The sequence below is a fragment of the Topomyia yanbarensis genome, chromosome 3, assembly GCF_030247195.1.
Source record: "Topomyia yanbarensis strain Yona2022 chromosome 3, ASM3024719v1, whole genome shotgun sequence".
Classification (NCBI taxonomy): Eukaryota; Metazoa; Arthropoda; class Insecta; order Diptera; family Culicidae; genus Topomyia; species Topomyia yanbarensis.
In genome coordinates, this window is record NC_080672.1 from 131,603,315 (window position 1) to 131,891,672 (window position 288,358).

A 288,358-nucleotide genomic window follows, 5' to 3' on the forward strand; every position below is an offset into this window, starting at 1 on the left:
ATGTAATAGATGGAAAAAATTAAAATTAATAAAAGAATATTTGTGGCTGGCCCTCAGAATGACTTACGCCCGACTTGCCATTGCAATTGGAATCCTTTTTTGCGGCGTTGCCATACAGTCCATATCGCCATCGTTCATACTCCCTTGACTCACGTTAATGCTACCATCGTTAATAATGCCCAGAATCAGAGCTTAGAAAAATTGACATACCTGCGTGAGCTTGAAAGAGAAACAAAATTCAATTCATGCCCGCCGCGATGAATCGAATATTTGGTTTGTTTCCCTCGTCCTTCGCTTTTTCGGTACAAAGCATTCATGTCCGCATGTGTTCGGTTTCAGAAGCAAACTGAACCTTGTTTCTATGCTAGCTGTGAGAGGGATTATCAAGAAAAGTGCACCAGATATAGATTACACAGTTCAGTTATGCTCGAAAATGTAAAAGAACTTCTGCCTTCAAACTGTCCACAAAATAACAAATGAATGCTTCGGTTGGTGAATGAATTTATATTTCCTCTGCACTCAACCATTCGATTCTTCATAAAATTTCAGTCAGTTTGGAAGTGAATGAATGAGGGGAGCGTTGAAACTGAATATTGTTTTCAGCAAATTAATCAGAAATAAGCAACTAAATGTGAAATTTCGCACCACTGATGCTGCCTTGTTTCTCGTTGTTGGTACACCTGTTGATTGTGAGGTACTGGATGCAGCTATTGCACTGGTCACTATGACCTGAACGAATTTTATTTACCGGTTTCTGAACATTGTATAATCGGTTTTGGAATCAGAGTTGTTACATTTGTGCTGACATTCAGAGGGTGACTGGGATCCTATAGCGAAGTAAGCTGTTAAAAAGACTGAGACAGAGAGTTGTGAGAGAAAGATTTTCAGCTTTTGGTGCAAACTAATGGGTAGAATAAGTGTCTAGTTAAATTCCCATATTTTTCTTCATCAAATGTGCGTATTGGAACCTCCAGTTACGAACCAAGCCATGGGTAAAAAAGTTCGCTTTACATTCTTACTCAAATTCATTGGTTGAGCAACATTATCGATAAACCCTAACAATATTGGTATTTCCGAAACAGGCTTGACAAGTACATGATGAAAATGAATATTTGGTACCTTTTTGAAATCCAGGATGGGCACTTCCGATTGAACAATAATATCTATAACCCTAACAATTTGGAAATTGGGGTGGGCGTAGCGTAGTTGGTAAATTGATTGCCTTGTACGCAGCGCACCTGGGTTTGAGTCCCGACCCCCGCATGTAGGGTTAGAAATTTTTCATATGAGATTTGATAGCCAGAAGAGGCGAATGACCTTAAGGTTAAAACCTCTATAATCAAAAAAAATTGGGAATGTTTGAATCGGGCTTGACGAGCAGATGATAGAAATGGTAACTTGGAGCTATTTCGAATGATTTCTGTATAAACTATGAGGGTATTTTTAAGCGGGTTTGACGATTAAATGAGCGATGCCCTTTTGGAGGCCAAGATAGTGTCTTCTGGTTGAGAAAAGTTTTCTATAATCATGTCATCCGTATCACAAATCACTATATCTATATCTATTCTATGATTATCTTATTTCGAAAATGTCAATATTTTAGGTTATACAGATATCTTAACTGGAATTCGCCATCTTGGTTTTCAAAATGGCTTCATACATTGATTTTTGTCATCTACTCGTCAACCCCATTCTGAAAATATCAAACTTTTATTAGTAACAGTTAGCTAAGAATATGTTAAATTGTATACAACTTTATACTGTACGAATACGCACGTATTCAAACTTTTTTACGAACACTTTCAAAAACACTTGCGATAAATGAAACAAGAATACTTCAATTGCACTGTTAAATGAATCTAATAGGGTTACGTTCACGTACTTCAGAAAACCATTGGAACGACTGGAACGTAGTTGATTGTGGTATATTTGCAGTGCCAACAGAAACAATAAACTTCAACAATAAAATTAAAATAAATTAAATTCAGTTAAAAATGCGGGCCCCCAAAACAGACCCGGGCCCCAGGGTTGTTGCCCCCCCCTCTCGTCGGGCCTGTGTGTTAACCTCATATCGTATAGTTATTTACAAACAAAAAGCTATATTTGCGTAAAAGCTAGATTTAGAACGACAGATTGTCTCATTGGCTGACAAAAAAATACCTTTTGTGTCTAAAAGGACGAATTCTCCAAACAATTTTGAAAAACGTTTAAGACTAGTGAAGAAAATACAGATACTTAATGAAATTCAAAAATTAAATATATAAATAACTGCATCTGTTCACGCCGAAGTGAACATCGTACCAGATAATTATTTTGACCCCCCAAATCGACACCCGCAGATAGTGTGCCAAATCAAATATTTTCAACCCCGGGGAACAGATAACATTATTCTTCAATTTCGATCAGCAGGCGCACACGCAAACCGAAGGCAAACTAACATCATCGTTACCCAGCTGATTGCTGCCAATTATCACTGGAGATGAGCAACAATACTTTTTGCAGTCCGGTGATTTCCACGCAAATTCGTCGCCGTAGATTGAAGATGATCGCACACATTCGGGGCGATCTTGATAATTTACCATGCCTGTGGGAGCGGTACCAAGGAGTACTAAGTTTATCGCCGAACAACACAGTCCAGCACAACTGACTGTGCGTCGCGCTCGCCGTGCTTACGTCGCACGACCGCTTCTCCACAGACCGGGACTTAGAGAAAATTCGAATCAGTGAAATTCAAATATAACTATTTGTGTATATATTGTAAATAAATATTATGTTGTAGAAAAGAGACTTTTAGTGTTGCGCGGGCTAAAAGTGATTGCAGAAGGCGGAAAAGAACGCCCTTTTGCTGGCCTGTGCGGGGCCAGCCGAGTTTGTTTAGTTTCCCTGTTTTGGGTGCTGTTCGTCCGCTTTGTGTGTCGTGTTTCACTGGTTCCCGGGCTTGAGTATCGGCCAGATCCCGGCGTAAACATGGTCATCGCGACGCATACACGCATACACGCACGATGACCATGTTTACGCCGGGATCTGGCCGATACTCAAGCCCGGGAACCAGTGAAACACGACACACAAAGCGGACGAACAGCACCCAAAACAGGGAAACTAAACAAACTCGGCTGGCCCCGCACAGGCCAGCAAAAGGGCGTTCTTTTCCGCCTTCTGCAATCACTTTTAGCCCGCGCAACACTAAAAGTCTCTTTTCTACAACATAATATTTATTTACAATATATACACAAATAGTTATATTTGAATTTCACTGATTCGAATTTTCTCTAAGTCCCGGTCTGTGGAGAAGCGGTCGTGCGACGTAAGCACGGCGAGCGCGACGCACAGTCAGTTGTGCTGGACTGTGTTGTTCGGCGATAAACTTAGTACTCCTTGGTACCGCTCCCACAGGCATGGTAAATTATCAAGATCGCCCCGAATGTGTGCGATCATCTTCAATCTACGGCGACGAATTTGCGTGGAAATCACCGGACTGCAAAAAGTATTGTTGCTCATCTCCAGTGATAATTGGCAGCAATCAGCTGGGTAACGATGATGTTAGTTTGCCTTCGGTTTGCGTGTGCGCCTGCTGATCGAAATTGAAGAATAATGTTATCTGTTCCCCGGGGTTGAAAATATTTGATTTGGCACACTATCTGCGGGTGTCGATTTGGGGGGTCAAAATAATTATCTGGTACGATGTTCACTTCGGCGTGAACATTCTCCCCGCCTTGAATTATCAAGGAAATTCAACTATTAGTTGCTTAGGCCACCGAGATGGGCCGAGCCAATCTTGAACTACTGGAATATCGATAATGCTGGTTCTTGCGACGACGTAGAACGGTCCGGAAACTGTCCGGAGATTGTGTTCCTAGGTGAAGGTGACTTATCGACGGCGATCACAGAAAATTACTGTGCGGTCCAGTCTGCTACCGGAGTGGTGATCCCGTGACGTCACAAACGTTCGTGGTGATGAGAATAGATTTCATACCGATATTCTGTCTTGATCAAACGGAAATTCTGTCCGGATGGATGTGCGTACAGACTATAGTGCGGTGAGTAAAGATCACGATGAAAGCTGAAATAATAGAAATCTGTACGCAAACGTCGTTGCTGCTGAGCGAAAAAATGTACTTAACTATTGTCAAGTCACAGCCGGGGGTTCCGAGAACCCGCCCGGCGAGGCTTGTGCTCTTTACAGATGCTTCAGGAACTGCTCGATTCCCCCGAGCTTGGGCCAGGATCTCGTCTGGCGACTCTATACCCTGAGTGAGGGCCGGGATCTCGTCCGGCGGGTATGTCTGCTGCGATGGCTTCGTTGGTTGATGACAAAACCGCGTCGTCGTATCTTACTGTGTGTAGTGGTGCGATGTGATCAACTTTGTGGTGCAATCAGTACGTCCGCGCACTGATTACACGCAAAAAGATGGATTCCTCCGGTCCAACCACAAGGAGTGCGTTGAGGAACAGAATCCCACGGAAAGTTGATCCAGTATCGGGTGAGCTGACGGATGACGTGAAGAATTTGGCGAATGTCACCTTCCAGTTGCATGATTTCTGGCGAATACGAGAGCATAAATCCACCAAATCGCCCTTTGGTTGGACCAGAAAACACCAACGGTGAAATATGAAACACTGGGTTGCTTCTCAGGTCGGAAAGTGACTCGACATCCGTGTGTAGTTGTGTGTGTGTGAGAATCGTCCTTCGGTCGTCTTTGACGGGAAAAGTGAAGCCAATTGCTTCCAGGAAGAACGAATCGTGCGTGGGTTGACGTTGTGCGCATTTTGGCCACCAGAGATCCTTAATGTGCCTAGTGTGCGTGTACGGGGTACGATACAGCTCTACCGGCAAATCTAGTGCAGGCTTATGTAGGGAAACAACGATCACGCGCCGTTTCGATTGTCTGTTGGCGACACATACGAAGAACGGCGTTCTGTGCTGCACTAGATGAAGCGGCCGTCGGTTTGCCGCGAATTGATGACGTGGGATTTGGCATCTGATGCCACAATATGGCTGGTTTCGAGTGTGAATCGGGCTGGTAGCCTTCGTCGTAGGGTGCTCACTAATATGTGATGACGTAAATGGCTCACAACGGTGCTCGTCCCGAAGAATCGCAGCGAAAGCGGGACGTGTTGTGGCCACGAATCGGTCCTGCTTGGACCTACTGTTACAGCGCGGTCGGTGTGTAACTTTCGCGAATTGTGTTTCCTCGTCAACGGCAAGAAAAAAGACTACCAGACGCACCGATTTATTCACACACTTGAATGGAACTGCACTCACCCATTTCCGTCGATGATGCGATGGAAAACGCGTCCTACAGCTGGCAGATTTGTTGCATAGCTCTCCAGCTGGCCGCCGATTCTCCAAATCAGCAGCGAAAGTAATCTCGATCCGCGTCTTCGCAGTATTGGAAAATGGGTGCAGTCTCCATTGCATTTTCTCCCACAGACCGGGTAGATCGCGATGGCGCTCGCGAAAACAAAAGCGCGATCGTTGCGCGCGTTTTGCAGCAGACCGCTTGGCTTGCGGTAAATGGAGCGCCATCCTGCGGACTTGAGGGTCTATCCGGCTCGAAGGACCATGTTTACGCCGGGATCTGGCCGATACTCAAGCCCGGGAACCAGTGAAACACGACACACAAAGCGGACGAACAGCACCCAAAACAGGGAAACTAAACAAACTCGGCTGGCCCCGCACAGGCCAGCAAAAGGGCGTTCTTTTCCGCCTTCTGCAATCACTTTTAGCCCGCGCAACACTAAAAGTCTCTTTTCTACAACATAATATTTATTTACAATATATACACAAATAGTTATATTTGAATTTCACTGATTCGAATTTTCTCTAAGTCCCGGTCTGTGGAGAAGCGGTCGTGCGACGTAAGCACGGCGAGCGCGACGCACAGTCAGTTGTGCTGGACTGTGTTGTTCGGCGATAAACTTAGTACTCCTTGGTACCGCTCCCACAGGCATGGTAAATTATCAAGATCGCCCCGAATGTGTGCGATCATCTTCAATCTACGGCGACGAATTTGCGTGGAAATCACCGGACTGCAAAAAGTATTGTTGCTCATCTCCAGTGATAATTGGCAGCAATCAGCTGGGTAACGATGATGTTAGTTTGCCTTCGGTTTGCGTGTGCGCCTGCTGATCGAAATTGAAGAATAATGTTATCTGTTCCCCGGGGTTGAAAATATTTGATTTGGCACACTATCTGCGGGTGTCGATTTGGGGGGTCAAAATAATTATCTGGTACGATGTTCACTTCGGCGTGAACAGCATCATTATCCTAACATTGCATTTTCGAATTCATTGGTTTACACAGGGAGATTTGAACACCAACTTCACCCAGTAGAAATCACCTTGAAAAATGAATAAAACTAGGATCAGATAAATAGGCCTGCAAGTGCAAATTTCGTTTGATATTTAATAAAAAAATTCATGCACAAAAAACAGAAAAATCGAAACTATTTGATCTAATTAGCATGATATACACCGAAATTGCACCGAATTTAATTCTGTACTTGTGCACGATGAACACACTTCTACATATCAATTGGTCATTGTAATTGGGGTCTGTAACTCGATCATAAAAACAATGCGAACGACATTATAATTAAAGTTTTACAGCAATCGCATTTGGCGTCTTGAATTTATGCTAGTACTTACCCCATGCTGAATCGATTATTGATTTCAGCGATACTTTGTGATTGCATTCCAGTCCGACGGAATCAGCAGATCCATATGACAAAGTATCAAACCATAAAACTTGCAATCGATTCCGCTAGCTGCCTGAACCAGTTGCAGGCACAATATGCGAGACCGTTCCTACGTACGCAAACAGCAAACCGTCATGCCAATCTATAAGCAAGAATGTGAAGAAAAATAACGATTTTCGCTCGGGTACCCATTACCACACATGCCTATTAGCAAACCGGTCACTCTTGCCTATTTGCCATTATGATAAATATCGTTGTCGAAAAATCGTATTAATCATTGAATATAATTGGATTGCGCCCGATCATCGTCAGCTCGATCCATACGTACCGGTTATTTGAATTATGTACATCCCCGTGCTCTCTAGTCCAGGCATATCCGTGCATACCGAATAACACTGGAAATGGATTTCCATAATTTTGTATTTGTTGTGGCTCGATTCTTTTCGATCGACACCCGGTTTGGTCCTCGTTTCGGCCGTACCACTCAAAGTCAATCTCTACGGACGATTCGTACAATATATGCGGAGAACCGATATCACTGCCCGATGGCGTTATCTGCTACAGCGGTCGTATCAACTTAATATTTTACACCAACCGTTGCTCAGATCCATTTCACCTGTTTTCCATCACCAGCAGCAGCAGCCGCAACGCCCCGCTACCACGCACCCGGGGCATCGGTCCGTCGAGATCATTAACGTGAGAATCACGCCGATTGTTATCTGATATATTGAGCCTACAGGCGGCTCTCGGCGATAAATTATCGTGGAGATATTTGTTTTTAAGTGATTATCAATTAAAATGTGATAATTATTAGATTCGGTCATACGATACTTAAACGTGCCCGCAGCACGGTGTCCGCTGCGGGTAGACCGTCGGAGTGAGATGTTTCATAGTGTTGACTTGATTCCGTTCAGGGATTTCCTTAGGTTGGTCTTCGCCATTGGGATTTTATCAGTTTGTAGACAAAGTTTAATTTTATAGAGGGGCTATTCGGTTTTTAAAATACAATTTTTGTTTAAATAAATAACTCTCAATACCTTTTTATCCTGCTGATGTGCTTTAAAAGTTGTAAAATTGTACGTGTCCCCAAAAAAATGCATCACCCTTCCAAATAATTATAGATGTTTAACATTGTAATCGAAGGTGCGATATGAAAGGCTCATGTGGCAATTATCGTGACCATCAAGATGTGTTGTACTTCGCAAACAACTTTGACATTTTAACAATTCGCTAATCACTGGAAAGGTCTTATTGATAATGCATCAAACATAGTTTTGGCAACAACCCAGCGGTATACCACAATAAACAATAATAATGAGTCTGGCGAAAAAGTGACGATTTCCTACGGGTTGAAAATAAATAAAAATTTAAAACAGACCAACAACAGAAACAAACACTGTCACAATTTGTAATCAACTTCCCCGTAGAGTATGTGACCGAGGAAGATAGCACAGTTTCACCGAAGTAGCTTTCAACCAATCGTTTGCCGCCTGGTGAGCCCTCGATGCATGCATTTCCTAATCGATCGTCGTTCAAAGATCATGTCAACTTGCGCATTAGGGTGGTCAGTAAAAATTATTTAGGAATTAAAAGATTCAGTAGTAGAAATCCGACAAAAGTATGAAAGATGATCCAAATAGTCTTGTTTGTGCTATATATACAATATAAGATCCGTGTTGGATGGGTGTAAATGATTTTCGCACATTAAAAACGAATACCAAAGTTTTTCACAAAGCGTTTTTGAGTTTAGAATTTAAAAAAAAATACAAAACTTCTATTGATCATCCACTTTGAAATCATGGGCGAATCCCACAACTCCGATTCCTTAAACAATAACTGTTGTTTCTGGATTAATAAGCCAAAATTCAAAGACAATTGATATAACTTTTTGTTAAGTGTTGTAATATAAAAAGCTTTCTGCCAATTATTTATGTCCTTCAACACATTTTTTTTAAAAATTTGTTCATTTAACGGTTCTCAGTGAGCTAGATCTTTGGAACCGTGAACTTTTATTTATTTACAAGATATAAAAAAATAAAACAAAACTTTGATATTAGTGGCTGTGCGATCACGCGGGCGTGACTTGCTATTACGCGTGAAATCCATCATTCATGGCGGGCCAACTTGGGGGTCATTCATTTCTATCACGTTGCCATACATGTAGGCAGGAAACAAAAGGTTGATCCAACTAGGGTTCGTAGTACCGAGCCTTTTTGGTGAGAACCGGTACCATTGTACTGACGGCCTCAGTACCGGTAGTACCGCTAAAATACCGGTACTCGAGAATTTTCTTAAAAAAAGCGAAACATATTCCAGTTGGAAATTAAACACTCAAAATCTTGATTTTATTGATCTACTTCTATGCGCTTAACGATTATTCTGATCAACATCAGGTATTAACAAGTATTCTAATCAAGAAAGCACTCCCACTTACTTTCGTTTAGTATCTCATCTTTTAGCAGAAGATTTTTTTTTCTTGTAAGACGTTAAATTCTTTGATTCCGAGGTTTGGCGCATTGCGCGACTTTCATTGGATTCGATAGCAGGTAGATAAACTGAATGGTTTGATACTGATGCTTCTCTCTTCTAGAACCTTTCGAACACAATTCAGCGCAAGTCACTGCACAGTGACCTAATACTGTCTGCCAGTCACAGTGACCTCAGCCCATCCCGCCGCCTGTTGGCACAAATCGCGCCATTCGAGATAATGTCCGTCAAATTCAAAATTACTTGGTACTAAATCGGTGTTCGTTCTTCTATAGATAAATATTAAACAGTAAATCGAATACAGATGTAACTTAGGTCGCAAGCTACTTGTTCCGGTACATTGCGAATAAGTGGAACTAATCCGAGTTTCGCTTATGCAATATGTCCAAAAAATCATATCCGTTATTTTCCGCTTGTTGTAGGTACTCTGAATTTAAATTCAAGATCGTTCTAATTATGTTCGACCAAATAGTTTCGGAATATTATAGTTTCAGAACAACTATATTTACTAACATCAAACTTATAATGCTACCTACCTTGCTGTTCGATATTTTGAAACATGCCCTTGTATTAAAAGGTTTCATCGGGCGTAAAATATGTCCCCACCAAAGTATACTGTGTGGTAGTAATAGTTTCCAATTCGTAACCTGCGAGTTTGCAACTACACGCTTCCAAGGAATTAGAGAGTTTGACCGCACAGATAACTAAACAAACGAAATTAATCTCTAAAATTTTCATAATTTCTCTAAAATTTTCATAATTTTTTTCAATCATTACATTTGATTTACGTGAGTTATCGTTGTCGTTTAAAACTGCCTATACAAATTGCATGTCGCTAATGAGGGTCTTGCCTACATATAATTCTATATGCCCAGTGTGGACTGGAGAACCGAAGACCAGTAACAACAAGTTTACTATAGTGATTTTTCGTTTACTTATACTGAATCCTGATATTCTGGGATATATTTCTGTAGACAATGATCTTTTGGTTCTCGTCAGGGTTCAGCTCTATGCTGGATACATTCTTTATCAAAACTATTGCATAGTACCGAAAATACCGCTACTTAATTTTATTCAGTACCGGTGTTTCGGTACCAAAAAGTGGTCAGCATTCCCGGGATTTGAGAATTACTTTCTCAGTGTATTCTCTGTAATAAGTTTGTCATTTCCGAGATGCGACATGAATATTTAACGTCTAGTACTCTTAGCATAATCATGTAGCCGTATCTCGATATTACCATCGTCCACATATACGGGATTCTTGTAAAATTTTAAAGTAGTTTTTAAATGGCAGGTAACACCGCAAATCGTGTTTTTTCCAGAGACGTTTTACAAAAGCTTCACCACCGAGTCGATTGTCGATATTTTTGCACGAAAAAATTACAGAATATTATTGAAATGATACACTAGGGGAGATCGGGGCTAGTTGGCGGTTTGTTCAATTTTCATTTTTTACCGCGTTGATTTTTGTAGATCTTGCAAAATATAACACGTTGCACGAAAGGGCAGACTGTTGGCAACATCTCAGAATTTTACGAAAGTTTGATACGTTGTTTTCATTTCTAGAGACAAAAATATGTGATGCGGTAAAGCCGCCAACTTACCGAAGATGACCGAACCGATTTTCTCAACTTTACCCTCAAATGAAAGGCATTGGTTGCTATTGAATTTAATTCTGATCTGAAATCCGGTTCCGGAGATACTGATTAAGAAGCCCCGCCATACAGTAAATCCCCATATAAACTGGTACCACTCTGGTATTTACATGATGCTAAACTTATTAAAACGGGTGTTAAATTACTTAAATTTGCAGGCCCGTAGTCGCTTTGATCACATTGACCACCTAGGGCAGTCTTGATGCCCCGGAGAACTTGCCAGTGTTCAAAGCTGATTTCACACTTATTCCTTAGATTTTTTTTCCGATTTCCACCATCTTACAATGGTTGATGCAATACTTCAATTGGCTGCTGTTGAATTTCATTCCGATCTGACTTTCGGTTCCGGAGTTACAGGTTGGTTAGTGCTGTCATATAGGAATTATAATATTTAAGCGGTTAGATGCCACAAAATTTGATTAATGAAACCACGGCAATCATAAATAAATCAATTTCGACCGAAGTTCTGTCACACACCAGCTATCAAATGAACTCTGTGTTGTTTTGGTAGCGAGTTATTAGTGGATACGCGAAAGTATTTTGATAACAAGGCATGTTCGTTGTGCTGGTATAACACGGAGCTGAATCCTGATGCATCCTAAATTTGTAGGATGGATGCTCCTACAGTTGAGGTGTACCAATACTTGCAGTGGTGAATTATACGTAGGGTTCGTAGTACCGACCGATTTTGGCGAAAACCGGTACTGTGGTACTAAAGCCTCCATTACCGGCAGTATTGGTACTTCAATTTTTTTTTTCAAAAGATTCGAAAAACGCTTCAAAGTGAAATTGAAGGCTCAAACGGATGTCTCATTGGAGCAGAAGGTATTTTTCGAATGCGTCACCTTCTTTTATTTAGAAATTTAGGCCACTTGCAATTCAATAACTGCTCAGCGGTGCGACTTTCGTCGACTTCAGCGTATGGTAAATGTAAGACACCCTATTATCAACAGTAAATCGAAGCGATAATGTAAATCCGTTTACGTTGGTCGCATTTCCTCTCGGCATTATCGCTTTGCTTTAAATCACCAAAATTACGAATCGCTCCATTCGAAGCAGTTCACCAGCTCTAAAATTGAAAGTTACTAAATCGCTGTTCGTTCTTTTATAGATAAAGATTTAAGCGCAAACCAAATACAGAAATGATCAGAATGTCGCTAATAAAAAAAATCAAAACAAATTTCTACTCTTATGCTAGGTGTGAATACTTTAAAATTTAGAAGAAGATAGTGGAAATTTTATTTCGACAAAATAGTACAGGAATTTAAACATATCGTTCAGTACAACGGGAGTTAATAATATTTAACTTCCAGAATTATTATGATAATGACCCCATCTCATTTACTCAGAAAGGCGTATGCTGAATTATTTATCTAGAAGATAATTGAATATAATTTAAAGCCAACTTGCAGACCGATATATCCCGCTATAGACTCTACATATTTTTCATAAAAAATTGTACGGTACTGAACATACCGGTACTGGCTTTTGTTCAGTGCCGGTAATACGGTACCAATATTGGTTAGGTATTCCCGAGATTTTCATCGGGCTCATACCATAGCTATACACTTTCTTCAGCAAAATTACTGTATTCAGTTTGAACTACTATTTGAAGTGTTTCCTATAGTTACAAAATTTTGTAGATACCCAGTTTTGAAGAAAAACTAATGAAAAACGTCAAAAATTACACTTTTTACTAAGTTTTAATGGCTCTGCCGCTCTTATAATCCTAAATTTGCACATACTAACTCACCAAATTTCTTCATTTGAATTCCCAGGAAAATAAGAAAAATGCTGAATAAATCTAAGATAGTTCAGGAGCACTTGAACAAATATAAATTTGCAATGTTACCAAAATCGGCCCATCTTTCAAAAAATCAAAATTCGCCACCAGAGAATAATTTTCCAGATCAAATTTATTTGTTTTTTCCTTCTCACTGGAGAAGGTGATAAAGAAAGCGTCAAAATATACACTTAATTTCAAAGAAAAGCGGCAAAGAAGTACGACAGATTTGTTTTTCGTGTTTTGGAATAGCGATAGCAAGACAGTGAGCGCAAAAAGAAAACCGTGATAAACTCATTCGATCATTCTTCGGCGATTTTATTTATCCGGAGAAATAACACGTTGTATTTAGCCGGAGAAGTTGTGTGAGTGCCAATAATTTTTCGCGTGAAAATGTGAGTTTTTACTGTCGCAGTAGCAAATTATCCGGACGCATTTACTCATATGAGCGATAAATGCAATGCCTGATGACGTGTCACATATGTGCACAGAAGATTTAAAAATGAATCATAACTGATTCGTAAAATTGTGTGTTATAGATCACTATGTCCAATATTATACTTTTCCATGCGATAGCAGCAACATCATGAACCAAAATGTTGGTATTGGAACAGAAAGTTATTCGAGAAAAACAATAAACAAATGTTGGTTCCATTAACAATTTAGAGACAACATATATCAAACAATGTTATTGTTGACAGACGACTAGACGAAACAAATATTCTTCTTGCATAATTCATCATTACATTTCGGTATACTTTCCAAAACTAGTAGAAATCTCAAAAGGAAATTTGTTCTATAATCTTGAAAATATACGCCAACCATTCCCAGAAAAAATGGTAGGAAAAGTTGCTACCGAGACAAGAAGTTAGCTAATGGTTATGGTAGATCTGCATAGGAATTACCAATGTCATCAGAGACATCCATTGGCTTGCTATAAGCTTTTTGGCTTACGGCAAGCCAAGAAACTAGGAATGTTGTCTGTTTTTTCTTTGTCATAAGATAGCACATTTAGCTCACTTGAGAAATTAGCGCTTGTCATAATCGTGTTCGCTATATCTTAGTAACCCAGCAGAATTTTAATACAGTCGTGATTCGCTGGTTGGGCCACACCTCTGTCCAACTAACGAATTTGATTCGTTAGTTGGACCGACTGACAGATGTGAAAAATTCTCCGAAGGAGACGTTAGTAGTGTAATTGCATCTATTCACATCTCTAATAATTGTCAGATTGATCGTCAAAGTAAATTTGACATAAGATTTTGATATTCAGATGCTTTTTAGTTGGACAATGGTCCAACTAGCGGAGGTCTAACTAAAAAGCAGACCAGTTAAAAATGTCCAACCAGCGAATCATGACTGTATTCTGAAAACGCGACTTTATAGAGATTTTAAAATTTAGTAACATGGCATATCTAACTCAGTTCACCCCAAAATGGCGTTTGTCATATGATAGCACAACAACGACGAAAGATGATCAAAACCAAAATCGGTATTCATGTCAACATACAAGGTGATTTAGAAAATAATGACTTTGCTTAACGTGTTCATTTTACGCGTTAAAATTACTTTATTCGCTCCACGCTCGGCAACATGGCGCCATTTTTAAGATCGCAAACCGGCCATTTTGCCTTTCTCACATTGAATGGTTACGCAATCGCTCCAAACATCGACTGTTTAACAGAGGCCCGGAGGGACGAGCCTCATATGCCATTCGACTCAGTTCTACGGGATCGGAAAATGTCAGTGTGTGTATGTGCATGAGGCAAAAATGTCATCTCTGTTTCTCAAAAATGGTTGGACCGATTCGCACAAACTTAGTCTCAAATGAAAGATACATTCTTCCAATCGACTGTTATTGAATTGATCGATCTTCCGGTTCCGGAGTTACGGGTTGGGGAACGCAGTCACACAGAAAATTCTCGTATAAACTGGTACTACCATGATGCCCAAATGATGTAATACATATTAAAATGTGTGCAAAGTTACGTGAATTTGCGGCTCTAGATCACTATTGATCAATCGAAGTAACTTTGACCACATTGGCCGCCTATGACGGTCCTTCTCAAATTCCTAAATTAATGTCTATTTCTCAACAAATTCTTTTCCTTACACACTTGCTTTCAAATGGAAGATATGATACTCTCATGAACTGCTATTGATTTTTTCAGGTCTGACTTTGAATTTCGGAGTTATAAGTTGGTTAGTCGGGCACATAGGAGTTTCCCATACGAATCGTTACAATCGTAGTACCTCAGAGGTTAAAAATCTACTGAAATTTACATCAAAATACTTCGATTTGCAGATATAAATCACTGATGGTCAAACAACGATTCTTTGAAGTAGTTGTTAACTATAGACAATTCCAGAAGTTCCGGGCTTAGTGCACATTCCAGAATTTAAGTCACATCGGGTATTCTGTGATAACTGAACCACACAAACCAAGTATCAAATGCACGGTATAAAATGCGGTTGACCTGCACCTCTTATGAACCCTCCGATTTTCTAGCTCCATTCTAAATCACGTTGGCCACATTGACCACCATAAAAGGTTTCGAGAATCCCGGTCATCTTTCAAAATTACCAAACTCACATCAGTTTCTCGGAAATGGTTGGGCCGAAACTTTCGGAAAATTAAACTCAAATAAAAGTTTTACTATCCCACTAGATAACCATACAATTTCTTATGGATTGGTTATATGGCTACAGAAATATTGACTGAATCGTCCGGTCACATATACTATAAGCCGGAAAAAAGTGTTTGAAACGGGGGACCACAAGAAATTTCAGATATCGAATTCGAATTATGTATGCCAAATGTCTTCAAAATGCATGAATTTCAAGTTTTGAAGTAATCTCGAAAAAAATCATAAGTCGACTTTCGTGGTAGTCGTGAGATACGTGTCAAGTATAATAAGAATGTGACATTGACATTTCCACAATTATATTAAACAACAATCAAAAGTTATAGCTGCTTAAAAACGTTGTTGTCCACAAACAACATGGGCATGAATGGGTTAAAATTTGTGAAAAACTTCAATTATCCAGACGCAATTAAATTTGTTAACCGCTCGCAAATTATTCCTGTCATATAAGATCTTTTAAATAGTCCAAAAATGTTTTCTTTAAATTTTATTCTTATATTTGAGCAAAAAAATGACATTTTCAAACAGCTGTAAAAAATCGAATGGGATTAATTGGGAATATTTTCTTCGTGGAACAGTGAGAGGACACTCCAAATAATCTTCTCCATTTAACGGATTTACCCGACATTGCCCGACAAAATACTTTTTTTACTAACGAATATGAAATTGAATTGAATAAAGTGAGCACTTTTATAAAACCTTCCCAAAAATTGTAATAAAACCTTCCCAATTGATTGTAATTGTTGAGTTTGCTATGAAAAGCACGATTTTGAATTATAGATCGACTTTGGGTAATTAGTTTTTGAGCAATCTGAAAAAAAATGTGGAATAATGCTTTCAAGCTAATGAAATGTGTAAAAAAAATCACTTATTTCAAATTATTGCATACAAAAATTATCAAACGAAAACGCTTTCCTTTTTAAGCAAAACGTTAGAGTATTTTTTGAAGAACGATTTAAGCTAAAAATTTGGACAAATAAACAAAAAAAAATTCTATTTTGGGCATAGATTTGATATAGTTACGCCACTGTGCACCGTACCTGAGGATAGATACGGCAACGCCTGCCAGTAACCTACGTCTACTGGCGCACACCTTTGAGCTGTTGGACATCATCCTCGATAGTGCCACAACAGCAGTCCACGCTCTCTTGCATGTATAGTCGACGTGGCTGCAGAAGGTCAGCTTGTCGTCTATAATGACTCCAAGAGACTTCCGACTCCGCTGTGAGGTGATCACGACTTCTCCCACATGGATAACTGCATGTTGTGCCGACTTGCGGCTGTTGACGATAACTACCTCCGTCTTATGCTGAGCGAGCTCCAAACCTCTCGCGCTCATCCATTCCTCCACCATGTTGATCGCGTGTTCTGCAGTTAGTTTTACCTCAGGGATTGACTCCCCGTAGACCTTCAAGGTTACGTCGTCGGCAAAGCCGACGATCTTGACCCCAGGAGGGAACTTCAGTCTCAGAACCCCGTCATACATGAGGTTCCATAGCACCGGGGCCAGGATCGAGCCCTGCGGGACTCCGGCGGTAATCGGAACCCTTTTCTGACCGGCATCGGTCTCGTATAGCAGTACGCGGTTCTGGAAGTAACTTTACAGGATCCGGAACAGAGCCACCGGTAGGCTAAGTCGGTGTAACGAGAGCGCGATGGCATTCCAGCTTGCGCTGTTGAATGCGCACAGTATCGAATACCTCGCCTTTTTCGTTGGATCGCCATCTCGGCAGTTTTTATCACTGAGTTGATTGCGTCCACTGTGGACTTACCCTTCCGAAAGCCAAACTGGTTGCTTGACAGGCCGTCCGTACCTTCTGCGTACGAGGTTAGCTTGTTGAGGATGATCCTCTCAAGCAATTTGCCAGTCATGTCGATCAGACAGATTGGTCTGTACGCCGATGGGTCGCCTGGCGGCTTCCCGGGCTTCGGCAACAACACCAATTTCTGCCTTTTCCATCTATCGGGAAAACGGCACTCGTCAAGGCATCTCTGCATAGCTAGCCTGAACATGTTCGGGTTCGCTATGATCGCTGCCTTGAGAGCGCTGTTTAGAACTCCATCCGGCCCTGGAGCTTTGTTCATTGCTAGGGAATTAGCCACTGCGAGTAGTTCTTCATTTGTCACCGGAGCCACCATTTCGGCCGTGTCCGCACTGTCTCGTAGTGCAGGTGACCAGGGGCTTGTGGCTCGAGACGGGAAGTGTACTTCGATAACCGTCGCCAACCGGTCCGGAGACCGTTCCGGGGGTGAAGAGCCCCCTTTGGTCTTGGCCATTACGATTTTGTAGGGGTCACCCCACGGATTCGCGTTGGCACTCTCACACAGGTTGTCGAAACACGCTCTCTTGCTGCTTTTAATGGCCTTGTTAAGGGCCAATTTCGCACCTCGAAACACTTCACGGCGGTTCTCTCTTGCATCCTCGGTGCGGGCTCTTTGCATCCTACATCTAGCTCTGAAGCAGGCTGATCGTAGAGCTGCAATCTCGGCACTCCACCAGTATACCGGGCACCTGCCGTTTCTTGGCAGTGTTTTTCTCGGCATAGTGGCGTCGCATGCGCGTGATAGAACGGCTACCAGCGCATTCCCGCTTAGACTGTCGGTGTTGGCCTCCAGTCCCAGGGCCGCGGTGAAAGCTTCGCTGTCGAAGTGATTAGACTTCCACCCGCGTACCTGACAGGGATCTCCCGCCCTCGGATGCTGTACACCATAGTTGATCCTAATGCGGATTGCTAAATGATCGCTATGGGTGTAGCCTTCGTCTAGCCTCCATTCCATGCCTGGAACAAGACTCGGGCTGGCAAATGTTACGTCAATCCATGCCTCCACCCCTTTTCAACGGAATGTGCTAGCGGAGCCATTGTTAGCTAGCACAGTATCGAGTTTCGCAAGCGCCTCCATTAGCGCTTGGCCCCTGCTATTTGTACAGCGGCTGCCCCACTCTACTGCCCAAGAGTTAAAGTCTCCCGCTATAACTACCGGTTTCCGGCCCACTAGGTCTGATGAGAGCCTGTCGATCATCTGGTTGAACTGTTCTATGGGCCACCTTGGTGGAGCGTAGCAGCTACAATAGAGCACACCATTGATCTTGGCAATCGCAATACCCTCGGCGGAGGAGTGTATTACCTCTTGAACCGGGAACCGTCCCGTTGTACAGATTGCCACCATCCCAGGCCCGTCCGACACCCAATTGCCGTTGCCGGCAGGGATGTTGTACGGGTCTGATAAGAGGGCGACATCTGTCCTCGACTCCGAGACCGACTGCCACAACAGCTGTTGGGCTGCTGCACAATGGTTAAGATTTAGCTGTGTGACGTTCACGGCTTCTTCTTATTTGCCTCACCGAATGGACATGAAGGTCCGCCCATAGCATGATTACGGGCTTGCTTCTTAGCGGTGCAGATAAGGCATTTATGCGCCTTAGTGCAGCCCCGCCCCTCATGCCACTCCTCGCCGCAGCGACGACAAAGTTTGCTCCTGTCTGTACCCTTACATTCGTACGATTTATGGCCGGACTCAAGCACCGACAGCACCTATCCACTGAAGGCGGCTGGGGTATGCTGATTGGGCATACTGATCAGCCGATCTTCAGTTTACCTATCACGGTAACCTTTTTGGCATCTGCCTTCAGTAGCCTGAGGTAGGCTACTTGGGTGCCGGAGGGTCCCCCTCTCAAGCGCACAAAGGCCCGCTCGATTGTTACGTCGCATTGCTCCTTGACGGCTGCGACGACATCGTCTGCGGTCGTGAACTCGTCCAGCTGCTTACACTGGAGAGTCATTTCCGCCCCTAACGACCTCACCTGGGCGCCCGAGGGCCGAGAGGCATCAACTTTAGGACGTCGGCATATCAGTCCTTGTCGGTTTTTAACCACATTGCCTCGCCTCTGTCCTTGGCCTTCTTCGCGGGCCGCGGTGCATCCGGTGTCGGTGTCGGCTTCTTCTTGGTGACCAGCGTCCAGGGAATTACGCCTCGCTGCCCTGGTTGCGCCGAGTTGCTGGTACCTTCTCTCTGCCCGGCGGGGTCATTTTCGCCCCGGTTTACCTCGACCAAACGGCGTTTGGCCGTAACGGTTACACGCCGTATGGTGTTGGTTTTTGCACCCTCGCCTGGTGACTTTCTAGGGCGCTTCGCGTTCAACGCCATCTTGCGCTTGCCATTGCCCTTCGAGAGGAACTCAGCCGCCGCTTCGAGCGACTTGGCTGCTCCATAGAAGGGGAAAGCCCCTGTCTGGGTACCTATGTCGGCCTTCTCCCTTCCCTCCCTCTTGGAGGCCACTGTCTGGGTTCCTCTGTCGGACTTTTCTCCACACTCCACCCTCTTGGCGTAAGCCTGCTGTTCCTGTCTTGCGACACGAACAGTCTTCCGGAGCACCAGCAGGCTCTTTTTCAGTTCCTTGCTGATATGTTGCTTCGCGTTAGTGAACTCGATTATAGCATCGAGCTGCTCCACCACTTTACGCATCGCGGATAGTGGCCTGTCCAGCGCGGTGGTAGGGCTATTTTCTACCGCTGCTGGGGGGTCACTGGTGCTGTCGGATACAGCCCTCGTCGCTCCACTACTCTTCCCACTGGAGGGAGACCTCATCAAACCACCTTTAGCAAAGGTGTTCGGCACCCCCGTTTTTTGGTTTTTGTTATTTTTCACGTCGCTCATTGATCCCACCAGTCGCGCGAGAAAGAAAGGTCCGCTACGTCAGAGCTCCGCAGTAACGTGGTAAGGGACGCTTACTGTGGGGGTTGCCGAGGTACCCCACTGGCTGCGTTGACGATCGAGCATCTTTTTCACCCCCTCGATCACTCATCCCTCGGCACGGGTCGCTTCACGCCTTGGAATTGGGGTTATGACCTACCTTGCTTTACGTGATGACCTCGGCCCAGATCATCACAACCATCCTCCTTTACCAGGGCTTTGGACCTGTAGCTCTGGTTCTCAATAGTTCCAAGCACGTAGGTTATTACAGACATGCTACTATTGAGATCCGTCATTCGCTAGCGGAGTTGTGAAATACGTGTCAAGTATAATAAGAATGTAATAGACATTTCCACAATTATATTGAACATAATCAGCTAATGAATCGTGATTTGGATAAATAAGAAAGACACAAGCGCACCACTAGCTGGATTAATAGAGGATTTAAAATTAAATTTTACATTTTCAGACTGTTTTTTTAAAGAAATTTGAGTGTTCTATTAACTAAATCTGTCAATCAGAATTTGCGATGGACTCAAATTGTATCCATCCATCTTTTCCATAGAAAATTTATTACCAGCGAGTTTTGCGTTCAATGGGTCAAAATTCAAGGCAAACCAAATTTAAATAGGGTAACCGAGCTCTTATTCATCTCATTATTCAGGATATTACACTATTCCGTTGGTACCGCGGTTAACTGTCACTGGATCATGCTTAATTAGGTGTCAACATCTTTACTTCGTTCTTAAGAAGTGATACAATGAAAAATTATGGCCTGGAAAATGTAAAATATTTGCGTTTGAGCGAAGTGAAAAGTCGAGTATAACGCACCGTTATTCATCCTACTATTTAAGCTAATATGTTGAACAGAGATAGCAGACACTGCTGTAACTAATGTCCTCAAATAGGTGGACTGAGCAGAGGTGTTAAGATGAATTAGGGCTCTGTTACCCTACGTTTTGAGATTATACGATATGTTTGGAAGCTAGTGAATTAGATTAGTTATGATTTGCATTCTTATAAATGGCAAGAGTCGGTTCTGAGAACACGCTTTCTTGTACATTACTTCGCTTATTGTTTTAGCAGGATGCAAAATTCATCACATCTGCAGATCGCCTGCCAGCTCAGTAATTTCATGGAATGTTCCATTTTGTACAGATTAGGAGCATGGAATAATCCACAATTGGAAACGGCTTGTAGTGCTTCATTCGACGCATTTTGTTATAATTTTATACGTTGATTTAAAATTACAGTTTCATTGAATACTAAAACTGTAACATCATATATCTTTTGCCTATTTAATAATGTGATTTTATTTCAATTTATTTTCAATCAAATGATCACTTCAAGTAAAGTATGTTTACAACCGCATTGGGTTACTTGTCATTATTTTTTGGTGTGTAAGAAACATAAACAATTGAAGTTTAACGGTCACCCTACTGCACCTTTATGCAAAAGCTCCCAATTGCATTACAGGTAAACCGCCGATTAGAAACTCGAGAACCCAGGCATCATTCCTCGGAAACTTGTACCCGGACAATGTTGGGGACCTTGCGTGCAGTGTTCTTATCGCTCGCCGTTTCTCGACTTTTGTCACCAAACATGCTCCGTGTGGTGCAAATATGTATGCAACCATCCCCACTTGCTAGATAGGTGGTGGCAGAGTCGGTCGCAGAGAGGTGGCATCTTTGAGTTATGGCTTTGCAAATTATTTCTGATAGGAGCACTGTTGCACTCTTGTGATGCTTTACAAATAACCACTTACCACGAGAGACTTTGGCGTGAATCGCGGAGCTTTGCAGCTGTTGATTGCCTGGCATGCTGTGTTCGGGGCAATACAAGCGCGGGCAAAACATGTGCAGAAGTTTTGGCGTTTGAACGGGTGTGAAAAATAAGCCTTTTCCGTTTCACGTGAAAATTTTTCTCAACTACTGCTGAAGAAATGTAATCTATGAAATACATAGCAGTTATTAAAATGGAAAAGAACAGCAATAGAAGTGTTTATTTATACACATAACAGATCGCCTGGTTTTTTTATAAAGTTTATCCCTGTAAGTCCTTTCACGAATCAATGCTATGAAGCAACGTGTTAATCCAAATCTAAAACAAGCAATCTACCTACTTCATTAGAATTGCTCCGGTGCGTACCTTCAAGCTATAAGAAAATAGAAAGGGAAATAGATGTCATCGGATTAGACAAAAAAAGTAGGGATAATCTGAATAATTTCTCACTTTGTCAACTAAAAGTGCTGTTGTTATGATACGGAAAAGAAAAGGGAAACAGAGCGGAATTTCCTGTCTTAGAGACAAGAATTATGTGTGAATTTAAAGTCAACGCTATCTTCATTTGTGGCTCCGTACACGGATCCTTCAATAATTTAATGCAAATCCAGTCAAAGTGATGGAGTTGCTTCTCTGGAACGGATGATATTTTTATGTAAATCTTTTTTTCTGAATGTCTCTTCAAACAGTTGCGACGGACGAAATAGACTATGTCTATTATATTTTCGATGCATCAAGTGGTATGTTTGGGATTTATTATTCATCCTCGTTTCGATGCCGTAAATAAGCACACGTATAAAGTACTGAAACTACAAGACTACACTTTTTTTTTTAAAAACAAAAAAAAATATATTCATTTGCTGCACTGGCTCCATTCAACTGCTGTTGCATGATTATGTAAACTCAATAAAACAGAGGTCTCACGGTTTTCAACAATTAAATCATTCGGAAGACACATCATCGCCCGGCTAGGTTTTTTTTGAAAGGCAATCGATTACCCGTTTTTAAGGTGTCATTGCGCTCATCGCTTTACCGCCCTCGAAGCGAAGATCTGATCTACTGCGGGTGTCTACGGAGGGTTAGGAACAGGCGCATTACTTCACACCTCACACGATTGAAATTGAATCAAGCGCTGAAACGATAATAATTAAAGATACATAATGAATGGGTTTTAATTTAAATTCCTTTCGAACCCAACCCGGCCGGCAACGACCAGTTCTTTCATCCTTTTACGCGAGGCTCGCACCGCATAGCGCTGGCTGATCGGAATAACAAACGAATCGCGGCTATGGATACAAACATACTTGTGAAATGTGCTTTTATTTCTTGATTTGAATGGGATCTCAAGCAGGGGTGACAAACAATTTGGCCTCTGTCCGAACAAATTCCGATGACCTGCGCAGCGGTTTATAAATGACTGTGCAGCGGCCAAATGTCAAATAATTTCGCACAAAATTTTCATAATCCATTTGAATAACACTATAAATTACGACGGGCGGTTTTCGTTAAACGCTGTTTTTTGCACGCGGTGTTTCGAAGGAAACTAGGTGGTTGAATGGCATACCCACCAAGCCGATATGGGTAAGTAGACAGATTTATCGATTAATGTGCGGTGCATCATGTCCATAATTGTCTATAATTTACTTCTGGAAGAAATACAGACGGCGGCCAAAACGACAAGTATATCGTTTTGCTCAGTACACTCATTGATGGGAATGGGACGTTCCTATTTGCATACACATTCACATACACACACGAACAGACAGGTATCGTGAGCTCGTGGTTCACAGCCACGGCCGGCATGATGTTTCGCTAGGAAATTGTTCAGTATCAAAGATTCCGCCCATACTAGAAGCGGTTAGCGACAGCTTGGAAAATATGATAACATCTGTACAGCAATAACGTAAACCGGTTGATAATCATTTGCTATTACAATTACAATAGGTCGACAGCGAACATACAATATGACAGAAGTTGAGCAAAGAATCTAGTCGGTAGGTATTATATATCATGTTTTACGCTGTTATTAGATGTTCGATACCAATGAAACGATACTGTCTCCTGTTGCTAATGCAGTGCAGCTGGATAATGTCAAGCTCCAGTTTAAGACCGCTTTAATAAAGTTTGGAAGATCAAAAAGAATTTAGCGCTTTGGTTTGAACATTATTCCTACAACACAAGTTAAGGGCTACATATTTTGCAACACAGTCAAGTCAGCCAGTCAAAGTTATGAATGATTTATTGAATTTATGCAAAAGTATGCAAAATTATAAAAGCATTTGGGGACGGGCACAGCGTAGTTGTTAAATCGATTGCCTTGTACGCAGCTCACCTGGGTTCGGATCCCAACGCCGCACATAAGGTTAGAGATTTTTCTTAAGAGATTTTTCTAACCCGAAGAGGCGAATGACCTTAAGGTTAAAACCTCCATAATCTAAATACAAAAAAAAAATAAAAGCATTTTCTAACTACGTCTTATTTATTTATTTATTAACAGATTAAGGCCGAAGTGGCCTGTGCCGTATACAAAAGATTCCTCCATTCCACTCGGTCCATGGCCGCGCGTCGCCAGCCACGCAGTCTGCGAAGGGTCCGCAAATCGTCTTCCACCTGGTCGATCCATCGTGCTCGCTGCGCGCCACTTCTTCTTGTACCGGTCGGATTGCAATTGAGAACCGTTTTCACCGGGCTATTGTCCGACATTCTGGCTACGTGCCCGGCTCACCGTAGTCGTCCGATTTTCGCGGTATGACAGATGGGCGAGATCCCCCAACAGCTGATGCAACTCATGGTTCATTCGCCGTCTCCATGTGCCGTCTTCCATCTGCACTCCACCGTAGATGGTACGCAGCACTTTCCGTTCGAAGACACCAAGTGCGCGTTGGTCCTCCAAGAGCATGGTCCAGGTCTTGTGCCCGTAGAGAACTACCGGTCTAATCAGCGTCTTGTAGATGGTCAACTTCGTACGACGGCGAACTCTGTTCGACCGAAGTGTCTTGTGGAGGCCAAAGTAAGCACGATTTCCTGCCACGATGCGTCTACGAATCTCTCTGCTGGTATCATTGTCGGCGGTCACCAGTGAGCCCAAGTACACGAACTCTTCAACCACCTCGATTTCGTCGCCACCGATGCAAACTCGAAGCGGGCGGTTCTCATTCTCTTCTCGTGAACCTCTTCCTATCATGTACTTTGTCTTCGACGTGTTGATGGCAAGTCCGACGCGCTTGGCTTCTCTTTTCAGTCTGATGTAGGCTTCCTCCATCTTCTCAAAGTTTCGTGCAATAATATCAACGTCATCGGCGAAGCCAAGTAGCTGAACGGACTTTGTGAAAATCGTGTCGATCCCTGCTCTTCATATTACACCTTCCAGCGCAATGTTGAATAACAGACACGGGAGACCATCACCTTGCCGTAACTCTCTGCGTGGTTCGAAGGGACTCGAGAGCGTCCCTGAGACACGTACTACGCACATCACCCGATCCATCGTCGCCTTCACTAATCGCGTCAGTTTGTCCGGAAATCCGTACTCGTGCATAATCTGCCATAGCTGATCTCGATCGATAGTGTCGTATGCGGCTTTGAAGTCGATGAACAAATGATGTGTGGGCACATTGTACTCGCGGCATTTCTGCAGTACTTGACGAAGAGCGAACACCTGGTCCGTGGTAGATCGTTCGCTCACGTTCTAACTACGTCTCCATTTTTATATTGTTCGCGTTTAGAACGCCATCTCCAGTACAGTATCTTGATTAAACTGTTTTCTTCGGGAGTTTTCTTTGTCGTGAACGGTAAAACATGCCAAAACGTGAAATTTCACACGAAATTTCGCACGGAATTTCACACGAAACTTCGCGCAGAATTTCGCCCATAATCTTGCGCGGAATTTCGCTCGGAATTTCGCGCGGAATTTTCCGCGTTATTTTGCACGGAACTTCGCACGGAATTTCGCACGGAATTTCACACGGAATTTCGCGCTGAATTTCGCACGAAATTTCACACGAAATTGCACACGGAATTACACACGGGATTGCGCTCGAAACTGTGCGTGTAATTTCGCACGTAATTTCGCACGTAATTTCGCGTGCAATTTTGCACGGAATTTCGCACAGCATTTCGCACGGAATTTCACACGGAATTTCGCGCGGAATATCGCACGGAATTTCGCGCAGTATATCGCACGGAATTTCACATGGACTTGCAAAAGGAATTTCACACGGAATTTCGCACGGAATTTCACTCGAAATTCCGCTCGGATGCTTGCGCGTAATTCGCACGGAAATTTACACAGAATATCAAATGGAATTTCGCAAGTAATTTCGAGCGGAGTTTCGCGCGGAAATTTGCACGCAATTTCGCACGGAATTTTGCACGGAGTTTCGCATTTATTTTGCACGGAATTTCTCGCGGAACTTCGCACGGAATTTCGCTCGGAATTTCGCACGGAATTTTACACAGAATTTCACACGGAATTTCGCACATAATTTCGAGCGGAGTTTTGCATCGGATTTCGTGAGAAATTTCGCGCGCAATTTCGCACGGAGTTTTGCACGGAATTTCACACGGATTTCGCGCGGAACTTCGCGTGGAATTTGGCCCAAAATTTCGCATGAAATTTGGCACGGAATCAGGCCAGGAATTTAGCGCGGAATTCAGCGCGGAATTTTGCACGGATTTTGCAAGGAATTTTGCAAGGAATTTCGTACGGAATTTCGCACGAAATTTCGGACGGAATTTTGCGCGGGATTTCGCACGGAATTTTGTGCGGAATTTTGTATGGAATATTGCCAGAAAATTCACATGAAATTTGGCACGGAATTTCGAACAAAATTTCGCATGCAATTTCACAAGGAATATCGCATGAAATTTGGCACGAAATTTCGTAACGAATTTCATACGGAGTTTCGCACGAAATTTCGCACGGAATTTCACACGGAATATCGCACGGAATTTCGCACGGAATTTCACACAGAATTTCTCACGAAACTTGGCGAAATTTGTCCCGGAATTTCCTATGAAATTTAGCGCGGAATTTCGCTCGGAACTGTGCGTGTAATTTCGCACGGAATTTCGCGCGAAATTTCGAACATACTGTCGCGTGCAATTTTGCACGTAATTTCCCACAGAATTTCGACCAAAATTTCGAGCGGAGTTTCGCATGGAATTTTTTGTGAATTTTCGCACGGAATTTCGCATGCAATTTCGCAAATATTTTGCACGGAATTACTAGCGGAATTTCGCGCGGAACTTTGCGCGGAACTTTGCGCGGAATTTCGCACGGAGTTTTCACGAAATTTCACACGGCATTTCGCACGGAACTTCGCGTGGATTTTGGCCCGGAATTTCGCATGAAATTTGGTGTGGAATTTAGCCCGGAATTTAACGCGGAATTTCGCACGGAATTTTGCACGGAATTTTACACGGAATTTTACAAGGAATTTTACACGGAATTTCGCACGGATTATGTTACGGAATACCGCACGAAATTTCGAACGGAATTTTGCGCGGAAGTTCGCACGAAATTTTGTATGGAGTTTTGTATGGAAAATTCGCATGAAAGTTGGCGCGGAATTTCGAGCGAAATTTCGCACGGTATTTTGCACGCAATTTCATACGGAGTTTCAAAAACGAAATCTCGCGCGGAATTTTACGCGGAATTACGCATGGAATTCCGCGACGAATTTCGCACGTAATTTCGCACGAAACTTCACAAGAAATTTCACACGGAATTTCATACGGAATTTCGCACGCAATTTCACTTGTAGTTTCGCGCGGAACTTCGCGCGCTATTTCTCGCGGAATTTCGCATGGAATTTCACTTGGGTTTTCGCATGGAACTTCTCACTGAATTTCGAACGGAATTTCGCACAGAATATTTTTATTTTTGATATATGTTAATCATAATGCCATACTTAATACACGGAAAAAATCCGTTCATAAATTCATGATCACGATTTCGTGAACTGAACGAATTAAAAAAGTCCTGAAATTGTGCATTGCGTTGCGTTGTGACGATGATTTTGGCGGATTGCACACTGACTTCATCATGTTTGACTGCTGATTATCTAATAAGAATTGCTTAGGAAATGGTAGGAATTCATACCAATCCGACCCATATTAAAACCTCAACAGCATGATAGCCATCATTGCCGGCCGCCCCCATCTCCATCGTTCACGGGGAAGGATAAAGAATAAGGTAGACCGGAAGTGTTGATGCTCCACCTACTTAACGGAAGGACGACGATTCATCAGACTCTTCCATAGGTGTCGCGAAATTGGTAGTTTGGAAGGGTATCAGGTCTAGGATTCGCTCCAAGCAAGCGATGCGACCTATAAAGCATATGTTATTAGGTAGTTGTTTAGTTAGTCTTCGAGTGCACGATGACTCGAAAAAGAAAAGATCTTGTTGATTCTGGGCAGCCGGCTACCGAGAGTATCCTATGTTCCCTAAACAAAAGCAATTTGAACTCCACACAGCCGACCGTAGGAGTATTGCCTAGGTAAGCTAATCTTATCTGCGAAATGGACCGGATCACTATTTATTGCAACAGTATTTGGACAGAATTCGCTACTTCTTCTCTACGATATATTTACTGGCTTGAAACCTACCGAGTGATAACACATTATACAGGCAAATATAGCGCGAGATGTTATAAATCATGGAAAGTATTTCTTATTTTCCATATCGGATTGTTTTTGGAATACAAGTATACGTGCGATAATAACGAACACTGAAGGGAAATATAAAGGATTGTTAACCTGATGCACGGGCTTGTTAGCAATAACGGAGCTTGAAAATAGGTTCATAAAAACAGACGCGGCGAATTTTCAATACGTATTGTCCCGTGATCATCGATGCTAATCAGATTAGTTGTATTGGGGCTAATTTCCGATCAACTATTCATTTTTACGGCAATGTTTTCTGGACTACATCTGTTCGCACTCTCTCATTCTGCTACTATCAGCAGAAGGCTGATAGCACCCAGTCGTCGCCGGTCTAAGGACCAAATGTCATTAACCCATTATTGCCCAACTTATTTTTCACACGCAGCACAAATTGAGTTTTCCGATTGGAAAAAATGATGTGGTCATTCCAGTGAAATTAATTTCCTACTAAGGGTAGCTGATATAATAAGAAACAACCAGTGAAAATTTCAGATTGATCGATTAATTAATTCCTGAGATATCGTGGTCGCCGCGAATGAACTTTTCAACAAAATACAATTCCGAGATAATCGAGTTTTACTGTCGCTGCAGTGAGTCAACGGTCTAGCGTATCAAACACTACGCACCGCCTACGAGTGGTCAATGGGTAGCAGTATATGAATCGCTGTAACTCAAGTTTTAGTATTTCGATCTTAATGAAATTTTGAGAAAATTTTCCTCAGCGTATGTAGTTTGAGAATATCTAATTCACAAAAAATCAATTTTTTTCATCATGACAAAAATGTGTAACCCCTTAAGGGAAAATTGAATAAAAACAAAACATAAACACCGGTTTAACCACTCTAACTTCTCTAAACGTATTCTGTAAGAGTATATGAACAATATCAACTCATTGACAATGCCTGTTCTGCGTTATTCCTTAAGTAATAGGAGTTATTCTTAGCACCTACTTAGCATGAGATAGGAAACTTGTGAGATGATCAAAATTAAAACTAATATGACTAAATTAATGATTGAAGAAGGTCCTGAAATTTTGAATAAAAAACCCGTATTCGTCCATTTGTGTTTTCAAAAATCTATTTCGCCATCTATTTATTTTTTTTAAACACGCGTAATATGATTTATGTTCATGATTTCAGGAACTTTGTCATGATTTTATAATATCTATTCACTTTATCGTCATATTTTAGTCATTAGTAGAATGATTCATGTTCATGATTTCAGGATCTGAGTCACGATTAGTGACAATTTTGTCTGCCACGAGTTGTTGGGTTTATGTTCATGATTTCAGGATCTTAGTCACAAATTTCGTAATTTCTGTTGAAATTTTTGCTAGAGCTAGCTTTTTGTCGTGAAATTTTTGCTAGAGCTAGCTTTCTAACTTGACAGGTGGAGTAATGTGAGCCACGTTCATGATATCAGCAATTTTATTCTGTGAAATATATCATGAACACGATTTGTGGTGATCAACGCAGTTTTAGATTTCTGTCTAGACATCACCCTGAACCTTATCAAATGAATAACGATGTTCGAGGTTCTAATATTTTTCTAATATCAAATCGGTATTACTGGTCACTAGCAGCTAGATATTTCATGGAAAATTCGTGAACTATTTGACCGATGGTCAGACGTGACTATTGTACTAGTAATCATACCCAAGTAACAATTGAAGTTTTATAGCACGCTACAAGTGCAATCTAAGTTTTATCAGTGGCTATAAAACTACCATAAAACCGCAATTGTTACCAGGGATAAAACTGTTCACGAATACATTAATAATATTTTGATTTTGTGAACTATGTCACGATCACGACATGTATGTCGTGACTATTATAAGATGTTCACGATTACATGAAAAATATTTCATGATTTTGTGAACCATTTTACGAGCACGGATATTGGATCATGAATAATATATTAGAAATCTTGAACCAGTTCTCGAACACATGAATAGTATTTGGTGATTTTTGAACTATTTCACGAGCACTACCAATCGTGGCTAGGTAGGCACTAGGATTCATGAACAAGTTCACCTATACAAGAATAATATTTTATAATTTTGTGATTTATTTCACGTTCAAGCATGGTCGTGACTATTGTACTACGAATCATGAACCAGTTCACGAATTCATGAATAATATTTCATGATTTAACGAGCACGGATATCGTATCGTGACTAATAAATTAGGAGTCATGAATTAGTTCACAAGGATTGAATGGCTTTATGAAAAAAATTTCGAGTTTCGTGAAATAGTTCACGAGAAAATATCCAGAATATTTTTATTTTGTGAACCAATGTTCCTAAATATATGAATAACTTCATAAGTCAACCTTTGGGTTTATGAATAATGTCATAAAGTAGTGAACTAGTTTACGCACAGAAAATCGATTTGGTAGTGACAGTATGGAAATCGTGACTGAAGCTCACAAAACAAAAACCAATATTTCCACTAATAAAAGCGTTATGCTGGAGTTACTGAAGAGTAATTGAGCATCAATATAAAACACATGATTTTTGTTCGCGGTTCTGTTTTCGTAGGGTAAAAAACTTGATTGTTCCAGAATTCATAGCACTTTACTCACGATTTTGGGGGAAAAATTTGCGTGTACTATTGTTAAAGTTAAAGTTAGAGACAAAATGTCTGAGAGTCGAGGAATTTCACCCACTTTCCTCGACTAGTGTAAGTAGGCGCAACGCAAGATAACAGCAATCAGAAATAAACATACATCAAGCACGTTGGCAATGAGTTTTGCATATATTTTTTTGAAAAATTTGTTGGCTGTTTCATAATAAGCAGCATTTTTTTGGTTCAAGGCTTTGGCCTTTTTCGTGAACAGACATGTCATGTTCAGTAACAAGTTTCTAAACTTTGTTTTGCCAATACACTTTGATAAAAGGATTATTTGATCGCGCCGAGATCCACAATTAAAAAAGGTAACTGCACATAATCATTTTGTTTCTATGCATGATATTTATGTATAAAGGAGATTTTCACTTCTGAACCTTCATTATTCTGTGATATACTTCTACTCTTCCACAATTCAATCTTCAATCGCAGCATTTTTTTATTACCATATATCAAAGCATCATGTTTTCAATCACATCACTTAGTGCAGCTCCAGTTTGCTTAGGAAGGGAGCAATCGAACCAATATCCTCACAATCCGGCATGATTTTCCCGCGGAACTTGATGCACGAATCCGCACACAATTGCCCCTCAAAATATGCGCCATACATCTTCTTACACTGGGCACAGTTATTGATGCAAACTCCGAGGAAGTCGTAACCACCCATCAAATCTGCAAAGAAACAGAACGCTTTACTCAATGTACGGAGAACACGAACCACAAACACATTATTACCGAACTGAGGAGCTGCTTCAACAGTTAAATCGTTGCCTGTTAGCACCAGAAATAAGACACCTAGGAAAAATTTCACACTAACCATCGCGATGCTAAAGTTCGGACTGACAGGATTCAGTTATCAGGAGCGATTCGTTTGTCACACTAAGTCGTAGGATAGCAAACGAAACGGTTTTATATGTTTGATCAGCCAAATTAGATCCGATTTGGTTGACTAACTATTTGGAATGGTAACATACTCCAAGTTGTCCCTCAACGTTGTTAACTAATTGATTACGATATATGTAACGGAAGTGGGTGGCGGGGTCAGCAGGGATCCGAACAGCTTCAGCTTACTCAGGCGCATCAGAAGAAAGGATATTCTCTTGACTCTGTGGATACAATAACTTTTTTCTGATTCCGTCTTTTCTGTTGCTAGATCATTGCCTAAAGTATAGAGAACGACTCTTCATAGTGAAATTTTTATCGGTAAACAGTAAAACTCGTTACGGAAGGCAATCGAATCATGTCTATCAATGTATGGTATGCATGTTGCGAAAAATAACGCTGTAGAATCTAGCTTTAATAATGTACACTTGTTTAAAATCAGAGTCAACAGTAGTAACTACAGTGTTCTGTCGTTTCATTACACCACCACCGAAAAAATATTTTCAGCTTCTTTTATTCTAGTTGTACTCGAATTATACGAATTTTGGTTACTCGAATTTTACAGTATATTTAAATACTTTTCATAATACCAATTAGTTAACATCTATTTAATAATGAATATATTTTCAGAATTAGTTCAAACAAACATTTGAATGCAAAACATTGACATGAAGGACCTAATGTGGGTGAACATTCAGGTTATCAAAGTAACCCTGGGATATGAAAGCAGATTTCAATTTGAAATCACTTTTGGAAAAATAGTCATAAGTGAACAATTTCAGATAAAAACATCCAATCTTGTTCTCCACACATCAGCACATGGTTTTAAAATATTAAACTAGAAAAAAATGTGTTGCATCGAACAATATGTAATGATTACTTCGAAAAGTGATCAATGGCACCCCGGTTTATGGTACTAATTTTTTGTTTAAAAAGATAGGTGGGTAAAGCCAGAGACATAACAGCAAAAGAGTAGAATGCATTTATGTTTTCCCCTCTAACTTGAGCCGTGTTTGGTGTGTTCAAAAAAGTTATGTAATCCGCTGGTGTTAGAAATTTTCTAAAATAAACCTATGTGTTAAAAATTAATTGTATAGAGAAAACGCTAAAAAAAACTGGCTCTATGGTACCCCATAAATATATATATCAGTAAATACTATCTATGATACACGACGGCATTTTGAAATTATAATCAAAAACGATTTTGTGGGTAAATGGAGAGCAGTCATGTAAGATATGCAAACTAGGCTCGATGGAACTATCCAAGTTAGTCTTGGATATCACATACATTTAGAGCAGCAACAGATAAAAGTGTGCTTAACCCCTATTCGATGGTTTTCAATCCGTAACCCGTGTTACGACTTGGTAAGGTCAAACTGGTGTCGAGGGGGGGGGGCAATTAAGGTTGTCTGGCGTATTCTTGATGTTCACTTCATTAGCGTTTCTGCATTAGAATCGCTAGACAGCCTTAGTTGATTATAGGATTAGAGAATGTGTAGAAAATGATATCTTTTTCGCTTCGGATAATTGATATTCGAACCAGTAGAGCGTCGACCAGACGGTCGACCGACGGCGTCGAAATGCCGGAGAAGATGTGCAGCGGTAAGCGAATTTTACAAGAGGGAATGAGACGCTTACATATTACCATTAAAATTAAATCTGTAAGTAGCACTAACACATATCTTATTTCAGGAACTGTACGAGATGGCGGTAGGCCTGTGACCTTCGACTGTCATGGTCCATTCTCATTGGTTCGGAAGTCTCTTTGGCTGATTGGTAGATATGTGCTCCTACTTGCAATTGCATAAATCAATTCGCTTGGGTGAGGGACATGTGGACGCTGCTAGTTGTCAACTCTTTTGACCTTGGGTATGAGGCTAGTTCAAGAAAGGAGTGCAGGACTGGTACTTAAGAGATAGTTAATTATACAGGATATATCATTATTTAACTCGACTAAGCACACCGGCTCTTTGAAATAATAAGCAGCCCTTTCCGGTCGGTGTGGTCTGTTCGAGTCGAACCAGGCGGACATTCGGTTCGAGCAAACTTTGTGAGGAATAGAGGATAAATATTTCATGTCCTATATGGGCAGAGATTCTTTTTGTAAAACCCTAGAATTCTTTCACTCGTGTGGCTACTCAGCATAATGATAATTGAAAAATTGAGGATTTTTTTATTCAATTCGTTTATTTGATAGGCACAAATGCGTTAGCTTGGCGGTGCCAAATTCTTTTGTTTTTACATTTTGGATATCTTAAAACTAGGAGGTTACAATGTTGAAATATTTTTTTTATACAAGAAAAAAAAAGTTTACAGCTATCTTAAGACTAGGAATAAGATTCAATATACAAGAGAGGGCCAAAAGATTTTTTATGAAAAATTTTAAAACAAGGGATTCAGTTTGATATACAAGAGGGGGAGTAATAGTATTTTACGAAATATTTTACAGTTATCTTAAAACTAACAAAAGGTGGAACAAATATTTATGAGAACTTTCACAGATATCTTAAAACTAGGGATACAATTCTATTTACAAGATGGAGGACAAGAGTTTCAATAAAGAGTAAAAATTACAGCTATCTTAAAACTAGGAATACAGAAATCAAATTTGATTTTTTAACGAAGACTTATGCTTGGTCAAGATATTTCAGAGGGGGGCCTATTTCCACATCAGTGTAGCAGCAGGTGTATCGAGGACAGGGGAGAGAAGACGTATATGGTGACAGGGAAAGAAGAGCAAAACTTGCAACTATCGCGCAAACGGGAGATCAGCGAAACAAATTTGCGCCTCAGTCTAGTAAGTCGTCGAGTACCGGGTTGGCGGATGGTATTATTCGGACCCGCGGGGAATCCTTAAAAAGTCATCGGACATCAAGTCGCTCTCGCTTCAGTTTCCTTCTATGCAGGCGTAGTGGTAAAGGCGACGGCGGTTACATAGTGGCACTCTGCAGCTGATCGGTTCCACAAGCAAGAGGAAATTTCTAAAAACAAGAAATAAAAGAGAGGGGCTAAATTGGGATATTTATCGTTTTAATGAAATTGTAAATAAGGGACATATAGGGGAGATCGCGATTTGCTAGCATATCCCGGACTGGGACATTGGGTGGTCTACCTCGGGCCCGAAGGGAATCCTTTAACAGAGACCTGGCATCACAATACTCGGCACAAACCCAGACAACGTGGTCGATGTCGTGATAACCCTCGTCACAGGCGCACAGACTACTCTCCGCAAGCCCAATACGCCGCAAATGTGCATGCAACGTGTAGTGGTTAGACATGAGCCGGGACATTACACGAATAAAATTCCGACCCACATCCATCCCCCTGAACCAAGGCTTCGTTGATACCTTCGGGATAATGGAATGTAGCCATCGTCCAAGTTCACCATTGCTCCATGAGGTTTGCCAACTGTTGAGTGTCCTCTGACGACAAATACTAAAAAATTCGTTGAAGCAGATTGGTCTTTCGTATATGTCACCATTTAATGCGCCCACCTTTGCTAATGAGTCGGCCTTTTCATTGCCCGGGATAGAGCAATGAGAGGGGACCCAAACAAAGGTAATCTGGTAAGATTTTTCAGATAACGTATACAAGGACTCCCGTATCTTCCCCAGAAAATACGGGAATTGTTTTTTGGGCTTCATCGCACGAAGAGCCTCGATAGAGCTGAGGCTGTCCGAGATGATGAAGTAGTGATCTGTGGGCAGAGTGTCGATGATCCCAAGGGTGTACTGAATAGCAGCTAATTCTGCGACGTAAACTGAAGCGGGATCATTGAGCTTGAATGAAGCGGTGATAGTATTATTGAAGATACCGAAGCCAGTGGACCCATCGAGATTCGATCCGTCAGTGTAGAACATTTTGTCACAGTCGACTTCACGGAATTTATTATAAAATATATTGGGGATCACTTGTGGGAGTATATGGTCCGGTATTCCACGAATCTCTTCCTTCATGGATGTGTCGAAGAATACAGTAGAATCAGAAGTATCTAGAAAACGGGCATGGTTGGGATTATACGAAGAAGGATTGATGCTCTGTGCCATGTAGTCGAAGTACAAGGACATAAAACGGGTTTGAGAATTAAGCTCGACGAGTCTTTCGAAGTTTTCAATCACCAACGGGTTCAAGATATCGCATCGAATGAGCAATCGATATGAGAGTTCCCAAAATCGATTTTTCAACGGGAGAACGCCCGACAGCACTTCGAGACTCATCGTATGGGTCGACTGCATGCACCCTAAGGCGATACGCAAACAACGATACTGAATTCTTTCGAGTTTGATGAAATGTATGTTCGCCGCGGAGCGAAAGCAGAAGCATCCGTATTCCATTACCGACAGTATCGTTGTTTGATACAACCTAATTAGGTCTCCTGGGTGGGCACCCCACCATGTTCCAGTTATTGTCCGGAGAAAATTGATCCTTTGTTGGCATTTTTGTTTCAGATACCTAATGTGACATCCCCAGGTACCTTTCGAGTCGAACCAGACCCCGAGATATTTAAATGTGAAGACCTGATTGATCGTTACACCCATGAGTAGAAGCTGGAGTTGCGCCGGCTCACGCTTCCTAGAAAAGACGACCAGCTCAGTTTTCTCCGTGGAGAACTCGATACCCAGCTGAAGAGCCCAAGCAGACAAATTGTCCAAAGTATCTTGTAATGGTTCTTGCAAATCGGCAGCTTTGGGCCCTGTAACAGAGACCACCCCGTCGTCTGCAAGTTGCCTTAGCGTGCATGAATTGGCAAGACAATCGTCAATGTCATTCACGTAAAAATTGTAGAGTAGGGGACTTAGACATGAGCCCTGGGGAAGACCCATGTAGCTAAATCGCGATGTTGTTAAGTCGCCATGCGAAAAATGCATATGCTTCTCAGACAACAGGTTTAGCAAAAAGTTATTTAAAATCGGCGAAAGACCATGCTGATGCAGCTTCTCTGAAAGAACATTGATAGAAACTGAGTCAAAAGCCCCCTTAATATCCAAGAAGACTGATGCCATCTGCTCTTTGTTAGCATAGGCCATTTGGATTTCTGTAGAAAGCAACGCAAGGCAATCGTTCGTCCCTTTGCCTTTGCGGAAGCCAAATTGTGTATCTGACAGTAAGCCATTTGCTTCGACCCATTTGTCGAGGCGAAACAAGATCATTTTCTCGAACAACTTCCGGATACAGGAAAGCATTGCAATCGGTCGGTACGAGTTGTGGTCGGAGGCTGGTTTTCCCGGTTTTGCGATGGCGATGACCTTCACTTGCCTCCAGTCGTGAGGAACAATGTTACCCTCAAGGAACTTGTTAAATAAATTCAGCAAACGCCTTTTAGCAGAGTCAGGCAGATTCTTCAACAAGTTGAATTTGATTCTGTCTAACCCCGGGGCGTTATTGTTGCACGATAAGAGGGCAAGTGAGAACTCCACCATCGAAAACGGTGTTTCATTCGCGGTATCGTGAGGAGACGCGGCGTGGTATGTTTTCTGTACCGGGACAGAGTCTGGACAGATCTTCTTGGCGAAGGCGAATATCCAGCGGTTTGAATATTCCACGTTCTCGTTAATACTATTTCGGTTACGCATACGTCGAGCCGTACCCCAAAGAGTGCTCATCGCTGTTTCTCTCGTTAACCCGTCGACGAACCGGCGCCAATAACTGCGTTTCTTGGCTTTCATCAAACACTTCATTCGCTTTTCTAGCGACGCGTACTGTCGATAGCTATCGGGTAACCCGTCGTCCCGAAAGGTTTTATACGCAGTGGACTTTTCCGCGTACAGTTCTGAGCACTCTTTGTCCCACCACAGGGTGGGAGATCGTCCGTGGGTGTTCGCGCCCGGTACTGGTTTAGTCTGAGCTTGATTCGCACTGTCGAGAATCAAGCCAGCCAAAAACCTGTACTCTTCCTCCGGAGGAAGTTCTTGAATGGATTCGATTTTAGCGGATATCGCGGTCGCGTAACTCTTCCAATCAATGTTCCGTGTGAGGTCATATGAGACATTGATTGTTTCTGATGGTCTTGAACCGTTGGCAATTGAAATTACGATAGGCAAATGGTCGCTACCGTGGAGATCAGGGATCACCTTCCACGTGCAATCTAACTGTAGCGAAGTCGAGCATAGAGATAAATCCAACGCGCTTGCGCGTGTTGGTGGTGTAGGAATCCGTGTCATTTCTCCCGTGTTTAAGATGGTCATGTTGAAATTGTCGCAAAGATCTTGGATTAATGTTGATCTGTTATCATCGTGAAGACCACCCCATACCGTACCGTGCGAGTTAAAGTCTCCTAGAACTAGCCGCGGTGCCGGTAGGAATTCCGTGATATTACAAAGCGTTCGGTTCCCTACCGACGCTCTAGGGGGAATGTAGATGGAAGCAATGCTAAGGTATTTGCTTTTGATCCTTATTTCACAAGCGACAACTTCAATGCCTGGTGTCGAAGGGAGGTTAATTCGGTTGAAAGAATAGCACTTTTTGATCCCCAAAAGTACTCCTCCATAGGGGTTTTCTCGATCCAGACGAATTATATTAAAGTCGTGGAAGTTGAAATTTATATCGGAAGTTAACCAAGTTTCACATAATGCGAAAACATCACATTTTAAACTATTTAGTAAAAATTTAAAGGAATCAATTTTCGGGAGGATACTTCTGCTGTTCCACTGTAGAACAGTGATCGAATCAGTGACCTCGTTCGATGACTTAGCCATCGAAGGATACGATCGCTGCAAGGAGGGGCCATTTAGTAGTCAACTGCTTCAAAAATGTTTGCACTATAGGGAGAAAACGTATCAGAAGGCTTTTAAGAGGATCGGTAACATTGAAAGCTGTGAAAATTAAGTCCACGATGTCAGAAAATTTCATTAGTCCATTACTGGACTGAGTGTCTGTTTGAAAAAGAGGGACACTTGGGGTTTCTGGTGTCCCTGGAAGTGGTGGGTACTCCTTGTTTGAATTAAAATTTCCAAATCCAGGAGCAGATTGCTTCGGCATTAGTGCAGCACTTCCGTTGGATTTATTAGATGTGGTTGGCGCACTCTCAAAGGAGGACACCTTGGGACCCTTACGGGGCAGTCTAGGGGAGGCAGGATTTCTCCGCTTCCTGGACTCCCCCGGGTTAACAAAAGATGTTCCCTCTTGTGGATTATCAGATTCTTGCTCAACAGGAGCCAAAAGAGCAAAGGAGTTTTCGGAAAGGACAGATGGCGAAGCATTCTTTAACATTTCTGCATAAGAGCGCTTCGAGCGTTCCTTGAGGGAGCGCTTAATTTTATCCCCGCGCTGTTTGTACGCAGGGCATGATTTAAGAGCATGCGGAGGGCCCCCGCAGTAAACACACTTTTCAGTGTCTTTGTCACAAGAGTCATCCTCATGCTCTCCACCGCACTTGCCACATCGTTTTTTATTGCCACAAAAGGTGGCTGTGTGGCCCAACTGTTTGCAGTTGCTGCAGTTCATTACCCGCGGTGCAAACAGGCGTACAGGCAGGCGAACCCTATCCAGAAGGACATAATTTGGAAGAGACGATCCGGCGAAAGTCACCCGAAGCGAGGCTGATGGTATATAGGATTCTTTATCTCCAGCGAGCGTGTGCAATTTCTTGCAGTCTAATATTTTCACCGGCTTTAGTAGGGGGTTTTTAAAACAGCCAGCCCCATACTTCAGCACGTCCTCGCATGTCAAACTCGCCTCGGTTATGACCCCGTCGACCTCTACATCTACACACGGTACATACACCCTATAATGCTGCGTAAAGCGGGTACAGGAAGCAATCCCGTTTGCCTGTGCGAGGTCGCTAACAACAATTTTTAACTTATTCGCGCGAACCTTTGTAATCTGGGTCACGGCCGAGTAATGCTCTGTCAGATCACGTGATATTTTCAAAATATCAAATGATTTATTGGTGGTCCGGAAGTAAACCACAAATGGCCCAGTCGAGTTCTCTGGGTATGCTTTTAGGCGAGGGGGTTTGGTAGGAGGCTTATCAGGGGATGTTTCATCATCCATATTATCATCGGTGGGCTGACCGTCGAGGGACATTTTAGAGCGAGATCAGCACTTCGCGCAAAGAACGATAAAAAGAGCAGTAACGGAATGTATCAAGGGCAAAACAGAAAATAATAGTAGAAGGGAAACAGGTACTTATCTTTTCGATGCCGATGACCTTTGCTGGGACTGGCTGACAATACCAGCACGACACACTTTGTTTTCGAAACAAAGGCCTAGCAATCACAACTGGCTTTGACACTGCACTGAGCACTGGACACAATAAAAACTGAGCCGGGGAAGGCAACTGCAAAAGCACTAGCACACGTCTTATCCGAGCGCAAGTCGAACAACGAATGAAAAAATTGAGGATTAGCCTGATATATACTGTTATCAATATGTATAGAATAGGGATAATCGAATTCTGTTATAAGATAGAGATAAAAAGGCACAGTTGTAGAAAAAAACAGCGAGTAAAGACTAGTACTGCAAGTATGAATACCGTATCAATTAATAGTCGATTGATCCGCTTCGGACCTAGGAGACAAGAAAGAGATTACGAAGAGACAGAAGCGGATTCCATGCGACACGAGAACGCCGACGAGAGAGGAGGGGGAACGGAGTGTTTCCCCCCTGGCCCGGAGTTTTGGAGGAGGCCCGGACTTTGAAAGATTCTGTCAAATATTATTTCAATGACAATTTATTTGAAAATTTAATTGTAGTTTCAATATTGGTATGATTGTATTTCCTTTAATTTCTATTATAAAGTTGATAGAAAATTATATCGTAAAGTTTATACTCCATGAAGGAATAATCAAAAGAAAACTTTGAAACTTAGAAATCTAAAACGATTTTAACGCGCAGAATAAAAAGACAAGAACTTTTTTGTAAATTGTGTATTAAAAGACTGAAATTTATTTTCTATTTCATACTTTACTATCTCATCGATTTTGACCGACTAATTCAGACGTGTCTTTGAGTTCTGAGCTCTTGAAATTTATTTTGATTCTTATTTTACCAAATAATTTGAAACTTTAAAATCTGTGGATGGGTCTCAAAAAACAGTGGTATATTTTTTGCGTAAGCTTGGTTTGAATATAACCATTAGACCAATTACGATATGTGATTTCTATTTCTACTTATTTAAATCCATCGTATCTGCTGAATGAATCACCAATCTATTTAAAAGAACAGGAAAATTCAGCAACTTTCTTTTAGAGTGCTCAATTGATCAAATATAATTTGAGAAAAGAATTCTGAATTACTACACAAATCAAAAAAGAACATGAGATTCCTCGAAGAAAACGATTCATAGTAATTTTTCGTCTTCATTTGCAATATATTATTCAAATACGAGAACCTGAAAGTTTTTTCCATCTTTAACTTTTTCAATTTAAATAATTATTTCCCTTTTTAAGCATTTCGTCAGAGAAATTCCATATCCTTTATATAATCTAGAGTTTCTATTGTTTCCAATTTTTTTCTCTTCTCATTGTTTCATATTTGCTATTTTTGTATCTTTTTCCACCTCATCCAGGTTTTTTATTCTTTCTACTTTCTCCATTTAATCTTATTTTGCTTTTTGACTCAGATTTTACTTTTTCTATTTTCACCATTTTTGCTTTTTTTTTTAAATTTTGTCCCATTTTTTAGTTTGTTGCATCTTTTCATGGTTTATCATATCTTTAATTCTATCGATTCATTTGTTTCTTTCTCATCCATTTCTTTCATGAAATTTATTTAATTTATTTCACAAAACTTTTATTTTCTAACATTTTTTTGTATTTTTTCACCTATGCCAGCAAACATATTTTAGTATATCTCTCTCCTCGTATCGTACCGTACCGTGATAGATTAAAGCCCTGACTACATGGTAATTTTCTAAAAAATAGCCACTTTTCACAAATCGACATTGCGGAATCTATATATGACGTTTTTATGACTTAAGATATTAGCCCTTACGTCAAAAACCATAAAAGTGTATTTTCGATCTTTCGATGATTTTTTTTATAAAAGTATTTCAAATATGCGTATCCTTTGTTATAAAATTGAGCACCATGACTTTCCGAACAAGGATTTTTGTTGGGTATATCCTATAAGTCTAACATTTTCCGGGCAATGGATTTTCCGCGTTGAACTAATATCGTGTATCGATGTTGATGCGATTGATTCACAAATGTGTAATATGAGGTGCTAATCAATGGACACATAAACACTAGCGTACTGTGAGAACAACGGCACAAAGTAGAGTTCGATAAATGCAATGTATACCCTACAGGAGCGGATTCAGAAAAATAATTCGGCAGGGGTCCGAAACTTTGATTTTGGAATGAACATTGTACAATACATTGTACGTAAAAACCTCATTTAATGAAAATCAGCTTTGGTGGTCAAATTTGGTTTAAAATGATTTTAAGTTAACTAATATAAAATTGAAACTAATTTAGAATTTCTCAAAAAGTTAAAAAATTTCGGAGGGAGTCTGGACCCCCAGGACCCTCCCCATGGATTCGCCACTGATACCCTAGAACCAACAGAATCCGCAGCAGAAGAAGTTAATTTGTTTATTGCAGTTTTTTATCTCTTAATTGAAATATTTCAATATTTATTTTCAAATATTAAATATTTCAATTAAATAAATAAAATAGAATCCCAAAACATAGGTATGCCATTTTGGTCAACAAAATTCATGAAATTTGATTTATATTATGATCATTATTAGAAACATCTTTCCACCTGAACTGTCAGACCAAACCACTACTAAACATATTAAACAACGTACACAAATTAATATGTCAAGTTTAGAGCAGATAAATAAATGCAAGCGATAGATGGTGGAAATACTGCACAGAATCCCAATCGGGTCCGATTTCTCAGGCAAATGATCAAACCAACTGGCCTGTATAGCGTACACCTTGGCTTTTACGAACGCGAAAAAAACAGCACACCAGCCTCAACCAGGTCAGTGCTCAGTCCACTGCACAAAATCAAGATATGACCGGATCGTCATTTCTCCTCGGCAACAAAACAGTCCAACCAGCTCTTCTAGTTCCCACTCATCTTCGGCTCGAGCCTATCCGAGCCTGTATGTGGGAGAGGTCAAAAGTTTAGCCTATCGGGCGCGCGCGTCTCTATGGAATGTTTTTCAAATGAATTTTCAATTCGATTTAGTTCTTTTTCTGGATGTGTTGTTTTGCCTTCGCTTCCTATTACTGCAATGGAACGCTACAGAAAGCTCATCTTCCTCGGCTCTTCCCTTTTCGATTGATGGTAGTGTTGTTGTGGTATGACTTTTACTGTAACACACGCGGTTATAATAACCGTATATAATGTGGTTCTTTAACCGCGAAAGCACTGTGGTTCCAAAACGGAAAGTACCGGTCTAGGGTGTTTCCGCGACACGATGGAAAGAAGTTTTGGGTATTAATTGGCTACTTAAGATTACTGGAGTCCGGACAATGAATTAGTATTACTTCCGATTTCTCACAGAAAAAAAAGTTCAAATAAATCTCCTCGGAACCACCCCAGCTTTGGTCAAACGAAAACACATGGGCGTCGGAGACCGAGATGCGTTTCCACCTGGTGGTGCACTGGAAACCACCCACCCACCGAACCATCATCCGTCTCGTTTCATTTGCAACTATATTCGATGGGAATAGCCTTTGATCTGGGCACGGGGAAAGATATAAATAATATCGTAAAAGCGTTTCTTCCTCCCCCAGTTCCCAGGTTCAGCGCTAGTGCATGGACAAACTGAGCGAACGAACGGACCGACGGATAGACAACAGACAGCCGGGGCCAAGAAATCGTAACAAATCCGCGCGGAGTAGAACTTATGGGAAATTGATCTTTGGGGGCGAGCTCATACCCGATACTTGTTTTTGTTCGGATAATAACTGCATGCATGATGATGACTGGCCAGCGACTCTGGCTGGGTGTGCTTATGGGAAGCCTTTTTCTCCGCTGGCTGGTGCGCTGGCTGCAGCGCGAGTCGTCTCGCACCCATGCCATCATGTATGAAGGGAATCAATGTTAAAAGGTTGTTCTACATTTATAATTTAAATGTAACGTTTACAACAAATTGCCCCGGTAACGAAAAGTGAGAACATGAAAAGGGAGGGAAAACACATGCTTCGGAAACGTTTGAGGAGGCATAAAATAAAATGCTGCCTCCTTGCCCGGCTGCATCGGAGTAGGTGCCTTACTCGCACTTCAGCCAGCTCGGAAACCTACGGTCCAGCCTGTAGATTGGATGTGGTCATTCATGAATCGTGCAGACAGCACTTGCCGGCTTTGGTTTGGTGGCTTTTGAGGAATGTTTTATTGGTTATCGGGCTGCGTGGGAAATTGGATGAAAACTTCGATTGTGGAAGCAAACTGTTTCGAGATATGAAATGTGCAAATGTGTAAGGTAAAGAAATGTGGATAACTGCATCGAAATTCGAACATCAACTAATTATTTTCTTATCATTGCATTGGCTGTTTTGCTTTTCTCATATAGAAAGGATATGCAATCACTCTAAATATCGTTAACCCAATCCCGGCCCGGGGGGCCTTGTGTTGTATCCCATTGGACTCTGTTCGTCGTGATCAGAAAATGTCTGTATGTGTGTGTATGTGCGAATGTGTGTATGTGTGTATGTGTGTATATGTTTTCTAAACTCACTCATTTTTCTCAGATATAGCTGAACCGAATCGCTCAAATTAAATTTCAAATGAACGGTATAACGCTCCCATAAGCTGCTATTGAACTTTTTGTCGATCGGAATTTCGGTTCCGGAGTTACGGGTTTAAAAGCGCGACCACACAGAAATTTTTGCCTTTCTCATATAGAAAGGATATGCAGTCATTCTAAAAATCGTCAACCCAATCCAGGCCAATTTTTTTTTACTGGCATAAGGTTTCTATATTTTAACAGGGACGCAGCTAGGGGTGTACGAAGAAGGGTAACACCAACCCCCCTCCCCTCGCTGGTCACCACCCATGTAAATTCCCCTTAGATCACCCATGTATTAAGTATTTCCGTAATTGAAATGAACAAAACTAGCCATGGAATCATAGTTTGGAGAAAGGCACAGTTTCCCCACTAGGTGGATCAAAACAGGTTTTTTCTCACTGATCTTCATACTATTTATTTATACTATTTAAGCTCTTAATTCGTCTAATTGGCCAGAAGGCCTACTGTTTCGAGAATTTATTGACATGTCAAGAAAATCTATTCGCCGACCCGACCAGAACCGACGACTTCCTACAGAGAATTTAGAAAGCCCAATTGTGACGAATTAGCTAATGGAAAATTGCTGTACACGAAACACCATCGAGCATCGAACTACTTTCTTAGTCTACATGCCATCATGTAGTCCAAGCATAATTTAACCGTCATTGCCGAGACTGCTTCGACAAATTCACGCTGTACCGCCACCCGTTATACAGTACTACGGATGCCCTTGAGCGCTCCGACGCAGTCGTGCTACCAGCCAGCGATCAGCTTAGTCGTCCCGGGTTGTTCCGAACTCCCTTCTCAGGCGAGTATTTTGCTGTATACGACGATCCGCTTCCTGAAACCTTTTGGTTTCTAGCTTGCCATCGAGTACATTACGTTCGAATAAAATGCCGGGCGTTGACGGTTTGCTGTTGTACTAACAAAACGTCAGAGGGCTAAGGAATAAAATCTAAGACGTATACTTGGCTGCAGCTGACGGCGATTATGATATTTACGTTCTGACAGAAACTTGGCTTGATGATCGTATTACATCTGTGCAGCTCTTCGGGGATGGTTACTCGGTTTATCGTGCGGATCGATGCGATAGCAACAGCATTCACGGTCGCGGCGGAGGAGTTTTGATAGCTGTTTCTTCCGCACTTGTCTCCAATAGATACACAGCAAAAAAAAAATCTTGTAACTTTACATCTTGCCAGATGCACATAAAAGGAGCGTCCCAATTTACATAAATTTGCATTTAATTGCATGTAAAAATGCGGGTTGTTCGGCTTTTCCTAGGTCATTCAGTCTGAATTTTACATCAAAAGAGTCACAATACTTAATTTTACATGTAAAAACATGTAAAATCCTATTATCAGACAGAAAAATACGTCGCTACGTTGTTTACGTCAAATGTAATTTTCATTTTCTCTAAGAGTGTAGTTTATCATGCATCGAAGCAGTTCAGACGAAGATTACCACGTCGATGAAGTGCTACTTTATCTGTGCTGTTTATATTCCTCCAGCAAAACGTCTTGACTGCAATATTATGCAGCTCCATCTAGATTCTATAGAATGCATTTCTTCTCATGCAAATGCAAACGATGCGATGATAGTACTTAGTGATTTCAACCATCCAGGACTTATATGGGTAGCCTCTGGGCGTGGATTCGCTTACCCTAGCCCGTCATCCTCGACAACTAATCATGCCAGCCGTTTACTACTGGACGAGATGGCTTTCCACGGACTAAATCAAGTAAACACCATCTCCAACCAACAATCTCGTTTTTTGGACCTCGTCTTCGTTCCTTTGAATAACTATCATCCCGCTTTAGAAATAACAATTTCTACCAGTAGCACACTGCAATACGACGAAGCTTTAGTTGCGGATCGCCGTAATTTTCGCAAAACTGATATAGCTACATTGCGTCGCTCCCTGCTGTTGATCGACTGGAGTGTACTACTTGATCATGTGGTTGTAAATGCTGCCGTTGACTTTCACAACCGACTACTGCCTGACTGTGTTGAAACATCCGTGCCTAAATGCCAACCTCCTAGGAAGCCTCCATGGTTTAACGCCATTCTACGGATTCTAAAATGTACGCGTGCCAAAGCTCGTCGTGCGTACACAAATCGACGATGTCCTTTTCTCAAGTGCTTCTTTGCAATAGCCAGTAATGAGTATCGCAGTTACAATAAATTGCTGTACAAAGGATATGTGAACCGCATCCAACAAAACTTACAAAGAAATCCGAAAGGCTTTTAGTCTTTCATTAACACGAAAAGAAAATAAACTGGCCTCCCATCTAAGATGGTTTACAATGACGAGCTCGAAGATGCGGTTCGTGATGTTCGTTGATGCTGTGGGTATGGATGTATTCACAATTTCAGAGCAATCGGTTGTCTCTGCAATTCGGAAAACTGAATCGTCGTTTGCTCCAGGACTAAGTGCTATATCCTTTGCTATTCTGAAAAACCTGTTTTAATCCACCTAGCGGTGCAATTGTGCCTTTCTCATTTCTCTAAACTATGGCACGGAGGCTTTTTATGTTCAACATAATTGTGGAAATATCCATTACATTCTTAGTACACTTTGCACTTATACACAATGGCATGCCAGCCACGAACTTGATGAGCTACGTGTCGACGGTGAAACACTTGAAACAAAAAAATATCATACTCCATTAGCCTATTCAACATTAGATCAATGTTATCTGCTTGCTAACTCATTTTGTCATGCGGGGATGGGTATGTGAGGAGGGCGAAAGTCCCATGAACGAACGACTCCCCAGCTTAAATTGGTATGCTTTGTAATATAGTGGTGGTTTAAAGATGATGGAGTTGAAAGGGAGGGGTATGAGGTGGTGGTCTGAGGGGTGATTTAAGGAGATTTTTAAAGGAGGTGAGTGAACAGTAGAGGGGGGTGTAACCCCTCTCCGTAAACCATCAACTACGCCCCTGTTAAAATCCAGAAACCTTATGCTAGTCGAAAACAAAAAATTGGCCGGGATTAGGTTGACGTTTTTCAGAGTGATTGCATAACCTTTCTATATGAGAGAGGCAAAAATGTGCAAAATCCAAAAAAGTGAATCTTCGTCAAATTTTTTTCGTGTTTGCATCAAATCTCGACGTTTTATGCACCTTGAATACATTTAGCATCAAAAATAAAAATTCTATAGTTTTTATGAGAAATTTCTGTGTGGCCGCACTCTGAAACCCGTAATTCCAGAACCAGAATTCCGATCGATCCAAAATTCAATAGCAGCCGATGGGAAGGTTGCATCTTTCATTTGAGACTAAGTTTGGGCAAATCGGTCCAGCCATCTCTGAGAAAAATGAGTGACATTATTTGACACATACGCACATACATACACACACACATACACACTAGGGTGGGGCATTGTTATATGGAAAAACGTAATCATAACCTAATCAACCGAGCACAGCACTTTTTTGGTTCCATTTGGGGTCCCAAACAACTGTGCAAAATTTGGTGTCGATTGGATTTGACCCGGCGTAGCGCATTGCGCTTGAAATTTGTATGGAAATTAGTATGGGAAAACCTACTTTTTTGCATTTTCAATTTTACAGACTACAATTCTTCCTGCAGTATACCAACAATTAGATAGAAGTGTAGTCCAGGATATGCTGAACAACTTTGCCGAAGGATGTATGGTGCTAGAAAGTCTCTTCAACAAGTTATAGCTGTTCAAAGTTCGATAGACCGAATTAATTGCCAAAAATCATTTTTTTTGCCAACACTGCGGGTGTACCAATGATATTTCATATAGCATACCGAAATAACATCATATACTTTAGATTTACCACATTGGTATGTTTGGATGAATTATTTAAAAGCCTTAGCTCAATTTTATGGGCATAGGTAGTTTCGCAATAGGGTGTAGTGAGGGGGAAGGAGGGGGGGGGGGAGGCTTCAGCATATAGAAATTCTAACTGAAAATAACTGAAATCTTGTCGAGTTGAAATGTTCAGATGAATTATTTTAAAACATTTGCACAATATCCTATGCATAATAGTAATGATGAAACGAAACATACTGTATCCCTCTGCACTGACTTTATATCAATGGAAGTAAAGTTGCAGACTGAATCAACTGATGTCGAGTTGATATGTCAGAGGAATGCATTGATTATATTTTAGTTTAAGGTTGCACAGAGAATGCGTAAAATTTGCAAACGAAAAAAGCAGTTTTTTTCCACACCGTATGTCAGATCTTCATAAAAATCAATCAGCAGTACAGTAATAACATTCTACATACGCTGATTGATTTTTATGAAGATCTGACATACGGTGTGGAAAAAAACTGCTTTTTTCGTTTGCGAATTTTACGCATTCTCTGTGCAACCTTAATACGCACTATGATTTGATAGGATGCTCTTTTCGATGTTGTTCGATCACCTGAAGCAAAAATTGCTGTTGAACTGGGGCTCTTGTGGATTGTGAAAATGTTGTAAAATAATTTATCTGAACATTCCAACTGGATAAGATTTCAGTTATTTCAGTTCAAATTTCCATATTTAAAAGTCTCCCCCTCCCTCTCCCCTCACTACACCCTATTGCGAAACTACCTATGCCCATAAAATTGAGCTAAGGCTTTTGAATAATTCATCCAAACATACCAATGTGGTAAATCTAAAGTATATTACGTTATTTCGGTATGCTATATGAAATATCATTGGTACACCCGCAGTGTTGGCAAAAAAAATGATTTTTGGCAATTAATTCGATCTATCGAACTTTGAACAGCTATAACTTGTTGTAGAGATTTTCTAGTACCATGCATCCTTAGGCAAAGTTGTTCAGCATATCCTGGACTACACTTCTATCTAATTGTTGGTATACTGCAGGAAGAATTGTAGTCTGTAAAATTGAAAATGCAAAAAAGTAGGTTTTCCCATACTAATTTCCATACAAATTTCAAACGCAATGCGCTACGCCGGGTCAAATCCAATCGACCCCAAATTTTGCACAGTTGTTTGGGACCCTAAATGGAACCAAAAAAGTGCTGTGCTGAAAAAACGGTCATTTTGCCCCACCCTAATACACACACACATACACACACATACACACACACACACATACATACACACATACACACACACATACAGACTTTTTCCGATCTCGACGAACTGAGTCGAATGGGATATGACACTCGGCCCTCCGGGCTGGGATTAGGTTGATGTTTTTCAGGGTGATTGCATAACCTTTCTATATGAGAAAGGCAAAAATGTTCAGATTTTTTTGCGATCCCACTGGCACACCTTTTCATTATAGAGGAATTCCACGAAGATCAGTCCGAAAATAATCAAAATCCATTTTCCACAATAAGTAAGATTAAAAGGGCGTAAATATTTCTACGTGCATTAATTTTATTTTTTTTGTTCGATTACTGTATTTTATACAGCAAAACTTTCTGAGGATGAGTTTGTAAGAATGAATATTTTTGTGCGAAAAAATATATACTTTAAAAATTTTTGTCATTTCTCTCAAAATCAAAAAATTGTATTAAAAATTTAAATTGCAAAAAAACCCATTTTTTCTAATTTTTATATTTTGTCAGTAAAAACTTCAATAGAAAAGACACATTTTAAATGTGATTGTATGATGGAGAACTTATCGATAAAAAAGTTTTTCTAACAATAACTTTATACATGTTTTTAAATTTCATGCTAATTGACATACAAAACTGTAATTTTATTACAAAATATGATTCTCATTTTAAATCAAAATGCTTTTAACAAAAATCTTCCAAATGCGATAGTTTTCGAGATATTTGGAATTTTGTTACAACAAAAACAGTTAATTCGTGTGATTATGCCCTTTTTAAAAGTTATTCGCGTTACTCGATTATAAAGTGTCAAAAATCTAATGTTTATCGTTTTAAAGACGTAAAAAAAACTTTTTCAGTGTATTTGGATCATGGAGAAGCTTTTAATAAAAAAAATCCAGGAACTTCTGACATATTTTTATAATTCTTACTATTTGCAGTCAAAAATAAAATTTTCTTTTTGAATATGATTTTAAATGCTATTTTAAATCAAAATGCTAATAATATTTTTTTTCTGAAATGTAGTAGTTCTCGAGATGTTGCAAATTTTGTTTTAACAACATAATTCTTTTGTTTTATTACGACATTTTCAGAAGTTATTCGCGTTTCTCCATCAACAATAATAAGTTTTTCAAAAGGCCCATAATATTTCCTGTAACTTTCTCTTTGACATCAAGGTAATATTGTAAACCATTTGAAAGCTATACGAAACCAATCAAAATACTATTCAACCATAGGGTCTTATGATTAAACTAAACGGTTCGTTCATATTTTGGTTGTTTTCGTATAGCTTTCAAATGGTTTACAATATCACCTTGATGTTAAAAAGAAAGTTACAGGAAATGTTATGGGCCTTTTGAAAAATTTATTATTGTTGATGTAGAAACGCGAATAACTTCTGAAAAGGTTGTAAGAAAACAAAAAAAAATGTGTAGCTAAAACGAATTTTGAAATATCTCGAGAACTACTACATTTGGGAAAACTTTTGCTATGAGCATTTTGATTTAAAATAGCGTTTAAAATCATATTCAAAAAGATAATTGTATTTTTTAAAGCAAATTGTATGAATTATAAAAATATGTCAAAAGTTTTTGTTAAAAAACACTTTTTTATTGAAACCTTCTCCATGATCCAAATACACTGAAAAAGTTTCTTTTGCGTCTTTAAAATGATAAACATTAGATTTTTGAAATTTTATGATGGGGTAACGCGAACAACTTTTAAAAAGGGCATAATCACACTAATTAACTGATTTTGTTGGAACAAAATTCCAAATATCTCGAAAACTATCGCATTTTGGAAGATTTTCGTTAAATACATTTTTATTTAAAATAAGACTAAGAATTATATTCTGTGATAAAATTACAGTTTTATATGTCAATTGGTATGAAAGCTAAAAGCATGTTTAAAGTTTTTGTTAGAAAACCTTTTTATCGATAAGTTCTCCATCATACAATCACATTCACAATATTTCTTTTTTCTTTAGGGTTTTGTTCCTAAAACGTAAAATATTAGAAAAAATGTTTTTTTTTGCAATTTACATTTTAATAAAAATTTTTGCTTTTGTGAGAAATGACACAACATTTTTTTCAGTGTATATTTTTTTCGCACATAAATATTCATTCTCTGAAACTCGTTCTCAGAAAGTTTTGCTGTATAAAATACAGTAATCGAACAAAAAAATTTGAAATTAATGCATGTAGAAATGTTCACGCCCTTTTGAAAAAATGCTCTTGTATCAAAATATTGCAATTGTCAAAGAAAATATTAGAGATTCATGAACCGAACACAACTTTAAAGTTTCGTTCGAATCGACGATGGTCATATTTTGTGGTCGGCTGGTTTCTGATGGACTCCCTCTATATCACTTCAGCAGCAAAAATATTCTAATGAATAAAAGTGTTCTGTGATGTTTCCGGTGTTCAAAAAAGGTGACATATGCAACATCGAAAATTATCGTGGTATAACTTCATTGCAAGTTGAGTCGAAGCTTTTCGAATCGCTTATCAACGAGGCGCTGTTCTCAGCACATTAGCATTTGTCAGCACGGGTTTTGCCTTTCTCATCTAGAAAGGTTATGCAATCACCCTAAAATCGGCGAGCTAATCCCGGCCCGGAGGGCCGTGTGTCATATGCCATTCGAACTCAGTTCGTCGAGATCGGAAAATGTCTGTGTGTGTATGTATGGGTATGTGGAAAAAATGTCGCCTCTTTTTCTCAGAAATGGCTGGACCGAGTTGCACAAACTTAGTCTCAAATTAAAGGTACAACCTTCCCATCGGCTGCTATTGAATTTTTATTGATTGGACTTCCGGTTCCGGAGTTACGGGTTTAAGGGTGCGGCCACATAGCAAATTCCCATATAAACTAAAATGAAAAATTCTCAAAGGGGGGAGTAAGGGAAAATTTCAAAATCGAACTTGTATTTTTGAAGCCAAATGATTTTGAAATGCCTGAAACGTCGATATTTGATGTAATCCCGAAAAAAATGTTTGACAAAAGTTGACTTTTTAGGACTTTGGCATATTTTTGCCATTCTTATATCGAAAGATTATGCAATCACACTGAAAATCGTCAACCTATTTTTTTTAATTATATAGGTTTTTATTTTTAACGGGGGCGTAGCCAGGTTTATGTGGCCCCACACCACCTTTTGCGAAGCTCACTCCCTCCACTCAAGTCCCCCCCCCTCCCCGACAAGCCACCTTCTCCCACCAGATCCACCTCAAACGACCACCTCATGCACCCTCTCCAAACCCATGCCTCTCTCATCCCAATCACCTGATAGGCTGTGGGTTATTCATACCCCTCACATATATACCCCCGTGTGATAAAACAAGTTTCCCGAAAGGCAACATTGAGCTAATGCTTATTGAGCTAATCAAATACTATACGGACCCCTCTCAGCGATCATTGGCAAACCAAATCGTCTACTAGGTTTCATGTTCTAAATATGCAATGAATTCCATGATCATGTTTCAAAGCGTTATATTGTTCACTGTTGCGCTAACAGTTGGAATTCGCAAACGTCGTATGGTGCCCCTACCATGCAACTTGGAGCCAAAGAACGAAAGCCGTGCAGCGCAGATTCATAAGATATGCGTTACGTCAATTGCTTTGGAATGATCCGCTGAACTTGCCGATGACCGTTGTCGATTATTAGGACTACACACATTAAAAAACCGCAGGCACGCTTCGCAAGCTACCTTCGTATCTAAGCTTCTTCTGGCTGAATATGATGTTCTAGATTTCCTATCACAAATTAACCTCTATGCACCAGCACGTGTCCTTCGTCCTAAAACATTGCTACAGACTGAAATGCGCCACACTAACTACGCTGCCAACAGCTCGATATTAGGAATCGATTTCCGTCATTTACATTTAGCAAACGAACCAAGCCGAATTATATATTTGTTGACCGTATTTTTGTGTTTATTTTATGGAAGCAAAAAATGCAAAAAACAAACAATGAATTGTAGGGTAACCCGGGGCTATTCGGACCTACTTAAGCAAATCGCCCTTTTAGGTGGATAGATGCGAAAAAATTTACCGATAAATGGTCCTAATTGTTAGTTTGAAGCCTCAGCTACATTGTGGTGCCATAAATGGTTCATTTGCACAACTCAATGACAGCGCTAGGCGAAAATTTGCAAACTTCTACGTTTTCCATCTCTTTACAATGTAATTCGGACCTCCCTACGGGCAATTCAGACCGTCTTTTTTCTTTATTTTTTTATAATATTTATAAGAGAGAGTCCTTAAGAAGCAGGAATTTTTTTTATTTCGATTATAGATGTTTTAACCATAAGGTCATTCGCCTCTTCGGGTGAGAGAAATCTCTTAAGAAAAATTTCTAACCCTATGTGCGGGGTCGGGACTCGAACCCAGGTGCGCAGCGTACAAGGCAATCGATTTACCAACTACGCTATACGCCCACCTTCCCCCAAAAAATCTTTACAAAAAACTTAATCTGGTATGTCACAGCAGTCGATTGTATTTTCTCCCATCTATTTTCTTTGCTGTGGCGTGTGCAATGGTGTGCGCAGCCGCAAGCCGCTGAACTGTGGTTGACGAAATAGGGGGTCCGAATAGCCCCGTTCGCTCATTTCGCACAAATGTGGTGAGCGTCTCGAAAATATTTGTGTTTTCACCCAAACAAAAATCATTCCATAAAATTGGAACCTCAAGCTTTCCAAAATACTTACCTTATATTTTTATCCTTTTATGCGTTGCTTTAATCACGTTTTTTCCATTATAATGATTTTTGTTTTAAGAATAGCAAAAAAACGAAACACGTTGTATCTCCTTTCTACAAAGGACACAGAATCAAATTCAGCTTTCAAAATTAATGTTCCAGAATAGCACTCCCACGAATATCTACGATAGTCAGAAAGTCTTGCTATTTTCTGAGAAATCGAGGGGGTCCGAATTACCCCCACTGTCTTAATTGCCACGGGTTCCCCTATACTATAAAATCAGAAAGGGTTATGAGACTAGGGACCAAAGAAGACTATTTTAGTAGCTTCGGTTTATTAAAAAAAGAAAAAATATCCCGATATTTTCCCCAGCCTAAAATACACCGACAGGCTGATAAAAACAGGTCTTTATCGTACTCGTCAACTCCGTTCCAAAAATTCCCATATCGCCGGGTTATCGCGAATATTGTTCAACCGGATTTCAAAAACGATCCAATTGTTTATTTTCACCATTTATTTGTCAAGGCCGTTCCTAAAATACCCGTACTGTTAGAGTTATCGAGAATATTGCTCTACCGGAAGTCTTCTTCTTGTTTTTATTTCAAAAAGACTCCAATTGCTCATTTCCTTCATCTACTTCTCAAGTAGAGATGGTCGGGTTCGGGTTTTTGGACCCGAAACCCGGGTTTTGTAAATTTAAACTTCTCGGATTAGGGTTTTTCTAATTTGGAATTTTCGGTTTCGGGTCGGGTTCGGGTTTTGAACAGATCACACCCAACCATTTCTTGACGCTGTTTACGTGTATACACAACACCCAGTCTCTTTTTGTTTTGTAACTAACTCTACTTTGTGATAGGAATGGATGTCACTTATAATCTTACTAAATTTTACCACCTCTGAATCGCTAGAATTCGTCATTATTTATTATGGGTAAATATTGTATTTTTAATCCATATATAAAATTTTCTTATTTTCAGATTCGCAAACAGGCCGAATTATCTTATTTTTTAAACGAGCACTCATGACAGAGCATTTAACAATAAGTATTTCGCATCTAAAATCTCTATGCGATTTATTTTCCATGTTAAACATCAATAAACCAAGTCAAAGAAAATTTATCAGAAAAAATTGGTTCAAGCGAGAAAAAAATCTACGGGAAGTAGAGACAATACAAAACTATCTATTGAGGGGGTCCTGATTGCTCATTTTGACATTCGCAAGCATTCGAAAAGTTTTCAAAAGTCACGAGTGCTCTGAATTGCAATACTTTTTGATACATAGGGAATTACAATCGTACATTAAGATTTAATTATGTATATTGTTGACAGAAACATGAATTAAAATGATAATTAAATTTTAATGCTACACGATTTGTATATCCTTTGCATAGTTGCGATACAATGATAGCAGAGGCCGTTGAAGCCCGGGGACAATTTGACAATTCCCATATATTTCAATCACAAATTTCATGGGGTTATATGGTGTTTGAACCCATGAGAATTTGCTCGGGATAGGGTTCGTCGCGGTGCGGATGTGGGCGGTAAATGGATAGTCCGCACCGCAAGAAAATTATAAAACCGCACCGCTTACCCCAACCGCACTGCATTTACCGCACCGCACCGCGCGGTAATGCGGTAAATGCGGTAAAAATAATGTTTTTACATTTCTTATAAAAGAAATGTATAGAATTCGCTCAAACTTTCAAGATTTTTTCCGAGGCCCGGAGGGCCGAGTCTTATATACCAATCGACTCAGCTCGACGATTTGGGACAATGTCTGTGTGTGTGTGTGTGTCTGTGTGTGTGTGTGTATGTAACGGACAAATTCTCATTCGTGTTTCTCAGCAATGGCTGAACCGATCTTATCCAAACCAATTTTAAATGAAAGAACTAAAAAACAGTATGAACGCTATTAATTTGTTTTTGATTCTGATGTTTAGTTTCCAAGATATGAATGTTTGAATGTGTAAAAATGGCGTTTTTTGCAGTTTTTTTAAATTATCTGCCGAAATTGACAACATAGATTAACACTTTATATGTTTTTAGATAGCTTTAACGAATACCTTTCAAACAAGATATAGATTGTTGAAATCGGACTGTTATCAAAAGAGATATTTAACATTGAATGCGGACGAAAGATTTTTATCATTTCCCATTGCCAGAAATATGACCAAAAACATGTAATCTATTATTAACGCCAAAACGGCTTATTTTAGGTCAATAGTATCTTCGGAGAATATAATGGAGGCAATACGCCCTTTCTTTTGGTATTTTGCTTTTACTGATTAATCTCCCTATGAGTGAGATATTTTCACAAATTTTCTTGGAAGTGATTATATCGAAATGATGCCTTCAGCAAATTTGTAGCTCTTATTTTTGCGAATAACTTTACTGAAGACATAAAATATCTATTTTGAATACTTTAAAAGTTATGGCTTGTTGTTTGTGGATTACCTTTTGTCGCCCATTTATTGTTCAATATAGTAATAATCCATTGAAATAAGCCAAACATTATTACGATAAAAAGAATTTTGTATTTCATTTTTCTATCTACAACCGCTAGAAATAATCACCGAACACTTCCAAGTTGTCTGGAAGGAACTTGATACCTTATCAGTGCAAAAATGTTCATTTGTACGAACCTTCTGACTGCAATTTTTCTAACTTATAACCAACGGATCGATCGAAACATATCGGAAAATGAAAGTGAAGTAAATAACTCCAAGCAACGGCGTAGCCAAGAGAAGGTTTTGGGGTTTAACAACTTCCCTCCCTACCACACCCAAAAAATATATTGGATTGCAATTGAAAATTTATTGATGCAGACTGATTTAATTCAATATTACAATAACAATTATCTGATCCGTATATTGATAACCTGTTGTTGTAAACATCATGAGGACTTTTGATAAATTGTCGGAATGGGGTCCTGATATGTAATTGATCTATTGGTCTTGATTTCACAGTTGCCTAATAGCATCAATATCAAATTCCTGCCTGAAAACATTCCAATAGAAAATTCCAGAGTTCTGTAATCAATCATAATCCTCAGATTTCTTTTCAAATTGAGCTCGCTTTTGTAGAGATGTACTGTAATGAGGGTCTTTATTTAATAGAAAGCGAAGTTAAAATTGATTTAATGTCTATGAAACATTTGCTAAAAATGTTTTTGCCTTTCTCATTCACTCTAAAATTCGTCAATCTAATCCCGACCGGGAGGGCTGAGTGTCATATGCTAATCGACTCAGTTCGTCGAGATAGGAAAATGTATGTGTGTGTATGTATGTATGTGTGTATGTGTGTATGTGTAAAAAAATGTGACCTCTGTTAATCAGAGATGGCTGGATCGATTTGCACAAAGTTAGTCTCAAATGAAAGGTACAACCTTCCCATCGGCTGCAATTGATTTTTTTTATTGATTGGACTTCCGGTTCCGGAGTTAGGAGTTGAAGAGTGCAATCACACAGCAAATTCCCATATAAACTGAAATGAAAAATTTTCAAAATCAAATTTGTATTTTTGATCCCAAATGACTTTATAATGCATGAACTCGAAAAAATAATGTTTTTGATTTTTTTGGACTTTTTTGCCTTTCTTATATAGAAAGGTTATGCAATCACTCTAAAAATCGTCAATCATACCGGCCCGGAGGGAGTATGCAGTGAGGTGTTGCTGTTTTAAAATTAAAACTAGTTTAAAATTTCTTAACAAGTTGAAAATTTTCGACAGGACCCGGACCTCCCGGATCTTACTATGTGATACTGAAACATCGCTTGAAACCAGCGGCGGTCAAGCGATGTTTCAGTATCACATAGTATCTCAAGATCGTGGCTGTCGATCGATTGTACGTATGTGCAAATCGTACTGAACATGTAATATTCATTTCCACCATCGTATTGAACATAACCAGCCATGGAATCGTAGTCTGGACAAATGAGAAAAGCCCAATTGCACCACTAGGTGGATCAAAATAGGTTTTTATTTTGGGAATGCGTCGAGTTGAGACGAAAACGTAATATGATTAATAACGAGGATAACACTTTCCGAATGTAGAGAGAAATTTATGAAAAATGACGATTTCCATTCGACTCTAGCAGGTCCTGGTCGATTTTGATGAGAATTTGATTTTTGTTGTATGACCCATTATATGTATAGGTCAAATGTTCCAAAACAATAATTTAAGGTCAAGATAGCATCATTTTGAAACCGCCAATTTCGGAGGTTTAGTATCTTCGATGAGTTTTACAAACGAACAGCGCATCGTTTGATAAAGTAATTTTGACGGTATATCGTCCAAGAAGTATTTATGGTGAATTTTCTCAGGTTAATATTCATGACTACAATAAAGTCTCAACAAATTTGCTAAAGACACGAACTCTGTTACTATTGTCTGAAAAATTAATTCTACATAATTTTAAAACTTCAAAAATTACGGTTTCGGAATTATGCCGTTTGGACAGTAAGATCGATTTTCACCAAACTCCCACAAATTGTAAAATTGGTATTGTAAAAAAACGTAAGGGCGATAGGTGGGACCGAAAAATTAACCAACGCCAAAGGGACTATATTCTATATATACTATCATTTTGTCAATTTCAATAGCAAACACAAATTTTAATTTAATAATTTCAAATACTTTGTGAAGTTTTGGGTTTCGATCACTGAATCATGCAATCTAGGATGTAAAAAACACAATAGTTCTTAAATAGGAAATAAAACCAAGTCTGGAAATATTCACTGTTGATTTTCTTTGAATGGTATCACTGCTACTATCGCTTTTTTCAAGAAAAAGCGTTGATTTCTTAGTTCTCAGTCGCGTTGTAAATTTGAGTAAAGTATAAACTTCAAATCGATTAAAAAAAATCGATTTTTTTGGCTCAGTACAATATACATAACCCCTTTAGGAAAATTCAGTTTTCCCACCACAATGCATTTATTGAGGAATTTAGATATTTTATTAACAGAGCATTAGCAATAATTCGTTTGTATGTCTATTTTATAGGCCATTTTTTCGCTTTCCCATTGATTTGGTTTGAGATTTCTAGCACTGATGTTGTCCTATGCTGATTTGAGCGATTCTCTGAGTCCTGCCACTATCCCATGTAGTATGTGTTATCAAAAACATCGCGAAGCATCAAGTTCTAAATGTTCTCAAACGATATAATATCCGAAGAGAGTGATAAGAGTTATAAGAAATGTCTCATCACACTGTTAGGTGGATTAAAAGCGTTTTTAAAAATTGAGTTGGAAAATTATTCATTTATTTTGTATAAGCATATATAATAAAATGTTATTCTTATTTACACGAAAATTAATTTTGATGGACTCCTCAGAATGTAACATTTATGAAAAAATTTGCAGGTTTTATTAATAAAATGCCGTACATTTTTAGACAAATACTTTCGAAACAAGGTAAAACATTCTCATTTCTCTAAATATCAGCATAGCACTGAAGTCCTATGAAATGTAGCTGTATTTCATCATTTTTCATTCAAAAACGTTCTTCTGCAGCAATTAATAGAAAAACTTTTAATTTAATTATCCTTAAGTTATTTGAAAAAATGGAATAATAAAGTTGTATATTTTTTTCTTTAAATTTTTATATTTTCAATGACTTTGCCACATGCAAATGAAATGAACGTTTTTTGCATTTACATACCAAAAATCATCTTTAACTCTTAAAAGAAATTCACAAAAAAATCAAGGAAAAACACCAGTACTTCTATATATTATTCCAATACAGTGATATAAAACATGTTGAATTTCATCAATACGAACGTCGCCATATTTGACAAAAAAATCAAGAATCCATCTCATCTCAACCGGTATAGAGTTGTCGAACATTAAAAAAAACCTGCAAAAGATGTATGATTTACAGCATACAGTAGAAATATTATTACAAATAGGAAATTTTAGGAACAAAATACCCTAAAAACCTAACTTCGTATTTTTCAAGAAACGGCAAAAACTTCAATTGAAGTTGGCAGGGGTCGAAAATTGTCCAAACTGTGCAAAATTTTCTATCTGGGTTAACTGTGACACTTGAGAAACACAAAAAATCGCAATACCCTACTAGCATCGAAAGTTTACTTTCAAAAAGTTACAAAACTTCTTCCTAACTGAAAAATATTGATTGTTAATTCGGTAGAAAATATTCCCAGTTGGACGAACAATGGACGTACGCGAGAAAAAAGTTTTGTAGAATACTTTTTGAGAAGGAGTCTTATAAAACGGACTGTAGAAAAATTCATTGCGAATTTACACAGAAATCAAAAGAGATAGAAATACGATGTTGATGAACGAATAGTAAAGTAATTAGCCTAATTTGGACCCCTCCTTAGTTTGGACGCTTTTCATACTTTTATCTCCTTTACTGCCAATTCCTCCAAATTCATTTGATTTGATGATGATTATTACATTCTTTGGGTTGTTTTTAAGTCGCAGTATTATAAGTTTATCTTTAAGTTCTCCAAATTAATCGAAATTCACAGTTGAGAAGATGTCATCAAAAAAGATTCATAATTCTACAATTGCCTAGAAAAATCGCGAGAAATGAGGCATTTTAAATTGGATTTGACAGTACAATTCAATTGTTTTTTTCAATGATTGGATTGTGCGTTTTATGTAATTGAAAAGATTCGTTAGTTAAGTGTTACTTTGAAGTATAAAATAAATAGGGGCACGGGCATAGCGTAGTTGGTAAATCGCCGTAAATGCCTTGTACGGAGCTCACCTGTGTTTCTTTCCCAACCCCGCACATAGGCTTTGAGATTTTCCGAAAGAGTTTTCTTTACCCCGAAAAGAGGCGAATGACTAGGGTTACCAACCGTCCTTATTTTAAAGGACATGTCCTTATTTTCGAGGTTTTTGGAAAGCGTCCTTATTTTACTTCAAATGTCCTTATTTTTAGTCCCAAAACCTTGGCATATACAGGGTGGTTCAACATGATGTTTTTTAACAGGGCATGTCATGTTATTGTAGTTTAGTATTGTATGCCACCACAGTTATTCAACTATATTTCGAAAATCACCGATCTGTGAGAAATGTGTTTCGTGCACTCTGATCATAATATGGTCGACATAATCGGCCAACTGACTTTCCTAATCAAAGAGTAAAAGTTGCAGTTCTCGTTATTGGATGATTAGCGAACAAATCGACCACATCCAGCACGCATTGCAGAAAACATCGCGGCGGTGACATTCCCAAACATTGGAAACCAACATTACTCGACTAATTAGCCAGATACCACTTGAAATACTCGAACCCGTCATCAAAAATTGGACCAGTTGAATGGATTACCCCAAGCGCCAACATGGTCAACATTTAAAAGGAATTGTTTTCAAACAATAAATGGCAAAAAATGTTCTTTCGATTGATAAATAAACATTTCGCGATTTATTTGATTTTTCAAATTTTTGCGAGATCAAAAAAACGTCATGATGAGCCACCCTGTATTAAATTATTCAGATCAACTTCATTCCAAGAGAATCAATTTCAATTGTCAATTTCAAATACTTCAGCGATTGTTTTTGTTAATGCATACTCTCTGCGACTCATTCCAACCAAAATTACTCAAAAGTAACCAAAATTTGTTGGATAGCTCGATATGAGGTTTGGCCAAATTGGTTATCTTTGTTCAATATTGGCACTACACCATTTCAATTTGTCTCGATCAAGATTCAACGTCCCAGTTCAACTGCTGGAAAATAAGCCAGAATCCCGGCTTTTTCAGAATTCTGGCTCAAGTGACAACCGATTCAGGCTCCAATTCCTAATAGATTTGGCAAGGATGTCCTTAATTTGCTTTCAGTCCATTTGGTAACCCTACGAATGACCCTAAGGTTAAAACATCTATAGTCAAAAATAAAAAAAATAAAAATATAAAATAAATAGTGTTCAAAATATGTCGTAAAAAATAATGGTGCCAAATTATATTGGACACAGCTTATAGATTTTATTTCTTAGTAACAGTAACATATATAAATACACTAGTTGTGTCCTTCTCAAATGGTAAAAGTCATAGTTTTAATTCACTTTTTAATGCAGGCTGCAGACTTTATCAATTATTTTTTGAAGTGCGGGTGCGGTAATACCGCGCGGTAAAAGCTCATTTCCCGCACCGCAACCGCGGGAGAAAGTGACTCACCGCACCGCAGTTTTTGCGGTGCGGGTGCGGCAAATACCGCGCGGTTGCGGTAATTACCGCAACCGCGACGAACCCTAGCTCGGGATACCGTACTAGCTAATCATGTGATCCCAAGAACTCGTCAGCGAATCTTGATTGACACCCTTCGACACAAGTTTGATCGTACCAACCAGTAACGCGGGTGACGTCGTGTAAACTGTCGAATGCGAATTGCCAATTGACATAGCTTAATTTAGTACATGTAATAAATTATACAAAACTATTCCTGCGGGAATAGCTTTCAATAAAAAAATTAAAAACTTCGGTTAAGGTCGACGAGCAATATTGTTTGAATCTATCATTACGCCTTTTGTCTCCCCATGCGTTAGCCGCCGATTTATCCTACTTTCCTAGATTAGCATTGAAGCTAGCTTGGATGCATGAAATTGGAAATTTTCGGTTGATTTGCCATATCGACAAGTCCGGTTCAAATCGGGTTTCTCAAATTATAAATTTTCTGGTTCGGGTCGGGTTCGGGTTTTTAAAATTTGAAATTATCGGGTTCGGGTCGGATTCGGGTTTCACAAAATTTTCATTTTTGGTCTCGGGAGAGGTTCGAGTTTTTCAAGTTTAAAATGTTCGAGCTCGGGTCGGGTTCGGGTTTTTAAAATTTCGGGCTCAGGTTTTTCAAATTTCAAGCTCTCGGGTTCGGGTCAGATTCGGGCACGAAAAAATTGAAACCCGACCATCTCTATTGTCAAGCACGTTCCAAAAATACCCATATTATTAGGTTATCTAAAATAGTACTCAACCGGAAGTCGCCATTTTGGATTTCGAAAAGGTTTCAATTGTCCATTTTCATCATCTAGTTGTCAAGCCCGTTCCAAAAATATCCATATTATTAAGATTGTCGAGAATATTGTTCAACCGGAAGTCGCCATCCTGGCTTTCAAAAAGGTTTCAAACATTCATTTTCATAGTCTACTTGGCAGGCCCGGTCCAATACAACGCATATTATTGGGTTATCAAAAATATTACTCAACCGGAAGTCGTCATCTTAGATTTCATAAAGGTTCCAATTGTCTATTTTCATCAACTACTTGTCAAGCCCGTTCCAAAAATACCCATATTGTTAAGAGAATACCCGTATAAATAAATACCATTCCAGAAATCTTCGGAACCATTTCCTAACTATTCATATAATACTCACCATATTGGGAATACTACTGATACATTCCACCATTATAATTAATTTATTATACTACCATACTCATTTTAGTTACCATTTCCAATACCTTCCGTGTATCCTATATTGGAGCTTTGTATACTACATTGTACTTTTGCGCTAGAGGTTAATGTTGCTCTGGTGGTCTTTGTTATTCGCATATCTTTTCACGCTGCTCCAAAAACCTGTAGCTTAACATGATCAAAAATCCTTATCTTGCAATATTACGGCGATAGTTCAATTGGATAAAGCGACAATCCAGTTAGTCTCAACCATGCTCTCATCAGAAGATTGCGTGTAACAAAATAAAATTTCATCAATCGATAGAATTGAAATGTGAAAGGGAAGACATTTTTTTCTGCGCCAAATATTTTATACATCGCTAGATCTAAAATATGCATGCACCATAATCTGTATAGTTCTTGAATGGTATGTTGTCAAAATGTATATGGAAAATCGCATATTTTGGTATGCTGACTGTTCTTAACGACCCGTTGTTTGTATGGTCGAGCATGGAAAAACGACACTGGCTATGTTCGATATTGGTTAATGGTTAATGGTTGTTGAACGAACCATATTGAAAATGGTTTTTCGACGTTTGATACAATGGTTGGCATATGGTACAGATTTCTGCGGGTATTGCTCGACCAACACATGCACATGCTTCACATGCAAGCTTTTTTACGAACTAAACCCCAAATAACAAACACTTTTTTACGAACTAATTCAATTTACGAACCCCCGGTTTTGTTCGTAAATGGTGGTTCCAGTATACATATTCTGCCTTATTACTACCAAAAGCTAAGTATTTCCGGTATAGGCCTAACGAAGACATGACGGAAATCAATGTTTGAATCCATTTTTAAATCCAAGATGGCGACTTTCGCCAATTCGCTGTAACCTCAACACTATGGATATTTTCGGAATGGTACATTATGGAAATCGATGTTTGAAGCCATGTAGAACTCAAAGCTGACGACTTCCGCTTTAGACAATGTTTTGATAACCTGAACAATTTGGTATTTTTGAAATAGTGTTTACGAGTACATAACGGAAATCGATGTTTGAAACCATTTTGAAATCCAAGATGGCGACTTCTGGTTTAGATAAATTTTCCATAACCTCATCAATACGGGTATTTTAGGAATGAAAGTATTATGTAATAGATACAGTTAAGACCCGATTTTATCAGCCCCCGATTTTGTCTATCTTTGATTTTGTCTAATTTTGATTTTGTCTAACGCTACTTCTGATTTTGACAGTTTTTTGACCCGATTTTGTCAGTTTGATATGAAATTTCGTTTGATGAGCTCTAGCAGACGAAGCAAGGCAAATTGAAGTCAATCCATTCTTCAGCATATTTTTTCTTATCTCAAAATTGCAAAATGTGCAAAAATGAAGTTTTCAATTTTTTAAGTTATCCTTTGGAAGACCCCTTTAAGAGAAATTTAGACTAAATAATCAGAATGGGATTTCAAGACTGCCAGGGGACTAAAGGGAAGTATTTTAACAACTTATTTTTATTGAAAAGAAAGAAAAAATTGTCTCAATTTTGTCAATATCCCTGTTTTGTCAGCCTAAAATTCACCAAGGGGCTGATAAAAACGGGTTTTTGCTGTATATAGGGAATGCTCAATTGGAAGTCGCCATCTTGGCCTTCAAGTTGACATCACTCATCGATTTTCGTCATATACTAGTCAAGCTGGTTTCAAAAATATCCATATTGTTAATGTTATCGGTAACTAGAACTAGAACGCCATCTTGGATTTCAAAAACACCCCCATGATTCATTCCCATTATGTACTCCACAAGTCCAGCGCACTGAACTTTTAAATACTGCAGCTTGCAATCGTTCATACAAACGTCCAAATAAGTGTGGGTAACGATCCAGTAATTTACAAAATCGGTTTTTATTCATTCATACAAAATTTGATAGTGTATTAGGATCATCTGAATATGTGGACATAATTAGTTTCTGCATGTGAAATGGGGATTAAACGTAAAAAAATGAGTTTTTTGACAACGGTTCTTTTTTAACTGAAAGCGTACATGTTACGCATTTGAATTTAGTCAGCTTCTACAAATCAAATGATCTGGCAAGCAAGAATGTAACATTCGATCTTGTTTGTGTATCATTTCTTTTCATCAATCTACCTATATTACTGAACGCACGCAGCATGATGAACAGGATATTCGATTATGTTAAAATAGTGCAGAAACCACAAAGTTGCCGCACTTTTTAAGGAATGCAAATTCATACAAAATATACCGCAAAAAAACGATCGTATGAAAACCACATACACGTCGAGTTCATGCGCATAAACTTATCGTGGTAACTGTCGTTTAGACGGAAAATTGTCTGCTCTGATTAAGATTCTGATTTACATGTGAATTATACTTAAGATATGCGGGAGAAATGTACTTAATTTTTTATTAAGCCTACTATACTAAGAAATAAAATGCAATCAAAATATTTTACATTTAATAGTGTAGTCCTACGTCAACAATTCCTGCAACCCCATAAAGCTGTCTCTTGTATTTTTTTTTCTAGCTTTGCTGGCCCAGTCAAGCACTAAGATTCTCTTTGAAAGTACTAGTATGTTTATTTACGAACAGTTTATCAACGACCACTGTCCAACCATGGCTTCCAGAAAAATAGTTCACCAGCGCCCACCTTACAGTGAGTCAGTACTATTCCATTCACGCCCGTTTCGATAACTTTTGCTTTTAAAAATAAACCACAAGTGTTTATTTACACTTGAAAGCTCACAACGACCATCAGCTGCTTGAATTCCATCATCTGCTCGTCTCCCTCGGGTTGGTGTTTGTGGGCTTGCCAGCGCATCCCGGACGACGGAGCGAGATCTCGTTCAACGCCACCATCGACCAGCAGACAGCAGCCTGGTACTTGATATCCGGCCACTTGTACACTTCTCTCTCTCTCTCTCGGCTCAAGCCTCTCATGGCCGGGAAGTTGCAGCATCCAGATTCACACATGCGCAACGTAATGGTAGCACTTGTTCCGCACCGGTCGGTCACGGCTTCCCAATCCCGGCCGTACCCATCTTAGGATCCCCAGCACAAGTGCTGTTATGATTAGCGATCAAGAGTCTCTAGATCTGCTTTTTTAATTGCTTGAATAAATAGAACTCCGGAGCAGAGATCGCAGATCATGGCCGTCATCAGCGTCAGCTTTTGAGCTCATACACCATATGGTTTGTTTTCGAATCGGTGGCTTACGAAAACACGGTGTATGCCCTTTCAGTGCTCCCGAAGAAAAGAAAATTAGAATAATTTTGAATTTTTAACTAGCATTAATTTATTTGTGAACTTGCGTAAGGTAGCATTTTGCTTCTGTTTGGGCGAGCATTATATAAAAATAAACACGCACACACACATATATTGGAATTGCCAGAGGTCGTATGAGTGGGGTCAACACTATAGTAGAAGGATGCTTTCCTAGTTTAGCTTATTCAGGAATGGAGCAATCGAATGGATATCCTCGCAGTCCGGAACCATTTTTCCCTTGAACTGGATACACGCTTCAGCGCAGAGGTGTCCTTCGAAAAATTCACCAAACATTTTCTTGCACTGAGCACAGTTGTTTATGCAGACACCGATGATATCGTAGCCTCCGAGGAGATCTGGATGACAAAATAAAGAAGCTTTTAAGTGTGTTGAAGATCTGAAAGCAGAAAAAAAAATTACCGATTTGCGGATTCGCTTGAACGCTGCTCAGTGCCAGTGTGATGCTGAATAGAACTAAACAGGCGGCTAGTGGAGCGAATCTGGTTGAAGACATTTAATTGCTGTTTGCTAACGAATAAAGTCCTGCCGGGAATATCTAGATACTGCACTGATAATGTTAAGTTTTGCGAGTGGATTTTTATACTGAACCGTTCCGGAAGTTTAGCAGACCGGATGAAAAACGTTCTCGGAAAAGTTAATAGCAAGCAGGGTTTTCAGTCGGAAATTTGTTTTCTATTACGCCCTTTAGAAAATCTGTCACCAGGGTCGAAAATTCCCATATCTATTCAATTTCAGAAGTTTTCAGAAAATTTCAGAAAATTTCAGAAAATTTCAGAAAATTTCAGAAAATTTCAGAAAAATTCAGAAAATTTCAGAAGATTTAAGAAGATTTCAGAAAATCTCAAAAAATTTCAAAAAAAAATTCACAACATTTCAGAAAATTTTAGAAGATTTCAAAAGATTTCAAAAGATTTCAGAAGATTTCAGATGACTTCAGAAGATTTCAGAAGATTTAAGAAGATTTAAGAAGATTTAAGAAGATTTAAGAAGATTTCAGAAGATTTCAGAAGATTTCAGAAGATTTCAGAAGATTTCAGAAGATTTCAGAAGATTTCAGAAGATTTCAGAAGATTTCAGAAGATTTCAGAAGATTTCAGAAGATTTCAGAAGATTTCAGAAGATTTCAGAAGATTTCAGAAGATTTCAGAAGATTTCAGAAGATTTCAGAAGATTTCAGAAGATTTCAGAAGATTTCAGAAGATTTCAGAAGATTTCAGAAGATTTCAGAAGATTTCAGAAGATTTCAGAAGATTTCAGAAGATTTCAGAAGATTTCAGAAGATTTCAGAAGATTTCAGAAGATTTCAGAAGATTTCAGAAGATTTCAGAAGATTTCAGAAGATTTCAGAAGATTTCAGAAGATTTCAGAAGATTTCAGAAGATTTCAGAAGATTTCAGAAGATTTCAGAAGATTTCAGAAGATTTCAGAAGATTTCAGAAGATTTCAGAAGATTTCAGAAGATTTCAGAAGATTTCAGAAGATTTCAGAAGATTTTAGAAGATTTCAGAAGATTTCAGAAGAGTTCAGAAGATTTCAGAAGATTTCAGAAGATTTCAGAAGATTTCAGAAGATTTCAGAAGATTTCAGAAGATTTCAGAAGATTTCAGAAGATTTCAGAAGATTTCAGAAGATTTCAGAAGATTTCAGAAGATTTCAGAAGATTTCAGAAGATTTCAGAAGATTTCAGAAGATTTCAGAAGATTTCAGAAGATTTCAGAAGATTTCAGAAGATTTCAGAAGATTTCAGAAGATTTCAGAAGATTTCAGAAGATTTCAGAAGATTTCAGAAGATTTCAGAAGATTTCAGAAGATTTCAGAAGATTTCAGAAGATTTCAGAAGATTTTAGAAGATTTCAGAAGATTTCAGAAGATTTCAGAAGATTTTGGAAGATTTCAGAAGATTTCAGAAGATTTCAGAAGATTTCAGAAGATTTCAGAAGATTTCAGAAGATTTCAGAAGATTTCAGAAGATTTCAGAAGATTTCAGAAGATTTCAGAAGATTTCAGAAGATTTCAGAAGATTTCAGAAGATTTCAGAAGATTTCAGAAGATTTCAGAAGATTTCAGAAGATTTCAGAAGATTTCAGAAGATTTCAGAAGATTTCAGAAGATTTCAGAAGATTTCAGAAGATTTCAAAGGAGTTTAGGAGATTTCAGAAGATTTCAGAAGATTTCAGAAGATTTCAGAAGATTTCAGAAGATTTCAGAAGATTTCAGAAGATTTCAGAAGATTTCAGAAGATTTCAGAAGATTTCAGAAGATTTCAGAAGATTTCAGAAGATTTCAGAAGATTTCAGAAGATTTCAGAAGATTTCAGAAGATTTCAGAAGATTTTTTTAGATTTCAAAAGATTTCAGAAGGTTTCAGATTCCGTTTTTATATAATTTTCAATTTTGTTCATTTTTTTGTATAAATATTTTTTTGAAACAAATATTTGAAAATTTCAATTTATGTAATTAATGGACTTTCGATTGGATTATTGTTATCTAGAATTTTAAACGACTTTTTGCAGTTCTTGGTGGATTAAAACGACTTGTTTGTTTTTAAATCCCATCGTTTCGACGCCTTGTTTGCGCCTTCTTCAGGGGAGATTATATTGTGGAGTAACACAGTAGACACTCCACTATAAGCTCTATTTGAAACATTACCACTCTAAGACTACAACTTTTCATCTTCTACACAGAACCATATTTCACCCATTTTGTACGTCTGCTCTAAAAGGATCGATCGTAGCCAAAGAATATTTAACCAAATGTGTAATTTCATCGTTATTGCAGTAAGTCCAGATTCAGTTTAAATAGTTTTTGTGTATTATTTGTAGTGTTTGTGCCAGAAGCCAAATCTCCAAATATTGACCATCCACTTACACGTCAATGATATTAACGAGGAACGATAATCGGTTTTTGAAAGTTCTTGTAATATGTAATTGTAATTGTTAAATGTAAAATTTGTCTACTCTGTTACTCCACAATATAGTCTCCCTGAAGAAGGCGCAAACAAGACGTCGAAACGTTGGAATTTAAAAACAAACAAGTCGTTTTAATCCACTACGGACTGCAAAAAGCCGTTTAAAATCCTAGATTTAAATTTTTGTACAAAAACTTCATACTATCAAATTTATTTAACACATTGAAAAACTTTTAAAAACTATCATCGAAACTAACTATAATTCATCTCGTTTATTTTTGAAATTATTTGCTTTGCAATCCCTATCCGTTGAAATACATTTCCGTAGTTTGGTGTTTCCTTTAATTCGATTGTCACTCTTCATCCGCCTCCGCATGATTAGCTAGAGAAAATAAAATCCAACCATAGCCAGCACTCTTCGAGACAACATGTCTTTTCTAGAGCCGTTCCAGTTCCCGACCGGTCAACGTCGCAGACTATTCGGACGACTTCTTGAAGTTTCAACCGGTAACTCTCATTAGCATAAACAAATCTCACCGAAACCGAATTCTGTCCTATTTGTACCGATTTTGAATAACAAATTAGAGAAGGCCCTTGCCCGGGTCCAAATCGTGAGCAGCGGGTACGTTTCTTGATTAGATCTTTCGGATGCTGATAACGGGGCGGCCAGTGCGGGAGCTGGAACTCAGCACTAGTAGACAAGCTGGCAGCATAAATATTGGACCCAGACAAACAGAAGCCTACCAGAAATTCCTCGAACTCGGTCCGGGTTCGAATTGTAACAGTCAACAGTCAACAGGCCCGTCCGAGTGGAGGATTACGGATGTCATTCAGTCACTACTGTTTGATTTCGTGCTCGGTAACAATATGTATACACCGGTTCAGTGTTTGCAGAAGCTGTGACAAATCTTTCCAATGAATAATGCATGACTGAGATGAGGTACGGAATTTGGAGTACCCTAGGTTTCTTAGGTGAGGAGCGTTGCTGTCAAATTTGAGTCATTGTTGGTTTTAATTTGGACTGAATGGAGAAACAAATTAGTGGTCTACTCGGCGGTCGGTGGCTAAAAATCGCACCTGGCGCGTTACTCAAATAGGTCATCGAGTGTGATGCAAAGCAGGGTACCATCAAAGCTGTTTAGTTGTTATTCAAAGTGTAGATTGAATGAAGTCTTCGGGCTGTACTTAATGGTTTGGTGTGGAAATTAGATTTTGGATTGTTACCTGCCTTTCAAACGGCGAGTGCTTTTATGATCCATTCAATATAAGCAAAAAATGTGAATTACTTTGTAAAAAATATGCTAGCGATTTTCTTTCATTCAGCTTGAACCACTCGCCGATTTGGTCTCATCCTTCAATGGAAAACTGTCAGTGAATTATTATTAACATGTTGAAACCGAACGCTGACAGGAAGGCACGTAACAGTCATACTTGTCCGGTGTGATCACTTTCCTATGATAAATGAAGGGAAACCAAATCATGCTCCCACAATAAAAAAGTATTAAATTAAAAATTCCAGTGTCTGCCACTTGGTCGGGGTTAGTAATAATCATAAGTACTTTTAATTCAATTCAACCTCACAGTTGCTCTTGCTCGTTTCCTGCAAGCCTGCCCATCTTCTTCATTTCTCTGGCCATCAAACTGCGTTGTTGTGGTCGTTGTCTGGCTTGTTATATCGTTTTAACCTGTTAACCTGGGCTTGAATGGACGAATGAGTCAAAACAACCAACGGCGCACTCGAACGCTCAGGTGTGCTCGAAAATGCTGCATTGAGCGTTTTAATTCTCAAGACAGCGGAAAAAGGGGAAAAGAAATAGTAGGTATAAGAAACCTGACAGAGAACAGAATTAATTACACCTTCGATGTGATTACGCGTGTGGGTGTCACTGGCAACGCAATAGCACACTGCAGTTTCATACAAGCCGGTCTCATTTATTAGCATTAGTTTAGACATCTTTGGTACTGACTGACTTTGAATTTAGAGAGAATTGCACTCTAAGCACTCGGGAAATAGACAAAGCTGTAGATAATCTCATTGGGTGTTGATATGTATTAAAAATGTTCGAGATTTTGGTTATACAGCGAAGATCTGATTTACCAACTTTTTAGCAGCCAAGGACGTAGCAAGCCATAGCCCCTTCCCCTCAAAACCAAATAGAAGAAAATTGGAAGCCGAATAAAAATGAAACTACCCGAAGTTTGGCGTCCCAAACACAAGTGGTAAAGTTATTTAAAAAAATTGAAACTCGCTTTTTTGTTTACACGTCAGATCTCGATCATTCATGCGTTTGGAAAATATTTGGCGTCAATACGAAACATTTGGTTGTTTTGGTTATGTTCGTTTTAATAGTTCAAATATCATAATCGAAAGCAACGAATTTGCCTTCGACATCAAACAAAAAACTATTTTGACCAGTATTGTGATCAAACTGAAATCTCTTTGAGATGTTGAAATTTCTTGTTGACAACGAAATAAGTTTTGAATTGAATGTTTTGACAAAGAAATACAAACAAAACAAAAAATCTTCGAAGAAACGCAACGTTTGTAATGAGAGCTAAATAATATCAAAATGCTATGTCATTTTTTTTAAATAACACAAGAACTGAAACCAAACTAAATTTTCAGTTTGCTGCTGAAATAAAAATATCATTTGTTAATGTTTGATCGGGAAATGAGATGCTGTAGAAGATTCTCGTAGATTTATCAACTTTGTCAAATATCCAATTACATTACTTTTGTTCATTTAAATTATTTTATAAATTTTATTTTATTTATTTTTTGATTTTTATTAATTTTATAAATTTTATTCATTTGACTTATTTTATTCAGCTTTGTCTGATTATTTATTTTGTTCGAATTATTCCTATTTTTTAATTTACGGGGGCCTTTTTTGCAAACGATAAACGGAATGTGAAACAAAGGTAATAACATATTTATCATGAAAAAAACAGAAACAAATCATTCATCTTTATTTCTAAGAAAATCCAGCTCTTTTCTATTTACGCCGCTTATTAACCGGCGCACGCTGGGCTAGCTGATTACACTAATTATTAATCCGACGAATGTAACGCTGCTGACTTTTGCCTTAATCTTCATTATCACCCATTACTTGTCTATTGGATAAAACTGGGAACAGTTTGTTGGATTCCACTTTTTTAGAATGAGCTGTATTCCATTGCCATCAAACCATTGTCGAACAGTTTTGCTACAACGACCATATCTAAATCTGGTCAAATCGTAACTAAACCATCATAGGACTTAATTAAGGGTGAAATCTGTTTGTTATGTCACCCTTTTTTTTAACGTTTTTCAATTGTTCTATCCGTCACAAAAACGCTGGTTTTCTGATGACAGGAACAGATCCTTTGTCAAACCATAATTATTTTTCGTGAAAACAAACTTGATTCTACCAGGAAAGTTACCGCGACCTGATTCATTATACTTCATGGAACATCCACCGAGATTCATCAGCATATGGTGGTACAGTATACGTTCTCGGATTTTGACCGCTGTTTGCTGTTTAAGGCTTCGATTGAGTTATTTTTTCGGTAACATTTGTAGCATTTTCGGAGACGAACCCGACGCCGGCGTCGGCGGTAAAACATGATGATGAGTTATGTTCTACCATAGACCATGCGGTAGACTTGGGTGCAACGCCCAACTCCTACTCTGCATAAGGCAAAGAATTCTTCACATTTCCTTTCGATCATGCCCATATGAGCCTGCCTAGTTCTAGTTTTCCGTTCTAAATTTATAACTGATTCGCTCTAGAATACCTATCCGTCTTTCAATTTCATTGCTTTCGTTTCTCTTAGTCTCAAATTTGCCGAAAATAGCCAACAAAATCGATACAGTAGAACCTTGCGGCAATTAAAACATAGTAACAAATAATAAATAAAGCAAATAGTATGCTGGGCTTTATTAAACGCTTCAGCTATAATTTTGAAGGCCCTTACACAATAAAATCACTTAAAAATACATATGTCAGACCAATTTTGAAATTTGGCAGCGTTTTTGTAAGAAGAACGCATCGAATCAGCCCAAAAACAATTTCTTTTGTACCCACTTCGTATACTAAACTGGATGACATTTCCTCTTCCATCGTATAAAGCACGATGTATGCTAATTAACATTCAAAACACTCAAAGAATGCCGCGAATTTGCCATGCTTTGCTTTATCAATGACATTATTATTCAACGTATACAATCCGCATAATTACTTTCGCAAATAAAATTTTATGTACCTAGCCGTCAACTAATAACTCGTAATTTATTCCAAGATCCATCTATGCTAAAATCAGCCCCTTCAATGGAATGATGCCTTATTGTAATGAAAATTGTGCAATAATTTTCCATGTCTATAAAGCAATAAAAATTTGAACTTAACCGTAGAAATACCCTGTATTATATAAGTCAATATTGTAATACCATTCTATGTAGTCTACACACCTAAAAAAAATCATGTAAATTTACATCTCCTAACCCTGACATTAGAATGGCTCGAATATGACATTTTTCAGCACAGCACTTTTTGAGTTCCTTTTGTGGTCCCAAATGCCAGTGTAAAATTTGGGAGCGGTCGGTTGCTTCCCGGATTTGCGCATTGCGTTCAAAGTTTGCATGGGATTTTATATGGAGAAATCAATTATTTTGCAGTTACGTTAATAAGATCGCTATTTCATTCAATATGAAAAACCAGCTTTACAAAACTATAGTTCAAACCTTGGTTAACAACTTTGTCGAAGACCGTAACTAGCTACGAGTTAAAAAAATAGTTATAACGATTTTAAAACATGATAAAATCCAAATGCAGCAATTCATTATTTCTTTCAACACTGTCAATACACCACCGATACTTTAAACTTCAATAAATGAGAATATATTCATCTCAGAGACTTGGTACCTTTGAATAAAATGTTCAGAATGAATTGCTGAATAACATAGACGTAGTCAGGAAATAAAAAGAAGAGGGGAGGCCTTGTATACTTCCCACTTCCCTTTTTAGATAGTTTAGTATAACATAAGGAGCACATCTTCAACGCAGGTTTATATCGCCGAATTGAAAATTAATTTTACGTGTTTGAGTGCTACTATTTAAGGGCTCTACCGTTATCTCATTTAAAATGATACAACGGTTTATAAGTTTTACATATTTTAAAACCCTGTTTCTTAGCCGTTCAGTCATAATTTTAAAAAATGCATATCCTTAGATTCCTTGAACTCTTGTTTCTATTGACGTTTTCGTTTGAGAATAAAGGAACGAAACTAGGATAGTTACTTTAAACAAGCGTTTTTTGATGAAATTGAGTTTGGTTCACGCAAAGCAGAGGTGATGTTAGCGAACCAGAAATACTTACCATATAACTAGAAATATATACTTCAGGTTAGAACCCAACGCGATTTCCAGACCTGAGTTAGTTTTTGCCTCAAGCAAAAACAACACATAAATTTGTAGGTGTAAATCCTAAATATTGTAAATGTTATTTCCCACAACAAAGATTGTAGTATGATTCATATTTGGGTCTATCAAAATATTAAGAAAGTTCAGTCGTTGACATTTACAAGGACGTAATGATTCTTTGTCTTATAAAAAACAATCTATAAAAAGGACTGGGAATTACACAAGCCCCCCTCTTCTTTTAATTTTATGACTACGTCTATGTTATTCAGCAATTCATTCTGAACATTTCATTCAAAGGTACTAAGTCTCTGCGATGAATATATTCTCATTTATTTAAGTTTTTAATGTCGATGTCGGTGGTGCACCGGCAGTGTTGGAAAAAGTAATTAATTGCTGCATTTGGATTTTACCTAAAGTTTTAAAATCGTTATCACTATTTTTTCAAAGCTCGTAGCTAGTTACGGTCTTCGACAAAGTTGTTAACCAAGGTTTGAGCTATAGTTTTATAAAGCTGGTTTTTCATATTGAGTGAAATAGCGATTTTCATTAAAGTAAATGCAAAATAATGGATTTTCCCATATAAAATCCCATGCAAACTTTGAACGCAATGCGCAAATCCGGGAAGCAACCGACCGCTCCCAAACTTTGCACTGGCATTTGGGACCACAAAAGGAACTCAAAAAGTGCTGTGCTGAAAAATCATATTCGAGCCACTCTAGTGTGTATGTGTATGTGGAAAAAATGTCGGCTCTGTTTCTCAAAAATAGCTGGACGGATTTGTACAAACTTAGTCTTAAATGAAAAGTATAACCTTCCCATCCGCTGCTATTGAATTTTTTTTTATTGATTAGACTTCCGGTTCTGGAGTTACAGGTTGAAGAGTTCGACCACACAGCTAATTCCCATATACACTGTGATGAAAAATTCTCAAAGGGGGGAGTTAGGGAAAATTTCAAAATCGAATTTGCATTTTTGAAGCCAAATGACTTTAAAATGCATGAAACGTTGAAATTTGATGTAAACTCGATAAAAAAAATTGTCGAAAATTGATTTTTTTGGACTTTGGCACATTTTTGCCTTTCTTATCTCAAGATCGTGGCTGTCGATCCATTTTATTTATGTGCAAATCGTACTGAATATGTAATATACATTTCCACCATTGTATTGAACATAACCAGCCATGGAATCGTAGTTTGGACAAGTGAGAAAGACACAATTGCACCATTAGGTGGATTAAAACAGGTTTTATTGAAAGTTTCTCCATAATAAAAATACATACACTGAAAAAGTTTCTTTTGCGTGTTTAAAACGATAAACATTATATTGTTGTCATTTTATGATGAGGAAACTACTGAGGAAATAACTTAAAAAAGGGTATAATTACACGAACTAATTGTTTTTCTTGGAGGATAATTCCAAATATCTCGAAAACTATTGCATTTTAGAAGATTTTTATTAAATGTATTTTGATTTAGAATGATACTTAGAATTGTATTCTGTAATAAAATTACACTTTTGTATGCAAATTAGTATGACATATGAAAACATGTAAAAAGTTATTCTTAGAAAAACTTTTTTACAGATAAATTCTCCATCATTCAATCACATTCAGAATGTTTCTTTTCTCTTTAGGTATTTATTGACAAAATATAAAAAAATTAAAAAATGGTTTTTTTGCGATTTTAATTTTTAACATAAATTTTTGTTTTTGTTATTTTTCACAAAAACAAAAACTTATGTTAAAATTTATAGCAGACTCGTTCTCAGATAGGTTTATTGTATAAACTACGGTGATCGAACTTTTTTATCGAAAACGCTGGATGTAAAAACTTTTACGCCCTTTTTGAAAAATTGCTCTTGAGTCAAAATAATTATATTGGCTGTGGAAAATGTTTAGTCTTCCATGCCGGTGAAACGTGAAAAGTTTCATCGGAATCTAAGATGGTCGGTCACGATTTATACGATTCGGATGTTCGTAGAATTCCTTCCATATTATGAGCTTGATAACTACTTTTTAATATTTTTGCATTATTATTTTTATTTTTTTTTATTGATTTTCTATAATTTATTCAGTTTATTCGAGGTTTTATTCGTGAGGGGGTTCGAAACTAAGTTCATGTCACCTCTAGTTGAATGCCAACGTCGCGTGAGCTGTGCAAACTAATGAATGATGAATGATCACACAGTGATACAGTGATATGTGTAAGAAATGTATCATCTCACTGCACTGTGTATAAACTGGTTTTTTGACTTATGTGCACAGAAGGAATCGCTGTGAAATTATGTGAAATTTCGCATTTGAGCACATATATCACAATATGAAAAGCTCTATTGTCCAAGCTATAAAAACAGCTGCAAAATTTGTCCACAACACCCCTAAATCAACAGTCAGTTCCATCGGCGATTGGGTTTAGGAATTCCATGAAAAAGCGGCCGAACATAATACACGCCGATCATCGCCGATTCAAACCAAACTTTGGGCGTAGAACTTTGCATGCATTACTTATGAAATAAGGTTAGATTATCGTATTTTGCACAGTAAAACACAGAATAAAATAAAAAGTTATTCGTCCAAAATAATACTCACTGAAAATAGTTGTGACAAAATTGAATGCTAAAAAATCAAATTGGAAAGACACAGTATTTTTTTGTTTTTGTTTTTGTTATCAAAAGCCTAAACAGAAAAGGAACATTGTAAATGTAATTATATCATGAGGTAAAGAAGTTTTTCGAACAATAACTTTACACATTGCTTTAATTTTCTACTAATTGACAGACAAAACTGTAATTGTATTATAAAATATTTTCCCATAGTGGCAATATCAAAAATTTCAAGCGAAGTTAGCGTGGGGGGTAGGGTTCGTCGCGGTTGCGGTAATTACCGCAACCGCGCGGTGTTTACCGCACCCGCACCGCAAAATCTGCGGTGCGATGAGACACTTTTTCCCGCAGATGCGGTGCGGGAAAGAGCTTTTACCGCGCGGTTTGACCGCAACCGCACCGCAAAAAAAAAATGATAAAGTGATAATTTTGATTATTCTAATTGATAATGAAAGAAAATCTAGCTGTGTCCGAAATATTTTGACGCTATTATTTTTACGACATATTTTGGACTAGTTATTTTATACTTCTAAGTAAAACTTCACAAACTAACCATTTCAAATACATAAAATGCTAGATCCGAATAGAGACAAAATTATTAGATCATTTAAAAACAATACATGTTTACTCTTAAATCCAATTTAAAAGTGAATCACTTCTCTCGATTTCTGTTGGAAATCGTGGAATTATGAATCGTTTTCGATATCAATTTGGTAAACACGTGATCAAACGTGACCACCCTAGTGAGAAATGTTGGTGTTTACCAAATTTTCCTCCTTAGGGTGAAATATAGCATAATGCTTTCGCATAGGCCTGCTAAGCCAAGACAAGTCTCGGCTTCACTGTGTCTCATCGGCATAAACAGAACTTCTGCTCGGACGGGACATCACGTTTGATCAGTCGTTCGATTGAAACACAAAGTGTGTTTTAGTTTTAATGGATTTGCGTCAAGCCGGCGCTAATCTATTCCGACAAAAAGTTAGTGTCGGTTTCTGATGAGGCGAAGCCAAAACGCTACTGTGTAAGAAATAAGGATTTGTGCCCTCAAGTGCAAAGACTGGTTTTACCAACAAATTTTCACCCTAGTGAGAAATTTGGGTGTTTACCAAATTTTCCTCCTTAGAGTGAAATATAGCATAATGCTACATAACTTTTTTTCGCGTACTTCCATTCAAATTTACTATAATTTTCCACCAAATTAGGTCCTAATATTTTTCAGTCGACTATTTTGTAGCTTTTTAAAGCTTTTGTTGCCAAATACCACATAGTTTGACTCCCGTTCACTTCAATTGAAGTTTTTGCCATTAGCTCTTTGGCAAAATATTAGAGGAAAATATATTAAATGCTAGAACTTTCGAACCAGCATTTAGAAAATTACACTTCATTCATTTTTAAAGGGAGCAATCTTAGTTTTAAAATGATAATACATCTGTTTCTTGAAGAATGCGGAAGTTAGAGTTTTGGGATATTTTGTCCGTAAAACCCCCTATTTTTAAAAATCATTTCTGCTGTATGCTACAAATTATACATTTTTTGCAGTTTTTCTAATGTTCAATAATTCTGTGCCGGTTGAGACCGGACTCCTGATTAGATGTAATGTATAGGCAATTTTTTTTCGTCAAATATGGCGTCGTTCTTATTAATGAAATACAATATATTTTTATTTCACTGTATTGGAATATATGCGCTACTATATAGAAGTAGTGGTATTTCGACTTTAATTTTTTTTTGGTGAAATTCCGTTAAGAATGAAAGGTGGTTTACTAAGTAAATGAGAAAATCATCCATTTCATTTTCATATGTCAAAAACATTGAAAATATGAAAATTTAAAGAAAAAAATATGCAACTTTATTTCTTATTACATTTTTATTCCACATTTTTCAATTAACTGAAGAGTTGCTAAAATAAAAGTTTTCCTATTACTGCAGTAGAACGTTTTTGAATGTATAATGTTTGCCTTAAAATGCATGGAATTTTATTAATAGAAAATGCAAAAGTTGATTTTTTCATAAACATTACATTCTGAGGAGTCTCTTAAAGTTAAATTTCGTGTGAATAAGAATAACTTTTTAGTATATATGGTTACACAAATGTACAATTTTTCAACACCATTTTTAAAAATATAAAAATTTTACCGCATTTACCGCATTACCGCGCGGTGCGGTGCGGTTGCGGTAAGCGGTGCGGTTTTATTATTTTCTTGCAGTTGCGGTGCGGACAATCCATTTACCGCCCACATCCGCACCGCGACGAACCCTAGTGGGGGGGGGGGTGTCAATGATTATCCAAATAATTTTAAATTTGGCATCTAAGATTACTTTGACATTTATCATAATATGATGTTGGGTGATGAGGGAGGGGGGGTTTGATAATAAGAAATGAATATTTTTTGCAATGTACTGATGAATAGGGGACAGGTGAACCACTAAGGATATTACGTCACATTCTACCAATTTTAGTGCAGACCTTATGCGTTTTGGTTGCTCTGCCGGTGCGATAGCGTCAAGTGTTTGTTGTCACTTTTACAGATAGTCAAAGTTATTGTACATTAAAAGTTGCCTCAATTGACGCCCTGCGTTTTTTTGGCAAACGTTTGTGGTGTCCCTTCTGTGAGATTAAACATCATAAAGTGTTTCGTTATTGCTAGTAAGTGCAAAATCTGTTATTTATATGAAGAAATTTGCAAAGGTAAATATTTCCTGTCAGCTTAAAATTAATTCAAATTTGCTTATGACATGTGGGGATTAGACTACTTCAATATTTGACTTTTAGATCCACCAGGCTCTACTGATTCCTTTTATGACCCTTGTGATTGGGCAAATTTCGGTACCGATCGGTTGTGTCTACGGAGCCTCCAAAAATTTTAAAGTTTATAAAGAAATTAGTATGGAAAATCGGTTAAAATTAAAAAATAATGGAGGATCCGTAGACACAAGCGATCGGTACCAAAATTTGCACAATTACTAATGGTCATAAAAGGAATCAGTAGAGCCTGGTGGAGCTAAAAGTCAAAAAATTGAACCAGTCTAGTGGGGATACATGAACCACTTTTAGGTTCGGATTTTTGTTATTTTTTGTTAAGGGTTGTCAAAATAACGTGCAACTATAAAAACAACGCAAACAGGCTTGACTATGAGTGTAACTACGAAGTTTGCGCTGATTTACAATCTTGAGAAGGAGCATAGAGTACGTCGAGCAGGTAAAATACTTAATATCTCGTACCCTACTGTAAGTCGTTACGCCAGAAGCCTCAAAACCACGAGAAACGTAGTTGGAAGCTGATTGTAAACAACAAAAGACAGAATTGACTGCTTATCTTTTTCATTGTTTATAAATAAGAATCGGATTGAGCTGTGTAGAAACTCCTTTTAGAGGCTACGAATCAAATCAATCTGAGTTCTCACCGAATATACCTATAATGTTCCATCGGCAGGCACAAAATGTAGATGTCTAACAGGTTACTCATCAGAAACGTGCGCAGATTCCCAAAGGCTCAAGCACGTGAGTCTAGAAATTAGGAAATAAAACGAGAAAGAAGTAGCATCTCTACCGACTCGCCATAAATGAAATTGATCAAAGAAAAACTCGATGGGAGAAAGAAAAGAACACAAAAATACTACATACTAAAACAAAAACAAGTAATTTGATATATATATATATATATATATATATATATATATATATATATATATATATATATATATATATATATATATATATATATATATATATATATATATATATATATATATATATATATATATATATATATATATATATATATATATATATATATATATATATATATATATATATATATATATATATAATACTACAAACATACAAATTAAATCTTTAATCTTTCATATTTATGAATATAGAATATTTTATCGCAAAAGGTCTAATACACATAAAAATTAACAAAAAAGTGGTTCATCTATCCCCACTCCCCCCTAATTTTCAAATATACTTTTACGCGTGACAAACATTCATAGTCATCAAATAAGGTGGTGCAAGCAATTCAATGAACAGCTCGCTCGCCAATCGAACAGCAAACAACCAATCAGGTCGCAGCTAATGGCTACATTTACAGAATGTTTGTTTTGTTATTTATTGTTTATAATATATTCAGAATTAGATACAAAACTATTGTGCATATTCTCGATCAGAAAACGTGAAAATCAAATCATTTTGCTTTGCATAACGACAGTTACTCACATCCAAAAACTCGGAAGCTATTCGAAAGAAAATTTTAATGCGGGATTTCTATATTGCAACATCAGAAATATTTTAATTAAAAACAGCAATTTTCCAGCTGACAATGGCAACATGATGATTTCTTCAAAAAAATCCATTGGCAGTTTTATTCACTTAAATCTTGAAAATGTACGCAAGTATCCCTTTAAGTTGATAACAAAATCGAATAATTCAATTACAGTTCCAACCGTCCAGACTACGTCCGTTACTGGTAATGCCTTTACATTGTGGTAGCATTTCCACAGCACGCCAAGTCAACGCCACCAGACATGGACAGAATTTCTAAACAGATGAAAAAAAAATCTAATCAAGACATGTCGCCATTCGATTTGAATTGCAGGCAGCGCTAGCGATGGGAAAGTTTTTCGTTCCGGAAGTCCAAAGCAGTTGGGCATGTCGTCGAGAAACGAAGAACTCCCGGGTGGTTCTCGCCATCATCGACGAGGAGAGCTGTGGAACACGATCAATCAGACCCAAGTACAAGTCACAGACATAAAAATAAATTATCGATAGCAAGGAACTACCGTCGACTGGGCGGCTGGAATAGAGCCCGAGGAGCAGCAAGCTTCTCATTAAACAAAAAGTGAACGACAAAATCGTCTATAAATAGCGTGGTGAACAAGTTCCATCCTCTGTTTAATTAAATTTCATAAAATATGTACCAGGGTGCTGTTCGTGTTTGTGTGTAAGCTAATGCCCCAGCAATGCACGAACGGTAAGGTGATCATATATTGCCGGGAATAGCAGGTCCATATACTAATCGATAGTGATGAAGTTATCAAGTTGTTGGAATTCTGTTCTGTGTTAATGGGAAAAGATCCGCCTTGATCAAGTTGTTTCATATGGGACTGTACAGAGACTGGGGCTGATGAATTATCACGACCATCACGACATTTCGCTGTCAAGGACGATCTTTAAGTAGTTTAAAATGGCGATTGAGTCATTAAAATACCTTCAATGTGTGTCATGAAATCCGGATGAAATGTCAATGGTTGCATCATTCAATAGCGGATATAGAAACGACAGCAAAACTAAACAGAAATAGGGTACGGAATGCTTAAGCTACTTTAAAAATTCAAATGCAAACCCCTGATTGTCTACCTAAATAGCCTATTCGAAGAATTTTAAATTATCACCTATGAGGCTTAACAAATGTAGGATTGGTTCTCATAACATCTATGGAGCACATATTTAAACAAAACCACTGCTGGTTTGAAGTCAACATAACCCTTACGTGACTTACAAATTACTCACTCTCATTAGGGAAATATCTTCCAATCTATTCACGTCCTAATCATCTTTTCGGAAACTCTTTACCAAAATTAATGGCATAACAAAAGCGTTCCTTATCGGAGGCGTTAAAAAGTGTACCAAACACTGAACGCCGTATATTTTACCCAGAGGGTAGGTTGAACATCTACGCTTATGCTCGCTGGCAGAGGGCTTCAAATATGAAGTGCAACATATCGAAATATTGTTCTCAAACCTGTTTCTAATTGCCGAACCAGGCATGATTTGCCGTCATGCGGTCAGTAGGCGGTCGGTTATAGATCTTCTCACTCGCTGTTGATGTTCACAACAGCATAGTTTGAGTTTGATTGTTGAGTGCTATATATGTATACGGCCTGCGGGATTATGACGGGTTGAAAGGGAAAAAATGAACGCTAAACTACCGTGAAAGAAAAAAAAGGTTCAAATTAAATTAAGCTCGCCGACTTTAAAAGGTGCCTGGGAAAGCGGCTATTTCGAGCAAACACGCCCTAGATCGGTAGCGAGAATGCAGTGCACGGTATAAATAGCAGCTGGTTGAACAATCAATAGGTACGAATGGATAAAGTGTTTTGAAATTGAAAACACAAATATGTAAAGGAACAAACTAACAAATTGAAACTGATTTCGGCTAGAACTGAGCAGCGTACGACAGTACTTTTGATTCCTATATAAACCGAGGTGTTTGCTCATTAGTCTACTCTAGTCACTACGTTTGTTCAGCTTATTCAAAGTTGGGATACAACCCTTAGTTAAATGCGAACGAACGGTAGCCGTGGCTAGGTCGGACAGAACATGTCCGCTGTTTGCTTATCTAGATCAGGGCCTAGCGGTGGCGGTCGATTTTGAAGTAAAAAGTTCTGTTGCGGTTTAGTATACGGGGCGGAAACGCCGATCACTTCGTCCTTACACAGAAATATTTTGAATCCCCTAGTTGCGCATTGGCCAATGCTTTTGTAGTCCGTTAAGTTCTGAAAATATCTTGGGACAATTGGCCTAATATGTGTATTATGTGGAACATTTCCTAAAAGCATTATCTATTATGTGCTCTGAGAAAGACCTTAAATAGGACAATGATTACCACCACTCCAGGTTCACGTGAGGCGAGGAATGCTCTAGTCTTCTTCTTTGAATATTGAATAAATAGTGGTATTGATAACGGGGTGGTAGGGGGCAACAAAGTGTTGGCTCTACATTTCGTGCTCATAGTCATCAAGCTCTTCCTGAAGGTTGCTCTGTCCAAATGTCCTCAGGAAGTGTGAAACAAGAAATTGCTTCCTAGTTAGCCATCTCCTCTGCCAACTTGATTTCTTATATTCCCATGTGCCCAGGCTCCCACATCAACCTCGAATGGAACATCAAAGATTTCCTTAATCGGCATGCTATAAGTGAATGTGTGAACCTGCAAAAGTTCCAAAAACAGGCCCTCCTGGCCTCGGAAAAAGTTTCCGATGTTTGACCGAATCCTATACATTTCCTTAGATTTTTTCACGAAAAATATTACTATTAAAGTATGTACAATTTTTTTCTTTTTCCTATAAAAATCAATGTTTTAGCAATTGTTCCAAGTTGCGTTGAGTTTTTCGAACTTTTAAATTTCAGAAAACAAATCATTCCACGAATGTTTTCTCAATTATAAGCTAAAATAGCTGGCCACCTATATTATCGAATTTCATTCGCATCCGTTTTGGTAAAATAATATCATAGAATGGATGATCTATTTTGTAATTTCACATTTAATTTCATGCACATGCACCATTTCGTGAATATACATGCTTTTTCAAAGAATTTTGATATAATTTTACACGTTGATTGAAAATTACAGTTTAATTTACTGAGAAACCAATGTATTTAAATTTATTTTTATTCCAAAATGAAAAATATGTTACCTGAAATCTCATATGAATAAAAGTGTAGAATCATATCATTTTTTGGTGTAAGCTTTATAGCAGACTAGAAGTATTCTTGAAGAAGCAAATCATAAAACTAGCATCACTCATGGTAGTCTTGTCATAGATTTAATCATGTCTTGACCGCAATTATAAGAAGGCATCGATAAAAACCACAAATTTACACAAATCTTGAAAAATACTCTTGAGAACCCCCTTAAGTGTGAACCTCTTTCGTCTTAAAGGGCGAACACGAAATTATTGCGACACCGAAAATGTCATGCCAATTCACTTATAATGTTTAAAATCAAACCAAAATTTTAGGGTAGTTTTATTCATATATTTACTTCAAAAATCAAAAGAAAAGTTAATCGATGGAGCCTTAAGTGTAAAATTGAACGCATTTTCGCTTGATGCCCTCCATCAAAGTCTTTACAGTGTCATCCGGTACCAGTGTCTCAGTTTTTTTCCATTTTCTTAACATGTCCTTCTCTTCTTTGACTGTCTTCTTGCTCTTCCGAAGTTCCCGCTTCATCATTGCCCAGTACTGCTTCACCGGGCGCAGCTCCGGACAGTTTGGCGGATTCATGTCCTTTGGAACAAAATGGACAGAATTGGCATCATACCACCACTCCAGGACACTTTTAGAATAGTGACACGGTGTTCGGTTTTATTATTTGTTCTTTGCTCTTTGCTCTTTGCTTTTTGCTTCTTGCTCTTTGCTCTTTGCTCTTTGCTCTTTGCTCTTTGCTCTTTGCTCTTTGCTCTTTGCTCTTTGCTCTTTGCTCCTTGCTCTTTGCTCTTTGCTCTTTGCTCTTTGCTCTTTGCTCTTTGCTCTTTGCTCTTTGCTCTTTGCTCTTTGCTCTTTGCTCTTTGCGCTTTGCTCTTTGCACTTAGCTCTTTGCTCTTTGCTTTTTGCTCTTTGCCCTTCGCCCTTTGCCCTTTGCCCTTTGCCCTTTGCCCTTTGCCCTTTGCCCTTTGCCCTTTGCCCTTTGCCCTTTGCCCTTTGCCCTTTGCCCTTTGCCCTTTGCCCTTTGCCCTTTGCCCTTTGCCCTTTGCCCTTTGCCCTTTGCCCTTTGCCCTTTGCCCTTTGCCCTTTGCCCTTTGCCCTTTGCCCTTTGCCCTTTGCCCTTTGCCCTTTGCCCTTTGCCCTTTGCCCTTTGCCCTTTGCCCTTTGCCCTTTGCCCTTTGCCCTTTGCCCTTTGCCCTTTGCCCTTTGCCCTTTGCCCTTTGCCCTTTGCCCTTTGCCCTTTGCCCTTTGCCCTTTGCCCTTTGCCCTTTGCCCTTTGCCCTTTGCCCTTTGCCCTTTGCCCTTTGCCCTACGCCCTTCGCCCTACGCCCTTCGCTCTTCGCCTTTCGCTCTTCGCCCTTCGCTCTTCGCCCTTTGTTTCGAATTCATCTCGTCAATAACTAGCACCATCTGAATGTCTAGCTAGACGATATATCTAAAGTAGTATCCAAATTAGCACCAGTTAGACACAAAAAATCCGAACAGTTCACACAACACATGTAAACGCCTATACAGTAAACTCTCTCTATGTCGAAATTCTATATGTCGATATTTTTCTCTATCTCGATTATTTCGATATCTCCATATCACGATGTACCTAGCTTTATATTTGCCTGCATTATTCTCTCTCTATGTCGATGTGTTTTTTTCGCTCAGGACATCACAAAGCATATTCATAATGAAATGGCGATCAGGGCGCTAAGTCCTATATCGATATTTTGCATGTAGGGGCAGTAAAGACATGATTTGTGGTAAAGTGAATATTCAATGTTTTCCTACGAGACTTTGTAAAACGAATTCATCTTAATCTGCATATATCGAGGTTTTCTAGAAAATTATGCATTTTTAGGTTCAAAATTTTAACTTTAACGTGCTACAAAAATATTTAAAATGCAGCCATCCGTAGCACGGAAATCATTCTTTCGTGGTCAAAACAATTTCAATTAGGGGAACATGGAGAGACTTGACCAAGCGCAGAATTCTATTATTGGCAATGACGTGTTCTATTAGGTTCTTAAAAAAATTTCAAAGATATTTTTATACTAGTTTCGATCCGTCAAGGTAATTTTAAAAGTTTGGAAATTTACGTTAAATGATGTGATTTTGTATCAAACTTTGTATGGACATATCTACTCGCCTAATAATTACTTCTAAAGTACTCATACATTATTTTATACTTTATGAACTAGTGAAATGTTTTTATATAAATCGAAACATTGAAATAGTTATTACTAAAATTTGCACGAGATTGAACGCAATAACTAATGTTGGAGAGACTTGACCAAGATTTTATTAGGAGACATGACCAAGTGGCAATAAGCCGAAGAAAGATAAAAAATTTCTGATATTTACTATGCTGTCGTACCTACTGTTAGTGTTAATCACGTCACAAAAAATCCCACATCAAACATCAGTCTATATCTTTTTATACTAGTAAACAAAGTTAGTAGTGATATGGCTGATTTCGTGACGTGTTAATATGCAATGTAAGCAGTACAGTTAATCCTTAAAAGGAAATGCATTAAACACAGTCAAAATTTATGAAATGCAATCCTTTTTTTACTGCTTCCTAATGACCTCGACAATATGGGAAATAAGGATTATAGTATTATTTATGTCATTATTTTTTATCTGATTTTTTAAAATTCTCTTGGTCAAGTCTCCCCGCAGTTGGGAGACTTTCCAAAAAAAAGTACGATCTCAGACAAAAAAAGTAAACTAAAAATTCCGCAAGAAATTATTAACACGAATCTTTTTACAATATATCTCAATGACTTTGGAAGGATTTAAAACTTTTTTAGAGATTTATGCAGGTTCAGCTGAAAACCTGGTCAAGTCTCCCCATGTTCCCCTACATGTGGGGCAGAATGATAGACTGCAAATGAAGGATTCCTTCTCAAACAGTAAACTAGATGTTTTGCAGTGCACTTCACCTCGTCGTCTACTACCCTACCCCCCAATACGAGCATCTATCTTCATTTCCCGGTATGCATTATGATGTCCTGAAGGAAAAGTTGTCTCAAAGAAAATCATTGTGTTCTATATGTCGATCTCTCCCTATGTCGATGGTCCATACAATATCGACATAGAGAGTTAACTGTAGCAACTGACTTGTTCCGGGAATCAAATACAGAAGCGCTGGTTTGCTGACGAGAAAGTGAAACGAAGTCTTGTGTTTTGGTTAGGGAACCAAACGACTGGAGTTATGCAATAAAAATTCCCAGAGCTGGAAAATAAACCAGTAATAAATCCAATAACAATGCATCTCAATTTTTCTTAAGAGATATCCAACTGGAGCTATAGAAATGGATTCTCGAAATTCCCTGAAAGAATCACTGAATTGCAGCCGTGACGAGAAATGTCATCCGCTAAAACACAGTTTAAGACAAATTGCAGCGGGGCATTGAGAGGTTGAGTGTACGGTTTAGATGTGGTTTTACTTAATTTTTGTGCTTTTGTTTTTTGATATTAATATATAGGGGAACCCTGGGCCGTTAAGACCGTGGGCGGTGATTCGGACCCCCATCGATTTCTCAGACTTTCTGACTGTCGTACATATTCGTGAAACCGCTATTCCAAAACATTAATTATGACAGATGAATCTCATTCTTCAGTTTCTTCAGAAAGGAGATACAACGTGTTTCATTAAATCAACAAATCAAAGTGCAAAAATAACAGGTAAGTGTTTTGGAAAGCTTGAGGATCGCATTTTATGGAATGATTTTTGTTTGGATGAAAACACAGATATTTTCAAGACGCTCACCACTTTTGTGCGAAATTATCGTACGGGGCTGTTCGGACCTCCTATTCCATCAACCGCCATTCAGCGGCTTGCGGCTACGCACACGATTTCACACACCACAGCAAAGAAGCTTCACGATGCGCTAACCGACAGTTGTGACTAACCAGATTAAATTTGTGTAATGCAATTTATTTTTTTTTCCTTCGTAAGGAGTTTCTCCAATAAATATTTCATAGGTAAACATAATATTATTGTAAAAAAAAACAATGAAAAATGACGGTCTTAATTGCCCCGTAGGGAGGCCCGAATTACCCCTACATTGTAGAAGGATGGAAAAACGTAGTTTTGTAAATCGTCGCCTAGCGCTGCCATGGAGTGGTGCAAATAAACTTTTTTGGTACCAAAATGTAACTGAGGTTTCAAACTAACATTTAGGACTCCTAACCGATAATTTTTTTCTCATCTATCCACCTAAAAATGCGATTTGCTTAGGCAGGTTCGAATTGCTCTGGGTTCCCCTATTAAAAATATACATTTACTATTCATTAGGGTAGTATTTTGTCGAAACTGTAGTTAGAAGTAATTGTCGTACGATTCAGTGCATGATATTTTGATTTTGATATTGTTGCCCATTAAGAAAGAATCTGTTACTAATTAGGGTGGCCATAAATTTTTTCCCGAAGGTTTTTAAAGAAATGCTTAAGCGCTAAATTCTACGTTGAAAATTTAAATACCTTGAAAAATAAGTACTTATTGGGGTGCTCAAAAACAAGCACACTCAGGTTTTTTTGCGCGGTATTTTTTCACGTGTTGTTTTTTACGCGGATTTTGAAATTTACGCGGTTTTCATTTACGCGGCTTTTGAAATTTACGCGGTTTTCATTAACGCGGCCTGCATCCCCTTTAAAAAATCCTGAGTGTATTTTATTTTTCCGGATAAAATTATAGCATCTATAATAAATATGATACGTTGAATTTATTTTTAAAGTTGAACCGAAACATATTACAGCTAATTATAATGCTTCAAAAATGATTGTTTAGTTTTAACGGGTCACATAAAATGTGGTTGAATTTTGAAACGTTAAATTTATTTTTAAATTACCTAATATGCAATAGATACAATCACATAAATTTTTAAAACAAAACCTTTTGAGCGACTTAGTGGAATGTTTATATACATACACTAATCACACTCTACGGTAGTGACCGATAATTTTTTTCTTTATGGTACGAATAATAATTATGGCTAACTTAAGGGGTTACACCACTGTAGAATTTCTATTTATTGGTCTAAAATGTACCTTTGGATGTCAAAAATGATATCCAAAAAAATGGAAAACGAGAACAGTCTACAAATGTTCAAATTTTCAATTCTGCTGCAACGCCTTTTATATAAACCTCAAGTGTACTGAAAACTTTAACCGCGTTTTGCTCGAAACCACTTTTTTGAGCTTGCCGGAAATTTAACTCGAACAAATGATTTTTGATCGCTCTAAAATGTTCACAGTTTATTCAAAATTGATTTTTTCCCAGCGACTTACGTAGGATTTTAATTTTTATTGCATAATTTTTTTAAATGAACTATTTTGTTTCGATTTACATGGCATTTACGGTGTTTTTTCACGAAAAATCAAAATATCGAAACGTACGTTGTTTGCTATTTTCATAAGGCATCAGAAAAACTTAAGTTTTTGGCTCTAGTTAAAAAATTTCGGAAGATAGTTTTCCGGTCGTGGACTCTTTTCAAAAAAAATCGCAAGGGAGAAAATGCCACACAACCGGCATCTTGTGATGAAATCACTCGAAAAAATTATTTTTTGTGATTCGTTACTTGTGTTATAAAACCCATTTAACAAGATTTCGATTCATCCTTTGGTTTCGTTAAGAAAAATCCCGAAATATGCTTATTTTTTCGAGCTCTTCAGTTGTGTAACCCCTTAAGATGTTTAATTTATATAGTGCGGAAAAGGGTATTTGTAAATTTGTACATGAAACCACGTCTATATATGTATAAGTGTTAAAACGTTCACTCCAATACCAGCGCTATGCGTGGATCATAGCTATTGAGACTTTGCCTTTGTATCAAGGTTTGTATTATCGAGAAGGGCTCGAGCGTTTGTATGTTAAAGTGTTGGGTCGTGTGGACTGGACGTATGTATGTCGCGTGTGCTAGCGTGTATGTAGCTTTGCGTGTTTACATTCGATTATATACCCGTGTGGTTATTTGCATATTCGCATGGGCTTTTGACAGTTCTTCGCACTGACTGCAAATCTGAAATTTGATTTAAAGTGTGCGGTTCAGATGCTAAAAGAAAGTGAGTTCCCCATACCACTAAAGTTTTCCGGCAAAAGCGTCCTAAAACGTGTTCTCTAGTGAAGAAGATCGTCATTTATTTTATGTTATTTTTCGATAGTAGTTCAACTGAAGGCATGCACCTACGGTGCTAGCACCAACAATATGGGCTTTCAGGCGTGACCGATTCATGATCGCGCGGGAACGGTTGTTTATATGTTTGCGCTTGGGATCGTGTTTATAAATTAAATTTATGAGCGCTAAACCGTTTCAATTTACTAAATACATATCAAAAAGGTACTCTTTATTTTCATCCTCTCCCAAAGACCTTTCAGAGAAACCTAACATAATTTAAAGTCATCATGCTAGAACAGAGCCAAAGAGATATTAATATTTCGACCTGTTTCTCAGGACTTATCTTCAATGCTCATTTACCTCACTAACTGTTTATGTAGTTTGATCAATACGACCAGAGACACGTTTGTGAAGAATCACCTTTCAACTAACCCATTAGATGAATCTACGTGTGAAGCTTCTTTGCTAAATTAATTTTAATCCAATATAAAGAAATATTATCTTCATTAAAAACAAAAAATTGTGACAGGTTTCACTTGGACTAACAAATGAAACGAAGTATAAATTTTCTTTAAAAAGTTATTTTAAAAAACTTTCCACGTTCACAAAATCATAACATCTTTCAAGTTCACCGATCGCGTTGCTCATCGTCTCATTGCCCGAAAAATCACACTGTGTAAAATCCAAATCTGATTATTGCTTAACCAAACAGCCCACTTTATCAAAATTTAAACAGCAAATCCGAAACAAACAACGCACATATTCGACGCCGATACGCCATCGGGCTCATGTTGGCAAACAAATTATCAGTGTCGGAGGAAAGTGTGTACTTAGTCGGCTTCTCATTCCACAACCCTTGCCGGTCCTGTCCGACCCGACTCGACCCGTCCCGGCCCCCAACATCCGAACACCGAACGTCCCATTATCAAGCTTTTGTTTGTTTTCAGATCAAACCATTCGAGGTCAGAGCTCCCACATCTGGTGGGGATGGACCGTACCGGATTGTCATTTTTTTCATTAGTGCTTCTGATTTTCTCAAAAACTTAATCTCGTCGCTACTGGTGATGATTGCGGTGATCAAACAGCTACACAGGTCGCAAATATTTGAGCTGAAATTTGCGTCAGTGAATGGTGAATTATCGTGACGCTTTCGTGCTGGTTTAAATAGTTCGTTGATACTGTTCATATTTTATAAGTCGAGAGAGGAACTTTTTAGAACCACCTACTTTTTGTAAATTCATGATTGAAATTCTAATTTTCATATTTAAAGTTCGTGTAAATCAAAGTGCGTTTAAAATAAAATCTAAATCAGAAAGCGACGATCATTAGTCTAATATTGATGTTTGCTGACTGTCGTAAAGTGCTAAAATAATATCGCACTTCATATGCGGCATCAAACCAACCGTGTCCTTCCCACCGATAACTCGCCCAACTGAAGGCGCTGCCGGTGTGGAGCAAGGGGTGTCACGTAGGTACCGAATCAGAGTTGAAAATATGTTTGCTCGTAAACTCAAACTCATACTCGCACCGAATGTTTGCAGTTTAATTGAAATGCGATCAAGTGTTTCGGTTTGAATATCGTCAACATCTTCCAATCCCATTGTGCCGAATTATGGCATATGGCTTGACCAAAAAAGATTTTCGACTTTTTGGCACCTACTCTGCAGATTGTGCGCAAGAGTCCGAACTAGGAAGTTGGTCAAGCGATAAAATGTCAAGTACAGCACGCGTTCACCTATTATGGACTTGTTGATTCGGTTGGAAATTAAATCTTGTCACCATTGGCAAAGCTGGAACCGGTCGCGTATCGGACGATTTCTCTGCCGGACTGTACTTTTTTAGGAATAGATGCCGAGACAATACCTTAGCAGGTCAGTTTTGACAGGTAGATGAGGGGTTAACGAAAAACATCTACATATTCGTCTATTTTTTTATGATTTGCAAACATAACTGTTGGTGCGGAGTCATAAAAAAATTGCAGTTGGTATTCTGGGAAATGGGTTTCATCGCATAATTAGAGTTCCCGCCCCAAATGTTTTGTTCCCGTAAAATTGGAGTTTTGTTTTCATCTGATTTCTCGTTGAGTTTTGTTTCACAAATGCAGCTTTAAATTACAAATGTACAACATTACTGATTTCCTTGCCAAATTTACAAGCCCTTAAGAAATTTATATTGGCGATGATTATGTAAGTTTGACCGCTTATCAGGAATCAGAATCAAACATAGCACGTTTCCTTGTTGTTCGAAGATTTGTGCAGTGCTGTGCAATGACATCTCATTATTTTCCAGATGGGACAGATCGTAAGGGGTTAGGAAAGAAAAGGATTCAGGGAAGGGGATAGGAACGGCACAAAAACTAAAAGATAAAAGAAATATTTTAAATTCCCGTAGGAATAACACACTTATTACTTATTACCAAAGGAAAAGTACTAACACCCCGGTTGAATATCAAAATGTTCCTTTTTCATTGTTAAAACATAATATGGACTAAAACGTGAAAAACGGTAATTTCTAATTTCTAGTGAAAAAGTATTCGTGACATACTGATGATTCACCAAATTCAAGTGACTACCTTAGCATTCGCTTTTGTAACATCAAAAAACAAGAATACAATTCGCCGTCTTCATTGATCTCCAATTAGATCGCTGAAAAAATAATAAAACTAAGTTCATGAAACTATGCATAATAAACCTCATATTCTTGAAACTATTATAGCCGTAAGCACAAATCCGTACTAACTGTTTTTAAACCGGACTAACTTTTAAACCGGCCTAAAATATTTGGTAAGCTTTAATCAAACGATGCTGTCATTTATATGGCTGCGTTACTGCGTTTTATATCTGCGTTACACGTCAATGTTAAAAAACAACAAATTCAAGTTAAAGAAAATGAGTAAATTCATTCAGATATTTTCATGCAGTAAAATAGCTTTTCTTCGCCAAATATCTCGTTCCATAGGGTTTGAGAACAATTTTGTCAACTTGTTGCCGATATGTTTCTGAACATAGAACTTTAACGTGTTGGATAGTTGAAAGTTGGCCGATGATGTACAGTACTTTGTAGTGACATAATATGCACAAAAGAAAATAAAATGATAGACAAATGCATGTTTTTATTTAGTTTGAATAGGCGTTCGTCGAGTTAGAGGTGGCTGAACCATCGGTTGTAATTGGTGCCATGAAAGTTATTTCTCGACAAAAATATGATTACTGGTTAAAACCCAACTGTCAAAATTCTCTTTGAAAGGAAATTCTGGACAAACCGTCGCTGGATAAACACAGTTCATAGCAGTTAATGTAAGAGAAAATTTTTCTCTTTTGTTTACTGCCAACATCTGTGATTGGCGAATAACAGTTTGTCCGGAATTCCCTTTCAAAGAGAATTTTAACAGTTGGCTTTTAAGCCGGAATTATATGTTTGTCGAGATTTCATACTTTGATTAAAAAATTGGTTAAAATATTTCAATTTGAATTTAAAATGAACTGTGAGTGTCATTCTAATTGAACATGATACCTATCGACGTGGGGGAAAACATTTATTTTCGTTTCAAGTGAATTTTCACAAGATTGGAATAAAGATCAATTATCAATGAAGGTCTGCGAATTAAAATTATACACGTTTTTCAGCGAGGTTTAAATAAAAAGTAAACAAAGATCAAACAGAAAATTAAACTTTGACAGAATGATCATTTATATTCACGAGCGTTATATTTAATTTTTTTTTTGCACTGTGGCAGACAAAATATAGATATATTTCTATAATGCATCAAACGAACGATGAACGATTTATGCCAAAAATCGAAATAAATATATTGATCACCGTTGTGTTCGCAATAAATTTCAAAATATTTAGATGTTTTATGTGATTTTATTCTTATTGGGACATTGCACATATTTAAAATCAATTATTTAATCTGAGCTTAGGGTATTTGTGATGCTAATTTCTAAGCTGTTAACATTCTGATTCAGTTTGTTAACCACGAGTGTAAGAAAATTCATAAAACATTGCATTTTACGATCTATATTCAATTATCATTTGTTTGGATCTATCCCCTAAAAACAATAATTTTCTTCCGTTATTTACTTTCTTTGATGTGGAATACGATAGATATATAGGCAATAATTCGTGAAAATACGTTATCGATTTATATTAACGAATTAAATGGCCCCGCTTATTCTCCTAGCTATAAGCAAAAAGAAAAGAATCAGAAAAATTCTTATTGTAGTTCTGTTTCTAATTCACAAAAACAACTTTGATTTGAATTGATCTCAATTTATCCAAACGTGCTCTACTGTAACCCTTTGATGTGCAATTGGAATCAAGCGTGTAGAGAGAAGGAAAGAACGAGGAAATAAAAAAAAATGCGGGTAGATAAACACGGTAAAAATCTTTACCCATTTTATATATTCAAATTGCCCATTTTCGCAAGTTATTCGAGCTGTCAAAAAATGGTTATTTTATTGCTTCTAACAATTGGTGCTTTTTATTCATTTCACAACTACTCGATGAGATAATGTCAATGGATATACTGATCTTAATAATGAGTGAAAAGTCATTAAGAATTATTTTAAGCGAGTTAACCTGCAAACTAAGGTTCGTAGCGGAAGCTGCAAATTACCGGCCTGCATCTGAGTACGTGGCGGAAACGGAACATTTCGGCAATGCTCATAAAAACGGCTGTTTAAACTACTGAGGATGTTGCAAATATGCGTTTGGCATTTTTAGAGCAGCTGAAAGATCCAGCCATTAAAAATATATTCAGTTGGCGGTTTTATTTTGTTAAGTAGTTAAGGAGACAATAATGTGAAATGAATATTATTTTATGTTTTTTTTTTAATTCAGAAAAAAATCATTGACAGTATTTTTCATTCTGGCGCGATTTTCATGAATGGATATTTTTCACGAGTTTTGTTGTAACAGTTTTGCGAAAAATAAAGGGTGAAACATATCCAGGTTGACGTACAAAAGCTGTATTCATTTATGGATACGAACTCTTCACCCACTTAAGCTGTGAACCATTTGGCGATTTTTTTAATCTTTAGTTAAAATTTGACGGTTCGAAAGTTCATTTCTCTTGAATGGAAAAATTTAACCGAGAGAGCGAACCATTTCAAAAGTTGACATAAGGATAGTTATTTAGAATTGACAGCTGCGATTAGCACAAGTTGGTAGAGGTGTGAACATTTGTCGATATTTAAAATTAGTTTTTTTCTTATTACATTAAGTATGACAGTCATACCCTCGAAAAGTAAACATCCACATCCTGAAATAACCCAAACAAATCTTAACACAACACGTTATCGTTTCCATCTTTATCCCTTAATTTTGTATTGAAAAATGTTGACAACCTTAATTAGGTACAGAAAATGTTGCCACCTTTTTATTCTGCATCATGTGCAAAATTTTAACCATCGAGCTGTCAATTTTAACCATGCTCTAGAGTAGGGTTATTTTGCAAATAACTTTCGAAGTGTCAGATTTTAACTAAAAGTTAAGAATTTCACCAAATGGTTCACAGCCTTAATGGGTTATTCCACTTTTATTGAAAATGCGTAGTTTTCTACGCATTAATTGGTATTTTATTTTATTAGTGTAGTTCGACAGTGCTTGTCTTTCCTACCTGATAAACTGGCTTATTTATTGCCATCTTTATTGCGAGTAAAGAGAGCCATATTTATTCAGAAGAAAGCCGAAGAGAGGATTGAAAATAACGAAATGTATGCAAGAGAAGCATGACAAATTTTTGCATATTTTTGTCTTTTTCCGGTAACATGATGCTGCCATTTGCATTGCTGCGTTCTGATCAGCAATACACGGCTATGTTAAAAAAACTGTACAATAAAGTTAATTTAAAATTCACTGTTTATGCCATTTAATAGTCTGATTATTTCGAGAATTTTTTTATTGCTCAATAAAATGGTGAATCGACATCTTGTTGAATGGGATTTATAACATAAGTATTGTATCAAATAAAATAATTTTTTTGAACAATCTATCTCCCGTGATTTTTGACCTAGCGCCAAAAACTAAAGTTTTTCTGATTCCTTATGTCAATAGCGATGTACGTAGGATTTTTTCGATATTTTGATTTTAAGCAAAATGGCGCAGTTTTGAGTGAAAAAACGTAGAGAATGTCATAAAAATCTACACAAAATCGTTAATCAATAAAAAGATAAGCAATAAAAAATTTAATCCTGCGTACGTGACTAGAAAAATCAATTTTGAATAAACTGTGAAAATTTCAAAGCGACCAAAAATCATTTGCTCGAGTTACATTTCCGGCCAGTGGTTTCGAGAAAAACGCGGTTAAAGTTTGCAGTACACATTGATTATACATAAGAAGCGTTGCGGCAAAATTGAAAATTATATTTTTGAATTGTTTTCATTCTCCATGTTTTGGGATATAATTTTTTACATCCTAAAGCACATTTTAGACTAATAAATAGAAAATCGATTGTTTTAAAATTCTACAGTGGAGTAACCGCTTAAACAATTTATTATTTAAGATCCATAATTGACTAAAACGTTATTTTGTAAAAATGGTGCATACTATCGAGAACGTTTTAGAGTTATATTGTTAGGCGCTAGCCACTCCAAGGGCTTGAATAGCTTCTCTAATATTACACTTAGTAGTTTGTCAGTTCAGCCAAATCTAACTGTTCCAAATGAAATCAAATGCTTATAGAAAAAGAGTGGAAGCTTACATCTTTTGAAAAGTTTGTATCAGTTGCTGCTCTGCAACAGATTAAAAATGCTATAAAAATTATTTATTTGCTTCAGATAATTATGTCGTCCGTGGAATGGAAATCTGAAATTTTAGCCTGGTGGGACTTATTATACCATCCTACCCAACTAGTCTACTAACCATGCATATAGAATTTGACAGACCTACTTTGCTGAAAATGAAGTAATTCAAATTATCAGCACGATTATCCAATAATGCCTGAAATACCAAAAGTTCAGTAATTTTAATTAATAAAAATTATAATTAGTTACTTCCTATAGTCTGCAATCTGTCTGATAATGAATTGACAATTATAAATTTACAAATTGAACCTGATACTGGATGCAGACTAAATTTCTTGGACCAATCGTTCTGAATTTTGCATAATTCTTCTTCTTCACATAATTGCCCAGGCAACTACAAGAGCTTTTTGCAAACTGCTAAATATTATTATTTTACAATAACATGTTAATCGTTGTTTTAGCAATAATCGGACTTTGGTTTTAAAGTACTACGAAAAAATCGAAAATCGACCAAAAAATAAAAGCTCCATTAATTACTTGTGAAATGCTGTGAAAAACAACTGTGCAAATGTATCAACGTTTGTCCAGTAGATTTTGAGTTATGGTGTATACCGCAAAACAAGATTTCGATGTGGCGCCTGACTGGAAAGACAAAGAATCTTTGCATCGAAAAAAAATTAAAGTATCCAATTTTTTGCCGATAATACCTTACACAACCCCCCTTAAGTTCCGACACGATTTAAGCGATTTTTCCGTATTCAACTTTTTGCGTCATTTTGCCAAGTCATCTGTCTAGTCTCAGCTTTCACAGTTTGTTTGCCGTCATATTCAAAAGTGTTGCTTAGGCTATATGGCATGGCTTCATTTACATTTTTTTATTCAATCTTAGTTTTGAACTCTTTCAAAAGCAGTAATAATATAAATAAACTTCCACTTGCTTATGGTGTTCTTTGTGAGAAGATACAACTAGAAAAGGGAACAAATTGTGATTATATATTCTTTTACTTACACACCAAAAAAATCTGAATTTTATCGTTGACGTAATTGCAAACATGACACAATTCAACAAACCGTAATTTACCAAATGACGGAACATTATCGTGTTCCGTTTAATTTTACATGAAAAATATACTTTACATGCGCAATGACATAAAATTACACTTCCTACCATTCAGAATAAATGCTGTATGTGGAGTAAAATTACATGATTTACAAAATTAAACGTCATATAAAATTAAAATCATACGTAAAACTAAGTCATTTTTGATGCTCGTATATGTCAGGGTCAGGAGACGTAAATTTACACTATTTTTTCTAGGTGTGTATGTAAAAATAACTAAAAAATTGTGAGCAAATTAAACTTCACTCATTTTGATAGCCATAGGTAAACTAACGAACGAAAACAATTTTCATCTCTGAATCCAATTATAAAATTTCGTTCGACAGTTTGTTTCAATATGATTCGACTTCTGCTAACCTGCAATATAACTCTTCGATGTGGCGTTTTGAAATGAGCGTGTAGCACCTTCTAGATATAGGACGATAAAGAATATTTAAAAAAAAATGCATTTAAAATTCGATTACACCTGTTTATCGTACGGGATAAAACTTGCTTACTTGCCCTCATATGGTTTGTGTGCAACATGGGCCATAATATTGCACATAAAGTTCGAAAAGTTGATTCAAATTATTGAGATGCATGCAAGAGGAACATGGCGGCCTTTTACACTGTTTTCATTTGGCTTCGGGATGCAACCATTTCTGCAATGACAGGTACTAACGTCTTAGGCCGGACTAAACTCAGGCCTAAAATCAAAGATAGTACCGTGTGGCGGTACCAACTAGATTCAAGCTTACCGCTATCAGTGTTTCCTAAAAACTAGTTCGTGTCAAAAATATATATGTCGCTTCGAATGTTTGGTTGGGTTACTGTGGTTGTTCCCTGAATTTGTTTAGTTTTTGTTATGATTCATGTTCACAATGTAAGAATACACTGGTTTATATAAATTACAACTAAAAGAGCCGACAGTTAAGCGTTATTAATACAGATACACTTTTGTGACTGACCTGTGGTGCTTTAAATTCATATGAATTAAAAAAAAAATAAAAAGAATTGAAAAAATCCATAGCGGAGAAACAACAGAAAATGAACAAAATAAAGACAATGTAATAAGTTGAAATTAAAACTTTGTAAAAAAATTTAATAACGAAATACAATGACAATCAAAATAGACAAAAGAAATGAAAAAGTAAATTAGACTAAAATTGAAGAAATAGAAAAATATTGCAAAATAATTAATATAATGAAAAACGGGTAAACCACAAAATGAAAACTAAAATATCACAAGTATGGAAAACAGGAAAAAATGACAAAAGGAAGAAAAATGAAATAAAACCAAAGCTACAAAACGAATAAACAAACGAAGAACTGAACGAAATGGATCCACTGAGGCAGACGTAAAAATATCAATAATACAACATGTTTCAAAAGCTAAAGAATTGTACCAAAATAAAAAAATGGAGTGAATAAAAACGGGGAACATGTTGAAAATATTTCAAAATAGAAGAAATGATGAAAAACGACAATGAAATAAATAAATTTTTAGCATTGAAAAATAAAAAATGGACAAATATTTTTTTTTTTAAATACACTAAATTACAACTAAATAAGTGAAATGGAATAATAGAAGTGGAAATAAATGGAAACAATTGGACGGAATAGATTGGAGGAATAAAATAGAATACAGGAAGAGTGGATAGAGCCCAAAACAGACAAAAGTAAAATTAAAAAAAAAGCATGTAAAATCAAAATGGTTTAAATAGGTAAAAATGGAAATGCCAGACGAAATAGGAGAAATAGGAAAATTACAATAAAGAAAAATAAGAGATTCCTAAAAAATAAATTCATGTAAAGTAAAACTTAAAACTAGATGAAGCGGAAAACAGAAAACATGCATAAAGCACAAAAAATACAAAAGATAAAAAAAATAATGGGAAAAATGTTGAAATAATGAAAAAATGGTACATATAAAATTAAAATTGTTCAAATGGGCAAAAACGGAAAAGCAATAAAAAAAAATTGATGAAGGTTTAAAAAATCTATGCAAAAGAAAAGCATAAATTTCAAGACTGATAAAAGGAGAACAGAAAACTTAACAACAAAATTAAAAAAAACTAAAACGAAAAAATTGAAAAATAGAAAAAAAATCGTAATTGTTCCAGTTTTGTGAAATAAATTCAATAAAATTTAATTAAATCATTTCAACAAATGGATGCAAAAAGAACAAATAAAACGAAAGATAACACTCAATAATTAAAAACAAAAGAATTTGGCACCGCAAAGCGAACGCATTTGTGCCTATTAAATAAACGAACTGAATAAAAAAAACTCAATAATTAAAAAAAAGCATGAAAAGATGAAATGAATCGTAAAAAATGGGACAAATATAAAAAATGGACGATTTTGGAAAAAAACCAGCATGGTAAAAATATAGAAAAATATAAAACAAGAATATATGAACAAAATAGAAAAACTAAAAAAACCTGAATAAAATGCAATAAGAAACAACAAGAAATGCAGAAAATTAAAATATGAAACAATAGATCAAGAGAAAACAATTATAATAAATAGAAACTCTAGATTATATATGAAGAATATAAAATTTCTCCGTCAAAATGCCAAAAAAGGGAAAAATGATTGAATTTGAGAAAGTTTGGGTTCTCGTATTTAAATAATATTTTTAAGTGAACACAAGAAATCACTAAGAATCGTTCTCTTCGTGGTTTTTCATTGTCTTTCTTAATTGGTAATAGATTTGCTTTTCGACTTCGTCTCATCAGAATCCAGCACTAACTTAGTAACAGGGCTAAGGTACCTCTAAAAAACGAAAACACTATTTGTGTTTCTGAGCAAATCCCTAGTCCTGAATGATGCCCAGCAAGAAAAGAAATTCTTATGAAGCTGATGAGTATTAATTGAATAGAAACTTAGTTTGGCTGAGCAAGCCAATGCAATATGTACTATGCTATATTCCATGGACCTGTCACTAAGTTAGTCTCGGATTCTGATGAAACGAATTCGAAACTCAAATTCCATAACTAACTTAGATACAGGTTTTGTGTTCTTCATGCGCAAAGATGGTTTTAAACTATTTTCTCCTTAATGGAGTATTTTTTTTACCTAAATTGGTCTCTACTAAGGAGAAATATAGTATAATGTTCATTCTCGATTTGTAAAATTATTCAGAATCCGTTTCTTGAGTCCTATTTGAGCAATTGAGCACTCTAAAAGAAAGTTCCTTAGTTTTCTTTTTCTTTCTGATAGATACTGTAGTGATCCATTTAGGGACAATCCATAAATGGTGGAGGGGGGAGTTTTGTATTTTGTAATGATGTGTGACGACAGGGGGTAGGGGGTCACGTCATGCTACGTAGCTTTTTTAAAGGGGAATAACTAACATAATTTTTTATTTTTTTTAATTTATGTGAACAAGGGGGGGAGAGTTACCGCCAAACTACGTAATTAACAAGGGGGTATTTAGAGGTTTGTGACGAAATGCTACGATGGGGGAGGGTGGTGTTAAAAATCACTCAAAACATGCTACGTCATTTATTGATGGCCCCTTAGTGGGATTAAAATAAGTCACATATCGTCCTGAAAAGATAAGAATTCGAAATTGGTCGGTGTTAAGTCAGACCAGACTAAGTCGAAAAATCTTTTTAAAAAAATGAGATAATGATGGCATTGAATAGAAAATTTCTTCATCTACATTCGACTCTTACCAGATTTGAAATATGTTATAATTAGCAAGAGCTATGGCAAAAATTTATTTCAAATTCTAACGTAAAGGATACTACGATTCAAACTTTAAACTCTTTTTTCTAGAAATCAATGCAATGTCACCTAGTCCGGTCTGACTTAACACCGACCAATTAGACTAATGATTCTATTTAACTGTTTAAATTAAGCTAAAAAATAAACCACTTTTATAAACCCATCTACAGATTGAAAAGTTTCGAATTATTAGTAAAATGCGAATCAAAATCAATTTTTGGAGATCCCGAAACTCAAAAATGCTTAAAAAATTAGTCGGTAAAAGTCAATGGGATAATTATAGTAAAGTATGAAATAGAAAATAAATTTCAGTCTTTTATTACACAATTTACAAAAAAAGAACACATGAATTTTCACCCACAGGCAATCGTTCTTGAATTTTCAAAGTATTCTTTTGATTCGTCTTTCATGCAGTATAAACTTCATGATATAATTTACGATTGACTTTATCATGGAAACTGGAAATTTCTGTTTTAGACAGGACGAACCTTTGACCACAGTTCAATTTGGCTTTATCTGTTGTTATCGTCCATTAAACCACTTACGACATCGTCATAACTTCTACGGTTGAAAATAGGTGCTTTTAGAGAAAATTATTTTTATCCAATTTACAAAACTCTTACAAAATCAAAAAAATCTTATGATATTTCACCAAATCACCGACATTATTTATACCATGAAATGTTTGATCTTCTAATTGAGAAAATCATATATTTGATTTCCAACATGTAGAATTTAGGCAAGCTATCCTAATTAAATCATATTAATATTCAAACTCTAATTGAATTTTTAAATGAATTGTTATTGAAATACTATTTGTCATTCTGTTCAAAGTCTGGGCCCCCTTCCAAAACTCCTTGCTCGAGGGGAAACACACCGCCTTCCCTCTTGGCGACCCTGTGCGCAAAGATTCAGTATGATTTTGACTGTTTATATGTATGATAATCCCTTCTTAAGAGACACCCCACGCAATATATTTTTATTTCTTGCTCTCAACTGTTCTGTTATCTTTCCAATTGCGATTAATTTTTTTTTTCGCAAGCTTCAATTGAAACCAGAATGTTCTCTGTGATATGTTGGATCATTTTAATTACTAGTAACTCTGCCTTAGGGTACCCGGGAATTGGATTTTTTTAAATTCTGCGCATGGACAGGGTCACTTGTCGATCAATGTTTCGATCAACTCAGGTCATCTTGCTTGTATAATACCACCATGTATTTCCTACTTATATACTGATAATTTTGCTCATATAAACTTAACTGTTGGCTTACTTGGTTCAAATTTGGAAAAATTCACATCTGTTCAGTGATAGGGGCTCCTTAGTTCATTAATGCTCTCGAGTTAGTGAACCAGAACAAAAAAAATAATAATCTGCAGCATAAGATTGTATGAATGGCTCATATGTAGTCATACCTACCACATTATCGCAAAAACACTGTCGTAAAACGATAGCTTGCATTTATAAGCTATCATAGTCAGCTTTTTACTCCCATTAAAATTAACAACAAATCAATGTGATAGTTTCTTAAAAGTTACATATATCCATACATATAAGGCCTAAGGCAGAACAAAAGACTTTTTTGTAACTGTACACAAAGAAAACACCAAACCCACAAACGGCCATGTTCAAACAAAAACTTTTCAGTTTTTCAGTAAACATAACCACGATTAACACGTTTGTTGTTTGCATCCGAATTCTACTTTTATCTTAAAACCTAGAAAAAATTCAGAATAATTGTATGCAGCCCAATTCTCGATAACGAAGGTACACCGCAGGTAGATCGGTGTACACTGATTGCCTCTTGTGATGTTTCGCTGTTTGTTTATTTATCCGAACTGTCTTGTTTCGGTTTCACCACCAGCAGCATCATCATCCATAACACCTTCCGAAATGCTGTGCCCACTTCCAACAGTCAAAAGTCATTCCTCGGATTGTGTGCATTATTCTGGCGGAAGGGTGCAAGTTTTTTTTTTCGTTGCGCTCCTAAGAACGGCCATAGGAAACCGAAAAAACAACAACGCCCAGAAAGGAAGTAAAGTTTGTCTTCGATGGATTTGAGAAATAATTTGAATAATTCCAGTGGATTAAGTATTCCCTCCGGTAAAACCCGTGCAGCATAAATGTCGCAGCACATGCTGCACAACTGTGTCGTTTAGTTCTGCTTCGGCCATGCTTACTTTATGCTTCTCACGTCTTTGGACTGATTTCCTGGAATTTCGCCCGGGCTTCTGGTTGTCAAACGGAAACCCGCGCTGAGAGCGATGGTAGATAAGCTGACCGACAAAATGGCAATTTGCTTAGTGTCGATTACTCATTCACCCATTCGGTGAGGCTTGTTTTTTTTCGGTTATCATAAAACTGATTGTACCACAAAAAAATCCTTTAGATTGCGAAAAATCCATCGATTTGCAACATTCCATAACTGTAGTTTTTTTAGTTTAAACAAGAAAAAAACACTTTTATGGTCCCTGTTTGCCCTAAAAAGATCCCCTCTTCGGAATCTGCTCGGCAATAAAGACACACAATTTTGCATGCATTATAGTCTCAAATATCCGGAGGAAGAATCGTTTGACATAGCAGACGCTGCGACAAAAAAAAAGATGCAAAAAAAACTGCATTAATAGTCGTAAAATTGCTCTTTACTCTGCCATAAAACAGTTACTTTTTTAAAAGCAACCAACGCTTTTATAGCGGAAAGAACCAAACAAAGAAGACCAGGAATCTTTGGGACCCCGTTTGGGAACGATGTTTACAGTGGGGCAGGTAAGGCCCCGAGCCCAGTTGTCCTTCGGTTCGGGGCAGCGGTCGAGACAAGAGTAAATATTTGTACATTATTGAAACCATCGTAAAACGGATTCGTGTGCAGTTTTGTCCTTGCAAGGTCCCTGCAGAAGAAACAAAAAATGTTTTCCTTGTCGCAGTGTTGTTAAAAATTTGCAGTTTTTGCAACGGTCATATAATGTTTGTTTTTCAGGTACGTTATCTTTTTTTGCCAATGTAGGGATATTGGATGAGGTTTTGGAGAATTAGGCGCTGGCAATTTTCGGCAATAAATACTTTTGTAAATCTCAATACAACTTATGCAATGTTTTGTCATACAATTAAATTTAGTATAGCATTTTTTATTTCATTTTAGCATTATTTGGTATGCGTGTGAAACAATAGAAGACTGTCCTAATGTCGCCAGCAGATTACATGAAGAAGTGAAATATAAACTTCGTCTGCCATGTAAATGTGCTTCATGTATATTTCCATCTATGCGACGGCCTTTGATGAAATGAACGCGTGGCAGCGCAACTGCAGAAAACGTGTCTGTAATGATGAAAAATGTTCATGAAAAAAATCAATGAACTGTTTACGGAAATTGTGACTTAATTGCTAACATTATGAATAATAAATGTTTTGTGATGTGATGTAGTGAACCCACCAGTACAAACATCTTGACATCCGTATGCTGAAATGCTGATAAAGTACTCAAACTCCCGCCAATCTGGACATGTAGCGCGAATACCAGAAGAGAGCAGCCGAACCTATGCTATGTAATTCAATCGAGGGAGTTTTACGTATGTCGGGCGTACAAAATGGAGACTGGCGGCCCAAGATCGTGCGACCTGAAACACAGTTGGTTAAAATTCGGAGCACTTTAGTTTAGAGATTAGTTGGTCATGATGTGATGACTATACTCTTTTACTATTTTATTGGTCCTACTATTAATCTATTATAATGTTCTACTATCTTACAATTTTACTATCTTACCTGTTTTATTATAACAATTTTTTGAAAATGTATATTTTAACAGCTTACTGTGACAAGTAATGTACGTAATTTACGAACGTTAGCAAATTTTCTGTGTTGCAATGGTACTTCTTGAAAAATGTCCCTCAAAAATCCCAACACTAAAAATAATAAACACAGAAACAAAACGGTAAAACGTGCAAATCTAGGACCCCAGCGTACTTTCCCGGATTTGGTAAGGAAAGAGAAACTGAATGCAGTCTAAATCGTACGAAAAGAAAACAAGCAAAAAACCCACTTCTCCTTGCTGCGATTAAGTTATTATGACCAAACCACAGAGAAAACAGAGTGCCAAAGGGTCCCAGCAAAACTTGTTGGAAAGAAACCCTTTCCCAGTCTTTTCCGAGCATTTGACCCATCACGCTGTGAACCGACCCAGACCCATATGCAATCATCGGTGATTTCTAAACAAATATACATAATTCATAACTGTTATAATTTTTTGTATCCCATTATTCTATTTGTCTTAACAGCATGCGGTCATTACGGATTTAGGTTCCTTTTTCTCGTCCTTATCGCTTTTGTGGTTCCTGTTCTTTCAATGAACTGCCTTTCTTCTCCCTTGTTTGCGTCTTTGCTGCTCCGGTGTGCATCCGAAAGGGGTGACCACTGTCACTGTCCGGGGTGCTTTGGAAATTTTCAGCAAACAAATATTCATATCACTTTGGCCTGACCACGACACACATTCATTGCTGGGAGGTAATAAACAGATAATCCTTCTCCTTTTTCGCTGCAGTCCCGAAACCAGCCAGGATACGCTACCAGTTTGACTTTCAACCCTTCCTCTAACGAGCAGCCGATGTGAGCCATAAAAAGTTATTCTATTTTAATTTATGACTTCGGTAGAAAATATTTACACCATTTCGCTCCTTACAGTCTCAGCGGCCGGGTTGGTTTGGTATGATTCGGTCTTAGTGCTAGAGGCGAAGGGGCAAAACGACTGCCCGCTGATCGCCTTTCCCTTGTCCATCATCGTCAGCAGAGGGACAACAACGAAAAGGGGGAAAATAGGTCAAAACTGGAAGCTTCTATGAACTAACCTGCTGTTCGCAAGGGCTGTATATACCGGCAGTCAATTTCTGGCAGGAAATCCATTTGCTATGCTGGATTGATTTGAATTTTTGTCCATACGGTCGCCGTGTCGGCTCGAGTTGAGGCTTTTATGACTTTATTAGGTTCGATCAGCACACAGTGCTGTGCATAGTCCGATTGCCGGATTGAGTGAGCACTTCTGAGCAGTTTTAGCCCTAATGGTTAGGTCAATGGATTTATAGTATCTCGCATGTCGACCTTAAGCTGACCACTGTGTGCTGGCTTGGAAGAATCTGGGTAATAATCGTCCAGGGCTACCGTTGCCACAAGTAAATCGAAAGCATTGCTAATCGTGAAAAAGGATTGTTCAGCAAGGGGAACCAATCCGAATGCCGGTAATAACTTTTTTTCTATCTGTACATATGATAAGATTGCAATGAATTTAGTACAATCAGTGATTTTAACCCTACCCAGAGTTACAACGGAATCAAGTACGTTGATGCGGCTGATCTAACAAAAAGGATTGTGACGGCTTGTGACGTTACAATGTCACGCAAACTAGGGCCAGTAGACGGCGTGCAGCTTACTGGTTAAATGAGTAACTCAGTACGCTACACGCTGCTTGTCTTAGAGCCAGAAGGCGGCCTCAGAGCGGAAGATCGTAGAGTGAGAGAGGAGCGCAAGCGACGTTTCGAGAAGGTAGGGACTCTTTAAAGTTTGTTCTGCTTAGCAAACCAATTGCCATAAGTAGCTGTGCTGAGAAATACACGCCAATCCCTGGGGGACGCGTACTGAGTCGTTATGACGAAGACGAGGGTCCGTCGGCACCAGTTAAAATATGCCCGGGTAAGCTAAAGATAATCGTTGAGGGTCTCTTCCCGAATCACGATCAACTACGTGGTCACCGACACCGTACGGCGAAGAAGAAGGAGGTAACACAGCCGAGTGGCAAGCGACTAACGACGAGCTCAAAGAAGCGTCGAATACCAACGGTGGCGCTGAAAGCTGCGATCCTGGCATATCCGGACATGTTCTGGATGCTACCGCTGAAGTCTTTAGAGGACGGTAATCCCCGAAATGAGGAAAGTACAGAAACTGATGGCGCTGCCAAAGTCAGGGAAATCACCGGGCATCCAGCCTCGTATAGACTAATGCTGTCGCGTGGCATAAAAGAATGAGCCAGATCCTGAAAAGCTACTTCCAGGCTAGAACACCGCTATACCAGACGAACAAAGGGCAGAAGGCAATGCGAGTTGCAGCGGGCTCCATTCTCTGTCCAATTCTTTGGAATGGGATGTACAATGGGGTCTTAACACTGCGGCTGCACAGGAAAGTGAAAATCGTGGGTTCCGTGGACGACGTGTCACTAACGGTGATGAGTGAGACAAATAAAGAAATGTAGGTGTTGGTGACGGAGACAATAGATGCCATCGAGAGCTGGATGAACGGGTCAAACTGCAAATAGCTCACCATAAGACAGATTTGTTGTTGGACAGCAACTGCAAAGCGGTTCAGCTGATACAGATCTTCGTCGAAGGGCATGTGATTGCATCGAAGCGTGCACTGAAGCAATTGGGAGTGATAATCGATGACTGATTGAGCCTTAACAAACACGTTGCGAAATGTCAATCCATTATCTAGTGTTTCGTCATCGATATGGGGCTCCTGCTTGGGGTGCGGCGCTGAAAACCAAGGAACCGCGAAAAGCTGAACAGGACGCTTCGACCGATGGTCGTACGAGTTGCGATTGCGTACCGGAGGCAGTATGCCTTATCGCCAAAATGATCCCCATCTGCATCACCCTGACGGAGGATATCAAGTGCTATCGATTCGATGGTGAACGTGGTGAAGAAACGTGATGAAAATCGATTTGATGGTGACGTGGCAGCAGGAATGGTAGAATACGGAGAAAGGAAAGTGGACCTACCGGCTCATCCAAACCTGTCGACGTGGGTCAACAGAAAGCACGGAGAGATGACTTTCCACCTGAAACAGCTCCTACCGAGCCACGTGCTTAAGAAGTATCTTCATCGGTATGGGTACGCCACTTCAACACTGTGCCCGGAGTGTGAGAACGTCGAGGAGACACCGGAGCGTCTTTGAATGTCCGAGATTTGAAGTCTTTGAATGTTCGAGGAGAGTCTTTGGATGTCCGAGGTTTGAAATGACGTGCAGGGAGCTACTTAATACGGGAGGACCGAACATCAACCCGGGTAATGTAGCCTACAGAATGACAAGCGATGTAAAGACGTGGAACGCAGTAAACAGAGATATGATGTAGATCATGACCGTCTTACAGCGGAATGGACATCGAACAACGGTTTCGGGAGAGCAATCACCGCCAGGGAACTCTCCGCAGGAATAAGCTAGATCCACCGCCGAGTAGATTGCAACAGAGCACCGAGTATGAGTCGTCGAAAGGCCAGCGAACCGGACGTCACGCTCCATGCGGATACGCCAGACCGACCACGGCACCCCACCGGTTGTTCCAATAGAAAAATAGCGAAAACCAAAGAAGAATCGATATTGGTAGAACTTTTTTCGGAACTCTCCGTCAGCGTAAGCTAGATTCACCGCTGGGGACTAGACTGAGTAGACAGCGACGAGACACCACTAGTCGCGGGTTATCGGCGCACTAGTTCATCGGACATCCTGCTTCACCAGAATCGCCGAACTGACCTCGGCACCTAGCTGATTGGCTCGATCTCGGGAGAACTTCTCTTACCGGGGAATTCTCTGTCGGAGTAAGTCAAGTCCATTGTCGGGGACTAGACCGAGATGTTCGCGAACAAGTCGAGGAGCTGAATGGATCATTATGGAAGTAGTGCTAAATGGCCCAAGAAGAGAACTAAAGGGCTTAAAGGAGTTGCGGTGCTAAATGGCACCGGTCACGGAGCCAAACGGCTCCAGAAGTTGTGGTACTGAAACCATAAGAATCGGTATCGGGAGAACTTCTTTCGTCTGGGACCTCTCCGTCAGCGTAAAGTCAGATTCACCGCCGGGAACCAGACTGCGTAGACCGCGACGACACATCGCCAGTCGCGCCAGGGCTCCAGCAATCCGGACACCCTACTCCACCGGAATCGCCGAACTGACCTGGCTGGTTGGCTCGCTTTCGAACTTCTCTCGTCGGGGAACTTTTCGTCGGAGTAGGCTAAATCTATCGTCGGGGACTAGACCGAGTAGTTCGCGAACCAGTCGGAAGCTCAACGAGGAAGTGGTACTGAATGGCACAAGGGAACTGAAGGGCTCAGTAAATTAGACAGTCTGAAGTTTGCCGCCCAGATTGTTCTCGTAGGGGAAGGGCATTAATTCTAGACCCACAGCTAGCTTTCCTACCTTGACTACCCAAACCCGTTCCCTCACTGATAAAAATTCAAACGTTAATTCTATTTGCTTCAAACCACTTAAAATCCGTATGAAGAAAAAATGCTAATGTTATCTCGCGCACACATACCTTCTATGTGTTAATTGTATAAACTGTGCATGCACACACATAAGTTAAATGTTCGTTTTGTTATAGAATCGGCTTTTATGTGCCTTTTAGTTATGAAATGTGAATGTAAGATTATTATTTCTTGTGAATACACATATGAAGTTTATGTTCCAGCAAATAGTGTCTATCTGCCTCCGCTAATTGCAAAAATCTATGTGTGAAATTAATAGACATAACGTTTAAATTTTTTTGAGTGCTATCTATTATATCTTTATATACTCCCCCCCCCCCCCACCAATTTTCTTACTACGCCACTGTTTTCTCACAATTATCTTAACTTTTTTTATTTGAATTGGCACACTAATCTGTTATCAACAGCAGTTTATCGCACAGGTTTTTCATCCCTAGCAGACTGGGACCCAACTTTTCAACTTTTAACAAATAGAGTTGAGACAAAGTTTGTACAAATCGGTCCAGCCATCTCTGAGAAACAGAGGTGACATTTTTTGCCATATACACACATACGAACACAATATTAGTTAACAATATAATAATTTAAAGTATTGTTGAAGCAATAATCGAAAAAAAAACATGATCCAAAAGAGAAGGAAAAGGAATCCAAAAATATGCTCCGAACCGCAAAATTGGTCGTCCCACCGCTAAGCAGCCACGTGAGAACGGAATGCACAACTTCCATTCCACACTCTAGAAGAATTCAGTAGCAATTACAAAACCAGGTGGAACTGCTGAAAAAAACACATTCTTTCAACATTTCCTTCCGCAGTTTCATAATTTTTCACATCATTTACCACTTTCTTATTTTCCACCTGAATGACGTAAATGGATTATTTGTGTTATTAATTTTTAAATAATCTGCAGTATTCATACTCTTCAATTAAAAGTTGAACTACTGGTTTTCTAGGCACGTATTTTTTTGTTTCGATTATAGAGGTTTTAACCTTAAGGTCATTTGCCTCTTCGGGTTAGAAAAATCTCTTATGAAAAATTTCTAACCCTATGTGCGGGGTCGGGACTCGAACACAGGTGCGCTGTGTACAACGCAATCGATTTACCAACTACGCTACGCCCACCGCCGCACGAAAATTATTTTATTTTACTTCGAATATAGTGACCTATCGTACCCCCAGATTTTAACAAACATCGAGAAAAATATCTTTGCTTTATTGGATTTAGTTTGAAAATTATCTAGCCAGGTATAAAATCGTTATTGCCAAAATGTTGCCAGATGTATAACCTTTCTTACGAGTGCTTGTGTGTTAAAATCAGTGCAAAAAAGCACCATCGCACGAGCTCGCCAAAAAAACTGACCTACTTGACCCCACTCTACTCTACTATAAGCAATTTCTTACAAAAATCGATGCAATCATCAATTGCAACGATTAACTCTCTTTATAATTTCTAAGTTAGTTCGCCGTCGTACGAAGTTGACCATCTACAAGACGCTGATTAGACCGGTAGTTCTCTACGGGCACGAGACCTGGACCATGCTCGTGGAGGACCAACGCGCACTTGGTGTCTTCGAACGGAAAGCGCTGCGTACCATCTACGGTGGAGTGCAGATGGAAGACAGCACATGGAGACGGCGAATGAACCATGAGTTGCATCAGCTGTTGGGGGAGCCGCCCATCTGTCATACCGCGAAAATCGGACGACTACGGTGGGCCGGGCACGTAGCCAGAATGTCGGACAATAGCCCGGTGAAAACGGTTCTCAATTGCAATCCGACCGGTACAAGAAGACGCGGCGCGCAGCGAGCACGATGGATCAACCAGGTGGAAGACGATTTGCGGACCCTTCGCAGACTGCGTGGCTGGCGACGCGCGGCCATGGACCGAGTGGAATGGAGGAATCTTTTGTATACGGCACAGGCCACTTCGGCCTTAATCTGTTAATAAATAAATAAATAAGTAATCAAATTTTTCACTTAGTCAAACTCAATTTTATTGCGTTCTCACGTTTGGTTAAAATTCTGAAAATATTTTTATACTTGTTTCGATCCCATCAGGTAATTTTAAAAGTTTGGAGTGAAAAATTTTTTCCTCATAGAAAATATTCCGTAATTTATGAATTTACGTAAAATGATGTAATTTTTATGAAGCTTTGAATGAACATATTTACTACAATAATCCACTAATTTTTTTATAGAACTCATATACCATGTTATTCCTTATGAAGTAGTGAACTGATTCTATATTAATCATAATATTGGAATATTTGATAATAAAATTAGCACGACCTCGCGGTGGGGAGACTTAACCAGAAAACAACGAACTCAGAAAAACTTTTGAAAATGTTAATTAACAATTCTGCAAAAAAATCATGAATACTCACAACACTTTTGCACATTACATTTCAACGAGTTTTGAAGGATTCAGAACTTTTTTAGAGATTTACATAGGTTTAACTGAAAACCTGGTCAAGTCTCCTCATTAGACCTCTCCACATTTTGAAAAAGTTTTGAAATATACATGGGTCAGCTCAAATTTTTGTTCTAGGCGGAAATTTAAGAACTTTCGCCAAAAATGGCTTAATTTGGACATGTTTTAGAGGTGTCTCCAATCAAAAATCGTGTTTTTGCTATGTTTCCATAGGAAGATCACTTACACTCTGATTTGATAAGCCCTACACGTCCATATATCATCAAAGGTTGTTCCTTACACATATCTTAACATGTTTTAACAGGTGAACATTAGGGTGTCCCAAAATGACATCATGTTAAAAAAGTCATCGGGCTCACTTCTTTAATGAAAGGTTAGGGTATTAAGACCACTTTCTTCTTCGGAGTGAGTTTGCTAAAACGCTTCCTACTGGTGGCGACTTTTGATTTTTTGAAAAATGGGCCGATTTTGGATAAAATTTCAAATTTATGCCTGTTGAAGCGATCCTGCACTGTCTTAGATATTTTTTCAGCATTTTTTATTTTTTTGGATATCCAAACGGAGAAGTTTGGTTAGTTAGTTTGTACAAATTTTGAATTATAAGAGCGGCAGAGCCATTAAAACTTAGTAAAAAGTGAAATTTTTGGTGTTTTTCAGTATTTTTTCTTCAAAACTGGGTATCTACAAAATTTTAAAAGTACAGAAAACACTTTATATAGTTGAGCCGAATGCAGGAGCGTAATTTTGCTGAAGAAAGTGTATAGCTACGGCGAATGGGGTATAAGTTATTTACGTTTTTGGTAAATAACCTTTTGACATTTTATGATATTCATAAAAAATAACATTGTTCTACAAAATAAAACAACTTAAGCGGGCTTAATCCGCATATTATTTTTCGGAAAATAAAAGGGAAATGATGAAAAATGGCGTTTTTCGCTTGTCTCTAGTACATCAGAATCGGTTTTTATGAGCATTCGGCGATTTTTTTGAAAAATATTTTCTATGCTAATAGCCACCTAGCGGATTTGAAAATCACTAAAATTAAACAAATATGTCAAGTTAATGGCAACTTATGGCGTATATTTGATGGCTGAATTGATTAACGTACTTACATTTTATATATAAAGTCTTATTTTCATGTTAGGAACTTTGAAGTGGAGAAAAATGCAAAAGAGTGAGGTGAGTGTTGAAAAACTGATATTTACTGTTTAGATCACATAATTCCGAAATAGTCAAATTTGGGGCAAATATCCTCGAAAAAGTTTTACAACAGAATACAGCGCATCTTCTGACGGAATCGTTTTGTTGAAGATGCCTCCTAGAAGTGATTATGGAGAATTAACTCTTCAAAAAATAATTAGAGACCTGGCGTCATTAGCAAAGTTATTATTTTTATAATTTAAGTTACAAAAAAAATCATCAGATGCTCATTAAACCTCGTCCTGACATACTAAAGACGTACAGAAAACGTAATTTTTCATAATTTTTCTTCTATTTTTCGAAAAACAATGTGTGGTCAAAGCACATTTGAACTGATTTACTTTTTGGAACAGCATTATTTTTGATAAATTGCTAAAAATGTCAAAGGTTATCTAACAAAAACTTAAATAACTCATACCCCATTAGCCATAGCTATACACTTTCTTCAGCAAAATTACGCCCCTGAATTCGGTTCAACTATATAAAGTGTTTTCTGTACTTTTAAAATTTTTTAAATACCCAGTTTTGAGGAAAAAATATTGAAAAACACCAAAAATTTCACTTTTTACTAAGTTTTAATGGCACTGCCGCTCTTATAATTCTAAATTTGTACAAACTAACTAACCAAACTTCTCCGTTTGGATCTCTAGAAAAATAAAAAATGTTGAAAAAAAACTAAGACAGTTCAGGACCACTTCAACAGGCATAAATTTGAAATTTTATCCAAAATCGGCCCATTTTTCAAAAAATCAAAAGTCGCCACCAGTAGGAAGCGTTTTAGCAAACTCACTCCGAAGAAGAAAGTGGTCCCAATACCCTAACCTTTCATTAAAGAAGTGAGCCCGATGACTTTTTTAACATGATGTCATTTTGGGACACCCTAGTGAACATAGCTCTAATCGCAGTAGAAAATTTGTTAACTGGATTTTCGTATAGAAAAGTATATCAAAACCAAGTAAAATTAGTAGTTAACAAATTTTCTATTGCGATTAGAGCTATGTTCACCTGTTAAAACATGTTAAGATATATGTAAGGAACAACCTTTGATGATATGTGGACGTGTAGGACCTATCAAATCGGAGTGGAAGTGATTTTCCTATGGAAACATAGCAAAAACATGATTTTTGATTGGAGGCACCTCTAAATCATGTCCAAATGAGGCCATTTTTGGCGAAAGTTCTTGAATTCACACCTAGAACAAAAATTTGAGCTGACCCATGTATATTTCAAAACTTTTTCAAAATGTGGAGAGGTCTACTCCTCATGTTCCCCTACATGAATCCATCAAGATACGATATTCTTCTGTACCAGAAAAACCATCAGGTTGATGCATTTAAATTGTATCGCGTATATTTTGCGGGTAATATTTTCCTAGATAATAGATGAAGTTGCAAACAAAAAGAAGCATATACGAAAAAATCATAGAAACATCGCAATCACTAGCATGCCAATAATCCGGGTAGGCGAAACTTTTCATCTAACGCAAATGATCAGCACTAAAAAACAAACTGAACTGTACCTATTCGGTTTAACATTCCGCACATTTTGGTCCAATAAAACTAAGCTGCAAAAAACTAACAAAATTGACCTGCTTTGGCAGAAAAACCAAACATTGCATATTCATTGAACGTGTGTTATCCTACAAACTCGGGTAGCTAATATCCTCTGTTCCATCGGTCGAATTTGTTTTTTACCTCCCATTTAGGGGTCGATCTAGCAATAATCGTCCTTTTTCTTTCCGTAATTGGCAAGGACGAACTCGCCGTGCGATCTGTTAGAGGTAGGGCAGAAAAAGAAGGGCGTCAATAAAAATCAACCGGGACCCAAAACAAATCATAAAACAATAAACGAGTGTTTTTCCTGGATCCGGAGGCTCCGTTGTAGCCGAGAAGCTCTCGCGCGATCGTTGCGACGGTCGTAAGTTGTGTGTTTTGGGCGGCATTGCGACCTGCTGCTGGATAGGTGCCGACGACCGCCGAGAGGTGGTTGTGAAAACCAACACCAACGCAGCTTTTGATGCGGGTTAAAAAACTGTGGTATCAAACCAGATCAGCGATAGATCTGGATTCCGCCTTGTTTCTAATATCGCACTTGTACCGTGTGCGAGCGACAGCGTGGTGACGATAGAGTTGAACGTGAAACTCCGCCTCCGGAACCGGCCCGTTCGGTTCGCTGATTGGTTCGATCAATTCCCCTTCTTTTTTGTTGTTGACCTGAGCGGAGTGTGTGAGTTGAACGAGCACAATTGAGCAAGCGGGTGTTTTGCGGTCTCCTTCTCTTACTGTGTTCTATCTATACCTACGCTGACTGAGGTGGCTACAGTATCGTACACGGAGAGCTACAAACACCACCAGGTTTGTTGTTGATCCCGGTAAGTTGTTGCTCCGTAGCATAGGCAGCGGTCGGCGGTGATTTTCGGTTTTAGTTACTGAATGCGCGCGCTCTCGATCACATGCTTTGGTGCTGCTGTGGGGTTGCATTTAGTTGTTGCTGTTGTTGTTTTTAACTCGATCTCCTCAACCGGTTGAGAGTGGTGCCTTATGCTGAGTTGCTGCTGCAGTTGTTGTCCAAGTTCGGAGGGTTTTATGCTGCGCTCGATCTCGACACATGTAGTCGGGCGGTGGTGGCCAGCTGTGCTTGATAACGAGGCAGGCGCGCGAGTGAGTCGTGGCTACAGTAGTAGTGGTGGTAGTGCCGTGGTAATGCGCTGGTGAACCCTTCTGGCGGTGATCTGAGCACGCGAGGTTAACAGTTCCGAATCCCCGGTCCAACGGAACAGTTTCCGCAATCAGTCTGGCTCGTGCTGCTAACGCATAACGGTGGAATGATTCGTGCACTCAAGTGTCCTCGATAAGAGCACGCGTGCCCCGATTGGTGATATCCGCCGGACTTGATGCGGTGTAGGAAGTGAGAAAACAAAACAAAAAAGAAGTAAAACAATAGTGATTTGTGATTTTTACGTGTTTACACTAATTTTTGGTGATATAAACAAAGTGAGCTCCTTCAGCGGCAGATAATTGGATAATAAAAGCGAACGCGTGCCAAGACTGCCAGCCCATCGTTGGCAAACAGTGAATGAATCGCAAATTAACGCATTGCTACAAATTGGTCCTATTGAGCGCGCGAGTTTGTGTGTGATTGTGTACGGCGAAGAAAAGCAGAACAACCAGAACAGCGAACCGCTTATCAGCCCGGTGTTAATTGTTTGCCACTATTGAACCCGGAGGGCCTGCACACGCCTCGGTGGAACCAAATCGAACCATTCGGCCTGATCTGGAACGAAAATTGATAGTGACAACAGAGTTCCTATTGTGGATGGTGTGAATTTGAACTGGATTTTTGGTATTTTGGGTTTCGGACTCTGCCGGTCGTGCCAGCGTTCGGTGACTTTTGACGAGAGTTAGCGAGGAGTCGATAACGCCGATAACAAGATTGTTAAACAGTCGTTTTGAGCTGATAGCTAAACTGAGATACTGCAGACTATCTGGACTAGTGACGTGGCGAGTAGTGTTTGTTTTTTTGGCTCTTTAAGTTGCGTCAGAGAATGGATAGACCGGTAGCCGAGTGAAGTTCTGGTCCCGATCCTGAGTACATTAGCGTGCAATCGACACAAAGCCGGTTATTTCAATTTTTTAAGGTGAGTTGTAAAGTAGTTGTTTTCTGTTTCGAGAGAATGAATGAGTTACGAAAAGCTAGAGATCGTGAAAACGCACTGAAATGAATTAACCCAAAGGAACTCTTTACAATTTAACTACTTCGGAGTAAGGAGTTAAAGTTAAAGAGTTAAAGATAGTCTGAGCTCTGTTACGGTCTTTTTACACATAAAATCAAAGGAACGTCAACAAGTATTATGCAAAATGTCATATTAAAGTAGTGAAAGACATTTTAACGAAATTACGCGAATGAATTATATTCACGTGAAATATGGTTATGAAGTGAGGTGTTCAAACCAAATGTGAATTTGCTTTATCATCAGGAAATTAATCATTGAAGTGCATAATTATTGTATTAAATGATCGCATGTTGGGCGCTATTAAAATCACAATATTAGATACAGTGCTAAAGTTTTTTTTTCCATTTGTTTATTTTGTTGAAAATTTATTTGAAAAATTACTCATGAACGTGAAGCTGGTATATTGGATATGTAAATAAGACCTTGGCCAGTTTCAAGTAAAGTTCAACTTATGTATCATTATTTTATTAGAAATGAACACTATGGGGAAGGTCTATATGATGCTGATGCTAAAACACTCTGGCAGACAATATGCGAGAGACAACCCTCAAAATGGCAAGCTAAAATTATGACTTCAAGAAGCCTCGCTCCTAAGACCCAATGAAATCAAAAGCCTTTTTTTATCTTTTTATCAGTGAGAGAATCGAACGCCCGAAAACACTCAATCATTTGCATTTCATATTACAAAGTTCGTTAAAGCTATAGGACTTTAACTAGACGAAGCTCTGAAACCCCTTGCCTTTTTGAGGGTTAAGAGCTTCAATAGGTAGAAGACAAAGAGATGAGTCCTCGGGAAACTAAGCTTGCTCATATAATCCCATTCCTAACGTTCCCAAACAGTTTAACATTGAAAAAAATTAATATATCAAGTTCCTTGAAAACTGAATTTCGTTATAACATAACAGTAGCGACAATTTTTCTCATTTTTTGTATTATACATTGACTACCTTGAAAAAACAGCTTCGGTATATTTCATCAAAACTTTTTCATTAATTTTTGCTATGAATTTAATTGCTATCCCAAAACAATAAACTGAGTGGTGTAATATCTGGCTAATATACTCGAGCTTTTTACCAGGTACCGCATAATGTCCTGCCCTTCAGCTGACGTACAATTCCCTCATCTTTTGCACCAACAGATTACAACCATTCAAGTTATCGTACAGAATGCAGCTCGGTACAGATGTTCTTTTCTGCTGAAGAATAATACTACAACTGGTTTAAGTTACCAATTAAAAATACTTCTATGATCTCATAAGATGAAGATTACGTTGGGTGTGTTCAAGTTTACACAAAATGATAAAATCTTTAAAAAATAGTCAAATAGCGGTGATCAGCCTTGGTGTCGAACAAAAGTTAAAAAATGAAAAATTCATAGAACATTTTGTAGTTGCAGCGAAACTAACTGGTTCTTCTAGTTTTCATCTTACTTTAGACAGGTAGCATAATCAGAATTAAATTCAATTAATGAACAACAATTTCGGCAAAAGGAATTATCAGTATTTTCCGGAATGACTGTTATCCTATATAATTGTAGTAATTTTAAAACTAAAAATAAAACATCAGTGTAAATCAAAACAGTCATTGCCGTGAAGATAAACCTAGTACAGTAAAAACCCGTTTTTATCAGCCCCTTGGTGAATTTTAGGCTGATAAAACGGGGACATTGGCTAAATCGGGACATATATTTCCCTTCCTTTTTAATGAACCGAAGCTCTAAAAATATTCTTCTTTAGTCCTTAGATATAGCCTCATAACCCTTTCTGATTATTTAGTTTAAATTTCCCTTAAGGGGGTCTAAAAGTGCGAAATATGAAAAAAAAAATTTTCGCATTAATAAAAATATGCTCAAGAAAGGATTTACTCGAACTATCAATTTTCATATGAGGCTGACAAAATCGGGTCAAAAAGCTGATAAAATCGGGTACTGATAAAATCGGTTCTTCACTGTACCGTTGATGACATCTTTGCACAAATAGCTAACTAAAGCCCATTCCGAACACAGAACACATTGATTGTCAGCACACGCTTGACGATTGCTGAGCTAAAAATATCCGGCGTTTCAGGACATGTACAGGTCTTATTTCTTTCAACTTTCTAAATCATTATTTAAAACAAAACAATCTCACATGGACACGTTAAAATTTCGAACGGAGCACAGTTTCACTTTATTTACACTTGCGAATAACACAATATCACTACACTTTTTAAACTTTTACACTGACGATAGCAAATTGACCGTTTGCAACTTGATGTCTCGTCAGAAAGAATTTTTTCATCAATTAGAAAGAAACCAAAAAAAATTGTTTGAAAACCAACAACGAAATGTTGGTAGTCAGGAGCTGAAAATGGGATTTTGAGCTTTTTTAATTTGCGTTTTTTTGTAGGAGACGAACCACTGCGACCAGTGTTTAGATCTATTGTGATATTAACTTACGTTCAATTTCAAATTGCTGTTCGAAACTGATCTGTGTAGTACCAGTACGTAGGTTTTTTAACCAAAAAAAAATCGCATAAACTTAAGATTTTAACACAAATTCCAATGGGTCAAGTCTTGTCATGAATTGAACGCTTTTGGACTGCCCAAAAGGCGTACCCGTCACAAAAAATACCACCTGAATCCTTATCTCGCAACGCAGGTCCCTAGTGAAAATCACCTGCACACCACTAATCAGCTCGAAAACAGATACCCATCGATCGCGAAATAAATCTCAACGACCCAGACAGTGAACGCAGAAGCCTTTAAAACAGCTTCTACCACTAAACCACAGCGAGTCTGTTACACAATAGCTCACACTTCAGACGCACCCGAGCAAATTTGTGCGCATCTTCGCAGCATGTGCCACGAAATCGTTCAATTAATCCGTCGGGCACAAAAGAAGACCTCCACCTGGTTTGGCCACTGGATTGCTGCCACAAGTCAAACAAAGATCGATTTATGTTAATTAACACTCCGAAAGCTCCGCGCCGTTTGCCTTGGGTAGCCTCTCGGCGCTAAAACTTTGCTCCGTGAGAATTTACGACTCCGATCAATTAACATTTATTAACTTTTATAGATTTTAAAACCAAGACCCCAGCTCGGTCCCGAAAAGGTCTTAAAGTGGAAAACAATTAAACTTAAATAATGTGGTTCATCAAAAAACACCGAATCAATGTTAAAGCAAGCTCATGTTGTTCGGGGATTTGAATCTGCGCACCGAGGCAAGCCGGAACAAATCGCAACGTTTTAAGTGAGAAGCGGGAAGCCGAGCATGACTTGTATGGTACAGCAAGCGACGAACCTGGGTTGAGGTGGCAAAAAACGCCACGAATTACAATTAAAGTGCAAATTTGGAATACGGTGGCGCAGGTTGCACCGGTGATCAGGAACCCACACACAAAGATATGCTAATCAATTGATGGTCGTCATTAAGGTGCGCAAAATTACACTTTTTAAAGTGTCGGTATTTTTTGTTCGCGAAGTCGATCTCCTGAACGAAGCCCTGTGCAGCGTGTAAAAACCACCGTGTTTATAAATCACATTTTAATTATTCCCAATAGACCGTATTAAATCATAACATTGCCACAAGCTGTGCCTGTGCGGAACAACCAACACCCAGTGTCAGTGGTTTTCTTCTTGGGGGTTGGAAAACCGCGAGAAAGAGGTAGAATACAGCAGGAGTGCGAGAAAAAAAACTCGCGAAACAGGCAGCAGCCACAGAACAATAAGTGCACTTTTTGTGTCTGTCCTCGCGAGTGCACTCGCAAGCGAGACGCCGTTCAAGATACACGTGAATAACAATGAGCAATTTACCACCACCTTTGCTGCGTCGGCACCGGGTTGGAAACGCGGGTTGATGGAACGCGAGGGAAACGCGCTCCAAAGGTGACCGCGGGTCAGCGACCAAGATTGGGGTTGAACTTTCGTTTGAAGATCTGATCCCTGATCGCACACAGAAAGTGGATTACTGTTTGATTGGAAATTGTAACGTGTTTTTGGGGACTCTCAAAAAGTATGTACTAGATTACTAGCATTGACACTTACGTTGACCGAAAATGGATTCAGATGAAGTTGAGTGCCCCCATATAACATTTTTCTATCTAAGAACCACAAACTCACAACTCGATCAAACCAAGGAGGGACCGCAGGTGAACACGCGCACAGAACGATACCTCCGGTCGTAAGTCATACGATCTGTCACAATCTCAGGTAACTAAGCAGAACTGATTGCTTGTTGCTTGCAACAATGCAGCGCTCTTTGGGAAGTCCGTCTTGAGACAAAAGAGTTCGACTACGCGGTTCGCGTGCGCGTATATATATTTTGCACCGCTGCAGTCAACCGCAACCGCTACCTGTGCGCTGCAACCACCCGCGGAATTGGACACAGAGGACATTCACTTCGAGCTGGCCAAGTGCAGCCGAGGGACCATGAACAATCTCAATTACACACTTTGATCCGCGCGGTTCGCTGCAGCAAGATTGTTGCGTTTCATTGTTTGACTCCGGTGGCGGTGGCAATAATTCTTGCATCGCGGCCAGTGATATGATGAACGAGCCATTTTTGCTAATTATAATTTTGCTGACGATTCAAAAGTAGCTGATCGGGCTAATGCCGTCAGAGGTGCGCTCTCAGGGAAGCCGCTACTTACCTGCAAACAGGTGTGGCGGGTAATGTGTTGCACTCCGAAACGCTCGACGAGCAGCCAAGCAGCCGGACACGAAGGATTATTTATCATGTATGAGAGCTGACGGAAGTCGTGGCTTTGTTTTCCTATATTTGCGATGCTAATCGTGCTCCGAGTTACGGCTGGAAGGAGTTCTAGGAAATCGAAGCCACTTCGGACATCTCTTGTCACTTTTCTGCTGCTGCTGAAAATATTAATACAAAACAATTTATTTCGGTAGCTTCCGGACGCTTTTCCCACGAATCCTCGGACATCCGAGTGAATGGTTTTAATCTATTTTTAATTACATTACACCCAACACGAGACACAAAGACCCGCAACAATTGCAAGCTTTAGTGAAACAGATCGCGTTCATCAGCAGGCACGCCCACTCATCCTTCCGCTCCATCCGACGCTGATCGACACAACATTGTTACCATGCGCGTCATTTTCCATCATCTCTCTTTCACTCGCCGGTTGGTGCTTCACATTTGATTACCGTCATTCATCAACGCCCGGTCGTCATTGCGGCCGATTTTGCAGCAATGTTCTGCTACCAGAATGTGCACCTCTCGCGCCAGAATCGAGACAATAACCGCAGAAAACGCAGAACGAGATGAGAAGAAAAGAGTAGCACGTAACATGAAGGTAAACATAGCATTTAATGCTTTTGACTGCAGCCTAGTCCTGATCTCGTGGCAGTAGCAGCCGTCGGGATCTCCACAATCGCAACCTCAACTGTGGGTCAAGTTCAAGGGACGACGAGGTGGCGCTTCTGCCTGCCAGCAGCCAGCCGTCTGCCGGGAACGAAGAACTCACTCGAACAAGAGCACTTTTATAGCTATCGAGGTTGTCGTCTGGACCTTTGGCTTCCCTTTGTATACTTGATAGCAACGGCAGCCGAACACCACAAGAAGCAGGAACAAAAAAAAATTGTTCGGCACCTAGTCTGGTCCCCCCGCCGACAGACGAGCAGGCATCGCCGTATTGATCATTTGGATTACGTTGGTTTTTTTTCGTGAATAGGAGGGTGTGGTACGAGGCAAGCAGCACGGGTTAGTGGGTATAAAAGCGAACGCGAAGGCGTTAAATAGGTTCATTTCCCACGGTTTGTTAATCGCGAGCCAATACGGTACCTCTTTCACCTCTGGGTGTTGCTCCGACTAGCTGCTGCTGCTGCTGCTGTTATAGGAGTAGCAGCAGAAGAGGCAAAAAAGTAGAACTAGTTACGACACGGCTCGTGAGCATCGTAGTGCTGGAGGTTTGAGCGGATTACAGGGTTGAAACGCGGAGGTTTTGTAAAATTAAACTGATATTATGTTATCAAAAATTTTGGTAATTTACCATATACAGAGTTCTTCGATTCTCACTGCTTGATCTGGCAATTTTATTTGATAATGTTATGCTATTCTTCATATCAAACTAAATCACATTCGCCAACAACATTAAGAAATTCGAATCTAGACGATCTACAAATGCGACCATGTTCAACCCATAAACATTCGTTACATATTAACGGGGCTTCAAATATGTTTATCAATCATTGGAAATATTATGTCTACCATACATCTGGATTATCGGATCATGAAGTTCCACAGCATCGACTTAGCTTAGCGAATCCGTGAAATCTTGTGAATCCATAGCACGTGTTCTACATAGCTTGTGTGCTAGAATATTTTGTTTTTGTCTGAATCTTTCTCGACTTTAAAGTTCTACAGTTCTACGAAACAAGATCATTAAATCCAAAATCCGAAACGGTACCTTAAGATTTGACAGCCTAAAAAAAGGTCTGTTCGATGTGTGTAGTTGCTTTACGTATTCGTAAAACTATTCATATCTATATATCAACAGATAGATATGTCGCGAATAACTAAAGTATTCCAAGAACTTTGTGAAACTTAAGCAAACAATGTGGGACACGTAGTTCTACCAAAAAAAAAAACTAGACGAGTGCAAACCAAATTTTTTTGTGATTTCATGACTAATCGTATGAAATACTAGATATTTGTAGTGTTTCATCGCATCATATCCGAAATTTAATTGTACGATCAAGACCTGTGCAATATCTCTATTAACATGACATAAAGCATGGTATCTCTATCCCTAGCACGAATCGTTGAACTACTTGGAACCAGGGCTACCATATTCACAGATTTTTCTGTAGTGTCTCAGATTTATTTCACAATTTTTGGTCACAGATTCTTTTTCACTGAAGACAGATTTTTTGTTTTTTGATTTAAATTTCACAGTTTTCCACAGATTTTTGGAAATATTGCGATTTTTCACAGATTTTTTGGAAATTTAACACGAGAAAATTTATTTATGATTGCAGGTACAATATCTATGTTACAATTTCAAACTACAGGACAAAGCTACAATGTTCAACAATCACTTCTCCGAATGTGAAGATGAAGGTCAACTATCAACGTTTCGAAAACCCGCAACGTTGATAGTGGACCAATAATATATAATGCTAATGAAATTTGTGACCAAAACGCCATCGCTTCTCATAAAAAGAAAGAGGTTGTTCTTTCCAACTCTTTGCCAATTTAGAATTCATACGTTCCGCTTTGCCTGGTACAATGCTACGAGCATGTGTGGTCAGTTCTGGAATCTTTTAACAGCAATTTGTTTCTCTTGAGATTCAAAAACTTTGACAGCAAATAGATTCTCTTTCTCTTGAAATTCTTTGTAATTATTTAAGAGTATTGTTTATTTAGAATTACTGCACGATGAACGAATAAAGGAAAAATTAATTCAGCAAAGCAGAAGTGAGGATCTCAAAGGAGTTGCGAAAGGCTAAAATAAGCATTTGGGAAGGTTTCTTGAACTATCGGGTTATCAAGCAAACGAATCGTAAAATAAAGTATTGCAGTCAAAATGCTGTCCCGAGATCTATAAGACCAAGTGCTGGCCAAATTCAACCGATGTATCCTTGTGGATTATAGAACATATGTCAAATCGGACTTCAAACAGCTTCTTATGAAATATAAATTTACTGTGGCGGACCAGTTTTCCGGTTAACTAATGTTCCGGTAGGAAATCTGCACCCATGGCCGGAACACTCTGATTTACGGACGGACAGTTACACCGAAGAGTGTCAGAAAAGTAAGAGCGAGTTATTACTATTTGAAGATGTTAGTCTTTAGATTATCGGATCTTTGGATCTTGGGAATCCCAAATTTTCAAGTGGATGAATCTTTCCATTAGCTTTGCGAGTTTTCGATTTTTGGTTCTTTTATTGTTTGATTCGTGGCTTTTTTTTTCTATGTCGAGTTTCTAGATTACTGAATTATTAGATCTTCCGATCCTTGTATTTTTGGATCATTGAATTTTTTAAATTTTTAAATGTTCAGCTCGTCGAATTTTCAAATCCATAACATTTCAGATCTTTGTGCCTTTGGATTTTAGATACTCGAATCTTCGAATCTTTCAAAAAATCTTCAGAGCTTTGGATCTTATAATTTGTTTACCCTTGGATACTCAGCTAAATGTTTTTGATTTGTTTGATTGATCTTAATATCTTTGAATCATTAACTTTGGGTTCTTGATTTTATGAAATTGTAATCTTTGGACCTCGATGTCATTTAATCGTGAATCCCATACAGTAGCGTCTTAATGCATGGGCACACTAGGCCGGGAAATGGGGCCACAGGATAATGGGGCCTCGCTTTTAGGTTAGATAGAAAATCATAAGGTATTTACAATTTGATTTTCCTTAGACTCTCTGTTGGGATCGAAACATGAGTACACCAAAACATGTTGAAGAAATCGAATAGCAGACGCTTTGTCAGTAAGGAATCGAATATGGGTGATGCTTGCGTGACTAACTAATTTTATCAATTAGACCTAAAGTACTCTAAACCATCCATATTGTTAGGTATTCGGTTGCCTGACAAAAACAACACCATATCTTTTCTGTCTGATAGTTTTTTACATCGGGTCATTTGTTATGTATGCATCTCCACATATTATTGTTTGAGAGGGAAAAATTAAATCCTTTCTTCAAAATCACATATTCTAGCTCTATAAAGACCTTTTGATATCAGGAAAAGTATTAATTCCAGAAAATGTATTGCATGTGCGGTCTACTGTAGAAAAGGAAGGGAGCTAAGTTATTGAAATCACCCTTTTATCAGCAAACAATCCAAGCTGGTCGGACCTGTAGACTTTTCATACAGCTCTGCAGTAGTAGCTTCGTCGCATTCATACAGATAGCTACGAAAGTTCATACCGGGAAATATTCTGCGGAACTATATTACAAACAAAATTTTGGATTTCAGATGATGCTTCATGTTGACAGCTCTATCGGAGATAAACTAGGAGTTTTCATTTTTTCGCACCGTTTTAGAAGGATTTCGAAATTTAATAGTTTTTTTCGACAATTCAGTGCACAAAAATTAAAAACATTTGAAATCGTACACGTTTTCCGCCGCTATTTTTAAATTGGGAAAATATTGAAACTTTCTTAATAATATATGTTTTTGAGAATTCTTGAGTTATGCGGAATTATCCCGAGGAAATTTTATGTGCTGCAAAATATAAGGCACTTAAATTCACAGTCTCAATTTACGTATAAACAAAAATCGCTAAGACATATAATGAGCCATGGCATTAAATATTCAACTAACCCTCTTAAGACAAATGTCTGCTATTTAAGACCGCTATAATATTAAAAAAATATTCGAAGTTTATTTTGATGTTTCATTTTGAAAGCAATTTAAAAAAGATTACCAAAGAAAGGCATTTAATATTCCACTTTCAATTGATCAATACTTAGAATATTCAAGTATGGATTACAATTATATGAAATGTTCATAGCTTAGTTAACTTTATACATTGAATGTCTGTTGTAGTCTATAACAACCACAATTCGATCCAAAGGAGATAATACAGCAAACATTATTATTTGTATTCCTTTGACAAGAAAAGCGAGGATCGAAAATGAATCAATCTCTTGGGGAGCAACAGAATATCTATTGATTTCAAACGCTGCAAGGTTCGACCCTCTGTTAGCGAAGTGGATTGTGGATTTCATCGGAGTTGGAAACCAAATTTGTAAACCCGCCTAGTTTTTCATTTTTTTCTTCTTTTTGGCTGAGGTACTGTTCATCCTAAAATATTGCTTCGGAACTGTACGTGGAATTACCGCGTATTAATTCTGCCAACATAGTGCTAAATGCGGATGCAGTTTAGAAAATTTAACGCAAATATTGGAAGCCTTCAATTGTTTCAACTTTTCAATTGACATTATGGAGGTATGCCGAAATTAATCATCTTTTCAAAATGATGCTAAATCATGTTTATCTAATGTAACTCTATATCTATTTCACACCTGTTCAATGATAGGGGCCCCAAGTTCAATAGCGCCCACGGATCCCGAGTAGTCTTACGACGGCTCTGTCTCTAAATCGCTGAACCATATGATTATTTTGGGTTTTTTAGATGTTTGATTTTTTGTCTTTGGATTTTCGTGTCTTTGTTGTTTGGTATTTTAGGATCTTTATTTGGTGCACCAAAATCATTTCAAGACATATCAACCTGTGCATTAAACTAAAACTGTTCAGCTAGGCAAGAACGCTAACTAGTAAAAAATTGCGTAACGCAGTAGGCTTTAACAGGCTAAGAAATTCATCTTTCCAGTTACAAAAAAAATACTGGAGTCAATAATAATCAATCTAAAACTAAAAGTTATATAATTACGTGCCCAATAATATGAATATAACCTCTGGAATTGTTACTTGAAATGATAATTCAGAAAGCTTCTTATGATATCTAACAATATATGGTCGGTGAAGGTACCATAAGAACCTTTCTGAATTATCATGTCGTATTTCGAGAAAAACGAGTTTAAAATTTGATTTGCAGCACCCTTTGCATTATAATTTGAAATTAATTTTTGCCATATTTCTGGCAAAAGTAGAATGTATCTGAAATAATTCTTTACCCAGTGATATCATTATCTAATTTTAAGATTTTGTGACTTAGTCCGGTCTGACTTAACACCGACTATATGGTAACCTGAATAGTGGTCGCAGTGGCAATGTTTCCGGAAATAATTTTCAGGAGCTTCGTTTTCCTACATTTTTGCAATTCGAATTTTTGGATACTTGGACTTTCAAAGGTTCGTCTTTCTATTTTGTAAATCGTCGATAAACGTCTTCTGATCTGGTGATGAAAGGTAATCGAACATCGCAAAAATAATATTTCAAACTCATGATGATTTACGCTTCAAAGTACATTCTCCATATGAGCTCTAATACAAATTACGGCAATTGGAATTAAAATCTAGCGCATTATATGGATTGATTCTTTGGTTAAATTTTCAAATCAAATTTCTAGTTTTATTAATAAAATTATACAAGGCTATATAATCAAGCTCAAAAATAAGATAATTTTTAACAAACACATATTTTTTCTGGATTCCACTATTGCTTCTTTATCATTCGGCCTTGACTGCGGTTTGGCTTCGTCGAATGCAACTAGTTTTCTAGCTGAAACTTTTTTTATTGCTTTATCCTTCTGGCGTTAATATCAACATTTAGGCGACCGCCTGGATCTCAATGACGGTTTCGCTAGAATTTCCTAACTACAGCGAAGACCCGCTTTTATTAGCCCCCTTTGTTTATGTTAGGTTGACAAAATGAGGACAAACATATTTGTTTATTCATTGTTAATTAATTTTAAACTTATTTATTATCAAAATTACTTATTAAAATTCTATGACTTAATGAAAATCTATTGAGTGCGCTGGTTCTCGAATTTTAATCTGTTCTGACATTGTTGATAGAGTTGATTTTCATAAATGATTGATTTGATTGAACCCAAAAAAAGCATTCAAAAGTTCATATTTGTTTGGTATAATAAACTTACTTTATGATATCTACCAATTCATGTAAATCAAAAAATTGACCGGAATATGAATAAAACTGGCCAAAGCAAATTGCTTAGCCACTGCAGCGTGCGAAGGTATCGAGTCCATGTCCAATCAAGTAAAAGCGGATAATTTAAAAAAAAGGTTTACTTCATGAAGTTCTCCGAGAACTTAGGTTAGGTACTTTTAACAATATACGATTCATATACTTGCTTAAACCGAGAATTTTGTGCATTTTTGGTTGCTTGTAGTTCGCTTCGCTTCCCAACAAAATCATCCAATCACAGATCTATGTGCTGGAGGAAACAATTTAAATTCAATTCTTTAGAAATTTCCGTATATTCCCAATTCTTTCGGCAAAGATGCATCTGTAAATATGTAAATTATTAAAAATAGGGGTATCGTAGTAAATAGACTCGATATCTTCGCTATTAGCTCCCAATGCTCCCTCATCGATTGCTGCGTACGCATTAACCTTCTTTAGGTGTTGGAGTCAATATTCTCGACTTTCCTTCTATCATGGAGAGCAAAGATTTTCAATAGTGCTCAGAACTTTCGAACATTCCTGAAGAGCTGTGCATAAAAAAGTTACGAATAAGGTGTTAGCGGGTCATATTAACCCGGACTTCTAACTCAGGTTTTAAACACGTTTTCAACCAAATCTATATGTACTTGTACCCAAATTGTTTGTTAGAGTTCCATTTTTCAGGTTCTGGTAAATATTACCATTTGTGACCAGGTTGGGCAGTAAAGATCGGTCTTATTTGGCATACATAGATGCGTACAAAACCGTCATCATAAATCACAGGTTTATTTACAGAAAACAATAAACGCAAACAAAATAAAAATGAAACAGTATGTATCAAATTTGTGCATGATCCAACCGATCTTGGATGTTCCGCATTACGATTCCGATGCCGATTCCGGCGGTATGATAGTATTTCTTATAATACTGAAAAGGCGACAATGCTGCCAATCAATGAAACTGATCACAAAGTTTTGTAATATTCTTGAAAGGTTATATAAAATTCCATCTAAAATTATATTAATACTGACCCTGGATTCTACGTGAAAATCATCCGGTACATCCATAGAACTGGTTAATTCATGAATCTAGTTCTGAAATTCTGAAGTTTTTTCGAGAATATTCACGTTGAATTGGCATATATTCGTAGTTTTTAGTGTAAAATTGATCCTAATGGTCACATAATGATCATCCGAAAAAACTGGAATATTCGCTGAACTGATCAATGCATAAAGGTGTTCTCAGAACCGAGTGGTTTTTTAGTGTTTCTTGAATTTTTATTTTAATTAACTGCGTACTTATGACCTATACTGGAACTGGCCGATTAATGAACCTTGTCATAGAGCTCTGAGATTTTTTTTCGAAAATAATTTTGGGAATATCATTTGCATAGATTCGTACTTGCGACTGGGATAGGGACCCTATTGGTAACGTAGGTGCTGGAAGATCCGGAATTGGCATAGGAAGTCTGTGGTTTTCTCGTAATTTTATTTTCAAAATTATTATTGCAAAGAAATCGTATTTGTGACCGAAACAAAGACCGTATTGGTTTTGTAGAAACTTTCCGGAAGATCCGTAAGAAAACTTCATAGTGTATGGACTAAATTCATGAATTGACCAGTTAAACTAGTTAGTTATTATGAACCTTCATGTAAGTCATATAGAAATCCAGATTCTTTTTGTATTTTCTTCCAGATTCTGTTTCGCTACTAAGTAAATATAAAAATGGTTTAATAAAAAAAACTCGTGTTTCCATCCTCATACAAAGGTATGTCTTCCTGCCTATGGTACGGCAGGAATAGAAAATTCGAAACAAAATTTTGAATCTGACTTTTTCGACCCAAAAAGAAATCTATATACACAATTTTCTGCCCGAAAAAAAATTCTATTCTGATGTAAATGAAGGACGAGATACTGTAAAGTTTTTCAATAAACGTCCACCAATAAATTCATGGGACTTGCATTCCGGAGGGAAATAGATATCGAGTTACGAAGCCGCGTTCTTACATTGTCGGCACTCGACTTAATTTCATGGAAATATCTTTTGAAACTTAAGTGTAGAAGACCCTATCGTTATTTTAAGAAAAACACAATAATATCTCTAAGTAAGCTGTTTAAAAAATCTGCTGACGGTTACCAAAAAATCAGTGAGTATTGACGAAAAGTATACATTCTGTTTTCTGATAACGAACTTTTATTTCAAACTTTCAATAAGGTTTCATAGAAACTGATTAACTGAAATGAAAACGTTTTCCTATATTATGCATAAGTGCAAAACTTAATTTTGCTATTTTGGTCCAGAATGACGACTAAATACAACCCCGCCATAGATAGAAAGGGCACATGAAGCGTATCGCAATTCAATTTAATTAAGAACAGGTCGCACCGAGCGTAATGAGCGAAACCACGCGAAATGCAATTCCCCCCGTTCTGTAACTGAACCAATCCTCTGATTAGTTCTCACCGTGGAACGCGACCGGAATAGAGCCGCGTCCAGCAACCGGCAACGGCTGTCCGAGTTCTCTTTCTCTCTCAGCTTTTACGACATGATTAAGAAATTGCGATTGCGTGCAGTTAATTGTTTTCAATTAATAATTTTATCTGCTCTGCGCAAGCTGTGACTATCCAGGCGCACGTTAATGGCTTCTTCAGCCACAGTCTGCTCCCGGGTGATAGTGGTTGGAAGAATGCGAATGGAATGCGTCGTGTTGCTTCTGAATGGGTCCGTGATTGATGGAAATTGCTCGCTCGAGGAGTTTATCAAGCCGCGAGAATTTCGGGTTAGTCGTTTGATAGACAAGTCCCTTGAAGTTCGAAATCCATTTCTGTCCGTCTCGAAATTCCAATCGTCAAGTTTCGAAAAAATAATCAACCAGAACTGGCTCCCACACACCGCGGTACCATTTCTCCCACAAATGGAACCGCAAAGGGAAAAAACTATCTCGAAATGGAAAACGAAATTCCCCGCACCACCTCCATAATCAATAATTGTGTGAAAAAGTGAGTTCCTCACCCCGACAAAAAGAAGAAAAACAATCACAAGAAGCAAACCCAAATCAACGTGAAACCAAACCAACACCATTAATCAAAATATTTGTTTTGATTGCGGCCTGAATCAAATGATTTTGATATGCACACGAACCCTCCAGCCAAGTGGTCTCAGTCTCGCGAGTCAGCCATGAAAACCCATATCGAACCCCGAAGTGAGTGAGTGCCCTTTGCGGGACGGCTACCGACCGTGGCGGCAGCGGCGCGTCGGCGGCTTCGCGATTTCGTTTCAATTGAAATTAATCACCGCGTAGCCGTCTCTGCCCCGTTCTCGAAGCACCACTGCTTTCCGAATCAACACTTAGAAAATTGGGCAAAAGGCTTTCGAGTTTGCAAGCGCCCGGGCGGGAAATGAGAGGCAAATTGCGAAACGAAGGCTTCGAATTTTCACACGCCCTTTTTCGACGGGTAAATTACTGCGGCAGGCTGAATTTGACGGGAAATTGGGGAGTTTTTTTCTTAAGAGTTTTGGTTGCGATTATCGATGGCTGATGGGAGGTTATTATACTACTTCCTTTGCTTAACCAAGTCCCGTCAAAAATTTTTATGTATGAACAATTTAATATTTATATATTCTAAATTCTAAAATATATTCTAAATTAGGATGACAATTATCAAATTTTAATTTAATTGCCAATTTAATATTGATTCCTAGTGACAACTGGATTATGCAGAAAACATATCCTCAAAAAAGCCAATTGCGTAAGACTAAAAACATTTTCCCCACAATCAAACCTTCACAGCTCTTTAAAATCATCCCTCCACCCGTCATTCACACATTCCGCTTTCCACACTTGCCTTTTATTACAGTGTTGAACGCGATCCCTCCTCTTTCTCACGCCTGGCCAGCAACGTTTTCCCACCCATAAATTCTCCCTACCACATCTGCATACGGCCGCCCGGTAGGGAGCTCCTCTGGCAAACGCATTCGAGCACACCAGCAGCTTCTTTGATAAGAGGGAAGGTGGAGGGGGAGGAGCTGCGCTAAACTCACCAGGGCGCGCGTAAAGCAAGTTGTAAGCAGTGCGGTAAAAACGTGTTAATTAGACACGTAAGAGCAATCATGCAGACTGACCAATGCTTGGAAAAACAGGACCCTCTAACACCTCGAAAGCAACCCTAGAGCCCTCTCTTTCGCTCAAGGACCCCCGAAAGCCAAGTATGGTGCGCTTGCGCGGAGCACAACTTGAAAGAGGCCGCCCGAAATGAAAGAAAAAATCTGTAAAAGCACGAAAACACACGCACGGCTTATATTTGGAGCAATAAAAGCAATAAAAATACAACCAATTCCTTTGTCGGCATCTCGCTATCTCTTTCTCCGCCGGGCTCCTATCTGGTGCTTGCGAAAGGGGGGTCCTCTTGAGTCAGAGCAAAGTGTAAAAAAAGACGATCGACATATCGGAAAATCGGTGTCTACGAGCGGAGGGCTCTACATGTAGCTGGGAGAGGTTTTTGAATAGTCATAAAAATTCATTCGAATAGGTTACGGCTGAAGGGGTAGGAAGGGTGATTTTGAAAACAAAAATAAGCAGCAATGCAGCGCGCAGGCAGCACTTTGTAATGAAAATATTATTTAAAAGCAGTTAGGATAAGAATCAGCCGTTTTTCGTCAGAGTCTCATTTTAGGCACGATGAATAGTCAAAACGAACCACACCGACTGCGAATGAAAATATAGTATAATAATATTGGCCTTTTTTATATGCGCGGAGGTCGATTTGGGCTGGGTCCGGAGAGCGGGCAGGGCGCGATCTTTTGTCGGCGGCTGCTCGCGTTTGTGATATCAAATAAAGATTTGAAAAGAATTGGATTATTAGCACCTTTTATGCTTGACTAATCTTGATACACTAATTACTGTGGGCACCGATTGCCCGGCCCCGGTTTAACTATGGTTGGAGCTCTGAAGTGTTGAGCTGGATGCTGTTGCTGTTGATGATGACGATGATTATGATGGTTATGATGATGGTTGATGATGGGCTGGGCGAAGTGATAGCTATGAAAGTTTAGCGAGATCTGATTGACCATCTGATGCAGGTTGTGGTCATAAAATAGCAAACGAATGGATGAGAGACGGAGGAGAGAAATAATATTAAACAAAAGGATTTTGTTTTTGGGAAGGTTTTATAGACCAGATGATTAGCATCAAAAGGCGACGAATATGTACATTGAACGATAGAGTAGCCTTATGCTGGTTTCCTCGTTTCCTTCAAGTTACTTTAATGTTTAAAAAGCCAATATAAATATGACGAATCAAAAAGCGAAATCAACATGAGTTGTGTCACCTAGAAACATTGATTTCTAAATGTAAATTTACTATATAACACCATGATAAGTCCACAGTCTGGTTTTGCTAAAGTCCAGAAGCTAACCTCGCTTCGTTGCTATAGAAAGCCATGCAAACCTATGCCCAACTTTGTCTACTTGCAAAAGCAACATTTTATACCAAGAATAGAAACTGTTTCAGAATTACTTGCTTTGCAGAACAACTTGAAACACGTCATCGAATGTAGTGACATTTTATGCAGAATCTCAGCATATACAGACAATAACACTATTGAAGCAATGTTACATGACCTGCCAATGCGTACTAATGCTAGCATCTTTAAACAGTTCTTGTCAAAATACGAAAAGTAGCACCCGTTAAAGGAAATTGCTAGGAGGAATTTCTTCTCAGGTCTTCGCAATGGGGCTCAAGTAGTAAGAAAGCATCCGACAAAAACTATCCCCTCTTAGCTGACTATCCAATGCAAATCAGTGCTACGTGTTTCATATATTTAGCGAACATGGGTCACGCACCCAGGGCGATTTCCTACGGGCGAATTATGTTATTAGCCGCTACACTACGGAAAAACTTGCACAGAGGCTGCTAACGAATTCCATCTGTTACCCCCCAACATCATTACACAGTCGTCGTATGCTAAACCACAACCGGACAGTAACAATTATTAATTATTAATTCAACAACGATCGCGCCCAGTACCACAAACCAACTGCCTTTAACAACAGCGCAATAACGTTTATATACCTTCAAACCAATCAAATATCGATGCAGACGTATTTACAACAGCGACCCGTAAGCACATGAAACAAACATCCGAGTATGAGCAATATGAATGCAGTACCGATGACGACATGAACGTGAGAGCAGGCGGACCAAATGACCCTCAAGTTACGGTAGGCCACGCAGCTGATGATTCACCGCCAAGTACAAAGATCTCAACACGCAGCAGCAAGTTGCGTCTACGAGACCCGGTGAACATGCATTTTTAAAGTTAAATTTTATTTTTGGTCATTAAAAAAAAATCACAAAAGACCCACGGTTCAGTTATATTAACACATAGAGCCAGGTCTTTTTTTACAATGGAGAAGACGTTTACGTCTTAACCCAGTACACGTGCTATTGGTAGGTGTCCAAGCTACCACACGGGGTGTACTGGGGACGTGTCGGGCTCGAATGGTGACGCTGCCATTTATACCGACTAAACTCCATTGAACTCCGCCATCGTTCCCCCCAGGAACTACCTCTCGGTATTACTTCTGGGGGGATGGCTGTACTTAATGGGAAAATGTACTTTTGCATATAAAATATTTAAAATAATCCATAAAGAATTGTAAAACGATCCATAAAAAAGTTGTCAATGTTCCATAAAACAAAACTGAAAATCCATAAAACTGTGTGAATGGTCCATAAAAAAGGGTGATTTGATCCATAGATTATGTAAAATTGAACCATAAAATGGTCTCAAAGGAGCACTAAAATAGTAATAAAAGAGCAATTAAAATGAACCAATGCCCCAGAAAAATATTGGAAATGTTCCATAAAATGATACATTTTGCGCCATAAATTAACTGACATTGATCCATAGAATATTAACAATGTACATTAAAACACGTCGATATGTTCCATAATATCGACAAAAATGTTCCACGGTATTACAAAATGGAGCAATAAAATGTCAGAAAAAGTTCCATAAATTTGATGAAAATGTTTGCTAAATAATTTTTCTTGGTCCATAGAAGATGTAAAAATGAACATTAGAAATGATTCATATATCGAACGAAATTATGGTTCAGGGATATTTACAAAACGATCCATAAGAAAAGAAAATGTAAAACGACCCATTAATATGTGCTTATGCATTAGAAAAAATAAATTTAATGAATTCATGCGAAATTTTATGGTAAACTTAAAAAATAAGTTGTGCTTAATAATTCTCATAACAGTGACAGTGTTTTAACAAGTGAGCTTATACTGGGAGTTAGTGTGATGCGGCTTGGCCGCATATCCGAGGCCAAGGATCCGAAGCGGCGCAAAGCCGCTGAGGATCCGTTGGACGAGGCATTGATTAACCCGTAGCTGGAATTGCAGGCAAACCTGTGGTCCTCTCGTTTGCCCGGTTTACTTAAACATAGGGGCTATAGCTAGTTAAAAGCCGACTGAGCGGCAGCGAAGTCGGACAGTGCACAAGAAAGCGATGTGGCGTAGCCACATTAGTCAGTGTTCGTGTATAAAGTGTCCGTTTTCGCTTCAGATAGTTATTCAGATAGTATTTGCGACTCATGCCAGCCTGTATAGGCGGTCTAATAACACTCAACGCTCTAATATCATAAATACCCTGACGTCAGTTAGCTGACTAGTTGGGTACGCAAACTGAAGTTTAACTATAATGTATGCATTGTTTGTTGTAGTTTGACATTACAACCAAATGTAATAAACTTTATTATTAGTTCGAATAGCAAAAATTTCGCATGAATTCATTAAATTTAATTTTTCTGGTGCATAAGCACATATTAATGGATCGTTTAACATTTTCTTTTCTTATGGATCGTTTTGTAAATATCCCTGAACCATAATTTAACGTTCGATATATGAATCATTTCTAATGTTCATTTTTACATCTTCTATGGACCAAGAAAAATTATTTAGCAAACATTTTCATCAAATTTATGGAACTTTTTCTGACATTTTATTGCTCCATTTTGTAATACCGTGGAACATTTTTGTCGATATTATGGAACATATCGACGTGTTTTATTGTACATTGTTAATATTCTATGGATCAATGTCAGTTAATTTATGGCGCAAAATGTATCATTTTATGGAACATTTCCAATATTTTTCTGGGGCATTGGTTCATTTTAATTGTTCTTTTATTACTGTTTTAGTGCTCTTTTGCGATTATTTTATGGTTCAATTTTACATAATCTATGGATAAAATCACCCTTTTTTATGGATCATTCACACTTTTTTATGGATTTTCAGTTTTGTTTTATGGAACATGGACAACTTTTTTATGGATCGTTTTTCAATTTTTTATGGATCATTTTTGTTGTTTTAGCGGCGCAAACTTAGGAATGCCGTACTTAATGTACTCATTCACTCTCACTCACGCGTTCATACGTCCTGTATGAGGCTTACTTGGGTGATCTCTCTATCGCACCTTGATTCACTCTCAAACACTCCCACATGAGGCTGACTTTTGTGTTCATCTTTTTCGTTCCTTGCGAGGCTGACTTGTGTGCTCACCTTACTCATTCCTTGCTAGGCTTACTTTTGTGCTCGCCTCTCCCAAACCATATGAGGCTGACTTGGATGCTCACCCTATCACCTGGTTTACTCTCGATCGTGCCACTCTATTATACCCCTGTCACTCCCCCTGGCATCCCATGTGGGACATTTTTCTTAGGCCCCACTTCTGACATACCTTTGTGCTCACCCTAAACATACCGTGTGAGACTGACTTGGATGCTCACCCTTTCACTCCTCTGCCACGCCACGAGGCATCGATAGCTAAGTCCCAACATACTACGCTACGACCCTCCCATCTTGGCATGAGGCAGTCCACTTATACGCCTATACACTCGCTCTTCTGCCTTGCTTCGGGGTGGCTGGGTTTACCCCTTACACGGTTGCCAGTCGCTGCGCCAAACCTGCCTCAGCATGAACAGACAATTCACTCCCTTTTTTGAACTCGGCCCTTTTCGCTCCAACTAACCAATCACTAGTTAGCCGTGCCCATCGTCTGTTGCTCGGTTCGCCAGATTACCTGTAGCCTACAGGCAATCTGGATGGTAGCAGCCGAGACTGCGTTCCACTTCTCCACCGATTGACACATCCGCTGAATAAGGGTATCAGGGGTTATGTCTCAGCCACAGACGTCAAGCATTTCTCTTCTTTCGACGTCGAACCGATGACATACGAACAGTATGTGTTCGGCAGTTTCGTCTACACCTGGGCAGTCCGGGCAGACTGGGACCTCCGCGTGCCCGAACCTGTGGAGGTACTGTCGGAAACAGCCATGGCCTGACGGGAATTGTGTCAGGTGGAAGTGAACTTCCCCATGGGGTCTGCCCACCCAACTCGATATGTTAGGTATCAGCCGATTGGTCCACCTACCTTTCAAGGAGTTATCCCACTCACGTTGCCATCTGGCGACCGAGGTCACCCTGGTGCGCTCTCGGGCTCCTCTATTTCCACGTAGCTCGAAACACTCCTCATCTTCCCGAATGACCAGCCCGACTGGCATCATGCTCGCTATCACGTAGGATGCATGGTGTGATACCGTGCGGTAGGCAGATATCACTCTGAGGCACATCACGCGGTAGGTGCTCTCCAGTTTCTGTAGGTAAATCGTTACCCTCAGTGCTTTTGACCATGACGTGCCGCCGTACTTGAGGATAGATACGACAACGCCTGCCAGTAACCTACGTCTACTGGCGCACACCTTTGAGCTGTTGGACATCATCCTCGATAGAGCCGCAACAGCAGTCGACACTCTCTTGCATGTATAGTCGACGTGGCTGCCGAAGGTCAGCTTGTCGTCTATAATGACTCCGGATAACTGCATGTTGTGCCGACTTGCGGTTGTTGACGATAACTACCTCCGTCTTATGCTGAGAGAGCTCCAGGCCTCTCGCGCTCATCCATTCCTCAACCGTGTTGATCGCGTGTTCTACGGTTAGTTCTACCTCAGGGATTGACTCCCCGTAGAACTCCAAGGTTACGTCGTCAGCAAAGCCGACGGTCTTGACCCCAGGAGGGAACTTCAGTCTCAGAACCCCGTCATACATGAGGTTCCATAGCACCGGGCCTAGGATCGAGCCCTGCGGGACTCCGGCGGAAATCGGAACCCTTTTCTGACCGGCATCGGTCTCGTATAGCAGTACGCGGTTCTGGAAGTAACTTTCCAGGATCCGGTACAGACCCACTGGTAGGCTAAGCCGGTGTAACGAGAGCGCGATGGCATCCCAGCTTGCGCTGTTTAATGCGTTCTTCACGTCAAGTGTCACTAAGGCACAGTATCGAATACCTCGCCTTTTCCGTTGGATCGCTATCTCGGCAGTATTTATCACTGAGTTGAGAGCGTCCACTGTGGACTTACCTTTTCGAAAGCCAAACTGGTTGCTTGACAGGCCGTCCGTACCTTCCGTGTACGGGGTTAGCCTGTTGAGGATGATCCTCTCAAGCAGTTTGCCAGTCGTGTCGATCAGACAGATTGGTCTGTACGCCAATGGGTCACCTGGCGGCTTCCCGGGCTTCGGCAACAGCACCAATTCCTGCCTTTTCCATCTATCGGGGAAACGGCACTCGTCAAGGCATCTCTACATAGCTAGCCTGAACATGTTCGGGTTCGCTATGATCGCTGCCTTGAGAGCGTTGTTTGGAACTCCATCCGGCCCTGGAGCTTTGTTCATTGCTAGGGATTTAGCCACTGCGAGTAGTTCTTCATTCGTCACTGGAGTCACCATTTCGGCCGTGGACTTCCACCCGCGTACCTGACAGGGATCTCCCGCCCTCGGATGCTGCACACCATAGTTGATTTTAAAGCGGATTGCTAAATGATCGCTATGGGTGTAGCCTTCGTCTACCCTCCATTCCATGCCTGGAACCAGACTCGGGCTGGCAAATGTTACGTCAATCCACGCCTCCACCTTGTACAGCGGCTGCCCCACTCCACTGCCCAAGCATTAAAGTCTCCCGCTATGACTACCGGTTTCCGGCCCACTAGGTCTGACGAGAGCCTGTCGATCAACTGGTTGAACTGTTCTATGGGCCACCTTGGTGGAGCGTAGCAGCTGCATTCTGGAACCATTGATCTTGGCAATCACAACGCATAGAGCCGTGTCTATCAGAATCCGTCCTGGCCTGTCACTAAGCTGGTGTCGGATGAGACGAAGTCGAAACGCAAATTCCATAACTAATATAGTTAATGGTTTTGTGCTCTTCACGCGCAACGGTGGTTTTTAAACAATTTTCTCCTTACAGGAGGAAAAATAAATTTACCAAATTTTTCTCTATTAAAGGAAAAATACAGTATAGTGTTTATTACATTAGCTTGCTAAACCATTCGAACCAAGAAAGTTAAAAAAGTTTGGGTACGTGTTGTTCCGTATGAAGTTTTATACTGTTAGCATATTCTAAGCTAGATATTATTAATAAAAGTTATTTAAGTAGTAGTAAGTAAAAATATTTTCGGAATAGGGTTGATGAGTACCGTAAACCGGGGTGACCTTGATCATCGGGGTGACTTTGATCAGTCGAAACTTTTTTCGTAGATCGCTTATTAACCCAGGATAGTCTACCGAATCATTTTAATTTGAAATGATTTTTACTCTAAACTTATAAAATACTGATTTGTTATACTTTTTGAGTGTATTGTTCGGTTTTTGGGTACAAAAATTAGAAAAAAACTGAAATTTGACATTACCTGTTTTTTACGAAGCTTCGTAAAGTGTCTATTTTTTATAAAACAAATAAATCTCATATTTGAGCAAGAGTAATAAATTACAAGCGAGTTTTTATTTTCCTTTTGATTGGGATCTGCTAAATTTAGTTTTAAGAGTTTGTTTATTTTAAATACATTTTTTGTGAAACTAGTTGGCAATTATTTCAAATTATTTTAGGCTAAAATTCGCAATTTTTTTTTATTGTTCAATATTTCAAGGTGTTAAAATGGATGAAGCTTTTTGTACATTGATAAAATACTGAAACAAAACAATTTTAGCAGTTTTAAAGCTTTTCAGGATATTTTATTCTAGTTGGACACAAATTATACGAATTTTGGTTACTCGAATTTTACAGTACATTGAAATACTTTGTATAATACCAATTAACATCTATTTAACAATGAGTATCTTCCCAGAGTTAGTTTAAACAAGCATTTGAATGAAAAACATTGACATCATTAACTTAATGGGGGTGAACATGCAGGTTATCAAAGTCACTCCAGAACACGAAAACAGACTTCAACTTGAAATCATTTTTGAGAAAATACTGTAAGCTGTAATACTGTAGGTAAAACCATCCAATCTTGTTCTCCATATATCAGTACATGGTTTAAAAATATTGAAATTGAAAAAAATGTGTTGCATCTAAAAATATGGAATGATTACTTCGAAAAGTGATCAATGTCACCCCGGTTTACGGTAAATGATGGAAATGGGTGCCAGAAGTCATTTTTGAATCCAATTTAGCCGCTTCCGGTTTGGATAAATTTACCATCACCTCAATAATATGAATATTTTCGGAATGTGGTTGACAAGTAGACGACGGAAATCGATGTCGGAAGCTATTTTACAATCCAAAATGACGACTTCTAGTTTAGATGAATTCTCTATAACCTTTACAATTACCGTATTTTCAGAATAAGACTACCAAGTAGATGAAGGAAATCGATCTTAGAAGCCATTTTATAAAACAAGATGGCGACTAAAGGCTTAGCTAAATTTTTTAAAGGGTCAACAATATGAGAATTTCCAGAACGAGAAAATTATGAAGTAAATGTATAAGTTTAGATATAGTGATATGGTTATAAAAAAATTTGCTCAACCGGAAGTCAGTTGTTTAGGGAAAATACTTATGAAATTAATTGAGTGGCATGCTACCATTGATATTCTGGGTTATATAATGTTGTTTTTGTGGATTAAGAGCCGATTTCTTCACCCTCGCTTAACTTTTAAACCAGGTTCACCAGTACGTTTCAACCAGGCTTAAGCGTTAAGCGAGGGTGAAATAATCGGTCCTAAGTGTTTTATCAGTATTGTCCAACACTCTTAGGGTGCCTACAAAAATTTATACCAAAACCTGAGCGGGAACCGAAAGTGACACTAAGCTATAAGAAAACACTTCACAACTAATCAAACCAAACATGTAAAAAACGAGCCTGACAGTTTACCTAAAAGAGAACTCGAGACTGGCTTCTCATTCATTTTATTTTAATGTTTTAAATATCAAACTCAGCTAGGAATATACATTATAACTGCATCTCAAAATTAAATTCAATTTTTATCAATGTTTGTGTTAGCGACATATTTCATATTTATCTCTTCAATCATTTCCCAAGAAATAATCCTGGAAGTTAAAAACCGTTTCCGTTTTCAATGTGTTACTTATTGCCATATCTCTAATAAAAACAATTCGTAAGCATAACTAAAACACTTGCACCACTATAACCCAAAATAGATAGGAACCACACTTGACATCCAAAGTTTTCCTTTCGCCGAAATCGCCTATTTGGTCCGCTTAGTGCTCGTCATTCCTATCGTGAGCCGCCTAACTCCGTTACCAGACAGGGGGAATATTGTCTACACGCGCAAGTTTTACACCACGGCAAGTCTGCCTCCATCAGATTCTCCCACGAAAAAAATATAGACTAAAAACTCATTGAATTTAATGGTAATTACAGCCCATTGGCCAAACTCTTCCTTATCTCCGAAAAACTTCAATATCTATAACACTTTTTTTTCTTTCCTTCAACCAACCAACTTCCCATCCTCTTCTTCCTGGCCGCTCACGATAGCGCCCAACGTGCTTCAGTTTGTTCTCATTCCGCACACCTCGTCAGACCCAGGAGAAACCCTGCTGGTGAGTATGGAGGGAAAAAAACAACGCGCAACTTTTAGGAACTTTCTCATCGTACACCACCCCGTACAGTAGTAGGTACATGGCGCAGCAGACAGGAAGTGCCGAAAAACGAGGCGATGAGAAACGCGCCATTAGAGCAGAGCGCGCGATGTTCAACACGTCATCGAGCGTGCTGGGAGGGGAAATGGAATGGTCAGGAATACGCTCAATGCGTACCGCAGTAGTTCGTCGGTAATCTTATTATTTTCATATTTTTACCATGAATGAACATCGGAATACGATTAGGTCTGACGGTAGGGCCCAAGCTCGGTTGAAGAGTGAAGCGTCTAAAACAACATCCCGTCCACCGAAAAAAAATTGTGGGGACGAACATGGGATGTTAGGCTCCGCTCTTAATTCGGGCGCGAGGCGCTGGGAAACGATAATGCCGTATGCTGACTGCCCGGAGAGGAAGAGAAAAGAGCGAAACAGTAGTCAAACGAAGAAAAAATAATAGACAAATTGGTGATCCAAAATTATAAATTATTATTAAATTATTGAAGGTTTCGAGTGAGTTTTTTTTCGTTGAGACCGAGGGCCTCGCCTGTGGGAAACGCAGTGCAAAATATTTGCTGATCGCTAATATTTCCGATCATTGAGTCCGCAGAGCTAGGTTTCCTGCCTCTGTTGATGTTGATTGCTTGCATCAGCAGGAAATCCCTCCCGAAAATAGAAACTAGCGAGTTCCTTTACCCCGCTCTTCCCGCTTCCTAGCTGTCCTTCGTCAGCTATTCGAATAACTCAACCGCCATCGACGTGAGCCACTTTCCATAACGTACACCAGTGTGAGCGCGCATCATCTCGTATCCTACACTTCAAATGTAGCAAGATTATAAAAAAATTAATTAGTCAGCCTAACGTGACCGAGCTGACGTGTGAAGGTCTCAGTCGGTTTGATTTTCGCCATAAAGCGAATCGCTCATCACGCTTTCAAGACGGTAAGGTGAGGTAAGGTAAGGCAGCGGAAGGTAAGACAAGACAGGGCGCAGAATCTGTTTGTTCGATCCTTCGATCATCAACGGTGAGGCATGACAAGGAGGCTTCTCCAGTCCAGGGCGATACCAGGGTGCACATCTTCATCTGCCAGGGACAAGTGTGATCGTGTGTTTGCGCGTGTGTGTATATGTGTGTGTGCGCATATTTATCGCTATACTTTGCGAATTAATTTATGGGATTTTTTAGTTGTAAAGTGCAAAATATGACTGGGTGCTCTCGCGCGCCTGTTATAGGTTACGATTGGGGGAAACGGGGGTCGGCATTAAAGATGGCACGTATTTATTTATGCCTACTCGAAGCTTTAGTGGGTTATGATGAGCTGCCGATAATTATCAGGCAACAGCAGCATCCAATAGCGAAAATTGAGGACAGACTAATCAATATGTAATCTTGTTCGGATGGGGTCGGTCGCCCTGACTGATGACTTCAATTTACCTACATCCGAAGCAGGTTATGACCCTTGGCTCGGAAGGAATTCGTTGAAGTGTGGTTTGATTGTGATCATATTGAAGAGGACGCGAATGATAGGCAAAGGAAATCTTTGTAATGGAACAGAAACGTGACCGTTGTAATACAAATAATTTTCAATGTTTTCAATCATTTTACAGTATTATCAAAAATAGATCCTTCAAACCCTAAAATTTTTATTAGCATTATAAAATATCATGCATAAAAGCAGAATCGTTGATGAACTGACAACGTTAATTACAAACTGTTGAAAAAATTAAAAAGTTCGCTTAAATAGTTTTCGGCAATCGAGATCATCGGCTACTTTGGAAAAATACCAATTCGTGATAATCATGTCGAAAGTTTCAAGTTACCAATTCTTTTGTCAGAGGACCCGCTTTTTGATATGCTGTAATGTTCGAATTATTGTTCGAGTCTCCATGAATTAATTTATTAATTTCTGCAGCAAACAAATATTTAATAATTTCGGCCAGGTTTTTCAATCAAATACTCCTATGTGCGTCAGCTAAATATGTTTCTGATGCTCGCTTTATTTGAAATAGCGGTTTCAGGTATTTACTAGAATTTTGAATAGGATCCCGAGCGTTATATTTTGAATCGGTAACAAAAACACATTTCAAGCAAAAGTATTAATAATAAATCAGTTTTATGTAGCTAATTTAATCACATGATTAATTTAAAAAAGAAATTCATGGTTTCGCCAAAAATATTAAATTATGCATCAAACATTGCAGATGAAAAAAAAGAGTACTAGTGGCCCTCCATCAGAACCCCCTGCGCGCGATTTGCCAGTGTGGAGACATTTTTTTGTGGTAGAGAAATAGTTGTTTCGTGGCCAACTGCATGTTAAGCCCTATGAGTGTCTCTTTAGTGATCGAATACGTCAATGTTGTCATTGTTATTACTACCTTGATGCTTGTGGTCGGATGTTGTTCCTTGCCTTTTGTCTTTACGTGCCACGATTGTGAATCCGTCGTCTTTCGCAATTGCTTCATCACTGACTGGTTCTTGCTGCTGATTGCCACGCTCAACAATGTTTTGGTTTTCGGTTGATATTCAAAATGTTACTAGTTTACTAGTACACAAATTTTACATGCAAAAAATTTTAATTAATCTAAAATGCCATAAAATATTAATTAATCTAACAAACCGTAATTTACGAAATGACGAAATATAATAGTATTCTGTTTATTTCGCCTCATAGAATCGAAATTTCTGTCATCAAATCCACCATTTCCTTCTGAACTTGTATACAGGGTGTTTGGTTCATGGTTAAGAACCTCTCGAGGGATGATTGACTGTCATATTTGGAGAAAAAAATCATTCTACACATACCTTCAAATCTCAACCGTTACTAAGTTATTGAATTTTTTGTGTTAAAAACTTAGTTGTCTTAAAATAGCTCTAACTCAAAAAATATGTTTTGTATTTCAAATCTTTTGGATCCATTGGATAGGTGGAAAATTTTACGTTGAAAAATGTCCTCAAATGTTTCAATTAATGAGGTTAAGTAACCTTTTCACAGTAATTTATTTAAAATTTACCGATTTTGATCGATTTTTCGTTCATTTCGCGGAAATCTTAATAGTTAATATCACCATTTTAATAATCCAAATTTGTAGTCTTGAAGAGTTGCATAATTTGTACCTTGACATGATACACTTATCTTTTCTTGTTTTCATGTGTTTGTGTTATTGAACTTGGATATTTTTATCTCATATTCACTTATACTAGCTCTTTTTGAAAAAATATTGCACTTATTGTACCTTTTCTTATTTTTATTCGAAAGCCAGGAAAAATTTTCATAGAAAAAGGTATAAATACCCTTCAGTTAAATGAATTTAGTATTCTTTTAGAAGTTAATTAGTTTAAAGTTAGTGTTATTATTAGCATTTTCGTTATTTTTTTTAAATAGTAAATAAGAAACAGCACCACTATTATCATGAAATTAATGCATCTCAGCAAGTTCTACAATTTTTTCTTTGGCTCCATTATAGTATCTCTTTTAGTTTTGAAGCTAGATCATTTTTATCACCTCGTTTCATATGCAAAAACAACAATTTCGAATCCACTACATTTGTGATGAGGTCATTCTGTGTTAACTATTAAATTGCAGCGAAATGAAAAGCGATAGGGATAAAGTGTCAAAAAACAAGTTGTAGAGAATATTAAGTGGCACCAAATGAACAATATTAATTATAAATTTAGTTGATTAATAATTAGAATAATTACAAAACTCTCCAAAAACGCTAATTTTGAGTTATTTTACTAGTAAAAAGTCATACATACATCGAAAGGAAATTTTTGTACATACATCGAAAGGAAATTTTCTCAACTTTCCATTGAATCCCTGGTAATAACAATATAAAGCATATTTTTAGATTAAAATCTTTTAAGCACTTGCAGGTCGATTACAAGAAAAAATTAGAAGTGAAATTACAAGGAAACGAGAAGAGATAGGAATATCATGTTGAAGAACAAATTATAAATCGTCTTCAAACCCATCTTTTGGATAATAGATATTTCTATAATCATAATTCATTATTTTGAGAAAATTAACAAAAACCTCATTAATACACCAACTTTGAACTACTTTACAACTAAAAGGTAATTAAAACTAATTAACTGAAAGATATGAGAACGCCATTCGATAGGAAATTTTCTCACCTTTCCAATGGAACTAAAATATTTAAAATATGAGGTATACTTTTCGAGTTAGAGGTATTTTAAAATAAATAATTTTTTTACACAAAAAGTTCAATAACTCTGTAACGGTTGAGACAGTAAATCACCCCTCGAGAGATTCTTAATCATGAACCAAACACCCTGTATGAGACGCTGAAGGAGCTCTACTGGCGCGAATACCACCTATCTGAAGCGACATGTTATATTTCACTTAACACATATTCCCTAATCTTATTATCAACAAAGGCTGTCTGCCGATTCTAAGACAGAAACGCTGTGACCATCAAAATACGTCAGACCTCCTTCGGCACCAGTTTGATCTTACCAAGCCATAATACGAGTGGCGGCGTGAAAACTGCCGAATATGGGTTGAGAACTGCTTGAAGCAATATCTGATGTTGCTCCAAATGTATTATCACATACATTTGGAGCAACTGACTGACTTGGATGGTCGATGGACACTAGTTTGCATACCTCACATAGCTAGAATCACTGTTCTTCATTCACCCACAAACAGACATAGAGTAACATTCGATGAAAATGATTTAGTATCACCTCGCGAATTTTTTTTTGCATGCCATTTTTAACCCAATATTTCTGAAATGAAACATATTGCACTGGCAATTGAGAAGATAAAACAATTGAAGGTTAGAAATATCCGCCTAAATTTCTCTTAACTGCATCGTAATGTAATGTAATTCGTATAAAGCACTATGTTAACAGATATAAACGGCCTATAGTTCCAGAAGTTTTAGTAAACGGCCTATAGTTCCAGATACGCACAGATGTACAAACAACAATCACAATCTCAGACATTCAGCTTATCAAAGCAATCAGACAAAGGACGAACTATACTGTAAATACAAGAACTATATATCAACCCAAAACCAGACTAATCACGACATTATAAACTAGTTTCCCCTGAAGATGATGCCAAAAACCATCGAAACGTCGGACAAACATTAAAATGTGTTCTTTTATTTCTCAAAAGACTGACAAAGCCGTTACAAGAAATTGTATAAGCAAACAATTTATTTTGTTTTTCTCTCAGTTTGAATAAAATTATCTCAAAATTATACGATATTCGGATAAAAATTGAATTTTTAACATGTCGTTGAAGCAAGCGATGCCGAGCATTTCTGTTTAATTCGAAAATACAAACAATAAGAATTGTTTGTATTTTCGAACTTCAAATGACGATATTTCAAAAACCACACGACCGTTTGGAATAGTTCTTTGGAAAGAAGAATGATTGAGTCCAACTGTAGATTTGAGGTTTTTCGCAAAAATCATTTTCATTTGTTCTACATTCAGAGAAAGCAAACTTGAATGCCATATCAGAAATTTATCTTTACACGTCTTACAATTTTCGAGATGATCTTCCATGGGTCTCTTAGGGGCCATGCATAAATGACGTAGCATTTTGGGGGGTAGGGAGGGTATACCAAATTTGTGACGAAGTGTGACGAGGGGGAGGGTAGGGTCAGAAGTTGTGCGACGTAGCATTAAGTTTAAAACCCATTGTTTAGAGAAAACAATTTAATGATCCTCCATTCCCTAGAGAAATGAATTTAACTTCACACAAGTTACTTTTGATGCGGCTTTTCATGAGATAAATTTTACGATTCGCGGAATTACAAGATCGCAAAAATACGAAAAGATTTTGTATGCGGATTTAACTTGCTACATTAGTTAGCCAATGTTGCTAACTAGTAGACTTAGTTTGGAAGCTGAATTAAATTTTCACTTCGAATTCAACCAAACAAAATTTAGTAATTTAGATGAACGAATGATTCTTAGAATCATTGGCAGCTGCACGATTGTGAAATGAGAGAACTTGTTTTCATGCTCCCCTTGAAAAATAAAATTCAAAACAAAACTATCAACACTATATTTGTCATGAAATGGGCTTATTTTGCACGCAATTTGTTTTTATAATGAAAATGTTGGTAAAAGTTGTCAAACATTTTGAAAGGACATGTATTTAAAATAATTGAAAAACATATGTAATTATTTTCATCTCCCGGGCGCTTTGCATGGGACGAGGGGGAGGGGGTAGGTAAATGCTACGTTTTTTACGAGGGGGAGGTTAGAATTTTGTGACCAAATGCTACGAGGGGGGAGGGAGGGGTCAAAAATCGCCGAAAAAAAGCTACGTCATTTGTGTACGGCCCCTTATCATGGATTTGACTCAAAATTTAGCGTAGTTTTAAGATGTACAGGCCTAATCCTGCGCCTTTTTGCGTAGAAGTTTTTATATCTATGTTTCTCTGTTTTTATATCTATGGAGACGCCCTGTAGCTCATAAATCTTCTTACAAATTTATTGCCTAACCAACATCATATTACTGAAAAAATAGTGATTTTAATAGTTTTATCATTTTTTTGCTGTTCATGTTTGACTGATATTTTTGACGTGTATATTCACCCTTTAACGACCAACGCCATCAAATGGGTTTACATAAAAATAGTCGAAGAAAGAATTATGAAATTTCAAAACTGATAGCTGAAATAGATTCAGCGACCTAAAATTAGTTAAAAACACAATTTTTAACCACATAAACCAATTTTGATAATTTTGTCACAACTTTGTATGGAGAGTATTGGTCCGGGGCTATATTTTTCAATAAGATAATGCCACAATGCTTTAGTTCGATCTAATTGACAATGTCCTGTTCGAAATCTCAGCTGCACTGAAATTCCGTATCATCCAATTCCGCAACAATAACCATTCTCTTAGGACCCTCAAGTTCCCTGCCCTAGCGGAGAAAAGCAACAGCCCAAACAAGATACCACCCACCCATGTGTGTGTGTGTGTGTGGGCTCCGACCGCGGTTGATGACTAATTCAGCCGGGCATGCTCACGCGTTGCATCCGAACAAAGCACAATTAAGCCAGAAATGTGTCGGCTTTTTTCCTCTCAAGTCACAGACGATCAGCAATACCTACGAGAAATGACAATCATCATGCCGCCCCGTCGGACCGCCCCCCTCCGAAACAGCAATTAATATCGTATTTGTATCGAATTATAATGCCACAATGACTTTCCACACAGGCGGCGATGATTTCGTACGTAAGCTTTCGTGCTGCGCCGGTAGGCGGTCTTCTTTCTTTCCCTGCGAAACTAGATCCTCCACCCAATCGGGCAGTCGACCGGTGTGGTGGGAACTGGGCCGCTGCGTAGGTTTGCGATGGCGAAAGGGCGAAAATAAAAACCGAAATCGAAAGTCAATTCCGAAGCAATTAGTTCATAATTTTTGTTTAATTTCATCTTCGCACCCGAACCGAGGGCCACATCTCGGAAAAGCTCAATGCCTTTTTCCCAAGCCTTACTTAATCCAATTTTCGGTTTCATTACACTTTGATTTGCCAGGTCCAACGAGAGCCACCTGAGCGCGGGTTATTCCGTACACACACGCACACACTCGACAGTGCATTAGTTTCGGGGCGATTATTATAGATCGGATTAATTCGGATGATTGTGTGAGCCATTTCACGCTTTCGGTCGCGGTCGTGGTCACGGCACGGAGTGTGATTGTGAGAAAGATCACGGTGGCACCGATGCTGAGCCGGAATTTCGGATGCCGTTGCTGTCAAAAGCAGATCACATGGCGGTAGGATAAATTGGCTGTCGGCCATTTGGACTGGTGAGAAATCGGCCAAATCGGTATCATTTATCAAAGCCGGTGAAATACCGCGGAGGATTGACTTGAATGAGACACACCACACGGCAAATGGTTTCCCTGATTGGGCCAATTAATCATTCGTATCACGAGCTCACGAGATTGCGTGTGAGAGAGGGCCCAAATCATTAACAAATAGTCGGCGAAAGTGATCTCAACTCGATGGCCGCGATGTATCAGCCGTATTTCGCCGAATCCCAACTGGCTAACACGATTGCACGGAATCGTGTGGAACGACAATCAGTAATGTCCACACCAACTGATTGCTAGCGGATAACCTGACCTTTTCCCACCGATGAGATAATTCTCCGGAAATGCAGGAACGCGGTGACTTAATTAATTGGTACAACTAGCCGCCGATCTCAGGTCCGAGAATGCAAATGACTCAATCGTCGCGTTGGGATGGCGTGAGAACTCGTGGTCTTAACCGTTTGCCTAGTGATCAATTATAGCAACACCTGTTGCTGTTGACTAAGCCCACCGCGGCATTTGTGTTCCGAACAAATGTGATCCAGTAAACTAATTGGCTCGTTATGCACAGACACTGAGCCGCTGAGCCACGCCACGCCGTCGCTCGCCAACCGGGCACAGTAACGATCGTCACTTGTTAACATGCTTGTATCGCATTTTTAACTCCGATCTGGCCGTTAGGTTTGGTATGCGCTGCTATACACAATGTAGCGAATGAATTGGGTTGGCTGTGCGGTCATCAGGGGAAGCAGAGATTCATCAATTTTACCTCATCATTTCCACTATTGTGCTGGCCGACCAGCGATAATGGGGTTCGATTGGAAGCCTATTGGGTGCTCGTAGGTAAATCGGTTGATTGATGTTCCAAAATAGTTCGGACGGGCGAGGCCTGTGACTTTTCAGCTTGAAAGGCGAGTTATTATAAATATAAAGAAACTGTAATGAGACAAACAGAAGAGTATTGGCGATAGCCACTTTTTGTTCGACAAAACGCAAGATTTTCGTTAACTTTTATTGAAGTCATCACTTCACTTGATCTCTGAATTTGAATTTCTTCATCCTGTTTTATTCTGTTGAAGTAAATTCCAACTGCCCCGAAAGTGTCCCAGTACCATTGACCGAACCGCCGTCACCGGAGCTTATCAACCAAACCGACCGTTCAAATCCAAATCAGGGCCAACCGGAGACACGTATTCCGAATACGTGTCGTTCTGAATACATTTGCTAGTACGAGTACGAGAACTGCCCAGGTGACAATGATTTTATTGTTTCATAAATCTACGTGCTGTCAGCGAGTAGAGCGCTGGATCGATCACGTCGGGGCTCCCCATTCGGATGGGTATAGCGATACCTACGTAGCCGTTTTACGAAGCCAAACAAATCATCATCGACAAGCGATGGGTCCCTGCGCGCGACAACCGGTGGCCGGTATGTGCACTGAATTCGTTTCGGAGTTTCGTGATCGTGAGCCGGTGGCAGCATAGTTCTGATACAGTTCTCTCCACATACTTAAGAATAAATAACTCTCGGCTGAAAGACGATGCGGTAAAGTCAAGTGTTTCGAAACATCCCCGATGTGGGGTGTTCTTGAACCAGACCAACGAGCACCAAACAACATGTATTCAATTTTAGTACATCGTTTAAAAATATAATGATAAACGTGCTGGAATGGGAATAATTTATGGAAAAAAATGTTCCTCTAAGCTGGCCGCTCGCTTATTCGACTGGGAGCAGCAGCAGTGGCAACTGGCTGCTCGTGTAAGGTGCGCTTTTTTCGACCTCGTATAGCTTTTTTGTTGCTCTTCTATTTGAATCCCTGATTGCCCAAGCAGTACCGAGTCTGACCTTTATGCTCTCCCGTGGAATCTCGTGGCCATATAAACTATAGCAAATTGATAGACATGTATGTGTCGGTACCAGCGGTGCAACATTTTCTCATAATCTGAAAATTGCATGTGCAGCTTTCCTCCACTTGTTTCCTTCAGCGGAGCCACCCGCTGTTGCACTGGCCCAGGTGAGGAGGATCGCTTCGGACAGGCAGTCGGTCGGCAGCGACGAGGATGCTGCGGTTCAAAATCATAATTTTTGTTTCAACTTTGGTTCCGTATTTCTCGCACAACCAGCAACTCCTCGAGGTATCCGACAGCAAAGGCAGCGCAAAGAGAAAGAATCAACACCATTCCGGGGCGGGTAAAAAAACCTGGAACGGAGGGTGAAGATGAAAAGGAATACAAAATTAATTAAAATTTTATTGAGCATTTAATTTTATTACATGGTTTTGTTTCGTCGATCTCTCCCCTTGTCCGTGGGCTTTGAAGCGGGCTCCATCGGTGGTTCGGGTTCCACGTCCCGCCGAGGTTGCGATTATGATGTGAATATGATACACCATTTTCGAGCGCGATAAGACACGATGCCACACAAGACGACGCTCCAATTTGAACTGAATCACTTGGTCGAACGACAAAAGCTTAGGGACTTAGGGTTTGAGGGTGGGAGGGGCATTTCAAATGTCGGTTATTCTCAAATTTATCGATATGAACCTCCAGATTCCGGGACGACCATTAAACTCGGTAACGAATGCGGGGATGGATGCCTTGACGAGTCGCGCATAGCACGGTACTGACTGGGCACTTGCGTGTGGTTCCCTTCACCGATGGCCATAATGTACGCCGTCCGGAGCGGCATGGACTCCCAGAAATTGACAAGTTGAAGGAGTTTGTCTCTTTACCGGTGGTCAGGACAAATGACAACTCCCGCTGCCGATCTAGTAGCGGTCCGCTCTAAGCCTCTACGCATTGTGAATATATTGAAACGAATATAATAACCAATAAATTATTGTCATGGTTACAGTCGAGTGCGGTGTATTCAAACAAGTTGCTGCAGCAGCAGCACCGGTGCATCTTCGGCACTCTGCCACACCCGCCTTGGCGGCATTTCTTTGCGGAGACTAGTGCACACTGCTGCCGAGCTGTTACCCTTTTGCATTTGTTCTCGTACGGTTCGCGGATTGTGAAATGGATCGATCGATAAAATAAATAACAATACCGGCTGGGGTAGCCGGCGCTCGATTGGCAGCAGACTTGCGCTCAAAGCGCGGGTGGAGGACAATGGCTGACGCAGGAGGTCAATTGAAAAATAAGTTCATTGTATACACATACGCGCGGGAGCGCGGATAATCGCAACACATACAGCCACACAAACGAACTTGCGCCAGCAAGGGTCTGGTTCAGCGAGGCTGTCCGGTTCGGCTGTTATTATGTCGAAAATCAGCTCGAGCTGAATGCTAAATGAGGAAGCTTCTGTTGCGTCTGTCTGTTTGTCTGTCCGTCTGTCTGGCTGGCGGTCGGTGGTTCGCGGACTCGGCGAAGGATTTGCCTTGCAGATAAACAATACCGGTAATTGAAAGGTTGATTGAAATCGGAAAATCTTCCGATCGAAGCGGGAGATCTTCGGGTAAGGCATAGGGTGGTAGCCGGACGCAAATCAGGTTTCAATGGGTTGTAGATATTATAGCGGATGTCTGTTGTTTGAAGTGATCTAGCCAAGGGCTTCAGCTAGGTTGGGTAATAAGGCAGTATTCGTTCTAGCTGTAGTTATTGAAGGGGTTCGTGATGGAAGCTGCGTTGCGTAACAGAAACGTTTTGGGTGCGCATAGTTTATGTATGCATCAGAAGGTTAAATTTTTCGTATGTTTCATTATTGTGGAAGCTGAAGCTTTCTCTTCAGTCAATAACTCGCATTCTAAGCATAATATGCTAGATGAGTCTTTCGAGATATATTGAAACAATGTTGGAAAGTTTTGAAATGACGCCATAAAAATTGAAAAAAAAGTAAACACAGAGAGACTCCCATTTGCGCTTATACCCTTTTCACACGTTTATCTAGAAATGGTGTTTAACTACTTGGCTGATAGATTAAACAAGAAATATAACTGATAAGATACCTAAAAATCTTCTATCGGGTTCCGCCGGGTCGCAATATGTGAGCTTTTACAATTCTGTCATTCGTTAATTTCCACGTTTCGTTTCGTTTTTTACCGGGAAGCGTTTCATTGCGAAGTAGTAGCTGTACTGGTCAATACCTTCAATGGTTATTTTCGAAGATGCGGGGAAATCTCGCGAGGGAAAGCCACAAACCACTATGAAACAACCTAAAACATTGTATGGAAAATTCAAGCAAAGATTTGCCGTTGATCACTTTCAGCAGCCACGAATGCTACGGAAAAGAACATGGATCAGCAGATTAAGACCGTAAAAAGTTTCCTAGGTCACAGGGATCATTTGTAACGGACATGACATCATCTGCGGAACTGTGTCCAGAATTCAGTATGAATAAAATTTTGCATGGCATCCAAATTTTTAGAAAGGATACTCTAAATTATTGTACAGCTATATTGAAATCGGTTCCTGTATCTAGAAGATAAAAAACATGCCGCTCTATTTTATGTCTTAAAACTTGTAAAAAAGATTATCCACTCCCGTCACAATATCAGATTTTCGTTAAAAAATTTTACGAAATCATTTTGTACTAATTTTATGAAGAAACCCGAATATTTTTTTATGTCTATATAATTCCTGTGACGATATAATTATTATTCCCAATGTTTACGTGGGAAAAAATGCGGAACTTGTTTATGCGAGTTGGCGATGAAGCCACGCGACTCATGTTCTGACGTCGAAGTTTCACGTGTATACCGGCAAACATCGAAATCGCCAAGCAAGACATTTTTGTTACACGACAACAACGTACAACCCAATCGATAGCAACGTGCGACCCAATGGATGGCACCACCGCGAGGATTGCAGAGTTGGCAGTATTAACACATAGAACAGACATATAAGCTAGAACGAACTTTCCTGAAAACCCTATGTAAAGATTTAAATGAAAATACACTGGAAACCACTTTCGCGTACAGGTTCGCATGCATGAATTACCATTGTATTCAAGTTTGCACACAAAGCCCGTATACCGTTTGCTGGCCGACCGGAGCGCCGGCTAGTAGCAAATTGCTACTTGCTGGTGGCATTTCAAAATGACAATTTGAAAACTTTGCTGGTATGTCAGTTCTCAGTGGTATTAAACTGAAGTTAGGGCGAATTGATAGGAATATATTCATTCCATTCTTGACTGTACATTGGCGATTTTTTAAAAGGTTATCACAAACCCAATTTGTTAAACTTGCTCTAAAACCTAACTAGGTACGTTATTGTGGATATATTTTTTGCACCCGTTCCTGACCTACTACAATTTCCAATAGTAAACATTGTCAAAAATATTGACAAATACATGATTTCGCGTCTAGGATAAACTTTTTTACATGCTCCATTAGTGTATTTTGACGGATCCGAAACAGTGTTGCCACATTCATAGATTTATATGGACAGATTAGATTTGTTATTTTGGGCAAATGTACAAATAGGGATTCTCACATAAATAAATTGACATCAGTAGGATGGTTCTTCCATGGATTTTACTCCTTAACCCTTTCATGCCCAACTTTTTTCTAATGCAGGTGGCGTTTCAAAACTATTTTTTCTTGAAAAAGGGTGGCATCTAGAAACACGAAAAGCCTTCTTCCATAAAGATAGGTGTTATTCTCGCAGTGCTAGAAGTTGCTCAATTTTCACCTTCCAATGCTCATTACAATTCTCCTATAATAGTTACAATAGTCCATTTGCATGGAAAACGTAGCCAAAGACAGTCTAAATTGATAAGTTTTATCAGTTTTCAATAATATTGCAACATAACGAAGATATATAAAAAATCATTTTCCGTTATCAATGTAAACTGTCCCTGGCAGCACTGCTCTATCGGAATCCAATCAGACTAATTGCAATAACTTTAGTTCTAGAGCTGATCCTTGTAACTGTTAATACTCAAATGGAAGGCAATAGTCACATTTATTAGCCTTACTTGTTTTTGTGAGCAAATCTTGGTTCAATCAAAAGTAATTGCCCTTTAAAAACGTTGTTGTCCACAAACAACATGGGCATGAATGAGTTAAAATCATTATAAAGAAACATTGGAATTGATCGCCATTTTATTTACGTTTTCAAAAAAGAGATTATAACTACTAGAGGTCGCATGTCGCTACTAACACTGATAATTTATCATCTCGCTCTCACATAGGCTAGGCTTATTAGTTTGACACATATTGCCCCGTGTACACACATGTCAAAGTGATGGGATACAACATGCGAGACCCCATTTTTCAGTCCGTGAATACATGGAGACAGTAGCGCTTTGCTCCCTCTAGTAGATATAACACTGAGAACTGACATACAAGTAAAGTTTTCAACTTGTGTAAGAAATTAAACTGTCGGTTTGAGATGATTACAGCAGGTAGCAACTTGCCACTGGTCGGCGCTTCAATTGGCTGGTAATCGCTATACGGGACTTGTATGCAAACTTGGATACAATGGTGACTCACGCATGCAAACCTGTACGCGATGGTGATTTTCAACATATTGTCATTTAAATGTTTACACAGGTTTTTCGGGAAAGTTTGTTCTAGCTTATATGTCTGTCCTCTGTGGTTAGAAACTCTTTTGTTTTCAAATTCGGTCATAATGGTAACTTTTTACTAAAAAACAAATTCACGACAGCTGTTGCAAATGAATAAAATGTACAACACTGGGTGAGCAAGAAGGGATGGAACTTATGCTTTAACTGAGAAAGCTTGGAAAAGCGGCCGTCTTGGAAAACGAAAAAAGCAGGTTTTTTACACAGCTGGAAAACTCTTCATGAAGATCAATTAGTGATACTCTATCGATGCCCGAATACCGAATATCATTTTCCTGAAGATTTTCCCAACGGCTTAAGGAAAAACTCTTCTCGCATTTTACTTAGAGCAATCTAGTTAGAGTGTGGCCATGGGGTCATGACGAACATGAAATTTGACGTATTCACAATAGAAATACGTCAGATTTCCGCTCGTTTGGGTACTTCAAATTCGTCTTGGTCACACTCTAACTAGAGTGCTCTAATTTTACTCGGCTGCAGTCTGACAGAAACCTAACGGAACGACTTCTACCGGAGGATTTCATGTCTCGGAAGATTTTCGGAAATTCCAACATATTTGGAACTGGCTCGATTTTGAAAGTCATCTTCTTGTATTTCCAAAAATCGATTCATTATATTTTGGATTTTCTAGATTCAAAACGGAATCTATGTTTCTGTTTATGTATGGTGAAACGAGGACAGTTTTAAATTTGAACAGCGAAATAAATTTGGTGATAGAAATGTTGTAATTGTTTATTTCTTACAGATATGGAAAACAATAAATGAGATGCGCCTTTTTCAGATTCTGCTCCATTCGAGCTGCCATGACATCACCAAATCAAATTTGCTAATGAGTGCAATATATGGGAGCTGTCAAGTTGTCACAGGGTTGGTTTTACAAGTGCATCGAAAAGCACCTTTACTCAAAAATAAATAAAGTCTACTTCACATGGAATTCGGACACCTCGGACACTTTTCCTGCGACTTAGTGAAATGGAATGTCATAGTCGTTGTGATAGCGATTTTTCTGGAAAATATACGTAATTCAGTGATGAAAGTTTCGTCTGGATACAGGCAGTCTGAAAAAAAGTTTTTCAAGCTGGAAGACGAGACAAGAAAATTGATACCACGCACTTGCTTCAAAAACCTAGTACTGGTTTGTAAACCTGAGCGGTGTTTTGTTCCAACTTGTACATTTGTACAGTGTCTTGAGTCCTGTCTCCAGTTTTCTTTAACTTCAGTTTGATAATTGCGAAATACTTTTCGGTAAGACGGGTGGCGGCCAGCGTTGTAATTCCCGACTGTAGTGGCAGATTGCTAAATCTAGCCAGAACTTCATTGGGTCTTTTCTGTTCTCGTTTTCCATCTAGCCCACTGTTGTATTGATCGTATCAAGACAAAATTTTCATACTGAAACACGTGCATTTTCTAAACAAATCGCTGTCAGAACTTTCCAAATCACACCACTAGAGGTGCTGCTAATGTACGAATTATAAGTGCAGTTAATTCAACGTATGTCCACAATCCATTGTGTATACACTCCATTTCCCACTGATCGGCTGTGCTGTAATGGAAGAAACTTAACTGTATCTATGTAATAATATATGTGATATTATCCATAGATGTACACATGTTTATCTCTGCAGATGAAAGGTGATAGCTCTACTGTACATCTAGCGGCCCATTTCAAGAATGCTAGTCACTTACACGTTTATTCTGCATATTTAAAAAGCCTCGCGCGAATATGTCCAGGTACCAAATGGGTATTCGCAATATATTCGCCCTTCTGTAATGAAAAATATTTTGGGCTCTGGAACGTATTTACAAAAAGGCAAATATTTGGGAAAATCATAATAATATAAAACGGTCTCACCAGCGAACACGCTCTGAATAAACTATTTCATGGTATTTCTGTCTAGAATTTTCCTCCATCCTAAGTCCGTGAAATTTCTCAACTACTCAGGTCCAGATGGCGCTGTAGGTGGGAACAAACGGGCGTATTTTTGACGGCTTGAATCACGCACATCCATGACAAAATTATTAGGATGTGACTATGTAAAATTTCACTTTTTTCGCAATATTTTAAGCTACTAATACGTAACTCAAAAGAAAAAACGATTTGCATTTTGATTTCCTGTTTCAACATACTCTATACATCTACATAACTAGAAAAATATTGGACGACCGCAACGACAAATCGGATCGATTCGACAGTGCTACCAGTCCTGTTCCATAAGCGCAATGTAATTAATGTGTCCTTCATTTGCTCTCAGACAATTTTGTTACCCTAGTTTGTTGAAAACAATTGCATTTGCTTTTGCCGTCTTTGTTTATTATTTTCTACCAAATTTTGTGGTAGTGTTTGTGTCATGTGACTTGTGCGTACATGAGCCGTAGAAAAGTCTATATAAAAAGCGAATAATTTTACGTTTTCACACAAATTAACGTGTCTGATATGTCATTTTCTTGCGCTCCCTCATACATCTTCTGTGCAAAATAGCTAGTTGAAACACTTTATAAACAATTAAGAAGTGGATTTGCTGTTAATTCAAACTTTACAATCAGTATTAGAAGACCATATCATTACTAAGTAGAAAAGTGTGCCCCACATCAAACTGCATTGACTTATCCAGCTGGTATTGTGCCGTTTTGACGTTTGAATTGGGAGGAAAACAAATCGTTTACACGGCGAAATGGGAGGAAAACAAACCGCATCTGGGCTTAAAGGGTGGGCGGAGTATAAAAATGCGAGATCTCAGTGTGCGTATTTTAAACGTGAAATAGTGAAAAAAAACTCTAAAAAATAACCCATCGGGTATCTTCTCTTGAAAATTTGGGTAGAAGTAGTTTAGAGTGTATTGTTTACATTGTGTTTTTATCGCAGTCAGTTTGTCCAAAATTGGAAAAAATTGCGTCACCAGAAAAGCTACGCCGCGAATTGATTGTGCGCAACCACTTGGAAAATCATCAACTCTCTCATCGATACATCGGAAAACAATTCGGAATTGTGCGTGAACGGCGAGTCGTGTGATTAAGCGTTACTATCAAACTCTGAGCATCAATACGGTCAGAATGGCTGTTCTATTAGTGGTTAGGATCACAAGCGTATAGTGAAAGCGTTTAAGCTGAATCCCATTGCTTTGGTCAAGGATGTGGCCAAAAAGTTGAATCTGTCCAAATCTTTCATTCGAAGAGCCGGGAAGGACAGCATAAGTACAAAGTGCAGAAGGTTCAAAAACGTGACGAACGGCAAAATACAGTGGAAAAGTCACGTCTGCTTCCTCTGCTGAACCAAGAGCTCTACGATCTTTTAGCCGGATTTAGCCACTATTCATTCTCAACGCCTCCTTAATTAATTGACTCACAAGCAGGCATCGCATTTATCGCTCATATGAATACATGCGTCCGGATGATTTGCTACTGCGACAATAAAAACTCACATTTTCACACGAAAAATTATTGGCACTCACACCTATTCCAAAACACGAAAAAACATGTCTATCGTACTTCTTTGTCGCTTTTCTTTTAAATTAAGTGTGTACTTTGACGCTTTTATTGATTTCTACGAAATTAAAATATTATCACCTTCTCCGGCGAAAAGAAAAAAATCCAATAAATTTTACCCGGAACATTTTTCTCACGCTATTTATGAAGACGGAGAATTTTGTGACTCATCTTATCTCGGAAAAGTTGGACATCGAATAAGCTTCTTCTTGCGTGAGTAAGAGTAAATTTCACATGGAATCGAATGCCTTCAGTTCAGAGGAAATATAAATTATTTCACAAAGAAAAGCATTGATTTGTTATACACACCTAGAAAAAATCGTGTAAATTTACGTCTCCTAACCCTGACATATACGAGCATCAAAAATGACTTACTTTTACGTTTCATTTTAATTTTACATGGCGTTGAATTTCGCAAATCGTGTAATTTTACGCCACATATGGCGTTTGTTCTAAATGGCAGTGCGTGTAATTTTATGTCATTGCGCATGTAAAGTATATGTTTCGTGTAAAATTAAACGGAGCGCGGTTATATTTCGTCATTTCGTGAATTACGGTTTACTAAATTATGTCATGCTTGCAATTACGTCAACGATAAAATTCATATTTTTTTGGTGTGTATGTGAAGACAAAATGTGACATGTTTTAAATTTTAAAGCATAAGTGAACTGCGTAATGCTTGTCTGATGCTTTTTTGCCCGATAATCTCACTCAGAGCCAACACGGAAACAAAATTCAGCTTGAAATTAAAATTGAATTTGAATCGAAAATAACTGAATGAATGCGCTGCACCGAACTAATGCAGCACGATGATCCTAAACAGATGTTATCAAATGAAGTGAGTTAGCAGTGCACATGAATTACATAAAAATATATAAGCACAATGAATACACGCGCATTTATTTGTATATATGGAATCAAAATATCTACTCCAGATCAAAATTAAAAGGATATTTCTTTAATTTACCCAAATAATCCACTGAATCGACCAAGAGTCGATAGGTATGCATTATTTGCAAACAATACAGATTGAAATGAATTTTTACCCTTTGGAGAGATTGAAATATTGCAACACTGCTCCGATAGTTCTGGTGAAAGTAACAGAAATTGGCTGTGAACCCTTAAAATATAGATATCAACATTGTGAGAATTGCGAGTCTCGATGATCGAAGGCGGCTTAAAGCAAAACATCACTTCCATTTCAGGCGAATGTCGATGAAAATATGTTTTATTTTGATATTAGCATATACAGAAACAGCCTAAAAACAATTACCCTGTCAGAAATTGTTTAATATTCATCATAAATTAACTTTGCATACGCTAAGTAATTTCCGTTCAGAAAAACCATGCCAGGAATTCGATAATCGCCCTTGGATGACATCGAGTTTCTCTTAATTGAGATCGCAGACGACTTGCAATGCGATTACCATTACACTATTACAATCTACCGCGCAATCTACGACGAAAAAAAAACTAATCCAGATCTCTCCTTTTCTATCTTTCTGTCTTTTCAGGTGAGTTAAACAATTCCATCGCCGTGATATTTCACGACTTGCGGCATTTTTTGCCAAACTGAACTTCACGAAACACCTCCATCCTGGGTTCCTGGGGTGACCGGCGAGCAGCGGAAGGACGGGATCAACGGGACTGATCGCACAGATCATCTCCGTCTGATGTACCCGCTGCCGTTGCTGCTGGCGCTGCTGCTGCTGCTGTGGCCGATCTCGCTGGGGTACAGCCTACAGAGTCAGTCACACGGTCCCCACAGAATAACCGAAGGTAATTTAAACTATTTCAAGATCGCAGCGCGTCGATTTTGACTCGTGGTACTCGTAGCTACAGGAAAGAAAAAGCCGATGTGATCGATAGGATCGCGATCCGATCCGTTCGCGGTCACCCGCGGGGAGGGAGCGAAAAAGTCAGAGGGCAATGTTTTATAATATTTATAGAACGCCCTCGCACATTTCAAATTATTTTATAGTTCATATCCATCGCTCGCGATGATGGCAGGTACGCTGGCATCTGCACCATCATCGTCAGCGTCGTCCACGCCGATCCATACTTATAGAGCAGACACGCGCACGTTCCATAGTCCCAGCGAACCCGGCTGGCAATGAAGTGGTGCATCGTGTGCTCTCCTACTCGACTAGAAACGATCGCGCGCGCCAGTTCCTAACCGGAATCAAGCGAGCGAGGGTGGAGGATCGAGTTCAACTTTTTTTTCCCTCTGCCAAGTGATCTAGTTCCCACGATTCAATCGAACGATCCGCAATATGACTGGGGGATGGGTGGATACGGTGGAAAGGATGTAGCAACACGACGGCCGGCGACGATCGAAGTCGTTTATTTTGTGATCAGAGCCAGCCTCGGTGGCGTGCGCGAATAGTTTTTTTTTTGTTAGCGAGGGGAACTGGGCTTAGCTTGGGCGGTTGCTGCACAGGGATCACCTGCCGAAACTTGAATGGGGAATCTGGTTTGCAGGAGGGAAAACCTCAATTGCAGTACAGTATCCGAGAGGAGGCTAGATTTTAATGTTAAAACTTCATGTATCTAGATGTAGCTGAGCTGCTATGCAGCAACAGGTCGCGAGCATATGTGAGAGGGAGTTACTCCGGTCGCTCGTGATCCTCGTGTGGCTTGCTAGTTGCAAGGAAGCGCATACGATCGTCGTCGTCATCGTTTTCGCTGCTGTTGCTGATGTGAAGAAGCTGAAGGCATTTTGTGCCGTCGTCGATGAAAGAAGGAAATGAAAACGAGTGCATTGAATAATACGGTCTACGGGTTGGGAAGGTGTACGAAGAAATGTGAAATAGATAATGAATTTGATTTTAATGTTTGGCACAACTTTCCGGCTTTCAGTCCGGGACGGCATGTGAGCGTAGTTAAAGTCTTTTGACAGAAACACATAATAACATCTTTGAAGAATGCTCGGTTACCGACTTGACATACTGTTAGGGAGGTGGGCTGATTACAAAAAGTCGGCCACTTTGTGGTTAGGCGATATTTCGTTTGTCTGTATGATCGCTATGCCATTATTTTGGACACCTCATTCAAACGGAATTTACCCATTGTGGCCGTTTTCTGTAGAAATGCAATTAAAAATCTTTACTCGTTCACCATTTTAACGGTTCAGCTTGAACTCTTTGTTACCAGTCGAATGAGTCACCCAACGTCTAGATCCGTAATGCACAAGACACATTACTTTGATTAATAACTTCGTCAAAACCGCATCGAACAAGTTCGTCTTCGCGATGGATGAAAAATATGTCCAGCGTGAAAACAAAAACTCCCGCGATATAAAATGTAGCACTGCAACCAGCACAGAAAATGGCTACTTTTTAAGCGCGACTGACCTCGTCGGACGGCTCATCAGGCTCGCAGCGGTGAATCGATCCTTCTTCGTCAAAAACGAACGATTCGCGAGCGACCGAATGCAACCTTTAAGACAATTGTAATAAATATGAAATATCTCTCAATTACCACCATGCGCCTCGCAGTCGGGTCAATTTATCTCCCATCACCGCTGCGCTGGCATCGGTCATGTCTTTCGCGTAGGGCTTCAATGCATGCCTTTTCTCTTTACCGCGCAGCCACGGAACTGCGTTTTACATCATTAGACAGCGCCGACTAGCAATTTTTTCTCCACCTATCGATCTATGTCCGATCCAGAGCGATCAAAATTAATCTATTTTAAATTGAAGCGGATTTGCATATTTCAGAGTTTTTTTTTATAAATTAGTGGCAGAGTATTTTTTTATTTCCTGATCCAACCACTCCCAAGTGAGCAAACCGCAGTCACCCGGCCCCCTCTTTTGATTGCAATTCAGCCCCGAAAGGCGTTACGGGCACTTTCCTTGCAGGCTAATTGCCCCCTTCGTAGGATCGAGTTTGTCGGGTCGAGCCTGAAAAACATACAAACACAAACACATACCCCGAAAGCGAATGTGCGATGATAACTCAATTACGATTTTGAGTGGATAAGTACAGTCAGCGGCAGCCCACTCAGAGCCGTCGCAGACATCGTCGCACTCACCCGGACCAGCGCAGCGCGAAGGGCAAGCATAACAGCCCATTTATGCGAGTGCAGAGTGTTTCGATAGGGACGCCGAAAACGTGGCTGGGGAGATGAGGAGGATCGTGAGGTAGTGAGGCAGTGAACCAACCAACCAGCTAACCAGCCAACTCCGTAGGGAACCGAAGAATATATTAATTTATCTTATTTATGTGCTTGTCATTATGTTTCACAAACCGAGCATTGCATCTCCTGCTTCGCACGGGGGATGCAAAACGAAGTTTGTTGCGCCCTTAATGTGCCACCATTCATCAGGTGCATTGATTGCTGAGTGGTGCTGCCTTACAAGGGCGTAGGTGTGATTCCACTCACGATGCCCTTCGGTGCAAACTACGGATCGAGGGAGTTGATCTGGTACGTCTCAAACCGACCAGCCACAATTCGTCACCTAGTTGAAGTTGTCGTGGGGGCATTGAAGTCTCCGAGCCGGAATCCGATTGCAATGTTTGGATTATGAAGCTATCCAGTAGTGGCGGATGAACAGTGTCAGAAGTGTTTATCACCTTCACCGAGCTTGAAGGAACCGCCGAGAAGAATTCATGTTCCCATGGCGATGGAGGCGCGCGTGCGTCCAAAGTGGAGAGGAATCAAATCAGTTTCGTCTAGCATACGATCTTAACAGCGTTTCTCTTGTAATTATCGTGTATTTTTCTTCAGCATATTAAATGCTCTGCGTGAACGGTTGTCCGCCTACCAGCGAAACAAAAAAACGCTCGTGGGTAAAATGTAATTTGCTCGTTTTGGTGCGCTTCACTTTGGGAACTGGCCAAACCCTCTCGCTTCCTGTCCTAACACCATCCACCACAGCTCTATATAAGGATTCAGTATTTTCGAAATCCTACATCGATCGGCGCGGAAAGGTGCGATTTCGGCACTTATGGATGTCACAGTTTTGCTGAAGATTGATGGTTTTTCAATCCACGCCAGCTGCTGATGCGCGGTCGCTGACCGACCGACGGTTTGTTCCAGCTACGGGACAGGTACTGTGCAAATGGGCGTGGTGTGGGAAAGCTAGCGGCAATGCGGTGAATTGAGTACGGTCAAATAAAGCCTGACAGATCTGAGTCATTTAAGAAAAATGGATTATCTCTTCTTGTAACTTGTTCGTAGAAGGTGTTTGGAAACAAAGCGAGAATGTGTTGCACGGAGGCGGTTGTGTGAGGTTTGAGTAAAAAATCAGGCCAAATGTACTGTGCTGGCTGGATGAAAGGTCAATCTAAAAAATATTATACTTTCAACTGAAGAACCAGAATTAGAAATTAGAATAGTTTTATGCAACCACCTTAAAATAAATACTTAACGTATTCTTTAACACCGGTTCATAGCTTCTACAGTAAAACCTAAACCTGACAGCTTTCTGAGGGCAGCCATTTCTTCCCTAAATATATTCCAGAATCTCTTCAATGCTCCTGTGGGAATATTTTGCTTGATACTGTTTGATTCATCTTAATTATTTCCTTAGAAAAATCGCTGCATTACTGCTGGGTAGTTACACATCAAATTATATGAAGTTCTGTAATCGGATTCACAAAGATCACACGCACAATAATCAGCACGCTGAATAGTAGCCATGTGATAATTGAGTTTACAATGTCCAGTCAGTACCCTGACTAGAATTCTGTGCTTGGAAAAATGCTTTCATATTTTCGGACTCACATACGGCAGAAAAGTATTTGAACGCAAGTTTGCAAGCTACGCCAATGGTTGGCATGTTCGGATGCACCCCAAGATCGAATCTTGTGCTTTATCCAACTTATCGAAAGTAATAAAATTGGTTCTGCACCAACGAAGTCAGTCGCAGCGCCCGCTCTAGCCGATTCGTCCGGCCATTCATTTCCAATAATACCGGTATGACCTGGTACCCATAGAAGGTAGATATCATTTGAAATGATAAGTTCTTCGACTTGAGTTCGACATGCGATTACTAATTTCGATCTCGAATCTGTCAAACTACGTGCTTCCCAGTTCGTAGATTTGGAATTACGATATGTGACTATATCTAGCGAGACGTTTAAATGATCAAAGATGTACTTATGATCAGATAACGACGGTTCGAGCTCGTTTGGTACGAGCCAGTTCGCCAACTCACGCGTAATACTGTCGCATATAAGACATGCGTCAAGTATACATGTACGAGGCATTTCACGTGGATTTGTCATGCCATTTTTGTTGAAAACTGCGAAGATCGGGTTATTAAGTTTTCCAACATAGAAGTTTCCTTTATGGAAATATGGTTATGGCGGGATAGATTCATAGTTGCTGTACGTTTATGCTGAAGATTAATTTGTGTTACTCTAACTATACTCGATCATAGCACTACACATTTCATCATCAGCACATGTTGTACAGTACCTAGAAGATACCAAACATGCTGGCTGTTTTATTTTGATTATAGAGGTTTTAACCTTAAGGTCATTCGCCTCTTTTCGGATTAGAGAAATCTCTTTTTGGAAAAATCTCTAACCCTATGCGGGGTGCAGGGTTGCGAATCGAGCCCAGGTGAATTGCGTACAAAACAATCGATTTACCAACTACGCTATGCCCGTCCCCAACACTTTGGCTTATACTCGCCTATAGCAAACCCCGAAATGGGTATTAGGGACATGACCACCACTTGAATCCCACGACTTGCGATGAAACAAACGTCCACTGTGTCAGAGATTCGCTAAAATCGCCGAATGAATGGTATGAACAAATTATATACAAATAATAGTTCAAAAATAACATAACATGTCAAAGACTCATGAACATTGTAATAGAAAATAGAAGGTTATCAGAGTTTTAAATATGCAACACTAGTGGCACTCTCCACTAAAGTCGTGAGTGATATCATTACAGGTCTAGGATCAGTTTATTCTGGAACATTCTTGCAGGTTCGCCGAATACAAAATGGCGAAAAAATTAACTAAATATTGAACGGAGTGAAGTGTTTTCCTGGAATTCTGATATATCCGCGGGTCCGAACAAGAAGCCTTTTTGGTGGTATCCAACGGGGAAGCCAGAACGAAATGGCGAGTTAAACGAAAGCAATTATGTGAAAAAATCATCCTAAAGGCAGGATTCGAACCTGCAACCCTTGGGACTGCAAATGCAAAAACCCTTATTATGCTATCCCTGGGCTATAATGAAGGCCCAGGGAAGAACACATGATTATCGCTTTGGCGACCGTGATCGTACCACTTCCTGTAAAGCGAGATCATACACAACCGCCGCTGCTACCCAACACATTTAATCTTTTAAATCTCCCTGCTAGATACCAAAGCCGGGGATATTATTATCGTCTAGTGTCTAATTTTAGTTCATTACCCAACGGACTTCGTTGGGTGACAGAGCTAATGGAGACTGTCCCTTGTCCAATTAACAGAGGCATGCCCGTCATGTGAACCCATCATTTAAATTTAACAATTAATTCAGTTTTTGGGTTAAGCCAGGCTGACTACGCAAAGATTTCGACGACGCACTTGCATGCAATTGCGCTACTATGTTAAGGCTGTCTATCTCGCTGTTGCACGTTTCGACATTTCTCCCGTAATAGTGAAGAAGTCCACATCAATAGTATCACCATTTGACTATGGAGGCTCCAAAATGAATCAAGTGTAGCTACCGGACCAATACATTTGAAGTTTATATGAAATTTTTTGACAAATGCATTTTTACCATTAAATGGTACTATTTGTAGCAAAATGTCAATGCAAATGAAAATCAGAAAGATAATTTTATTACCTAGAACTTTGTCGAAAACTCTACATCAATCTCAGTTTGTTACGAAAAGTTAATCTTAGGTGATGTCTGAGTCAATTTTACATGAGTCTAACAGCGAATCAGTAGTCGTTTCCCACGAACTAATTTTTGTGCGAAATAATGGTTGAGATCAGCAGAATAGTTCGTACAGAAGAATTTTGGTCCACAATATCCTTTGGTTTTTTAAATTTTATTTCCATATTTCGCCGCATAGAGGACAGCAATACTAACTTTTCACTCAAGCCGATTGAGTTTTCGAACATTCGTTTATTCTAGGTATTTTAATGTTTATCCATTACCACATACATTTCGTCGAATTCTGTAGTGACTGAAAAAGGAGTATCACTAAACGAATAGCAAATCAAATATGCACCCATTTTTAGCCTAGATGGTACTGATCCGCTGTAATTTGCTACAAGCTATTCAATCTAGCGATAGCAGTTCTTGTGCAACAAGTTCCCTTCTGAGGCTAGAGCGGGTTAACGTTAGATCAACATATGCTCGGTTGTATGAGATCACTTTCGCACTAAATTTGTTTATGGTTTTGGCGCTGCAAATAGTTCGAACTAGTGGACAATTCAGAGCAATGTGCTGTATTTATAGGGGTAAGTAAACGTTATATTTGAGTATAATTATTAGTAATCGGAAAATCGAGGAAAGTAAATAGAAATCGAAATTTATTACGTAACAAAGGCACAGAAATACAATAGCATTGCTACATCTATGTTAAATTCACTACATTCCAATCTACTCTCAACCACCAGAGGCATCAGTCACAATACTAGTATGCTCTCTGCTGCTACCCAAGCCAGCGCAAACAGTTGCTTTTTTCTTGTGTGCATTGTCTGAAGAACAAAGGGAACCGTTACTATTATTCTTGTGTAGTGATCTATCAAGATGACTGCGCCTCAACAACAAAATGTGATCCTTCCGGCTAACACGGTGGCCATTGACTTCCGGTCTTTCCGCATAAGACCGAGTATTGGTGATGTGGAATATTTGTTAAAGGTGAAAATGCAACTTCGGTTTTCTGAAGTCAGCTTCATTCAGTTGGAGCACGTCAGGCACGCGGTGCTGAAACGTTCAACAAATTCGCCCAGGCGAAAAGATTCATTTCGCAAAACAACTTAAAACACGTGCTGGATTGTGACACCGCTAAAATCAAGATCCCTATGTATATGGATAACGGAAACGTGGAAGTCATGATTTGGCACCGCGTACTTGCAAAGTGGCCATTAAAAGATTCATGTCGTATTTCGGAGAATTGGAATCCCTTACGGGGGACACGTGAAGGAACTACTTTCCAGGTATTTCAAATGGTGTTTTTGTGGTGATAATTCGGGTAGACCAACCCATTCCCTCCTACCTTACCCTACAGTACAAAACAGAAGGTGGTGATACCATTATACAGCTAACTCTTTGAACATATCAAGGACAAACTAAAACGTGCCAGTTCTGTGAACAGTCGGCACATTACGGGCAACCCTGCCCAGAAACCGCTAAGAAAAGCTTATCTACAGAAAGAAATGCCAAAACTCAGTCTCCAATATCATTTCCTGAACCACAAGCGGTTACCAAATTTGTGGCTGCTGTTCAAGCAATAATGACAACTGCGAAAGCCGCGTCAAGTAACACCAACTCAACAGCTAACACCAGGGAGCTACTAGCAATGACGGAGGGTTCACGCTCGTGACCCGAAAGGGAAAGAAGCTAGGAAGGACACCTGATCGCGAACATCAAGGCAGTAGCCCCGATGATGATGATGATGACGACGACAGAGATAGGAATGACTCCCATGGTATAGTTGACGTGGATGCAAATATTTCCCCTACACGAAAACGGATCTCCCCGCGCAATGGCAAGTCGTGCGTACGGGATCGGATTGACTCGTAGTATTAGGCGTTCATAATTTTTATTTTTTACATCATGTAAATATATAAAAGACCCACGGCTCCGTGAAGCTAACGCCTTGAGTCGTGCCAAATAAATGAATTGAAAAAAAAATCACTACATTGGGTTCAGATTTATTTCATTGTAGTGGATGAAGATAGTGCAGTGCACGGCTTAGAGCCCGTTCGAAACGATAACAGATGGCGTTATTGTCCATTAAAAGGTGTGTTGCTTCCAACGGTGACTGACAAAGTTTGGTTTGTTGTTGAACAAATTACAAATTTCCGGGATAGCGAACTTTATATTTCACAATTGCACAAAAAGTTGATTCAAGTGCGCTTATCCAAAACATTAACCTAAAATAGAAACTGGAACGAACTATGAACAAAACAAAGAGAGAGTAGATACAATCGTAACTTGATACATACATTGAAACAGTCTGGCCACCTCAAAAAAGTGGTTTCGAGAAAAACGCAGTTAAAGTTTTCAGTATACACATATATACATAAGAGGCAGAATTTAAAATTTGAATATTTATGTGTTGTCGTCTTTCAGTTTTTGGGATATCATTTTTAACATCCTAAAGCACATTTTAGACTAACAAATAGAAAATCGAACTAATCGATTAGTTATACACCATTTCTAATCCCAGTTACAGATTGCTCGTTATTTCTACATTTACATTAAAAATTGCGATTTTCAGCCATTTGCTGGAGTTACTTTTTGTTTGACTAACTTACTCTGACATGCAATTTTTAAAAATAGTTTTACTCGTGAATGTTGAAATGTGTTCGATTACGAAAAATATTACTCGAAGAGATATATAGAAGTTACGGGTATTTGTGTAGCATGCACCAAAAGTCAATTTTTTCAATGATAATGTCAATTGTTTTTCCACAATATGTTTATTTGTGTTATCCAGGATAGATGCTTGAAGATTCGGCACGTCTTATCAGCGCCACAATACTTAACTTCGGGATGGGGTTGCCATTTTAGATATAGCTAACGAACAAGATGATACAGCCCAAGTACCCAATAAGCATTATAATGTAGTCTTTAATCTACTTTAGATCTGCATATGGGGCTGTTTTCAAGAGCAGTTAAGCCCAATATGCCGATTTGATTCTGATATAATAATAGAAAGTGCAAAATATTGTGCTAATCTAGTGCACACTAACGAACTTTGCATAGTAATTAATAGGGTTCTATACTCATAAAATGGCGGGAACTATGCAAAATTTGGCATCTGAACTAACTTTGGCACTTGTCACAATATGAAGGGAGACTTTGAGAAACACAAAAAATCACAACTCTACACTAACTTCGAAAGTTTTACTTTCAAAAAATTACAAAATACTCCTAACTGAAAAATATTATTTGTTAATTTGGTAGAAAATATTCCCAGTTGGACGAACAATGGACACACGTTTGGTTTTTTGTTAATAATTACATTCTTTGGGTTGTTTTTAAGTCTCAGTATTATTAGTTCATCTTTAATTTCTCCAAATTAATCAAAATTCACAGTTGAGAAAATGTAATCGAAAACGGTTTACTGACCGACTGACAAAGACTGACCAAAATATAAAAAATCAACTAGCGATAGGTCAAATACAGATTATATTCGTATTTCTTTTCAAATCATTGTCAAGTCTATGGAAATTGCGCTGTACTCGTACAATGATGCGCTATACAGCGCACTACTTCCGACATCATCGATTAGCACTAAACAAGAGAAAAAACGATTGTCGCTAGGTTTCAACTGTAACGATGATAATAAAGTAGAACCACGGCTGACACTGCTAATAGCACTACCACCGATGACGCGCTGATAGTCTCACTGACGTTTATAATCGACGTAATATAGTACTGATCAGATTATTGGATCGTAATGGACTGTATGGACCGATTATTGCGGGGGTGTAGTGGAGGGTGGATGGTGGGACTCCTGAACAATATATGTATATAAAGTTGCTAATATTTCTAAATTTTTCCTGTGCTGTTAACCATTCACAGTGCAATGGAGAAGCATGATTGCATTGTAAATGCTGAAATGGGGTTCTTATACAATGTTAGTGCTACTTTATTACTAATATAGTGCACTGACTCAATACTTATGGTTGTCTGGAAGCTTTGCTACGACATGCGATAATATAAATTATTTGTAGTTTAAAAATCGGTAGCACCCGATGACTTCTTGCATCATCAGTTTCTTGAATTAGAAACCAGCAAATGCTTTTCGTTTCTTATTTATTTGAAATTCTTTAGTATGGTATTCCCATGGTTCCCATTCCTAGAATATTTATAGGAAACCAAGAATAGAAATTTATGAAACTATGAAATAATCAAGCTATTGCACAGTTTACAAAAAACACTTGTAACTTCTATATAATTTTCCCAATTTCATTAATAACTATCAATTTCTCATTCTTTTTGTCATCGATCAAACTAATTTAAAATATTTGCTTTTTCTGTCAGTAACTCCCAGCCACACAGAAACAAATCCATGATCTTGCAGGTAATGAAAAGCAACCAAACTGTTTTTGTGACCAAAAAATTTGATATAAACAACAATACCGACAATTTGAAATAAATCTTGTCAAAATCGGCAGAGAAGAATTGGAGATAATTGTGATGAAGTGAAGACACATGTTTTCTAAACACGAAATGAAACATGTTTTGTTCGCGATATCATAAGATCCGTCTCTCACAAAAAAATGATTCGGCTGCATTTTCAACATCTGCGAGTCATTTTACTACGGAATAGTAATAAAAATGCTCAGGATACAATTGATTGTAGACTAGTGTAATATGAGCTTGAAATGATCCAAGTGACACATGAGATACTCTGTGGAATCAGTTAGAAATTGTAATTCTGTTATTAGCGTGTCTTCTTAAGCCTAAGATTACACCTGCGATTAAGTGGTTACACTCCTACAGAATTTCATAAAAGCCGATTTTTATTGTCAGAAAAATGTGCTATTGAGTCTGAAAAATGATATATCCAAATATGGAATCCAATAATAATATCTAAGTATCCAAATTCTCTTATGTATAGCCTGAGTGTACCGAAAACGGTTTTCTCGAAACCACTTTCCCAGCTGACCGGAAATGTAACTCGAACAAATGATTTGGCAGAGTTTCTATTCAAAGTGTTTTTAAGGAAACTTAAGCAGTTTGTCGAAACACACTCATTGGTCTATTTATTAGTTAGATTTATTTGTTACTGAGAAAAGAAGTCCTTATTAAATGACCATCCAGATTAAAAATTAGTCTACTTGGGAAAATCTATTCATAAATTCATGAAATATTATGTTTCTGTTAAGTGAACCGTTTACGCAAATCAGGTTTAGGGACGTTATGTCGAAGGGACAAAAGGTCTAAAGCAAAATGGTCGAAAAAAGAGGGTCAAAAAGACAAAAGGTAAAAAAAAATAAAAGGTTGACAGGACAAATGGTCGAAAGATACAAAATGTTGAAAGAGAAGAGATCGAAGAAACAAAAGGTCAAGAGGACCAAAGAATTCGGAACAGAAGTGGCGCAAAGCCACTGAGGATTCACTGGACTAAGTGGCCGCCGATTCGCCGTCGGAAACGGTGGTCCCTCGCAAGTTAACCAGTTAACTGGTTGGCTCGGTTTCCTTAAACATAGGGGCTATGAATCAGTTTTTATCCGACTGAGCAGAGCAACATGGTACAGAGGGACAAGTCTGTCGGTTCTTATGGTAAAAAGGGACAACAGTGTCTTTGCCGTGAGACATGTTGGTAGGCTTGAACGATTCGTAGTAATGCTACCTATGCTCGACTCCTGCCAGTAGAACACAAAAGATTAGTCCGAAAGATTTTAAGCCTGTTTCTAATGACCCTGCCACTTCTAGTTTTAGGATGTGTATATTTCACATCCTCTGTATATTTCATAACTTTCCCTACTCAGCAATCTCTAGTTAGTTGAATGGAAAAAATACAAAAATGCATAATATCTGATAAAGATTATGAAAAGGGAATTTATTGGTGAATATTTCAAATTTTTCGTAATAATTTGCATGCTATTATCAACAACATGAGCTGAGCTACTTGAACTATGAATAATATCATGGAGGAGAAAATGATTGAGGATATCTTCTAAATACATGAACCCATCCACGGTACACACTAGTTAGGATTATTCACGAAGTTTTCATGGATCCATGAATAAATAATATTCCAAATTTTGTGAAATAATTAGCCAATATCGAGAATTGGTGACTTTGTGGACTACTCTCGCAACCACAATAATCAGAGCATGATCAAGAAGTAATGAACAATGAACCTTTCTCATTATGACTTTTTGTTTTTACTGCATTGATCAAATTAAACGAATGTAGTATAGTTTAGCTTCAAATTAAACCCCATTTGAATAGTTGTTTATCATTGGAGTCAGTGATACGATTAGAGCAATTCTTTCATAACCAGACGTGTGCGTTTGATTGTGCTATCCACAAAGTACTTCAAATATGCTTTACAATTGGAACCCTGCCTTTTAAAATCGTCTTTTTCTGGTTAGAACCAAATAAAACTACCCGTACTCGCTCTCACCAGCTTCTGACCTAACAAAAAAATGTAAATTCCTAGATCCAATCCACCTGCTCTCAACCTCAGTGACTCCGTTATGGCTAAACCGGCAATTTATCCAACTCATTCATCAACCCCCATAATCCACAAATGAATACCACCAATAAACAGGCACCCATTCCAACCCAGCTGACATCATCTGGAGCACGGGACTGGCTCCCGTTGCCCAGGCGGGTCGGCCAATCTTTGACCGTTCGTCCGCCCCAGCCCGCTCGCTCGTTAGTGTCGTGACGATTGCATTTAGCACAAACCCGGATCTCCAGTCATCACCATCATCATCAGCAGCAACAGCAACAGCAGCAGTTATAGTGGCAGAAGGGTGATCGGTTTTAAGCTTCAACCGACCGACATCGAAAGGCTAATCAATCGTGTGCTGCCGTCACCGTGTGGTGCTGTTCATCATCATGCCGCCCGCCGCAGCCGAGTCAGGTGTGAAACGCTCTTCCCAGCCATCCAAGTCCGCGTTCAAATTCCCATGACCACCACACCGACCGAGCAACGAGATGACGACTGCGCACAGACCCAAAAGGGTTCCGATGAATAATCTCCGGTCGAAAATGAAAGCTCGCTCGCGGTGTGACGCAATACGAAACCAAGGAAGGAAGGTACCGATTTTTAGAACTTTTTCATCTTGCCATAGCCGATCGGAATGTTTTGAGAAATAAACCAATTTAATGAGTGATTAAACGGACTTAGATCGAACCGTTTATGGGTTCTGAAAACAAATTAATATTTTTTCATGGCAACTTGCGATGATCGATAATCGATAAGACTTCTTGCTTATGGGAGAACTTGAAATTATTTTGCTTAGTCCCTTTGAGGAATCGAAGCGCCGATCGGATGCAGCCGATTGCGGGAACTGGTGGGACCGTCCGGGGGCTATAAAAATCGAATAAAATCCACGTTTTACGACATGTATCGCTTTTGATCGAAGAGAGATGGATGCTGTGGAGGTTGCGCTGGGGAAGGGAAGAAGTTGATCCTTTAGAACCAGTAGTGCTCGGTGGCATGCAGTGGCAGTAAAATCGTTTTGTTTTAATTAATCCAACGCTGCAGCGAAGGTGTTTCGAAAATATTGTGACCGTACTTTCCAATAAGTCTTTCAAAAGTAGACCGAGCTAGACCGGCGGGGAGCAATGAGTGGCAGTGAGGAGTTTGATGAAACACGGTAAATAGACAGCCGCTACAAGGCAATAAAAATTATCCGAAGGACAGCTTTGGCTGCTGGCTAGTGCAAGTACAGGCCGAGACCGAGGTCGAGCAATCCGCAATGTGATATGGTCTCTTAGAAGAGTGGATCCAGTAAAGCACACAATCCTCCGCCTCCGGACCCGTAGCTAGGAGACGCACACATTTTTCTTGTCACTTCAACCAGCTTATCTGGAAGTTTATATCTGTTCGACGCGTGTCTGAGTGTGTGATTGTGTGTGTGAATAGGATAGGATCCAGCTGGCTGTATCACGAATAGAGCGGAAAATATTTCCAATTGATTTTTACTGCCCGTCCCGACTTGATCCCGGCAGCCATCCTTGGGAGCGGTCAGTTGCCTCATTAGTGCGCCACTGGGAAAAGGGAACCTCGCCTAAGGGGCTAGATGGCACTGCTTTGACGTGGCATTTTATCTATACTTTTACGCTTACGTCGTAACGGCAGCGACATGCCACCAGCTTCAACGGGGTTGGTGATAATATTGTCGTTAATTGGTTGCCTTTTTGCAGTCGGGGCTCGTTCGTGCGATATTGGCACAAGGCACGCATAATCCGCCTGGTGAGCGCAAAAGGTGCGCTTGTTTCGACCCCAATCAATACCCGATGCGAGCTTTTGACGAGGGAATGGGGCGCGATACGCATCATGTTGGGGATATGTGTACGGTCGGAAGGAAGAAAATGGAATGTCACTTAATTTAGAAATTCTAGGACGGACCGGGGCTTGACCATCAGGAACGATCTGGCTGAGATTGCTGATGCTCGGAAAATAGCGTTTGGGGATGTTGTTTTCTAGGGGGAATTGTTGTTACAAGGGATCGGGGAGAGAGTGATGCCTCCGGAGCAGAGTTAAAAATATTCAAATTCATTGAATGAAAATTGATCATATTCAGCCGCATTCATTTTCAATATTCAGTGACGCAGCTGAAAACGTCAAACGAACAAACCGCCCATTCATCCATGCAGATTTTCATTCGTCTCCGATTATTACACGAAGCGCCCGTGCAGCAACGAATCAAATGCACCAAAGTAGGCCCTGGTACAATGTAAGCGATGATTATTGTTGTTTCATATGCTTTACCGGCATTTGAAAACATTTTCCTAGATAAATAGCGAAATGAATATATTGTACGATATTCAACTGAATGAATAACATAGATATTTGAATGAAAATTTTTTCTATTCACCGCGAGTAGCATCAGGTTCATTTTCAACCGTCAACAAAGAGCTTCGATTATTTTTAACTCTGCTCCGGAGGACGATCGATTAGTTCTATAAGATACGAGGATGGGTATGAAGCTGAAGAATTCAATCTGATTTTCAGATATCAATGCATGATTCGATCGTCAGTACAGTGCTTTGGTATACCGGGAAATAGGCACCCCAAATATTTACTTTTTGATCTGATATGCTAATTTTATAAAAAATTTGATATCCGGAATCGACAAGCAAATATAAAATTTTAGATTTCGATTCTTGAATGCTATTTACATAAATCGGAACTCCGAAATGTAGGACTGGAAGGAGAAAACAACGGTAGAAATCGCTGCCAACATCAAGGCCATAATACTGGTTACAGGGGTGTATTCGATTATATTGACTCCCGGAAACACCGGTTAAAAATCTTCCTTAACTCAAATTTAGTGGATCTGAGAGTGTTTTCATAGGTTTAAGTATCAATATTTGGATTTTAGGTTCCTATTAAGTCTTGCGCCTTCGTCCAAGGATTCCGATGCTTCGTGAAATAGCCATTGTTACATACACAGTTTGTGAGGAAAACTAACGACTGTTGGTGGGATTCTTTTTAGGAGATATGTTCGGCTTTCAGTCTTTCAAATATTAAACAAACGGAAAATTTACTTGAAAAGTAAATATTCTGTTTGTCAAATATTTGAGAGATTGGAAGCCGAACAGAACCCCTAAAACGTTAAATATACAGACACAAAAGTGGAATGGGCGATAGAGTCTTTTGAACCATTGAAATCGTTGGAGATTGATTGAATGTTGCCAACATGCTACCAAAAAGCAAACAGCATCTAATTCATCCCGACGGGAATCTTTAGGTTATGTCTAAGATTAAACTAAATGTCCAGCCATACAAGGGTAATATTGATATAAAAAGCTAGGACGCTTGAGAAATCATTCTCAGAACCATGTAGGCCAATATTCTTCGCCTCTAGAATATGTTGTACATGTTGGTTAGAAGACTGGACAATTTCATCGAAAAAAACGAGATATCACTTGCAGCATTTTTTTGACATAGAAGGAACCGTCGACAATTTATTCTATGGTTGTGAAAATATGGGTTTGATTTTTATATAATCCTGCTCATTGACGCTAATAAACCGTTAAATAACTACTACTCTTGGAAACATGACATTAACTATGAAAACATACAAGGGATGCCCACAATGCGGAGTTCTGTCATCATACGGTAGTAATTAGTTGTGTTAAAATCAATAATGAAGTTGTATACGTAGTAATTGGGTTTGCAGACGATATCGTAATCCTCATGAGAGTAAAATTTAACTACAAAACAGTTCAATTTTTACCGCAAATATGATGAAACTTGCATTAAACTTGGTGTAAACACGAGGGCCTGAGTATCCGAATAGAAAAATCATAATCCCATTATCATCATCATCGTCTTAGTCGTACAAAAAGGCTCCTGCGTATCATGAAAGCATGTATTTTAGATCCTCCCAACCTTGAGCCGCCATACTCCAGTCTCCGTAAACGCATGCTGTACGCCCATCTTTGTCGAGTGCACGCAACCAGCGAGTGCGAACTCTGCCCCGGAAACGACGACCTCTTCTAGGTTCTGTACTGAGCATAACTTATCCTGATCTCCCTTCCGGTATTCGTAAGTTGTATTCTCGGAATTTATCCAAAATTCGTCGTAAAATAAACATCTAGTGCTTCGTTCATCGCTCTTCCCGCAACGTGCTTTAGCATTTCTTGTTCTGAGGTATAGCCGATACATGCATTCAGCTCATTAGTTTTTGTCGTTTGTCGCTCTCAGGCACTCAGAATCGAATCAGCCATTCCGCTAGTTTCCACATATGGTATCCAACACTTTTGTGGCTGCTGTACTTACATCTTAATGGACCCGCTAATACGCTGCTTTCAGGTTATCTGTTTTTAGCTGATCTTCGATTTGTTCGATGAACTTAAGGGCATAATCGTTAATAGTCGACATCACCCTCAGCTTGCAGTCACGGTACGTTCAGTCGCACGATTCTCCCGCATCTGGAATTGCTTAAGTTGGACAGTATTGTGTGATCCTTACACACTATTAGACAGGGATCGCAGTCGAGATTTAGTCCTCGGAAAGTCTTGACATTAATGCCATTGAAGGATTTACGACAGTCTATCGAAACTGTTGCAGATAGTTGTACCTCTAACTGTGACGAAATTGATCAATCTGAAACCGTTGTGGTTGGTGGTTGAGTGTGAGCCCTCCATGCCAATAACTGGACGAAGGAATTCTTCATTCTCGACGTGTGCATGGTGCTCCAGATGGTGAGTTTTAAGCCCTGTTTAGTGGCTAAGTGGCAGCAAGAGTGGGACAACGCGGAGAAAGGTAGGTTGACCCACCGACACACTTCGTCACCCCTTTGCCCGTGAACGTGCAAGATACGTGCAAGAGTGCAAGAGACACCGGAACTCTGGGTCTTCGAATGCCCTAGGTTCGAAGAAGTCCGAAGGTGTATGCCGATTACGACAGTGGACAATATCGTCGAAGAGATGCGCCACGACGCTGTCAAAAAAGTGGTTACGAGCTGCAGAGGAAATATCGAAGGGTCCACCAAAGTAGCACTATTGGCTAAAACGCTAAAACTAAACCATAAATCGGGTTTCGGGTAAAATTCCGCCGCCAGGGAACTCTCCGATGGTGTAGACTGGGTCCACTGCCGGGGACCAGTTGAGTAGTACGCGACGTAGCACGTAGCAATCTGCCGCCGGGAAATTCACGGTAGGGTAGATTCACCGCCCTGGAGTACCTAACAGAATCGTGACAAAAAGAAAAGTTAATTATCTCACGAAACAAACACCGGTACCGAGAGAGATTCCGTTGCCGAGGAACTCTCAGTCGGAGTAGGATAATATCCGAGTTGATCTCGATAAAGCTGGAAGCTAAATGACTCAAGGAAGCGGGTATCGATTTCCGTCGGGAAACTATCGGTCGGAATAGGATAAGTTCACCATCGGGGACTATCCAAGTAGATCGTGATAAGGCCGGGAGCTGAATGACTCACGGGAACATGAGCTAAATGGCTCAAAAAACGAGTACCTAAACGGCTAACGGGGACGATAGCTAAACGGCGACCATTGTGTAGTGTACCTTAAACAGGTAATCAAGACGCATTCAAATGTCTTAGCAATAGAAGTAGGAGAGGGAGATAGTGATAGTTTATAGAATTTTGTTATGACAGTTCTCATTGAATAAATGATTTCTATTCACATTTAATGGAATTATTTCAATTCATATTTATTTCTGAAAATTATGTGAATTAAGGCAGTTTCAAAGACATCCAGAATAATTAAATATTGCTTTTCACTAAACTAAATTCATTGAAAAAAAAATCTTACATAGGTTGCTCGGCCGTTTTAGGATAAGGCTGTTAATGTCATTTGACGTTTCCGGAATAATTTGTTATAAAAAAAATTCGAGCCAAAAAAATTATCCGTTTTCATCCAAAAACAATCCCAATTCCCGTCCATGTCTACATTCCGCACTGAACTCAACCACTCTTTTAAAAATCGCGCTCCAGCACTCGAAACTTAATCCACATACGGCAAAACGCAAAAAAAAATAAAGCGCACTACCCGGTACGGAAAAGTAAATCACTGACCACTCCGGCCAAGGTTACCCCAGTCAAGAGCCCCCCGGCAGCGGCGTGGCGCATTGGTACAAAGTGTAACAGGTGCTCGCCGGAGACCGGTTGGGAGATTCGAAATCACTTCCCTCTTGAAAGCGCCCCGATCGAGTGGGGCTCGTCCAAAAGCTGAACACAAAAAGTTCTCGAAATCTCGAGTGGTTATGCCCATTCCAGAACTCTGTACAAAGCACGAAACGCTTCGTCTGTCCAGGTCTGTCTGAGTTTTTAAAATCGAAAGGATGCGCGCAAGTGCCCCGATGCGATGCCGGTGATTACTCTGGGAGCTCTCAATTTTCGCGTGCTAACACGCTGTGTTCGGTGTGATGATCTGCGCAACTGCCATAATGTTTGCGGTTCGAATAATTGAAATGGGTGCCCGGCTTTGTTGCAATTCGTTGCAATTGGCGCGCCGCAACTCCGCGTGGATGCTTGTTTTTTTATATCCATGTGATTTACTGGTAATTGAAAATTAGACACCAAACTCACTGCTGACTACGCTTGCCGGCTCCCCGAGAATCAGCTCAATGGGTGCGAACGGGGCAATGAATCCGTGTACCCGAGAGTCTGTGGGCTGTTTGCGAGACAGAGCGCATCTTTGGTTGAGATGCGAAATAAATTATTGAAATTGAAGGTTTGCCTGCTTGAAGTCGCGCTCGTACTCGGAAAACATGGTGCGATCAAACAAGATTATGTGATCGCAACCTCCGTTGCGTACTTGCTGACTTGTTTCGAAAATCGATGTCATTTCAATTAGAGGGAAGCCCGCTGAGTTACACGCGGTGTAACCAAGCTTGGCCCAGTTGCGCAAGGCGCAGAAATCGAAATACAAATTTAATAAGTAATATTCAGCCCAGCACATTCGGTGACGATTCAATTGGATCTCGGTCAAGTGGCCACTTTGCTCGGAAAGGCACGCCTGGGAAACGTTTGGCGCAGGGCCACATTCGATCGAAATCAATGCTGCCGAATTCATGCTTTAGGGGCTGGTAGCGGGGGAAACATGCAAAATTGATTCGGTGCGTGATTCGGGTGTCCTCTGCCGCATTGAAATTCACCGGTACAAATTACTACGCGCCGAGGTCTGTTTGTACTATTTTTGAGCACACGACAAGCCGGTGCCGGTGCGATGACGATGACGACAACGACAACGACGACGGTGGTAAACTTGAGCAAATACAACCTGTAATCGTTAACATAAATTATAAAGCCAGGGACCGACCTGCCGGCGGAGGCCTGGGTAACCAGAGGGCGGAAAACGACGAAATCAAAACAAAAAAAATATTTTCAAGTGGAAAAAGCGTTTCAACCTGAGCACTTATTTGCAGTTTTTTTTTCACTCTTCACCTCGAACCCGCTCCGGTACTTTGATCGTTCTCCAGTCAGCAGGCTGACCCAGTGCTGCGCAAAACGAAACAAACACGAAAGCGCAGTGATTTTGCGTCCGCTTTTGTGCTCGACAAAAATTACCGTAATAAGTTCAAGGCCAGACAACGGCGACGACGTCGACGGCGACAACTGAAACGTAACAATTTTCGGCTTCTCGGTTTCACCCCCGCTAAAACCCGGCAGCCAGCCCCAACCAATTACCGGACACACGGCCACCATTCAGACCTGATGATGCATCAAGACCGACCGAGCTCGAGTCAGACAAAAGCTCATGATCTTGAAAATATAGCCATTGTGGGATCCCTGTGCAGCTAAATGAAAGGGTACGGAAATGTACCGCACGGTGACTTGCGCGCAGACAGACTAAGGTCACTCGCGGATGCATTTCTTGCCCATTCTGAGGTTCGAATTCGGCTTTGAAAAACTCTCCCATGGTTCGGTTGAAGTGAGCAGAAATTCGCAAAGGGGTGGAGTTATTTGACGGGTTTGATCTAAATCATGTCAGAGGGAGTGTTTTGACTTGGCTGACAAATTGTAACTGGTCGAGTATAATTGGTTTGTCGAATTAACGAATAAAAACGGGTTCGTCACTTGAAGGTTGATATCTCTTGATTACATAAAGAAATAGTGGATTTAGATAAATTTACAAAAAAAAAATATCCCAGTTCTGAATGTTATCGACTTTGAGGCTTTGCTTTTTTGTCGTTATTTCAAAAAGTCGATAAATGATGGCTATAATTAAAATCAAATTGAAATCCACCTTCATAACTTTCTTTGGAGCGTTGGGAAGAAGCGTTATTTATAGTAATAGTTGCAACGATTTTCTTTAACATACCGCAAACAAATGCAAAAATAAGGTCAAACTCTTCAGCATCTAACATTTTTTTCTAACCACCACTCGAAGCCCAGCTTCCCAACTAACCAAGCATCAAAGTTCATCGTCCGGAACGCGACCTGCTATCACCGTTGAACCACCCAACAAACGACGGAGGCCTGCTGCTCTTTTCCCACCCAAAATGAAAAAAAATCGCTCCGGAATCGCCGCAGCAAGTTCCACACGGGAGCACAACAAAATTAAACCAGGTAACTCACGACGAACCTGTTCGTGTTTGTTTTACTTTCTTTTCCCCTGGTCGGCCGTTCGAGCTTCCTCGTCACGTGCAGTCGTCGAATTCAGCCACGATGCTGGAGCTGGCCCGGTGCTATTTAACCGTGGCCCGAGTCGTCCGTCTGTTTATTTATGTTTATTTATTTTAATCTAAATAATGATTTACATGCGCGCTCATGAGAACGCGGGAAAGCGAGCATTACCGATCTCTCGGCAACAACCAACTATAATAGCGAAGCTTCGTATCGCTCTCACCACCTCCTGCAAAGAGCATATCGTCGGATGTGCGCGGGTGAGCGCGCGCGCATAAAAAGATCATAATTATGTGAAGTGCCTTCCTTCGCTTCGCTCCTGCTGCGAAGCGGGACCACCGAGCCAAGGTACGGCAAAAAGGTTAAACGATGCTCTCGTTGGCAAACTCGACCAGGTTGGACTTGTTACCTTTTAGTACCTTTAGGAGTACACAGCTGGGTGGGGAGACGTTGCACTGCAGCGCGTCGTACCTCCCTATACCTAACCCTAGACGAGTAGATTATAAATTACGGATGGATCAGAGCTTTTTTGTTGCAGCGGAAGGGTGGCTTTCAATAAGTCGTTCGTAGAGCTGCTACCGCACTTCTCTGTGCTCGGTTGCCGGTGGAAAATTAAACTTTCATTAGCACCGATGATGATGGTAATTAATTGAGGCGCTTCATAATCTGCTTTAATCGATTAATCAATTTGCGTTCCGCTATGCTAGCGCTGGACTCAAAAGAAGCATAATTATCAAAGTAGTTAAACCGGGGGTAGCGCACCCCAAGCGCATGGGTTCGGGTCGGCTGTTGAAACGGTGGGTTCGAAAGGGTGTTCACTCCTTGCAGACGGTACCGTAGCGGACCTAAACGGTTCGAGATTCTAATTGTTTCTACAAGAGTCACAGAGGCGGCGGGGGCTTTCAGTGGGGGTCACCATGGGAACAGCGATGGTATCCGTTGATTAATTAACACCTTCTTTGTGGGTGTAAGATCTCTGTGATGAAGCATGAGTGCTTCAACTTTGAACAACGCTAGTGGATGTTGGATAGGTACGAGATTATCATGGAGATCTTTTATCTTTCTCAGGATCTGATAGCTCTGTAATCCACTCCTAAATCAATTTGAGACTAGCAAGCAAAAATCTTTTGGGTTTTACGGAAACTTGAATTTCGCAGATGGTGGAAAAGTCACAAATTGATATAGTGTATACCGACGGTGCTCGAATGAAAATGTCAAGATTGAGTGCATCGCGGAATTTATACATTAGCTGGGTTCTTAATGATAGATTCCTACGTGTGCAACTTGGTACTTACTGATGATGATGATGGTCCTACCTCATACCCCTACAAAGGTGTGAGCTGAACGATTTATCTAAAAGATAATTAATATTTTGATCCATAACAAAACCAGTTAACAAAAAGAAACGGACTGGTTCAATTTGCAGACATAGCCTTTCCTTCAAAAGAACGTAACCAGATACATTTCGAATATTCCGCCAACAACCAGGGTCCATCAAGAAAGTTTCCATTCCGGGAAGATACTTGATAGACTCGGGAATTGAACCCAATAGCTTCCATTTCCGATAATTCTCTGTAAGGCTCCTCCCGCCTGACCAAGACATCGGTACTACCACCTGCTAAGGTGAGCAGTGATGAGCCTAGTGGCAGTGCAGAGTCCGGTCGAGTTATATCATCCACATCAGACCGCTTTATTGAAAGTTTCCTACCATTAACCCAAGGCAATCAAGGGATATTCCTATCCGAGAACATCCTTGATTGATCAGGAATTGAACCCGATATCTAGTAGTTATCAGAAGGAGTCATCAAGTCCCTTACTCAACGAGCTAACTCTGTTATTACCACCTTACCTGGAGCACCACAGGGTAGCAATATAGGCCACTGTTGTTTGTGCTGTTTTTTAACGATACTGCTTTGATAGCATTACTAAATGTCGGGTTAAAACTTTCCACTGCAAAGTAAATCCGATTCTTTACAATTAGAGGGTCTTGGCGTCTTGTCGGATGCTAAACTAACCTTCAGTCAGCATCGCTCTGCTTTAATTTCGAAAGCAACGTGAAAACTCGGCTTTATTTAAAACAGTCGATCGGGGCTTTAAGAAATCGCACTGCTTGAAAGTGTTATACTGTTGGTTAGTTCGACCAGTAATTAAAAAATGCCAATCTAATTCGAAGTCCTTTTCAGTTTGTTTGAAATCTACGAATTGAACGTGTGCAGCAGAGATCTGTTCGAAACCGCCTGATGAACCTCGACTCTTTAGAACGACACAGAATAATTCAACTAGCTGTGTTTGTGGCTAAGGATATCAATACCGAAATCATTTTGACTTCTGTTCCTCGCAATGACCTGTACGTTTGACTGGCTTGCTTGAACCAAGATTTCGTTGTACGGCGTTTGAATTTAACGAACCAATATCAGCATGTATGAGAACTTTCTCCACAGTGGAGGATTTATTCGCTTTTGAAGAACTGACCACCCCCTTTCAAATGACATCCATATTGATCATAGTTCTCACCATTTTGTGACAGCCGGAAGTCACCATCTTGGATTTCAAAATGTCGGTAATCGTCACTTTCCGATGTCTGCTGACTACCCCCCTTTCAAATGGCATCCATATTGATGATGGTTATTACAGTTTTGTGATAACCGAAGTCGCCATCTTTGATTTAAAAATGGCGCTTATCGTCAATTTCCGATGTCTGCTGACCTATACGCATCCTATATCTCACGATATCTTAGGCATCAAAAATTTACTAAAATTTCATAGCCCAGAAGTACGAATAAGAATTATTCTGAGCGCCTGTTTTGAACCTATGTATTATCTCCTTAGCGCAAAAATGGATTAATATTCTATACCATTCTTACCCCGAAAATTGTTTCGAACCATTTTTGCTCTAATTAATATTTGACCCACTTTTGCCTGCGGTTGCGATAAATAAAAATCTACCCAAAGATTTTGAAAATTGCAATCTGAAAACATTTGACGCGTGATAAGGTAATTGCATACAACACTCACTTTTGAGATTTCAAGGTACCCCTCTCCCCCTTCATATTATGACAAATGACAAAGTAAGATCAGACGGCAAATTTCACATCATTTGGCCAATTTGTCCACTTCAAATGAAGTTTACAATTGTCGCTATTGGAAAATATGAGTGAAACATTTAGTAAATGCTGTAACTTTTGATGAGGCACTCGGAACGTTACAGTTTAGGGACCATTCATAAATTCTGTAACGCTTTTTGGAGCAGGAGGGGTACGACCAATTATTACATATGGGGGAAGGGGAGTAAGCTACAACGTTACGTAACATGTTTTTACTCGAGATTTTCTTTCCGATGAATTTGTTACGTAATAGGGAGGGGGCTTTTGTGACAATTTGATACATGGGAGAGGGTGGAGTCAACTTTGGGCAATTTTTGAGTTACATAATTTTTAATGATCCTCTCTTTATTTTTTAAAGGAAAAATCTTAATATTTGAATTAGGGAATGCTCGTTTGTTGAAAAATACAGGAAGATAGAGTTTTGGGATAATTTACCCTTAAAATATCCTATACAGGGTGATTCAACATGAGATTTTTTTAACATGACATTTTCTAGTAATTTACAGGTCCTATTGTTGTTCACTGTTATTGGCCATTACTTAATGGAATGACGTACAATGGTTCACCGTCGTAAAATTGTTCAATGGTATCATAGCATAGCATAGCACAAACACCTGCACAAATCGTAGATGGAGTTGCAGAAATGAGCATATCCATTGTCATATCAATTTTCGCCACAATCCTCAATGACGTAGACCCGCTAATTTCCACACACCTGGCCACGTCCTTACAAGCGTTTAAATTTCATAATAGTCCTATCACCAACTTAAGGAAAACGCTCGGAACCGAAACAGTTTTCATTGATGACGGAGATAACAAAAGGCGAAGGATATAAATAATATTATTATTTGAATTTTTATAAATAAATGTTACTAATAATAATTACTAATATTAGAAACGCTAACCCTTTTTCAGCATATAAAAATAATGAAGAAGATAAACAAGTTTGATCTCACCAATTTATCTGCTCCAAGTATCGAAACTCGTCGAAGTATCGGGACTCGTTTTGAGTATGCAGTGTTACACGGCGTAGTCTTCGATCCGACCATCGGCATCGACATTCATCTGTTAAGTTTTCCTAATTCTTGCAGCCGGTAATTGATCAGGTAATTTTCACAACACTGAAAAGAACTTCTTTTGATGGGCACGGTTCCTTCTCGTAAGGAATAGAATAATTAAAGCAGATCACCGCGCTCCGCAAAGAAAGGTTTTTCCCCTGGTACTACGAATCAAACATGGGAAACGGGTTTCCGCATTCACGGCGGTTTCATCGCTGGTGGCCAGATTTATTGTAACACCATGCACATTTTCTACAAATTTCATTCGAAGAAATTTTCTTCCGCAAAATTCCGGACGGAACATTTTGACGTCTTACACAGTCGACGCCTACTTCGCGATTTTCCGTCGTAAAATTGTTCAATGGTATTACGAAAAGCTGCGGTCTGTAAGGAATATGTTTCGTACCACTCCGACCATACTATGATCGACAGAATCGACCAACTGAGTCCACTATACAATCTACGCTATACAAACGCAAACTTAGATTCACTTTACAGTTCACTTTATTGAATGATAAGTGATCGAATCGACCACCCGATAGTGTACACGATGATCGCGAAGAATGAATTTGACACCATTCTCAACAACTTGGCTTGTCGTATGCAACAAAATGGCGTATTTTACAGAAGAGTCTTGGTTTAGAAGCATGTTAACAGACTGTTTACTACTGGAACTGGAAACCAGTAGTTTCGGTTACATTAAGACGGCGCACAGTGGCACCTGTTCATATAAAGTTGTGACAAAATTATAAAACGTGTTTAATCCACCTAACAGTGTAATGAGACATTTCTTATAACTCTTATCACTCTCTTCGGATATTATATCGTTTGAGAGCATTTAGAACTTGATGCTTCGCGATGTTTTTGATAACACATACTACATGGGATAGTGGCAGGACTCAGAGAATCGCTCAAATCAGCATAGGACAACATCAGTGCTAGAAATCTCAAACAAAATCAATGGGAAAGCGAAAAAATGGCCCATAAAATAGACATACCAACGAATTATTGTTAATGCTCTGTTAATAAAATATCTATATTGTGGTGGGAAAACTGAATTTTCCTAAAGGGGTTATATATTGTACTGAAACAAAAAAAAACGATTTTTTTTAATCGATTTGAAGTTTATATTTTACTCAAATTTCCATCGCGACTGAGAACTAAGAAATCAACGATACTAGCAGTGATATCATTCAAAGAAAATCAACAGTGAATATTTCCAGACTTGGTTTTATTTCCTATTTAAGAACTATTGTGTTTTTTGCCATCCTAGCTTGCATGATTCAGTGATCGAAACCCAAAACTTCATAAAGTATTTGAAATTATTAAATTAAAATTTGTTTTTGCTATTGAAATTGACAAAATGATAGTATCGCCCCTTTGGCGATTGTTTACTTTTTCGGTCCCATCTATCAGCATTGAAGTATCGCCCCTTACGTTTTTTTACAATAACTACCGTTTTACACCACCGATTTCGTCCGGGTTTTTTCAATAGAGATCATTGTTACTATTTACAGCTGGTATCAGTCTGATAATCCTAAAAAATACGAAAATAACAGTTTCGCCTCTAAACTGCTAGCAAAAAAAGTATCGCCCTGTTTGTTTGCATGGAGCGTGGAGGGCGAAACTTTAAATAAACAAACAAAAATACAGTTTCGCCCGTTGTATTTTTTGCTGTAGTTTAAGAAAGCAATATCGTAGAATCAAATTTTTTAGGTTAATTTGTTGCGTTTCAAAGCCCTCATTCGCATGTAAGAAAAAAGCGCTATGTTTACATTTGTAAGTATCGCCCTTTTCACAAAAAAAAGCGTTGGAATGAAATCGCAGCTCCTGATATCACGCTGTCTCTGAAGTACATGCGTGCATAGTTTCAAATTTTACTTCTACATCGACTTTTTCTAAAGGTAACTTCCCAGTAGTATTCTTGATTTGAATTATTATCGCTAATCCTAATGCCAAAGAATAAATAAATACCTCACGAAAACGAACCGTTTGGGAAAATCATCATCATTACTGGAACTTTCATTTTCACGAAACTTTTCGATAACCTTCCGTCACTTGCGTTAATGCACTGGGTGCACAGTGCTCTAAAACTCTAGCGAAATCGTCTTAGGGCACCAGCGGGTCTGTAAAGAATACTAAAAATGAATTTCTATTCCATAATTTTCAGTTCAGCAATTCGAGAGTTCGTGCTCACCGCAAACCATGAAAAATAGACTACGTTGTGAAGCGATGATCACTATTTATTAAAAAATCACGGTTAAATAAAAAATAAAACTATAAAAAAATTTCAAATAGTTTATAATTTTCACATACCTATTAGGAAAAATTGTGTAATAAGCTTTCGTAATATTGTGTAGGAAAAAAGCTGAAAATTTGAAAAGAAATCTGAGGATTATGATTGATTACAGAACTCTGGAATTTTCTATTGGAATGTTTTCAGGCATGAATTTGATATTGATGCTATTTAATAATAGTCTTGATTTCACAGTTGTCTAATTTAGACAACTGTGAAATCAAGACCAATAGATCAGTTACATATCAAGACTCCATTCCGACAATTTATCAAAAGTCCTCATGATGTTTACAACAACAGGTTATCAATCTACGGATCAGATAATGTTATTGTAATATTGAATTAAATCAGTTTGCATCAATAAATTTTCAACTCCAATCCAATTTTTTTTTGTGTGGTGGGGGGGGGGGGCTGTATGGTGTTAAAACCTTCTCTTGGCTACGCCGTTGCTTGGAGTTATTTATTTCGCTTTTCATTTTCCAAAAGGTTTCAGATCAATCCGATGGTCATAAGTTAGAAAAATTGCAGTCAGAAGGTTCGCACAAATGAACATTTTTGCACTGATAAGTTATCAAGTTCCTTCCAGACAACTTGGAAGTGTTCGGTGATTATTTCTAGCGGTTGTAGATAGAAAAATGAAATACAAAATTCGATTTATCGAAATAATGTTTGGCTTATTTCAATGGATTATTACTATATTGAACAATAAATAGGCGACGAAGAGTAATCCACAAACAACAAGCCATAACTTTTAAAGTATTCAAAATAGATATTTGAAGTCTTCAGTAAAGTTATTCGCAAAAGTAAGAGCTACAAATTTGCTGAAGGCATCATTTCGTTATAATCACTCCCAAGAAAATTTGTGAAAATATCTCACTCATAGGGGGATTAATCAGCAAAAGCACAATACCAAAAGAAAAAGCATATTACCTCTATTAAATTCTCCGAAGATACTATTGACCTAAAATAAGCCGTTTTGGCGTTAATAATAGATTACATGTTTTTGGTCATATTTCTGGCAATGGGAAATGATAGAAATCTTTCGTCCGCATTTAATATTAAATATCTCTTTTGATAATAGTCCGATTTCAACAATCAATAGCTTGTTCGAAATGTATTCGTTTAAACTGTCTAAAAACATATAAATTGTTAAATTTTATCGAAATAATGTTTGGCTTATTTCAATGGATTATTACTATATTGAACAATAAATAGGCGACGAAGAGTAATCCACAAACAACAAGCCATAACTTTTAAAGTATTCAAAATAGATATTTGAAGTCTTCAGTAAAGTTATTCGCAAAAGTAAGAGCTACAAATTTGCTGAAGGCATCATTTCGTTATAATCACTTCCAAGAAAATTTTTGAAAATATCTCACTCATAGGGGGATTAATCAGCAAAAGCACAATACCAAAAGAAAAAGCACATTACCTCTATTAAATTCTCCGAAGATACTATTGACCTAAAATAAGCCGTTTTGGCGTTAATAATAGATTACATGTTGTTGGTCATATTTCTGGCAATGGGAAATGATAGAAATTTTTCTCCCGCATTTAATATTAAATATCTCTTTTGATAATAGTCCGATTTCAGCAATCAATAGCTTGTTCGAAAGGTATTCGTTTAAGCTGTCTAGAAACATATAAATTGTTAATCTATATTGTCAATTCCGGCAGATAATTTAAAAAAACTGCCAAAAACGCCATTTTTACGCATTCAAACATTCATATCTTAAAAACTAAACATCAGAATCAAAAACAAATTAATAGCGTTCATACTGTTTTTTAGTTCTTTCATTTAAAATTGGTTTGGATAAGATCGGTTCAGCCATTGCTGAGAAACACGAATGAGAATTTGTCCGTTACATACACACACACAGACACACACACACAGACATTGTCACAAATCGTCGAGCTGAGTCGATTGGTATATAAGACTCGGCCCTCCGGGCCTCGGAAAAAATCTTGAAAGTTTGAGCGAATTCTATACATTTCTTTTATAAGAAATGTAAAAATTGGTTGATGTGGCTAAAAATCGTGTTTTTAACTAATTTTGGGTCGCTGAATCCATTTCTGTAATCAGTTTTGGAATTCCATAATTTTTCTTTTCGACTACTTCTATATAAACCTATTTGAAGATGTTAGACTTTAAAGGATTAATATACACGTTAATAATAGTAGTCAATCACATCGGATAGCAGAAATAGTCGACAAAACTAGTAAAAATCACTAATTTTAGAGTAATATGATGTTCTTTAGGCGACCAATTTGTAAGAAGATTTATGAGCTACAGCGCGTCTCCATATGGGTATTTTCAAAAACATAGACATAACAACTTCGGCGCAAAAATGCGCAAGATGAGACCTTTACATCTACACTAAATTTTGAGTCAGGTTGATGATAAGTGACTCATAGGAGACCAGCTCAAAAATTGGAAGACGCATAAAGATAAATTTTTGATATGGCATGGAATTTCTAAATTGCTTTTTATTGATACAGAACAAACGTGAATAATTTTTGCACAAAAAGCTCACATTTGTAGTTTAAAATATTCAATCTTCTTTCCACAACACTCAAAACTACTCCAATCGACCATGTAGTCCTTGAGATATCGCCATTAGAAGTTCGAAGGTACGAACAATTCTAATGAATTGAATTGAACAGAAATCCTCGACATCACCTGCTTCAACGACATGTGAAAAATTCAGTTTTCTTCCGATTTTGGTAAAATTTTGAGATACTTTTATTTAAGCTTGAATAAAAATAAAATAAATATTTACAAATGAATCACAAGACATTCATTGTTAGGGTTTTATCACTCTTCGTGCCACTGTGCGGCGCCACATGCCACACAACCTAAGTAACCATTGAAGTTTTATAGCACGCTAAAAGTGCAATCTAAGTTCTATCAGTGACTTTAAAATTGCCATAAAACCTCAATTGTTACTAGGGAAGTAATGTAACAGTGGAATGATGACGTGAGAAATCCGGCGAACATTCAATTTCTCTTCGTGGATCTGTCAGTAGATCGGGCGATATTACACCTATAGCTTTTTTCTATGGGTCTATGTAAAGTCAAATGTCTATGTGGATAAGTCTGCAACGATTGGAACCAACATTACTCCAATAATTAGCTAGATACCACTTGAAATGCTCGAATGCGTCTTCAAAAATTGGACCACTCGAATGGGCCTCACGCACTGCTATGGTCATAATTTAAATGAAATTGTTTACAAAAAAATAAATGGCAAATAATGGTCTTTCGAGCAAAAATATAGATTTAATTCATTTTTAATCTTTTTGCCAGTTTGAAAAAAAAATCTCATTATAAATCATCCGGTATTTAATGACATATCTGCTGTATACTGCAAATATATCTTTACGACCTTAGCCAGAATACGAGAAGTTGGGGTTCTAGGGCATTTTGTATATGAAATTTTATCATTTTCGCATGCATATATCGCTATTATTCTTCAATCACCGTATAATATCCTCAGGAACAAACTGGAAGTGTTAGCGGTAAAATTCAGAAACATAAGATTTTTTTTTGATAAATTTAACAAATTTATATGAAAGCGCAAACAGATTCTATTCGGTTAGCGATACAAAGTAGGGTACACACTCCAAAGCCGAATGGTAAAGTTCTTTTTGTTCTTAGTAAGATTCTATTATCCTTTTGGTAATAGACCATGCAATTGCGGTATTAAACCCATATCACCGCAACGGTACTAAACGGTGGAATGGCGAACTTCGGTAGCTATACATGTATGTGCATCACACAAACAAATAGTTCTTCAGTATGTGTCAGCCTCGGTTCCATTCGTATATGGGCTGATTCTGTTGATTCCTGTGATTACACTATAACCAAACCACACCAGCCGGAATGCTGGCTGTTTCCAGCTAGATTTCTGATTAGCTTCTGCCTAAATACAGGCATAAACCAGCTGGAATTCCGGAATTTTGTCTGGGTTAGTTAGATTTAAAATTTGCGATGGTTTGCCCCGGACTTTTGCTAGAATTTCAGATGCCTATTCCCGATTTAGATCAAGACCCCAAATCCGGAACAGATCACGGATCCGGACAAATCAATGTGTCCTAACGAGTTCAGTCAGGATCATTCCCTTTCTACTTACCAGGACCGGACCAAACCAAGGCCCAGATTTGGTGTTTAGATCTATACAAATGTGAGGATCCGAACCCTCGGTTCGGATACGTGGATCCAAACCGTAGGTCTTGCTACTCATACGTGACGGAAAGGACTGTTCATACTTTTTGTAGACGCTACATTTTTGTTGAAGGGCGGATAAAAAAGAGAATCCAACTCAACACGACACAAAATATCCCATCCCTACAGTGAAGACCCGTTTTTATCAACCCTTTGGCAAATTTTAAGCTGATAAAACAGGAACATTGATAAAATCGGGACATATATTTTTCCGCCTAAGCTCTTAAAATATTCTTCTTTGGTCCTTAGATATAGCCCCGCAACCTTTTCTGATTATTTACTTTAAGTTCCCCTTAAGGGGGTCTGACAGCGCAAAATTTAAAAAAATAATATTTTTATTTTTGCATTTTTTGGATCTCTAAGATAAAAAATATATGCTCAAGAAAGGATTTACTCGAATTCAACTTGGTTCGTCTGCTAGAGCCCATCGAACTACTAACTATCAATTTTCATATGAAGCTGATAAAATCGGGTCAAAAAGCTGATAAAATCGGGGGCTGATAAAATCGGGTCTCCACTGTATTTCGAGTCGTGTTTTTGTCTGACTGGTTTAAAGCTGGCCGATTGTGAGCCGATCGGCAAATACGAAAACGTGTCGTTTAGTGAAAAACCATCTTATTCCATATCATGCTCGCTTTGCATGATGCGCAATACACTGACAAGCGAAATGCTACACGCTTTTAGAAGATCCGAAGCGTTAATAAGTATTGTGTAAGAATTGTTGAAACATGAAGAATCTCATATTCCACAAGAGTGCGACACAGAGAGGATTCTAATGTGTTGATAATGCCCTTTTAAAGATTTTTTGTCTTATTGCCTCTTTAGTATTAACGGTCTTGCTATTAGAGCTTTTTTCTTACTGACGTAAAGTTATTACGTCTTAGTTTTGGACGTAGAGCTCTGGACAATAAAATTTCCTGATTTTACATTTTCCAGGCTTTTTTTTTGAATTTTGCAGTTTTTTCTAACAAGTTAAAAACTATTCTTGCATTATTTTTTGCTTGAGTTTTCAACTGGTATTGCAGTATCCCTTTCTTTTAAATTACAGTGGCTGTTGATTTTAAATAATGTCATGTCCATCATTCCACACAAGATGTGAAACATTATTTGAGTTTAAGTCAATAAATGAATAATATAATTTTTCTATTAAATACATCGATTCAGATAAACTTTTTAAATGTAACAATATAAACTTCAGAGCAATTTTCGATTTTCTACAAAAATTAAATCAAGTCCTTAGTTGATATTATCGGCCTTACTAGACAATGTCCGATCAGAACGAAACAAAAATATTATAACAAAATAAAATTTTCGTAATACATTGTGTTCTAATTTAGTTTTCGTTATTAGTTAAAATAAGAGATAATTACAGCAAGTACCAACGGGATGTACAGTTTTGCTAGTTTTTTTTTATTATGACCCTATGATCGGCTGGTTTTAGCCTCATCCACATGGGTTCACATCATTGAACCAAAGGAACAGGTATAAAAATGGTTGAATGGAATGTGTGATCCAGTTCATTTCAATCCATGGAAATTTATTCTACAAAAAAAAATAAACAAAGATTCGACTGCGTATCTTTTACGTCAATGTTCAGTTTCATCACATTCGAAATTCGGTACCATTAATATTTAATAGTTTATCCAAGGAAGGGAGCTTCATTTTGGTCAACAACCTGCAATATGTCGCGCAGTGCACAGAGTTTTAAAACGTCGTTTTCTTGCCGAAAATTGATAGTGTCTGAGCTGTTGATTTCAGAAGTATATTTCAGGTTCAGGGATTAATTCACCTTTAAGGGAATTACTAAAAAAATCAAGCTAATTCGGATTGAGTCTTTGTGTATTTAGCTAAGTTTTAGCTAATACTATTTCATCGTTAATTTCTGAAGATAAAATGTAGCTTGCTAAAATGGTTATCAAGTAATGCATTTTATTTAGAAGACCCTTATTACCATTTAGACCCTTTACTTCATATACCAGTGCGAACTATGAGAGCAAGTAATCAAGTATGAAGTTTAAATCAGAGCATTCCCAGTAGCAGGACTTTAAGTTTTCCCTTGCTCGCCTACATTATCCGCTTGCAGGACCTATTATATTAGCTTATAGTCGTCGAGCACTCCGAACCTGCCACGAGGTTATACCTAGATCACTCAACCGTCATTCAGTAGCTGAATCCAGCCACGAGGTGCTAGAGTGCCCTTGAATAGTCGGCCTGTCGCCGAGAAGCAACCGTTAGAAACAGCAGTAATCGCCTATCGACGAGCCCGCCAGAAAGTGGCTTCGCTGGTCACATCGGACCCAGCTACCCAACAGTCCACGTGTAGCATTGCCAACAGACCATCGCAGTAGCATCCCGTCGTAGTAGCCATCGCAACCACAGCCGTCCGTTTCCCGTTTCGTCAAAACTTTCGCTGGCCGGTCCCCTAAACTTACACTCACACACTGGAATTGTAAGTTACAATCAATTTATGAAACAAAATGAAAAGACCGTGTTTATTCTTTTAATTGGGACAGAGTGACATTGAACCGACCCTGAAGCCTCCGTTCCTCAAGCGCGAGGTAACCAAGAAAAGAGGCATTCGGAGCCCACCCCAAGACGGTTCCCGTTGCTTGACCAGGGACTAAGAGCAATATAAGCCCTGACCCTTCAGGTCATGTAAGGAACACCCTTTAGAATGAGTTTTACGATAACTTTTTACGCCATTCTTTCACGTTCTAAGAGGTTTCAACAATTTTTTTTAAGAGAATGCATTTATTTCTGGAACAAATTAACTATTTATCTGTTGAATTCAAATAAATCCCAAATTTTCCGATAATTTAGGGTTACTTTCATCTTAATTATCTTGTTAACCCTTCGGCACGACGATTTCACTTGAATTCACACTCAGTGCAGTGCGTGATTTCCGGAGGATTAGAGATCAAAAAGAAGCATCATAATGTACAAAAACTTTTTAGTTTCAAATGTAGAAATTTAACGACTAGAAATTTAACGACTCATCAACGACTACACTCAATAAAAAAAAATCAGCGCAGCCAAAAAAAAGACAGCAAGCGGAAAGGTTTTACACAGATAGTCAACAAATCCAAGAAGCATAGGAAAACAATTCATCGTGATTTTAAAGGCAGCAGATAATAGTATGGCTGAAATAGAAATTTCTTCCCAGGTTTTTCCAAAGGGTAGGGTTTTCACGTACAGATCTGTTCTACTCTCTGCTACTATCAGCAAAAGACTGATAGCAACCAGCCGTCGTATGTCTAAGGACCAAATGTCATCAATAGACGGCGTAGAGGCAAAAAATAGGAGACTTTCGAAAATTAAGTTATCTCAACATTTGATGACCTGTAGAGTGGTTGGTAATAGATTTTTCCAATTTATTCAACAAAAAGGGCTGGTTATTTTCAAAACCAGCCCATTTTTCAAAGAATTCTGCAACGGCTTTCCAAGTAGTATGCTGTTTACGTTTTAATATAGAAGCGAGGTTCAAAATAGCTTGACATGCTGGTAGACAAGTGACAAGAAAATCCGAAACAACAAAAAACTCGACCTTCCTTTTCATTTGTGTGTTCACAAGCATCATCACATTAAACCTATTACCAGATAACCCAAACGTTGAATCAAAAGAATTCCGCATTCGTTCCCTATCCTACCAAATTCGACTGCACAAATATGGAGTGAATCTAATCCTTACCTTACTAAATACCTCCAAATCAGTGACGATTATGTTTACCCACTTGTTTCTAAAAAGGTAATTCGTCACATAAACTGTGCCCATCTTCAGCCTACTGGCGCAACCGACCAGTGTCCATCCTAGCAAACGCAACAACATTCTACACAATCGAAGCAATTCACGACGGCTGATTTGCATCGAAAGCGAGACCCGGTGTCTTCGGGGTCCCAAAGTATCGAGTGCGTGTTGCACCTTGCCCCGTCTCCACGCACAAACCCAAGACACCTTTCCGCTTCTACCCATTCGATTTTGATTCGAGCCGCCGCGCTGCCTGGTCATAGCACGCGAAGAAGACTCGCAATTGATCGCAACCTAATGATTCGCTGCTCCACGAGCCCACGGTGCTGGCTGGCAAAGCAACTGTGGCGCTAATCTGTGTAGACACTAGAGGGCATTAATTATGCAATTAACCTGCTATTGTTGAATGTAAATCAAAGCGACAGAACGAAAGTGAAACGGAAAAGCAAAGTAACTGAGGCACACCCGGCCCTCGGAGAAGATCCAGCGGTGCGGCTCCCGGTAGCCGTTTAGCCGGGCCCCGTTTGTTGAAGAATGTGAATCTTAATTAAATAATTGACTCAATTTGAGCACGATCGTCACGCTTCGGCAGAAGCGAGCGCCATAGTTTGATCTAATTTAGCACCGATTGTCTAGCGCAAACTGACAGTAAGGCATTCCGCCACCCAGTTACCGAGAGTTTTTTTTGTCTTGCTCTATCATTCCGCTCCTTCTCCCCGGTACGGGGAGGTCTCATAAATCGCAAACTCACCGCACCGTCAATAAACTCGATAAAATATTGATCCAAACCGAACTCGTCAGCTGAATGGGAAAGTTAATCTAGTTCAATTTCGTGCCACAATAGAGTAGGCGAATGGAACGAGCGAACTGATTTACTGGTAGGAACATTCATCATTCCAGCGACGACCGATTGCCTCGCTGGCGACGGAGACTGTCGCCGGGACCTTAAATGCCATCGCGCGGCCCCCAGATTGAAGATACACTCATCTTCAGTGGTATTGTTCGCTACTGACTGACTGACAAGTCAAGCGGATCAAGTCCTACCCCACCATACCGGTTCCGAGAAAGCTCGAGAGCGTGGCTGACGCAAATAAATCTTTTTACATCATTTCTGCTCGATCTCGACGTAATTGCGCTCGCTTTTTCCTTCTCAACAGCAATTCATTGTTCCGATTTGGTGGTTCAATATTTCAGCCGGGATCATCGAAGACGCTGGCTACGGTCGAACAGAAAAATTGCGCTCGATCGATCCCCGTACTGGAGTACACCAGCGCTAATCAGTCGGTGTCGTGTTAGTACTCACGGATTAGGCTGAAAATAGAGGGGGAAAAAAGGTATTGCCCAAGTGCGACAGCATCTCGAAGCAATTAACCTCCCCGCCGAACTGCACTAAATAGCACGCAGGAAGCGGCTGGTGATACTTGAATGCCATTAGAAGATGCCTTCGAGCCTATAGAGCGCCCGGGAACTGTTTGCCCTTCCATTCTTTCAATAACCGTTCTAATCTAAATATATTGAAGAGTAATGGATTTCAAACAAAGAGCAAAGTGCATTAAGACAAACATTAGAATGCGCGGCCTGCGCTCGCAGCTTGTGTTTGCTCGCCGGGTGCTGCTGGACCCGGTCAAGCTCCAGTCGGCGATGGTGGTAGTGGCGGTGCGGCAGTGAAGGGTCCTAATGCACAACCCCTTCACCTCCAATGAGATAGGTACGCCCTTCCGCCGCCGCCGCCAGTTACCGTTAGCCGGCTCCTGTTCCTGCTAAGCGCGGCACTTTTGTGACGCGAGAATCTGTTTGAAGATGGCCGTCCTGATGGTAAGGGAAGAGGTTCCCCTCTTTCTTCGATAGCCGGCGGTTTTCCGAATGTGTTAAAATGTTGTTCATCTTGTTGGGTGTTATTATTAACAGATGTTTTGAGGTGGTGAGGGGGGGGGGGGATCAAGCGTTATTGCGTTGCATTTGAATGCCGCCCGTGCCATCGTTTGGAGTGGAATGGTAATTGTTAATCCTGTTCAACTGTCAGGAAGTAAGTAAAGTTGCAAAATGACTTTTTCTTAGCTAATATGAGCTTGGAAACTATATGTTAATACAAATGAGAACTAGCCTCAATATGCTTGAATCTGTTCAACTTTGTACATTACAGTTTACTCCGAAGAGAGTGTTTCGAGAAACGCCTGTACATTTCCGAGTGTCATAGCTATAAATAATCCTCTGTGGTGCAATTTTTTCGTGGACAGAATTAAGAGTGAGAAACCCAAAAAATCTGATGATAGCACGAACCAACCAAAATCAAAATAGTGAATTATCAATTGTTCCCGTATTTTTACCGCATTTAATGTATCAAAACGTGTTATACTGCTGCGATAGACTTATAAACTAATAATATTCGCCCATCTATCAATGAAGATTGACATCTATTGACATAACAGCATACATATTAAATGCTGTAATGTTCACGCAGTTGTACATAGAAGAGCGCATTGTTTACGAAAATAGTGTTAAACGCATCATGAATTACGAATAATAAAAAACAAGGGAGTTAGAATGGTAAATCTACAGTAAATTTGCTCGGTTTCATTATTCTTCCTTCTTCGCGTTAAATTATACGGACGCTATGATGTCTTTTATATCTTTTCAATAGCCGTTACAAAGTGTTCCATTTTTTAACTCTTGAGTTAAAATATGCTAATTTCATCTCTGTGATGCTACGTTAAATCATATTCATCGAATATTACTCCTAATCTGTTTATGTCTCTTCAGCTACGGAGGCCTCTTCATTCAATAGTGACCAGGGGCTCCGAGTGGTCTTAAGACGGCCTTGTTAAGGACTGTATTGGACATTTTTACTTTTTTGTCGTGACTACGACTTACTTTTCATTTTACCTTTTTCAAAATTTCAGAAGAAACAATAGATAGTTTTTGAATATTCATTCATATTCATTGTACTGAACAAAATTGCACAATATTTTTGCACCAATTAGTCGAAAAAATGTGCATCAATTTTGTGTTAAATTTCGAAGTATTTAAGACTTCTATAAACTACTCAAAAACTGATTTTCAGTATAAAATTCGGAAGCAACGGGGAAAACTAAAATTCCCTATATATTTTAGGCAGAGCCGTCAAGTAATACCTAAACGCCCCAATCGAATATTGGAATTTATAAACAGCCCTCACCTATTTTTGTGCTTCATTCATCGTTCGTTAGTCAAATGAGAAGCATGTTGATGGGCGGTTAGATGGTACGGAAAGAAGGCAATCTAATTTTTGTCACCCACATAAGTGGGGCATCAACTTTTGTGACTCGTTGAACTTGTGCTAATCGAATAAGAAGCATGTTGATGCGCTGTCAGACGATGCGGTAAGCAAATCTAAGTTTTTGTAGCTTATATAGAGTTGTGTATGCATTTTTGCTCTTCTTTCATCGGTCACTAGTCGAAGGAGAAGCATGTTGATGCGCTGTCAGACGGTGGGGTAAGAAGTGAATCTAAATTTTTGTTGCCAATTTCATTCATCGTTCGCTAGTCGAATGAGAAGCATGTTGATGCGCGGTTAGAGCATGGGGTAACAGAATATATTGACTCGAATGGCACGTTCCTCATGTTATGCAGAAATTTATGCATTTCTAAATTTTTATCGCTCATATAAAACCTGTCGTGTACTTTATGACTTATTTGACTTTTGCTAGTCGAATGAGAAGCATGTTGATGCGCGTTCAGGCGGTGTGATTTTTGTCGCCCATTAAAGTTGTGCATATAATACTGTACTTTGTTCATCGTTCGTTAGTCGAATGAGAATTGATGCGCGGTCAGATGGTACGGTAAGGAGGTAGTCTAATTTTTCGTCGTCCATGTATGTTTAACATGTACTTTTATGACACATGTCACATTTGCTAATCGAATGAGAAGCGTGTTGATGCGCGGTCATACGATGCGGTAAGGCAATCTAAATTTCCATCGCTCATATCGTTTTTGTACTGCATTCATCATTCACTAGTTGAATGAGAATCATGCTAATGGGCGGTCAAATGGTGGGGTGTGAAGGCAATCTAAATTTTTGTCGTCCATTTAAAGTGGAACATATATTTTTGTACTTCATTCATCGTCATCGACAGTCTTCCCAAATGAACATAGTACACAATGTTCCCTCTGGTTCTGTGCTCATATTAAATCCACACTTCGTGTACGAACTGAAACGCGCTATTTCGTACCAAAACACGTACACATGTTCGCCTGTACAACCGAACCCCATGTACGTACACGGTGTGTGTACACATAGGTTTGTGGCACCAGTTTAGTCTTTCTCGCTCTTACCATCACTAGCGTTGACTCTTTTTGCTTTGTGCAAATCGTTCTCGTGTACGCACCCGGTGTACGTACACGTATGTTTGAACTAGAGTTTGCATGTCGTTCGCTTGAGTTCGATGTTCGAGGCGAACCTGTACATCGAGACGAATCATGTTTGAGGTTGAACGCGAGCATGAAATGTTGTACACAGGCACACACTTGTCAATGTACATGGGAAGTCCGCTAGTCGAATGAGAAGCATGTTGATGCACGATCAGTCGGTACAGTAAAAAGGTAATCTATCAGTTAATAGGTGGCACCCTAGAACTGTATGAATAGGGTAAGCTTACTATCTATTTTTTTATTTTTTTGCAAATGAAATTTTTTTACGCAGTTAAATTTGACATTAAAAATATTCAATAACTTTGAAAAAGTCTGAAAATATTCATACACAGTCTTTAACAGTATTTTGTAATTGTACTACACCCACAATTGTCTCGAGCATTGTTATGTTCTTAATTAGATTGCAAAAACTAAATTAGAGGGATTTCCATAGGAAACGCTCTCTAAGTCGAAATTCTTTCTTCCAATATATTCACGTTCTTCAACCAATTTCTTTATTACGAGATTCTCTTAAATGAACTTCTTATCTCTTCAAGATAAAAATGTAATTTATGTAGTTCAGTTGTAGTATGCCATGCTAAATTTTAACTTAGTTGAGAATATTCAAATAAATTGATATAAACAATTTCTGTAAAGGCATTCTCTGAATATATTCGATTGTGAATGTGAATTAAGTTTACGCACCTAAAACCAACCCGGTTAGAAACAAAGAGACAGAGAAAGAGATCTGGCAATGTGTAAAAATGCAACAAACTTCCTTGCATGTAGTGCAAGAAACAGAAAAAACAAATTTAAGAAGCCATTGGGATTGAAAAACGCGCCCGCATAAGTAGATTACTAACCATCTTTCTATCCACCCAACCGCATGCTATCGAATAGTTATGAGTGGATAATTTCACATTGACTGAAAAAACAAAGGACATATCCAGGTTCGAACTCGTGCTTCTACGCGTCGTAATACTGATTATTGGCACTATTTTTCTATTCCTGCACATGTGAGCAGAGCGTTAAAATTCGAACACTCAACAAATCCGCAATACGGTACTGCATCGTGTGTAGTGAATGAGCCGCAATATTGCGTTTAATGATATTGGTGAGGAATGAATAAAGATCATGTAGAAAATACAACTTGTCATGCATTGCTATAACAACCAGCATAGGCACGTGAATCCTTTGACAGGGTTCTAGGGGAATTGGCCGAAAGGGATTTTTGACCGAATGTTGTTTGGCCGGATTGATCATTTGGCCGAAACGGCTTTTTTGCCGCAACCTGTAAGACCGAAAAAGGGTTCTAGATCAATTAGCCGAAAGCCATTTGACCGAATGTCGTTTGGCCGGATGGGTCGTTTGGCCGAATCACGATATATCGAATGTCATTCGGCCAAAAGGGCTATTTGGGCGAAATCTGTAAGGCCGAAAGGGGTACTAGGTCAATTGTCCGAAAGCAATTTGGCTGAATGCCGTTAGGCGGAATGTCATTTAGTCGAAAGGGCTAACTGGCCGAAAGGGTCAGTTGGTCGAAAATGGCATTTGACCGAAACGTAACTTTGCCGAAAGCAGTTTGGCCGAATGCCATTTGGTCGAATGCTATTTGGCCGAATGCCACCACTGTAGAGCCCTAAAAAATAGGCATATTTCGAGAATTTTTCAAATCTTATTAAATGGTATAATAAAAGTATTAAATCATACAAAATAATGTTTTTGAGTAATTTCATCACAAGATGGCGACTGTGTAGTATTTTTCCCAATGCAAGTTTTTGGAAGGCGTCCATTTATCATTTTTAACATCTCAAAGCACATTTAGACTAATAAATAGAAAATCGATTTTTTAAATTCTACAGGGGTATAACGCCTTAAATAAAATACGCTGTTATAGATTATTATCAAATCCAACAACCTCAATTCGGTGAGTTGAGAAGAAAACACTACCGTGACTGCATTTTGAAAACCTTTGTCAATTTTGGTGTATAAAAATGTTAAACTGCAGAAGTCCATCATCTCAATAAAATTAACATTTTCGAAAAACGCTATAATTATGAACCTGAAATGAATTCATGTCGTACATCAATACTTCTCACTATCTCTCTCTCATTTTCCTGCATACTTATATTTAAATGTACAACTGATGTTAAAATGAAGGAAAATATCTATAGAATTTTTAGACCTTTTATTTAGTTAAACAGAATGCGCATTTATGTAAGTACACTTAAAACCCGTTTTTATCAGCCCGTTGGTGAATTTTAGGCTGATAAAATAGGGACAATTATAAAATTGGCACATATTATTTTCTTTCTTTTTAAGAAACTGAACCTCTGAAAATATTTTTCGTAAGTTCCAAGATATAGCCCCTTAACCCTCTCTGATTATTTAGCTTAAATATAACAGTGTAAAATTCATAAAAAATTAAAATGTTTCGTTTTACATATTTGGGATCTCTAATATAAGAAAAATATGCTCAAGAAAGGATTTACTCGAATTCAAGTTGGTTCGTCTGCTAGAGCCTATCAAACTACCAACTATCAATTTTTATTGGAAGCTAATAAAGTCGGGGGTTGATAAAATCGGGGGCTGATAAAATCGCAGGCTGATAAAATCGGGTCTTTACTGATTTACCTTCGTTCAAATAAATCTTGAACGAAAATCAGTTGGCCTAACGACATGTGGCAAAATGGCCTACGGCCAAACGGCTTTCGCCCACACAGCAAAACGTTCCGCCAAATATCATTCGGCCAATCGGCATTCGGTCAAATAACCCATTCGGCCAATTGGTATTCGGCTAAATGACCTGTTCGGCTAATGAATCCTTTCAGCCAAGTGACAATCGACCAAATAGTGTTAGATCAAACAGCTTTCCGCCAACGGGCTTTCGGCCAAATGACCAGACACCCTTTGACAGTTACGTTGAAGAATGAACGTATGCATTGCAAGAGGTGAACTGATTTTATCTAACTGCAAAATTGTAAGGGTGTTTGGCTCGAGTATCTGCAAGCGATGCTAACATTAACTGCAAGTGATTGTCCCTTGAAAAGAGATGTTTGGGGTACATTTTTTGGCATTTGCGTATACTGCGTAGTGTTCTCACCACCTTACCTATATTTAAAATTCGAGGACTTTACGGGTTAACCGGTCTACGTACATACTACATACTTCACTTGAATTTGAAACAGAATGTAAAAAACTCCATTTGGAATGTATTTCTTCGATAGTTGAAGTCGCTTTGAAATACCAAGGAACAGCTTCACATACATCTCACAAATCAGCAAACAATCCCTTCGCCAAAACGGACCGTAAAAAATAGCTTATCCAACCAACAGAAATGTTTTTATGAAATGGATCGTCTTACCAGCGCACAACCTCCCTTCACCAAGCATCCAATCAAGGACTTCAACTACCCATCAAGCAACAAACCCTCGGTGCTTCGCCTATTAAAAGCTCACAAGATTAATGATCTCCCTGCGACACATTCCAACCTTTGTCTCAAAAGCGCCGGATTCTCCTTTACTCGTCTACCCGGGAATTCCGTTCATTCCTTGCGTACAAGTTCTTGAGTAACACCACATCTGTCACCCGGGTGTCATTCCAGCGAGCACATCAAATCAACCCCATCGACCAAAGACTTCAATCAGGCGGTAGACGGCTAACCTCAATATCATGCCACTTCACCACCTAGGACAACTGATTTCAATCAGTCAACTACAATTAGTCCTACAGATGATTAAAATATTAGGACCAAGTTCCAACAATAAACGACCGCCACCGCGGCCCGTGACTCTGTAAGTCTGATGCTGCAATATTCTCAAACAAATTGGATCCACCACCGCTGCACTGGACTCGAACCGACTGGTCGGCCGAAGGTAAACCAATAAAATATAATGCATAGCAAAAGCATCAATTTGTCAATTAGCATGGAAACAATGTTGCGACAAGTTCGCGGGCCCACAGACGTCATCGGCGACTAGCGTCTAGAGCATTGAACGGGGTTGTCGTCTACCCGTGGCCTAAGCGGCACAGCCGCAGTAGCAACGCGTGTGCGCGCGCGATCTCCACCGAGACCGCGAAAAGCGTAAAACAGCAAAAACAACCACACTATTGTTTTTAAATTCAATCCACATTGTGCGCGGAGCTGTCGCCTTTCGCTGCTGCCGGTTGTAATGCTTACCTGGCACCGAGGCCAGGTTTCGCTTTCAGTTGGTCCGCGCCGGGTCGCACTGCCGACTTCACCTTGATACAGTTTAAATTGTTTCCACGGTTTAATTGTTGTTTCTTTCTAGTCGGCTGGCCGGTAGTTCGGTCACTGCTTTGCCTAGCCTAGGTCAGGTACAGACGCCGCTGGTTTGAGTGTTTGCTGGTTCGAATTTGAAAGAACAACAAACGTAACAAACTAGCCGAACGTAAAGACACTTTTTTATGCTGGTGGTTGGAGGCTTACGGGAGGCTGGGGGTAGGGGGTGAAATTAGGTGTGGAGGAAAACGGAATAGAATGCGAGACGGTTAATAAGGTGATAGTAAATAGAGCGTGCAGAAGTGCGGGCGTACACGATTGCGCGAGAATATTCAAATGGCGCTGTGTGCGACGCGAGAATACGAAATAGAAATCGATTGCCGGCTGTTGCGCCGATTTGTAATAATTACACTGGAAGTGTAGCATTTTACGGAGCTAGGTGGTTGGTAATCGAATGAAGTTAGTTATTGCTGTGTAGGTTACGACAAGCGAGCTGGTTGAGATTTTTTTAAATTGTGCCATTTTGAGCGTTGCGACTATTATTGCGGCCTTGGCTTAAAAAGTGGCGATTAAGCCACCAAAACTTCTGTTTAATCGCCACTCTTCAGGTTGATCCAAATAGTTTCACATCATTTAAAAAAATGTGGTTCAAATTGAACTGCAGCTGCACCAATTAGTGGAATAATTTGAAAATCAAACTTTTTGCGGCATAACAAACAATGAGGACATTTCTGAACTGAAACGCTTTGTACCGAACAGAAAGGTCACAAAGTTGTATATCCTGCCGCTCAAAGCTCATCAACCCCAATAAAGTTTTATTTTTGCTCATCGAAATGCGTCCCATCATCTGCCGTAGAGCATGTACATACACACTAGCACACGTTTGTAATTGCACTTTTATTGGGCTATAATTCCACATATTCACCCAATAAAATCAACGCCAGCGTCGCTACCCAGAACACCGCGAGGGTTGGAATGAGATCACCTTCGACTCCTCCAGCGACAACGCCACCGAGGACGCCACCAGTTCGGGGAGGGTGATGGTGACGAAGCCCGAACCGGGTACCTCGATTTCGCATTCTGTCTGTGCGGCGGCGGAACGTTCGAGAATAAATGCAACTTTTTGATTTATTTCCTCGTTCAGCGCGCGGCGAAGCTGACGATCATCGCTCACACGTTGCGATGATTATGGCGGAATCGTATTCATTAGATGTGTGCAGGGTGTGATCTTAAAAAGTTAGAATAAAGAGGTTCTGCTCTGGCAGCTAAAGTGGGATTCCCTGGCCGAGTTGGAAACCGTATGGGCAAATGCACGGAATGATACAAAATGCAAGGTAATATTAATTATAATTGCTTGCGAGGTTCGGTTTCGCGCGAAATGCCGTGCCGTGCCATACCGACCGAGCAGTGCTCGTGAATTCGCCGCAAGGAAAACCGGAGAAAGATCTAATCGCACACTCCAGTTCCTATTTCGTGAGAAACTATCGTCATAAAAATCGTGTTTATTTCTTCATTACTCTGTTATTATTCGAGCAACGATCTTCCCCGCTTCAAGAAATGCCGTGAGTGTCCGTGTGAATACCCCGATGGAGACACTGAACTAGTCGCCGTGATGCGATCTTAGCTCATCGTCCAGAACCACATAGCCGGCCGTCGTTAAATAGTTTAATTTTCCATATCGTCCCACAAATGAACTGTTCACTCAACTCGTTATTTTTGTCTCGCGGCTAGATCTCCCGTGCAATTGTTGTCCTCATCTCCGCTGTTTCCGAGCGTAGCGTACCGGATGCGATAAGTGCATCGTCTTACCTTGCCGCGAAGTAGTAGAGTATGATGTACTAGCCCATTTACACACATGCCCCCTTCGAGCTTTTGTTCGATCTTGATACGCTAAGCGATCGTTACGAAATAGGCTGAACGTTCTAGCCGGTGTCCTTCAGTGCGGCAATATAACAGAACAATGGCGAATGTCATCGTTTCATGTTTAATGAGATTTTCTACTGGCCTATCGCAGATCATCTTCCTGTATCGGTTGGAGGGAAACAGCTTGACACTTGTACTGAGTAGCGAAATTCGGTTAGATGTTTATCTGATTTCGTTGAAAAAGACAGGTACATTGCGAATCATACCTCTAACTGCGCCAATCGATGAAAATTTTAAAACTTTTCGCGGCGATGATTCGGTCAATGATTTCCTCCACAAAATCCCACGCTCCGTCAATGGGACTTTAGTCCCTAGTTTGTAGCCCCGTCTCAAATCAACCAGCTGCCAGCAAATAGTAATCGGTCGTTGAATTGGATGATTTTTTCGCGCATCTGTTTCCTCCGGCAAGCCATTCAATGACTGCCATCAAGGCATGCATCCGTCCCCGGGTACAACGGCTAAACAAACAACCTCGAAAATGACTCATCAAATCTAATTCAACACAAGACTGCCTTCAACTGTGTACAAATCACCACCAAATGAGACTCGGAGTGGAACGAAACAAAATCAGATTATGGTAACGATGCTAAATTCCCGCTTGACAAATTGTCGGTAATCTTTTATTCCACGAAATCCGATTTGGATCATCACTCTGCCGAATCCCAGGGGCCTTTGGGTCGGCCAGCATAAGCAGAGAGCTCGACCGGATAATCATTTTCTCATCCATTTTCTACTGGCCCAACAGCCAGCTCCTCATCAAATCGCACTGTGGCAAAACTGGGCGAGGGTTTTTGGTTCAGCCGACTGAGCCAGTCATCGCTGCTCTTTTATGATTGATCTGATTTCGTTCAATCGCTTCATCGAGGGGAACCACGAACGCTACGGGATCTATTGGAAATCAATGATGCTGAAAATGTTGATCATTTGTCATCGTCTGCCTCTATCGATTGTTGCTGGATGGCAAAGGCAAAAGAGGCTTTTCCGGGGGTTGGTCTCAATTCCCCGGTGTGTTGCCGTCAGAATTCTTTCAAATTTTATTCCATTTTTTTGGGCGATCACATTTTAGAGTCACTCACGAACTATACTGAACGCACTAAACCGAACATTTTCACCGTCCGCACAAAATCACAAAGTGATGTCTCACAAGAAAACAAAAAACTTCAATTTGATTATTTCAACACAGTTTAGGCGCTTTGTGAAGTCATCACAACTGACGTCCCGGTAGAAAAACTCCTCAATTAAATCATTTTTTCTGTCTGCGCAATCTAGCAGGTCTGGCAAGTCGTTCTCATTGCGTATGCAAATCCGATCCATCATACCAGCCAAATAATTCAAATTAAACAAAGTAAACATTGCTCAACATGTATAGGTTACGCTTGAAAACCGCTACCGGTGGCCACGCCATCGCATCGGTTCTCAAAATAAAATCTCATTTTTATCTGATAAAGCTAATAAAAATGGCAATTAAAATTCGCTTTAACAACACTTTCGGCTGTTTGTCAGAACTCTGGATACCGCCCACGCTCCCCGAAATATTGAGCTTGCCTTTGCCGGACGGAAGGGTAAGCAGTAACCGATGGATGCACTACACACTGCTTAAATTTATTCAAATTTGCTCAACCGTAGCACATTAGTGAACCTTTCCCGGCTCCTCAGCTCGCGGAAACTGCATGGAATTGCACTGACACATGCACGAATATGAATTATTTAGCACGGTTTATGACTTTTCCCATAAATCGTTTATCACGCGGCCAGGGCTGTGCGACTGGCCTGAATCTTTTCCTCTTGTCTCGTTGGATTCAGGTTCGCGATTTGCAATTGGATGGCATTGCGCGGAAAGAGACAGAGAGCACGTCTCCGGAAGGTGTTTCGCGTATATGATAAATAGCCGTGCAGCCCCACCAGCAGCAGCCGGTGTGGAATAAAATTTAAATGCATTATGATAATGTGCCAAAAGTGCAATAAAGAGATGTTTCATTAGGGGTAAATCTTCTTGTCTGAAAGTCATGGAATCGTGGCGCACTTTCGGTCGATCAAGACAACAATGCAACGAAGCGAATTGGTACCGATCCTAGGTAGTCGTCGTTGTTTTCGTTGCGACAGTTGATTACGAAATCACAGTTGCAGTGGCGACGGTTGTGGGTGCGGTTACGCCTAAATGGCGCCCATTAAACTGTCAACATGCGAGGCGATTAGCTTCAGCCAGGCCGCTAGTTTACGGCCAATCGGATGACCCCAGCTCTAACGCAGGCAATGGAAGTGGGTGGCCAGTACTGTGCAATATCCGCTCCTGAGCGAGCGAGCAGACTCTAATTACGTTCGCTTATTTATTTGTAGAAATTCTATTAATAAAACTAGATTCCGCTACATTGTTAGCTTGAGTAGTGGCTAGGACTTGGACTTTGCCAGCTTCATCGACGAGCAGTTCGCTTCGTTTGCGGGTCGTAACGATAATTAATAAGGCGAGTCCGGCAGTCTCGGCGATGGGATGTAAATGCAGATGTGTAGCTTTGCTGGCTCAATTTGAGGCGTGTGTTGATGGGTAAGGAAACAAGCACTAGCAAACTGATTTGTTACTGGCAATAGGCGGCTCGGTAGGAGGTCGCACATCGAGGTGAATGTTTTTGCAATAAATTTCATCCTAATAGATGATCTAATATAATGGATGAGCAGACCAAGCACACCGAGCGGATTGTTCACTGTTGGATGGAATCATACTGGTTTATTGTTTCAAGAATTGTACTGCAATATTTGTCTTTTATTTTATTCAATTTAGAAGCCCAAATTTTTTTTCGAAGATTTTGCACAAACTTGTACTGAAATAGAGGATCCCATTACGCAAAATACGATGGATCACTGCTCAGCAAACATCCTCTTCACTGACGTTCCGGGAGAAATGTATCCACAAAAGCCGAAGCGGTGAATTTGGTGGCTCATCACGACTCAATTAGGTCTATCTTAATCTCGCAGTCAACAGCATTCTGCTAGCGCGCTGTTTCGTCAGCCCAGCCTGTTCGATCACCGTTTCAACAACGAAATTAATTGACTATCGAGCACATCAGGAAAGCAAAAACAACGATCAGGCAGCAGAGGCAACCATTCAAAACAAGTTTATAAAATTGTAAACATAAAACGTTTGCTTGTTCCCGGGTGAAAACCTTGCCACCGCAGCACCGTTCGTTTTGTAGGTTCTTCAAGCTAACCGACTGCACCTGTAGCTTACTCTCGGGTTTGCTACTTCTTCTCGGATTCTGTTTGGCAGATACGACACCAGCTAGCAGGGCTGACTACCCAGCCAGCTGTCACCGTAGGCCATTGCAGCGGCCGTCTCCAGGTCAGTCAGAGTTGAAAGTAATAAAAATGCAAGTATTTCCCCCCTTCGTCCACGTTTCTTACCGACCCACGCAAAAAGCCTATAAAAATCGCAGTGACGCGCACGCTTTACCCGAGCCTCCGGCCGCAAGCTTGTTCCAATGGATTAAAAATGTTAAATTGAATTACAAATAATGACTGTATGTGTTTAATCGCCATCGCGCCATCTTTCCTTTCCGCACGTATCACGATAAGCGCACGTGACACACCGGCACCGGCGGACGAGGGAAGGACGATACCGCCTTACCATAAAACCAAGTTTGATGGACGTCTTGGGTCCCCAAACCCGAGCTAGGTAGAAGAGAAAAGAAGATGTGCTCGTGTCGTGGCATGCCGCAGCAAATTGGGACGGAGAAAGTGATCATTATCACACGAAACGCCATATTCAGCAGCATCCGTCTAGGTCGCTGCCGCCATCTTGGAACGGCAGCCGAGAAACCCCCCACCCACAACCGTATCAGAGAAGGATGGACCCAGTGTCACTCACTCACCTGGCTGAAAATGTTGTCATTCGCGTTCGTGTCCGAGCTGGTCGCGTACAATATTGAATATTATTACCGGGCTTAAATTATGGTAATAAATTACGACCGTTTTGTTCGTCGGCCATCTTCCCGCCGCTGCTGGCGCTGCACTGACAGCCACGCATCGGATCGATACTTCGCGACATCTCGCTAAACGCTTGTGTTCTTCGTCGCCTCGCGCTAATGAGTGGTCATTTAGTTGTTGTTGTCTGTGATGCTACGTAACAGTGCCTAGTTTTTAGCAAAACAAACTTGCTCATCTAACCAAATTAGAAAAAGGCAGCCTTTGGCCTTCGGTCGACCGACCGAACACGACAGTCACACGGTTCGGAAAATTCATCAATGTCAAGCGCCCGTTCAGCCGCTGCCCAGTCAGAGTGGGGCGAAATTTACGGCTCGAAGCAGTGTCAAAAGTGAAACATATTTCACTCGGGCTTCCAAGAGGAGCAAAACCGATGGACATGTTCGGGATCAGGCCGCACAGTTTTACGACAGCCCGGGACACACGAGATGATGGGTTCTCACATGTGTAGCCCAGTCAGGCTCTAAATCATGCCACTTGCTCGTCTCCTCTCACCGGGGCCGTTGCCAGCAGAAGCCCCCCTTTGTTACCCCGGGGCACGGCTTACATTGTTGACTACGGTTGTTGTTTTTTCATCGAACGGGGGCTGCAAGTGGGCGCGTTTAGAGCGCAGTTAGAGATGATGGGGCGTTTCGCGGACGCACTCAAAATTACTCGGTTTACTGTAACAGGCACAGGTTTAATTGGTTTTACTCATTCTCGTTTTTTGTTGTTGTTATTTTCAGATGAACCAACAGTGCAAAGTTTGCGGTGAGCCAGCGGCCGGTTTCCACTTTGGAGCGTTCACCTGTGAGGGATGCAAGGTAAGTTCATTTTTATTCGAGATGAAACAATAGTAAAAGGTTGAACAGCGCCCGGCATGATGGTTCTAAATGATGTTCGTTTCTGTTCGGGAATTCATTAGAAGACCGTATATATTTCTACCAATATCTAAGATGAAACCGCTTGGATATTGTTTGAGAAGGGATTTGGTTTTTTACACCATTTATGGATAAGAAATGGTTTGGATTGTTTTAAGTATGTTTTAGTTCTCTGGAAGTGTTCGTTGCAAAGTCCTTATAAAGCAAGGTCCTACCATGCATCAAAACGAAAACTGTTTCTGTGTTCTATGTTGAATGGTAGCGTCTACGTCATCAATACCACGTTCTACAAGCTGTCTCTGTTCACTACCACTAACAGTTTTGACGCATGTTAGGACCTTGTTTAGAGGGACTTTGAATGTAATCCAATTAAAGCATTTCGTCTATAAATGGTTTAATTTGTTAAAAGTGAAGTTCACGAAGTGCAATAAACTCGGAAATCAGAACCAATGTTTTGCAATTACCTTAAATTGTTCGAAATATAGTCTTTAGTAGGAATTCACCAAGACAATTTTTTTTAATTTCATTTGTTCTTTCTAGTAGAATGTTTTTTTCGAAAGCTATTTTTTAATTTCATTACTAAAATAATGTTGTCAGAAAATATTAATTCTCATCAATCCTTATGCACTGCAGTATATGACCTTGAAGTTAGATAATATATCCAATACAAGCTTTTAAAACCATTTAAGATTTTTGTTTCTTCAAATTTTCCACCAGTCAGAATAATATTTAAATTTTCTCTCAGTTTCAAATCACATTAGGCTACTCTCAAATAATATTAGATTATCAAAATTTGAAGTTTTTCACTTGAAGAATGTAACCATGTTGGTCTTGTTGGTTCTCCCTATCGAGCATCGTTAAACTCATTTTTTGCATTCTTCTGGACATACCGTTAGCTGAACACTAAATTCAAAAAATATTCCCATAGCAGACTTTTAGGCTATTACTACAAGAAAGTATGATCAACAAAAATTCGAAATAAAATATATTGAAGTTTTTTTTATTCAGCTCGTTTATTTAATAGGCACAAATGCGTTAGCGTCAAATTCTTTTTTTTAACGTTTGGATATCTTAAAACTGGAAGCATGTTTTTTATAAAAAAAATTACAGCTATCTTATAATTAGAAATACAATTCAATAAAAAAGAGTGGGAACAACAGTGTTTTATAAGCAAATTTTCAACAATCTTAAAACTATGAATCCAGTTTGATACTCAAGAGGGGGAACATAAGTTTTTTTATGAAAAATTTTACAGCTATCTTAGAACTAAGAATACAATTTTATATACAAGAAGGGGAACAAGTGTGTATCAGAAATTTTACAGCAATCTTAAGGGGTTACATATGTTGAGGTCGGCCAAAAATTTAATTTTTTTTTAATTCTTCTACCTTAAATTTTAGGTTCTTAAGAATGTCATTTCAGAATTTTATAGAGATCGGAGCAATAGACGCAAAGTAATAGCGTTTTTCATCTTGCTCCCCTTACGGAGGCGTGGCTTATGCTTGCAACTTTAAACGCGATTATCTCGAAATCATTTTTTTCCAAAAAACGTCTTTGCGGTGACTACGATTACCGAAAAAATTTTCAACCGATTTCAAAACTTTTTTTTTAATTGTTCGTGCTTTAACTGCCGTGTGCTTGAACGATTCCATGTTTCCGTCAAAATTCTTGTATCAATGTTATTCATTTTGTTATATTAATTTTCAGGTAAAAATAGCGCGTTTTTTGAAAAAAATCGTTCCCGTTTCCAAAGAAAAGAAAAAAATCTCAATTAATCGTTCAAGGACACCACAGATACCTATGCTAATGAATTTTGTTTAGTTTTATGCTTTCAGTTGAGCTGTTGGACTGGAATCGTAATCACGACAAACCTCTTTGAAAAAAAACGCGTTTTGCAGAAATTACTATAACTTGGACAATTATTAATACTTTTTGATGTTCTCAAGTGAATTTTGCAAATTGGACATTGTGTTACGTTAAACGTATAACAAGTATTTCATAGAAATATGGCTACATTCCTTTACAAAAATTCTAACTTTTCCATTTTTTCCGCTTCTTAACAAATATAACCCCTTTAACCCTCTAGTTCCCAACACCGCCTCTAGGCGGTCTCTATAAAAATCTAAATAAAACTACTAAAACATGATTGAATGTTGTCATCCGCACTAGCATTTCTTCCCAACGCTCACACACTTCAAACACACACATTATTTGAATATTCGTAGCTTTCTGTCAAAGGCATTTGAAGCTCAAAGTTGAAAATTCGAGGAAAACATTTTCTATTCTATTCTATTCTATTCTAACCCTTACACAGCCAGTATTGAAAAGCATCCTGGAAAACACTGCAGTTATTCTTTGGTGTTTTTCTTGTCAACATTAATATTTGAAGCATATTATAATATGACGCAAATATTAAAACGGCCAGGCCTACAGTGCAGAGTTGGATTTTAAGATGTTTCAATATTATACGGCAATTGAATTATTCATTTAATGAACAATTCAACCAACGAATCGTTTTGAAACTTGAATGAGGAAGAAACGAGGACAACCGTACCAACCGTTTCAGTTTATAGTGGGTTATGATAAAACGTTGGGAGTGACTTGGCTAAGAAGGTTAATGTCACTCCTTTGGTCCTTTGGGATGAGACAGAGATATTTACTCCTTGCTCTGGCTATTGAGCCTAGGTTAAAGCGCCTTTACTCGCTCTAAAGTTGAAAATTCGAGGAAAACATGGAAAAAAACTATTTTGTGTTTAGTGGTAATCTTCATTAAACAAATTTTAACTGTTTTTGGAAATTTCAATAACTAAAAAAATATTTTTGAAAAGCCTGTTACTAGCATTTCACTGTAGATGTGAATTGGTTTAGTGGAATAATTCGGAAGTTTAGGTTTTTTGGTAAAATACTTTGCCCGCCTAGAGGCGGTGTTGGGCACCTAAGCGAAAAAAAATTCAGTCTTTAATGATTACTTATCGTACCGAAACTAGTATTATGTGCAATTTTTGGCTGAAAAAAGTATGTTTTAAAAACTTTGTGTGAATGTTGCAGTTAGAATATGGATATTCTTATCATTTAATAATATTTAGGGGAGTCTGGGGTTAGTTGGCGGAATCTTTTTTTCTCCTTTTGTATTAGACATATGGCGCTGTCTCTAGTTCTGTACTTCAAGTACTGTTTAATTTATTAATATGTTTATGTGAAGATCCTACTTTAGTCGTAGTAGGAAGGGTGCCCCACAATTTCATTAGTTACTCGGAATACAATTGATGCAATGCGTATGAATTGGCATCAATATCTTTACTTTCTTCTTATGAACCATTATGATATCAAAAATCGGCATTTGAACCAATACGTTGAACAAAGATGGCTAACGCCGCTCTAACCAACGGTTTTGCATGGTTAGCACGAAAATAGGCTCATTACCCTAGGTCAAGTTTTTAAATTTCAGCATTTTTGTTATTTAGAGCGAGTTCAAATCTATTCCACGAATGACTAGATTTTTCGACAGCGCGCGAAAAAAACTTTCCTTGGCCGTATATGTAATATACGTAACCACAAGTAAAGTTTGTTTTTTTATTTGTTTACTTCGGAAATTCACCTGAAAAATTTCAAAAATTTAGCTTTTGAATACAAAGTATGCGCCGAAATTGAAATGCAGGAGCATTGAGGCTGAAAAATAATAACAAGTATCATTGATTTGCAGTTTTATTCAAAAAAACATCATCAAAAGTGGCCAGGTGGCATCATTGTGCGTATAGTCGTAAATTAGCGAGATTTCCGCGTCACATATTTAAAATTCTGTAATGCAGCCAACAGTCCGCTCTTTTATGCAACGCATTCACTTTTACACGATCTTCTTAAATTAAAAACATAAAACATGATAAATGAAACCATCGCCAGCGGACCCTGGACTCCCCTACTATAAATTAGAAGTCAATAATTAAACAACCAAAGCACTAGAGAAATACTCCTTACAGTTTAGGTATTTTGCGTTCTGATGGAGTCCAAAATATAAGAAACCATCTGTATTCGCTTATGTTGAAGTAACTAGAAGAAAAAAAAGTTTTTGTTTTTTATTCGCCCAACACCGCCTCTAGGCGGCCTACTTATTTTAAGGCCTTAATGAAAAACCCATTACTTCCAAGAATTTTCAACATTATTTTCGTTTTTCTCATCACGAAGCCCACCTCAAAATATTTTTTCAAGCCAAAAAAAATTTGGGCACTAGAGGGTTAAAACTAGGAATACAGAATACAAATTTGATTTTTTCCAACATCGGTGTAGCAGCAGTTGTGTCAGGGACAGGACATGATGACAGAGAAAGAAGAACAAACTTTCAGGCAAACGGGAGATTAGCGACATGACTGTTGATGGGGTTGATGGGACCCATGGGGAATCGGGTCACTTACGCTACAAGTTCTTTTTATGCAGGCGTGATAAGGGCGACTGCGGGCACATAATGGCGCTCTGGTGCAGGTCGGTTCCAAAAGGCAGGACAGGGAACTTCTAAAAATGAGAAATAAAAGAGAGGGGCTAAATTGGGACATTTATCGTTTTAATGAAATTGTAAATAAGGGATATATAGGGGAGATCGCGATTTGCTAGCATATCCCGGACTGATGCTAGCTGGGTGGTCTACCTCGGGCCCGAAGGGAATCCTTTAACAGAATTCTGGCGTCACAATACTCGGCACAAACCCAGACAACGTGGTCGATGTCGTGATAACCCTCGTCACAAGCGCACAGACTACTCTGCGTAAACCCAATACGCCGCAAATGTGCCTCCAACGTGTAGTGGTTAGACATGAGCCGGAACATTACACAATTGATGTCCCGACCCACATCCATCCCCATGAACGAAGGCTTCGTTGATACCTTCGGGATAACGAAACATAACCATCGTCCAAGTTCCCCATTGCTCCACGAAGTTTGCAAACGGTTGAGTGTCCTCTGAAGACAGATGCTGAAAAATTCGTTGAAGCAAATTAGTATTTCATAGATGTCACCTTCCAATGCGCCTACCGTTACTAAAGAGTCGGCCTTTTCATTCCCCGGGATAGAGCAATGAGAAGTAATCTGGTAAGATTTTTCAGATAACGTATACAAGGACTTTTTTCCCTTTTTTATTTCGACTATGTTAGTCACATTTTCTTTTTTACGTTTTAACGACATTCAATTAGCTAGAGATTACTGGGTAGGGAAAGTTATGAAACTTAGAGCCATAGTACTCAAGTGAGAGCAAGGATGTGAAGTAAACAGATCGGAAAACTAGAAGTGGCAGGGTCATTAGAACAGGCTTAATATCGTGCGGCCGGTTGTCACGGTAAAGATAGATACGTCTACCTTTATCAAGGACACATGATAGTGAACTCGAGTGATTCGTAGTTATTCTGCCTAAGCTCGACCCTCATTATCAGAAGGCAAAAATTAAGCCCGCACGATATTAAGCCTGTTCTAATGACCCTGCCACTTCTAGTTTTCCGATCTGTTTACTTCACATCCTTGCTCTCACTTGAGTACTATGGCTCTAAGTTTCATAACTTTCCCTACCCAGTAATCTCTAGCTAATTGAATGTCGTTAAAACGTAAAAAAAGTATACAAGGACTCTCGTATCTTCCCCAGAAAATACGGGAATTGTTTTTGGGCTTCATCGCACGAAGAGCCTCGATAGAGCTGAGGCTGTCCGAGATGATGAAGTAATGATCTGTGGACAGAGTGTCGATGATCTCAAAGGTGTACTGAATAGCAGCTAATTCTGCGACGTAAACTGAAGCGGGATCATTGAGTTTGAATAAAGCGATGATAGTATTATTGAAGATACCGAAGCCAGTGGACCCATCGAGATTTGATCCGTCAGTGTAAAACATTTTGTCGCAGTCGACTTCTCGGAATTTATTATAAAATATATTGGGGATCACTTGTGGGAGTATGTGATCCGGTATTCCACGAATCTCTTCCTTCATGGATGTGTCGAAGAATACAGTAGAATCAGAAGTATCTAGGAAACGGACACGGTTGGGATTATACGAAGAAGGATAGATGCTCTGTGCCATGTAGTCGAAGTATAAGGACATAAAATGGGTTTGGGAATAAGATCGTCGAGCCTTTCGAAGTTTTCAATCACCAACAGGTTCAAGATGTCGCATCGGATGAGCAATCGATATGAGAGTTCTCAAAATCGATTTTTCAGCGGGAGAACGCCCGCCAGCACTTCGAGACTCATCGTATGGGTCGATTGCATGCAAACCAAGGCAATGCGCAAGCAACGATACTGGATCCCCTCCAGTTCGATGAAGTGTATGTTCGCAGCGGAGCGGAAATAGAAGCAGCCGTACTCCATCACCGACAATCTCGTTGTTTGGTATAACCTGATCAGGTCTCCTGGGTGGGCACCCCACCATGTTCCAGTTATTGTCCGGAGAAAATTGATCCTTTGTTGGCATTTCTGTTTCAGATACCTAATGTGACATCCCCAGGTCCCTTAAGGGACCACTTCAACGGAAAAATTATATCGACGATGAAAGTATTTTAGGAACACTGTTGATTACTTTGATGGGTTATGGCAAGACACGCATTACAAATAAATGAGCGTTACATCTGAAAAGGTCCTTTAGTTGTTACACAAATTAATAACATGCGAATAATGTCGATTTTGCATGAAGCTGATCTCAGATGCGTGCCTAAAGTTTTTTCAGCATTGAACAAAACACCGAATTGGGTTCTTACATGAATTGCAGCATGGATTCCTTTTTATCACCACTGGTGTTGTGTGAATCCACTCAGCTTCTTCAAAAACGATTGGAGAAATGAAGTAGGTTTTCAAACTGATTTCTAAAGAAAAATTACATAGGAGAATCGAAGAATTCAATGCAAGTCAGTTGCAATGTAATTGACTGTGACGACGCTTTCCAGATACTAAGTTGCCTTTTCTTCCAATAATCATCTGCCAAGCATTACTGATACCAGCTGGAAACTTTCACGTCAATACAATACAGCGTTTACTCCTGTGTGTGGAGCGTATAGCTAATTTAAAAAAAACGACTGTTTATAAGTCCTTGGGTATAACTAGTTTTGCTTCAACAGATTTTTTATTGTAGAAGTTTTCAACCATAACTCCTTGTTCAGGGTTAGGAAAACCCGTGCGATGGTTTCGAATCGGACCCAGGTGAGCTGCGTACCACACAATCCATTTATAAACTATATTGTATCCGCGCCTTTCAAGAGATTTCGAAGCAGACATTCAGTATATAGGACAATTGCAAGAAATGAACACCACGACACTGAAAGTATTTGCAGATCGGTTCATGAACATACGACGAAAGTCTCATTGGATGTCAATTGCTGCGTATCTAGTCCTCATAGTCGATGACCGTACGTCGTCCTAGGAAAGGAAGACTCTACATATCACCTGCAATCTTGTCTATTTTTTTCGCCCGCTGACCATCTCTTGTCCTTCTGTTGGATCAGCTGTTGTTATATGAACGACGGGGATGTTATTCAAGCAATTGTCGCAATTCGTGTTCCATACGTTGTCTTCATGGTTTATGTTATATCTGCTGCCCACCATAAAGGTTTCACAATACCTTCCACTCGAAAACACTGAGGGTGCTTTGGTCCTTTGGCAGCACTACAATATCACTATCCTCTGTCTCTTCTCCGTGTTTCTGAGGTTCGCATGGTACTTGGTCGTTTCTTACCGAACATGCTATTCACTTGACTAGTACCATGACTGAATGTTATAAACCACACCATTACGTGGATTTGTTTCAAAATTTTGTCTTAGAAGGGTTACTAGCTACAAAAACAATTGTTCAGTTATTTATAATATAACAAACAAGACCTCGCATTGTTTACTCATCCACCAGCTCTCGATCATACGCTGCTGTAACCCTTTACCGATATTGAAAACGTGCCTGACCTGGCAGTACAGAGATATAGAACTGGTCTTTCAAAACAGTAATGAAATGTCCGAGGTCCATTCAAAAAGAATTCATGAATTCAGTACATTTGCATCCGTTGTTCCGTTTTGCGTTGAATCTTGGGATTTACTTTGTTTTTGTTGACGCCTAAATTGACACATTTTGACGATTTTTTGCGTAGAACATATTGCAAAGGGGCGTAATCGTACACCATGCTCCTGCACACAGTCCGTAAGGTGAACGAAAAAAATGGTAATCCTCGTAAGTAGTTGAAAATAATGGTCTATATCAAACGAATATATTAATTTTATTCGTCAAACGTGCATGCAATGAACCATCAATTTGAATACGCTTGTATGGTACCCGGTAAGCTTGAGTTTATCTTTTGTTATACAGAATACTTACAAAAGTCACATGTTATGTGTCGTGCAATATGATAGATGTCAGCTTATTACATTTCAATTATTATACTGCTACAAATTTATCTCCGAAATAAACATACAGTTACAATGTACAACAATGCCCTTAGTAGCATGTGAAAAAATAAAACATCGATTCCCCAAATGTAATATAAACCCTTTTCACCTTGCGGCCTAGATTTAGAATTTGACATCAATGCAAGTCAAGTGATTTGTATCAACAAACAAGCGAAATTGTGGCTAGCTGGCCATGAGATATGATTTTATCAAAAAAGCTTTCACACTGTAACAAACGATCGATAATGAATGGTCAATTATGCTAGCAAATGTTCATAGCTTTATTTCAAAGAAATGAGATAAACGCTTACCTGTATTACTTTTTCCGAAATAAAACTTACTCTCAAAGACTTTTTTCATGTTCACATTTTACTATGATGCAATATGTGTTTCGCAAGATTACATATCCAATTTTGACCACAATCTAATGGTTTTCACGTAGTGCTCGAAAGCCTTCTGATATGCTATAGTGTTGCCGATGGACATGTAAACAAACATGTTTTTACACAAAACTTACGGACAGGAAATTTCTGTTTCGGCACTATTTTTCAGGGAACTATAAATTAGGAAAACTTCTAATACTTATCATAAAGGGATCAAGGTATGTTGAGTGAGTTCTATTATTTACGTACGGAGATAAATGACCCAGAGTGCTGCAGTGTCAGAGAGCGCCATACTGCGGCGATCTGAACTGAGATGCAGATTTTTGGGACAGGAAATCTTCGTAACGGATAAACATTTTGATTCGCTGAGCGTTTATAAATGTTTCCCGACTTTTATTTTAGGTACCAAAGAATAATGGAGGCAATGCACATTACCAATGCATAGGAAAACGTGAAAACATACAGATGCGCTATTATCACAGATAACATTGAAGTGGTCCGTTAAATGTTAAATATTTAAATGTGAAGACCTGATCGATCGTTACACCCATTCATATAAGCTGGATTTGCGCCGGCTCACGTTTCCTAGAAAAGACGACCAGCTCAGTTTTCTCCGTGGAGAACTCGATACCCAGCTGAAGAGCCCAAGCAGACAAATTCTCCAAGGTATTCTGTAATGGTCCTTGCAAATCGGCAGTTTTGGGCCCTGTAACAGAGACTACCCCATTATCTGCAAGTTGCCTTAGCGTGTCAATGTCATTGTGGTGAAGGGGGCTTAGACATGAGCCCTGGGGAAGACCCATGTCACTAAATCGCGATGTTGTTAAATCGCCATGCGAAAAATGCATATGCTTCTCAGACAGTAGGTTAAACAAAAAGTTATTTAAAATCGGCGAAAGACCATGCTGATGCAGCTTCTATGAAAGAACATTGATGGACACTGAGGCAAAAGCCCCCTTAATATCCTGGAAAACTGATGCCATCTGCTCTTTGCTAGCAAAGGCCATTTGAATTTCGGTTGAGAGAACGCAAGGCAATATTTCGTCCCTTTGCCTTTGCGGAAGTCAAATTGTGTGTCTGACAGTAAGCCATTTGCTTCAACCCAATTGTCGAGGCGAAATAAGATCATTTTTTCGAACAACTTCCGGATACAGGAAAGCATTGCAATCGGTCGGTACGAGTTGTGGTCGGAGGTTGGTTTTTTCAGTTTTGCGATGACTTTCGCTTGCCTCCAGTCATAAGGAATAATGTTTCCCTCAAAGAACTTGTTAAATAAATTCAACAAGCGCCTTTTTGCAGTGTCAGGCAGATTCTTCAGCAAGTTGAATTTGATTCTGTCTAACCCTGGGGCGTTATTGGTGCATGACAAGAGAGCAAGTGAGAACTCCACCATCGAAAACGGTGTTTCGTTCGCGGTATCGTGAGGAGACGCGGCGCGGTACGTTTTCTGTACCGGGACAGAGTCCTGACAGATCTTCTTGGTGAAAGTGAATATCCAGCGCACAGTGGTCCCAAAGAGCAAAAAAGGGGGTTTTCTAGATTGCGTCAAAACGGTTGACTTTAGCAATATGGTGTCTTTGAGAAAGTTTCTTGGAGTAGAACTTTCCTTCTTTTTGTCTTATCAGATTAATGACTAATCCCCCTAATAGTGAGTTACGAAATTTATTTTCTCCAATAATTCAGATGGACAAATACTTACTTGAGTAAAGTTGTAGGGAAACTCATTACAAACATTTTACCCGAAGACTTTAACTCCCTATCTTTTAAGGTTTTTGAGATATGGGGCATTAGTTGTAAAAGGCCCCTTAAAAACAGTTTTTTTTTTTCATCATAAGTTTTCTTCTAGATTTTTTCCATTATATAAATGTTCTAGAACATTGTTTGGACTGTTAAACTAAATTACTTTGCCGAAGACGGAAACTTGCTATCGCTAGTATGTGTGGAGATATTCACGTTTTTGATTGAAAATAGCTCTTTTTTCAATGCCGATAACTTTTAAACGGGCAAACCACTTTGTAAACAAATTAAAGTACAAGAAAAGCACAACAAATGCTGGAAAAATCAGATCTCCCCAAGGCGGCCCTCCATGGAAATTCTAGAGCTTAAGTATGTCCATACTAGAGCTGTTCCGGCATTAAATACATCACCATATATTACTGTTAGTTTTTTTTATTTCGATTATAGAAGTTTTAACCTTAAGGTCATTCGCCTCTTCGGGTTAGAAAAACCTCTTATGAAAAATTTTTAACCCTATGTGCGGGGTCGAGACTCGAACCCAGGTGCGCTGCGTACAAGGCAATCGATTTACCAACTACGCTACACCCACCCCCTACTGTTAGTTTTGAAATAAAGGCTTAAAGTCGTAATAATTAGCCTTTCTTACTTTTGTAAGCACGTCTTGAGTAAATACCCAAGCAACCAAAAGTTGATATAAAGGAAATACATAAGCTTCTCGTTTTAAGTATTTTGCAATACGTTTTATGTTCTAATAGCGGGTTAAGCAGTTCTATTAAAGCTTGATCAGCTTGAAAGTTCGCTAAGAATTTTTTGTGAATTTTAAGTGTGCTTTTTAAGTATTATCCGAACTTCTCGAACTTCTGTTTGCTTGAGTCAAAAGTTACAGTTGTTCAATAACTCAATGCATACGCCTGACACCGGAAACTGACAATTCCCTTGCGCCTACTTCATAACAATGGCGCTAGTGCATCCAAACGGCGAGTAATTAATTGCATTTGATGACGGAATGAGACAAACTTCAGCTCAAGTATTTCCATAGAGGGCCACCTTGGAGAGATCTGATTTTTCCAGTATTTGTTGTGCTTTTCTTGCCCTTTAATTTGTCTACAAAGTGGAAAAAGAGCTGTTTTCAATCAAAAACTGTTTTTAAGAGGCCTTTCGCAAATAATGTCCCATATCTCAAAAACCTTAAAAGATAGAGAGTTGAAATCTTCAGGTAAAATGTTTGTAACGAGTTTTTCTACAACCTTGCTGAAGTAAGTATTTGTCTGTCTCAATTATTGGAGAAAATAAATTTCGTAACTAACTTTTAGGGAGATTAATCATCAATCCGATAAGACAGAAAGAAGGGGAGTTCTACTCCAAGAAACTTTCTCAAAGACACCATATTGCTAAAGTCAACCGTTTTGACGCAATCTAAAAAAACCTCTTTTTTGCTCTTTGGGACCACTGTGCAGCGTTTCGAATATTCCACGTTCTCGTTTGTACCTTTTCGGTTACGCCGTACCCCAAAGAGTGTTTCTCTCGTTAACCCGTCTCTCGTCGCTGTTTCTCTCGTTAACCCGTCGAAGAACCGGCGCCAATAACTGCGTTTTTGGCTTTCATTAGACTCTTCATTCGCCTTTCTAACGCCGAGTACTGTTGATAGCTAGCGGGTAACATGTCTTCCCGGAAGGCCTTATATGCAGTGGACTTCTCCGCGTACAGCTCTGAGCACTATTTATCCCACCCTAGGGTGAGAGACCGTCCATGGGTGTTCGCGATGGGTACTGGTATAGTCTGAGCTTGATTCGTAAGTAACATTTTACGCATTCTGCCATTATACCATAGAAACTGATACAAACACTGAAGACTACATGTAGTAATCGAAATACTGATATCTGTAAAATAATGAAATGCAAGTGCATTTAACTATAAACATAGTGGAATTAAATGGTAGAAAACCTGTGTAAAGTGTTATCCCAAGGATGTTAAATCTGAGGAAGAACTGAAGAAAAAGTGGGTTTCCGTACAGAAAAAGCTGCAATCAGATGTTGTACAGAACCTAATGAATGGGGTTAAGTGTATGGTGCGAGCGTACAGTTATGGTATTGAAGTTGAATGAAATAAATATGCCAAAAGCTTACTAATGGGTTGTATTTTATTGTCCAAAAGTTTGATAGGAATCGGTTCACTATGTAATTTTACAGCGTTTTTTCCGAGATGCGATTTGATGTGGGACACCCTTTAAGTGATAATCGTTATAAAAATAATGCCTCTGCTTTGTTAAAACCTTGGTTTCACTTGGGAGTTTGAAAGCACATTAAAACTTAGTTGTTTTTTCAGTTATTAGGCCTTTAAAATTTTGTATTTTGAATCTTGCAAGTTTGATTCGTGAACGAGATTAGCACGGTTTGAAAAATGCGGAAATTCGAAGTAAATAGAACCAATGATCCTATTTACTTCGAATTTGAGTTATTTTCACAAAAATATGCATTCAGTTCAAGGACAGAAATCAAACCACTCAAATTACACTAAATTCCATTTTGTAGAGAGATTACTAAAGGAAACTCTAGTTTATAACAATTCTAACAAAAATTAGAGGATAGAAAGACAAGAAACTTCCCCATAGGAAACAGAATGTAAGTCTTCAAGTTCTGCTGCAAGTCTTTAACTCTACTAATTAATAATCTCTAATTACCCAAAATAGGAACTAATCTAGCGCTTGCTCCTTTGATCGAAGTTGTGATTATTCTGACAAACCAGTCCTAATAATATTGTGGGATTTACAATAAATTATATTGTTGTTATGACGTGCACCAGATTCCGAGTCGACTAGGAATTAGGCTATTAAAACATAATACACAAATTACAAAACAATCCATCTTTTAGATTAAAACTATTCTGCTAATTTATTTAAATCCGTCAAAATTCTACATACCTGCAAGAACAAATTCTATAGCCCATTTTTCAATAAACATGCACAACACTCTCAGGTTGCATTATAAGGCACATTCACTTGCATTAACTTTCCAACCGAAGTTCTGAAACTTGTCCACGAGGACCTGCCTCTTGACGTGAACTTTTTCATCTTTTTATACGAAATAAATATTTTTCTTCGAAAGAAATGTCATTGCGATAAAAATAGCAACTCTCCAAACACACCAAAAACCTACCATGAGAACTAGATCGATTCATTCTGTTCTAGCAAATCTGTAGCTTATTTCCCTCCCAGTTAGCAAATGGCGACCCATATAACCCCACAACCGAAACGCCCCAACTTCCCGTCGTCGTCGTCGTACGTTACTCACCGGAGACCTTGATTTCCCTCAAGCCGCAAGCTCAAAATTACAACCTTAGTAATGATCTACAATTGAGCAATCTGAGTCGAACAATGAAACAGCAAAAAAAGGCTAAACACAGCAACAAACCGACCAGTGCTTATATGTGTGTAACCTTCCCGCCGACTGGGCGATGCAGCCTGGTGCGCACTCGCGCTCTGGTGGCGCAATCACTTAGCCAATTGCTAGCGGAAAATAAGCCCTTTTAGCGACAAAACTTTGTACACTATCAATTGCCTGGGTCGGGGGAAAAACCAGCACAACAGTGCCAATCTGGCGTGATATGCCTGCATTAATTTCAACGATTTTCCTGCCCTGGTTGAATCTAGAATCCCTGACAGGTAGAAAAGCGACAAACTTAGCATGTGTAGTCTACAAGTCTACGAGCAATTACCAGTAGAACCCCGCCCGGCAGCTCGAGTGACAAAACCGCCAAACAATCAAACTAGCTGGGCGTAATACGGTTGTCATTTTCCTTTTTCATCACTACTACCTGCTGATGTTTGTGCGCGCATGTGTAAGTGAATAATTTTGCGTCCGCGGCTACCTGTCTTTTGCGCTACGTCGGTCGTTTATGATACGTTGACAGCGCAAGTTAAGCTCGTGGACAGTAGTACTTGGGGCAGCAGTTGGGTGCATCTTATGCAACAACCGCCCGCATTGTGTGTGGTACAATGTCTTCAAGGCAATGGGTAGACAGAAAACCAACCACGTCTCTGATGTGACATAGATAAATTCAACCCATCGCAAACACACATACCCACCACTGGTTGTCGGTCTATTCAGTCAGTCAGACAGTCTAGCAAGGAGCTTGCAATTTGCCGCCATCCACCGACTTCGGACCGGCAGTGATTCTAATTCCTCTTTTGACGAGCGGTATGATTAGGTTGTTAGTACAAGCGCAGCTTAACTTTTGTTAGGCAAATTATGATGGTCATGACGACAGAGCTGTACTTAATGTTGGAAGAGTATGGCGGGATTAGAGCTATGGAAAGATCACTGACGCACAGCGGTTAGCTAAGGAATCAATGTTATACTTCTAGCACCTGATGATCAATTTGGGTTGTCATTTCAATTAAATTTAAATCTCTGTGCAGCAGTGGGTGCTTTCAAGACTGTGTCTTCTGAAAAATGCTGGTTGGAATAAATTGCACAAGTTACGATGCATAGTGAAAGGGAATTATGTTGGAAATAGATTTCATGGCGAAACGGTGTTTATTTGAAAAAATTCTTATAATAAATACTTGTAGTACTGTATCGTTTTAGAATAGTTGCGCCAAGTTATTAACGGTGAAGGTTGGCATCTAATGCTGAATACTTTAAATTGGCTATCTTAAATCTCATCATTGACACATTCTCATTAATTTTCTTTTAACTTGTATCCCACAATAAATTTGTTTTTCATAACTTTTTCAAAAGTAAAATTAATTGTGGAGTCGGCGTTTCGACTTCGTCTCATCAAAATCCGACAGTAACTTAGTGACAGGATGAAGCTAGCGCCGGATTGACGCTAGCTGAAAAAATTAAAACACAATTTGCACTGCGTAATGTCCCGCAAGAAAAGGAGTCCTGATTAAGCTAAAGGGAATCAATGAAATCGAAATATGGGTTGGCTTAGCAAACCCAATGTAACAGACACTATGCTATATTTCTACTTAGTGGAGAAAATTTAGGTAAATTTTTTTTTCTTCACTAAGGAGGAAATTTGGTAAAAAAACAAAATTGAGCGTGAAGGGCACAAAACTTATTACTAAAGTTAATTATGGAGTTTGCGATGATGAGACGAAGTAGAAAAGCACATTCCATAACTAATTTTAGTAATAGGTTTTGTGCCTTGCACGCGCAAATATTTTAAACGTGTTGTGAAAAAATGGTTTTTGCCTAAATTATCTCCACTAAAGAGAAATATAGCAATATTTTCTTTCCAATTCGACCATACAAATCCATACATCACTGTACACAAATACTGAGATTCACTAAATTGTAATGACTATTTCATTCTGATGTCTGTGTCTGAATAAATACCGAATATTCGTTGGAGCAATTTAAGCGCATGCCATACAAGTGGAGTCCGCGTTCGAATAAACTCGAACAATTAAAATAAAAACGTTTCATTCAATCACCGCGCCGCTGCACTTGAGCCCCTTCAATAAATCTCGATCCCATGAAGATATCACCTGTTGAAGACGAATCAAGATCACCTTTTGGCACGGAGAATGAACGCGCAGTCACCTGGCGACCTTCATACCGCGAGTTGATATTTTTCTGCACGTTTTTCCTGCCCCCTTTTTCGGACTGCCGAGTGTTGATATTTGGAGTCGATTGTTCTCCGGCCCCCTCGCGGACCACCCCGAACCTACCTTCATTCAAGGAATGGCAGCGAGCCCCCCAAATCCTCCAGCCAGATTTGATCGTAAAGGTCGCCTATTTGTCTATTTTTCATGGCACCTTCCGCGCGCGCGCGTTTTCCTATGATTTATGGAAACATTGTGTCCGCATCTGTCGCTGTTTGTTCTCCGGTGCAGACAGGGTAGTTCGCGTACAAAAAAGGAAAAGATTTCCTCCGTGCTTGGCCTCGTCTTCGGCCGGTTGTTCAATAAATATGATATTATATTCACGACTTCTTAATAAAACACTACTCACCAGCTGAAGACTGCGAAAAGTGATTGTTCTGCTTGTTCGGAACTCGAAGCATCGGATCGAGAGACAAATGTTAATTAGAACTTTGATTTACGAGTGCGCGGTCTAGAGGGTGACAAAAAGTGTAACCCGAAAAGGTACATGCTGCAGTTTTGCATGTTCGCATGCTAACGATTCATATGTTAATTAGCGATTTAAATGAACTCATCATTCCGATTGTATCTCGAGTGGCTGCGCGGCTAACTGTCTAGCCCTGAGCCGAGTTACCCAATCGTTGGCGCGATTTCGTCTGTGTGTTTTATATATATATATATATATATTTTCGTGTGTGGGATGGATGTCAGAATGACACCGTTGTTGGGGTGCTGCACCACAGAATTGCCATTCCCGCGCAAGAACGGAGAACGTGTAGCTGCCACTAGCTATACGATGATTCATCCACATCTGTGAGAGGCTTTTGTCAGCCCGAGATGACGCTCCCAGATGATCCAAATCGGGCAAAGGTGTTCTGATTCCCATCAATAAAATAAGTAATGAGACTGAAGGTGTCGTTTGGTAGTGATCGAAGTCGGAGCTGGTTTCCTCGGGCGGCATTGTAGCATCTGGGCATAATTAACATTTGGTTGACGTATTGAGCTTTTTCTTAGATATTTTTTTTTGCGAAATATTTCTCGTTTTAACTTTAAGCCAAATTTAGTGCTCAATAGAATCCGTAAACCAGACACTGTGTGTAAATTCGATATTCCATAAATTGTTAGGGATTTTTTTCATTTCATAATGACAGGTTATTAACCGAGAGATATAAAAAACTCTCATTGAAAGTGTATACGGAAAAAAATCGTTACCAAAATCGTGAATAAAGTGCCATGAATTCTGGAACAATCACGTTTTAACGTTACGAAAACAGGACCATAAACAAAAATCATGGCTTTTATAATTATGTTCAATTTCCGTTCAGCCCGCATAACACTTTCATTAGTGGAAATATTTGTTTTTGTTTTGTGAACTTCAGTCACAGTTTCCGCTAAGTTATTTCCAATTCGAACTACGCGAACTAGTTCACAACTTTATGAACATTATTTATAAAACCAAGTTTGACTCATGACTCAAATATTATTCATGTCGTCGTGAACCGGCTCAATATACCTAGTATAATAGTCACAACTTACCATTCGTTTTCGTGAAATAGTTCACGAAATCATAAAATATTATTCATGTATTCGTCAACTGGCTCATGATTCCTAACATATTTGTCACTTTAATCTTTGTGCTCGTGAAATAGTTCACGGATGCATAAAATGTTATTCATATGTTCGTGAACTGGTTCAAATCGTCAAATATTTCACGATATCAAGAAAAATTATTCATGTATTCGTGAATTGGTTTTTTTTCAATTATAGAGGTTTAAACCTTAAGGTCATTCGCCTCTTCGGGTTAGAAAAATCTCTTATGAAAAGTTTCTAACCATATGTGTACAAGGTAATTGATTTACCAACTACGCCACGCCCACCCCCGTGAACTGGTTCATGGTACCCAGTATAATAGTCACAGCTTATCATTCGCTTTAGTGAAATCGTTCACGAAATCATAAAATATTATTCATGTATTCGTGAACTGGTTTATGATTCCTAGTACATGATTTACGATCAATATACTAGCTATTTATGTGCTTGTGATATTTAGAATATAATCATTTGCAATATGGTGCAACATGATAATGAAATCTTTACGTGAACTCTTTCACAAAATTTCACAGAATTACTCATGGAATCATTTTTGTTCCATGAACTTTTTCATGAAATACCTAGCTGTTAGCGACCAGTAATAGGTACGAGCAGTGAATATGAAAAAACTATAAGGACCTCGAACATCGTTATTTATTTGATAATTTCATTGTGATGTCCTGACAGAAAACGAAAACTGCACTGAAAACCCCAAACAGTGTGATATAATTCACAGAACAAGATATCGCGAATGTATCTTATTTTAATGATCCAGTTCATATTGTCACGTTATTCCGAGTAAAAAAAACCGTTAGTAACCAAAAGATAATAGATCATGATAAGGTGAAGAGAATTTTCGAATACCATGATAAAACTGCTGATATCATGAACATTAGTTACATTAATCTTTAAAAGTAAGCTCTAAAATAAAATATCATGATATCATGAATAGAAGTTACGAAAATTGTGACTAAAATCTAGAAGTTACTAAAATCGCGACTAAGAACCTGAAATCATGAACACAAATTACACAATACTTGACAAAAATATTTAAAATCGTGACAAAGATGAAATCATGAACACGAATCACTCTACTCATGACTAAAATATCACGATAACGTGAATACAAATTACGAACATCACGACTAAGATCTTGTAATCATGAACTTTAATCCCGCTAACGTCATGAGAATTCACAAGAATCGCGAATAAGCTCTTGAAATCGCGAACAACGTTTGATTGTCGACCTTTGTATTCCCAAATCATGAACTAGAATTACAACAAAAACTAAACATGTCCGGGGAACAACAACATTAACCCAACCAAACATTCTAATGTAACGCCACGTATATATTCAGGGCGAACTGGTTTTTAGAAAACACAAATAGTTTCATGAATACGAGATTTATTATTCATAATTCCACGAGCTTGGTCATGGTTTTCGTAAATCGTTCAGTTCACCTTTTGTTCATGAATTTATGAACGGATTTTTTTCCGTGTAGGAAAGTAAAGAAACAAAATGTTCAAAGGCAATTTTTAAGGGAATCTTCTCCTTGATTCAGCGGAAAATCAAGCAATATTTGAGAATTTTTTTCGGAAAAACGAAAAGACATACGAACTTCTGCTTTTGATCTTTTATTTGTTATTTATCCATAATAAAACGATTTTTTTTTTCGAAAATTCAAAATGGCGGCTTCAAAGTGGCGGATCTCGTCGGCTTCTGCGCGCGAAACATCGTCCTACTTTGTCAAGTACAGGGCCACTCGTAGTCAACTGATATGAGAGATGGAAGTAATTTATTAAACTAGATAAAATTTTCTTTGAATTATACCTAATTTCAATAAACTTGGTTTAGAAAACCTATTTTAAAGACGTTAGCTAAAAAGGTGAAATTTGTTTTTTTACTGAAATCTGGAATTTCAAACATTTTTTTGAAGAAAGGACATCAGATCAATTCAACAAGACCTATTGACGTTAGCATAAAAAACATGGTTTCACAAAAGACGTCATTTTGAATTTTCGAAAAAAGTAAATCATTTTCTACTTATAGATTGATTTGACAAAAACAGTACGGTGCTAGGGATCCATAAAAGAGGACGGTTTCTTAGAGCACGGTGAGGTACAAACACATTAATCCGTGCAAGAATATCTGGGCGGTCATTATTACTACCCAACATATCGAATATAAATATTCCTTACAAGAACGTGTAGCGGAACTCTAACGTCGGTAATTCAAGCAGCATCGCTATAAGGTGGTAGCACGAAACATTTTTGTACGCGTTCTAACCAGTTTATTTGAACGTTGTGATGAGGAGCCCACACTTGCACAGCATACTCCAAAATGCTTCACAAAAATCCGAAACATAGAGATTTTAGTGCGTAGAAATCGTCAAAGTCAGCAGTATTTCACTTCAGGAAACCTAGTGTTGCGAATGCTTTTTCCGTTGTTACGGTGATTTGATCCGAAAAGCTAAGCTTTCTATCAAACAGCACTCTCATGTCACGAATGGGTTTCGATGATACGACCTTGGAGCAAGTACTCATTATGGGATGGAGTGGAAGATCGTCTGAAACTTATCATCTTACATTTGTCAACATTTACCTGCATACCATTCGACCGGCACCATTGTTCAATATTAAGTACATCTTCTGCAGCAGAGTTAAGTCCAGAAGCAATGGAACGAAACATCTTTAAATCGTCGGTGAAGAATAGTTTTCCAGATTTGATACGAGTGCAAAGGTCGTTTATGAATAAAATGAAAATTAACAGTTCTAGGTGACTTCTCTGCGGAACTTCGGTTGGCAAATCAAGCAGGCAGTGGAGTGGAGAACGCACCCAGACTAGACAGATAGGATTGCAACCATCCAGTTAACCACGGAGGAGATCCTAGTCTCTGTAGTTTCAGAAGGGCAAAGCTGTGAGGTAAATCGAATGCTTTTGAGAAGTCAAAATATATTGCATCAATTCGCTTCTCAGCAGAAGGTTGCTTTGGGTATGACTTATATACTCGATGAATGCACTATTCCGTCAGTTTCGTATTGAAGTTCGGTTTGGGGGAGAACAGCTTTGTTTTCGTCGGTCTTGTAACGGAAGTATCGCATGCGTTGTTTTCGGAAAATGTTGCGTAGACGACGAAGCTCGGAATTCCATCACAAGTACTAGTAGTTGGTCTTTCTGTTGACACGTTTCTTGGGAACTATGCGGCGGAGCATCTAGTATACAGTTCCGTAGAATGCCGCGACAGCATGAACCAGATCGTTTGCATTTAACAGATCAGACCAGTCAAAAGCATCGAAGTACGCGGATACTTCATCAACATTGCGGCGATTGCAGTCAAACTATTCCAAGCATTCAAAACCAGGCATTTTTATTACAAAGTTTTACAGAATTTTATAAGCATTGTGGTATTTTATAATGATTTTACTGAAGGTATCCGACTCAATAATTACAAAACTCACGTGACGGATGAGCAATACTGATAATTAGATGAAACAAATCAATTTAATTTCCACCTTACCATTCGAACTACTGCGCTGAACAAATGTTATAGAGGTCACATAAGCAAACATGAATTGTAACGATAGGCAGCAACACCCTACATTGTTCCTAACGCTTAAAACCATCTTTCTCACAATTTTGATTCAAGTTTTTTCTTTCAAATTCTACTTACAATTCCGATTACCAGTTTAACGCAAATATGAATAGTTATAATAGGCAGCAACACCCTACATTGTTTTCACGTTTCAAATCCTCTTCCTTGCAATTTTGATTCAAATGTTTTCTTTCAAATTCTACTTACAGTTCCGATTACTAGTTTACGCATTTAGCGCCATTCGAGTCATTAGTTCTGATGTCCGTGTTGGAGAAGCGAGCAAATATTTCACGTGTGTTTTTTTCAAACGTCTCACTCTTCTCTTATAAAAACTCATTACAAAACGGATGCATCACGCATCAGCACTAGCGGCAGAACACACACACTACCACCATTACAAATTTGTCAGAATGATTTACGAATTGATGGCCCTGCAAAACTGCTACACTTCATCCTTCATTTTTACCGAGCGCGTTGCATTTAGGTAGCAATAGCCTGCACAGCAAGCTGAAAAAAAGTGACTCTGCACCATTTCTGTACGCTTACCTCCCCGTTCCCACGTGCCCACAGGAACCCCACTCCACATGCCCACGAACAATAAAACTTACACGATCACAGCTCATCGGAGTATCGTAAAAGATCGTAATTTATTATAATTTTTGCACTCGTTATTTCCGAGGGATCGTTCTGCGCTTCTTAGTTGTGTGTCGTTACTTTTCGGGCGCACCATTATCCACCACCATCGATGACTGAGTGCTTTACTTTTGTTAAGGCGCGAACCAACCGGCTCGGAACTTGAGGGTGCTCCTTCGCCCTCACTCCCTCAGCGCCGACCAGAGAGCGCACCACACCTTCGTCGGATGGCAAGCGAAGTGATCTCGAAAAGTCAGAAACTCGTGTCCTACCTTTTTGTTCGGTTTGTACGCGGCGTACATTCGCCATCGGAAAGTATATAAATTTAATTTAGGCATATTTAACAATGATGATTATGAAATTTTTGCGGTTGCGGTAAGTTGCGGGTTTTAGTGATTCACTTTTGTCGATCCACACAAGAATGCGCGGATTTCCCAATCGAGCAAAGGAACCTAGTGCCCTTGTGAATGTGTGTGTGTGTGAGTGATTGTATGTATGGTTTGTCAATTGTGAAACTAAGCGCGGGCGGATGCCCGGCTGTAATTGTGGCTCAACTCCATGCGGCATTTTGATGCAATTTCCCTTCTTTCGGCCAGCTATTTCCGATCCAGTGATCTCGATATGTAGCAAGACACGATTAGCCATTTCCAGCCTCACTCGGACGTGACTATAGACAAAAGAGCGCCTACACCGCGTCAGTTCCTAGGTCGGCAGCAACAATGGAGCGCCCGCGTTCAATATCTTCGAAGCCATATAATTACAGATTTGTGTAATTTAGCTTCTGTCGAGAAGAGTGCGCGGATGACGGCGCTGCTGAACCCCGACTACAAACTGTTCGAACACGCTTGAGTGATTGATTGATTCGGTATTTAGCGCTCTTCGTGCGAGCGCCCTATTCATCTTTTGTGTCCGACCGTATTCTCTGTCGGTCGGAACGGATTTCTTCAGAATATCCAGACTACGAAAGCGAAATTGAACGATATATACGGCGGCGACGGCTGGCAGGGTCTCAAGAGCTCTTTGGCATGCATAGAGTTCAGCAACAATCAGCTGGGCGCAAATGAGCACCATGATCAGCAATTAATTATGAGAACTGCCGCTCGTTGCTGCTTCTTGGGCTTCTGAAAGCAACTCTGCAGCAGCCGTACCCGCCATGATAGTGCATACAAGTGGTGATAAATTAGAGACACTTTATAAACTGTAAGATTTCTCTCCTTTCTTCAATCGAGAGTCACTGAAGTGCGCAATCAAATGCACTCGCAGCTGCCGGCTTCGGTGTTGGAAGCCTCGCCGCGGCGTGGAGGTGTGTGTTTTATGTGCATCTTCGGAAAGAGGTTCAGCGTGAGTAATTAATAGTGCAACGCAGGTTGGTTGATTAGAAATCGGTCTGACTGATGGACTGACTATTGCCGGTACAGTACAGAGTAACCGAAGAGCACTTGAACCCCTGCTGAGCCTTGCTAGGGCGGTATTAAGAGCTTACAAGCACTGACAAATGACTCAATTGCGTAAGCTTTATGGGGTAAGGGTTGGGCGGCGGCGGTTTGCCCTCCACGTTCTGTGTGCTTGTGACGGTTGCACACTAAATCGGTAGTTGTATGATTTGTACCTCGATTCTTAATAAGAAACAGAACTCATTTTCAACCACAACCATCGCTGAAAGAAACCATTCCATCCCATACACTAACATTGTATCTTATTTCTTTCTATCTTTCCAGTCGTTCTTTGGCCGATCATACAACAACCTCTCCTCAATCTCCGAGTGTAAAAATAACGGAGAATGCATCATCAACAAAAAGAATCGCACAGCATGCAAAGCCTGCCGACTGCGCAAGTGCCTTATGGTCGGAATGTCCAAGAGTGGTTCCCGCTATGGACGACGATCAAATTGGTTTAAGATTCACTGTCTGCTGCAGGAACAGCAGCAAGCCGCCCAGCAGCATGCTGCAAACAATCAGAAAGCTGGACAACCTCCGGTACACGGGATGTTCGGTCCTCCTGGGGCTTACCCTCACGCAATGTATCGACCTCCGTGTACCAAAGAAGAACTTATGCTCCTCGGACTGGAAGAGTACAGCAAGCACCCGTCGGCATCACCTTCCGTGAGCTCTCCCGACAGCCATAACTCGGACAGTTCCAATGAGATCAACGATCGCCGAAATGCGCTGCTGCGCCAAGGAAAACTCCACGATCCATCCTCGATGAACAAAGAACTATTCCTGCCAATTCCCTTCGGAGGACTTCCGCTTATGCCACCACCAGGCTTCCTTCCACCATCCCACCTTATGTTCCCGGGTTTCCATCCGGCATTATACCCACACCACCAGGGTCTACTGAAGCCGGCTGATCCAACGATTCTGAGTAGTTCGCCGCTTGCAAACAACAACAGTCGCTATACACCAAATCACAATACTAGCACTAACAACAGCAACTCAGTGCCGACGGAAACTAAATCACCGGACTCGTTTTCGAAACGATTCTACCTGGACGCCATCCTGGAATCGCAAAGGTGTCCTAGCAACGAAACTGCCGGTAGTGCCAAGGAAGAACCCGAACCGGAGGAAGTCGTTCCAGCTACAATGACTCCGCCACGATCACCCACGGTAACCCGTACAGTTCAGCAGGATAATCCAATCGATCTCAGCATGAAAACGGGCAGTAGTTGCTCTTCCGAGGACCACCGGACATCGATGTCCGGTGTGGATAGCGACGATGAGCATCTGGTCGTTGTTTCCAATGATCGAAACTCTCCCCCGGTCGGTTCCTCATTGCTTCCAAAATTCACCAACAATAACAGCCTACCGAGCAACAACAACAACCACCACAACCACCACCATCATAATCATCACCAGCACCATCACAACAACCACCATCAGCGGCACCAGAGTTCCTCGTCTTTGGTGCGAGGGAGCGGGAGTGACTCTGAAATGGAAGACACAGAAACCGAATACGAACGGGAAGTAAAGCGAATGAAACTGCAGGGAACGACCCCGCTAGATCTAACGACGAAAGTTTGAGAAGGCTTGCTAACATTCCCTCTCTTCCTCGTGCTCCCGGGAAAAAACCTAAACTGTGACACAAGTCATGTGGACCCACCAAAACATAATCATAATATTACGGAAAGTCGGGCTAGTGTTTGTTGTTTAAATAGGAGGAACATATATTGCCGTTCAGGACATGAAGCAATTATATTCGTGTTGGCATTATTTGATTTGTATGAAAAGAAAATTAATTAATCCACAGGATACTGGTTAGTATTGCTGGTTTTGGAGAGTTATCTTTGTGGTCCAGCTCATGTAACCCGAATCAGTTGGCAAATGGACAGATTGAATTGTTGAGAGATTAATAGAATGACATATTTACCAAATACATGATCAGTTTTTGTCATCCTTTTTCAACTAAAACGAAAAAAAGTAACGCGGCAATAAAAGTCCTCGTGAAAAATTTAGTTTGAATTTGTACATAGTATAGCATTATACGCTCATTGACGAGTCTAAATGAATAAAAGAGAGTGCCCCTTGACAATAGAAGTATAATGGATGGCAGACAGTGTATTATAAAAAGAAGTCGCTTAAGGCCAGTTCACGAACAAACAAAAATATGTGCCAGTAGCATAATTGTAAAAAGTTTAGTTATATAGTTTTGAATTTGATCTGATTTGATGGAAGCAGAAATCAAAACAAACAAAAAAGGACAAAATGGTCAGTAAGAATTACGGTTTTATTTCTTCCGCTGAACGGATTCGACAAACCAAATTTTATCTAAATAGGAAAACTTGTACAATGCATCAGTATACATAAAATAACAACCCAGGTTGTATCATGTTATAAGTCTAAATATTTATTTTCCTCTAGCAGTGACAGAATATCCTCCACTGATACCTCCTCATACGGCCTTTACAGTACGGCTCTGCTGTGCTAACTACTCTACGGCTAGACTTGTCCAAACACTCCATCGACTCTTCAGTTCTCCGAAGAACAAGGGTCCGCTTTGAGGTGGCTTCCCACTCCATTCCGTCAGCTCCAAGGGCTTTACCTATTGCAGTCATTTCTGTCATCGTAACAGGCGCACTTGACTGCAACACATACAGAAACCCTGCAGCAGCAGCTGTCTGCGTCGATCTGCACCATTTTCCAGCTACTGGAATTTCAGTGCTACCAACCGGGAACTGGTCGGTGCTGATTAAGCACATACAAATTAATGTCAGTTCTCATCCAATATCATCATCATTTTTCTTTCATCTTTCTTCCCCGGCCTGAGCTTGAACTACTCGCAGCTTGCACAGGTACTAATCTCCTCCGCGTCTGAAGGTGTGAACTGGTGGGATCGCAGTGAGAAACGCATAAAAATCTTGATACATATATAACGAGCGCAAATCCCAAAATCGCTCGGGGGCATCAATTCTAATAAATCGGCATTGTACAAGCAAGCGACAGCCGAGTCGAGATTAGTGGACCCCGGGAGCCTCTTTTTTCTCATCATAAACCTACGCTTTTTCCCGCGCTATCTGTAGTGCAGCTCTCGCGAACAGATCCAGTTTATCTCATAAGCTTCCCGTCCCGCCAGTACTTTGAAAAAAAAAACTATCCTCCAACAAAATAAGGCCGTTTACACAAATCGCACGTTAAGTCGATCCCAGCAACCACAAATCACTTGAGCGAGAGACCTTTCTCGAAACCCCCCAAGCAAATCTGTAGCAAATAGATCCTCTTTCTTTCGCTCACCAACATACATACATACATACACACACACTCTCACACAAATGACAGTGCGCACTGTTTAATAGTCCAATTTCTCATCATGTGATGAAAATAAAATTAAAGCTGTAAACTTCCTCGAGCAAAGCACAGTCGAAATGACCAAGAAATCCCGAACAGGTAGACAAACACAAACATCGAGCTCTAGCGCATCTACTAGACGCGCGAAATGAACAAACGAAAGAAAGCAACAAAAAAAACAGAGTTGTTAAATTAAGGTTAGTTAGTCCAATGTGTAGTTTAATTTTGTTTTTAAGTGGAACCCATAAAACACACACGCAAGACACACCGAGTTGTGGTACAGTTTTAATTTGGGACCAATTTTTACGCAAATGGGAGAAAAAAAAATCGAGACACACAAACACACAAACTGCGGTACGTGAGAATTCGCCTCATAGACAATAAATCATAATAGTAGAAGGGCAAAAACAAGTTTGAAAAATTAACGAAATAGTGATCTATTGGTGTGCAAACGAGAAAGCTCAGTCAAACTTTTAAACGAGAACTGTTGTGAAATGTTTTTTTTGTCAATAGCTTAGCGTTGATGCATATCAAAATAATATTTTATAAACAGTTTTAGATTTAGTGACGCCAAGGTTTAACGTAAACAAATTGTTGATTATTGTAAAAAAATAGCTTTTAAGGAAGGCAAAATTTTAAAAACTATTTACCATATCGATTGAAGTTTATCGAAAATGAAAATAAACATCCTGTTGAAGGAAATTATTTAATTTGAAATTTGCACTGCTTTTGGCACGACATCTGAACAATCCGAAAAGCCATATGTCTTTAACTTTTTCAAACGACGCATCCTTTCATTCGGCAGGGCCGGCGGAAAGCGTGGGTAGTATGGGTAGTACTACCCACTCGAAAATAACCGAGTGGGTAATTACCCACTCGAAATTTTGAACCATTTCAAAAAAATTAGATGTGCAACGCATGTATCTCGCACTTCACACATTGCATTGCGAAAAGGGAAAAAATCCTTACTAATGGACCCCTCACCCTATGCTTTCTACCCACTCGGGCGTAAAGTGTTTCGCCACCCCTGACTCCACTACTGTCATAGCATAGAAGCTATGCATAGCTGTCATCGTCTGACGTTACTGTAATATACTGCAATGCTCAGAGCGAGCATTTATGCTGTCAGATAAAAATCTGTGTTTAAAAAATAATCATTTCGTTTATATACAGCACTATCATTTCATCGTGAAACGTCGATTTGAATGTTGTCATCGAAAGATTATTGGTTGCGTGTATTTCGATCAAAGGTTGAATCGAGTACACAACGTAGGGCCTAGCCACCAGTTGAAACATTTTTTCTCTCGTTAATCCGTCGACGAACCGGTGCCAATAACCGAGTTTTTCAGCTTTCGTCAAGTCACTTTGTGTTTCTAACGTCACTTATATTCGGAATAATTGTGGCGATTCGACTTTCAAAAAGTCCTTATAAGACCTTTTCGCGTACAATTCTGAACGCTCTCTGGTCACCACGGAGTGGGAGACCGTCCACTGTTGCTCGCACCGGGTACTCGTTTCCTCTGATATTTAATCGCAGTGTATAGAATCAAACCAGTCCAAACCTTGTACGCTTCTACCGCAAGAATTACTTGTTTTAATTCGATTGTTTCGGATATAGTGGACGCGTAGCTCTTTCAATCAATGGGCTCACTAATTGTATCGAGGTCGAGTAGGTGGAGTAGGAATTTGTGTCATGTCCACCGTATTCAAGATGGTCATATTGAAGTTGTCGCAAATATCACGCAGTTAGATAGTTGTGGAAGATTTACATTGGAAGTTAACCAGGTTTTACACAATGCAAATGCATGGTGTAAAACCTGGGAAAAATGTAGGGACGCTTGGCGTTTTTGATGTCCTATGTGAAAATTCCTGCTCTTTTCTAGGATTCCCGAGACCAGAAACCACTTATTTTGGTTTTGTAACAGCACCCTTCAAAGGACAGTCTCAGGCTTTTACGAGGAAACTAAGGAGAGAAAGCGATTTTCCTCTTTTGTAAATGTATATGGCACACCAGAAAATGTTCCCACAATGGGATGGTCAGATTCTTGCTCTTAAGTGAACGATAAAACGTATAAATTAATCATGGCCGGTAGCGTAGCACTATTTAGCAATTCTTCTCGAAGCGTTCGTTAAAAGGGTGCTTCAATTTTTCCCCAAATAATAATTTTGTGGAATATGTTGAGAGATCGTGCGGAGTCTCCATAGTAGGAAAGCTTTTAATAGTTTTCTCCGCATTTTCCACACCATGCCTTCTTTTTACAATAGGTAGCTGTAGGCCCAATAGTTTGCGACGAGGGCAGTTCATGCCTCGCGACACAAAAAGATGAACAGGTAGACGAGCCCCATTCAAAAAACAAAGTGTATAAGAGCAGACCCTGCGAAAGGCTCGATATGAGGCTGATGGAAAATTAGTGGTTTTCTTAGATTCCTTGATTTTTACCGAACGCAATTATTTGCAAACCAGAATATTCACTGACTAAAGCAAAGGGTTCTTAATGAATCCAATCTTATACTTCGCAATTTGGGCCCTCGTAGGAGACAACACCATCAATCTCTACTTCCCAGGCGGGTACATAGACAAGACGTAGATTCGTAGATAGCTGAGTGTTTAGTTAGATTCCGCATATATCGTTGACGTTAAGGTGTTATATAAAAAGTTGTGGCGAAAACGTGAGCTAAGTTCGAAATTTTTTTAAAGTGTTTTATGCAAAGCTTATTTGAAAAAGCGAAAGAAAGTTCGTTGATAGTACTATCGAAGATAGAAAAACCAAATTGTATTAAAAAAATATTCAAGGTTGTCGGAGTTATGGCCCATCCCCCGAAGCGTGTTTTTTAGGCATAGGTTTGCGGTGAACGCTCTCCAAGCCGAACCGCTCAACTGATTTCCAAAAACCAAAAAGATTATTGAAGAAAAATGTATTGTGGTGTACTTGAACGGATCGGTTTTCTAATAGAAAATTTTTGTCTTGCAAAAAACATGTTGACCAAAAAACTGAGTTTTTGGGAGTTCCAAATTTTAAACAAAAATTCATTACAAAGAATCGAAAATTTTTTGATAAAAAAGGAACCATTCAAGTACACGAGAATGTAAATACAAACAATTCAAAAAAATATTTATGAAGATCGGATGAATAATTTTTGAGATATCACGTTCACAGCAACGGTACTTTTCAAAAAATTTCATTCCGAGATAATTGCGTTTAAAATTTTGTGTTAACTTCATTCATGGAAGAACCAGCTCGCTAAAAATGGCTGTAATTTGAAATCTAGTGCTCCGATCTGGATGATATTTTGCACAGATACTTTCAAAAGCATGTACTTTAAGAATATTCAATAAAAAATTTTCCGATTTTTTGAGTTTCAACTTTGTACATAACCCCTTGAATTGCTTATATTTGGTCCGGAAGAAGGCATTCCTGGTGCCAGTTGTATTAGATGGATATAATTTGTATCGAAAAGTGGACTTATCGGCATTATTTGTGCCCCCACTGATATATCCAAATCGACCTCCATTGAGGCTGAGGGGATGTTGTTTGTTGGAGATACCTTGCCGTTCGCCAACACTATCATGGAGACTTCAGTACCTGTGAAAGGTTTTATCGGTGGGAACGGAACATTAATGCATCGAAAATTAAAAGAATTGAGCAAGTGGTTGTTAGTTGTGCAACACTTGAAGTATCAGCAATCAACGAACACATTTTCGCTAAGCAGTCGGCCAACAGCCCGTTAACAAAGGGTGTTTCCAAATAGCCACCAGATATTATCCGGGAATTTTCCTGTTCACTTACACACGCCAGGTCTGAACTTTCATCACCACGGGTAGAAATCACTCCGAATCTTAGTACCCACTCGGGAAAATAGTGTTCCGCCGGCCCTGTCATTCGGTTGTATGTTGCTACCACCGCCGTTTTTCGAAAAGTCATCGTACGCTCGTTACAATTCTCGCTCTAAAAAACCTAAGCCCAGCACTATGTAAACAGTGAACATAAATACTAAATCCAATAATTATACAGCGTAAGTATTCAATAGGAGATTAATTGATCGTAATGGTTTGCCATGAGCCAGGACATCACACGAATGAAACCACGACGCACATCCATCCCCTTGAACCAAGGTTTCGTCGATACCTTAGGCACTATCGAATGTAGCCCCGTTTCTAGCTCCCCACTGCTCCACGAGGTTTGCCAACTTTCGAGGGTTCTCTGATGAGTAATACTGAAAAATTCGCTGAAGTAAATTAATCTTTCATAAATGTCACCTTCTAGGGCACCATCTTAGCTAAGGAGTCCGCTTTCTCATTGCCCGGAATGGAGCAATGAGAAGGGACCCACACCAAGGTAATCTGGAAATATTTGTCAGATAAAGCACTCAGTAGCTCCCGTATTTTGCCCAAAAAATACGAGGAGTGCTTTCCATGTTTCATCGAGCGAATAGCGTCAATAGAACTCAGACTATCCGAGACGATGAAGTAATGGTCTACGGGTAATGTGTCAATGACTCCAAGGGTATACTGAATAGCAGCTAGTTCTGCGGCGTAAACTGAAACGGGGTCACTGAGTTTGTAGGAGGCGGTGAACTTTTGATTGAAAATACCGAAGCCAGTGGACCCTTCCGAAAGTGTAAAACATCTTAGAACAATTGACTTCTCGGAATTTATTATAAAAAATGTTTGGAACCACTTGTGGGCGTATGTGGTCCGGAATTCCACTAATCTCGTCTTTCATGGATGCATCGAAGAAAACAGTAGATTCAGAAGTATTTATGAAATGCACACGGTTGGTATTGTAAGAAGAAGGAATAATATTTTGCGCTATGTAGTCAAAGTACAGGGACATAAAACGGGTCTGAGAATTGAGCTCAACAAGCCTTTCGAAATTTTCAATCACCACCGGGCAGGCATGGCAAAAGCACCGAACGGTGCTGCACGGTGGGCACTTCTACCAATAAACACCCCATCAAGAGGATTGAAGTTAGCACGCCGTACCGGTGCTCAACAGCAGACACCGGTCGCCGATACCAAGGCACCGGTGTCGGTGCCAGCGCATGATATTTAACCACCGTGCTCGTTGCTTCGGCAAAGCACCGACCCGAGTGTTTCTGACTTCGGTAGGCACCGTAACCGAGGTGCATCTCACATCGGCAGGCACCGCAACCGAGGTGTTTCTGACATCGGCAGGCACCGTACCGAGTGTTTTTAAATTCGTAAAACACGGCAGCTTATATTTCGGTAGCGATTATCGCCGCGCTATTGCTGTCGCTTGGTAAGTGGCTCAAAGCAATTTGTGCGTTCATATGCATGAACGAGCTTGGTACTTTATGAAGAATCTGTAATGCATTATACAGTAAGGAAGGATTAAGTAGGTATGCATGTAGGAATTATAAATAGATGAATGAATGGATTTAAATTGGCGTTGGTACTGAAGTCGAATTGAACATCTTTGCCAACTCTTACATCAAACAACTTCAGTCCGAGTATTACGTTTGAAGACCATAACTGACTTTTATTCAGTATCAAAATTAAAAAGATTCTTCTGCACTTCAAAATTTAAATATCGTCCGGTCATTTGTATTCTTTAAAAATAAGAGAAAATTCTCTTCTAAAAACTAAAAAATTTAATATTGAGACTAACTATTTGACGATTAATAGCGATTGGATTGTAACCTCCACATTTGTATTACTAAAAGTATCATTGAAAGACTAAAGTGTCAAAGTTTTCCGCTACTTAGTACTAAATAACTCAGTTTGAAAATTTTATTCAGGTATGTAAATACATATGCGCCTAAATTGAATTGAAAAGCAAATAGGAATGCGTGATAGAAAAAAATGTTGATTTTAAATATTTTTATTCGGTCAACTTTAGGACCAATATTTTCAGTCTACCTTTCGGGCAAATGGTAATGGGTCCAACTAGTTTGTATTGCAGTTTTTAGATCTTGGTTTTTGTTCAATATAAATCATCCTATTTTGTCATTCTAATAAATTCAATCAAATATACTGTTCATTTGCCAAAATTTACAGTAAAAGTAAAAAGAAACAACTTATCATATGATAATACGCAAGCGAATAAAGTCAACTCGCGTGGGAACATATCATTTACATACGCGTTTAAATTTCTATGACTTACACAAAACCAACACAAATTATACCGATGGTCTATTGACGAACCAAGCCAAATTCAAGTATCATTTCTTAAGAACGTTGTTAACATCTTATAGATGCAAAGTATGCACACCTAATTTGTTTTTGTTTTGCTGTGGAAAAAGGGAAATTTATTCCAAATAATAAACAGATCAGATTCGAATATCCGGGGATTTAAAAAATCTTACCCCGGGTAATCTAATCTAAAATAAAATATGTTAAATGTAAATGTATCAATTTGTCTTTTCAGTTGCTTTTCATTTATATAATATATTGTTAACGGGTTCATGATATATTTCGGTTTTGTATAGCTATTTGTGCATGAATTCTCAAACAAACTTAAGGTGTATTTAATGCATTACAGGTCGCATTATCCGGGAAATCATTGGTCTGTTATTCGATTTTCTGGTGTAAGTCAATTAATTTTTCAACTACTAAAAAAATAAAGTAAATTAATAAGCTTTTCGTTGGTGTTGTGGTGTTACATGCTTTAGCTAACTTCTCGACGTTTATGTGAGAGGAGTCTCTTCCTGTGCGTAGTGCTTACACAAAGCATAACTTCATTGACCAATATTGTACTGGATGGTCTGGTGGTCAATATGCTTTTAGTTTTCACAAACTTTCCAACTCATGTTTGCCATCTCCGACGGACTATAAAAAGTTATGTCGATGATAGATGCCCGACCGTATCAGCAAAAATCATCGCATATCCTTACATCGATCACTGTTTCCAGTACAGTTATACTCTCTATGACTGGTAAGTCTACACACCCACTATACTGTGCAAGAATTTAAATCTCTTTAGACAGTCAAATAAAATTTTATGTATCTAAAATGCATGCAGAAATTAAATTTTGCCGATCAAATTGTAAAAACCCATTTGAAGCTGGCTTTTTATACCTTAAAGCAGAATAGATATAAAAAGGACAAGGTATCGGTTCAATTATTAAAAATGCAGAATATAGCAAGACAAAAATCTAGTCTTCAGATTTCAAACTGCATCACTTCAGAATGTGGTTTGGTTGATCACTTGCCATCTTGTCAACTAAATTTGTCTTTGTTTTTATTGAGTTTACATGCGGAATAATGAATATAGCTTATATAGTATAACTATCGAAGAACTGATAAGGACTAGGACACTAGCTAGCGATATTTATGATAACGTAGATTTTTTCTAGATTAATGCTCTATAAGTCTATAGTACAGCGAACCAAACGGCACGTCAACACACGGACGCCGTTGGATGTGCCAGAAAAGTAATGAAGTCCGGCCAAAATTCATTTCTATGCATTGTGCTGTGTTAAAAGTTTTGTAATGGCACTGGTAATGACGTATAAAGCGGAAATAAATCGTATGGGCGCACCTTGATTGTACCCTAACGCCTTTACATACGATAACGTGTTTCAAGTAATTTTGAAAATTGAAGTTCTCTGCAGTAGGTAACTTGCTACAAATGATATGAACAAGTCCAGTTCCATTAGAGTAAAGCGAAGCCTCCCTCCCTTTTAACTTACCAGGACGGGGTGCTTGGAATGAATATGAAATATTTGCGAAATATGATCACCTTATACATGACCTTGTTTTAGCGAAGGGCCACAATTTTATATGAGATTAGCTCTTCTGAAAATACGTTTTATTTACCGCAATGATAAAATTAGTACTGTAATTTGACATTCTAATTGAAATTAATTCTTTTTTCAAAACAACCTGGTAACCGGATAAACAGATTTTTTCAATGTCTCCATTTTGTCAGCCTAAAAAGCACTATGAGGCAGTTCATCACTATTTTAGCTAAATATTGTAATAGAGTTTGCGACATGAAATGACTCAATACTTTATTATTACGACCAGCTATAGATAGAATGTCTAAAAATTGGTAACAAAGTTTCGTATAATAAAAATTATCCAAACACTGTGAAATACTTGTGATTGATTGATCGAAAATTCGAAACGTGTGCCCCAAATGGCGGCAATAGGAATAGATTCAAATTGAGCTAAGCACCATATGTGCGTTATCCGTATAGATTGGGATCATAAAACAATAAAAAGTTGTTTATCGATGGCAAAGTTCATATCTTTTGCTTTCAATTAGATATACATTTGCAAGCAGATAAAGAAATAGAATTTTCGTTGACTAGTATTTCCAAGACGCAAAATTAAAAAAAATCCACCATCCGCGACCTATACTTGCATCGAGTTTGGATATTTTATAATTACATATCGAACTAAAAATCAAACTGCCGTGATAATAGAAGTATATTTGCTGTTCTCTTTTATTCCGTCGCACCGAAAAATCTTTTTTTCTTTCTTTTTGTGCATATGCTAGCGGGCTTAAACATTCTCGCTTTGATACGGGTGCAAAGTCAAAGAGTTTCCGAGGTGTTATCCGAAGTTGAAAGCGCTCGGCTCCGGTGCTTCAGAAATTTTAAAGCACCCGGCCCGAGTGTTTTCCGAAGCATCCAAGCACCGGATCGAAAATTTAACACCGCCACCGACACAGGTGCTTCGTTTATCGTGTATCGGTGCTTCGCATCGAGCACTGGCTTGGGGTGCTCATTTCAATACACTCGGTTGCGGTGGTAAAATGCAGCACGCGGTGCCGTGGCGTGTTTGGACATGCCTGCCACCGGGTTCAAGATATCGCATCGAATAAGCAATCGATATGAGAGTTCCCAAAATCGATTTTTCAGCGGGAGAACATCCGACAGGACTTCGAGACTCATCGTATGGGTCGACTGCATGCACCCTAAGGTGATACGCAAACAACGATACTGAATTCTGTAGAGTTTGATGAAATGTATGTTCGCGGCGGAGCGAAAGCAGAAGCATCCGTGTTCCATTACCGACAATATCGTTGTTTGATACAACCTAATTAGGTCTGCTGGGTGGGCACCCCACCATGTTCCGGTCATTGTACGAAGAAAGTTGATCCTTTGTTGGCGTTTCTGTATCAGATACCTAATGTGGCATCCCCAAGTACCTTTCGAATCGAACCCCTAGATATTTTACTGTAAAGACCTGAGCGATAGTTTGACCCATTAGTAGACGCTGTAGTTGTGCTGGTTCACGCTTCCTAGAAAATACAACTTGCTCAGTTTTCACTGTGGAGAATTCGATACCCAGCTTGACAGCCCAAGCATACAAATTGTCCAAGGTATTCTGTAATCGTCCTTGTAGATCGACAGCTTTGGGTCCCGTAACAAACACCACGCCAACGCCTGCAAGTTGCCTTAACGTGCAGGAATTGTCAAGACATACATCAATGTCATTGACTTTGAAATGGTAAACATGGGGCTTAGGAGCCCTGTAGCTAAATCATGATGTCGATAAGTCACTATGCGAAAAATGTATGTGCTTTTTCGACAATAAGTTTAGTAAAAAGTTGTTTAAAGTCGCTGAAAGACCACGCTGGTGCAGCTTCTCTGAAGGAATGTTGATAGAAACTGAATCAAAAGCCCCCTTTATATCTAGGAACACTGATGCCATTTGCTCTTTGCTAGCATAGGCCATTCGAATTTCGGTTGAGAGCATTGCAAGACAATAGTTCGTCCTTATGCCTTTGCGAAAGCCAAATTGTGTATTTGACAGTAAGCCATTTGCTTCGACCTAATTGTCGAGCCGAGATAGGATCATTTTCTCGAAAAACTTCGGGATACAGGACAGCATGGCGATCGGACGATACGAATTGTGATCGGAGACTGGTTTTTTTTTTCGATTTTTTAAGATACCATAACTAATTTGTGTTTGCAAGCCCTTCCATTAAAGGTCTAACTATTAAAAAAATGTTAAAAGAACTGTTAAAAAAATCTGATCAATCGGCTCATCGGTTGCAGATATATCTTGCGCACCACTAACGCTACTGTAAGGAAATGCTTCGGAACAACTGCCGGCAAATTTATCCATCTTTGCATGAAAATACGCACATTCTTTTGCAGTGACTTGAGTAAGGCTTGGACTATGTACTTGAAAAAATCACAAAAAAATATCTGCGAGTTTAAAGATATATAGTACATTGACAATAAGTTCAAAAAGCATAATTTGCAATCACCACTCACTTCAAATATTTGCCGGTCAAAATATTTCCAGAATTTCATCTGCAGAACGTAAGCTTTTTGGAATCAAATAAAAATCTTTTTCCCGGGATTCTCGAATCCCGGGAATGAGAAAACATAATTTCCCTGGAATCGGGAATCCCGGGAAATCCAAAAATCTCGGGATTCCTGGGAAATAAATTCCCGGGATGGAAGCTCTACTCACAAGTCTCCTATCTCATGCCTCCACGCGAGTCTAAGTCTATTGATGACATTTGGTCCTCAGACCGGCGACAACTGGGTACTACCAGCCTTCTGCCGATAGTAGCAGAATGAGAGGGTGCGAACAGATCTAATCAAGGAAACACTATCGTAAAAATGAATATCTGACCGGAAATCAGCCGCAACAAGACTTCAATCTGACTAGTATCGATGATCGTGGGTCAATACGTACTGAAAACTCGCCGCGTCTGTTTTTATTAATTTAATTTCAAGTTCCGTTATTGCTAACCAGCCCGTGTATTAGGTTAATAATCTTTGTATTTCTCTTCCCAATGTTTTACACTTTGTGCAATTCATGACCCGCGGTACAAACAGACGCACAGGCAGACGAACCTTGTGCAAGAGGATGCAGTTCGGCAAAGCGGTACAAGCGAAGGTCACCCGATAAGAGTTTGATTTGGGGTTGACGTTTTTGAACCATCCCCCACAACTACTACTACTAAATGCAAACACTTGCACTCAAGTATTTTCACTGGCTGAAGTAAGCGGTCTCTAAAACGGCCAACCCCGTACTGAAGCAGATCCTCGTATGTCAAACTCTCATTGGTGACAACGTCTTCAGACTGTACTTTTACAGCTGGAATATACACATAATAGTCCTTCGTAAACCGCTCGCAGCGAACAATATCGTTTGCCTGCTTTGAAATAGTCAACATGACCCTGACCCTGTCTGAGCGGACCTTGCATTTTTCGGTCACAGCCGAGAACCGTTCCGTCAGGTCTTTTGAAATCTGTAAGAGATTCAGCGATTTTGTTTTGAACCGAAAGAAAACCACAAAGGGGCCGGTCGAGAGAGCTCTGTATATTGTTTGGGTCGGGGGTGTAACCATGAGGTGTTACAATTTACCAAAATTATTGCGAGAAAATAAAATAGCAATTTTCAACGCTTTGGTATGCGCGAGAGTAGGGATGAGGTTTTAGATCCCTATTTGCTCGCGGCGATGCAAACCAGTGGGAAGCAAAATTAAAAACCCCAACAGGTGGCTTTCGGGGAGTGAGATGAGATGAGAGGAAAATTAGACGAGTGGACCGGATGCTGGTTGGGGAACAGGACTGAAAGGAGAGGATCGAATGCCTAGTTGGAGCCAAGAAAACGAGACGTAGTTCTCTTGTATCTAGACCGTGGAAGTAAACGCATCGTTTTACCTAAAAGTCGAAGTTTAGCGCCAAGTGTCTAATGAGGACGGCTAAATAGGCTGAATTGGTCACTTCACTGGGAATGTGGAGTTTAGCCAAGACCGGACAAAGAGACTCGCCGTTATCGTGCCCTGTGTCGGAACGGCTAACACGCAAAGGAGATCGTCGTCGCAGATCCCGGTAGTAAATTTCGCCAAAACTTCCATCTGCTAATCGCCAAGGACGAGGTGGTCTGCGGACCGCGCTAGATTGTCTCCCGGGAGTCGGCAACTTACTCGGTATTGGTGCCTCTGGAGGAACCCGTTCCCCTCGTGGTCGTGATTCGAAGCAACCATCCGCCACACAGCGTGCCACATTGCACCGCCGCGTGCTACGGTGAAGGTAAACCGTCGTTTGTAACAAGTGGCCATGAGAGTGAGGAAAAGAACGTTTAAAACTAACCCCTGAATCTCGTTATTAACAAAATCCGAACGCCTCCCCACCAACTCTTTAACGACCCTGGGACTCGAGGTCCCAAAAGAGGCCTTTCGCGCCAGTCCCGCCGGCTGCCGTTGGTCTGACCAGTAGCTTGCGGTTTAGACTGATTCCCCTTCCGGGTTTCGGAAAGTAATCCTAGAGGGCTAAGAGAGCCGTACCAGATAACCGGTAACAGGGGAGATCCTTGGGAGTCGATTCGACCTCCATTTGGCCGTTCGGGGAGGGAGTCATTGACACCGTCAACGCACGGGGTCAGCATCCGCGCAGACGCAAATAAGTCGTAAATTTGTCAAAAAAGGTTGATTGCACTTATCTGTTGTATATTTGTTTCCCACGATGCACCAGTCCAGCTTATATAGCTAGCTATTGTCCAAGCCTCACTGTGCGAACAAAAGGCTGAGAAATGCGACCTAACGATTAATACACACACAAAAGAATATAAAAATCCAAAATCTCGAAGAGGTAGAAAATGCGCAAGATAGCCTTTAACGCGGATTAGCACTATTATTTGTCGCCATAACTATTCACGGACTGGAACAAAACACTTGTGTCTGGATCGAGCGCTCGAAAACGAATGAACTCCAAGTAGTCATATCTTCACTGTTCTCTAAGAGATCCTAAAATTTTTGACGGCACCCCTAGTTTGTAGATGTATTTAGATACCACTAGATTGAAAATAGGTTAATATTACAAGAAAATTTAATTTTCACGTGACAATTTTTTTTACCCACGAAATATCCTGTGTGTATGCAAAACTCATGGGACATCGGGATTGCTCGAAAAATGCAAATCAACTCAATCAATGAACATTGCATGCATACAAACATTGTCAATCATTTTACTCACACGCTATAAACGTGTCTCATTTTTGGACATGTTTGGAACTCAAGACTAATGGTTGAAAAAAATATGTTGATGGTTAAGTATTTTCACCAATTATGTAAAAACATGCCTAACAAGAAGCATACAAGGTGGTTGTTGTATCCAGATTACTAATTTCTTTGAAAATAATGACTTTGCTTTACAAGTTCATTTTACCACCAATTTCCCTAGACATTCAAACATTGAAAGATCGTCGAGACTATGCTATGATCTTATTCCTAATCGATATCGTCATACAGGTTACGCTAAATTCGGACCACTAAACCAGATGATGGCTGTGTATAACGAGCATTGTTAATGTATTGACTTTAACATGCCCAGAGCAAGTTTAAAAGCATAGTATACAGTATAGTATAAAAGCAACATGTGTAAAAATGATTTAGGATAACTTCCGATATATTTAATTTTTAATCACTTGTATATTCCGATGAAATTAAATTTGATCAGTGGATTGTACTAATTGTAATTGCACTAGACGAAAAATTATACTAACCCCACATACAACCGACACCATTAGTACGTAATTTATATATTATATCAAGACGGGTATGGCCCGAATCGGTCTAATCAAGTCAATTTTATGCTACGACGATAAACTTCATCGACAATTGCTTGAAAAGCCATGAGATTTGCTATAGATTGGGACGATCTCGTTGATGATGATAATTATGATAATAGGAACGTGTATCGACATGACACGACTCAAAGGTCTACCACACACGTGTATGTGAAGATTCCACATAAATATATTCCTCAGATGTTCCTGATGGCAGAGCCGAACTTCAACGTTCGAGATCGTAACTACAATAAACACCTCTTACAATCGTTTGACGTTAGTCACGCCTGACTCCGACTCAGGCGCGGAGGAACCCCCATGCGAAAAATCCATCAGCAACCGATGGCGACGCGGTGGTGAAATTGCGCAGTGATATAGAGTAGGTATCAGTGAAAGAGCAGGAAAATTTGATTTGACCCGTGCTACATCGACCTTTAGTGGGTACCCTGGATCATATGCAGCATATGGGAATATTTAATGACAAGAGAAAGGTGCTCGGATGTCTAAGCAATCATGGACGCGCTCAATTTTCCTCGGAATTTTCTGCCCATAGTGGAGCGAAAAACTAATTTTAGCATGAACACACAACGTGGTGCACCACAAACTGAGAATGGGAAGAATGGCCAGCTTGGTCGGGTCTGCAAGTGCACTATGACGGTTAGGTTAGGTAAATGTTTTGCAAACAAAAGGTGTAAAAAGTTTGAATACTCTATTATCTGATGACCTAAGGAGGAAAGTACATTTTTCAATTCTGTATGTTTTATGTTCATAGGTGGGTGAAACAGTGGGTAAAATAAATCTATTAAGCAATTTCATCATGTATTAACTAATTAGTAATTGAAATACCGAAAGTACCTTATAGACTTCGTGTTCTACATATTTTCAAAATAACTGGTATATTGTAACCATATTGTTTTCAATTAAATTAGTTTTGACACGGTGTCTCTTGTAGAAAATATTATCACAAAGAATCAGTATAGCTGAAGCACACGCTATTGTAAAGTTTCTTCCATCCGAGCATAGCTTTAAAATGTTATATGGGGGTCTAGAACATTAATTTTTTTTAACATTTTAAAAATCAATATCACCGATAAAAATCGATGTTGTCAAACATCGAACCAAATAGATCGGATGAAAAAAATTTGTTCGGGGACCAAAAGTGAAATCGTGCGACTAACGAAATAATCGTACTATTTACAAACATTTAGTAAAATAACGAAACAATTCAGTTCAATAACGAAACGTACACCTAATATCATGAATATTTTCATTCTTCAATTATTCATTTATCAGTTTTGACAGGTGAATTATAAAAATAATAAGTAGTATACATTGTACAAAAATGCGTAATGATGCCAAAAAGCTATTAACCTTCCGGCAGTCGCGCTAGTGCAAAGAGTGCACGCTGCTCTGAAAATCTAGTGAAATTGTCTTAGGGCACCAACGGCTGCGCGTTCAGTGAGCCATTTACGCGACTTCCGGAGGATCAAGATACAGTATTGTAAAATGTACGCTAGATCTGTGTATATTTTGAACATGACTGGTACTCAATATATGGCATTAAACGCTTTATAATTTACCAGAACATCAAAAATAATATTCCCAAACACGATGCGATGATTTTTACAACTGTGAGAATTATATTTTATTGAGATTAATAAATCCATGAAATTAGAACACAACCTGGTGCACCAGTCTCGCCATCGGGTCTCACAGGAGATGTGCTGCATCTGTCTGTAGCATGGTGAGAAATTGTTGAAAGGGTGAATCAGTGGAAAAGCGTGATGCTGGTGTTTAGGTACGGGTTTTGCATGCGCTAATTCAGTGGGAAATAGAGATATTACTTGGTTTGTGTTCGTCCAGTCGAAACGCTTCAGGACATCACTTAGTAGTCGTGCAAACGATTTCGCAGCTACTATACACACATATCCGCGTTCTCAGTGGGGCACTTTTCCGTTATTTAAGGCATTGTGTGTAGACAGACGTGCAGAAGAATTCGTTCAAGATAGGAAATCATATGAGATTCCACCTGGGTGAGAGGTCAGCAGCAACTTTTCCTACTCATCATCGTTCCGGATGCCATTTGGGTGCTTGTTTCTACAACTTATATCCCCTGCAATCAACCTGACAGAGCAACCAGTAATCTACAATCAGATGAAAAGTGTAATAAAAGTATTTTAATTGAAAATTAATTGCATCTTCCACCTGCACCGAGCGTGGCGAAACATTGCGCCAACATCTAGTGCGCACTTTACCTGTGCTTTAATTGCCATAAAGGAACTGTCAGATGCTGCGCGGACATTTAGATAAGGAGAGTCTTTGATAGAAACCACAACAACGCGATGCGATACGACGACCCGACGGGGAAAGGATTCTTGCTAATCGAAATCATGGTCGACGTCACACCAGCTGTCACGGCGGCGTTGGAGGTTCCCTGCCTCTATTTCACTCCTCTCAACCGGTCGGAATTTGCGCGATTCAGATCGCACATTCGCATACGTCAGTTGCCACCTAGATAGGAGCTCTTATAAAACAGGTTCAATTTATGATTTTTAATTGATGCGAAAATATTTCACTGTTGTACATGAAACGCATTAAATTGTTGGTGGAAATTGTGCTTATTAATTACATACTAGATAGCGAAAACAGTTTGAGTGTGCTGTGACTGCACATTGTTCTTCCTAAAGTAGATGGCAAAATATATAAAATGTCGTTCCTCGTTTGTTTCTATCTGGCAACGGTCAGTGTTTATGAGAATTTGTATATTTTTAAAACTCTCACCTATTAATATAACCACCAATTTCAGCCCAATTGAAGTTATAACTTTTGAAGCGGCAAAAACGGGCGGTCAGCTCTAGTTGCAATTAGAATTGCGACATCAATACTGTAAAACTCAATGGCTTTCACTTGTCTCTTGTTATCTCCAGTAGAGTTAGAGATGATTTGATAAAACTTGCTTTTCAAAAAATGACCAATCATCGAAAATACTCGAGATAAATTTGTAGAATATATGAAACTTGTAGGAATGACTATTGAAAAAATATATATAAAAAGATATATTTGGGGGTCATCCTAATATAATGATCTATGATTAAGAAGTTAGCATTTGAAGAAGGGACTTCGTGCATTCAGCAATGATATTCGTGAAAGCAATCTGCTTAACCTTTCCAAAGACGTTAGCTTGTTTCTCTTACCAAAACAATTGTTGAGAAACCTCACTTATAGGAGGATTTATCACGAAAATCATTGCAGCAAATAACAAACTTTGCTATTTTTGATGAGTAGTTCGAAAACACTATTGACGACAGCTCAGCCATTTTCACGTTAAGGGGTTATATATAAAGATGAAACTCAAAAAATCGGAAAAATTTTCATTGAATATTCTGAAAGTACATGCTTTTGAAAGTATCTGTGCGCAGTGATGGCATTTCACCCTAGTGATGCACTGCCGCGTAAGTGTGATGCCTACACAGAGGATACAATGATCACACACCACAGAAAAAAGCAGAACGCTCTTTCTTTCGGAGCTGTATAGACCGATTTCAAGTGTGCGCTGGTGTTGAGGTAGTTGGGTGCGAGATAACCGTGCTCTCTTGCTCTTTGAATTCTCTGCGGCGCGCTCAGATAAAGTCACCACCGCGCGCGCCCCAGAGTCGCTGTGGTGTATTCACTGGCGTGTATTCACTGGCGTGTGATCTTTGGTTTGTTTTCGTCTTACAAACGGCAGTGCGGGTGAGTTTGATTTGATTTGCACAGGTTGTTGCGTTGTGTTGTGTGGATGGTGGTGGCTTATTTTAAGCTTATATGATTTTCTACTGAAGATTTCATACAAGTTGCTTGGTAAAGCGAACGAGTTTATAAAGTATTGTTACACTACCTGCAAAACTAAAAGTACTCGGTCATCGGAGCAAATTGGGAAAACTTTTTACGTATCATCGAAAAAGAGTTTTTTAATGACCAGTGGCACCTGATATGCAAACTCGTGTTATAAGTATTAATAGTTTTATTATAACTTAATCCTACAAGTTTAAAAATCTTAGATTTCGTCGACAGGCTTGATATATTCAGTAAAATTAGGTATACGCTTGTGGTGATAATTAATTTACATACAACATCACAATTGAGCGTACACCCGTTATTCATTTGTTCATTTGTCTATTATTCTGCGTGAAAATCGTTTAAACAGCAGGCGAAAGCGAATGTTTCAGGAGCATGGGAGCTAGGAAGGGGATTCTGCGCGTCAATGAGCGAAATAAATTGGCTCAGTTTCGGTGTCAAGAAAAAAGGCCACTAGTGTTCACGCTTATTTTAAATGAACAATGAATCTTGTGTTCTTGTGTTTCATAAAAGGATGTTAAATGGGTCAGCAGCAACAATGTTTATTATACGTATTCTAGATTTTTGCGTCAGTTAGCATTACTAGAGTATTCGAAATTGATAAATTTTGAGAAGAAAATGGAATATGTTGAGGATAATTAGTATTGTCTGATATAATATTACTAAATATCCATAAAAACTTATTTCATCATGAATAAAATCCAATATTTCTGTTTATCAGAAAATTTGAATCACCTAATTGGACTAAGAATAAAAATCACGGAAGTGTACTCGATTTGAAGTGTATACATGAATACATACAGGTGAATTGATTAATATATGTATAGAATACGAAGTTTACGTTAATTTTTGGGATAAACGTAGAACGTATTCCTTTTTCGGATCGAAATGAAAACAAAAGCACATCCTCACGTCACGAAATCAACTATAGGTTCAAGGTTTACACAAGAAGATTTTTATTCGGTGAGGTCATAAACATCCTCTGATACATAAACTTAATATTATTAGATTTACAAATTATAAATCACGGTTAACAGATAAACGTTCCTTGGAACAATTTAGTATGTACTGCAAAGACGGTGGATTTGCCATTTTAAACTTCTTTGCTATACTCGTACCCGAACATGTTAGGTTTTAATTTTGATTCTCTCTCTTATTATTCCATCGCGAGGAAATTCGAGAGAAAACCAACTAATTAATTTAAATGATGGCACAGAAGAAAAATGCCGTCAAAAGATACCAGATCTAATTATTGAGGGGTTACACCACTATAGAGCACGAAAAATAGACATATTTCGGGAATTCATTTTGACGCAATAATGAGATGAATCGAGATCTTGTTTAATTTTCCAGAAGTGCACGCTGCTCTGAAAATCTAGCGAAATCGTCTTAAAGCATCAGCGGCTGCTCGTTCAGTGGACCATAAGCGCGACTTCCGGAGGGTTAATGAGATATATAACATAAGTAATGAATTGCAAAAAAAAAATTTCTTCGAGTAATTTCATCACAAGATGGCGGCTGTGCAGCACTTTCCCGTTGGGGAGCTTTTTTTTGGAAGGGGTCCACGGCCGGAACTTTTGATCCAGAGCCAAAAACCAAAGCGGCGCACGTAAGATTTTTTCTATGTCTTGATTTTTCGCGAAGTGGCACATTTTTTAGTCGAAAAACGCTAAAAATGTGCTAAAAATCGACACGTTTTCAGTATATACTCGGGGTATACATAAGAGGCGTTGCGAAAAATTTGAATATTTATTTATTGTTTTCGCGATTCATTTTTTGGAATATCATTTTCAGCATCCTAAAGCACCAGTAAACAAAATTCAACCAAAAAATGTTTAAAAAAATCTACAGTGCTGTAACCCCTCGAAAGCACTGTACTGGTCAAATAGAAGCGCTTCTAAATTGGCACGTCATTATTGTTAACAACGCGCTACAGAAAAAAAACAAGTAACAATGTGAATTCTCGTGAAATTTATCTTGTTTTATGTGGACTTTATCTCGGAAAAGTTGGACATCCGATAAGCCTCTTCTCGCGTGAGTGTGAGAGAATTACAATGCCTGCGTATGATAATAATCGAAAACCAATACCAATGTGTAATACCAGGACATTACTTGTAATGGATCACTTTACTTTTTGGCGTCGCCAAATTCGCAATCAAAATAAGTTAAATTACCATTGAGTTATTCAATTGAACAAAAAATAGGCCGGTCCTAATGTGGATGTACAAATCCCGTCTTACATCTGTTATACGAGTAATCTGATACTACAGATCATCATAAAACTTTGTTTATACCAGCCGATACATTGATACGTAAAACGTTTTCCTTGTTTGCCCTAGGCTCGAATACTTCCGGTTTCCCACGGTAGTGTAACAACACTCTATAAACTCGCAGGCTTTACCAAGCAACTTGTATGAAATCTTCAGTAGAAAATCATATAAGCTTGAAATAAGCCACCACCATCCACACAACACAACGCAACAACCTGTGCAAATCAAATCAAACTCACTCGCACTGCCGTTTGTAAGACGAAAACAAACCAAAGATCACACGCCAGTGAATACACGCCAGGCGAGATGGATCAACTATGGTCTTAGCTGTCAGTGAATACACCACAGCGACTCTGGGGCGTACGCGGTGGCGAATTTATCTGAGCGCGCCACAGAGAATTTCAAGAGCTCTTCTCCACACTCTAGATCGGTGTATGAAAATTTAATGTTTTGTACTGAGGTTATTTCCTTTAAAAAGAGGTATAAATTGTAATTTTCTGATTGCTACTATAGTATTTAATATATTTTTCCTCCATATTTTCCCTTAGTACCAATTTCAAAAATTTCAAGCGAAGTGGGCGGGAGTCTAGAATTATCCAAATGATGTGAAATTTGGCATCTGAGCTTACTTTGACATTTGTCACAATATGAGAGGGAGGCCTTTGAGAATTCAAAAAAAAAATTGCAATGCCCTATTGCATAAACTGAGCATTTTGCCAATAGTAAAAATCATTATATGTCTATAAATTGGAGAAGGAAACATTATACGTTTCGTTGACACGTGGCACGAAGACTAAAGTTCATTCAGTATATTATTATTATTATATTATTCGATTTTCAAACTAGCTAAACATAAATATGTACTTCAAAAAACGGAGTATTTCATAAAATTTGATTTAATTGCTCGAACTGTTCTCTGGCGAATCACAGATTGCTCGTTTTAAACGCAATTTTTTCGCAAATTAAAGGCGTGCATGAATAGAAATGAAAAAAAAATGTAGCGCAATTGTCCATGATACGTCATTCTCATAATGTACATATATTCAAAGGAATAATATTCTACATAAGCATGCACAATCCATCTTACTTTGAAATCGAATATATCGGCTCTCGATGGGTACGTGCGCATATAAATTCAATCAACTGTTCCAAACGGCTTATGGACTGATAGACTAAATGCATAGAATGCTGAGCTACTGTACGGTGTTAGCCTGCCGAGAGGCAGCAGGAAGCGAATATAAAGAAAACGAAAATTTCCGATGCACAGCGAAACGGGAATATATCATTAAGTGTTATGTACAGGGTGAGTGCCGATAGGTAAAATTAAACTGAACGCCTAGCGAAAACCGATTTGTGTAGCTCACCGGTCACAGCATGAAGAAGGGGCAGCTGTTTACCACAGCGTGTCTGTCTTGGATTCGAAAGAAAAAGAGAAGTTATAGAAGAGAACGAACATAACATTCCCGTATGAAAATGTGATGAGATCCATGACATTTTCAGTCGTAGCTGTTATAGCAATTTGCGGTCGGCAGCTACCGGCAGTCGTACTGCATGACTGTCTGCTGATTCGTGTAAATCTCCAGTACATTTCGCAAGGTCCGATACAACAAAAAACCGTGTGTCGTATGCAAAAGAACCGACCACAAGCTACGACCAAGTTAAGCTGGGCCTTCGAGATCGGATTAAGGTAGAGGAGAAACACAAACTCTGCCCAGTTTGTCTTAACGATCATGGCAACTGACGGTGTTCGTTCAACGTCAAATGTAGGGGATACCGGGGCTGGTTGGCCGAGTTTTGCTTTAAGAATTTCTGTACTCATTGTGGTAGGACTTTTTTAAAAACGGCTTGCGCTGTCATGAAGATACAACTCTTGAGCATGTTTGTAAATTTCGAGTTTGGTAAAGTAAGTGAAACACATCAATTGCATCAGCGGAAAACGTTTATTAGTGAGAAAACATCATTTTGAAATATGGAAGTACAAAATACTAGGAGTGGGTAATGTCCGGAACATAACTGCGGTTAACGTAGGACGAAACTTTGGTATATTATATAACATTCATGGATGATTTGAACCAATTTGAGACTATGCACTTTTTGAATGACTGTTTACTGGAAATTTCTAAACAATTTTTTTGCAGCACTTGGAGTAGTGAATTCATTGTGTATCTCAATCTAAGTCATTCAAAATTTCTACAAAAATTCCTGTTGCCAATAACAAAGAAATAATTAGCATATTATACGGTGTTGGGCATTCCTCTAATAGAGATTCTAAGGATGTACCCACTCCAATTCAAATAGATTCAAATAGACGAAAAGCTCCTTGAACTTGCTATCAATTTTATTGGACAAACATATGATTAGTGCGTGTAAAACAACCTGTAAAAGTTTACTTTAACTTAAAATTCTGGACAAATCCCTACTCGTCAATCACAGATATTGGTAATAAACGAAAGAGAAAAATTGTATCTTACATTAACTGCTGTGAACTGTAACGGTTTGTTCCGAATTTTACTTCAAAAAGAATTTTGACAGTTTGCTTTTACGCCGTAGTCATATATTTGTCGATAACTTACAACTTAGCAAACGTTGCCAAGAATTTGTCAGCATTTTGTCTAACTCTCACCCTCTTCCAGTAGTATCCGCGCTCTTTTATTCTATTTTGATTATCTGACAATATTTTAGTATATTCAGTCGTTTCTTGAGTAATTGATAACTTAATCAAACACTATATATTTCAACCTCTGTTTCAACAAAAAGTGAGCTGACCCTATTCCTAGGGTTCAAAAATACCACGGATCAAACCTTGTTACTTTTATTATGCATAGTTTGGGCATTGAAAAAATAGCCTCTTCGTCCATTTTGGTTTGCACCTTTCTTCCTTATACTTAGTTGAAGTTGGTGTAAAAATATGTAAAAATATTCAATAACTTTGAAACGAATAAGTATTTACACTACAGTCTTCAACAATGTTATGTAGTTTTAATTTCGTCACATTTGTCTAAAACATCATTTGCTCGAAAAGTCACAGTGGAAAAAGTTATGTTGAAAAAACTAAATTTAAGGGTGTTGTCATAGAAAGCGCTTTATTAATCGATAACCTTTAGTCCTACAAGTTCAAGTTCTTCAACAAAATTCTTCATTACGAGCATTTTTAAAAGTGTGTCGAAGACTTCAACTTTCTACCTCGTCAGTATAAAAAGTGATTTTTTTAGTCCGAACATAGTAAGCCATGCCTAATTTTAATTTTTTTAGATTGTGGGGAATATTCATACGAAAATTTCCTCCAAACACACTCCGTGAATATACTCCATGGTTTGGCCTCTATAGTATGAAGTACCCGTTTTTGGGGTTTCCGATCGCTTTGCACTGCGGGGTGACTTGATCAAGAGAATTTCGAAATATCAGAACAAAAACTAATGGCATAAAACATTTACTATTTTTTTCCATATTGTCGAGGTCCTTAAATACCAGTAAAAATATGAAAGGGTTGCATTTCATGAATTTTGATTTTTAAAGGCATTTCATTTTTAGGATTAACTGTACTGCTTACATTGGGGATGGACAAAAATTAGATTCCAGCTCCGAGCAACTTGTTAGGTACCATTTGGGTCCTAGAACAACTGTGCAAATTCTTAGCTCGATCCCTGAAACTATTCACAAAACAATTCCTCTAGTAGTCGCCCATTGCTTCCTAAAAATAAACCGTTATGTGGCTTTTATAGGAAATTTAACAAAGAAACAAAGGCTTGGAAACCACGAAACGATCTGACGCTTGAAAAAAAAGTTATTAGGCTGAAACCGATTGATGCTCTGACTATTGATAAAATATTCATTTTTTCAAGCGCCACTGCTGTTGGTTGTCCAATAGGGTGTCCCAAAATGACATCATATTAAAAAAGTCATCGGGCTTACTTCTTAAATGAAAGGTTAGTGAATTTGTTAAAACGCTCCCTACTAGTGGCGAATTTTGATTTTTTGTAAAATGGGTCGATTTTGGGTAAAATTTCAAATTCATGCTTGTTGAAGTAGAGACAAGCAGAAAACGCCATTTTTCATCATTTTACTCCTATTTTTCGAAAAACAAAATGCGGACTAAGCACACTGAAATTGTTTTTTTTTTGTAGAACAGTGTTATTTTTTATGAATAGCATAAAATATCAAATGGTTATGTAGCAAAAACTTATATAACTCATAACCCATTAGCCGTAGCTATACACTTTCTTCAGCAAAACTACGCCTCTATATTTGGTTCAACTATTTTAAGTATTTTCTACACTTTTAAAATTTTGTAGATACCCAGTTTTGAAGAAAAAGTAATGAAAAACACCAACTAATTACACTTTTTACCAAGTTTTAAAAGCTATGCCGCTCTTACAATCTCCAATTTGCACAAACTAACTAACCAAGCTTCTCCATTTGGATCTCCAGAAAAATAAAAAAATACTGAAAAAATCTAAGACAGTTCAGGAGCACTTCAACAAACATGAATTTGAAATTTTTCCCAAAATCGGCCCATTTTACAAAAATTCAAAATTCGCCAGTAGTAGGGAGCGTTTTAACAAAGTCACTCCGAAGAAGAAAGTGGTCCTGACACCCTAACCTTTCATTTAAGAAGTGAGCCCGATGACTTTTTTAACATGATGTCATTTTGGGACACCCTATTGTCCAATTATTTGAAATTTTATTTTGATAATCTCCAAATGTGTCTAAATCAATTATCTGTACTGTTTGGCCACTTCACAAGAGTTTTGAGGGATAAATTGTGGCTTCTTTTGTACATAGTTAGAGAAAGTTAAAAAATTTGCATATAATTTAATCGTTAGCAGCAGTGATTTCATCGATCTTCAGGGCATCAATAGGTTTTTTCTTAATAACTTTTTCCACAAGCATCAGATCGTTCCACAGTCTTCTAGACTTTGTTTCCTTTACAAATTTTCTATTAAAATTAGTCATCTATTTATTTTTAGGAGGTAACGGGCGACTCTTGGACGAATTATTTTGCAAAAGACGATTTCCCCATACGAAATCCCATGTAAACTTTAAACAGTGGGCGCAAAAATATAGTTTCATCGATCGAGCTTAAAATTGGCAGAGTTGTTCTGGGATCTAAATGGGACCCAAAAAGTTACTCGGAGAATTTTTTTTTCATTGAACCGTGTCCCACTCTAATGTTCACATGTGGTTTGCTAGTTCTAAAAAGATATAGGCAGGTTTTCAAGGTGAGGTCCCTTTGTGATGTGATTAACATTAACAGTAGGTACTACAGAATAGTAAATATCAGAAATTCTGTATCTTTCTTCAACTTATTGCCACTTGGTCAAGTCTCCCCATAAAATCTTGGTCAAATCTTCTCAGCATTAGTTCTTAGGTTCAATGAAGGGCTGAATTTATAAATTCCTATAGTGCTGAATTTATAAATTCCAATGTTCCAATGAACAAAAATCGTTTCACTACTTCATAAGGAATAGCATGATATATGAGTTCCATATAAAAATAATTACCTACTCTTGTAGATATCTCCATACAAAGTTTGATGAAAAATTAAATCATTTAACGCAAATTCTTAAATTACGGAATATTATCTATGAGGAAGGGATTTTTCACTCAAAACTTTTAAAATTACCTGATGAGATCGGAACAAGTACTTAAAGTATTTAAAGACAAATTAAGACCTAAATAGAACATGTTATTGATAATTGCTAAATCTCGCGCTTGGTCAAGCTCCCCTTATTCCGCTACACAAAATTAAGAGTAGAACATATTTGCAAACTCAAATCGCATCTCAACGTAAAACTTGAAAGGCGATTCGCACAAAAATCTGAAAAAAACTTGCAATTGCAAATTACAAATATTCTCAAAATAGAATTTTAAGGCGGAATATGTTAATTATACTTGTTTTTATTGACCGTGTCTACCTACAAATTGTCGAACAAAGAACTTTGGAGAAATAGTCAATTGGTCATACAAGGATAAAACTGTGGCATATTTTTAATTTTGTTTGTTCAAGATACCGAGCATGAACGGAAGTGAACATTCTTTGAATATTGTTTTATTTTCCTTCTACGGTGAACTTGCTCCATAAAAGCTGAACAAAACCAGAGATTCGAAAAACTACAATCTAGGTGTTTAGTGAAGGTTGTGTACTAAATAAATCGTAACGAGTCAACGACGGGCGTGTAGCTATTCGCCATAAAACAGACAGTCGTGATACTGACGATGATTAAAACAGGAAGTTTCCGTAGAACCACGTTCGGTAGGCTTCGACTATAGTCTTAGCAAGTAAATCGAACCAACTCTTCGAGAGTGGAGATTTACTGAGGCAGTGAAATAAATCATAAACATAGAAAAAAAAACAGTAGCTTTATGATCCGCGATACATCCGAGAACCCGCTGGGCACCGAGCGAGCCAAGGCTACTCATAGATACTGAAAGCTATGCTGAAGCGTAAATTATTAAAGGAAAATAGTTATCGATAGCACGGTCCCGGGCGGCTGCGTCGCTGGATCGAATGCCTATTTTCCCAGAAGGTGTTCATGACGATTTAAGGAGCAGTTGTAAAAACGACATTAAATCGCGCTACGAGAGGAGCACGTTTGACGAGACTGCCCACAAATGATGAACGATGTGCGTTGGGAACGTGAGAAGTCGCTCGTTTTGCGATTCACTCACTATGAACAATATAGCTTTGTTTTATGTGTGATTTATGGGAAGCATGATTTATATTAAAAATTAACGAATCCATAAATAGAAACAAATATCTGCTACCGTACTTTAGAGAGACTGTTCCGCTGTTCGAAACACTTGGAAGTCAAGTGAGGAGAACTTAAAATTTTTAATGAAATCTCTCATTCCGTTACCCATTTTGCAAGAGAAAGTTCCTTGTACCTTGTCGGATGAGTTTCCCATAACTTTAAATGTGTAATTAGCAGGATAAGCAAATCTCTTTTTGGCCAATATCCATCTCGTAAGTTTGCTTTCGAAAGCAATCTGTTGGGCAGTATAGTTTTATCTTTCGACATAAACAAAGAAGGTCACGCAATTTCGAGAGTGGTTTTAAATCTCTGGACTGTTTGAAAAATCCTACGTATCTACTAGTTGGATCGAGCCAATCCGTATGTCGCATCTTTCCGAAACGATTTCGTTCTTTTTATGCGACAGTAAACAAGATAGTTTTTTTCGGCAATTCTCCGTACCAGCGAAATTACCGGTCGCTGTGCCTTTGTCCATCCGCCAACCTCCTTTCTTTACCATCGTACAGCTCCGCGTCTATAGAGATGTCAATCAACACTTGTGTAATTTGGGTGAACCTACGACCGCTGCTTGAGTGTCTCTTTACCAATTACGTGTGTTGCTGCTGGCTGAAGGACGGTAACCGATGTTCGGTTCACTCTCGAACGAAAAGATGATGGCTCGTTTGGCTACTGGCTTTTGTTGTGCGGGGGATCTTGTTGTTCAAGAGTGTCGAAAGATTACGCACTGCGGAGACTATGCCGGGATGCATGTACCTGTCGCCCCCGGTTTGGTCGGGTGATGTTGTTGACAACTATTGTTGTACCCTTTGTAGAAAAAGTTTTTTCTGGAATGAGAATAAAAAATAATTATTCGCTATATGATGAATATGGTTCTTTTTCTATACGCTTCTCCACTAACTACTGCTGGTCTCAATGCTTTTGTGTTTCCAACATAATATCATCCAGTTCGCGTTTCGTTTGGGAAACAACGACCACTCACTGTGGGCCTATGTCCACCGCAAAAAAAGAGCTTTCATTCCGCTAAACACCATACAGCAGGAACGACAGCACGTCAAACATCAACTTGAATTAATTTAGGTTTTGGTTTCGGTTTGTTTACACCGAAAAAACAGTGTCGAGGCATAAAATTAATAATCATCATCTTCCACCTCCGCACGAGCACGAACCACCGAGAGCACACTTCTGCGGCGCTCTTCGAGACATCATCTCCAGCAAAGGGGAACGACATCAACATCGCTTCAGAAAAGCTAGTAGGGCCTTTCCGTTTTGTTGGATGGTTGTTGAGTAAATGATTCACAAAAAAAAATAAAATCGTGCAGGGAAAGGTTAAAAGGTTGACAAACCTAGAAGTAGAGTTCATCGCGGTGCTGATGCGGGCGGTAAATGTATGCATCGCACATCAACCGCAAGAAAATTTTCAAAACATATCGCAAACGCACTGCCGCAATGCGATAAATAAGGAAAAAGTGACCAAGTTGAATGGTAGGTGCAGGATTTTGCTAGTATTATTATGTATTTTTAATGTATTTTTAAATAAAAGAGATTACAAGTACTGGAGGCGCATGCCACCATGCTGTTAACACTGATGGTTTATCTTCTCACTCTTACATATGCCAAGCCCAATAGTTTGAAACATATTGTCCCGGGTAGGGTTCGTCGCGGTGCGGATGTGGGCGGTAAATGGATTGTCCGCACCGTAACCGCAAAAAATAATAAAACCGCACCGCTTACCGCAACCGCACTTTATCTACCGCACCGCACCGCGCGGTAGTGCGGTAAATGCAGTAAAATTTTTATATTTTTAAAAATGGTGTTGAAAAATTGTACATTTGTGTAACCATATATAATAAAATGTTATTCTTATTCACACGAAATTTAACTTTAAGAGACTCCTCAGAATGTAATGTTTATGAAAAAATCAACTTTTGCATTTTCTATTAATAAAATTCCATATATTTTAAGGCAAACATTATACATTCAAAAACGTTCTGTTGCAGTAATAGGAAAACTTTTATTTTAGCAACCCTTCAGTTAATTGAAAAATGTTGAATAAAAATGTAGTAAGAAATGAAGTTGCATATTTTTAAATTTTCATATTTTCCATGTTTTGACACATGAAAATGAAATGGATGATTTTCGCATTTACGTAGTAAACCACCTTTCATTCTTAACGGAATTTCACCAAAAATAAAATATATTGTATTTCATTAATAAGAACGACGCCATATTTGACGAAAAAAAATTGCCTATACATTACATCTAATCAGGAGTCCGGTCTTAACCGGCACAGAATTATTGAACATTAGAAAAACTGCAAAAAATGTATGATTTGTAGCATACAGCAGAAATGATTTTTAAAAATAGGTGGTTTTACGGACAAAATATCCCAAAACTCTAACTTCCGCATTCTTCAAGAAACAGATGTATTATCATTTAAAAACTAAGATTGCTCCCTTTAAAAATGAATGAAGTGTAATTTTCTAAATGCTAGTTCGAAAGTTCTAGCATTTAATATATTTTCCTCTAATATTTTGCCAAAGAGCCAATGGCAAAAACTTCAATTGCAGCGAACTGGAGTCAAACTATGTGGTATTTGGCAACAAAAGCTTCAATAAAGCTACAAAATAGTCTTGACTGAAAAATATTAGGACCTAATTTGGTAGAAAATTATAGTAAATTTGAATGGAAGTACGCGAAAAAAAAGTTATGTAGCATTATACTATATTTCACCCTAAGGAGGAAAATTTGGTAAACACCAAAATTTCTCACTAGGGTGAAAATTTGTTGGTAAAGTAAGTCTTTGCACTTGAGGGCACAAATCCTTATTTCTTACACAGTTGCGTTTTGGCTTCGCCTCATCAGAAACCGACACTAACTTTTTGTCGGAATAGATTAGCGCCGGCTTGAGCAAATCCATTAAAACTAAAACACACTTTGTGTTTCAATCGAACGACTGATCAAACGTGATGTCCCGTCCGAGCAGAAGTTCTGTTTATGCCGATGAGACACAGTGAAGCCGAGACTTGTCTTGGCTTAGCAGGCCTATGCGAAAGCACTATGCTATATTTCACCCTAAGGAGGAAAATTTGGTAAACACCAACATTTCTCACTAGGGTGGTCACGTTTGATCACGTGTTTACCAAATTGATATCGAAAACGATTCATAATTCCACGATTTCCAACAGAAATCGAGAGAAGTGATTCACTTTTAAATTGGATTTAAGAGTAAACATGTATTGTTTTAAATGATCTAATAATTTTGTCTCTGTTGAGTAAAGCCATGTCAAGTGATCCTCGAATTTTTCGCAAAATCACCGATCTTCATGAGGTATATTTTATTGTATAGGGATTATGGTGAATAGCTTTTGGTATAAATATTTCGTTAAAATTCCTTTTTACATTTCTTATAAAAGAAATGTATAGAATTCGCTCAAACTTTCAAGATTTTTTCCGAGGCCCGGAGGGCCGAGTCTTATATACCAATCGACTCAGCTCGACGATTTGGGACAATGTCTGTGTGTGTGTGTGTGTGTGTGTGTGTGTGTGTGTCTGTGTGTGTGTGTGTATGTAACGGACAAATTCTCATTCGTGTTTCTCAGCAATGGCTGAACCGATCTTATCCAAACCAATTTTAAATGAAAGAACTAAAAAACAGTATGAACGCTATTAATTTGTTTTTGATTCTGATGGTTAGTTTCCAAGATACGAATGTTTGAATGCGTAAAAATGGCGTTTTTTGCAGTTTTTTTAAATTATCTGCCGAAATTGACAATATAGATTAACAATTTATATATTTTAAGACAGATTTAACGAATACCTTTCGAACAAGCTATAGATTGTAGAAATCGGACTATTATCAAAAGAGATATTTAACATTAAATTCGGACGAAAGATTTTTATCATTTCCCATTGCCAGAAATATGACCAAAAACATATAATCTATTATTAACGCCAAAACGGCTTATTTTAGGTCAATAGTATCTTCAGAGAATTTAATGGAGGTAATATGGCCTTTCTTTTGGAATTGCGCTTTTGCTGATTAATCCCCCTATGAGTGAGATATTTCCACAAATTTTCTTGGAAGTGATTATATCGAAATGATGTCTTCAGCAAATTTGTAGCTCTTACTTTTGCGAATAACTTTACTAAAGACTTTAAATATCTATTTTGAATACTTTAAAAGTTATGGCTTGTTGTTTGTTGATTACTCTTTCTCGCCCATTTATTGTTCAATATAGTAATAATCCTTTGAAATAAGCCAAACATTATTTCGATAAAACGAATTTTGTATTTTATTTTACTATCTACAACCGCTAGAAATAATCACCGAACACTTCCAAGTTGTCTGGAAGGAACTTGATAACTTATCAGTACAAAAATGTTCATTTGTGCGAACCTTCTGACTGCAATTTTTCTAACTTATAACCATCGGATCCATCTGAAACATATCGGAAAATGAAAAGCGAAAAAAATAACTCCAAGCAACGGCGTAGCCAAGAGGAGGTTTTGGGGTTTAACACCATACAACACCCCCCCCCCCCACAACACCCAAAAAATATTGGATTGAGGCTGAAAATTTATTGATGCAGACTGATTTAATTCAATATTACAATAACAATTATCTGATCCGTAGATTGATAACCTGTTGTTGTTAACATCATTAGGACTTTTGATAAATTGTCGGAATGGGGTCCTGATATGTAACTGATCTATTGGTCTTGATTTCACAGTTGTATAATTGCATCAATATCAAATTCCTGCCTGAAAACATTCCATTAGAAAATTCCAGAGTTCTGTAATCAATCATAATCCTCATATTTCTTTTCAAATTGAACTCGCTTTTGTAGAGATGTACTATAATAAGGGTCTTTATTTAATAGGAAGCGATGTTAAAATTGATTTAATGTCTATGAAACATAGAACTGCTCACCAAAAAAATGCATAACTTTCAACATTTGCTAAAAATGTTTTTGCCTTTCTCATTCACTCTAAAATTCGTCAATCTAATCCCGACCCGGAGGGCCGAGTGTCATATGCCAATCGACTGAGTTCGTCGAGATCGGAAAATGTCTGTGTGTATGTATGTGTGTATGTGGAAAAAAATGTGACCTCTGTTTCTCAGAGATGGCTGGACCGATTTGCACAAAGTTAGTCTCAAATGAAAGGTACAACCTTCCCATCGGCTGCTATTGAATTTTTTATTGATTGAACTTCCGGTTCCGGAGTTACGAGTTGAAGAGTGCAATCACACAGCAAATTCCCATATAAACTGAAATGAAAAATTTTCAAAATCAAATTTGTATTTTCGATGCCAAATGACTTTAAAATGCATGAAACATTGAGATGTTTGACAAAAATTGACTTCTTTGGACTTTGGTACATTTTTGCCTTTCTCATATAGAAAGGTTATGCAATCACTCTAAAAATCGTTAATCATACCGGCCCAGAGAGAGTATGCAGTGAGGGGTTGCTACTTTAAAATTAAAACTAATTTAAAATTTCTTAACAAGTTGAAAATTTTCGGCAGGACCTGGACCTCCCGGATCTTTCTCCATGAGCCGCCGCTGGTTTCAAGCGATGTTTCAGTATCACATAGTATCTCAAGATCGTGGCTGTCGATCCATTGTATGTATGTGCAAATCGTACTGAACATGTAATATTCATTTCCACCATTGTATTGAACATAACCAGCCATGGAATCGTAGTCTGGACAAATAAGACAAGCACAATTGCACCACTAGATGGATTAAAACATGTTTTTATTTTGGGAATGTGTCGAGTTGAGACGAAAACGTAATATGATTAATAACGAATGTAGAGAGAAATTTATGAAAAATTACGATTTCCATTCGACTCTAGCAGGTTCTGATCGATTTTGATGAGCATTTGATTTTTGTTGTATGACCAATTATATGTATAGGTCAAATGTTTAAAAACAGTAATTTAAGGTCAAGATAACATCATTTTGAAACCGCCAATTTCGGAGGTTTAGTATCTTCGATGAGTTTTACAAACGTTAAACAGCGCATCATTTGATAAAATAATTTTGACGGTATATCGTTCAAGAAGTATGTATGGTGAATTTTCTCAGGTTAATATTCATGACTACAATAAAGTCTCAACAAATTCGCTAAAGATACGAACCTTGTTACTATTTTCTGGAAAATAATTCTGCATAATTTTAAAACTTCAAAAATTATGGTTTCTGAATTATGCCGGTTAGACAGTAAGATCGATTTTCACCAAACCCCCACCAAACCGAATTTCTGGCTACGCCGCTGACTTCAAGTAAGTAGAAACAAAGTCGTTCTACACTCGTTCACAGAAACTTCTTCGAACGCTGAATATCTATTATAATACATTGACACCCCAATTTTATCAGCCAAATATGAATTGCCAAATATGTTTTTTTTTATTGCATCGAACTACAACAATTTTTAGGTAGCTTTCAAGGGGTTATTTTATAGACTTCTTCCAAAATTTGGCGAACCTATTCCAATTCGTATACCGTTTCGTTGCAGATAGAGAAAATACTGAAATTTTCAGCTTTTTTCCTACACAATATTACGAAAGCTTATTAAACAATTTTTCCTAATAAGTTTGTGAAAATTATAAACTATTTGAAATTTTTTAATAGTTTAATTTTTTATTTAACCGTGATTTTTTAATAAATAGTGACCGTCGCTTCACAACGTAGTCTATTTTTCATGGCTTGCGGTGAGCACGATCTCTCGAATTGCTGAAATGAAAATTATGGAATAGAAAATAATTTTTAGTGTTCTTTACAGATTTAACTCGCCGCGCAGATAGCTCTGAATTAGACCCGCTGGTGCCCTAAGACGATTTCGCTAGATTTTCGGAGCACTGTGCACCCAGTGCATTAACGCAAGTGACGGAAGGCTATCGAAAAGTTTCGTGAAAATGAAAATTCCAGTAATGATGATGATTTCCCCAAACGGTTCGTTTTCGAGAGATTTTTATTTGTTCTTTGGCATTAGGATTAGCGATAATAATTCAAATCAAGGATACTACTGGGAAGTCACCTTTAGAAAAAGTCGATGTCGAAGTAAAATTTGGAACTATGCACGCATGCACTTCAGAGATAGCGTGACATCAGGAGCTGCGATTTCATTTCAACGCTTTTTTGTGAAAAGGGCGATACTCACAAATGTAAACATAAGGCTTTTTTCATACATGCGAATGATAAATAAATAAGGTCGTCAAACGGTGGGATAACAAAATTCTCACAAGTTTCCTATCTCATGCCTCCACGCGAGTCTAAGTCTATTGATGACATTTGGTCCTTAGACCGGCGACGACTGGGTGCTATCAGCCTTCTGCCGATAGTAGCAGAATGAGAGGGTGCGAACAGATCTAGTCGAGAAAACATTGCCGTAAAAATGAATAGTTGATCGGAAATTAGCCCCAATACGAATAATCTGACTAGTATCTATGATCACGGGTCAATACGTATTGAAAATTCGCCGCGTCTGTTTTTATGAACCTAATTTCAAGCTCCGTTATTGCTAACAAGCCCGTGCATCAGGTTAACAATCCTTTATATTTCCCTCCAGTGTTCGTTATTATCGCTCGTATACTTGTATTCCACAAATCTGATATGGAAAATAAGAAATACTTTCCCTGATTTATAACATCTCGCGCTATTTTTGCCTATATAATGTGTCACTTCGAGTGGAGTTCAAATTGCTTTTGTTTAGGGAACATAGTATACTCTCGGTAGCCGGCTGCCCAGAGTTTAAAAAAAACCAAAAACTAAAGAAGATCTCTTTTTCGAGTGATCGTGCACTCGAAGACTAACTAAACAACTACGTAATAAAATATGCTTTACAGGTCGCATCGCTTGCTTGGAGCGAATCCTAGACCTGATACCCTTCCAAACTACCAACTCCGCGACACCTATGGAAGAGTCTGATGAATCGTCGTCCTTCCGTTAAGTAGGTGGAGCATCAACACTTCCTGGCTACCTTATCCTTTATCCTTCCCCGTGAACGATGGAGATGGGGGCGGCCGGCAATGATGGCTATCATGCTGTTGAGGTTTTAATATGGGTCGAATTGGTATGAATTCCTACTTACCATTTCCTAAGCAACTCTTATTAGATAATCAGCAGTCAAACATGATGAAGTCAGTGTGCAATCCGCCAAAATCATCGTCACAACGCAACGCAACGCAACGCAACGCATGCGAATGATAAATAAATAACCCCTTTAGGAAAATTCAGTTTTCCCACCACAATTTAGATATTTTATTAACAGAGCATTAACGATAATTCTTGTCCATGGGCCATTTTTTCGCTTTCCCATTGATTTGGTTTGAGATTTCTAGCACTGATGTTGTCCTATGCTGATTTGAGCGATTCTCTGAGTCCTGCCACTATCCCATGTAGTATGTGTTATCAAAAACATCGCGAAACATCAAGTTCTAAATGTTCTCAAACGATATAATATCCGAAGAGAGTGATAAGAGTTATAAGAAATGTCTCATCACACTGTTAGGTGGATTAAAAGCGTTTTTTCTTTAAGATATTAACCCTTAAACTGTATTGCATGATAAAATTGAAAATTTTATATCTCAAAAACTACTGAAGATAATTCAATGAATTTTTGCACACTTGTAGTATGATATTTGCACTATCTTATAAAAATATTTTTATTTAATAATTGCGTGAATAACGGTACTTTGCATCTATTTAAAATTTTCAATTGTATTTTTTCTTGTGTTCTTCACGCTAATTTTTTTCAAAACTTATGTTAAGTTATGCGGCAATCTTTCACCTTCAATAATCTGTATTGATAATTTTTCATTTTTGTTCCTATCGAGAGTTATGGAGGATTTTGTAACAGTGCGCTGTTTCAACGCACGGCCCACTTTGATGCAGCCCGCGAGAACGTTCATATTGGCAACGTCGCACGTAGCTACATCAGAAAGCGCATCGTGTGGGAAGTGCGCATCGCATGACTAAAAGAAACCATATCTCTCGATTAGCGCAAAAGGGCAAACTTTTCAATACGAATTATCGAAGGTGATTTTTTTTCCGGATATTTTGAGATGCGTTAAATTTTTTTGACTGAAGAGCACAACAAAAATTATAGTTGTTTCATATATTTTTTATTATTATAATTTGATGCTAACAATTAACATCTTTAAAAACACTTTTGTTAGTCAAAATACATCTACGTTATATCCAAATTCTTTTTTAGTCTACAACATACTATATGAAAGTGGAAAATCTTATGCCAACAGCATTTCATTTCACGTTTTTATTTTCACCGAGTGATATTACCTTTAAACAACGCAGTGTCTTTTGAAAAAAATTACATAAAATCTGTTGTTCGATCGCATCGATGTTGGGGTTGTTTATCAATATTGCTTCTGTTAATTCTGTTGATTGGTGGTTCTCCAAGTTCTGGTAAGATATTATTTATTTTTGTCGAATTTCAATTAATCATCAACGATCTTTATTTCAAAATCATCGTTACAGTTTTCCGCATGTACCTGGTGAGTCATCGAATATTCCAGTTCCATTACTTTGGCAAACAATATAAGAAGAAAAATAAAACGTGTACATTTTCTTATATTTTAAACGCGTTATAGAGGAACCCATTACTATAAACACGGGATGTAAATTTGAAAATTTAAGGAAAATTATGTTTTGTTCATGTCCATATTTATTTTCGTTGTATTTTTTGCGCCCATTACGACATATGCTACACAGGTGTTTATCACTCCACATGGATGCAATAAAAACAAGATACGACGAACATTTTTATGATTTTTTTTTAACGGAATACATCATTCGTGTGATCGACCCATATTTAAAACATAAATCAATCGAATGTTTTTTTGAGCAAATATTGTATATCTTGAGATAATATAGCATTTCATCGAGTTCTCTCTATATGGGGGACTTGGGTGTTGTGCGATCGAAACAAAAAAAAACGTCAAAACGTTTTCTCGCTCGCACTGATGCAAATTAAATGAGCGCGTAATTTAACGCACGACCAGATGACGCGTGGCTGAAAAGTCACTATGTGGATTTAAGAAAAGATTCACAATATACCGTGCTACCTCTTAGACAGAACCAACTGAAAATAAAACGTGGTGAAGTATGTCAATTTGCGAAAAATATGCCAACGCAGATTAAAACATGCCCACTGCTCAACTTTGCTCATCGACTGGCAACAACCGAGCGCACTTGTCCGAGGTATTGAGTGACAGTAAATTAAATAACTCTTGAACAATATAATAACGCTAAAGAGCATGCAAAGTTACTCAGAAAACATCACTTTTAATTATCCATAAAGAAAAGCTTATCTTTTTGCTTTAATCGCAGATGCCAATTTTGAACATGAGATACGCTCCTTCAAAGCGATGCGCATTAGGATGTTGCGACGTGCGGCGTTGCCAATATGTACGTTCTCGCGGGTTGCATCGAAGTGGGCCGTGCGTTGAAACAGCGCACTGTTACAAAATCCTCTATAACTCTCGATAGGAACAAAAATGAAAAATTATCAATACAGATTATTGAAGGTGAAAGATTTTCGCATAATTTGATATAAGTTTTGAAAATTTTTAGCGTGAAGAACACAAGAAATAATACAATTGAAAATTTTAAATAGATGCAAAGTACCGTTATTCACGCAATTATAAAGTAAAGATATTTTTATAAGATAGTGCAAATATCATTCCATAAGTGTGCAAAAATTCATTGAATAATCTTAAGTAGTTTTTGAGATATAAAATTTTCAATTTTATCATGCAATAAAGTTTAAGGGTTAATATCTTAAAGAAAAAAAGGAATTTTAACGAAATATTTATACCACAAGCTAATCACCATAATCCCTATACAATAAATTATACCTCATGAAGATCGGTGATTTTGCGAAAAAATCGAGGATCACTTGACATGGCTTTACTCTGTTTGGATCTTGCATTTTATGTATTTGAAATGGTTAGTTTGTGAAGTTTTACTTAGAAGTATAAAATAACTAGTCCAAAATATGTCGTAAAAATAATAGCGTCAAAATATTTCGGACACAGCTAGATTTTTTTTCATTATCAATTAGAATAATCAAAATTATCACTTTATCATTTTTTTTGCGGTGCGGTTGCGGTAAAACCGCGCGGTAAAAGCTCTTTCCCGCACCGCATCTGCGGGAAAAAGTGTCTCACCGCACCGCCGATTTTGCAGTGCGGGTGCGGTAAATACCGCGCGGTTGCGGTAATTACCGCAGCCGCGACGAACCCTAGTCCCGGGTACACACATATCAAAGTATGCTAGAACGAGACCCCATGTTTCAGTCAGTGAATACATGGAGACAGTAGCGCTTTGCTCCCTCTAGTACTATTAATCTCTTTTAAATGCATTTTGAATTGGGACAAACTTATAAAAAATTATTTTTGATTAGCCGCGCAAAGAAAATCAGATTTTGCGCTGAGCAAAACCATCTGGTGAAATTAATCTATCACTGAGAAAATGAAGATCTGGCCAAGTAAGTTCCTAACTCGTAATTGTTAATATAATAGGATTTTTATTATTTTTATAAACATAGAGATCCAAATCAAGTTGTGGATTTAAAATAAAAATAAAGGTAACATTACTTACAAACTATTTGCAATTAGTGGGTCTCAAATCTTCGTTCATGCTAATAAAATAATACAAAAAGAATCTACCAAATTATAAATGATTATTATGCTTATGTTTTCGTTGTTCATGGTAGCAGCGTTTCTGAAGAGCTAACTGAATCCTTCTTAATTTCACCTGTGAATTTTAGTAAATGTTTGAACCACAGAAAATCTTAAATGCCTTTTTAAGTTATTTTATCACAAACTCAATTCCAGTTTTTTTATTCATTTCGTTTATTTAATAGGCACAAATGCGTTAGCTTGGCGGTGCCAAATTCTTTTGTTTCTATATTTTAGATATCTTAAAACTAGGAGGTTACAATGTTGAAAAAAAATTTTATTGCAGAAGAAAAAAAAGGTTTCAGCTATCTTAAGACTAGAAATATGATTCTATATACAAGAGAGGGCCAAAAGATTTTTTTTATGAAAAAATGTAAAACAAGGGTTTAAGTTTGATATACAAGAGTGGGAGTAATAGTATTCTACAAAATATTTTACAGTTATCCTAAAACTAACAATATAGTTTAGTACACAAAAGGGGGAACAAATATTTATGAGAAATTTCACAGACGTATCTCTAGTCTCAATTCTATTAACAAGATGGAGGACAAGAGTTTCAATAAAGAGTAAAAATTACAGCTATCTTAAAACTAGGAATACAGAATACAAATTTGATTTTTTTAACGAAGACTTATGCTTTGTCAAGATATTCAGAGGGGGGCCTCTTTCCACATCAGTGTAGCAGCAGTGTAGAAGAGTAAAACTTGCAACTTTCGCGCAAATGGGAGATCAGTGAAACAAATTAGCGCTTCAGTCTAGTAAGTGCGTCGAATACCGGATTGGCGGATGGTATTCTTCGGACCCGCGAGGAATCCTCAAAAGTCATCGGACCTCGAGTCGCTCTCGCTTCAGTTTCCTTCTATGCAGGCGTAGTGGTAAGGGCGATGGCGGTTATATAGTGGCACTCTGGAGCTGATCGGTTCCACAAGGCAAGAGAACATTTCTAAAAACAAGAAATAAAAGAGAGGGGCTAAATTGGGATATTTATCGTTTTTATGAAAATATAAATAAAGGACATATAGGGAAGATCGCGATTTGCCAGCATATCTCGAACTGGGATATTGGGTGGTCTACCTCGGGCCCAACTCAATTCCAGCTAGCCACTAAATTATAGAGCGGCTATTTTTTTTATATCGTGCTTTTGAACGAGTTATAGGTTGTTAATCGATCTGATGGGGTAAAAATTATCTGTACAACATCGAGCATCAAATACAATAGTTCTGCCATGATTCGAACACATCATCTCTCGCTTTTCACATATATTAATGGTTTAAAATAAAATTGCTTTGTTGTAAATTCGTTTTTTTCGGGGTAACGTTAATCAGCAAAATATGTGTATCGAAATGAGAGATAACGCTCGAAATGTTGTGTAAGTTACATAGGGTAAAGACCTAATTTTGGCCCCATTAGGGAGGTTACAGCACTATTCTATTAATTACGCAGCCTACAATCGTTAAAATGCGCATAGATTGGCATCAGTATCCTTGCTTCATTCCCAAGAACCAATATAATAACAAAATGCCCTGAAAATGGGGAAATGCTTTTGTTTGAGCTCCCCGAAAACTCGAATCAAAGATACCCCGTATTACGGTACCGTTTAGTCAAGCAAACTTTTCGTAGTTTGCTGCTAAAAAATCATATTTTAGAAATTTTTATTTGAAAGGGTCTGTTCGGTTATTTTTGTTTGAAAGGGTCTGTTCGGTTTGATGAGCAGCCAGAGAAGATCCTAGAGACTGTAATGTCAGAAATTGTAGCCGAAATCAATTGCACTCGATTGGTATATGGAAACGTATAGGTCAATGCTATGAATTCGAAGTTATTTGCCAACTAAATTCTTCGACGCATTTTGGCCATTTTTTTGAGAAACATGAGAATTAATTTTTTTCAGAAATTGTAGTTGTCATCAATCACAATCGATTGATGTATAGGTTATCGTTTTAAATTTTAAGTTATTTGACGAATATATTAAAAATTTTGAAGTTTTTCATATTTACTGAGTTTGTCCTATTACACAATATTATTTTGTAATTCACATACAATATTGCGTTTCTCCACGTTTGTACGAACATTTTGATATAATAATATCGATATGTAATATGTAGAACTATTGAGTAAACATATTACATTTTAGATTACATTGTTTAGGACCAAACAATTGTAACCAACCGTGTGCCACGTGCATTGTGAATATCACACCATCTAAATCCTAAAAAGTATAGTATATTTGAAAATATACCTATTGCATACAATACAAATCTAAAAGCTTTAAGGTTTTTATTGGTGTAAGAAAAATTGAAATAGGTTGATAAATGACCGAGATACGATTGTTTGAACAGAAAAGCTCATTTTGACTTTCAATTACTGTTTTTATAATTACTTCGGATATCCAAATTTCTCTTCCATATTTTTTTGATCGCAAACAACTAATATATGCCAAGTCAAAGAAGCGTTCCCATTTTTTTTCGCTGGCTTCGTTTTACTCTTTTTACTACAACTTACTCTATTCTTCTATTATTAAAAGTGGCTTCTTTACAGAAGACATACCTTTTTAGTGGTGATTAAAACTAAAATCAATTGGGTAACAGCTGATATATGATCGGTCAAAGTAAGCGTTCCCCTTTTTATTGACCTCCATGGTAGTGTGCGTAACTTTTACCCCCTTGTTTGGTTGGTTGGTTTGTTTTATTAACCCATTCATGCCCATGTTGTTTGTGGACAACAACGTTTTGACGTAGGACTACGTCTTTGTTTTCGACATAGGGGTGCACGTTGCAAATTCTACAAAAATGGTATGTATCGAAAAGTGGTCCAATTTCAAACGCCATCTCACGATAAATTTTCAATTTTTTTGCTCATGTCGCCCGAAAATACTTCTAAGAATAGATTCCAATAAATAAACCCAAAGATTTTTGATATCATGGCATTAAAAATTTAAATAATGAACAACCAAGTCAAAATATCGCGCATTTACACACAGAAGATAGCGCTTCCCTAGTCCAGCACGACAGATTTGTGTATCTAGCGCGCTACGTTTCTATGAATGACGTTATCATCGACTATTTAAACGGACGGATTTCGCCGCACCAGCTCAGTTGCCTGTTGAGCGGCAGGCGAAGCAGATCACTGCGCTGTGTGCTTTCACAGCCAGTGTAGCTGAGTTAGAAGTCCGTTACACTGCCTGTGGAGGTACGCTACCCAGTGGATGCGACTGAGCTTGTCCGTTCAAACACTATGCTATCTTTTGTGTTGTGTTCGTTTCCAGCACACTTTTATGTATAATTATTTGTACACAAAATAGTTTGTACATGCAAGCTCCATTTGCAAACACGGTCAACATAGTGTCATGGTATTAGTTGTCTCTTTCGCTCTACCCATCATCATCAGCGTTCATTCATTTTGCTTTATGCGCTTGGGTTTAATGTTTGAGGCGAATGTGTAGGTAGGTAGATCTAATTTGTTACTAAATTGCACAACGAAAGTTTATTATTTACGTTCGATCAATTCATTGATTCATTTCCCCATCACGATGAATCACGTTCGGCATCCACTCAGCCTATACTGTTATGACTCAACTAATAGGTACATACTACAAAGCCTATTTATGAATGAATACACTGCCACTTGAAAACCGTTGCAAAAACGCATCTTGTCCATATATAAAATTGTTTTCGATTCTTGTATATTTATAGTTTCGATATATGATTAAGTCCACTGCATTCGCTATATTTATATGCGAACTTTAGGAAAGTTACAATAATGGCCAAATACACCTAAAATGCTTGGTCTATAATTTGATTTTTCTTCACTGGTCCGGGTTTTTTACCACACACAATCGAAAAGTTTTTACAAGCTAATCTTATGATATAAAGATTTAGCTCCAAATATTAGTTCGGTCACAGTTTTCTGTCTTCTTTCTTCAGATCTTCTTAAATAAGTTTAGTCGGATTCAATCACCTACTACAAATGAAATGACCTGATAACCAAGAAGGTTTGGTTCAATATGTAACATTCGTTGTTGATTGGTTGTGACTAAACCATACGTAAGAAATGTGTTTTATTTATTATTACTATAAATGTACTAAGAAAATAAATATTTTACATTATGTAGTATAGTCCTACGTCTACAGCTCGTTTTTTAGGAAAAATAGTTTTGAAACCCTACATACACTAGTAAAACGTTGGCCATGAAAGGGTTAAAGAGGTTTACACTGCATGTGCATGCGCCCCTTTTCTTTTTTTACCTCCTTGGTATTTCGAGTGTCAATAAAATTAACAAAATTAATAAAATTGATAAAATTAATAAAATTAATCTCTATATATAAAAATGAAATGGTTTCCGTGAGTCATCGCATAACTCAAGAACGATTTGACGATTTGTTAGTATAGTTTGTCATTGTATGGAGTTACATAATAAAATATCATTGGTGTGTTTTTGGGTTTTCCGTGACGGTACTTTTTTGTTAAAAATTCCTATTTTATGACATACCTTGCTTTCATGCATTTAAAAGGAAGAGTGGTAAAGCAAGTGATGAACAAAGGCACTTTTAGCAAACGAGAGTGTGAATGCAGCGATGCTTTGTTTCCACGAATTTCCATGATTCAAAAGGATTCAAATTTCGAATCGACTTGAAAATGAAAATAAATCATTGAAAAGCTTCTGAATAAATTCAAAGTACCGTCGATTCTCCCATGGTCTTGTTCAGATATTGGTAAAGCATTGTTACTGTTTTTAAAGAGACGCACAAATAAAAGCATTGTTGATCCTAACGTATATTATAGGACTAGAAATTTGATTCACAAGCATCGCTATTTTTACTTTCGTTGCATTTTTCAGTGAATAATTACAGGCAGGACAACGTCTGCCGGGTCAGCTAGTAAAATTAATAAAATTAATTAATTTAAAAAATAATAAAATTAATGAAATTAATAAAATTATTGAAATTTATAAAATTAACAAAATTATTACAATGACTAAGATGAATGAAATGAATGGAGTGGATTAAATTGATGAAATAAATAAAATGAATAAAATAAACTAAATGAATAGAATTAATTAAATGAGTAAAAAGAGGAAAAAATAAACAGAATAAACTGAATTAATCAATTAATTAATTAAATAAATTAATAATTATTTAATTAAATAATCAATTAATTAATTTATTAATTAATTAATTAATTAATTAATTAATTAAATAATTAATTAATTATTAATTAATTAATTAATTAATAAGTTAACTTATTAATTATTTATTTATTTAATTAATTAATTAGTTAATAATTTAGTCGAAATAATTAAGCGAACGTTTGAAAAGAATTGGTAAGATTATTAAAATGAAAAAAAATATAGGGAAACCCGGAACTATTCGGACCTACCAAAGCAAATCGCCCTTTAAGGTGGAAAGATGTGAAAGAATTTATCGCTCATAGGTCCTAGTTGTTAGTTTGAAACCTCAGCTACATTGTGGAGCCATGAAAATTCATTTGCACCTCTCCATGGCAGCGGTAGGCGACGATTTGCAAAACCTTACGTTTTTCCATCCTTTTACGATGTAGGGATCACAAATTCCTTACGCACAGAGGAGTAAGTGGGGTCGAATCCTGGCCAAAATTATTTGCTGCTGCTATTGTTGTTTCTATGCCTTAATATGAACTAAAAATAAACAAGAACTAGTTTTTAGAACAATTTGGCATCTATCCACCTACCAGTGCAGAGGCCAATTTTCTATATCTTTTCGAATACTAGTAATTTCGAAGTGATCATTGTGAATACATTTGTTTTTTCCAGTTGCATAAACAGACGACTAGTAGAAAAGGGAGAGAAAAAGGGATGCCTGTGCACGTATTCATAGAGATACATTTTTTCAAACATAGTATTTGTCCCTATAGCATTTCGGTGTGCCTCAAATTAGTAAAAATTTCAATATTTTAATATCGCTTGGTCTTTGTGGATCGGACAAGATCGGAAGAGTTCGAATGTTTTTTGGATGGCTGTAATCTTATTTTGTAATACTACTTTAGCAACTTTGGCGGATCTCGCCGTATAATGTAAATGTTCAAGAAAGGTATTTTTTAAAGTTGGTGCAATACAAAGCAAGTCTACTATTTTCAATTAGTTTAGGCTGTAGTTATACAAACGGTTGTGTTGAACTACGATTGAAATAATATTGTCTTATTTAATACAGCATCGTCACTAGAAAGTGACATTGCTGGATATATGAATGATATAATGAAAATGATTAAAAAACCCTTAAAATATCACCATTTGGCATCCACCCAAAAATTCTTTAGCAATTTTTGACATACTCCTAATTTTGCCACGTTATACAGTAGGGTTTAAGTATGTAAAAAATATAGCAAAATAAAACATAAAAAAAATATTTTGGCTATTGGCCAAGAATTTGCTCGAGTTACTCCTCTGTGCTACGGAGCAATTCAGACCGTCCTTTTTATTGCGATGGAAATTATGTTTACCTATGAAATCTTTATTGAAGAAACTCTTTTAGAAGTTAAAAAAAATTTGCTGAAGCGTTGCAATCGTCTATACGCCGACGTAGTAAGAAAAGCCCCGTACGCTCATTTCGCACAAAAGTGGAGAGCTTCTTAAAAATATCTGTGTTCACACCCAAAAATCTTTTCATAGAAACCTTCAGTATTCCAAAACAATTACCTTTTACTTTTTTCACTTTTATTTATTGCTTTAATTACGATTTTGCCCTTAGAGTTATTTTTGTTTAGCGAATGGCAAAAAATGAAACAAGTTGTATTTTATTTCTAAAAAACTGCGGAATGCAATTCATCTTTCAAAATTAATGTTTCAGAATGGTGCTACCACGAATTTGGTCAACAGTCAGATAGTCTTACAATTTTCTGAGAAATTGAGGGGGTCTTATCCCCACGGTCTTAAAGCCCCGGTTTCCATGCCGGTTAAACGTGTAAAGTTTCATCGGAATCTAAGATGATTTTCAATATTTTCGCACGTATCTTGGTAGAATTCCTCAGCCGTCGACGTTCGCTTCGAAATACCTGGTTTGGCAGGTCATATGTGCTCGTGGCAAACGTAGTGAACCGTTCGTGACCAGACGCATCATGAACGATGAGATTTACAATCCTCAGTACCTGCAGTAACGGCTTTTGCTAGTTTTAAGACAAAACAATCAAAAACAGTTAATTTGGCCTGATTTGGCGTCATGCTGCTATTCCAAAACCGTTCAGGGGCGGTTTGTAGCTAATTCAGTGAATTTTGTGCGGAAAGACATGAATCCATCAAGCTGTACTGAACTCCGTCCGATCGAAAATTATTGGGCCATAATGAACTGCTAAATTCGGAAGATCAATGGACGGCGAAGGATAATACCAGAAACGACTGTACATGCTCTGATGGAGGCTAGATTAAATAGGGTAAAGTGCCTATTTTCACCATACTAAGCAGGGTGCCTCACTAATTCATTAATTTCTCGGCCTACAATCAATGGAATGCGAAAAAATTGACACCAACAGCTTTGCTTCGTTGTTAAGAACCAATATAATAACACAAATGCGCTGAAAACAGTGAAATTCTCGTGTTTGAGCGCAACGAAAACTCGAATCAAGTGCCCCTATTGTTGCGCTACCATTTGACTCAATGCGTTGAACAAAGATGGCAGACACTGCTCTAACCAACGGCTTCAAATGGGTAGGGTGATAATAGAAACATGGCGAAAATGGGCTCAACACCCTACATATATAAAATTTTGGCTGATTTACCAATCAATCTAAAGTGCAGCAAAAATTAACGACTCACCCTTTGTTCATACGATTTTCCTTTTGTACAATTTAATTTATCTGCCGAATGATGAACAACATAAAAACTCAGAGGCGGTTATATTAATTTTTATCCTATGAGCAGTTGTGCGAAATCTCGATTTCTATTGCCTATTCCTGTGGGAATTTAACGAAACCAATATTCAACCAATATAATCAACGTCTTTCGCATTCACTCACTTCTAAACTGACTGAAGTTTCATACAGAATCGGATGCCTTCAGTTCAGAGCAAATATAATTTCATTAAGCAACAAAAACATTCATCTGTCATTGAAGACAGAAGAATACATCTTTTACAATTTAAAGCATGAGTGAACCGCATAATCTGTGTCTAGGGTATTTTTGCTTGATAATCCCGATCAGATCCAACATAGAACGAAAAAGTTAATTTGCAACTGAAGCTTAATTTGAACCGAAAATAACTGAATAAATGCGCTGCACCGTACGAATGAAGGACGAGCTAAACAATTGAAGCATTGCGATCGACGAGTACGAGTTAAATTTCGTCCTCCGTGCAAGCTCACCCGGAGATGTCAATATGTCTGAGCTTTGATAATGGGCGCACACAGTTACTTTCAGAAAACAATCTGAAAATTCTGCAGAACCAACAGCACTTTATCCCGTTGACTTCGAAAGCTCCCACATGAATCACGTCCCGAAACAGGATGGATGTCTGTCAGTCAGTCATAATTTTCTCACTTTCCCTCGCCATTACCCCGTCCGGCCAGACAGCGGAGGAGCGAAGCCGGGAATAGGATCGAGACCACACGATATAACACATATCGTGCTGACTCATGGCTGAGAACGTGTGTCAGACCTTTGATACACTTACGCCTTCTCTCGTGGCGCGCGCACCGTTTCCCCTCCACCAACTGCAGATAGCTGGTGTGCTGGGCGCGGACGACGATTGGGTTCATCCTTTTGCTACTTTGGCTACGGGTTCAATCAACCTCTGATCTTGTGAGCGAAGAGATCGGTCGCGCATCCGTCTAGTCTAATTCCCAAGATTGGCGCTGGATCGGCTATCCTCCAACGCGCAGCTCGATTTTGGTGATTTATTATTAGGGGTAATATTCAACGCATCGTTCGTCGTCGCTTTTGGCATACTACTCGTTCT

The 288,358-nt window shown here is 38.8% G+C and overlaps 3 protein-coding genes across 3 annotated transcripts; 1 reads left to right on the top strand and 2 right to left on the bottom strand.

The window, feature by feature from the left end:
• Positions 1–31,474: 31,474 nt before the first annotated feature.
• Positions 31,475–31,900, bottom strand: LOC131686800 (eclosion hormone-like). Its single transcript, XM_058970796.1, has one exon. The coding sequence runs from the start codon at positions 31,850–31,852 to the stop codon at positions 31,514–31,516; it is 339 nt and encodes a 112-aa protein (XP_058826779.1). The 5' UTR covers positions 31,853–31,900; the 3' UTR covers positions 31,475–31,513.
• Positions 31,901–67,015: 35,115 nt separating this feature from the next.
• On the bottom strand, positions 67,016–67,550 carry LOC131686801 (eclosion hormone-like). Its single transcript, XM_058970797.1, has 2 exons — positions 67,410–67,550; positions 67,016–67,345 (listed from the first exon to the last, which is right to left on the bottom strand). The coding sequence occupies exons 1-2, from the start codon at positions 67,501–67,503 to the stop codon at positions 67,161–67,163; spliced, it is 279 nt and encodes a 92-aa protein (XP_058826780.1). The 5' UTR covers positions 67,504–67,550; the 3' UTR covers positions 67,016–67,160.
• Positions 67,551–117,351: 49,801 nt separating this feature from the next.
• LOC131690058 (knirps-related protein-like) lies at positions 117,352–242,015 on the top strand. The gene is made up of 3 exons (XM_058975532.1): positions 117,352–118,538; positions 214,535–214,612; positions 238,312–242,015. The coding sequence occupies exons 2-3, from the start codon at positions 214,535–214,537 to the stop codon at positions 239,608–239,610; spliced, it is 1,377 nt and encodes a 458-aa protein (XP_058831515.1). The 5' UTR covers positions 117,352–118,538; the 3' UTR covers positions 239,611–242,015.
• Positions 242,016–288,358: the final 46,343 nt, after the last annotated feature.

Bases quoted from the DNA above. Each gene is read 5' to 3' on its own strand.
- LOC131686800 (XM_058970796.1), bottom strand. From the start codon at position 31,852: ATGGTTAGTGTGAAATTTTTCCTAGGTGTCTTATTTCTGGTGCTAACA.
- LOC131686801 (XM_058970797.1), bottom strand. From the start codon at position 67,503: ATGTCTTCAACCAGATTCGCTCCACTAGCCGCCTGTTTAGTTCTATTC. The intron at 67,346-67,409 runs GTAATTTTTTTT...TTTGTCATCCAG, and splicing joins TCAAGCGAATCCGCAAATCG to ATCTCCTCGGAGGCTACGAT.
- LOC131690058 (XM_058975532.1), top strand. From the start codon at position 214,535: ATGAACCAACAGTGCAAAGTTTGCGGTGAGCCAGCGGCCGGTTTCCAC. The intron at 214,613-238,311 runs GTAAGTTCATTT...CTATCTTTCCAG, and splicing joins TCACCTGTGAGGGATGCAAG to TCGTTCTTTGGCCGATCATA.